Source organism: Papio anubis, chromosome 15 (genome assembly GCF_008728515.1).
Source record: "Papio anubis isolate 15944 chromosome 15, Panubis1.0, whole genome shotgun sequence".
Taxonomy (NCBI): Eukaryota; Metazoa; Chordata; class Mammalia; order Primates; family Cercopithecidae; genus Papio; species Papio anubis.
In genome coordinates this window covers 6,361,600-6,615,377 of record NC_044990.1, presented here as the reverse complement: position 1 = coordinate 6,615,377, position 253,778 = coordinate 6,361,600, and the positions used below count along the sequence as shown (strand labels likewise).

The window sequence follows — 253,778 nt, the reverse complement described above, 5'->3', positions numbered from 1 at the left end:
TGGGCTGGGGATTGGCCTGACTCAGAACAGTCAGAGTTAATAAGGGATCGCTGTGGCCTGACTCAGAATAGTCAGAATTGATAACTGATTGTCCACTAGGCTGTTGTTAAACTAGCTAGTTGCCCTCTTATGCCTTAGCCCTCAACACTGAGTCATAGTTAATTCCCAGACTTGAGCGAAATAACAAATCCTGATGAAACCCTTGGTTCCGTGAACAGTGGGTGGGAAGATAAGAGGCCTTAGTCATAATGCACCACCAACTCTTCACCAGGCAGTCTCAGGCCGTTGACACCGGTGGGCCATCACCTTCATGCTGTCACTCCAACCCCTGTGCTGAGTGTCACCCGGCAAAGGAGGGATGGGAGTTCCACAGACCACATGGGATAAAACAAGGCGATGTCTCAGAGGCAGATCATTGCTGGCTTACCTACACAGGTGCTTTGCTTCTCCATTCCTCTCCCTCTTATCCACCTTTAGACCTCACCACCACTGTCTAGTGCACTTTCTAAAAGGGAGGAGGGAAAACATTTATTTTCTATGTCCTATGAAGTGTTCAGAAAAAGATGAAACTTAAAATTTGCCTAAAATGAGGGTTCAGAATGTTGTCTTCCTGCTGATTACTGAAAGCATTTCCAGCGGAATGGACCTGCAGCCTTTGGCTACAGCCATTTGTGAGCATGCAGCCCTGAGTGAACAGACCACTGCCTGGCAGAAGCCTCAGGAACCCCCAGCTCCAGCAACATCATCTGGTGAGTGCTGGGCGCATGTCTAGACATATCCCCCAAATCTGTCATATTCGATGTGAGGTAATTATTTATGAGATAAGAAACAATACTTGGGAAGTCAAACTGCCTAAACAGGCATATTCTCATCTATTTCCTAAAAAAAAAAAAATTCTCAAACAATTTTGAAATGAATCCACTACTAAACCCCAAACAGCTAAGGTTTTGTGGGAACAAGTATATCTAGTGTCATAACACTGACAAATGATCGAATTAAACTCTGACCAGCAAGTCTCGGGGCGATCATCCAGGCTCCAGCATCAGAGAGCTTGCCTCATGACCTGTTGAATCATAACATCTGCTGTGGGTGTCTGCTGTTAACTCTGGGGTAAGTCAGCATCACATCAGGTTCTACACCAATCCCATCCACACCAGTAGAGAAGCAGCTGCTACGGCGCGTAACAGGGCACCGGATGATTATTATTTCAGATGAAATAGACATCTAATATACTGCTTAAACAATTGCATTCCGGCCTGGAAAATCTACCTGCTGATTTCACTGCCAGGCAAGCCGTCCTCAGAGGCAGCTGCCACTTTCCACAATAGCACTGGTGATTTCATGAAATTGCATCTCCTGATTTTATTCCCACTTAAACTTCACTTGCTCATGCCAGTGACGGTGGAGAGACAATTGTCGCCGCCTACCCCACCTTCAGCTTAGTCATCTCAAGTGATTTACTTGTATATGCGTAATCACCCTCATCTCAAAATGAAATAAAATAGGAAATCTGGATTTTATTGTTGCAGAGTCTCCTTACTACCTCGCCCTTTCTGGTTTCTTTTCTTTTCAGTTGAATGTATTGCTCCTTATTCTTTTCCTCTTACTCAAAAATGTCCACGCTTATGTTCCTTTCAGAGTTTCTACTAGAAACCATACTTATTTTCCAGAGCAACATTTCTCCCTTTTTTTTCTTTGCCCTAAAGCCTGAGCATTTGATTAAGCCAGAAGTGGTTCCAGGATTAAAAATGAAAGGTTTCTGGGTTTCAATCACAGGCTGTTATTCACTTTTTTTTTTTTGAGACAAGATCTCCCTGTCACCCAGGCTCAAGTGCAGTGGCACGGTCATGGCTCACTGCAACCTCCACCTCCTGGGTTTGGGTGATCCTCTTGCCTCAGCCTCCCCAGTAGCTGGGACCAAAGGTGCATGCACTATGCCTGGTTAATATTTTTTTCATTTTTTGTAGAGACAGTGTCTTGCCATGTTGGCCACGCTCCTGGCCTCGAGGAATCCTCCCACCTCGGCCTCCTAAAGTGCTGAGATTACAGGTGTGAGTGATCTCACTCAGCCCCTAAATCTTAAGGAAATTCTGAGCTCTTGTTTTAGAGTTACTTGTTTAACTATTTGTGTTGTTTTGTTGCTGCTATAAAGAGTTTTTATAGCAATTGAAACACAAGTAACTAGAAAGAGCTAAGTTTACTAAGTCATTGGAGAGTGGCTTAGTAAAGCAGAGTGTTAACTATACCAAATAGCCAATGACACTAAATAGCCATTAAAAAGTGTAGGTGTGAAAGTTGTTAAACTTTTTTTTTTTTTTTGAGACAGAGTCTTGCTCTGTCGCCCAGGCTGGAGTGCAGTGGTGCAATCTCGGCTCACTGCAAGCTCTGCCTCCCGGGTTCATGCCATTCTCCCGCCTCAGCCTCCCAAGTAGCTGGGACTACAGGCGCCCGCCACCATGCCCAGCTAATTTTGTTTTTGTGTTTTTAGTAGAGACGGGCTTTCACTGTGTTAGCCAGGATGATCTCAATCTCCTGACCTCGTGATCCGCCCGCCTCAGCCTCCCAAAGTGCTGGGATTACAGGCATGAGCCACTGCGCCCAGCCAACATTTTAAAAATCAGAGTAGATAACCTGATCTCAGTTTTGTTGGTATGTGACTAGATACATATATATATAAATGCGCTTAAAATGCATAGAAAGGGGACTGGGGAATTGCACATTGAGCAATCTGTGGGAACAGGAACATTTCTATATCATTGGATCTATTACAAGAAGAACGTATTACTTACATATATGTGTGTATATATGTATACATACATACATGCATATGCACGCAAGAGAAAACAGCAACTTCAAATTGTATTACAGTTCCACAATGTTTATGTGTTATACTTCCACTATTTATATAGTGGTATTATCACTCCTAGAGACTGAAAATTGTTATTACTCTTTTTTTTTTTTTTTTTTTAAAACAGAATCTCACTCTGATGCCCAGGCTGGAGTGCAGTGGCGTGACCTCCACCTCCTGGGTTTGAGCAATTCTCATGCCTCAGCCTCCCGTGTAGCTGGGATTATAGGCACATGCCACCATACCCCAGTAATTTTTGTATTTTTAGTAGAGATGGGGTTTTACCATGTTGGCCAGGCTGGTCTCGAACTCCTGACTTCAGGTGATCCTCCTGCCTCGGCCTCCAAAAGTGCTGGGAATACAGGCATGAGCCACCGTGCCCAGCCATTACTACTCTTTAGCTTACAGACTTCTGAGGACTTTGTCTTTCCTTTACTGCAATTGTTCTCAACTTTGGATGCACATTAGAATCACCCAAGAAGTTTCAAATCTCAATGCCTGAGGCCATATCCTGGACCAATTTCACTCAGGATCTCTGTGGGTGAGACTGGCATCAGCATTGTTTGAAGTTCCCTGGGTGATTTCAATGGGTAACCAATGTTGAGAAACACTGCTTTACTCTGTAAATTCAGGAGCAGGATCTCTGTCTGGTTGATCTTTTTGCCTTCAAAGCTGCTAAGTTAGTGATGTATATTAATATATAATATAATTAGATCTAGACTTTCCTATATTCCCAAAGAGACAACCAGGAATTGAGTAACATGTTAGAACTATCAAAAAACGCGTAGATTCACAGCACCCAACAGACAGCAGTCACACTCCTGCTGGTGTCTCCTGTGGGCCAGTGGACCTCTTGGACACACATATTTTTTGTGAACACACACATACACACACACACATACACGCACATGCTGAGTTCTTCCTCTGTCCCTAAGAATTCGCTGTTGGGTTTCTTGGGTCAGGTGATAACTCAGTAAAGAAAAACAGAAGCCCTCAGCCAGCTGTTCCATTAATTGATGTCAACGAGAAGATCATAAAATTAATCTCTGAATCACTGAGCAGAAGGCCACCTGGCGGGAATTCCTCTTCCTCCTCATTCCTGTGTCCCAGAGTTCATGACATGATTTTGGAGACAGTTTCAAACTGTGACTGGCCTTTCCTTGGGACTCTTTAAAAAGACCTCATGAAAAAGAGAGCGTTGAAAAATTGAAGTTCTTCAGATATATAGTCATCCCTCAGTATCTCAGCTTCTCACCCTGTCTGGGCCTTCATCACTGATATGGTTTGGCTGTGTCCCCACCCAAATCTCATCTTGAATGGTAGGTCTCATAATCCCCATGTGTCATGGGAGGACCCGGTAGGAGGTAATTGAATTATGGGGGCAGGTTTTCCCCATGCTGTTCTCATGATAGTGAGTAAGTCTCACAAGACCTGATGGTTTTATAAAGGGCAGTCCCCTGCACACGCTCTCTTGCCTGCTGCTACGTAAGACAAGCCTTTGCTCCTCCTTCGCCTTCTGCCAGGATTGTGAGGCCTCCCTGTGGAACCCTCTTGGGTTCCACAGGACCCATGTGGAAATGTGAGTCCATTAAACCTCTTTTTCTTTATAAATTACCCCATCTTGGGTATTTTTTCATAGCAGTACAAAAATGGACTAATACAATCACCTACTAGATTATTTAAATTGCTTCCGTTTTTCCTATTTTTCCTCCAAAGCCAGAACAGAGTTTGGTTGGGATGCCCCACCCAGTCCTGACTCCTGGCACCCCTGCCTGCTTCTGCCTGCGTCCTCCACACAGTAAGTGATCAAGGGCAGAGGCCATGGCTAAGCACCTCTGTATCCCCAGTCCCCTGCACAGGACCTGGCCTATAAAGTTTTGACAAGTGAATAATTGTTTTCTTCCTAACCCTGCTGTGATTCAGAGCATAAATCAAGACCCAGAGGAGGTTCTCCATTAAAATTTCCTTGTTGAAATGGATCAAGTGAGGTGGCATCAGGAGATTGGAGCGATAAAGTCTCCTGAATTGTCCGTCATGTGAGATAAGGCCCTTTATCTCCTGTGACCTGGTCTGCATGTGCACAATGCAACCCGTTTTCCACTTGCTTATCGGGTGAAGTCACTGAAAAAAAAATTAACTAGCAGATTCTTGTTTTTTTTTTTCATTTCAAAACCATGTTTGATAGATTAGAAATATTTTCCAATAGGCTGGCGCTCAGAGAGGAGAGAGACCCCATCAAGACATTTCCTGGTAGCGTTTCTGCTTACCCTGAAAACCCACATGTGGGTTAGAAATAGCAGGTGCTGCATTTTATCAGGCATAGAGTGTATCCTAGAAGGGAAGCTGTCTGTTAGACTCTAGGCTGGCACAGTTCAGCTTCCACACACTCACACCACGAGTGTGTGGAGGTGTGCACGTTGGTTGTTGTGGTGACCTGAGGGACCACATCCCCATCCCACAGCCCAGCCATGGGGCACTAGCACCTGGTCCCCACTCTGCACATCAAGGCAGGGTTCACAGATCTTGGCTCCCTTCTTTAAACTGTATTCCTCAGAACAAACCTTGAATACAAAGGCTGCAGCTGCATGTGTGGGTCAATTACTCACTCAGCAAAAAATGATCAACACAGAAGCATTGAAAATTACTTCTCAAGGACTGTGAAAAGAAAAACATGCTGGGTAGCATTATTTGATAGGCTTGGGAACTTTTTTTTTTAATGGAAAATTTATGGAACATGCAGAGCACCTTTTCCTCAGTACCATAAAATACTAATTTTATTCATTCTTGCAAATTAGGAAAATTACCTTAAGTCTCCATAAAGTGTATTTAAAAGAGATTAAACTAGCTCCTCAATAAGATCTGCACTCACATTTTCTATTCTTCCTCACTCCTTCTCCTTCCCGGTCACCTGCCCATGCACAGTTCACCCATTTACCATGCCAGGTTTGGTTCTCCCCACGCACTGCCTTACATGTTCTTCAGTCTTACCACTGAATTCCTCCATCACGAGACTTCTCTTTCTCTTGTCAAGTCTAGCACACGTATGCACCCCATCCACAGTCACCCTCTCCCAGCCTCCCGCTCTCAGCCCCGCACTCTGCACTGAGCACCCTGGGTGCATTTCCACACCAGCCTCCTTCCACATGGCTCACCATTCCCTCCTCCTTGAAACAAGGTCTTCTCTTAGCTTTCTTTCTCCTGATTTTTGTCCTATTTCACTAACCTCTCCTGAGGCAGCTTGTATTGTCCAACAATGACCACAGCCATGTGTATGGTCTCATATGCTCTTACGGAAGTTTACTGCTTCCTATCAAGGATGTAATGATTTCCTCTCCCCTTAAACTTGGTTGGGCTTGTGGCTGCTCTGACTAATAGAGCATGGCAGAAATAATGCTATGGGTTTTGGAGGCTAGTCGTAAGAAAGATATAGTTTCCACCTGGTTCACTCATTCTCTCCCTTTTCCTTCTCTTCCTCCCTCTCTTTCTCCTTTCTCTTCCCATTTTCCCTCTGCTTACCAGCCCTTCGAATCCAGCCACCATGTTGGGCGGAAGCCCAGGCCATGTAGAGAGGCCACATGGAGGGACTTCAGCAGATGACCCTGGCTAAACAGACAGTGAACAGTCAGCATCAACCGCCAGACATGTCAGTGAACAGCCAGCATCCACCGCCAGACATGTCAGTGAACAGTCAGCATCAACCGCCAGACATGTCAGTGAACAGCCAGCATCCACCGCCAGACATGTCAGTGGGTCAATGAGTTCCATGAGTCAATGAATCTTTAGAGGATTCCAGTCCCCAGCCCTTGAGTCGAGTCTTCCAGCTGAGGCCCCGGAGCAGGGGCAAGCCGTGCCCATGAATCCCTGTCCAAATTCCTGACCTACAGAATCTGTGGGCATAATTAATGGCTGTTTTACGGCACCACATTCTGGGGAAATTTGGTACACAGCCGCACTCAGCATTTCCTTCGCTTCTCATCCTTCCCTACTCGTCATCTAAACATAGGAGTGCCTCAGGTAGGGTTGCCAAATAAATTACAGGATGCCCAACTAAACCTGAATTTCAGATAAACAACACAATTTTTTTTAAGTATGAGCATGTCCCAAATATTGCATGGAACATACTCATTCTAAAAAACATTTATTGTTTATCTGAAGTTCAAATTCAACTGAGTGTCTTCTATTTTTATTTGCTAACTCAAGCAACTCTAACTTCCACCCTAAACTTTTTTTTATCTATACTCAATCTTTGGGTGAGCTTATCCAGTCTATGTCTTGGGTGAACTTATCCAATCTATATCATGATAACTCTCAAATTTATATCTCCAGCCCGGAAATCTGCACTAACCTCCACACCGAACATCTAATTACCTACTTGATAATTCTTTTTTAGTCAATAGTCATCTCAAATCTAAACAGAGGTGTTGATTTGCAAACCACCTCCCGCTGCCCACCTAATCTGCAGCTCCTCAGTCACCCCCATCTCAGTGAAGGACACTAATACCTACCTAGATGCTTAAGCCCCTAAGGTGAGACTCAGTCTTGATTCCTCCGTTTTGTGGACTCTGTATCCAGTAAATCAACAAATCCTATTGACTCAACTACCAAGTCGTATTTCCAACCAGGTCATGTCTCTGTGTGTCTACTACAACTTCCCTAGGAGGAGCCATACTCTTCTCTCACTAGAGTAACTGTACTGACCACCAAGTAGCTTTTCTGCTTCCCTCTTGCTTCCCAATAACTCTCTGTGATGCATTCTGCACACAGAAGCCAGAATGGTCTTTTTAAAGACAGATCTGGTGGCTCATGCCTGTAATCCTAGCCCTTTGAGAGGCTGACACAGGAGGGTCGTTTGAGCTCAGGAGTTCAAGACCAACCTGGGCAACATAGCAAGACCGCTCTACATCTCTACAAAAAAAATTTTTTTTAAACCTAGCTGGGTGTGATGGCACACACCTATAGTCCAGCTACTTGGGAGACTGAGGTGGGAAGGTTGCTTGAGCCTGGGAGAACAAAGCTGCAATATGAGCTGCGATAGCACCACTGCACTCCAGCCTGGGTGGCAGAGCCAAACCTTATCTCAAAAATAAAAATAAATAAAGACAGATCATGTGACTGGCTTGCTAAGAACTCTCATCGCACTGAAAATAAAATGCAGTATCCTTCTGTGGCTTTCAAGACCCTTCATGATCAATTTCTCGTACCGCTGCTTCAACAGTTCACTAACTGCCTGTAATCCCAGCACTTTGGAAGGCCAAGGCAGGCAGATCACTTGAGCCCAGGAGTTTGAGACCAGCCTGGGCAACATGGTGAAACCCCATCTCTACAAAAAAAATACAGAAATTAGTTGAGTGTGGTGGCACGCACCTGTAGTCCCAGCTATTCGGGAGGCTAAGGTGGGAGGATGGCTTGAGCTTGAGAAGCAGAGATTGCAGTAAGCTGTGATTGTGCCACTGCACTCCAGCCTGGGTGATAGAGTAAGGCTGTCTCAAAAAACAAACAAACAAACAAAAAAAGAGAACTGCACATGACTGGCTCACCCTTGTCTTTCCATCTCAAATCTCTTGTCATATGCTCAGTTAGGCCTTCCTTGCCTGTCCCCTCCACCCAGGCCAGCAGCCTGAGACATTTCCTCCTCTGCATGATCCCTGCTGTATCTACTTTCTTTTACATTTCTGCCTTTTCCGATCTTTCCTATTTGATCTTTCTGGTTTTTTTGAAAATAGCAGAGAGCTGGATTTTATTGTAAACCTCTTATTCCAATTGGAGTGTTTTTACTAATATATAACTCAATATATGGTTTAACTCTATCCACATTTCTTGGGATGGCTCATATAGGTGGCCTTAGGTCTATCAGGTAATTTTTACTTTTCTATTTACCATGCATCTTCATGCTTCTTTTCTCTCATTTCCTGTCTACTATTGGACTAATATGTTTTCTTTATTCTTTTATTTTCTTCTCTTACTTTTAAATTGTACATTGTTTCCATTATTTTAGAGGTTACCATTAAAAGTTTTTGCCACGTGTACCTTACAAAAGTCCAGGGTTAATATATTGCTTCTCCTAGAGTTCAAGATGAGAATCTCAGAGTCCTTTAATCCTGAGACTCATGTCATGCTATTGCCGTTTGTTATTTAATTGCACCTTATCATTAAACCCCCCCAATAGTCTTTTGTGTGTATTTTACAGCTAATATTAATGTCGCGTTTCCAATAAGTTAACCAGTTTCTTTGCTGTCTCTAGTTTTTGGATTCCCACTCATTCCTCTTGGGTTCAATTTTCTTCTTACTAAAAAAACCTCCTTCAGTAGTTCTTCCGGTGAGGTTTTGTGAGGGGTGACCTCTCTTGGTGTCTATGTTTAAAGACATTTTTATTACACCTTATACCTTAGGGAGAATTCACAGGTAAGGAATTCTGGTTTGTGGTTATTTTCTCTCAGCAGTTTGAAGATATCATTTAGGTCACTGAAGGCATCTATTATTGCAGGGAAGTCTGCTGTAAGTTGAAGTATTATTGGTTTTTGTTTGTTTGTTTTGAGCTGAAGTTTCGCTCTTGTTGCCCAAGCTGGAGTGCAATGGTACGATCTCGGCTCACCGCAACCGCCACCTCCTGGGTTCAAGCGATTCTCCTGCCTCAGCCTCTGGAGTAGCTGGGATAACAGGTATGCGCCACCATGCCCAGCTAATTTTGTATTTTTAGCAGAGACGGGGGTTTCACCATGTTGGTCAGGCTGGTCTCGAACTCCTGACCTCAGGTGATCCACTCGTCTCGGGCTCCCAAAAGTGCTGGGATTACAGGCATGAGCTACCGCGCCCAGCCCAGTATTATTGGTTTTTAGATTCCTATCTTTCTGGCGGTGTTGAAGATTTTCTCTATGCTTTTGATGTTCTGTTATTGTACTCTGCTGCGTACTTATATCTCTTTGGCTTAAGACTTGGTGTGCTCTTTCAATTTAAATGCTCATCTGTTCTCTGTTTTTCTTTTTATTACCATGACCATGTCCTACATTCAAAAGACTGCATGAAGTGTATATATGTAGATTTCAGGGTAATAAAATAAGCACGTGTGTATTTACCAACCAGCTTAAGAAACGGACTTTACCAGCATCTTAGAAGCCCATGTGTGTTCTCCTCTGAGCACAGGCCTGTCCTCCTCCAAGGTACCTGCATACTGAATCTTACGCCAATCATTTGTTGTATTTTTTGAAGAGTATTTCATAATTGTATGCATTTCTACACAACATGTTGTTCAATTTTGCTTATTTTTTTCTACTTTATACTACTAGAATCAAACGCTGCTCTATATTTCTCTATTACTTTTTTCATTCAACATTATCCCTTTGAGATACATTCATGTCGATACAAGCAACTGTAGTTTATTGATTTTTATGTATTTACATTTTTTGAGACAGTGTCTCACTCGGTTGCACAGGCTGGCATGCAGTGATGCAGTCATAGCTTACTGCAGCCTCAAACTCCTGGACTCAAGCAATCCTCCCACCCCAGGCTCCCAAGTAGCTGGGGCTATTGGCATACACCACCATGTCGGTCTATTTTTTTATTTTTTTAAATTTTTTGTAGAGATGTGGTCTCACTATGTTGCCTACGTTGCTTTCAAACGATCCTCCTGCCTTGGCCTCCCAGAGTGTTGGGATTACAGGCATAACCCACTGTGCCTTAATTTATTTTTGACTATTGTATAGTACTCCATTATATAAATATACCAGAAAAGTAATATTTATGGAGTGAATGGATAAGCGAACACATCCATCATCATACAAAGCCCCATTTTTGACAACAGAATTTTGCTCTGGGCATAAACATTTGTTCTGTCTTCCAGTCGTTGCCCCTAACACATCTCCTCCGTCACATCCCAACATTGTTCTTCGACTGAAGGCTGGCTCCGCCCCTCTCCACTGTACTAAATCCTGGGGTTTATTTCATTCTAAGTCTAAGTTACCCTTCTTTGGGACATCTTCTGTGGTTAATCAATCAATCAGTCAATAACTTTTGGAGGCAGAAAAGACTTTAAAGGGCATATAACTAGATGCCCATCTACTATGATGCCCTCTGGCAGGTGGACGGCCAGATGTGTGAGCACAGCTAGTGTGGAGGAACCCACTGCTTCGTGAGAACACCCATTCCACGGGCCATTGTTACTTTCAAAGTTCTTTCTCTTGAGCTGAAACTCATTCCCTGTAACTCTCACCCACGAATTGCTGTTCTGCATTCTGGAGAGACAAACAAGAAACCTAGCTCCCCTTCCCCATCATCCCCACCAGTGCCTGCAGAGCATTTGCAGGTCCCCTTTGCCCCACTTATCACCCGCCCCCAACACCCTCACCACAGGTTCTTCTTTTTTCAAAGTTGACCATTCTCAATTCCTTGTATCATTTCTTGTTTAATATGATGTCTAGGTTCTTTTTGTAGACTGGCCACTATCCTCTGATGTCCCTTCTCTTTGTCAACATGATGCATGAAATGATCTCAGACAATGATTCCCTGCCCCAACGGTGTCTCACTACTTTCAGCATGAATATTCTGTATTGGTGTCTTGGTGCTTCTTGGTGTGGTAGAATGTGTTAGATGTGAATGTATGCAAGAAACATTAAACATCAAGTAACCACTCTACAACCACACTTTGAACATCCTATCCTGGGCATATACATATGCGGAAGGAACAAACATTTTAAAAAATCACAAGGGTTCTATGCTGAGTAGCTATGATGAAGTTCAGGTTTCTTGTTCTAGATAAATTTGCATTAAAAATTGATTGATTTATTGATTTCTGTTTATCAATGTGTCCATCTTATTTCCTCACCAGAATTGCAGGTTCATAATAGATTGGGACTGTAGTTAACCAAACATTCAATGTTTTTCTCTCTAGTACAGCCCCTTATACCCTGTGAGTGAGAAAAGTGTCTATTAACATTGATAAAAAATATTTTAGTGTCTCAATGTGAGGGCAATCTGACCATGAAATCTGTCACCCCATTTATCACTAGTTGCTAATAACAGCAGCTAACAATTATTTAAACTCCTACTGGATTAATTTATCATAATAAAATATAGTAGCTCTAAAAGCACACTTCAACTCCAGAGCTAGCCATGTGTGTCATTCAGACGTAGATATCATTAAAGGGAAAGAAATATTTTAGACTAGGGGCGTGTTCTCAGATCTAACTAGGTACTCTGAAAATTAATTAAACATTGGGGACCCTTGACAAAGTCAAATGATCAACTGAAGAACCACCTGACATTAAGGAGCAGCTCAGTTAATTTATATTCTTGTCAAAAACATATTCAGACAATCTTGAAAAAAGGAACATTTTCAAATATAAAGATCTATTAAAAAGCTATGATAAGGAAGCCCTTTTCAGTCAAATGATGCTAAATCAACTAGGCGCAGTGGTTCACGCCTGTAATCCCAGCACTTTGGGAGGCCGAGGTGGGTGGATCATCTGAGGTCGGGAGTTCAAGACCAGCCTGTCCAACATAGTGAAAGCCCGTCTCTAGTAAAAATATAAAAAATTAGCCAGGTGTGCATGCTGGTGTGCGCCTATAATCCCAGCTACTTGGGAGGTTGAGGCAGGAGAATCACTTGAACCCGGGAGGTGAAGGTTGCAGTGAGCTGAGATCATGCCACTGCACCCCAGCCTGGGTGACAGAGTAAGACTCTGTCATTAAAAAAAAAAAAAAATTTTAAAAAGATGCTAAGTCATATGGAAAAGGCATGCTGTCTCCTATTTCACACCAGATTTAAAAAATCCAACTGGATAACAGATCTAACTGTGAAAGGCAATGCAATAAAGCTCTTAGAGGGAAGCCTCTTCATGATCTTGAAGGAGGCAAAGATTTCTTAAACAGGGAACCAAAAAAAAAACCACTAATAATAAAGAAAAATAATGAATTAGACTACATTGAAATAAATAATTATGTTTGCCAAAAGGCACTATTAACAGAGTAAAAAGAGAACCTACATATTGGAAGAAGATTTTGCAACATATGATCAACAAATATTTATGTTCTGAATCTAAAAGGAACTCCAAATTGATAAGAAAAAGAATATTCTAGAAAAAAATAACAAAAGACTTGAACAGAAACTTCACAAAAGAGGACATCCAAATGGCCAATAAACATAAAAAAATTAACGTGGGCAACATATCAAGACACTATCTGTACAAAAAAATATGAACAAAAGTAGCCCAGCATGGTGGCATGTGCCTGTATTCCCAGCTACTTGGAAGGCTGAGGTGGGAGGATCGCTTCAGCCCAGGAGGTCAAGACTGCAGTGAGCCATGATCACACCACTGCACTGTAGCCTGGATGACAGAGTGAGACCACGTCTCCAGAAAAAAAAAAAAAGTAACAATTGTTCAACTTTGGCCAGATGTGGTGGCTCACACCTGTAATCCCAACATTTTGGGAGGCTAAGGTGGGAGGACTGCTTGAGGCCAGGAGTCCGAGATCACCCTGGGCAACATAGGGAGAACTATTCAGTTTCTACAAAAAAATTTTTTTTTAATTAGCCAGGCATGGTGGCATGCACCTGTGGTCCCAGCTACCTGGGAGGCTGAGGTGGGAGGATCCCTTGAGCCCAGGAGGTCAAGGCTGCAGTATGCCATGATACCACCACTACACTTTAGCTTGGGTGACAGAGTGAGACCCAACCTTAAAGTATATGTATATATATGTATATACATATATGCATACAGATATATATACACACATATACATATATATGAATAATTGCTCACTTTATTAGTCACCAAGGAAATGCAAACTACAACGATCATATTATGCCAAAACAGTCAAAAGGAAAAACACCAAATATTGTGAGGATGCAGAACTACAAGAATACTCACAATACTTCTGGCAGGGTGTACATTTGCAAAACCATTCTGAAAAACTGAATATAAACTGAATCGAAGCTGAACATATGCATACTCTGCAATCCAGAAATTCCATCACTAGGTAAAGACTCAACAAAAATGCATACTTATTACATTCAGTGCAATAACAGTCAAAATTCCAGAGAGTTATTTTATAAATATTAACAAACTGATTCTAAGTTTATATGGAGACGCAAAAGCCCCAGAATAGCCAACATGATATTGAAGGAGAAGAACAAATTCAGAGGTCTGCCACTACTTGACTTCAAGATTTAATAAAGCTACAGTAATCAGGAGAGTGTGGTATTGGGCGAAGAACAGGCATAGATCAATGGAACAGAATAGAGAGCCTAGAAATACATTCACATAAATACGGTGAAATGATCTTTGACAAAGAAATAAAGGAAAGACAACAGAGCAAAGATAGTCTTTTCAACAAACAGTGCTGGAACAACTGGACATCCACATGCAGAAAAATGAATCTAGACACAGACCTTAAGCCATTCACAAAAACTAACTCAAAATAGATCATAGACCCAAAATGTAAAGTGCAAAGCTATGAAATCCTAGGAGATAATATAGAAGAAAATCTAGATGACTTGGGTTTGGCAATAACTTTTTAGATATAACACCAAAGGCAAAACCTATGAAGGAAATACTTGATAAGCCCAACTTCGTTAAAATTAAAAAGTTCTGCTCTGTGAAAGACAACATCAAAAGAATAAGAAGACAAGCCACAGACTGAGAGAAAATAACTAAAAAACACATTTCTGATTAAGGATTGGCATCCAAAATATATAAAGAAAGTTTAAAACTCAACAATAAGAAGACAAACGGGGGCAGGCGCAGTGGCTCATGCCTGTAATCCCAGCACTTTGGGAAACCGAGGCAGGCGGATCACTTGAGTCCAGGAGTTTGAGACCAGCCTGGCCAACATGGCGAAACTCTGTCTCTACTAAAAATACAAAAATTAAGATCAGGCACAGTGGTTCATTCCTGTAATCCTAGCACTTTGGGAGGCTGAGGTGGGCAGATGGCCTGAGCTCAGGAGTTCAAGACTAGCCTGGACAACACTGTGAAACCCCGTCTCTACTAAAATACAAAAGAAATTAGCCAGGCTTGGTGGTGTGCACCTGTAGTCCCAGCTACTCAGGAGGCTGAGGCAGGAGAATTGCTTGAATCAGGAAGGCAGAGGTTGCAGTGAGCTGAGATTGCGCCACTGCACTCCAGCTTGGGTGACAGAGCAAGACTGTCTCTACCAAAAAAAAAAAAAAAAAAAATTAACTGGGCGTGGTAGTGTGTGCCTGTGATCCCAGCTACTTGGAAGGAAGGCTGAGGCACGAAAATCACATGAACCTGGGAGGCAGAGGTTGCAGTGAGCCGAGATGGCACCACTGCACTCCAGACTGTCTCAAAACAAACAAACAAAACCAAAAAACTATGTGCAGATATTTACAGCAGCAGCTTTATTTATAATTTCCAAAACCTAGAAGCAACCAAAATTTCCTTCAGTCAGTGGATGAATAAGCAAACTGTGGTATATTCAGATAATAAAATATTCAGCAATCAAAATAAATGAACTATCAAGCCACAAAAAGACATCAAGGAACCTTAAATGCGTATCAGTAGAAGCCAATCTGAAAAGGCTACATACTGTATGATTCCAACTATATGATGTTCTGGAAAAGGGAAAACTATGGAAACAGTAAAAAGATTAGTAGTTGCCAGGAGTTACAGGAAGAGGAAGGGATGAATAGGCAGAATACAAAAGATTTTTAAGGCAATGAAACAATTCCGTAGGATTCTATAATAGAAGATACAAGTCATCACACGTTTGTCAAAACCCATAGAATGTACAATGCCAAGACTGAATTATAATGTCAACTGTGGACTTCGAGTGATAATCACATGCAAATGTAGGCTCGTCAATTGCAACACATGTGCCCCCCCCGCCGCCCCCCCCATGCAGGATGCTGCTAGTGGGGGAGGCTGTGCATGTGTGAGGGCAGGCAGCACGTGGGAACTCTGTATTTTCTGCTCAATTTTGCTGTGAACCTAAAACTGCTCTGAAAAAATGTATATTAAAAAAAAATTCTTTTTGGCCAGATGTGGTGGCTCATGCCTGTAATCCTAACACTTTGGGAGGCTGAGGCAGAAGGATAATTTGAGGCCAGGAGTTTGAGGTTATAGTGAGCTATGATTGTGCCACTGCATTTCAGCCTGGGTGACAGAGTAGACCGTGTCTCAAATAATAATAATAATAATAACAAATAAAAAATTTTAAAAAGGCATGAATAGATGAGACTGTAAAGATTTATTTGTTTTAATCACTAAGGATACATGGTATCTTTATGGCAAGATTAATTTGAAGAGTCGTCCTAACTTGGTGTTATTCTCATGTAAACCTCCAAAATGACACTATAAAATGCAGCTTTCTGTGGGTGATAAATGGGAAAAGATAGAACCTGTCATCCAGCTTGTCTTAACAATTAACAATAAATGATAAAAGCAACAACTGGGAGTGAAAAAGAGGAAGATAATTTTGTCAAGGAAAATCTTGGGTGCAATGGCTGATTTGACAACTGGAACTCTTGCTAAGTGATCTTGCGATTCAGTTCTCATTCATTTCATCATTTCCTTCCATTTTGTGTGTGTGTGTTTCTCTGCAGGATGTTTAAAAGTGTTCCAATGGTGACAAAGAGTTCTTTACCTATTTGAAACAGAATGCCCCTTGAGCCACTTTGAGACTTCATCCCATTGTCATTTCCATCTGTCTTCACTGCCTCAGGAAAGACAAGCATGATTCCGGGACAAAGGCCAGGCTCAGCCAGCTCCAAAGAGGAACCCACAGAAAGCAGAGGCAGCCAGAGTGTCTCAGCTTGGTGCTGCTGAAGCCTGGGCCCTTAAAAGCTTCTAGCAGATTCTGTTTATAGATAAATTGTGGTAGTCAGAATCGCTTGTTGCATATTTACAATGGAGAGGAGATTTGGGGAATACAAAAGGCCTTTCAGAGAAGTTGGGATGTGGTGAGAATGGGTTATCCTTCCTCCCTAGGCTAGGGCAGGAGATCCCAGGCTGGAGAAGTGGGGAGGACTGCCACAGGCCATGCCTGAGGGGAGGTGGCTGGACCGTACTGGACTGGAGGAGAGGTGGGAGATGGCTGAGGCAGCCCTTCAGGAAGATGGCATTCCCCAGCCTGGCTGGAAGCTCAGAGGCCTGTTGGACCAGGCTGCCCACAATGACGGTCTCAACAGTGATCACCGTGGGCCCGTCATTGGTGACCAGAGGACCCCACCCCTCAACTTTTACCTCCCCTCACTTGTTGGCAAAACAACACAGCGCCTGGCGCGTGGTAGATATTCACTGAAAAAGTTTTTGAGTGAATGAAGAGAAAGAAACATTGTGTAACATTGTGTGACTTTTTATACTGGACACTTTTCTACTAGAGAACCTTAAGCTTCTTTCTCTCATTTGGTACATAAACACAAAACATCTCCTAATAGGGCAGGGTTCAGTGGCTCACACCTATAATCCCAGCTGACTCACGTCTATAATCTCTGCACTTTGGGACGCCAAGGCAAGTGGGTCGCTTGAGCTCACGAGTTTGAGACCAGCCTGGGCAACAGGGCGAAACCTCGTCTCCACAAAAAAAATACAAAAATTAGCCAGGCACGGTGGCACGCACCTGTAGTCCCAGCTACTTGGGAGGCTGGGTTAGGAGGATGGCTTGAGCCCCGGAGATGGAGGTTGTGGTGAGCCAAGATCATGACACTGCATTCCCAGCGTGCATGACAGAGTGAAACCTTGTCTCAATAAATAAATAAATAAATCCTAATAAATGCAAAGTGGTCCACTTACTCGTTTTCAAATCTTGGACTTTGGCAGAAGTGGTCTTCTAAGTGACTCTGATCCTTCCCTGATAACTGATGTTATATATAAGCAGGCAGATATGGTTTTAAAACAAAGTAAAAAAAGTATTTTCTTCCCACTCAGAGAGAAAAATGTATTCGACCTTACTTCTCTAAGCTCTGGTTCATAAAGTCAAATGAGCTTCTAGCTGTCTGGCCAAGAAAGGAGAGTGGGGCCGAGAAGCAGGCCCCCCATTTATAGGGAAGTTCAGCTTGAACTACCTACAAGCAGCCCAAGCCTGTTCTCAGGACCCTGTGGCTGATGCCTCAGAGGTCCTGCCAGCTCCAGGGCTGAGGAACTGTTAGTAGGTGGTTAAGGAAGGTTACAGCACCATTAACAAGTTGAAGGGGGAAAGAAGCACATCATGAATTGGCTCTGACCCAGTGTCCCAGTGACTTCCAACCACTCTTCTTTCCTTGTCACAGCCGTGCCTGCTTCTCTGTCCTCCAGGACTGTGTAGTCATCTAAAGCCATTAGTAGGGCACCTGCCACACCTGGATTGCTGCTGGTGTCATCAGAAAGAAACCCCATCAGCTCTGCCCATGTGTTTGTTCCCTCTCTGTGCTTGGAGGGCTTGGGATTCATTCCCTGACACAAAGGTCCCAGCCTGGCTGGAGGAACTGGGGCTTGGCACTGATATAGGAGTGCTAGGAAGAGAAAAGTGTGGTATGGAAGTGGGGAAAGGAAGTGCTGGGTAGAAGAGGGCATGGTGCCTGGCTAAGGCTCCACCCCTACGGACCTAGGTGAGGACAAGCATTTCCTGCCCAAACGTTGCATTTCCCAACACCACCTTGGCCTGCCATGCCCCCATCCTGTGTCTATAAAAACCCCAAGACCTTAACAGGCAGACATTGCAGATGCAGGAAGTGGAGAGGTGCACCTCAGGGGAGGAACACAGGCGGCTGGAACACACAGGCGGCTGGATGTTGAGAGGAATGCACTGACAGGCACTGGCAGACAGGACCGGCCTGACAGGACTGGCAGAAGCAGAAGGATGAGGAGTTTGGCTGGGGCAGTTAGAGGAGAGCCCAGGCCTTTAAGCCACCTGACTCCATGGGAAAATCTCTCCACTCCGCCTCCTTCTGACTTTCCCCGACCTACCTCCACTCAAAACCTTGCACTCATTCTCCAAGCCCAGGGGTAATCCCATTGTTCCAGTACACCAAGGCTAGAACCTGGGATACAGAAAGTGCTCAGTCCTTGTGACAACATAGAGGATCTAATTGAGTTGGTTAACACAAGCTGACTATGGACAGCAAAACTGGAAGAGCACCCTGTAACACACGTCCACTGGGGCTTCAGGAGCTGTAAACATTCCCCCAGACACTGCTGTGGGGTGGGAGTCCCCACAGCCTGGCCCTCTGTATCCTTCCCCTAGAGGTTTGAGCAGCAGGGCAGTGGAGAAGGGAGCCACTCCCCTATCACACGCCCTGCGAGGGGGACAAGGGAAGTTTTCCCATTTCAGTTCTAGATGTTTGTCCTGGAGGCATCATTAATGCACTTGCTCTTTAAGAGACCTCTGCTTCCCACTGAGCAGAAAACACGTGGGTTATATCCTGCTGCACCGGCTCCCAAACACCACCTGGCACCCAGGCAAGTGCCTCTCAGTGCGCTTTATTTCAGACCATTCACAGGGTGGCACTAGTCACAGCTTGTCTATCGCACGGTAGGAGAGTGATGGCAGCAGGCAGCCTAGCAAGCCTTCACTTGAGGGCGAAAAGTGTGGGCAGTGGTCCTAGTGGTCCTCTTCAGCTCCCTGCCCAGCCACGCAGTCAACACACACCTCCCCAGCAGTCAGAAATTCCTTCTGGAAGGTCTCTGGGCTGTGGAAGACTGAGCATGTTCACTGAGAAATTGCAGGGCTTCTTCTGAGGCAAATCCTAAGCTTTCAAGAATGGTAGCGCCTTTCTGGTTAGAGACAGCTAGTTGTTGCCCAATGCCCATTCTTGTATGTTTTGTTAGTGACAGAACCCCAATATTTCAAGGACGGCAATATGTCCAGAGAGAAAACTGCATTCCCCAGCTTCTCTTGCAGCTATATATGGCCATGTGCCTAATGAGATACAAATGCAAGCATTGGGTAGGACTTCTACAAAGCTTAATGAAACATAGGTCATTAGGGCTACTCCTGCCTGCTTCCTGGAACTTCCTGGTACTCCAGCAGCCATCCTGGACCACGATGGGGGAGTGGCCACACAGCATAGCTAGCAGGGCAGAAAAAGAACAGGTTCCTGGGTCTCAGGCAACAGCTGCTATGCCAGCCCAGTAGCCTACCTGGATTTTTTTTTAGATCAATAGACTTACTGTTTTTGAGCAGTTTTATGTTTACAAAGTAAGTGAGCAGAAAGTGCAGAGTGCTTCAATGCTGAGGACGCCGCCTTGCTAAGTCATGTTTGCCCGAAGCCTGCATTCCCAGTCTCAATGTGAGCGAGTCCCCAGCAGACTGGAACCTGCAGAGAGGCCCCCAGAGAGGTGGAAACGCGGCTGGTCCTGTCTCACTCTGATCGATTGTGTGCGCCTGCAGCAATGTTCCTCGAAGCCTGCTCTGGAGACCATCTGCATCAAAACCTCCTGCAGTGGCTGCTTTAAAGTTCAGCTAGTGCATCAGAATGTTGGGGTTGGAGCCCATGGATACAGACTGAGAATTTCTAGAAACTGCCAGTGCTGAAAACTCCAAATAATTTTTTTCTTCCAGACATTAATGAAAATGCAGAGGCAACCAGCTTCATGACTTAAGAGTCAAACCACTCAAATAATGCTTTGAGCATCATGGCTCCAGATCCCCCCAATTTCAGTGGTCCTCTATCAGCTGAACACGTCTGGCCACACCGGGCTCACATGGCTGAAAAAGAACAACTATTTCCTGTCCCTTACAATTTCCATTCCTCATCTTTTCAACCAGGGCAACTTCCTTCTCACTGACGTTTCCGAATATAAGTTGTATCTGCTCTGCCTTCTGAGAGTGGCTTATCTAATAAGTTTGTTCTCCCTTTGTGAAGGACACCCCAATCCCTGCTAATGCTGATGCCTGGAGCAAACCAAGAGGAGGGCATTTCAAAGGGCCTGTTTGTACATAATTACAGACTGGGGGCCGATGAAAGACTCAGCCAAATCCTTTTTAATCCCTGTGATGACAGAGAGAGAGAGAAACAGAGAGAGAGAGAGAGAGAGAGAAACAGAGAGAGAGAGAGAGAGAGAAACAGAGAGAGGGAGAAGCTTTCATATAAACCAAAATGACACAGACAAAATATTCTTTCCCGGATCTGCTCACAGGCCACCCTATGTGGGGTTCAGCTCAAGAACCGACAGGACGAGGAAGGGTGGAACGGGAATCTGTCAATATCAATGCAGTATATTGCATATATTGATATATTCACAGCCTTCTCCCAATATGGGTGGGAGGTGCCAGGAGATGAGGAAGGTAGGAGAGCCCACATGTGTACACACACACACACACACTCACTCAATAGCGCCTTTAGGGCTCCCACTTCTGTGGCACGCTGATGGCCTTAGTATTGGTGAGCTGTCTGTACTGCCCTTCAACATGATTTTCAACTCTACGGGCAAAAATCTTTTCTCTTCTAAAATTCACAGACTTCACTGCAACCAGATGTGACTTAGCAAGGAGGAGTCCTCAGCACTAATTACAATCCATTTTTATTTTCCACTATGTTTATGGTACATTTTGTGCGCTGCTTTTTCTTACCTGTTTTTTGCTTTTTTTCCCCAGTTATTACTAACACCATTGAAATTCTTCTTTTGTGAGACTAAATAGCCAAAAGAGGAAATTATACTTCACAAATAGAACTAAGGCATGTGATGTTCCTCTCAGGAAGAAAGACAGCTATGTAAGAAATTTCCACCTAGTTTTCTTCTAAAAAAAAAAAAACAAAAAAACTGCTGCTATTTTTTCCCTCAGAGATTAATATTTGTAAAAGCTTTATATTGGAGGTTCTTTTAAAGAATGCATTATTCAGCTGGGCACAGTGGCTCACACCTGTAATCTCAGCAATTTGGGAGACCTAGGCGGGTGGATCACTTGAGGTCAGGAGTTCGAGACATACCTGGCCAACCTGGTGAAACCCTGTCTCTTCTAAAAATACAAAACAAAGCAAAAATTAGCCAGACATGGTGGCAGGCACCTGTAATCCCAGCTACTCAGAAGACTGAGGCAGGAGAATCCCTTGAACCAGGGAAGTGGAGGTTGCAATGAGTCGAGATTACACCACTGCACACTCCAGCCTGAGTGACACAGCGAGACTCCATCTCGGGAAAAAAAAAAAAAAGAGATAAGCATAGTCTTAGGTCCATAATAAGTGTCCAGACTTTTGGAGAAAGCTTATGCAAACCAACTTCCTAAAGCTAAACCTTACCGACCACCCCCGCAGAGTTTAGTGAATCAAAACCACCATGATGACTATTCCCATATTCACTATGATTTGCCACCCTACGTTCTTTTAACATACATAGCAATAAATCCAGTGGGAACTCCCAAACACTTCTCTATTACAAAAGAAAGCCGCACACAGCAAAACTTTGTTCTCAGTTTAAAACTTTTTAAAATTCAATTAAATGGAGACAATTCACGAAAGAAAAAAAAAAAACAGTTTATAATTTAAAAAATCAGTGTCAAGTGGTGTGAACAATTAATATCGAATACAAAGTGACATCTGGACTAACACATGGAAGTTTCTCATTCAAAACCTTTTCCCCAAGCAAGACACAGCCCAAGAGCAAGATAAAGCAGTAAGTGTCTCCACATGCCAGACACATCGATCATGCTGCTGCTGGAGAACTGCTCAGCTTCTATTCTCAGTCTAATAATTCTTATTTTAAATACATCTTTTAAAAAGCCTTTAGGGGAAAAAGGGGGCTGTTTCTCAAGTCCATGTTTCATTTCAAACTGCTGTTTAGAAGGATAAAGACAGGCTGAGTTAGCCATGCACTGACAGCAAGGCTGCTGGAATGCACGCCCCGTGGGCGCGGGCCTGTGGTCCACTGTCTGTGTCTGTCTGTGGTCGGATTGTCAGCCTCCTGTTTTACCGTTTCCGTGTTGTGATGATTAAGGTTATATGTCAACTCGGCTAGGCTATGGTACCAGTTGTTTGGTCAAATGCTAATCTAGAGGTGGCTGTGGAGGTATTTTTTTAGGTGTGATTAACATTTTAAGTCAGCAGACAACTGGGCACAGTGGCTCATGCCTGTAATCCCAGCACTTTGGGAGGCCGAGACAGGAGGATCACTTGAGGTCAGGAGTTCGAGACCAGCTTAAACAACACGGCGAAACCCCATCTCTACAAAAAATACAAAAATTAGCTGGGTGTGGTGGAGTATCCCTGTAGTAATCGCTTGAGCCGGGAGGCGGAGGTTGCAGTGAGCTTAAATCGAGCCACTGCCCTCCAGCCTGAGTGACAGAGCGAGACTCTGTCTCAAAAACAACAGCAACAACATTTGAGTGAGAGGACTCTGAGTAAAGCAGGTGACTTCAGTAACAGGGGTGGGCCTCATCCAATCAGCTGATGGCCTTAAGAGCAAAACCGAGGTTCCTGAAAGAAGAAGGAATTCTCCTCAAGAATGCAGCATGGAAGGCTGGGCGCGGTGGCTCACACCTGTAATCCCAGCACTTTGGGAGGCCGAGGAGTGAGGATCACTTGAGGTCAGTAGTTCAAGACCAGCCTGGCCAATGTGGTGAAACCTCAACTCTAATAAAAATACAAAAATTAGTTGGGTGTGGTGGTACATGCCTGTAATCCTAGCTACTCAGGAGGCTGAGGCAGGAGAATCTCTTGAACCTGGGAGGCGAAGGTGGCAGTGAGGAGAGATCATGCCACTGCACTCCAGCCTGGGTGACAGAGTGAGACTCCATCTCAGGAAAAAAAAAAAAAAAAAAAAGACGGCAACGTGGAAACCTGTCTAAATTTTCAGCTTTCTATCTCAAGATTGCGACATCATCAACTCTTATCTGAATCTCCATCTTTTATCTCACTCTCAATATATCTATTGATTGAAAATAGATTGATAGATCTCTTATTGGTTCTGTTTCTTTGGAGAACCCTGACTGATACATATGTTTGTGTCATATTTAAAAAGATCTTCACCATTCTGAGATTAATAAAACAATTTTCTCTCACAATTTCCTTTCACATTTTCATGTTTTCATTTTTTTATTGTTTAATGTTTTATCCATTTGTTTTTTATTTTGGCGTAACATGTGATTAAGAATATAACTTTATTTTCTCCCAGATAGGGAAATGCCATTTTGATTTGTATGTCCGGCATAACTATAAAGTAAAAAGACTGTTTTTATTACAGTTTGTAGGCTGGTTCAGAGAACAATTATGAAAGAAGAGTTTCAAAAACACTTTGAAGAATACTATCAGCTTTAAGAAAAGTGGATTACTTCACAGGAAGTACTTTGAAGAACAAAATTCACTCGGATATAGAAGTCTTGAAGTGTTTGCATATGAAAAGAAAACCAATAACTTAAGAAGATGCTTCATGTGAAACTATGTTGCTGAAATTAAACTAAGGAGCTCCGGCGCAGGCATTAATCTGGGGCCGAGGAAGCTCTTTTGCCCGCCAGCCCTTAATAGACTGTGTCTTGTGATTTTGGTTTTGCACCAAAGCAGTGACACAGTGACTCAAATCAGTGGGAAACTGCATACATGAAATTTCGTTCTGCCCTTTATTAAATCCAAACCACACAGGGAAAGCCCTTTGGCAAAAGGCAAAATGGCATCACGCCAGTGGGAAGATGATCTATTGAGTCAATGTCTTCAAGACGCTGATTCAAGAGGTATGACCCTTCCTTCTGTAAATTTAGTTTGTTCACGATGCTATTCGAACATTATGAACGTTTTAACCGTTTGGAACTAGTTTCCTAACAGAGTAAAAAGAGGAACCAAATCCTATATCCCCCTCTCCCTCAAAAAAATACTATTCACAGAGTTTATAATTCAAAGCAATTCAAAGTCAAATTTTAGCCTCAACAGGGACATTTTTCTCACGAAAATATTTGACATTGTCAAATGAAGACACATTCCAGAAAAAAAAAAAAGGGACTCAAATCAAGCACTGAACGTAATACATCGGACATAACCGCAAGGTACACACACAGGAGTGAGCACATCCAGTTTCCAGTTGTTTTCGCCATAGCATGGTCATTGCAGCCTGTCTAATCCTTGACAGTAGCTCCTTTTTTCATTAACATTTTACAACAGTCATCGGTTTTTGGAAGAAAAGCCATAGAAATGCACATAAGCACAAGGAAGAAAGTAACACCGTAATCTTCCCACCCCGGGATGCACGCTGTGGGCGTGTTCAGGTGCGTCCTCTTTCTCCTGCTCACACTGTTTCTAACCTGCTGCTTCTAGTTAGCCACAGATGGGAGACATTTTCCTACATTACAAAATAGTCTTGTATACCCACATTTTAAAAGCTTCAGTACTACATTTTTTTTTTTTTTTTTTTTTGGTATATGTGTAACCACATGCCTAGCTCTATGAGGAAATAAAATTTTGTTACATAAAGGAAAAACACCAACCTGATTCAATGTTAAGTCAGTCAAAACTACTGGATTGGCCAGGTGTGGTGGCTTATGCTTGTAATTCCAGCATTTTGGGAGATAGAAGTGGGAAGACTGCTTTAGGCCAGGTGTTTGAGACCAACCTGGGCAACATAGTGAGATCCCATCTCTAAAAAAAGTAAATAAATAAAAGGAGCCCAGGCTGGAATGCAGTGGTGCAATCTCAGCTCACTACAACCTCTGGGTACAAGCACTTCTCCTGCCTCAGCCTCCCGAGGAGCTGGGAATACAGGTGCGTGCCGCCACACCCAACTGATTTTTATACTTTTAGTAGAGACAAGGTTTTGCCATGTTGGCCAGGCTGGTCTCAAACTCCTGACCTCAGGTGATCCACTCGCCTCAGCCTCTCAAAGTGTTAGGATTACAAGAGTGAGCCACTGCACCTGGCCGTCTACAAAAAAATTTTAAAAATTAGCTGGGTACCATGACTCATGTCTGTAGTCCCTGCTACTTAGGAGGCTGAGGTAAGAGGATCACTTGAGCCCAGAAGTTCCAGGCTACAGTGAGCTGTGATCTTGCCACTGCACTTCAGCCTGGGTGACAGAGTGAGACCCTGTCTCTTAAAAAAATAAAAAACAATTTTTTAATTAAAATAAAGCTATTGGGTTCCTCTTGCCCCTGTTGAAATGTGGGGTGCAAGAAACTTGTTCTAGGATCAATGCCTAGTCCTGAGCTTCCGGAAGATGCTGGTGACGGTTGGCGCTTGCTTTTTCTGCTTGCACTCAGATAACTCCTTCTTTCCAGAGACCAGCTTTCTCCAGGCCGTGAGTCTGGAGCTCCAAGAAATTGCTCTCAGATCTGGGTCTCTGCTCCTGCTCCCACTGAAAGCAGTCTGGGTGCTGTTTGGTCTGTGGGCTGTTGGGGCCAACAGACTTTTTTTGTTGTTGTTGTTTGTTTGTTTGTTTGTTTGAGATGGAGTCTCACTCTATTGCCCAGGTTGGAGTGCAGTGGTGCGATCTCTGCTCACTGCAACCTCTGCCTCCTGGGTTCAAGTGATTCTCCTGCCTCAGCGTCCTGTGTAACTGGGATTACAGGCACATGCCACCATGCCCAGCTAATTTTAGTATTTTTAGTAGAGATGGGGGTTTCAGCATGTTGGCCAGGCCGGTCTTGAACTCCTGACCTCAAGTGATCCACCCGCCTCAGCTTCCCAAACTACTGGGATTACAGGCGTGAGTCACTGCGTGTGGCTGTGCCGGCAGACTTAACAGCTTCATAACTCTACTGCATAACAGCTTCATGGCAGAGTAGGACAGACTCGCTCCTTGTTCCTCCATTGCTTCATCAGTAATAGAGGATAATGATAGTGCCTCATCAGGCTGCTGTGAGCCTTAAGTAAGATAGCAAATGTGAAGTTCTCCATTTAGTGTCTGTGAGAAAGCTGTCATTACTTGCTGGACAAGACCCTTGTGGTGAATGAATATGTGTTGAGATTTTGCAAGCTGTCACAGGGAACACTAAGATAAACCCTGCTTTCAAGGAGAAGATAACATCCTAGAGGGCAGGAATCAGTACGGTTTGCAGGCCAAATCTGGCTGCTCCTTGTTTTTGTATACACCACAAGCTGAGAAACATTTTTACATTTTAAAATAATTTTTTTAAAGATCAAAAGAAGAATATTTTGTGGTATAAAATTGTATGGAATTCTAATTTCAATGTCCATAAATTGTATTTATTTTTATTTGTTTTTGGAAACAAGGTCATACTCTGTCACCCAGGCTGCAGTCCAGTGGAGCCATTATAGCTCACTACAGCCTCGACCTCCTGGGTTCAAGGGATCTTCCTGCCTCAGCCTTCCAAGTAGCTGGGACCATAGGCACATGCTATCATGCCCAGCTAATTTTTAAAAAACATTTTGCTTTTTTATTTGTTCATTTATTTTGTAGAAATGGGGTCTCACTTTATTGTTCAGGCTGGTCTCAAACTCCTGGCCTCAAGCAATCCTCCTGCCTTGGCCTCCCAAAGTGCTGGATTACAGATGTGAGTCATCATGCCCAGATACAATGTCCATAAATCAAAAACATTCCTCTCATTAGTAGACCTGAATTACAAAACATTATACTTAGTTTTTCTTATATTTTGAATTTATCAATAATGATATTGTGGAAATCTATTCTCTTTCGTCATAAAGACATATATAATCGTCTCAATTTTGCCTCTTGTCCCCTAAGCCTAAATATTTACCATCTGACCCTTTACAGGAAAAGTTTGCTGACTCCTGATATACAGCCAAACAGCTCATTATAACATAGGATACTCTCTCACGCAGGTGCCAGCAAACTCAGGAAGTCAGAGAAAGGAGCAATGGGACCCAGCGGGAGGAGTAGATGCTGGTCCTTGGAGAGCACACTGTTTGAGCTGGAAACTAACACAAGTGGTTACCTTTGGGTACATGGGGAGGAGCGCACACTGGGTGAATGAATACAGGAAGAGAAGTGAAGATTTTCACTTTATACCTCTTTACATTTTTAAAAATTTCTAACTATATGAAAACATACACATTTCAAAAAATACAGCTTGAAGACTGTGCTACGCCAGACATATTGGCTGTCACCTTCCATGCAGAAAGTTCTGTGAAGGGCCCAGGCGAGGGAGGAAGAACGAGAGCCCAAAGCTCGTGGTGAGGACCTGGCAAGATGTCCTTGAGGTGGAAATGGCAGAGCCCAGTGCCTACCGTGATGGCAAAACCATGCCCTGCTCGCTTGGGTGGCAATCCTGCCTGGTAAAGCTTTGCTCAAATATTGAAAGCTGCCATGGTGAAAAGGACACTTAACTGGGGAATGAATCCAAGTGAGTGATCTTTCTGAACACCAGGAAGCTGGCAGAGCTATTAACTAGATTGCTCACTGGTTTTCACATGTGTCAACCTTCTCATTCTGCAAATGGGCTATCCCTCAGGCCAGGAATAGGAAATTTGTGGCAGTTCTCAGGAGGGAAGGGAACATTCTGTTTCAAACCACCAACCCTACTCTAAGTGGAGAATAATGTAAAATGTATTGTATTTGCAACATTACATTAAGAATGTTGCAAAACTTACAAAAACCAGAATTTGGGGTATTTTTGTATAAGTGGAACTTCAACACAATTCCATCTAGCAGTTGAACAGGTAAATAAGTTGACAATTTTACTTTCGCAAAAAATTAACTGGAGAGAATACCACAGGAAGGATATACAAGGACCTGGCAAAAGTGAGGTGGCATTGAGGGAGTGAGTCCAGGTGACTAGAGTCAGAGCTTTTCCTTCCACTTTATTAAAGAGGAAAAGGAATTCAAAAGAAATAGGAGCAGGAATTCTGTGTATTAGAAAAAAACAAATGTTGCTGAAGAAGGCTAAACTATCAGGTTGCCACGTAATCCTGTTGAACACACCCCATAACTTGGCACTTACGCCTTCCTTGACTTCCAGGACAATACTCTCTTCTGGTTCTTCCCCCACCTCTCTGATGTTCCTTCATAGCCCTATCATGGGCTTTCTCTTCTTCACCCATCCATTAATTCCCACAGCCTTGCCACCATCCTGGTTCCACCCTTGGCTCATCATCCCTCTTGTCCTCCCACTACACACTTCATTTTGGACAGACTCATTCACTCCTGAAAGTTGATTCCCTAACCTCTCCCCAAGCTTCAAACAGGTGCACCCAAGTGCCCAGATACTTCCCGCTTCTCAGTCTCAATACGCCCACTTCTGAATGCATCTAAAAGCCAAGGGAAGACCGTTGGGGTGTGGGAACAAAGGGAAAACTTTTCCTTTGTTTTCTGAAGGTTTGCTGAAAAATCAACTGACGAAAGGTGATTAACAGGAAAAAGGCGTATAAAACGTATTTACACGCATGTGTGTCCACAGCAGTCATATACAATATGAACTCAAAGAGGGCCAGATGGTTGAGGCTTAAATACTCTCTTCATAGGGAAGAGACTTAAGGACCTGGGAGGTGGGAGGCAGGCATTAGGGAAGGTGAGGGGTGGAGCTGCACAGGAACAAAAGGTGTCTTATTATGCAGATAAAATCTTGCAAGTCATCTCTTGGAGCTGGCCTCAAAGGAATAGATGAAAAATCTGTCTGGGTGTGTTGATGACACCCAGCCTCTTCTCTTTCAGTTTATCTTTCCTGGTTACTTGATGGGATCCCTAGGGAGGAGGTCTTAAAACAATTTCATTTCCTTTGGAAAAAAGCTTTATTGGCCAGAGAAGGAAATTTCAGAGAGCCCTTCTCTGCACTTGATGTAGGTAGGGGGAAGAGGACAAGGTAAGGTTACAGGGACCTTGATTTTGATGCAGCTTCTAAGTCCTCTCTGCATATCAAAGTGCCAGACTTTGGGATATTGCTTTCTGAACCCCAGTGGGGGCCTCACAGAGGTCGTTTTCTCCATGCGTGGCTTGGCAGGAAAAGGCTTAAATGGCAAGGGAGACAACAGAGCGTAGTTAGCATCAGGTGGGGACCAAAATGTCGTGTTCGCTACTGTATCTCCCCGTTGACATAGCATCAGACAGATGCTACAAATAATTGTTGAGTGGAAAAAAGAGAAAGAGGAAAGAAAGGAGAGAGAGAGCGCGGATGGGAGGGAGGAAAGGAGAGAGAGAACAAGGAACAATCTTGATCAAATCCTAGCTGTTTACTAAATGTATGACCTTGGGCAAATAACTCAGCTTCCTTGTCCCTGGACCTCAATATCCTTATCCATAAAATGAGGCGCTCTCCCTGGGTTGCTGTGAGGAGTGAACAAGAGCATATGGGCAAAATGCTTAGCAAAGGGCCTGATTCATAATGAGTGGCCCGTAAGTGCTACTATGATGACTATACTCTTCAGGGTCATACAGCCGGTGAGGAGCCAAGGCTACAAATATCCAAGTTCTTTCTCCCTGCTGTTGGAAGCTCTCCTGGCATACCCTGGGTTCTCACTGCCCTAAGAGCCCTGTCCCCTCTGGTGAGCACAAGTTCTGTGCTGAAAACTGCCAGCCTCATTGTTTCTGTGAGCTTGAAAACCTCTTCAGAGCAGCAGGCTCTGACACACGCAAAGAAGGAGCAGGCAGAACCATTAAGACACACTCAGCCTGAATCACCATCCTCCTCAGCAGGGCTTTGCAGCAGCCTGGGGAGATACTGTTCTCAGCCACTGGACCAGATTGCTCAGGGAGCAGGAGGACGCAGGAAGCGCAGGCCACCCATTCCTGCTGTCACTGACCTAGTTTGGCCCGCTTCACTGGGAACATGAAGCCACACCAGATGGAGGGACACCAGGAGCAGCTGATGCTAGCTGGAGGGATAGGAGCTCGGGCTCCAGGGAGCTGAGACTTCGGGGCATTCCAGGGCTTGATTTGGGGCATAGAGTGCTCACTTGGTGGAGGGGGATGGCAGTCATCTTAGTCAGCCCCGGCTGCTATAACAAAACACCACAGACCAAGCGGCTTACATAACAGCAATTTCTTGTCGTTCTGGATACTGGGACATCCAAGATCAAGGCTCCGGCAGATTCTTCCTGATTCTTGGATTGCACCTCCTCGCCGTGTCCTCACAGGGCAGAGAGAGGAAGCCAGCTCTCTGGTGTCCCTTCCTATAAGGACACCAATCCCGATATGAGGGCCCTGCCCTCAGGATCCCCCCTAATTCTAATCATCTCTAAAGTCCCCACCTCCCAATACCATCACATTAGTGGGGAAGGTTTTGAATTATGAATTTCGGGAGGACACAAAGGTTCTGTCCATATGTCAGGTAACAACCTTCCTGGCCTCCATGTGGTCTTGACCATCCTGAGCACAGACAGAGGCCACAGACAGCGGTGACAGGCAGTTACGGCACCATAGCTAAGAGAGCAGAGCCTGCAGCCAGACTGCCTGGGTGTGAAGGCTGAGTCTGCCTGTTGACAGCTGTGTAACCTTGGGCCAGCGATATCACTTCTCCACACCTCAGTCTCAAATGCGGGCAATGATAACAGGACTTAACTTCTTAAGGGTGTTAGATGTGAATCCGTGTACAGCATTCACATAGAAAGGTGCCTGGATCATCATCAGCACTGCATAAGTGGTTGCTGTCAAAATCTTACTATGTCACCAGATAAGCCAGTTTAATGCTGGTGACGGGACAACCAAGGGCACAGAGTTCTTTATGTTTGCACAAGGCGTGGGAGAGCGTAGGAGTGGTGACTAAAAGAAGGCTCTCGTCTCTGTGCTCCTTCATCCTTACTATGAGACCCTGCACATGGCACGTCATCTTTCTAAGCCCCAGTTTCCTCCTGAAAATGAAAATAATAGTTTCACTCTGCTTAATTTGCAGGGTTCCTTTGATGACTAAATGAGTTAGCATTCATGAAAAATGTTTGAACGCTCCAGAATGCCAAGTGTGATGACCGACCTGAGACTCCTTTTGCCTCTACGGATGACCATGCCAGCAGCAGGTGGATAAGCCCAGACCCCAACACTGTCAATTCATTCCTCACCTCATCCTATGCCCTTGGAAGTGGCAAAGCATGTGCACGTGAGCACCTGTGTTGGAGTGATGAGACAAGCCAGCGGAGACAGTGGATCAGAGAACACTGAATCAGCTGGGAACGTGGGAGCTGAGTGTGTGGGGCTGGAGAGTCATGCATTTGTCATTTTCTATTGAACAAAGGTACAAGCAAATATAAAAATGCATAAGGAAGACACGTGACTATTATTAAAAGTTTAATGGCAAATTCTTCCAGCTCCTCTTTGTTTCAAAGTGGAAAGAGTCACTTGGGGATGGACATTTGCATCCCTTCCATAAGGAAAGAGAACAGCCCCAGGTCCTCCTTGGAGAGCACATGATGATCTGGAGGCATGGGTTCGTGCACGATGCCTTCCAGCAGAAGAGAGGTTTGAGCCATGTATGTAACTCTCCACAACAAACCTCATCAAAGGAGTATCAGTTGGCTGGGACTGCCATAACAAAGTACCATAGCCTGGGAGGCTTAAACAACAGACATTTATTTTCTCACAGCTCTGGGGGCTGCAAGTCCAAGATGAAGATGCCAGCAGGGTTTTTTCTCCCAAGGCCTCTCTCCTTGGCTTGTAGACATCCCGCTTTTCCCTGTGTCTTCACATCATCTTTCCTCTGCATATCTGTGTCCAAATCTCCTCTTCTTGTAAGGACACTAGTGGTATTGGATAAGGGTCTGCCTTCATGACCTCATTTTAATTCATGTAACTCTTTAAGGACCCAGTCTCCAAATACAGCCACATTCTGAGGTACTGGGGGTTAGGACTTCAACATGTGAATTTGGAGGGGGACACAATTCAGTCTATAATAGAGGGCAAGGGCTTTATTTCTGGCATCTATCCCACATCATGCTATAAGCCCAATATAATTATCCACAGCTACAGAAACTTAGCACAATCATGGGCATGACCTGGCATAGCTTCTTGAGCACTGCAGAGCAGTGTGATGACTGGAGACAGGGACTGAGGGTGAGAGGCAGGAGTAGGGTACAGCTTCCAGGACCCCTGACCATGCAAGGTAGAGTCTAGCTGAGCCTGAGCAGCTTGATCTTGTCATCTGCCATGGGCATGTTATACTTGAACTCTCAACACTTCTCAGGAAGAACTTACACAAACAACCTCTATACTTAATGCTTCCATTTAAAGAAATATTTGCAAACATCGGACTTCTGTTTCCTGAACGAACTCAGCATCAGCAAGACCACATCCTTGTCTGCATAAAACAGAAGAGTCGGGGCCAAGGGGCCCTGTGAAGCATACATATCTACATACCACCAACCTGTGACAGCCTTTAGCTGTCATACCCTGACTTACAAAGTAACTCATCTCCTGTGGACTGGATGTCCCAGGACCACTTGTACTGTAATACTCTGTGACTTTAACAAAAGTTACATAAAGCAACAGAGTCAATGAATATTTCATTCTTCCTTCATTCATTCACTCATTCAACAAGTATTGCTCAAGCATCTTCTATGTGCTAGGTGTCCTGGGGGAGGAGCAAAGCAGAGGAGGCTGCCTGTAGGAAATGGCTTTTGAGTTTGCTCTTGCACACAGGCCAAGATTTCGGTGAGCAGATGAATTCCAAGTGGAAGGATGAATAAAGGCCAAGAAGCATGAATAAAGGCCAGGAAATAGGAAAGACAAAACCTAGTTACAATCGATGAGTAGATAAGTTCTGATACGTAGAGAAAGACCATTGGGTCAGGAAAGAGTGGGTTATCCATCCAGATGTGTAGGCAAGAAGCTGATGTGCCTAAGAGAGAAGACTCCACTTCGCCTTCTGTTCTTCACTTCCGGCAGGCTTCAAGTCAACCTGCAGAGATGAAGGAGAGGCGGGGAAGAATGAGGAGGGAAGCAGATGGTTCTTCCTTCCGATGAAAGGATGGAGGGAGGAAGGAAGCAGACGATTACAAGCTGTTTGACTATAAACAGCACAAGTGTTCTTCTAGTTGGAATCACGGTAGCTCTTGTTCTGGCCATTCTTGGGGGCGTTTGCATTTGTGTGGGGAAAGTGACATGACTGCCTATTTTTGAACATTTAAATCTGTCACTGGTTGAATGATTTTGTTTCATGCCACTCACAGGATGAAGACGATTGCCATGCTGATACTGCCTTGCCAGCTTCAATGGGTGGGAACCAAGGGAAATGTATGCTGTACCCCATTGTGGCCCCATTCCCTCTAACATGGGAATTAGTGCCTATGGAAAAACTCCCTAAAATAGAATCACAAGGGAATAACATTGGCTGCCTAAAGTATGCTAGGGTGAGGGGCAAAGAAGAGGGTGTGGCTGCCCAATTATCCCCTGAGAGGACTGAACAGGTTTCCAGGGCAGCTGGATTTTTTTTTTTTTTTTTTTTTTTTTTTTTTGAGACAGGGTCTTGCTCTGTCACCCAGGCTGGAGTGCAGTGGCACCATCACTGCTCACTGCAGCCTCAACCTCCTCCGCTCAACCAATCCTCCCACCTCAGCCTCCTAAGTAACTGGGACCACAAGTGTACACCACCACACCGGGCTAATTTTTTTCTTTTTCTTTCTTTTTTTTTGTAGAGATGGAGTCTCACTACATTGCCTAGGCTGTCTTGAACCCCTGAGCTCAGGCAATCTTCCTGCCTTGGCCTTCCAAAGTGCCGCGACTGCAGGTGTGAGCCGCTGTGCCTGGCCAGGGGCAGCTGAAATTTTGAAGGAAGAGGGGGCTTCTTGTTTAATCCTGTCGGTCAGGCACCTCCTTCTTGCTTGTTTGTGGGATTTGGCGTTTTCAAGGCACTCAAGAGACAGTAAAGGGAAATTTGTAAAATGCTGTGTCCCTTCTGTAGTATGAAGAAAAACAAAAGGAGTGGTTTGTGCCAAGAAAATGAGTGAGGTGCTACCTCACAACGACCAAGGATACTGTTCGTGTAGGTTGTTTTGAGAATTCAAAATGATACTTGAAGTATATTATTTTCTAAAAATGCCTTTGCCAATAAATGTTGAGCTTTGAGGAAAGGAATCTAAAAATATTAGAGCTAGATTAAAAGTGACTCAAAAGACATGACAATTGAATATAGTATGTGACTGGATCTTTCACTAGAGGGGAAAAAAAGTACTATAAAAAGCATTTCAGATACTAGACCCTTATCAAAACCACAATGAGACACCACTTCACACCCACCAGGATTGCTACAACCAAAGACAGATAATATCAAGTGTTGACAAGGATGTAGAGAAACTGGAGACCTCATACACTGCTGGTGGGAACATAAAATAGTGCAGCAGCAGACAGTTGCAGTGGCTCACGCCTGTAATCCCAGCACTTTGGGAGGCCGAGGTGGGCGGATCACAAGGTCAGGAGATTGAGACCATCCTGGCTAACACGGTGAAACCCCATCTCTATTTAAAATACAAAAAATTAGCTGGGCGTGGTGGCGGGTGCCTGTGGTCCCAGCTACTCAGGAGGCTGAGGCAGGAGAATGGCGCAAACCCGGGAAGCAGAGCTTGCAGTGAGCCGAGATTGCACCACTGCACTCCAGCCTGGTCAACAAAGCTAGACTCCATCTCAAAAAAAAAATAATAATAATAAAATAAAATAATGAAATACAATAAAATAGTGCAGCAGCTTTTGAAAACAGTCCAGCATTCAAGTCTATTATAAAATAGAGTTATGATATAACCCAGCAATTACACTCCTAGGTATGAACACATATGTCCAGACAAAAACTTGTACATATTTGTTTGCATTATTCATAATAGTCAACAACTAGAAACAACCCAAATGTACATGAACTGACAAATGGATAAATAAACTGTGGTACATCCAGACAATGGAATATTACTCAGCAATAAAAAGAAATGAGCTACTAAGCCATGAAAAGACACAGAGGAACCTTAAATGCATATTGCCAAATGAAAGATGCCAATCTGAAAAGGCTACATACTGTATGACTCCAACTATATGACATTCCAGAAAAGGCAAAACTGTAACTGCGTCAGATCCACCTGGGTCAATTTTTCTTTTTTTTTTTTATGGAATTTTGCTCTTTGTTGCCCAGGCTGGAGTGCAGTGGCACAATCTTGGCTCACTGCAACCTCCACCTCCCGGGTTCAAGCTATTCTCCTGCCTCAGCCTCCCAAGTAGCTGGGATTACAGGTGCCTACTACCATTCTCAGTTAATTTTTTGTATTTTTAGTAGAGACGGGGTTTCACTATGTTGGCCAGGCTGGTCTTGAACTCCTAACCTCAGGTGATCCACCCGCCTTGTCCTCCCAAAGTGCTGGGATTACAGGCATGAGCCACTGTGCCCGGCCCCACCTGGGTCAACTTTTTAAAACTTTATTTGTTTATTTATTTAATTAATTTTTTTTGAGATGGAGTTTCACTCTTGTTGCCCAGGCTGGAGTGCAATGGCACAATCTCAGCTCACCGCAACCTCCGCCTCCCGGGTTTAAGCGATTCTCCTGCCTCGGCCTCCCGGGTAGCTGGGACTACAGGCGTGTGCTATCACGCCCGGCTATTTTGTATTTTTAGTAGAGATGGGGTTTCACTATGCTGGCCAGGCTGGTCTCAAACTCCTGACCTCAGGTGATCCGCCTGCCTCGGCCTCCCAAAGTGCTGGGATTACAGGCATGAGCCACCATGCCCAGCCTCAACTTTAAGTAATAAAGTTGTGAGTTGTTTTTCAGTTGCCATTGACCCTTGTGTTACCTGAGCATGCCCAGATGAACCAAGTGTGCAACCACAGGGGGAACCTAAGTGCTTGGACCAAGGAGAGGGGACCAAATTAAGAAGCGGACACCACCTGGCAGAATCCAGGATCCAATCAGATCAAGCTCTGGCATTACCCCATGGCAGGACCCAATTATATCACGCCTCCTGGCATCACCTCATTGCAAGATCCAATCAGATCACGCCTCATTATCCTATGATTATAAAATCTGACCCAGCCCTGTAGGGAGACAATGATTTGGGAACTATTCCTGGTATTCTCCTTACTTGTTACAAGAAATAAAATTCTCTTGCTAAATTCTCCTTGGTTATGGTCATTGGGTTGATATCTGCCAAGTACTAAGCTGCCAAACTCACCCACTGTGGGTAACAAAACTAGAGACAGTAAGAAGATCAGTGGGTTCCAAGGGTATGAGAGGAGGAAGGGGTGACTACGTAGAGCACACGGGATTTTTAGGGCAGTGAAATCACTCTGTATGATACTGTAATTGTGGATTCGGGTCCTTACACATTTGTCAAAACAAAAGACTGAACCCTAAGGTCGACTGTGGACTTTGGTTAACAATGATGTCTCAGCGTAGGTTCACCAATTGTAACAAATGTACCATCCTGCACAAGTCTTGCTGGATGTTGATAGTGGGGGAGTGTATGTATGTGTGGGGGCAGAGGATGTATGGGAACTGTCTGTACTTGCTACTCAATTTTACTGTGAACCTGAAACTGTTCTTAAAAATAGAGTTTAGTAAGCCAGGTGAGGTGGCATGTGCCTAAGTCCCACCTACTCAGGAAGTTGAGGCAAGAGGATCATTTGAGCCCAGGAATGTGAGGGCAGCCTGTGCAACATAGCAAGCTTCTCCTCTCTACGTAAATAAAATAAATACAGCTAAAAAAAAAAAAGTGGAAGGAGGCCTCAGGCCAAGGACACAAGCAGCCTCTAGAAGCTGGAGATGACAAGGAAACGTTCTCCCCTAGACCACTAGAAGGAACACAGCCCTAGGGATATCTTTTCTTTTCTTTTTTTTTTTCTCGAGACAGGGTCTCTCTCTGCCACCCAGGCTGGAGTGCAGTAGCGCCATCACGGCTCACTGTAGCCTCAACCTCCTGGGCTCAAGCAATCCTCTCGCCTCAGCCCTCCCAAGTAGCTGGGACCACAGGCACACACCACGACACCCAGCTAATTTTTGTATTTTTTGTAGAGACAGGGTTTTGCCATGTTGCCCAGGCTGGTCTTGAACTCCTGAGCTCAAGTGATCCACCTGCCTCAGCCTCCCAAATTGCTGGGATTACAGGTGTAAGCCACTGCACCTGGCCGACATCTTGCTTTGAGCCCAGTGAGACCCATTTTGGACTTGTGACCTCCAGATGTGTGAGACAATACATCTGTGTTATTCAAAGCCACCATGTCTGTGGTAATTTGTTACAGCAGCCATAGAAAACAAACACAATAGCATTGTTTCACTAAATGCACCATGGTTATGTAAGATAATAACAACAGAAGCTCAGTGAAGACCACACAAGAAGTGTCTGTGCTATCTTGGGAACGCTTTTGTAAATCCAAACTTATTTTAAAATTAAAGTGTTTTTTAAAGAGGCTAAGATTTGCCAGAAATAAAGCAGGTAAGGCTGTTACTGAACTGAACTGGCCCCATTTGCCCACACTTTGGAAAGCCAAACACTGAACCAAGTTTCTGTAGAGAGAGTAGTTTATTGCAAGGCTGCCAAACAAGAAGACAGGAGTCAGCCTCAAATCCGTCTCCCCAGTCTGGGAGTTGGGGCAGGTTTGATAGTCAGAGGGTAATGAGGAATGATCTGACTGGGTCCTGGGTCCTGCTGTCTGGTTTCTGCTTTTTTTTTTTTTTTTTTTTTTAAGAGTAAGACAGAATCTTACTCTGTCACCCACGCTGGAATGCAGTGGCACAATCTCAGCTCATTGCAGTCTCTGCCTTCTGAGTTCAAGTGATTCTCCTGCCTCAGCCTCCCAAGTAGCTGGGATTACAGGCACACGCCACCACACCTAGATAATTTTTGTATTTTTAGTAGAGACATGGTTTCACTATGTTGGCTGAACTGGTCTCAAACTCCTGACCTCAGGTGATCCGCCTGCCTCGGCCTCTGAAAGTGTTGGGATTACAGGCATAAGCCACCATACTCAGCCAGGTTTCTGCTTCTTAATTCATTCCCTGTTCCTTGGTCTGAGCAATTAGGTCCCGCCTGTGGTTGCCCACTTGGTTTATCTGGGCATGCTCAGGTTACATGACCTTCAACCTGGAAAAACAACTCACAACTTTGTTACACAAATGTGGAGTCAGATGAGTCGGATGCAGTTACAAGACTCATGGTCTGGGTCCCAAGCAGCAGGCAATGGAGACTTCCCCTCACCAATTCTATCCCACCTCCTTACGACAAGGAGCGCCGACACAGAAACCAGAAAGAAAACCAAGAATTTCCTGAAGGGACTGCCCAAGCGGAACCTAACCAACGGATGAGGCACCGGTTTTAAAGAAGAGGCCACTCCTCTGCAGCAGGGACTGCTTGCCCCTTGCAAGAGAGAAACGGAGTCATTATTCAAAGATTAGAGTTTGAGCAGTAACGAAGTGGAAAATGTGCTAAACATCTGGCACAAGCTCAACAGGTACTGGTTATGGACAATGACGATGCCCTGTCAGCCCTATGTAGTGTCATTTAGTAACCATAGCAATGGTTTCTAGACACATATATATATAATATAACAGATACACATATATTATATATACACATATGTTATATATACATATATACATATGTACACATATATTATGGATATTATATATACATATATACACATATATTATATATATATAATTTGTGTGTGTGTGTTGTGTACGTATTCCTTGGATAGAGAAAAGTAGAGTCTTTAACAAACTAGATTTTCCATTTTAAAGGTTACCTTATTGCCGGGGACAGTGACTCACGCCTGTAACCCCAGCACTTTGGGAGGCCAAGGTGGGCAGTTGGCTTGAGTCCAGGGGTTTGATACCAGCGTGGGCAACATGGCAAAACCTGTCTCTACAAAAAATACTAAAATTAACCAGGCATGGTGGTGGGTGCCTGTAGTCCCAGCTACTCGGGAGGCTGAGGTGGGAGGATCACTTGAGTCCAGGAGGTTGAGGCTGCAGTGAGCCATGATTGTGCCACTGCACTCCAGCCTGGACAATGGAGTGAGACCTGTCTCAAAACAACAACAAAAAGTCGTATTATAATTATTAAGAAATTAAGCAATTTTACCAAGATTTATTAATCTTGGTAAATCTTACTAATCTGGCTTGGTACCAACGTTACCAAGCAACATTACCAAGATAAAAAAGCATTAACATTAAATTCTAAGCTATTTGCATCACCCAGCCTGCCCTTCAGCATAAGGAATATCACACACTCCATGATTACTTCCACCCCAGGGCCTTCAAAAGGACTCACTCGGCATCGTGCCCCTCCCACCTCCCAAATCTATTCCTTTCACCCTGACTTATCTTCTGAGCTGAGGGCATCTTCGAATCTCAATTCAACTTCCTCCTCCACCCAGTCCCTCTGCTGGGGTACCTTCCACTGAAACAGAATGTTTCTTTTCACCCAGTTCTGCACTCAAAAGTTTGGGTCACCTTCAAGACCTCTGTCTCCTTCGCTGCAACCTCTAGGTTGCAGACATCTCTCTCCTGCGGACTCTCCTTTTAAACCATCACTCCTGCATCTGCCGCATCCCGTCTGTTCTCTCCGCCACCGCCGTGGTCCGGGGACTTATTTTATTTTATTATTTATTTTATTTATTTACTTATTTATTTTTTAGATGGAGTCTCCCTCTATTGCCCAGGCTGGAGTGCGGTGGCGCGACCTCAGCTCACTGCAACCTCTCTACCTCCCGGGTTCCAGTGATTCTCCTGCCTCAGCTTCCCTAGTAGCTGGGACTACAGGCGCCCACCACCACGCCTGGCTAATTTTTTGTATATTTAGTAGAGATGGAGTTTCACTGTGTTAGCCAGGATGGTCTCGATCTCCTGACTTCATGATCCGCCCGCCTCGGCCTCCCAAGGTGCTGGGATTACAGGTGTGAGTCACTGCACCTGGCCTGGCCTTTCTTTTCAAACTCTGAACTTACTACCTCTCTCTTGCCTCTCCCAGCACATGGACAGGTGCACGTGCACACACAGCATGCAATTCCTGGAGACAGTGCCGGACAAAATCAATGGCGGGGGCGGGAGTGGGAGGGGGGAATGCTTTGAGCTCTCAAAGGTGCATTGCCAATTTCTGCTCTGGCATAGTAACCATTCACTCTCACAGCCCTGGGACACTGGGATGACATTCAGTCACCTCCTCCTCTTCACAAGATGCTAACCTGCTACCTCCTAGACAAGAGAAAGCTCATGAATCACCAAGGGCTGCCTTAGAGGCTGCCTCTCAGGGGCACTGGTCAGAGAAGAGAGACTGTGGCCAGCGAGAGGGTGTCCCTGGGGCCCGTTGATGTAGATAATGCCCACTACCCCCATCTCCAGCCCACTATGCCCACTCCAGAATGGCTTTCAAAGGGGTGACTCAAGGTCACCTGGCCATGGAGAAGGACTCAGCTCTGCCAAGTGGTACTGAGGCAGCCTGGACGCAGCTTTGCTGAATCAACTCACCCAGCACCCAGCCTCATGGCAAGACACCCAGCAATTCCTGCCTTCTTCCCAACAAGGCTTTTGCTGTCCAAGTCTGACTGCCCCTTGGATGAACGAGAAGCTTGGAACAAGTCCAGACCGGGGTCTCTCTCACAAGCTTCAAAGCCAGACATCAGGTAACAATGCCAACCAGGAAGTTTGCTGAAATGCAGGATCCCCACCGACCACAGCTCAAAACCATAGCAACAGAACCCCTGGGGCTGGACTCTGAAGCTGTATTTTTTACAAGTTCCCCCCAAATATGTCAGCAGGCACAAAGAAGTGGGCAGAGGAAACAGCCTGAGCTGCACGGAATTATCTTCCCTTCCTGAAGCCAGATATCCTGGTTTCTTGGCTCATATGACTTTCGGCCATTCATTGCTTGACTTCTCTGGGCCTCAGTTTCCTAATCTGAAATATGGGAGATACTTTTTTGGGGCACATGTAAAAAAATGAAATATACTAAAATGGGAAAGTTCGCTTGTCCTCCTCACAGGGCACGCGATGGGGGAGTGGCTCCCTTCTTCAGTGCCCCGCTGCTCACACCTTTAGGGGAACATACAGACAGGCAGGCTGTGGGGCTCCCACCCCACGGCAGTGTCTAGGTGTGAATGAGTACAGCTAAAGCCCCAGTGGGCGTGTGTTACAGGGTGCTCTTTCAGTTTGCCATCTATAGGCCGCTTGTGTTAGCTCAATTAGACCCCTGCCTTATGGCAAGGACAGAGGGCTTTCTGTATCCCGGGGTTACCTGCCTTGCTGTACTGGAAGAATCGGATCACACGTGGGCTTGGAGGATGAGTGCAAGGTTTTACTGAGTGGAAGCAGCTCCCAGCAAATGGAGGAGCCAGAAGGGAGGTGGGTTTCCACTGGAGTCAAGCTGGCCCCGGCTCTCCTCCAACTACCCCAGCCAAACTCACTGTTGTTCTGCTGGCCTGCTGGCGAGCGGGTGCCTGTGGATGTGTTGCTCTGGACTTCCAGCCACCTGTGTGTTTCTTGACTGATGTGCTCCTCTCTCTGTTCAGCTACATGTGTGTCTGCTTGCTGCGGTGTCAGAGTTTTTATAGGCACAGGATGGGGGCACGGCAGGCCAGGGTGGTCTTGGGAAATGTAACTTTTGACAGAAAAGCAAAAAAGCCTGTTCTCACCCAGGTCCGTGGGGGTGGAGCCCCAGCCAGGGACCACGTCCTCCTCTACCCAGCATTTCCCTTCCCCTCTTCCGTATCATTTAAAGGGACCACGCTCTTCCCTTCCCAGCACTCCCGTATCATTGGGAATGATAATAGTTCTATCTCAATGGATTATTTAGAAAATTAACCCAGCATACATAAAAGATCAGTAATTGTTAGGTGTTATTATTGAAGAAACAACTATTCCCTTGCAAACCTTCTTTTTCCCAGAAGCGAAATGGGAAAAGTCATGTACTTCAAAGCAACTACTGTATCTTTTAGAGTATCCAAGCAAGCCCAAGAAACACTCATTTGCAAAAGCAGCTTCATAATGTACCAAGATATTTTACTTTTATTTATTTATTTTTAAAGCTGGGGTCTCACTCTGTTGCCCAGGCTGACCTTGAACTCCTGTGTACAAGTGATCCTCCCACCTTATTCTCCCAAGTAGCCAGGACTACAGCCTAAAATATTTAAAAATAAATAAATAAACAATTACAACTTACTGAGCACCATATATGTGTCAGATTCCACAAACAATTCTGTCTGATGGGTACTATTATTTCCATTTTAAGATAAGGAAGCTTATATCACCAATGGCAAAGTTGGGATTTGAACCCAGACCTCATTAGGGAACACGTGCTATTCTGTCTCCACAAGGCTGGTTCTATTCATTGGCAGGAGCTTCGGAAGCATCCATGTTTTCCCAGTTATAAATCCACATTAGTATTGCTAGGCAAAATTGGGTTATAGAAGTAAGCCCTGCAGTTAACAGTGTTTTTCCAATATGAGCAAAGAATGCCAATAAGAAATGGCAGTAAATATTTTACAATTTTAACTCACTAATCTCGAACTGAACACATGCCTCCAAGGAAATGATGCTTTACAATTTGTAAAGTAAGAAACATCCTTTCTTAGTAACGATACTTTCACACTCTTTGCGGTATTTGCTTCCATCCCCCCTCGGCTCTGTGATCTGCATCCCCCACTGATTTTGTCAACACCCTCAGGTAGGGTCAGAGTTTAAATTCACATCTCCCGGAAAACAAGTGACCCCTTCGGAGGTGTGACCCAGAACTCCCACTGAACTCAGTTCCTGGGAAAGGAAGGCTGTCTTGATCACAACAACATGTAGCACAGGGCTTTTTGCACGAAGCGAATTCTCAATAGATGTGATTTAAAATAATGCAAATCACTGTTGTCATGGTTTTTCTAAAGATATAAGCAAAATTGAAAGCATCTATTTTGTTCAAGCAGCCTTTCTCTGGAGAATGTTCTCTGAGTTAAAGAAGGGGAAAGGAGGCCAGGTGCGGTGGCTCACGCCTGTAATCCCAGCACTTTAGGAGACTGAGGCGGGTGGATCCTTTGAGCTCAGGAGTTCGGGACCAGCCTGGGCAACATGGTTGGTAAAACCCTGTCTCAACCAGAAATACAAAAATTAGCTGGATGCGGTGGTGCGTGCCTGTAATCTCAGCTACTTGGGAGACTGATATGGAAGGATTGCCTGAGCGTGGGTGGCAGAGGTTGTAGTGAGCCAAGATCATGCTACTGCACTCCAGCCTGGGTGACAGAGCGAGACCCTGCCTCAAAAAAAAAAAAAAAGGCCGGGCGCGGTGGCTCAAGCCTGTAATCCCAGCACTTTGGGATGCCGAGATGGGCGGATCACGAGGTCAGGAGATCGAGACCATCCTGGCTAACACGGTGAAACCCCGTCTCTACTAAGAAATACAAAAAATAGCCGGGCGAGGTGGCAGCGCCTGTAGTCCCAGCTACTCGGGAGGCTGAGGCCGGAGAATGGCGTGAACCCGGGAGGCGGAGCTTGCAGTGAGCTGAGATCCGGCCACTGCACTCCAGCCTGGGCGACAGCGCGAGACTCCGTCTCAAAAAAAAAAAAAGATAAAAAAGAGGCCGGGGAGATGGGTGGGAAAGGGGCTGTCTCTGACAGTTTGATGAAGAAAACTCAGGATATAGATATATACCCCTTGTTATGGTTAATAGTGAGTGTCAACTTGATTGGATTGAAGGATACAAAGTATTGATCCTGGGTGTGTCTGTGAGGTGTTACCAAAGGAGATTAACATTTGAGTCAGTGGGCTGGGAAAGGCAGATTCACCCGCAATCTAGGTGGGCACCATCTAATCAGCTTCTATCGCAGTTAGAATATAAGCAGACAGAAAAATGTGAAAAGAGAGACTGGCTTAGCCTCCCAGCCTGTACCTTTCTCCTGTGCTGGATGCTTCCATTTCAGAGGTAAGGCCCTTGAACACCAGACTCCCGTTTCTTCAGTTTCAGAATTTGGACTGGCTCTCCTTGCTCCTCAGCCTGCAGATGGCCTATTGTGGGACCCTGTGATTGTTAGAATTAATACTTAATAAACTCCTCTTTACACACATATATCTGTTCATTAGTTCTGTCCCTCTAGAGAACCCTAATACACCTCTGTACTCATGAACAATAAAAAAATAACCTTAGAGACTCCAATATTTCTAACAGTTCAGCTTAGCCAATATTTTTGAGGATCCTGCTGTGTACTGGACACTTGAACAGGTGCTGTGGAGCTGAAGATAAATGAGGACTCACTCAAATCCTAACAGAGCTGATTTTCTACTAGAGGAGAAGTACATAAAGAGAGGGTACACAAGGGAGGTTTCTAGACATTTCATCTAAGGCAGGCACATTTCTACTCTGTTATGCTGAAAATTGCTTTGCAATTGCAACCAAATCATCACTTACATAGATTAGTTTTTTTCTAGGGCCCTAGCTCAATTAATGATGTTTGGAAAATAATCTTTTTTTTTCCATATCACATCTTTCTTCCTAAGTGCCACCACAGTAGCTTGAAACTAATTTTAACAAAGTCTTTCAAAATATTCCACCTTTTGGAGAGAGAGTAAATGGTAATAATAGTTTATTAATCACACAAAATGTATTTGCATTGTAAATTTGAATTGGTAACTTTGCATAATGAGAAGTTGAAATCGCAACATATACAAGGAGCAAAAAAGCAATTCAAGCCCCAATTTGTAACTGAACAGTCATCTTGTCTTTTTTATTTGCTCAATTGTTTACCACTGCCTTCCAGTATTTATTTTAATCCATTTCTCTAAACAGATATTAATAAACTTTAGAACTTCCGTTGTGCCCTTCGCCTAAACACAAGCAAAACAAATTTATCTTCTTCTATTATAATTGACTTATTTTTCCATTATTTGAGTTTGCTTCTCATGAGTTGCATGTGAAGTACGGAATGTTTGCAGGATGTACAATTTAGCCATTTTGGATTGCATCCATTTCTCCAGAACAACACTGATTGCAACATTAATTAAATCCTTCTGCAGAGTTTTAAAGCAGAATCAGTGACTGAGCCTTGACCAGAAGGAGAACGAATGCCAGCAGTGGAGGCCTGGGGGTTTCAGAGACAGATTTTCCCACAGAGGCAGGGATGGAGGAGGGAGGCGAAGTGGGTGGGGGAAGCTACAGTCCCACTTCTCTCATGAGGATAGAGGTAAATTCTTGCACCAGCCATAACACCTCAGAGGTAAGGCAAAACTATTAGATAAAATGCACAGATACTGTTCTCTCCACACCCACCCAAGTTTCTTTTAATGTTCTACCCAATGTTCTGTCCAGTGTTTCAGGACTTCTGCCCCTGCCTGCAAAATAATGACACCCATGGCTCTCTCAACTATGCCCTCCCCATTGGTGAGGGAAGGGGAGGTTGGCTTAGAGCTCAGCTTCCCCTGTTAGGGCTTCCTTAGCACTCAGCCAAGCCCATATCCTCAGCTCTCTTCCCTACACAACTTCCCAGTTTAACCGCCTTCCGATAACTCCATGCTCACCTCTTCCATCTCTGGAGCTACCATCCCAAGAGCCTTCCAGATACTCTCTAAGCACCATGATCCCCAGGACACCCCACTGCTGATCAGTGGGAGGCCTGGGAAAGAGCGGCCACAGACAACGAAGTTTCTCCACGACCAGCAAAAGCCAGCTCCTATGCTGGGCCAGTTTCAGGGACCAGAGAATAAAGCTGGCCGTGAAGCCCTGGAGGTCAATCATTTATGATACTGGGAGAGAAAGAAGACAGGAGAGGGTGCTTTCTGCTTGGCCCATCAGCCTGCCTGAGCCCACAAGGCTGTGAGTCCCTTTGAAATGGCCTTGGGACTCGTCTTTTGACCCTTCTGATCCACAGCCTGCTCCCCTGAAGAGTTCAAGATGACTTTCTGTTCTTAGCATTCACTCATTTGAAACTTGATCATAGGTGGCCTGTGGACAGCTCTTGTCTTATTCTTTAGCTTTTAGATTGTGATTTAACTTTTTCCCATGGGATGTTTGATCTCAGTTCCTTGAAGGCAGAGAAGTCCCTGGTGACAGGCTGCAATCTGGACATGTTGTAGGCATGGCAGGGACTAGGAGAATCAGTTGTTCTTGGGTCTACACCTGCAATGTTAAGATGCACGGCAGGAAGCAGAACAGATGATGGAGCTTTTGTTCTGAGAGCATGCAAACAAGGAGGATGTGAGGCATTTTTTAAAAGATGGAATCCAAATTGATTTTTTTTTTTTTTTTTTTTTTTTTTTTTTTGGAGCGTGGTTTGTTTTCCCGGCTGGAGTGCAGTGGTGCGATCTCTGCTCATTGCAAGCTCCTCCTCCAGGGTTCACGCCATTCTCCTGCCTCAGCCTCCTGACCAAATTAATATTTTACTTAATTATTTGGACACTCTTTTAGACATGCATTATCTAATTTTCTTAACCCTTCACACCATTTTGTATAGGTAGACGCCCTTCAACTACAGGGAAAAGCGGTGCTGACATCACAGGTCTGGACAGAGCTGTCCTTGTGGAAGGGTAATGGTCTGTGATTGCCAGAAGCTGCATATGTCAGCTAATAATCTCTAATTATTAGCTCTCCATCACAGCTAATAATCTTTAATTACTCAGAACACCTGTCCTTGCCTTGCAGAAGTAACAGTTTGTTTCATGGTAATCTCCCAATCTCCCATCATTGACCCTTGGCACCATAAATGGTGTATTCATTCATTTATTCATTATATGTTTACTTAAAACTTACCACTCTATGGGCAAGCACTGAACTAGAAGGTTGGAATACAGGATCATAAAATGCAGCTACTGCCCTCGAGGGGGACTCCTTACAATGGAGTAACAAATAGCTACGTGACAGGCTTGGGTTATAACACAAATGTTCCAGGAATAGAGGAAGACCAGAGAAGGCCTCCCAGAGCTGAACGTAGCATGTGACTTGAGTTTTTAAAGATGAGTTAGCAAGCCATTAGATGGAGAATTGGAAAAAATATTTGAGGCAGAGGGATAGTTTGTGCCAAGACAGGAAGACATGAAAGAGTCTGGAGCAGGCTGAGAAAGACAGTCTGTTGGAATGGACTGACTGTTGGGGTGTGTGTGTTGGAAGGAGGGGTTGATAAGCCTGGATAGGTGGTAAATAATCTTGATGCCATGTCTCCTGTCTATCTTAACCAGTAGATAAGGGGAAACCAGTTGAGTTTTTTATAGAAATAAAATGATTAGGGTTAGTTTTAGTAGGGTTGTTCTGATGTGAAGAGACAAATAGAAGATGCCATTCTAGAAGCCAAGAAACATGAGTCTTTCCTGCCAGTCAAAGGGAGGTCTAGATTAAGGGAGAGTGAGGCTTTAGAGAAAAACAGGAATGAGGATGGACAGATCTGGTGCCCTATTGGAAGGGAAGGAGAATTTTGAGGTAACTTTTGGGTGGTAGGGCCCACTTACTGACATAAGGAATACTATAAAAGGGGTTTTTGTTTTGTAATATGCGTAGAGTATAAACTTGTATTTGCACCAATAAATGTTACTCATGACTTGTAACGTTTTAGCATCAGCTCACACTGTACCCCTTCCCGTGAAAATCACACAGTGTCAATTTCATGACTGGTGGCAGTGTCCCATTTAAAGACATCCTGCAGTTATTCAAATCCCTCTCCTCCTCCACATACTTTCCTTTCTCCCACAACAGACTCCCTCTACACTAACTCCTCCCCACTGCGAGACACCAATCAGAGTTCAGACCGAGGGCAAACATAGACAGTTCTGGGCGCTGCTGCAAGTACAATTTCTATAAAAAGACATTGAGAAAACAATGAGCAATGTTGCCATTTTGCCTTTAATGGAAAAGTGGCCAGTGGTTACAGTAAAAAAAAAAAAAAAAAAAAAAAGTTCTTTTACCAAAACAAAATTTTATCCAGCTTCTAGGCAATCACTGAATTTTCAGAAATACACATGTACTTGAAAATCAATCTTTTTATAAAAATAAACTCTGAATGTGTGATTAAAAAGGAAGAAGCCCAGTCTTTTAGCTGCACAAATGCATATTAAAAAGGAGAGGCATCTATCTGGGATAGTTCACCCCAGTGCAGTGGGGGCTTTGACTTTGGGAGACAGAGCCTGCTTGAAGCGTCTCTTCAGGTCCTGCATGTTGGGAGAGCGGGGCCGAGGGATGATGGAGGCTCTTCTTCTTTCCCCACTGAGGCCGTGCATCTTGCTTACTTCTTTGCAGAGATGCTGAAACACATCACAGACATCTTCATAGTTTTCGCTAGTGGAAATTTCAAGGAACAGGCTGCCCAGCTCATTGGCTAGCTGAATACCGTCCTGTGTCTGCACCTGCCGGGCATGCAAAAGGTCCCCCTTGTTGCCCACAATGATGACAGGGGCTTTAGAGTCAGGGTGGACCTTCCGGATGTGCTGATAAAGGGGTCGGATGGACAGGTAGCTGTCGTAGTCTGTGATGGAATAGACCAGTAAAAAGCCCTCGGCCCACTGCACGCATTTGGACAGGGAATCGACGACCTGGGGGAGACTGTCTTGGATCTGAGAAAACATCAAAATGACATCCAGTCAAGGAAACCCTCAGTGGGAGATAAACTCAAACATCAAGGCAACCCTTGAGGAAACACTTGAAAAAGAAATCGCTAAACAGTTTTCAGTTTCCACCCAGCTTCTGCAGAAGCAGGCTTTTGATATGCAAAGAGCAGATTCCCAGGCAAACTCCCTGCCTGGGTTACTTTATTAGCTGTTATCCCTGCATTATTTTTAAACCCCTTGCTTGTCAGGCAGTCTCTGGTGAACCATGGCTGACTGAAGAATGACCTTAAACTAGAATGGCTCAAGTTTTAGGAAACACTAACTCATAATAAACAAAACTTTGAAAATAAGCCAAGATAAATATCTATTCCCAAACCCATAAAAATATTTTTAACATGCACTTCTTAAGAATGTTACAGAAAGAAATTCCTTTCTTAGGGTTCTTCCACAAGACCTTTCCTCTGGAGAAGGGAGTAGCAATTAGTAACTGGTTAATAAACAAGTTACATTCTAGACCCTCTGCCAAGGGGTTATCTGATTGCAATTACTGACTTGAGGGAACAGCCATTAACAGCAGCACTTCAGCAGTGCTTGGCCCGGCGCTGTGGCTCATGCCTATAATCCCACCACTTTGGGAAGCCGAGGTGGGCGGATCACTTGACGTCAGGAGTTCGAGACCAGCCTGGCCAGCATAGTGAAACCACATCTCTACTAAAAAAATATAAATAAATACATAAGTAAATAAATAGTTGGAGTTGTGGCGGATGCCTGTATTCCCAGTGACTCGGGAGGCTGAAGCAGGAGAATCACTGGAACCTACCAGGTGGAAGTTGCAGTGAGCTGAGATCCAGCCACTGCACTCCAGCCTGGGCAACAGAGTGAAACTCCGTCTCAAAAAAAGCAGAACTTACCAGGGGAGAAGACTCTCTCCCACTAGAATCCTACCTGTTTTTTTGTTTTGTTTTGTTTTAAATGTCTTTCTCTTTGTTAAAGGTTCCACGGCTACCTCTGGAAGAAATGGTGAGACCTGCCTAAGTAGTGATGGCCCACCAGGGTTGCAAAGTGAAGTTAAGTCAGGTGCTTAAGAAGAGGAGGCTGCTTCTAACCATGCCTCCCCCTTAGAGAGTTTCTAACACCCCAATTACTGGCCCCCTCTGTGGACAGCCCATTCCTACCTGTAAATGCACAGGTTGGTTTAGATGCCTTGTTCAGACCCCTGCGCCCAGCGTGGGCGCCCTACGTGCTGTGCCCACCGGGGTGGTCTGACGGGTGGGAGTGAGCTGTTTGCCCCTGGCGGTTCTTACCTGGACGCCCCCGGGAGTATCCTGGATCTGCAGGGAGAGCTGGTCCCCCTCAACGTAGACCAGACGTGAATACAGCTTGCCTGGAGAATGAAGGAGAGTTTGCTTTTCAATTCTCAAACGCCCATCCGGAAAAAGAAACACGCAAGCATAAAAGCAGGGAGCGTGAAAGTATTCTCACCTGTATTCGGTTCATAGTCGCCAATGAATCTCTTGGTCAGGAAGCGCACGATCATTGCTGAAAAGGAAATGGGAAAATCAACCGAAGGAGTCGGACAAGCGGGTCAAACCCAGGAACCCCCGACGCCCTGGGGGGAGTGAGGGGCGCAGAACCGTGGGCACTGCTCGCTTCCAGAGGCTCCGCAAAACTGAGGTGCCGCGGGCTCGGCCGCGAGTACGACTGGCGGGACACCTCCCCCGCACCTCATCCCCGAACAGGCGCCAACCCCGCCGAGAGCCCAGGAGTAGATGCCCCAGGGAACGCCGGGGAAGCAGGCCGGGACTGACCCGGACCCCCGAGCGCGAAAGCAGCCGGGTTCTACCTGCCCCCCGGCCCTCTGCTTCGGCCGCAGCTCCCTTTCTCCGTCCGCAGCGCCCCCAGTGGTCGCGGCCGGAGCCGGGGAGCGAAGCCGCCCCGGGGTCCCCGCCGCACTCACCACTCTTGCCCACGCGGCCGGCGCCCAGCACCGCCAGTTTGATGTCCTTGGGCAGGAGGTAGTCCGAGGAGGACTCGGGGATGGGTGAGAGCAGAAAGTGCCCCGACATGCTGAGCGGCCGCATGGAGCGCGTCCCGCGGTCCGGCGCGCAAGCCGAGCGGACTGGGCCTCGCAGCACCCGGAGCCGGCTCGCCAGCGGGGAGTGCGGGACTAGGAATCCGGGACCGCGGCGGCTGCCAGCACAGCTGTCAAGACCCGCGGCTTTTAAAGGGCTTGGTGCGCCCGGGAGCGCGGCGGCCGCCCCAGCTCCTCCTCGTCTCCGCCCCCTCCCGGAGCTGAGGGGAGGGGCGGGAGCAGAGGCCGCGGAGCTGACTATCGCCTAGGCTGTGCGGTTCGCCGGGCTGCTCGCTGCTCGCGGCTCCAGGCGCTCTGCTGCAGGACTGCGGCTCCGGAGCCCAGACCCTGAAGATACGGCCACCATCCAGAGTGCGCGGGCGGCCTCTAGTCAGGCACTCTGCGAGTCTCCTCACCCCGCAGCAGCCAGCCGGAGTCACTAGACCTGTGGGTGAACTTGAGATGAGTTACGAGTTGGCGAGAGAAGAAAGAAGAAAAAGTGCGATCAGCTGGATGTTTCTGCAACAATGGGAGAGGCAGATTCCTGTAAAACGTTGCCCTTTTTATTTTTAAAACGTGCTAAGGGGCTGGGCGCGGTGGCTCACGCCTGTAATCCCAGCACTTTGGGAGGCCGAGGTGGGCAAGATCACCTGAGGTCAGGAGTTCAAGACCAGCCTGGCCAACATGGCGAAACGCTGTCTCTACTAAAAATACAAAAATTAGCGGGGCGTGGTGGTTGGCGCCTGTAGTCCCAACTACTCGGGAGGCTGAGGCAGGAGAATCGCTTGAACCCGGGAGGCGGAGGTTGCAGTGAGCCGAGATGGCACCACTGCACTCCAGCCTGGACCACAAGAGCGAAACTCCGTCTCAAAAAAAAAGAAAAAAAGAAAAGAAAAGGTGCTAACGGATGACGTTAATATGGGAAAAGGGAGGGCGGGGGCAAGAGCTCTGAATTAGTATCAGTGGAGGCAACTGCAGTTACTGTGACCTTGCTAGGGATAGATGAAGTCCCCTCAGGGGCAGTGATGGTTAGCAGCTCAGTATCCATTACCAGCCCCTCTTCTGCAGGCAGGGATTGCACTGGCTCATTCCTGAACACTCATGAGCACTCCACCGGCTGGTGGCCCTGGTTCTCCACTAACTGTCCATCATTAATACTATCCTATGTGCTTGAGTCATGCATTTGCTTCATTATCCAAGTATTTACTTCTAGGTGCATGGTGGGGTCTAGGGTGGGGTGGGGGGCAGTGTGAGGAACAGGACACACAAGAGAGCTATGGACTGGTTCTTGGATTTCCGGAGCCCACCAGAAACAGCACGGCAGAAGCCTGAGGACTTTAACCTTGAACAGTTAGAAGACTTTCTGGCTTCTGGCCTCCTGTGTTCCAGCCTCACGTAATTGCCTATTAGACAGCCCCACCCTTATTCACACCTTTCTCTACCCTGGTTGTACCAGTTTTTGCTGCATGACAAACCACACCAAACTAGATGGTTTAGAACAACAATCACTTACAGTTGTTGAGCCCTTTGGTGCATCTGCAGGGAGCTTCCAGGTTCTGGAGGTGGGGGCTGGCTGCCCTTGGATAGCCTTACTCATGTCTGGCAGCTGTTGTGACTGAGTTACGTGTCTCTTTTCAGCAGGTTGGCCAGGGCCTACCCTCATGGTAGCTGAGCAGAGTTCCGAGAGAGTGGGTGGAAATGGACAAGGCCTCTTGAGACCTAGGCCTTGAGGTCGAACCCATCCCTTCCTGCTGCATTCTGTTGGTCAAAGAAAGTCATGGGGCCAGCCCAAATTCAAGGAATAGGGAAATGCACTCCACCCCTTTGTGGAAACAGCAGAAGAGTCACATGTGAAAAGGGCAAGGAAGCAGAGAGTGGTGGAGAATGGGGCCCATTTTTGTAACTGACCATGCTAATGAATGTGTCTCCATCCACCCAGTGGCCCAAGCCTGGGAGACATCCTTGAGTCTACCCACTCTCTCACTTCCACATTGATTAATCACCAAGTTCCATCATTTCTCCTCCTATATTTCTTCGTGTCTCCCTCTCTGTATCCCTACTGTTCTCATTTCTCATCTGCAGAATTCTGAATAATCCTGAAGTAAACTAGACTAGATGGTTTCTTCAGTTTACATGTTCCTCCCTTGGAGAAGCTGTCTCTGATCACTGCCACTGTCCCCACCCCTATCTTGCAGTTACTTGCTCTCAGGGCACTGATCTCAACTATCATTACTTTCTGGTAGAATGTTTGTTTCATGTCTGTCTCCACGAGGACAGGGACTCTAGCTTGTGACTCGAGTACCCAGCACATAGTGGCACCTGGGACTGGCAAGGTCCTTAATAAATGTTTGTTCACTGGCTGACTTTCCAAATGAATGAATGAATGAATGGTGTCTTCAGTGTATGAACTGGAAAATACAGAAGTCATGTTTCTGACCATTTTCCCATTGCCTTGGTTTTGAGAGCAACTTGCTCTCAGGAGGACGTGTGCTGGGAGATGTCCTGAGATAAACTGCCATATTTAAGTTGTACTGACTTTTGGCTGTTCATAAGGCAATTTTCTCTGTTAAACTGCAGTTTAACTGGAAAGACTTGAAGCAGGGCACCTTCCTCCCTGATGGGGGAAAAGGCACCATAAAGACAATGGTAGCTGTATATCTGTATCCATGCCTACGCATTTCTATTATCTTTTTAAAACCACTTCAGCATGCCTGTTATATTGGTTGCAACTGGATATATATATATATATATATATATATATATATATATATATAGGGAACAACTGGAAACTTAAGTTCCAGGGTCACGTGCAGCTCCGTGATGGGGGTCTGGGCTGTTGTCTCGCAGATTCCCTTGACTTCTCCTTCATAGATGCAGGGTGGCTCCCGCAGTATCCTCACCCAAACAGGAAGGGAAGGAAGTATTCTGTTAGTTGTTCTCTTTAATTATGAAATAAAGCAGTTCTCACAAGAACTCAGCAGACTTTCTCTTACATCTCACTGGCCAGAACAAACTGGGAAAGATATTACTCAAGTATCTAGCAAAGACTGGGATGGCCATGACTAGTTTAGACAATCATGATTCCTCCCTCTAGCTGAACATACCACCACCCCCATTCAAAATGAAGAACTCACAGAGAGAATGATTGCCAAGGAGATCGGCCATAAACCCTATTCCCCTTCCTGGAGTGAAAATCCAGCACTTTCAAGGGAAGAGTCCTTTCTTGGTGGAATGTTGCATATCTCTGTCTCTCTTCACCTCCGTCTCTGTTTTACATTCCCAGTCTGGAATAAGACCATCGTAGCTTAAGGTCTGCCAATAAGGAAGATTCCTAAGACTGTTCTCTGCCCAGTGATAATTATGTTCCACTTTGCAATTACATTGCACCTTTGCTCAGAAGAGTTCAACATGTGATTTCATTCTCCTTGGAAGAGCTCTTTGCATTTATAACTGTATAAAATAATCCATGACCTTCTAGTGAAGACAATAAATGACTGAACTGTAGAATTATAAATAGCCTTGTCTAAACCGTTGCTGCTTGTGTTCTGCCATTTCATTTTAAATTTGTGTCCAGAGTTATGTAAAACTGTGGTGCAACCAATATAACAGGCATGCTGAAGTGGTTTTAAAAAGATAATAGAAATGCGTAGGCATGGATACAGATATACAAATCTGTGGGTGTTCAGAATGAGTATAAAGGCCAGAGTTTGGTAATATGCAAATAATAGCAGTCTTGGGAAGTTATTAACTCTTTCCCAGTCAAATAAAAGCTTGAATTCTAGTCACCAGGCAAAACTTTGCCAAGGGTCCCCATCTTGTTCACAAACAACTCCCCCACCCCAGCCATAACCCAACATCAACTCCCTTTCCTGTATATCCTAAGTCCTCGACTACTGAGTTTACTGGAGCCTCAGAGCCCCTGCCTTTGAGGTGCTCTCCCTAAACAGGAATCACGGCTCTGTCCTCTACCAGTTCCCTACTTTACTTCAACTCAGCTGGCAAAATTACTGAAAATGGACTCTGTGAGGCTCTGTGATAAGTGCTGGCACAGAATACAAAGAGCAGTGAACATTTACTAAGACAGCGAAGTATAACACACTCCTGCCTGCCTTCACAGACATCCCTGTAGTGAAGAATTTACCAAATTCACTATCATTTATAACTGCTGAGTTTACCAAGAAAATTCTAAAATATTATCTTAATTTTTAATTAATCCTGTGAAACACGTGAATATCCTCTAAATTGTGGTTTAGACAAATTGAGTAACTTATCCAAAGTCATACAGCCATATAGTGGTGCAGGCCTCAAGCCCTCTGAGTTTTAATTCTGGCACATTCCACAGGTATAGAGGGCAGGATACAGAGCCGGGCACAGTGGCTCCCACCTGTAATCCAGCACTTTGGAAGGCCAAGGCAGCAGGATTGCTTGAAGCGTTTTCAACCCTGTCTTTACAAAAAGAGAAAAAAGAAAGAAAAAAAGGAGGAAAAAAGGGAGGGAGGGGAAGGAAGGGGAGGGGAGGGAAGAGGATGGATGAAGGGAGGGAGGGAGGGAGAAAGAAGGGGAGGGGAGCAGAGGGAAGGGAAAAGAAAAATTAGCCAGGCATGGTGGTGCACACCTGTTGTCTCAAGTACTCGAGATGTGGTGGGAAAATTGCTTGAGCCCAGGAGATCGAGGATGCAGTGAGCTATGATCATACCACTGCACTCCAGCCTGGGCAACAGAACAAGACCCTGTCTCAAAAAGTTCAAAATTCAAAAAAATAAATACAAAATAAAGCAAGCAGGTTGTAGAACACTGTGTTGATAATGGAAGGCCAGAGCAGGTCAGGATGCAAACTCCAACAGAGCTGCCACAGGGAGAGTTAGGTCTGACCCAAGTATCAGGGAAAGCTTCAGGGAGGCACGAACTGGGCTGCAAGTGTGAGTCATGTGTGATCGGTGGAAACCAGGGAAGGGCCATGTCAAACTGAGGGAACAGCATGCGCAAAACCATGAAGGTACATGGCAAGTGTGAGGAACTCTGAGTAGTCTCAACGGTGAGAAGGATGTGGTAAGTGACCCAAAAGGCTGGGAACCAGACTGAATGGCATGCTAAAAAGTTTACTGAGGGGCTATGGAAAGCCATTAATCATTTGAGAAGGAGGAGAGCTCCTTCTACAGTTGTTTCTCAGGTTATCTGTAGGGCGTTAGTTCCAGGACACACTGAGGATACCAAAATCCAGGGATGCTGAAATCCCTGATATAAAGAGTGTCGTATTTTCATATAACTTATGCACATCCTTCCTACTTTATTTTTTGAGACGGAGTCTCACTCTGTCGCTCGGACTGGACTGCGGTGGTGGTGTGATCTCGGCTCGCTGCAACCTCCGCCTCCCGGATTCAAGCAATTCTCCTGCCTCAGCCTCTGAGTAGCTGGGATTATAGGTGTGCGCCACCATGCCCGGATAATTTTTGTATTTTTAGTAGAGACGGGGTTTCACCATGTTGGCCAGGCTGGTCTCAAACTCCTGACCTCAAATGATCCACCCACCGTGGCCTCCCAAAGTGCTGGGACTACAGGCATGAGCCACTGCGCCCGGCCCTTCCTTCCTACTTTAAATCATATCTAGATTACTTATAATACCTAATAAAATGTAAATGCTATGTAAATAGTTATACTGTATTGTTTAGGGAATAATGACAAGCAAAAAGTTTGTACATGTTCAGAACAGATGCAATTTTTTGTCCCAATATTTTCCATCCCAGCTTGGTTGAATCCATGGATGCAGAACTCACAGATATAAAAAGAGCAGATCGCACATACAACAGTATGAGTACTAGGAGCTTACAAATAATAGGATATGGGCCTGGTGTGGTGACTCTTGCCTGTAATCCCAGCATTTTGGGAGGCCGAAGTGGGAGAATCCCCTGAGCCCAGGAGTTCAAGGCTGCAGTGAACCGTGATTGTGCCACTGCACTCCAGCCTGGGTGACTCTGTCTCAAAAAACAAAAACAAAACAAAACGATATGGTCTCTGACCTCAAAGATCTTAGAACTGTTTACTTACTCATCTCCCATGAGCAACTAATTTAATCTGAACCTCTCTTCCTTCTTAGGTGGAACCAAAAAAATCCAGTCATCTTCACTTGAGCTAAGCTATCATCTCATTTTATAGAGACAGTAAAGAGTATTCCACTTATTTTTCAATCCAAATGATTTCCATAAATCCGAGTCTTGCTGGAGAAGTGTGTACGACAGCATTTGTGTCCCTCTTCCATTAGTGGCTTTGTGTGGTGGCCTGTCAACAGCTCCTCGCCATACACGGCTGTTTGAAAAGAATCACAGTGCACAGCCTCAGCTGCTTATTCACTCTTCTGTGCACATTTTCTACCTCAGCAACAGCAGCTGCAGCTGCTGCCTCACTGTTATTATTCATAACCTAGCAACTGGTTGAACAGATTCTGTGGAGAAGGATTTTTACTATCAATTTTTTTCTAATGGGAGCTAGGGTGAAGAAATATGCTATAAACACTCATTCCAAATAAATCCAACCCAGTTTTAAATCTTTTGTCTTGTACACAAAAAAGAATTAAGATAAACCTACCCTGTTCATATTTTAGGAATTCTTTATATTTTAGCAAATTTTCCATCCTAGTACAGAGAAATGCTAATACTACACAAGTGGGAATATGGAAGAGGTAAGAACCTGAGTGTGTGTTTCTGCCACAACATTCAGAAGAAAACTTCAAAAAAGAGGGTGATATATTTTATCTAACCCTTTGAGACTGGTTTCAACTGAAAAATAGAAGGCCTTAAAAGATACCTGGTTAGAACGGAACAGACTTGAGGTCAAAGTTCAAGGAACCACACAGCCTCACTTACAATCATGGCTATTACTTAAAAATAGGGTGAAAAAATTTATAGTTAGGATATTTTTCTTCATTTTCACTGACATGTGTAAGAAGGGAAATCGGACAGTAAGAGGTTAATTTATAAATTCACAATCTGTGGTGGTTGCTCAGGACCTGCATTTCAAAGCAGACATGTAATCTTATCAGCACACACACACACACTACTCAAAGCTTGGAGGTTTCAATTTAATTATCTCCCCACTTATAAAACCTAATCTGCAGGACATCCAGATGGAGCTGCCCAAGAGGGAGATGGAACTACAGATCTGGGGCTTCAGAGAATGTGAGCTCTGCAACTGAGTCTCAAGTATCAGAGAAGACTAAAGATGTAGACCAGTGGTTCTCAAACTTGAGCGTGTATCTTACTCACTCAGAGAGCTTGGTAAATACGAAGTGCTGGGCCCCATCCCCAGAAGTTCAGATTTGGCGGGTCTCGGGCAGGTCTGCATTTTTAACAAGGTCTCAGATGATGCTGATGCTGCCAGCTGGGAGACCATACTTTAAGAACCTCTGGCTTAGATAACCCAGGAATAATTTATAAAGAAGGGAGAGACAAACGTGGAACATCTAGGAGGGGCCCAGAATGAGGATAGAAGGGGGTCAGACAGGGAGAAGAAACAGAACCCTCTGCAAGAGAAAAAATTTGTTACTCTGTCAATTATTATGTGGCTAAGATTAAATTGGGAAAAAGTATCTACATTTGTTAATTAGCAAGCTTTTGGTAACCTTTAAGAGTACAGTTTCATCACAGTGGTGGAGGCGGAAGCCAGATTTGCAGTGGGCGACCAGGAAATTTAGCTATGAAAGGGAGGAGGAAGGCACAGGAAGGGCTGCTTGGTTTATTTGCTGGTTTTTGCAAGTCTGCAGGCTGAAGTTAAAAAAACCAGCAAGTTGGGCTGGGTGCAGTGGCTCACGCCTGTCATCCCAGTACTTTGGGAGGCCGAGGCGAGCAGATCATGTGAGGTCAGGAGTTGGAGACCAGCCTGGCCAACATGGCAAAACCTCGTCTCTACTAAAAATACAAAAAAATGAGCTGGGTGTGATGGCAGGCGCCTATAATCTCAGCTACTCAGGAGGCTGAGGCAGAACTGCTTGAACCCAGGAGGCAGAGATTGCAGTGAGCCGAGATCACACTACTGCATAGACCAGGATAATCAGTGAAACAAAAGGGCAGAAGCAAGAGCCCTGTCAATACCAACTCTTTCCTCTGGTCTCCTTTTACCCTCCTTGATACCTGTTTTGCCTTATTTTATGAAGAGATTTAGGTCTTACTGTTCCTCCTATACTGTCACCTCCTTAATAAGGCTTTATGGTGTCTCTCTTTTCCCTTCATTCCATAGTAGAGTAGGTACCAGTAAACATCCCCCACAGGCCAGGTGTGGTGGCTCACGCCTATAATCCCAACACTTTGGGAGGCTGAGGTGGGCAAATCACTTGAGCCCAGGTGTTCAAGATAAGCCTGGGCAATATGGTGAAACCCCATCTCCACTAAAACACAAAAACTAGCTGGGCGTGGTGGCATGCTCCTATAGTCCCAGCTACTCAGGAGGCTGAGTCAGGAGGATCACTCAAGCCCAGGTGTTTGAGGCTGCAGTGAGCCATGATTGTGTCACTGTACTCCAGTCTGGGTAATGAGGGAGACACTATCAAAAAAAAAAAAAAAAAAAATTCCCCTAAAGTATCTATAGATATGTTGATAAAAACTCAGACCACTAAACATATATTGGATAAGGTATAGAAAATGAAGAAAGTCTGTATTTATAGGATATTAAGAGACAATCTTGATAAAATTCGAGCAGAGGCTGACTAAAGGGGACAAATCATGGGGAAGGATGAAGGAAAAGCATTCCTTGATAGCATGACACGCTCCTTCAAAAGCATTCCTTCATATTTTGTACTTCAACTTACAAAAGCCCTCAGGCACGAATGCATTTGGCATTTTAAAAGACACAGCAAGGAGGCTCATGAAATTGGATCTGACTTTGGGGCAGGAAGTGGTACAAGACTAGGTCGCAAAGGTAGCTACAGGACAGATAATGAAGGATTTTGTAGGCCACGATAATTGTCAGATTATAAATGGTATTCAAAGCTATGAGGCTTTAGGCTTTAGCCTCCTAGCTTTGAATCTCACCTGGAGAATAAAGGTACTCCAGTATTTGGAGATCAGAGAGATGGAACCAGCAAAGACCGCAGACCAGGTAAAAAGAAACCAGGAGGGTTCCAGAAGCTAATTGAAGCCAAACTCAATAATAAACATTTTCTCTCACCAAAGTAGCAAAGATTAAATTAAAATAATCAATGCTGATGAGAATGCTGAGACAAGCATGTTCTCTGGAAGGTGGAGTGCAAACTGGTATAACCCTTTGGTAAATCAATTCATCAAAGTGAACCAAGAATTTGAAAAACATGTATTCTTTAACCCAGTATTGTGCTTGTGAGGAAATCTATTTTTGAAGACTAATCCAAAATACTAAAATTTTATGCATATTCATAGTATTGCCACTGATTGTTTTAAAAATTGCTATGCTGTACATCACATAGGAAGAGTCCATTTTCTGAGTATCTGCGCTAAGGATAGTAGTTCCCCTAAGCCAATCTGGCATGTCATCCTTCTTTCTCTCATGTCCAACTTTATTTGCCCCTTTGAATTGACACCTCATATCCCCATTTCCTTGTTGACAAGTCACAATTTACTTATTTCACCTGGTTGTGTTAAAACATGAAATAGGCCCTAAGTGCACAACGGGTCTCCAGGAATCATTTTATCCAATCCCTTATACTCAGGGAGGTGACACCACTTTACTGATGAGGCAACAAAAAGTGAAGGGAACATGACTTGTTGGAGAACGAACAAAACAATGTTTAAGGTCTCCTGATCTTTGCACGTTACATGGGAGATTTAACAAGCCTACACACTCATATGCAAAGTGGTTACGAGTCCTCAAAATTCAGAGAAACACTATAGTTTTGTAAAGACCGAACACAGACAGATGCATTTTTTTTAAAGAGCAGTCTTTTTCTCATTATCCTCTCATTAATTCGAAGAGTATTTGCTGAATGCTTACTATTTTCCAGGCACGAAGAGTCCCTAAACTCAGATGTAGTGGGGAAGACTACGAGTTAAAACACATAACAGAAGTTATGGGAACAAAGATGTGGGGGATTTTATTACAACCAGAAGTATCTTTCTTCTGTCTGATTCAAAGAGCTTTCTTCATTCCTCTCCTTAAAATACTTGCAACAGGGAAGGCATCATCTATGAGATAATACAGGGTGAGTGCTGAAGGACACACAGGAACTCATCAAGTGACCAAAGGAAAGCCTAAGTGTTGCAGGCAAAGGCAAGAGCATGTGCAAAGAACTTGAAAAAATCCATTTTCCTAATACCTAAAGCATAAAGAAGGCAGTAACAGGAAGTGAAAGGGAAAACAAGCAGAAACCAGATTACAGAGGTTCGCATACATCATGATGGAATCACGTTTGCACAAACTCATCCAATTGTCTAAACTCATCAAACTGTACACATTGAAGGTGCAGTTCTTTGTTATCAATCATACCTCGACAAAGCTGTTACAAAAAATAATGTGGTCTTCCAGACACTATCTGGCACCCACCCACACACTAACTTATTGGAGTCTTCAGGGATCCACTTGGTAGTCAAACAGCACGGCGAATAGAGGAACTCTTTGGCATAAGAGGATCATGGGTTCAAGTACCAGCTCTGCTACTTTCTGGCAGTATGACCACTGGTGAGTTATTCCCCCTTCTTTAGTTTTTTATCTTACTCATAAAACATGGTAGCCCTCACATCTCAAAGAAGCCAGGAAGATGAAATAGATCAAGTGGTCAACAAATGTTGTCAGGTATATAATATCAATTCATTAACAAAGAGCTCAACTTTATGTACGTATCTCTCAAGCAGATAAATGGTAAATAGGGATATACCACACCCGCTCCCCCACAAAAGGGGGGTCACATATACTCTTAAAACCTAAATATTAGTAAATTCTAGATTCACTGCAAAGCAATGACTTAATTTTGGACATCCAAAATACTCCTGGCAGGCTTCTGTGTACAAACAATGCAAAATTCTCAATTAGCAGCAGATCTATGAAACAAAAGTTGGTAGTTACTGCATATTCACCATAACATCATGATATGTGCTTTGTAAGTATTCCCATCTAACCCTCAAAATCACCTTTTTAGGGGCACTTTCATTATCCCCTTACAGGTAAGAAAACTGAGTCATGTCGGTCAATTTGTAATGTAGTAACAGAATGAGTAAATGTGGAGTCTGGAAGCTGCTTTAATGAAGGGAACAAGGCAAGTGTGACTAAAGGGACAGGGTGTGATGACTTCTACTAGATGCACGGTTGAGCCATGAACTATTATCGGAAAATACACAGGACTAATGAGATTATGTTTACATGCAAGTCTCCACTACTAGAATGTGAATCCTTAGGGGCAGTTATTCAGATTCATATCCAGCTGTGAGGGATCGATCCCCAAGCAGTACATATCACCCATCTCACTTCATTGGGAAAAACTCAAGACCACCACCTAGACTTTTCTCCATTCAGAACATTAAAATATATTTTTCTGAGACAGGGTCTTGCTGTTACCCAGGCTGGAGTGCGGTGACAGCAATCATAGCTGACTGTAGCCTTGACCTCCTGGACTCAAGTGATCCTCCCAACTCAGCTTCCCAAAGTGTTGGGATTACAGGTGTGAGCCACTGCGCCCGATAGTTCTTAACACTTAGTAAATATGACTAGGTCTTTGCCTTACACAGCCTCACCCCGAGAAGGTAGCAGTAAGAATGACTGTGTACAATCTCAAAGGTTGGATAGAATCGATTTGGGGATGAAATGGACTTAATGCCTGTCAGCAAGATTGGCGAGGATACGTTTCAAGGACCCATGTTTGTTAAGTAAACGTTTCCAATTGAATGGTATTGTTTTAATATATCCTCTCCAAAATTCATGATGAAACTTAATCCCCATTGTTGCAGAGAAATTGCCGTAAGTCATGAACCGCTGGTAGAAATGTAAAATGGTAGAAAACGCTCTGGAAAACAGATTAGCAGTTTCTCAGAAAGGTAAACATGCAACTACCGTAAGACCCAGCAACTGCACTCTTGGACGTTTATCCCAGAAAAATGAAAACTTACATTCACACAAAAACCTGTACATGAATTCTCGTAACAGCCTTAAAAACAGCTAACTATTGGTAATAACCCAGATGTCTTTTAGCAGGTCAAATGACTAAACAAACTGTGGTACGTTCATACCATGAATTGTACTCAGCAATAGAACTACACACAATACGTGAAACAACTTGGATGCATCTTCAGGGAATCATGCTAAGTCAAAAAAGGCAAAGGGACACATCTAGCTTACATGATCCCTGTCATTTCCATTCTTGAAATGACAAAAAGAAATGAAGGCTAGCTTAGTGCTTGCCAGGGATCGGTGGGGGAAGAGGTGGTCTGACTACGTAAGGCAACATGAGGTATCTTGTGGTGTTAACTGTTCTACGTATTGACTTTATGCGTTTTTTTGAGTCTCTCTTGATTCTCCTGCCTCAGCCTCCAGAGCAGATGGGAGTACAGGCACTCACCACCACGGCTGGCTCATTTTTGTATTTTTGATACAGACAGGTTTCACCATGTTGGCCAGGCTGGTCTTGAACTCCTGACCTCAAGTGATCCACCCACCTCAGCCACCCAAAGTACTGGGATTACAGGTACGAGTCACCATGCCCGCCTATTATCAGTATCTTGACTGTGAAACTGCACTACAGTTTTGCAAGATGTTATCACTGACAAACAGAATACAGTGTACAAGGAATCTTTATTATTTATAACTCCATGTATATCTGCAATTATCTCAAAATAAAATATTCAATTAAAAAAAAAAAAGGAACTCCCATTGTGGAATTATCAAGAGGTAAGTGAAGGCCAAACCTTCATAATGATACCAAACCTGCCAGCACCTTTTATCTTGGGATCGCCAGAGCCTCCAGAACCACCACATAAGCTTTTTCTACTGCTTACCTAGGTCTGTGGTATATTGTTACAGCAAGACAATGGCCTAACACAAATGCTATTACCACTATTATTTTCTGAGTTCTGTTTCATGCATGGTCAAAGCAATTCCAAACTAGTATATAACACACAAATGGATACTTTAAACAATGTGTTTTTTTAGGGTTCAAAAGAAACTCTGGATCCTGAGCTTAACTGTAATGCAATAGATTATATCCTAATTTATTTTTGTAATTTATTTTATATGGCCTGACACAGTAGCTCAAGCCTGTAATCCCAGCACTGGGAGGCCGGTGCAGGCGATCAATGAGGGCAGGAGTTCGAGACCACTGACCAATATGGTAAAACCCCGCCTCTACTAAAGATATATAAAATTAGCTGGCACGTGTGGCACGCTACTTCATAATCCCAGCTACTCAGAAGGTTGAGGCAGAATCGCTGAACCCAGAGGATAGATGTTGCAGTGCGGAGCCGAGATCACACCATTGCACTCCAACCAGGTTGACAGAGCAAGACTGGTTCGAAAAAAAAATACTTTATTTCTTCCCTTGGATGATTTAAGACTATCTTCAAACCAGTACAAATATTTCATACATAATACCTGGCCATTTTCAACCAACTGAGTAATTCCGTTGCACAAATAAGCTACCTTACATCCTTCAGCAAGGAATACATTAAATTTGAATTAGAAAGACATTACATAATGAATTAGGACACAACTAAAATTTGCTTTAAGTATTTCTTTGGGGGAGAGGACATCACACTTCTACTCAATGAAGAGAAACATTTTTCAGCCCAGAGGTCTTTTATTTTTTTTTTTTAACACCTATTATGCCATGAATTCATAGGGAATAGGTTCCAGCAGCTCAGGCTCCTTCCCATTGGTTCTCACAAAGTGTGCTTCTCTGGGTGGAGCAGGCTATTAAAGGAAAAAAAGGGGAATAAAATAATTACGTGAAGTGTTAAATCTCAACCTTACAGTGCTCTCAGGACCAATGAAATATACACCAAATTCTCACCTGGCGCTTCAGTTGAACCCAGGTACCTTTCTCTTTGGCTTCTTTCTTTTTCTGATCATTTTCCTTCACGCGTTTCAGGAAGCTATCTCTGCTCTTAGAATGCTTAATGTGCTCAATACGTACATTAATTCTCTTGGCAAGAATCTTGCCCCTGAACAGAGCAGAAATTCTTGTAAATGCTTTATCAGAAATGTAACAGAAATATAGAAAACTTTTTGCAGTTTCATTTATTAAACAAACCATGAACCTTTTATCCAGATACGACAAATCAAAAAAGTATGGCTTGATTACTTTACAATCAATTATTAATCATATCAGAAGAAGCCTTGCAGAGAACATCCCTACTTTTAACTCTCTTTGATGAGATGACAGCCTCTTAAACTCTAGTAATCTAACCCAAACCAGATTGCTAATAAAATTTAAAATTTTCTCTTTTTATTCTACAAAAACTGCTGGGCCGGGCGCGGAGGGTCACGCCTGTAATCCCAGCACTTTGGGAGGCCGAGGCAGGCGATCACGAGGTCAGGAGATAAAGACCATTTTGGTTGACACAGTGAAACCCCATCTCCACTAAAAATACAAAAAAATTAGCCGGGCGTGGTGGTGGGTGCCTGTAGTCCCGGCTACTCGCGAGGCTGAGGCAGGAGAATGGCATGAACCCAGGAGGTGGAGCTTGCAGTGAGCAGAGATCCCGTCATTGCACTCCAGCCAGGGTGACAGAGCAAGACTCTGTCTCAAAACAAACAACAAAAAAAACTGCTTGGTAACAAACTGTGTTAAGACTTTCCAATACATCTGTTTCAATTTGTTTCCTCTGACAGGATACAAGACAAACACCCAGTTTGCCTGAGTTTTAAAAGGATATTTCCTTTGCCCCACTTGAATGACCAATAAAGACATAAGTCCAATTGGCAAAGTGAAAAGGGGGTATGAGGGAATACCGGTTGGCTGCAAAGAACTACAACACTACTTACTTAACTTGTTTGTTTACAACAATGCCAACAGCATGCTGGGTAACGTTGTAGACTCTCCCAGTTTTGCCATGGTAACACTTGTGGGGCATTCCTTTTTGAACGGTACCCATTCCCTGTTAAAGAGACAAATACACCATCATTTCCCTTTCCTTTAAAAATCTGACTTTAAGTAACTAAGATATTCTAAGATTTCCTTTAAATGGCAACTCAAGAGCTTTCAGAGCCGGTGAAATGTGTTTTTCACATTGCTTCAAGCAATCAAAAAAAAACCAATCATCATTAAGCTCTAGAGTGCCAGGATACATTTAAATACAGACCACAGAACACAGCTTTCACTACGAGGGTTTTTAATCATAGTAACGGTAATCTTCATCAATAGTTAAACTTTGCACTAAGGCATTCCCTTCCAACGTGACAAACTCATAATTTCCCACCCTACCACCAAATTTCCACTTGTTAACTCCAAGCAGGTGATGAGGAAAATTTAAATTCTGCTAAGAACAGCACTTTAAAAAATCCATTCTAGGCTGTGCGCGGTGGCTCACGCCTGCAATAATCCCAGCACATTGGGAGGCTGAATTGGGCGGATCATCCGAGGTGTTCGAGGCCAGCCTGACCAACATGGAGAAACCCCATCTCTACTAAAAATACAAAATTAGCCAGGCATCATGGCACATGCCTGTAATCCCAGACATTTGGGAGGCTGAGGCAGGAGAATCGCTTGAACCTGGAAGGGAGGCAGAGGCTGAGGTGGGATCGGGCCATTGCAGTCCAGCCTGAGCAACAAGAGTGAAACTGTGTCTCAAAAAAAAAAAAAAAAAAAATACATTCTGTACTCTTACAGATGCAATATACACTAGTATTTGAATTCCTACACTAGATTAAATCCAACTTTTCTAACTTCGTAGTGTTATTTTCCCAATTTTATGTTTACCTTGATGTCTACGATATCACCTTTCTTATAGATTCGCATATACGTGGCCAAAGGAACAACTCCTGCAAAAATAAATTTGGTATAGTGAATACTAAGGCTACAAGTCTAGAGTAAAAGAAATGAAATCTCACTAGCTTTTAACACATCATTTTTGATGGTTACATGCTTAATATCTTGCCAATGGATAATTTCTCCCGAAAGCAAAATCAGCCTACTAAATTACAACCTTTCTCCAAAGTTTAATCTTGCATCAATATTTAGTCACAAAATTACCATATAAACTTCATGCTTATTTATCACAAAATAAGTTGGGTAGACGCTAGTTATTTAATGCTATTGATACACATTCTCTGAACTACAACACATGTTGAACACAACAGAACACAAATGTGTGCCATGCTTCTCTCAAGGAAGGTAAACCTACTTACCATGTTTTCTAAAAGGCCTAGAGAACATATATCGGGTGCCTCTCCTCTTTCCCTTTGTGTTCGTCATTTTGGCAAATTACTGAAACCAGAAAGCATAACAGTCAAATGCAAATGAAAATTGGCATTTGCCCCAAACCCCTGTAATTTCAAATGTTCGCATGTCAGTAGCAAAGTGAGAACTGCAAACTGAAAGCTGGGTCACCAAGCAATTAGTTTTGTTGAAACGTTAAAAACCCGTTATTTTAGCAAGTTATTTTGGCAAAACTGTCCAAGTTCTACAATATCAAAACTCTTAAGCAGCAGAACTTTTTTTTTTTGAGACGAGTCTCGGCTTGTCGCTTCAGGCTGGAGTGCAGTGGCCCATCTCAGCTCACTGCAGCCCACTTCCCGGTTTGCGTGCCATTCTCCTGCCTCAGCCTCCGAGTAGTTAGACTACATACCACTCGGGCCCGCTAGTTTTTGTAATTTTTTTTTTTAAGTAGAGACGGGTTTCACCGCCAAGTAGCCAGGATGGTCTCGATCTCTGACCTCGTGATCCGGCCTGCCTCTCGGGCCTCCCAAAGTGCTGGGATTACAGGCTTGAGCCACCTGGCCAAGCAGCACAACTTGATATGAGAATCCAAACCAGTACCCTTTCTCTATGAGAATATAAAACTACAACAGGACTTCTACCACACTCTATCTGTAGACCCCAATCTAGAATGCCAATGGCATGTAATTACTAACTATAAGATAATTTATTGGAGAACACAATAAAACAGCCTTACATTTTTACGTGAATTAAATCTTTCTTGTCAACCAAATTTTCCGTGATGGTGTATCTCAAACAGCATCTATTTATCAGAAATCTCAAGTCACTTCACATTTCGGATTACTTACTACGAAATGTATACAGGGTAGAAGAGAGGGGAACCCAGGCTTTATAATCATCGACCTAAATTTGACATAGGCTCTGCCACTTACTAGCTGCGAAACCCACATTTCATCTCTCATCTTCATTTGTGAAATAGGGGTGAACACTTCCATAACTGAGATAACATCTACAAAGAACTCAGCAATGCATGGCCCACGTAAAGTGCTCAGTAGTAACTGGCAGCTAATTTATCATTATCTAAGAATTCACCTACATGTAGGCATTTAGAAATTAACCTTTCCTTTTGTTTCCCAAAAAGGCCAAAACAATAGTTTTGATGGCTCTTTAGTCATTACAGGGCAGAAGTGCCATTCCTGGCTATTACTGCTACCATAAGGTAAAATACAGCAGTCAGGCTTAACGTGTTGACAACATTCTAACACAATTTGGTTTCTAAATTTACTAACAATCCTTTAAGAATGGCTCCCAAAGTACCATTTGTATAAAAACTGTATAGCAAGGAGACATGTTTCACCTAACTCACCAAAGCCAAACCACTGTTACAATGGATGAACCCTTTAAATGCCAGGTACCCTATTCTAATCCCCAAAGCCTTTAGATGTGTATAAAGTTCCACAAACTTGTGGTAAGTTAGTATACAAGGAGTGGTACTGTGTAGATTCAAGTCACTCTGTGGAATCACCAAGTGGCAGAACCAGTTAATTCATTCCTGATTCCAGAGCCCTTAGTCCTCCACTAGATTCACCTTTCTGAGTTTGGAATCCATTTTCCGCATGGACCCCATAAACTTAGAACTGAAAGCACTTTTCAAAACGATGCTTTACAGTCTGTAACAGTATTAAAATCATGGCAACTAGGATTCACTATGAAGAGCAATCTGCAGACTGTTAACATCCACAAACTGACAAAATGATGAACTACGGCTAAATGTTTCCCTTCACTCAAAGCATGCTGCCCTACAATTCGCAAAACATATCTCCCCTGGGTGCAAATATTGGTGTTGCAACGTCAAAACACTTTCCCTTCGTCCAACCACCATGTGGTGTCAAAATTTTAAAATCAGTCGGAAATCGTCTTATGCATTAACTAAGAGCAGTGAGATTTCACTACCCAGGACGACTCCGGGACCCACTCTCCGACCAAGGGCCCGGGTTTTCACACTTGCAGGCCTCACAGGAGATTAAAACCGACGCCTGACTCTAAACCCATTCCCACTACCACTTAAGTCCTCACCCAACACCATCACAAGATTAGGAATAAAAACGCCACACTGAAGAGAGAAAGGCATCAGGCCACGCGGCCCCCACACGGCCTATGTGAGAGGGCCACCCGCGGTACCGGAGATGCAGCCACGGGGACATAAAACGAAGTCTTTTAAAGATTAACTCGAGTCACCTCACCCAAAGCGACTCAGTGTCGTCTTTCTCGCAAACGTGCCCCCGCAGGGCCGCGATATCGCAGTCCGGTTCTCAGCCCACGGCCCAGGCCCGACCCGGCGCACGCTGCTCCCCGTCTGGCAGGACGTGGTTTAACCCGCCCATGCCAATGGACCTCAAACAGGTTAGACAGTCTCCCCACGGTCCCAATGGACGAGCTCTGAGGCCACAAGGTTGCGCTTCAAGTCTGTCGAACACTTAGCGCCCGGGAGCCACGCGCAGGCCCTACCTGGAAGATGGCGGTTCCGGCCGAAAGGAAAGAGGCGGGGCCGCGGCGCGCGCCTTACAAGGGCCTGTGGGCTGCCCACGGCGCTGCCTGAGGGAAACGCCAACCGAAAGCGACTCCTTTCTAGGGAAGAAGATCGTCTCTGAGAACACAGAAAGTCTGTGAGGATATTTTCCTTTCTTGCGAAAGAAAGACCACCGGCCAACACAAGCCGACACTTGTATCGTGTCAGACAGCCCGGAAAGGGGCCTTCAAGGACGACCAACAGGACGCCGACGACCCGAGCGTGCTTACGCCGTCCTTTGCGTCACCGCCTACGCCGGAAGCTCCCGTGTTTCCGTGCCTCCCCGGGGAATACTGCGGGTGGAGCTGCGGAAAGTGCTAGTAGTAGTTGCTTATTTGTTTGCAGAAATAATTGCGTGGGTACGAAAGTCAAACGAGAATGAAGCAAGTATATTATCTAGTTTCTATGTCTTTAAATAGTTTATCCTCCACACGTCTAAACATACGCACCTGCTAGTAGGTGCGCAAACGTTAAAACTTCTTTGGAAAGCAATTTGGCACAATCCAGTAAAAAAAGATTTTCAATTACTATACCCTAGCACTCTGCTGCTACCTATACGTCTTGTAGAAACTTTGGTAAGTGAACGAGGATGTATGTAACAGCGCTGTCGGTAGAAGCAAAAAATTAGAAACGTCCATCAATAAGAGAATAAATACCTTATGGGATGTTAATTAGGATGTAGTATTATACGCCCATAAAAGAAGACTGAACTCAGATATGTGATGAGGCAAAAAGAGAAAGATGTGGAAAAATAAATAGTATGACAATTCATGTGCATTCAACTCTAAAACTTGTAAAATAATGCTATATATTGCTTAGTTATGTATATATATGTAGTTAAAGTAGTCAAGAATGCAAGAGAATGAAAATCAAGTTGAGAAAAGCGGTCATATCTGGTAAGGAGGGGACAAGAAAGGGAGGCTTTAACTGTATTGGCCATTATTAAACCAGATGTTAAATATAGGGGTGGCCATTGTTTTATTCACTACACCTTTAAAAATAGGTATTATTTTATTAATGTAGTTTATTTTTAAGGCTGTTTTAGTTTTTTTTTAAGTTGCGATAATCCCATATACAAAGCATCCAGTTTCCCGTATTATTAACATTTCATGCTAATATGGTACATTTGTTGCAATTAATGAACCAATATTTTACACTATTAACTAAGGTTTACATTTTATTCAGATTTCCTTCTGTTTTACCCAATACCCTTTTTCTGTTCCAGGATTCCATCCGGAATACCACATTACTTTTAGTTATCATGTCTCCTTATATGCCTCTTGTGGCTGTGGCAGTTTCTCAAACTTTCCTTACTTTTGGTGACCTTGAGAGTTTTGAGGAGTACTGGTCATGTATTTTGTAGGATGTCCTAATCGTGGAATTTGTCCGATGTTTTTTATCATGATTATATGTATTTTCAGGATGCATTTTTAAAAAGTCATCTAAGTAACAAAATCCCTTATCAGACTGAATATAAATAATATCGTCCAATCGCTTTTGAGGTTGGCATTTCTTCGACTCACTCTCCTGATGCACCTGAAAGTTGTAATTTCTAAGAACTGCATTATCGCTATTTTTAAAAAGTGTACATTCCGTGACCACCATCATCAGCACTTAACATCATTTGCTGAAGAACTTGAGGAGGAATAGGATTTGGTATCGATTCGTTCAATACATTGACTCCCCCTGACCTTCACTGTAACCATTAGCCCTTGGCTTCTAGATTGTCTTTATTCAACTGAATTTTCTGTAGCTCGTCATTACAATCACTCTCTTAGAACTCACTACCTCAGGTCACTTTTCCTTTCCCATTACTTTCTTTCTTTCTTTGAGAGGGAATTTCATTCTCGTTGCCCAGGCAGGAGTGCAGTGGCGCAATCTCGGCTCACCACAACCTGTGCCTGGCGAATTCAAGCGATTCTCCTGCCTCAGCCTCAGGAGGAATAGCTGGGATTGCAGGCATGCGCCACCACACCCGGCTGATTTTTTTATTTTTAGTAGCGACGGGATTTCACCATGTTGGCCAGGCTGGTCGTCAACTCCTGACCTCAGGTGATCCACCCGCCTCCACCTCCCAGAGTGCTGGGATTACAGGCGTGAGCCATCGCGCCTGGCCCCCATCACTTTCTTAGCACGTGTAGAACCTTGGATAAATGCAACCATGACAGTACCTTCACAGCTGAGCACCGTTGAAGAAAATCTTGTAAACAGGTCGTCTGGTGTGATGACAAATCAGAAACTAGTCATCCAAGCACTATATTTTCTTGCACTTAGAAATGTTTTTTTGAGCCCATGGAGTGTTTCAAAAATTAACATATCAAAAAAAAAATAAAGATTTCTGGCTTCCCTTGGAAAATCAGGAGATCTGGCGGCACAGAGCTGCTAGGCTTGGTGGCAGCACTCCAGTGGTTGCCCCTTTAGATGGGACATGCATTCTTGAGTTCCTTCGTCACTCAGCCTGCTTCAGTTGTTTACCTGCCTGGCCCCTGTTGGCATTTGTGTTTGTAGCCCCTCCCATAAATTCATGATCAACCCTTAACAAATGGGTACTCTGCTGTTTAGCATCCCCACTGCAGTTCCCCAGTTAATTTGCTTACCTGCTGTCAAAAAAAAAAAAAAAAAAAAGTTAAGCTTTTACGTGATTACAGTTAGTTTTATTCAGAAGTCTCACTGAGGACTGTAGACCAAGGTTTATACCCTGAGAGCAGTTCTTTCACAGGGCTCCAAAGTGGTGTTTCAGCCCATTGCTTCTATGTAGGTTGTGGGGGTTCTGTATGTGTGAAATCTCATTAAAGTTTGGGTGTAAGAGTACATCAGTTTATGGATTACTAAAGTAAATTGGTTATAGATTGTAGAAGCATAATCACAAACCCTGTCAGACATCTTCATGTAGGAAAAGGCAAGGTCGAGTTGATTTACTGTTTCAGGAACGTTGTAACTCAGGCAAGTGACATGGGGGCCCGTGTGCTCTATCCTGTTTTAAGATTCTTCCTGCCGGGCGTGGTGGCTCAAGCCTGTAATCCCAGCACTTTGGGAGGCCGAGACGGGTGGATCACAAGGTCAGAAGATCGAGACCACCCTGGCTAACACGATGAAACCCCGTCTCTACTAAAAATTTAAAACTAGCCGGGCGAGGTGGCGGACGCCTGTAGTCCCAGCTACTCGGGAGGCTGAGGCAGGAGAATGGCGTAAACCCAGGAGGCGGAGCTTGCGGTGAGCTGAGATCGCGCCACTGCACTCCAGCCTGGGCGACAGAGCGAGACTCTGTCTCAAAAAAAAAAAAAAAAAAAAAAAAAAGATTCTTCCTGAGGAACTGCGTTTCATCCCAGTCAGGGGTTCGAAGCAGAAATAAGCAAACCTGGCTTCTTAACATTTTCTATTTTGTTTCACATTACTCTATTTAAAGATTATTTCACATCATTTCTTTGATTATCAAACCTTCCTTTCTCCCACCTTTCTTTCACTGTTTTTTCCATCTGTGTAAACATGCTGTATATGTTTTTTTCTGAACTGTTTGAGAGTAGGTCACATATATCTTTTCCTCTTTAGGCCATGTAATGTACTCATTTGTGTCTCCTAAGGACATTATCTTATATAACCACAGTACATTTATCAAATTCAGGAAACTAAACACTGATACAATGCTTGTATCAATTTTTTTGTGTTTTTTTGGACAGGGTCTTGCTTTATGGCCCAGGCTGGGTTGCAGTGGCATGATCCTAGCTCACTACAGTCTCCACCTCCTACGCTCAAGCCATCTTCCCACCTCAGCCTCCCAAGTAACTAGGACCACAGGTGCCACCACATCCAGCTAATTTTTAAATATTTTGTAGCGACGGGGTTTCACCATGTGGCCCAGGCTGGTCTTGAACTCCTGAGCTCAAGTGATCTGCCTGCCTCAGCCTCCTAAAGTGTTGGGATTACAGGCTCCTGGCCAGTATCACATTTGCAGTCCACATTTCAAATGTCAGTTGTCCCAATAATGTTCTTTATGGCATTTTTTTCTTTACATGATCCGGTCAGAAATCATATGTTGTGTTTATTAATAGTCACTGTGTCTCTCTTAGCTTTTAATCTGAAGCACTTTGGCCTTTTCTTGCCTTACGTGACATTCACGTTTTTCGAGTCTGCAGGTCAGTAATATTTGCCCTGGTATAAGCAGTGTTTTCTCCCTTATGTGCCATCTGTTTGCATGAAGATCATGCAAATATCCTGCTTCTAAACAAACTTTCCCTCCTGGATTGAGTATTCATCAATGCTTCTCGCAATCTTTACTGTGATGGTTACAAAGCGGTCATTTTCCAGCTCCGTTTCTACCTCTACTTTAAGGAAAGGCTTTCCGTTTTTCCCTATTCATTTATTTTATTCGTTCGTTTATTTGTCTAAATGTTAACCTCTTTTCCCTTTCCCTCTAAACCAGTTGTGTTCCTCAGGGATGTCAGAGTCTCCTTTAAAGGACAAGGCAGAGAGTGAGAGGGTAGAGCCCAGGCCCCTCCCCCTTGCTGCTCCCTGAGGAGTGCACATTTATCTGCTTCCTGTAGTGAGGTTCATGTAAGATTTCATTTACAAAACAAGTAGCCTGCTACTTTTTTAAAAGTTTGAAAACCACCATCTTAAGTAAATATCCTCCGTGCCCATTACAAGAAAAGAAAGAAAAAAGAATGCTTACTCTTTTCCTATAGACAGTAGAGAATCTGACTCATTTTAACCAGAGGCATGATGGTGATATTAGTGATAGCTAATATTTCCTGAGGGCTCATTCTATGTGCCAGTAAGCACTTAACAATATTATCTTACTTAATTCTTACGAAACTCCTAGGAGGTAACTGGTGGTACCTACTCCTATGCATTTAGAAGATTCTACAGTGTACAAAAGGTTGCTTTTCAGGTTTTTCCATTGCTGTTTTGGGATTGAGCTTTCTCAAGTCACCTACGTCAACTGGCATTTGTCCATCTGTTTTTCAGCTTTCAAAACGTTGCTGTATTTTTTTATCCTCCGCATGCATATGGTTTAGGTCTTTAGACACACACACACACGCGCGAGCGCGCACACACACAATGGGATTCTAGGAGGGAACAAAATTAGATGAGAGTAATCCATCATTTTAATCTGGAGCCCCTAGGGATGAATTATTTAGATGCAGGATACCTAATAATTAGTTTAACTCATATATTGTTTTAGCTGAATTGGGTGTTGAAGGCATTCCAATACTGAATGAGGGGTTGGGTTATGGAGTGGACATTGGGACATTGTTTTTTAGCTACTCAAACTCATTCCTTCTTCCTACTAGACCTATGTTTACTTGGGGGCTTTAACTCCTGTCCCATGTGTGTATTCTTAGGAAGGCACTCCCTACCCCCATCAAAACCAAAGGAACCAGAATTGCACTCTCCCTCCTCCGATAAACATAGGGTAGACATCCCTTCTAGTAAGCCCCCTCCCTGACTAAAAACAGTGTTTGATTTCTGATTGATTCATTGATTGATTGAGATGGAATCTTTGCTATGTTATATAGGCAGGTCTTGAAGTCCTGGCCTCTAATGATCCTCCCACCTTGACCTCCCAAAGTGCTGGGATTACAGGCATGAGCCAGAATGCCTGGCCAATATTCTGATTTCTATAACCATAAGTTAGTTTTGCCTAATCTTGGATTTCATATGAATGGTACCATACAGTATGTACTCTTTTTTCCTGTGGCTCTTTTTCCTTAGCTGAATGTTGTTGAGAATCAATCATACTGCGCATACTAGTGGTTCAATTCTTTTTATTGCGAAAATATTCCACTGTATGAATATATCACAATTTATTTTTCTGTTCTCCTCTTGATAGCGGTTTGAGTTGTATATAATTTTTGTGGGTCTCGCTATGTTGCCCATGCTAGAGTTCAGTGGTGTGATCGTAGTTTGAGATCACAGCCTCAAACTCCTGAGCGCAGACAATCCCCTATCTCAGCCTCCAGAGTAGCTGGAACAATGGATGTGCTCTACTGAGCCCAGCTTAGGAGTTCCATTCCTTGATCATAAGGTAGGTGTATTAGTCCGTTTTCATGCTGCTGATAAAGACATACCTGAGACCCAGTAATTTACAAAAGAAAGAGGTTGAATTTGACTCACAGTTCCACGTGGCTGGGGAGGCCCCACATTCGTGGTGGGAGGTAAAGGCACGTCTTACATCTCAGCAGGCAAGAGAGAGAATGAGAAAGATGTAAAAGCGGAAACCCCTGATAAAACCATCAGCTCTCATGTGGCTTATTCACGATGATGGGAACAGTATGAAGTAAACTGCCCCCATGATTCCAATTATCTCCCACCAGGTCCCTCCCTCAACATGTGGGAATTACGGGAGTACAATTCAAGATGAGATTTGGGTGGGGGACACAGAGCCAAACCATACCAGTAGGTGTATGTCTAACTTCATAAAATATTGCAAAATGGTTTTCCGAAGTAAACCCCAATTTTATGAGCACTTTTCTCTCAAGAGGATAAGGCGTTTGTTTTTACTATAGGCTTTTAAAATAGGTTTGTGTCATTAGCTCCAGCGTACAGATCTGAAAAACAAAGTGAGTTCCAGAGTCACTAATGGTCAATGTGTGTCTAGTTTGAGACCTTTAGTGTAAAGAGAATAAGAAAAGAATTGAAACTTTAAAAGAAATATGAAGCAAATTACATGTAGAAAATAGGAAATAGCAAAATTCATTCAACATTTATGAGCTTCTAGATTAAATCAGATACTGTACTAAGTGATGAGACTATAAAAATGAATAAAACATGAGCCTTGCCCTCAAGGAACCCACAAAGAGTCTGGTAGAAGAAAAAAGCGAGTTCATTACAATATTGTAAGTGGTTCAGTAGAGGACACTGAAAATGAGTGGCATGGGAGTTCCGTGGAGGAAGTTACTGCATCTAGATTGGAGGAAGGGGATGGGAAGAGAGAAGAACCCCTGAACAAAAAAGGGAGCGTCACAGAGGTTTGGCTTGATAAGAGTAGCACTTCAATCAGAGAACGAATAGTAAGGACATTTAAAGCAGAGGGAACAGCTTACGTAAAGGCATAGAGATGGATAACGACTTTAGGATCTTGGAGTAGCGAAAGTTGTCCAATGGTCTTAGGAAAGAGCAACAAATGAACAGGGATGTGGCTTATTAAGATAAAGGAAATTTATAATTTTGTAGTAAGCTTGAGTAAAATACTAGACAAAACACAACTTCCAGTCATTAAGCTGAATTTACATCTATGTATTTCTATTTTTGTGTCTTCCCTTGTGAAGGGATTTTAACAAAGTAGATGTTTTGTTTTATTTTGGTTTTCAGAAGACATTGGCTGATTAATTCCAGGAGGACAAATTTTCCAAGCTAGGAGAAAAAAACGTTCTGTCCTTTATGTGAGAGGCCCAGTTGGTCACCTCTTTTGAGTATCTCACCAATTACTTATGATTTGTCCTTTGTTCTGGTAGATTGACAGGAGAACAATTTCAAGTAAGAACTGATTAGGAGTTTCTAATGTAGAAAGTATATAATGAGAATTCTTGTCTCCAGAAAAATGTCACTGCAATGACAGCTAAAGTAATGAGGGTTAGAAATACTATGAATAATTGAAAAATATATCATGAAGGATAATTGTGTAAAATAATCTTTTTTCCATCAAACTTTTTTTTTTTTTGAAACAGAGTCTCGCTCTGTCACCCAGGCTAGAGTGCAGTGGCGCCATCTCGGCTCACTGCAACCTGTGCCTCCTGGGTTCAAGTGATTCTTCTGCCTTGACCTCCTGAGTAGCTGGTAGCATCCACCACCATGCCCAGTTAGTTTTTGTATTTTTAGTAGAGACAGAGTTTTGCCACGTTGGCCAGGCTGGTCTCGAACCCCTGACCTCAGGTGATCCACCTGCCTCAGCCTCCCAAAGTGCTGGGATTACAGGCATGTGCCACTGCTCCCGGCCCCATCAAATAGCAGAGTGAACAAGACAAAAATCTATTTTTTATTTTATTTTTATTTTTTACCACTTATCCTAAAGTCAAAAAATCTATTTTTTTAATTGAGCAAGGCAAAGATTGTGTCCTTCCTTTCAAAATCTGATTCTTTATTTGAAAAGCGCAAGGCATAAACAGGTTTGTAACCATGTAATTGGACATTAAAATTGAATCCTAACCCCCTAGCACAGGTCCTCATTGTCTGTAGCCAGATTTTTCTGTCTCAATCCTGATTTTTGTTCCAGACTTCAAAAATACCTTCAGCTGCTCTAGACTCTAAGGCCAGTACAACATGAGGCAGAACCGAGTCAAATACTAGAAGTATTCAGATGGGGAATGTGTTGAAGTGATGAAGCAGTTGGGGAAGTCATTGCAGACTGGTTTATAGCGGCTCAGTTATATTTCAAGAATAAAGCACAATTTGGAATGTGGAAACAGCTTCACTGTCAATATTAGACTTTTGAAGTAGATGGGAAGTACTTGATAGACTTTTAGGACTTGTAATGAATTCAGAGAGACCAACTGGTCAATTGAAGTCAACAGTGTTCACTCCTAATAATTATGTTAGTTTTTCTAGGTAACACCACCTGGAGCTATGCACATATTTTCTTGGCAAAGTTACTTTTTGTATTTGTAAAGAAGGAAGGAAGAGGTTCACCCTCTGATCCCACACATTTGCTTCTTATTGATTTGGGGTGAAAGCAAACAAACAAATTTCAGTTCTGTTGTTAGCCCTGATTGACTGATTGATTATGGCTACCTGGACCTCAGTTGAGAAGGTTCTAAGGTTAATTTCAGGCTCATTGAAAATTAAAGATTATGAATACTTGATGTGCTCCCTGGGAAGAAAAGCACCTGTATATTCTGTGTTTTTTGTTACCTCTGATTTAGATAACTAGTAGTAGAAATAATTTTACGCGAGGAGGCAAGGGCCTGCACAGGAATGGGAACGGTCCAGGAAATTGGAGGGGGGACATGGCTTGTAAGGGGTACTCTGGAAGAGAGGGTTCCCTATACCAAAGCTAGTAAGAAAGAAGATACCTTTTCCATGGTGGGGAAAAAAGCAAGAGTTTTGGAGCCAACAGACTAGCTTCCAGCTCTGTTCTGCAGCTTTCTGTAAGCGTATTTCTTTGCCTTTAAAATGGAGGCACAAATACTTGTTTAAAAGGGGTTTGGATTTATACTACCATATGAGACAATGAATGTAGAACATCTTTTCTATTTTGTCCAGTACCTGACAGCTGGTAGGTACAAAGTGTATCCTGCTGTCTCTGGCCATTTCTCTCCTCCTAGCCCAGTCATACTCAGAAGTCTGGTCTGTGCAGTCCTGAGTGTCTCAGACTTGCAAGGGATCTGTGAGTCAAAACTGTTTTCCTAATAATGCTAAGGCATGATTTACTTTTAATTTTTTACCCTTGAGTCATTTTTTTTTTTTCCTTTTTAGAGCCAGGGTCTCGCTATGCTGACCAGGCTGACCTCAAACTCTTAGGCTCTTGTGACCCTCCCGTCTCAGCCTCTCTAGTAGCTGGAAGTACAGGCAAGAGTCACAGAGCCCAGCATCCATATCTTGTTAATGTATTTTATGTGACAAAGCAAGAAGTATGCATACAGCACTGTAACATTGTGCTTTCTAATCAGTATGATGGTTGGCTGGAGGAAAAGTATTTGGCTGTTGTTTGACTTGACAGCTGAACTTAACCACCACTTTATTCCATTGAACACTTTTTACATGATAGATTGACAAACTGTGGTGCTTCAGACTTGGATATTTGGCAGATATTTTTTGAAAAATGAACTTAACCAGATTGCCACTTCAATGCAAATAACTCATAATGTATGTTGCCAATGATAATTTGAGCTTTTAAGTGAAAATTGGTATTTTGGAAAACTTGTATCCACAACTGTGAGCTTTAGGGCTCCCCAAAACTTAGATACTTTTCTGATGAGATCAGTGATGATACTAACAAATATGTTTTCTTTTACATTGTATAAAAAATGTGTATTTGGAAGATCTGCATAACTGAGTGAACCATATTTTCCAAATGACCAATACATAATGTTACAAAATAATAAATGAGAAAACATCCATTTGACGTGTAAGATAGATCAATAGGTTTTAATGTAACAGAGTAGGAAAACTTCATTGCTAGGGTTTCAGATTTCACATTACAACTAATCTAAGGCCGGGCATGGTGGTTCATGCCTGTAATCCCAGCACTTTGGGAGGCTGAGGCGGGCGGATCACCTGAGGTCAGGAGTTTGAGACCAGCCTGGACCAACATGAGAAACCCTTATCTCACTAAAAATACAAAATTAGCCAGGCGTGGTGGCACATGCCTGTAATCCCAGCTACTCGGGAGGCTGAGGCAGGAGAATTGCTTGAACCTGGGAGGTGGTGGTTGCAGTGAGCTGAGATGATGTCGCTGCACTTCAGCCTGGGCAACAAGAGCAAAACACCATCTTAAAAAAAAAAAAAAAAAAAATCTGACACTTGAGCACTGGAATAGGATCAAATAAGGACAGATGCAGTTATCTGGAAAGGTTATTCAAATTCTTCTCCTTTTTATAACATCTGTGTGAGGCTGCATTTTCTTCATATTCCTGTACTTCAGCCAAACAGCATATGGTGACAGATTCGGTGCAAAAGCAGATATGAATATCTTGTTATCTTTGATTAAGCTAGACGTTAAGTAAAGACATTGAAAACACTAAACATTAAAAACAAGGCCACACTTCTTACATATTTTTTCTGGAAAATATTATTATAAAATGTTATCTATGTTAACATGTAGAGTTTTAAAAATTATTTTATATAAATTAATGAGTATAAAAATTTTTCATTTTAACTTCTGATATATGGTAAATACTCATAGATAAAATCACACAAGCAAAAGCTGTTACTGATCCTCAGTAATTTTTTGACAGGTAAAGATTTCCCAAGACCAAAAGGCTTATGCGCACTGCTCCGTTCCACTGTTTCTGCTGCTGGTTCTGCTTTGACTCTCCCAGAAGAAAGCCAGGGTTGTCACCGGAAGTTCCTGAAGTAATCTCCTTTTTAAGCAAACTTTGATGATTATACTATTTGGGTGAGTCCCAGACCAAAATATGCACATTCTCATGGTGATCTTGCTTCTGCTGAGTTTTCCAGAAACACGGATCATGGGATTATTTTCATTTTGCTTTGTTTCTGGGCAGGTCATGGTACAACTTTGCTGAATTGCCTCGAACTGAGTCTTGGATTTTTTCTTTAATTTGTCCTGTGATTATGCTGATTTTGCTTCACTGATATTCTGTCATGTCCTTAGATTTCTAGTGAAACTGCTTACAGATCAACCCGTAAAATTTTACGGGAAAGTCAGGTAGGGAACTAGCACTTGGTTATGCTTGTTTAAAAAGAAACCCACAAAGTTTTTTCTCAAAACAGTCTTTCTGGTTGCCAAATGAAATAGGGGAGCAATTAGACTTATGTCTGATGAGTAGATTAAAATATTTCTGCTGACTGCTATAGTGTCCTTTCTGGACCTCTGAGGTATCATTCAGATACTTGGCTGTACTCTGATGGAATAAGAAGAATCTGTGGTTGAAATATTTTGACTACAGTACTTGCTGACAAAAGACAAAAACCCTTTTAGGAATTAGAAAAATTACTCTGGCTAAAGTTTCATATATGCCAGGAATATTTGAAATAGATCTTATTTTTTGAAAACTGACAATAACTTTAACCACTATAATGAACCACAATGCCATAAAAATATTTCTGCACAATAGTTGATATGAAATGCCTTTAAAAGTTTTAGTACTGGGATTTGTAACGGAAGCGTAAAATGTAATGTGAAGAACATTTATCAGACACTAGTTTAATGCTATTAATTTGTACTTAGACTTCAAAATCTATAGATGCAATTTTGCTACCAATTATTTTCTTCAAACTATTTTTAAAATACCTGTGATGCTTAAATTTTCACTTCTGTAGTACAGTCCTCTCTCTATATCTGGGGGAATTGCTTCCAGAACTACTCAGATACCAAAATTCATGAATGCTCATGTCCCTGATACAAAATGGCATAGTATTTGCATATAACCTACACACATCCTCCTAACAGTTTAAATCATCTCTACATTATTTATTGATGTGATACCTAATACAATGTAATGTTATATAAATAATTATACCATACTATTTTTATTTTTTTTTTATTATATTGCGCCCAGGCTAGAGTGCAATGGTGCAACGCAGTCTCAGCTCACTGCAACATCTGCCTCCCAGGCTCAAGTGATTCTCCTGCCTCAGCCTCCCAAGTAGCTGGGATTACAGGCATGTACCACCGTGCCTGGCTAATTTTTGTATTTTTAATAGAGACGGAGTTTCACCATGTTGCCCAGGCTGGTCTCAAACTCCTGACCTCAGGTGCACCCCCTTGGCCTCCCAAAGTGCTGGGATTACAGGTGTGAGTCACCGCACCAGGCCTGAGCCACCATGCCAGGCCTAAGTTTTTTTTCCAAATGTTTTCCATAAGCGTTTGTTTGAACCCACAGGTGTGGAACCCATGGATATGGAGGGCTGACTGTGCTTGAAAGCTGACTTATGTGCATGAATTTGGCAAGGTTCAGTGTAAATTGTTTGCTAGAGTTCTATTTAATTTTGGTCTATCTAGGAGAAGATTATTGAAACTGGAAAGTAAACTGCACAAGGAACAACTAGGGGCAGTGGTCTGATTAACTTTGGCATGGTGAATTTCAGATAGTTATACTGCATAGTTCATAGGTGCATGGGCTTTGTCACTAGAGGTTTACCACTTTGTATCCAGTGCTTACCACATAGCAAATGCTCAATAAGTATTTGGAAAGAGAGAGGGAAAAGATGAAAATGGAAGGGAGCAATGAGCTAGCTCAACCAAATCAGCATTACTACAGTTAATTTTAATAGCAATGACAGAATTTTAAGAAAATGATTGGTCACAGTTGCAGAGTCTTACAGAAGGAATTAGTGTTTAGGGTTCATTTGAGATTAACCAATGAATCTGACTTAGTCTACTTGTCAGCTGACTGGTTTCCTCAAACAGTGCTCAGGGCATTCATTTGTTCATGAAGCATACATTTATTGGTCACCTATGTGACAGGCAGTGTGCTGAAGATACATGAGAATAAAACAGGCATCCCTATGCACTTGAAGTTTACATTCTAGTGAGAAAAGACAGTTAATAATAAATTATTTACATGATTACAATATATACATTATGACAGATGGAGAAAAGTGTTATGGAGAAAAAAATGAAGAAAGCGGAACTGAGCAGACATTACAATTGAACATAGAGTGAGCAGAGAAGACCTCACTGAGAAGGACATTTGAACAAAGATCTGAAGAAAGTGAGGAAGGGAGCCATGCAGGCATCCGAGAGAAGAGCATTACAAACAGAGAAGAAACACGAAGATCCTGTGGACAAAGCGTTCGATACATTTAAGCAAGGGGGCAGGGAGGTTAATGGTTGGGGAACAGGAGAGGGAGGGTAGTGTGGAACGCAGGGAGAGGTAAGCACATTTTGTGAGACGTTTCGGTATTGCAGGTACTTTGGTTTTTATTCTGAATGAGATGCGAAGGCAGTAGAGGGTTTTGAAGAGGAGTGATGCAATCCTTATTTTTGTAAAAGATCACTCTGGAGTAGCTGTTAAGAATGAAGAGAAGGTAGTTGAAGGGAGAAACAGAAAATTCAACAATAATAAATGAAAACTTCAATACTCCGCTCTCTTTTTTTTTTTTTGGAGTCAGATCTGACTCTGTCACCCAGGCTGGAGCTCAGTGGCACGATCTCAGCTTGCTGCAACTTCTGCCTCCCAGGTTCAAGCGAGTCTACTGCCTCAGCCTCCAGAGTAGCTGGGATTACAGATGGGTGCCACCATGCTCGGATAATTTTTGTATTTTGAATAGAGAAGGGGTTTCACCATGTTGGCTAGGCTGATCTCGAACTCCTGACCTCAGGTGATCCGTTTGCCTCGGCCTCCCAAAGTGCTAGGATTATAGGCGTGAGCCACTGTGCGGGCCACTCCACTCTCTATAATAGATAAAACCCAGACAAAAAATTAGCGTGAATGTAGAAGACTTGAACAATATTATCAAATAACTGGCCCAAGTAATGCCTGTAGAACATTTTAACAACAATAGCAGACTAGACATCTTAAGTACATATGGTATATTCTCCAGGATAGACCATATACTTGGCCATAAAACGAGTCTCAAAAAATTCAAAAGAATGAAAACCATACAAAGTATTTTCTCAGGCCACAATACAAACATAAGAAATATTTTGGAAAATACAATTATGTGAGAATTAAATGACACACTGTGTTACCAATGGATTAAAAAAGAAGAAATAATAGAAATTAGAAAATTATTTTAGATGAATGAAAATTAAATACAAGAGCCTGGTGTGGTGGCTCACACCTGTAATCCCACCACTTTGGGAAGCTGAGGCAGGAGGACCACTGAGCCCAAGAGTTCAAGGCCAACCTAGCAACGTAGTGAGACCCCGTCTAAAAAAAAAAAAAATTAGTCAAGTGTGGTAGCACATGCCCATTATCCTAGCTACTTGGGAAGCTGAGGTGGGTGGTTCACTTGAGCCTGAAAGGGCAAGATTGCAGGGAGCCATGGTCATGCCACTGCACTCCAGCCTGGGCAACAGAGTGAGACTCTGTCTCAAAAAAGAAAGAAAAGAAAAAAAGTATCGAAATTTCTGGGATACAGTGGAAGCAATGTATGGGGAATAGCTGTAAGCTCCTATATTGGAAAAGAAAATCTCAAATCAGTAACTTGGCTTTGTACTTTTGGAAAGTAGAAAAAGAACAACAAACCCAAGGCAATCATAAAGAAGGAAATAATGAATAGAAAGGAAATAAAATAGAAGAAATCAATATACCCAAAAGTTAGTTTTTTGAAAAGATCAAGAAATTGACAAACCTTAATGACACCAAGAAAAAACAGTGAAGACTCAAATTATTAAAATCAGGAATGAAAGCATGAACATCGCTGTCAATCTTACAGAAGTTACAAATATTATAAAGGAATACTATGAATAACTGCATGCCAACAAATTAGTTAACTTATGTGAAATGAGCAAATTCCAAGAAAGACATGGAATGAAATGGACACAAGAAGAAATAGAGGCTGGACACAGTGGTTTACATTTGTAATCTCAGCATTTGGGGAGGCTGAGGCAAGTGGATCACTTGAGCTCAGGAGTTCAAGACCAGCCTGGGCAACACGGTGAAAACCTGTCTCTACAGAAAAAAGTACAAAAATTAGCCAGGTGTGATGGCTAGCTAGTTGTCCCAGCTACTTGGAAGGCTGAGGTGGGAGGATTGCTTGAGCCCAGGAGGTCGAGGCTACAGTGATCACACCACTGCGCTCCAGTCTGAGCAACAGAGTGACCCTGTCTCAAAAAGAAGAAATAGAAATCTAAGTAAATCTAAAACAAGGGATTGAATCAACAATGTAAAATCTTCCCTAAAAGAAAAGCCTATGCCCAGAAAATTTCACTGGAGTATTCTACCTGACATTTAACAAAAATTGCTTACAAATCTTTCACAAACTCTTCCAGAATATAGAGGAGGAAAGAAAGCTTCCCACTTGATTCTCTGAGGCAGTATTACCTGATGCCGAAACTAGACAAAGACATTATAAAAAAACTACAGACCAATATTCCCCATACATTAAGATGCCAAGAAACCCTTAAGAAAATACTAGCAAACCAAATCCAGCAACGTATAAAAAGGATTATACAGTTTGACTAGATAAGACTTATCCTGAGAATGCAAGCCTGGTTTAATATCTGAAAATCAATTACTGTAATACACTTTGTTAAAGAAAGACAGAAAACATGCTCATTAGAATAGATGCAAAAAAGCTTTTGAAAAAAATTCAGTACCTATTGATTTTTTTAAAACCTCAACAAACTAGGAATAGAAAAGAATTTCTTCAACATGATAAAGAGCATCTACAAAAATTTTATACCTAACATCATACTTAATAGTGAAAGACTAAATGATTGTCTCTTAAAATCGGAAATAAGAGATTTACGTTTACCACATCTGTTCGACATTATCCTGGAGGTTCTATCGAGGTGGTTTAGGCAAGAAAAAGGCATCTAGAAAAGTAGGAAGTAAAACCGAAACCACCTTTGCAACAATTACAACTGAGAAAATTATTACAGTGAAAGAGATCTGACCTAACCGACTCCATCTTGCTTCTAACCTGCAAGAGTTGTCCTTGCTTATTCCTGGATGTAGGCCAAACTAACTTTAGGAGGAACTTAGTTTATAGTTTAACTTTGAAACAAACAATAACAGCCCTTTCCCAGAGCAAACCCCCTTCTTATCTGGAGATTAGACTGCCTTTGCAGGACTAACAAATTAGCCACAAGTTAGAAGTTATGATTTAGCAGTCACTGTTGTAAAACCTGAGATCAGTACTTGAGATTTTGCAGACCCTGCATTCCAGTGCATCACCCAGATCGGTAAACTAGCTTGCCTGGTCTTGTGGTCCCCACAGCACAAGAAGACAGCTCTGACTCCCTGGATTTCGTCTTCGACCCAATCAACACTTCCTACTTTCTAACCCCCACCCACCAAATTATCCTTAAAAACTCCAATCTCCAAATTTTGGGGGAGATTGAATTGAGTAATAACTCTTTCTCCCACAAGGTATGACTTGGCCTCGTGTCAAACTCTTTCTTTACTGCACTGCTGTGGTCTTTATAGTGCAGCGGCCAGGAATAACCCATTGGGTGGAGGCAGTTACAAAACTCGTTATTTCCAGATGACATGACTTTGTATGTAGAAAATTATGCACAGTTTGGCTGGGTGTAGTGGCTCATGCCTATAATCCCAGCACTTTGGGAAGCCGAGGCGAGCGGATCACGAGGTCAGGAGATCGAGACCATCCTGGCTAACATGGTGAAACCCAGTCTCTACTAAAAATACAAAAAAAAAAAAAAAAAAATTAGCAGGGCGTGGTGGTGGATGCCTGTAGTACCAGCTACTCGGGAGGCTGAGGCAGGAGAATGGCGTGAACCCAGGAGGAAGAGCTTGCAGTGAACTGAGATCACGCCACTGCACTCCAGCCTGAGCAACAGAGCGAGATTCCATTTCAGCAAAAAAAGAAAGAAAGAAAATTATGCACAGTTCACTATAAAACTACAAGAACTAATAAGTTCATCCAAGTCACAGGATACAGAATCAATATACTAAAATCAAATGTATTTCTGTATATCAGCATTTAATACTTAGATACTTGGTCAGGCACAGTTGCTCACGCCTGTAATCTCAGCACTTTGGGAGGTCAAAGCAGTCAGATCATGAGGTCAGGAATTCAAGTCCAGCCTCGCCAACTTGGTGAAACCCCATCTCGACTAAAAATACAAAAAAAAAAAAAAACTTAGCCGGGCATGGTGGCATGCACCTGTAATCCCAGCTGCTCGGAAGGCTGAGGCAGGAGAATTGCTTAACCCGGGAGGCAGAGGTTGCAGTGAACCGAGCTCACACTACTGCCAAACAAAAAAAAAAAAAACGAAAAAACCCTAACATTAAGAAAAACATTCCATTCACAGTAGCATCAAAAAAGTATGCAATACTTAGGAACAAATTCAGCAAAAGTGCAATGCTTCTACACTTAAAATTATGAAACATTGCTGAAAGAAATTAAAGAAGACCTAAATAAATGAAAGAACATCGTATATTTGTAGAGTGAAAGACTTAATATTGTTAAGATGGCAAAAAATCCCCCAAATTGGTTTGCATATTTAATGCAAATCCTATCAAAATCTCTGCTGACTTTGGAGGACATAATATTTTTTTTGATGAGACAGTGCCTTGCTTTGTTACCCAGGCTGGAGTGCAGTGCCCCAGTCTTGGCTCACTGCAATCTCTGCCTCCAAGGCTTAAGTGATCCTCCCACCTCAGTCCCCACAAGTATCTGGGGCTATAGGCATGTGCCACCACACCTGGCTCATTTTTGTATTTTTTGTAGAGATGGGGTTTTGCCATGTTGGACAGGGTGGTGTCGAACTCCCAAGCTCAAGCGATCCATCTGCCTCAGCCTCCCAAAGTGCTGGGACTACAGATGAAGCCACCACACCTGGCCGGGCATAAATTGATAAACTAAAATTCTTAGGAAATGAAAAGAACACAGAATAGCCAAAATAATCTTGAAAATTTGAGTATAGTTTGAGGACCGAGAGACACCCTCACTTTCAAATGTAACGCAAACCTATAGTAATCAATACAGTGTAGTATTGGCATAAGGATAAACTATAGACCAGTGAAATACAATTGAGAACCCATAAATTAACCCTTACATTACAGTCGATTGATTTTTGACAAAGATGTCAAAATTCAATGGGAGAGAGTCTTTTCAAAAATGGTGCTGGGACAGTTAGACATCCATATGCAAAAAAAAAAATGTGAAATTGGCCTTCAGCCTCATACCATACACAAAAATCAACTCAAAATGGATCACACACCTAAATTTAAGAGAGAACAACTGTAAATGTTAGAATAAAACGTGGCGTGTAAGTCTGTGATATTAAGTTAGGCAATGATTTCTTATAAATGATACCAAAAGCACATTGGTAAAAAAAATGATAAATTGGACTTTTGAATTTCAATAACCACAAGAAAGTGAAAGACAGCCCACAGAATGAGAGAAATACTTATAAGTCATATATCCAATAAGAGACTTATATCCAGAATATGTAAAGAACTCTTAACAACTTAATTGTTTTAATGGGCAGAGGACTTGAGTAGATATTTCTAAAAAGAAGATATGCAAGTGGCCAATTATGCACATGAAAAGATGCCTAATGTTCTTAGTTGCCAAGGATATACAAATCACCACAGTGGGATACCACTTTACACTCACTGTAGTGGCTGTAACAAAAAAGACATAATAACAAGTGTCAGCAAGGATGTGGAGAAACTAGAACCCTCATGTTGCTGGTGAGACTGTAAAATGGTGCAGCCAGTTTGGAAAATAGTTTGGGAGTGTCTCAGAAGGTTAAACATAGAGTTACCATGTGACCCAGCTGTCCTACTTATAGCTATCTATCAAATATAAATGAAAACATGTTCACACAAAGATTTTTATGTGAATGTGCAGAGCAGCAATATTCATAGAAGTAAAAAAGTGGAAACAACTCACATGTCCATCGGTTGGTGAATGGACAAACAAAATGTGACACATCTGTACAACAGAATACTATTTAACCGTAAAAAGAAATAAAATACTGAGACGTGCTATAACATGAATGAACCTCAAAACCGTGCTCAGTGAAAGAAGCCAGACACAAAACAAAGCGTACTGTGTAATTATATGGGATATCTAGAATAGGTAACCATGTAAAGACAGGAAGTAGACTATGGCTGCCTAAATGTGAGGTGAGGTGGGAGTAAGGACTGACAGCTACTGGACACAAAGTTTATGGTGGGGATGATGGAAATGGTCTAAAATTAGATTGTTGTGATGGATACACAACTTTGTGAACATAACAAAAACCATTGAAATGGGTTAATTTTATGGCATGTAAATTATGTCTCAATAAATCTATTTAAAACAGATAAACACTGGCTCTTGTCCTGGGAGGGCTGTTCTCTGAGTGACAGCAGAACATAACAGCGAGGTAACAATATGCCCACTGGGACCTTGGAAGTGGAGTGTTATGATAGTAGGATAGTGGATTTTGGCATTGACGTTTTTTATTTTCCCTCAAATGTTTTAATTCATTTTTATGAGAAGCATGGAGGAGGCACTACAAATTTTTCAGCAGTACCTCTCATCCACATTTAATAAAAAAACATCCTATTCTAGAATTTTGAATGGGTGGCATTTTATGTTAATGACCAGAGAATTTGTCTTTAGCCTCTGTTGGCAGAATTTCAGGATTTTGTTACCGGGTTCACAAGGTGTGGGGGAAAGGACTTTGGCTTATAGATCTGGAGACTGTCATCAGCTAAGTGAATGGCTGTGGGCAAATCTGCATTTCTCCACTATGCTCCAGCCTTTTTAGGGGAACTTTGTGGATTTGGCTCACCAAGGTTCCTTTAGCATCTACAATTATATGAAATAGGTGGCATTTTTCTGTACTCAACAGCTGAAGTAGCTATCAATTCTAGAAGGAAGGTAGAGCCAGTGTAAATTTCTGGTGGGAGCTGAGTCCTGCATGCAACCTTCTTCTAGGTGCTCTTCCTTCATGGGTGCATCCACCCTCCTAGGGTACATCTGGAAAAATGCTCCAGCCTTTCAAGGTTTGGGGCTTTCCTCTGTGAAACTTAGCAATCTTCCTTTTAAAATTTTTAAAAATTTCTGTTGACTTTTTATTTTGAGATAATTATAGATTTACAGGAAGCTGCAAAAACAGAACAAAGAGGTTTTGTGTGCCCTTCAACCAGTTTCCCCCCTGTGGTTACTTTTTACCTAGCCATAGCACAATATCAAAACCAGAAAACTGACTTTGGGACAACATATGTGGATAGTTCCATGCCATTGTGTCACACGCGGAGGTTCCTGCCCGAGTACACACCACTACTTCATGACAGAACTATTCCATCACCCAACAGCTCCCTTATGTTACCCTTTTCAGTTATACCACCCCTTTCATTCACCGTACCTGGCAACCACTAATCTGTCTTTCATGTCTAATTTGTATAGTGAGAATGTTAAATAAGTGGAACCATAGAGTAGATCAGCTTTTTTTTTTTTAAAAAAAAAAACTCATATGATGCCCTTGAGATCCACCTAAGTTGTGTTTATCAGCAGTTTGGTTTCCTTTCATTGCTTGGTAGTATTCCATGGTTTGGATGTGCCAGTTTAACCATTTACACATTGAAAGACATTTTGATTGTTTGCACTTTGGGGCTATTTTATCAGCGTTACTCTTATTAAAGTAGGAAAGCTTTAACCAATGCTCTTGAAACCCAGGACACAAAAATGAGAAACTACCATGATTATACAAAAGGAGAAGTAAACTCTGTTCTAACTGAATGAGAAAGGAGTTATTCAGTTGACAAGGTTCTGGGAGAAAATTAAGCTCTCAAGTTCAAGAACCTCAGGTTCCTTCATGCCTTCCTCAATAGTATGCACCCTCTTCTCCATCATCATCATTCACCATTCAAACAAGAAATAAGATAATTTTTAAAAAATTGTAAGGTCCTGGCGAGGTGTGGTGGCTCATGCCTGTAATCCCAGCACTTTCAGGTGGGCGGATCACCTAAGGTCAGAAGTTTGAGACCAGCCTGACCAACATGGTGAAACCCCGTCTCTACTAAAAATAGAAAAAGTAGCCAGACATGGTGGCAGGCACCTGTAATTCCAGCTACTTGGGAAGCTGAGGCAGAAGAATTGCTTGAACCTGGGAGGCCGAGGTTGCAGTGAGCTATCACACCACTGCATTCCAGCTTGGGCGACAGAGCGAGTCTCCATCTCAAAAAAAAGAGAAAAGGGCCGAGCGCAGTGGCTTACGCCTATAATCCCAGCAGTTTGGGAGGCCAAGGCGGGTGGATTGCCTGAAGTCAGGAGTTCGAGACCAGCCTGGCCAACATGGTGAAACCCCGTCTCTCCTAAAAATACAAAAATTAGCTGGGCGTGGTGGCGCACGCCTGTAATCCCAGCTACTCAGAAGGCTGAGGCAGGAGAATCGCTTGAACCTGGGAGGTAGAAGTTGCAGTGAACTGAGATCATGCCACTATACTCCAGCCTGGGCCATAAGAATGAAACTCCGTCTCAAAAAAAAAATTGTAAGGTCGTTTTCTCATAAAAGTTCTGTGTGTAACATATTCATTAATCCATTTCTTATTAAGTGATTCATTATGTGTCTCTATGACATATAATGGGACCTGTTCTTGAGATGGGAATGAGTCCATGCCTTTGGGGAAATTATATAATCTCCAGGGAGACAGACACTAAACTAATAATTAGAAGATTATTTTAAAAGAATTTCATATGTGGTATGAAGGACCAGCTGAGGCTACCAGAGCATCAACAACATGATCTTTAATCTGAAAGATCAGGACGGATTATCCAGAGTAGGAGGCATAAAACCAAAGGAGTGAATGGGAGAACAGCACAGGGGCATGAGATTCAACACATTTTGAGTCATTATGACTATCTACCCTTGGAAAGTACTCATTTTATCAGAGGATACAAAATTGTGAACAAGTTATTTATACAGACTAATGATACATGGTATAGGAAAAAGATGTACAAATTTCTATAAAGCGCTGGCAGATTTTTAAAAAGAATATTTTTTCTTTTTTTTTTTGAGAAGGAGCCTCACTCTGTCGCCCAGGCTGAAGGGCAGTGATGCAATCTCAGCTCACTGCAACCTCCGCCTCCTGGGATCAAGTGATTCTCCTGCCTCAGCCTCCGGAGTAGGTGGCATTACAGGCGACCGCCACCATGCCTGGCTAATTTTTGTATTTTTAGTAGAGACGGGTTTTCACCCTGTTGCCCAGGCTGATCAGAATTTTCTGTATGAACAATAAAAGTTGACTTTTTCAGTTTTAGTAATAAAAATATTTTCTAACTTGTTATTCATTTTTTTATCCTTATTTTTGGTATATTTAACAAAACGTTAAGTGTAGGCTTATTCTTATTTTGTGTGTGTGTGTGTGTGTATGTTTATGTTTAGAATGAAATACAGAACTGCAAATTAAAGGAAATGTATTTTCCTGTTCAACATAGAGCACACTATACTTCCTTAGGCACTTTCTACACAAAGTAGGTACCAACTAGAATTTTGTTTGATGGTTGAATAAATGTGTATTTTACAAAAGTACTAATCTTGGAGTCCTGCGTAAGTTGGTGAATTCCCTGCCTTGTTTTGTCCTTTTTAATTGAAGTAAAATTAACATAACATAAAATTTAGTATAGAAATCTAGCCAGGTGTGGCAGCCCATGCCTGTAGTCTCAGCTACTTCAGAGCCCAGAGTTAAGTTATGGTGCACTGTGGGAGATTCGTCAGGGTGGTGGGAGAAATTATAGGAAAAGATGCAAACCTTCTTGGAAGGCCAGGAGGTTTTGCAAAAGCTTTGAAAGAGGGTTTGGCTGAAGGCAGGCAAATTCTCTTATCCAGAGCCTGAGAGCAAAGGTAAGATAACAAGGGGATGTAAAGAAATTGATCTAGATAAGTTAGTTTGCTTCAGGACCTGGCCTTTAATCTGCAGGACTGCTCTCTGGGGTGCGGTGGGAGTGGGGTGCGGTGGGAGTGGGGGGGGTGCGGTGGGAGTGGGGTGGGGTGGGAGTGGGGTGGGGTGGTGACCATGTTAATTACCCACAAAGTGTGTTGACTCAAGGCCTTTGTTATTAAATCTGTACTGAATAAATGCCCGCAGCTTCCACTTGTCTGGGCTGTGGGTGCTACAACTCTGTATGACACCCTCCTCGGGGTCTGTGAGCAGCCCGGTCCCCTAGCCCGCTCTTTCACTGGATACCTATGCCTGAGTACCTTCTTCCATCGCTCGGCCAGGGTCTGCTGGTCACCCCTAGCAGTGCACTCCAGTCTGGGCAACAGAGCAAGACTCTGTCTCTATAGCAGAAATAACAAAACCCATTTTAAGTGTACAATTCAATGGTTTTTAGTCCATTTGCAATGCTGTGCAACCATCACTATCTGGTTCCAGAACATTTGCATCACCCCAAAAGGAAATCTTTTACCCAATAAGCAGTCATTCTGTGTTGTTGCCATGCCCCAGACCCTGGAAACCGCTAAGAGGGGATTTGCCTATTCCGGATGTTTCATATAAATGAAATTTATATAGCCTCTTGTGTCTTTCCTGCAACATAAATTTTAAAAGTTCATCCATGTTATAGCATGTATCAGTACTTCAGGGTGTTGGGGTTGTTTTTAGTTAAAGACCATGTTTACCTTTGTACATTTACCTTATTTCCCGACACATTCATTTTTCATAAGCTTCCAAAAAGTCAAATATCTAAATAAGTATTTTATTCTTACAAGTTGTTGTTTTCTAAAGTTACATACTTATTCTAATAACACTGCCATTTCTTGAAATGTTTTTGAGGTTTTTTCCAAAAGAATTCTAATCTTTTTGGAAAAAGTTTAAAAGATTTTTTAAAATTATGGCAAAATTTATATAACATAAAGTTTACCATATTAACCATTTTTAAATGTACAGCTCAATGGCATTAGGTACATTCATATTGTTATGCAACCATCACCACTATACATCTCCAGAACTTTTTCATTTTCCCAAACTGAAATTGTAACTTTTAAGCAATAACTCCCCCATTTCTCCCCACCTGCCAGCCCCTGGCAACCACCATTCTATTTCTCATCTCTGTGCATTTAACTACTCTAGGTACTTTATGTAAGTGGAAGAATACAATTTTTGTCCTTTTGTTTCTGGCTTATTTGACTTAGCATAATGTTTCCAGGGTTACATGTGTCTCTCAGAATTTCAATTCTTTGTTTTAACTTTTAGGTTCGGGGTGTATGTGCAGGTTTGCTATATAGGTACACTGTGTTTCACAGGGGTTTGGTATACAGATAATTTCATCACCCAGGTAATAAACATAGTTACCCAATAGGTATATCTTCTGATCCTTTCCCTCCTCTTATTCTCCACCCTCAAAAAGGCCCCAATGTCTATTTTTCCCCTTCTAGTATCTATGTGTGCTCATTGTTAAGCTCCCACTTAGAAATGAGAACTTGCAGTATTTGGTTTTCTGTTGTGTGTTACTTAGCTTAGGATAATGACCTCCAGCTCTATCCATGTTGCTGCAAAGGACATGATCTCATTCTTTTTTATGGCTGCATAGTATTCTATGGTGTATATGTACTACATTTTAAAAATCCAGTCTATCATTGATGGGCATGTAGGTTGATTCCATGTCTTTGCTATTGTGAATAGTGCTGCAGTGAAATGCACGTGCAGGTATCTTTATGGGAGAACAATGTATATTCCTTTGAGTATATATCCAATAATGAGATTGCTGTGTCAAATGGTAATTCTGTTTTACATTTTTCAAGCAATCTTCACACTGCTTTCCACAATGGCTGAACTAATTTACACTCCCACCAGCAATGTGTAAGTATTCCCTTTTCTCTGTAACCTTGCCATCATCTGTTATTTTTAGCCCCCCCCCCCCCCCGCCTTTTTTTTTTTGAGACAGAATCTGCCTCTGCTGGCCAGGCTGGAGTGCAGTAGTATGATCCCAGCTCACTGCAACCTCCGCCTCCCGGGTTCCAGCGACTCTCATGCCTCAGCCTCATAAGTAGCTGATATTACAGGCGTGTGTCACTTTGCCTGGCTAATTTTTGTATTTTTAGCAGAGACAGCGTTTCACCATGTTGGTCAGGCTGTTCTCGAACTTCTGACCTCAAGCAGTCCACCCACCTTGACCTCCCAAAGTGCTGGGATTACAGGCATGAGCACCGCGTTTGACTTTTTTTGCTTTTTAATAATAGCCATTCTGACTGGTGTGAGATGGTATCTCATTGTGGTTTTAATTTGCATTTCTCTAATGATTAGTGACATGGAATATTTCTTTATATACTTGTTGGCCACATGCATGTTTTCCTTTAAAAAGTTTCTGTTCATGTCCTTTGCCCACTTTTTAGTGGGGTTGGTTGTTTTTTTTGCTTGTATATTTGTTTAAGTCCCTTATAGATTTTGTGTATTAGACCTTTGTTGGATCCATAGTTTGCAAATATTTTTTTCCATTCCGTAGGTTGTCTGTCTACTCTGTTGATAATTTCTTTTGTTGTGCAGAAGCTCTTTAGTTTGTTTGTTTGTTTATTTTTGAGACAGAGTTTCCCTCTTATTGCCCAGGCTGGAGTGCGATGGCGTGATCTAGCTCATTGAAACCTCCGCCTCCCGAGTTCAAGCGATTCTCCTGCCTCAGCCTCCCACGTAGCTGATTTTTTTATTTTTATTTTTAGTAGAGATGGGGTTTCACCGTGTTGGCCAGGCTGTTCTGGAATTCCTGACCTCAGATGGTCCACCCACCTCGGCCTCCCAAAGTGCTGGGATTACAGGCATGAGCCACTACCCCTGGCCTAGTTTAATTATTAATAGATCCCGTTTGTCAATTTTTGTTTTTGTTGCAATTGCTTTTGGCATTTTTGTTGTGAAATCTTTGCCAAGTCCTCTGTCCAGAATGGTACTTCCTAAATTATCTTCCAGGTTTTTATAGTTTTAGGTTTTACATTTAAGACTTTAATTCCTCTTGAGTTGATTTTTTTATGTGGTGTAAGGTGGGGGTCCAGTTTCAATCCTCTGTGTATGGCTAGGCAGTTATCCCAGCACCATTTATTGAATGAAAGTCTGTTCACCCTTGCTTGTTTTGTAAGCTTTGTCAAAGATCAATGGTTGTAGGTGTATGGCATTATTTCTGGGCTCTCTTCTGATCCATTGGTCTATGTGTCTGTTTTTGTACTAGTACCATGCTGTTTTAGTTACTGTAGCCCTGTAGTATAGTCTGAAGTATACTTCAGGTATTGTGATATACTTCAGGTACCTGTGATCACAGGTAGTGTGATGCCTCTGACTTTGTTCTTTTTGTTTAAGATTGTCATGGCTACTTGGGCTCTTTTTTGGTTCCATATGAATTTTAAAATAGTTTTTTTTCCTAATTCTGTGAAGAATGTCATTAGTAGTTTGATAGGAATAGCATTGAATCTGTAAGTTGCTTTGGGCAGTATAGCCATTTTAATGCTATCCTACCCATAAGCATGGAATATTTTTGTCATATCTGATTTCGTTGAGCAGTGTTTTGTAATTCTCATTGTAGAGATCTTTCACCTCCCTGATTAGCTGCATTCCTAGGTATCTAGGTATTTTCAAGTTTTAATTCTTTTCTTTTCTTTCTTTCTTTTTTTTTTTTTTTGAGACAGGATCTGGCTGTGTCACCCATGCTGGAGTGCAGTGGTGCAATCTCAGCTCACTGCAGTTTCTGACTCACTGCAGCCTCTGCCTCCCAGGTTCAAGCAATCCTTCCACATCAGCTTCCCGAATAGCTGGGGCTACAGGCATGCACCACCACGCCTGGCTAATTTTTGTATATTTTTGTAGAGACAGGGTTTCGCCATAGGCTGGTCTCAAACTTCTGGGCTCAAGTGATCTACCTGCCTCAGCCTCCCAAAGTGTTGGGATTACAGGCGTGAGCCACTGCACCCAGATGAATTTTAATTCTTTTTATGGCTGAATAATCTTCCATTATATGGACATACTACTTTTGTTTATCCACTTATCAGTTAATGGGCATTTGGGTTATTTCTACCTTTTGGCTATTGTGAATAATACTGCTAAGAATATTGTCATATTCAATATTGAATATGACAATATTCTTAGCAGTGTTTTTTTGAGTTTGAGTTCCTATTTTCAGTTCTGTTGGGTAAACACCTAGGAGTGGAATTGCTAACTCTTGTGTGTAATTCTTTAACTTTTTGAGGAACCAGCAAACTGTTTTCCACGGCAGCTGCACCATTTTACGTTCTCATCAGCAATGTACAAGAGTTGCAGTTTTCTACATCCTTGCCAACACTTATTTTCCGGTTTAAAAAATGTTTTAGGCTGGGCATGATGGCTCATGCCTGTTATCCCAGCGCTTTGGGAGGCTGAGGCAGGTGGATCACTTGAGCCTAGGAGTTCAAGGCCATCCTGGGCAACATGGAGAAACCCTATCTCTACAAAAAATCCAAAATATCCAGGCATAGTAGTGCATACTTGTAGTTCCAGATACGTGTGTGTCTGAGGTGGCAGGATCACCCTCTTGAGCCCAGGAGGTTAAGGCTGCAGTGAGTTGTGATCATGGCACTGCACTCCAGCCTGGGCAACAGAGCAAGACCTGTCTCAAAAAAAAAACGTTTTTGACCGGGCACAGTGGCTTATACCCATAATCCCAGCACTTTGGGAGGCTGAGGCAGGCGGATTATGAGGTCAGAAGATCGAAACCATCCTGGCTAACACCCTGTCTCTACTAAAAATTCAAAAAATTAGCTGGGCGTGGTGGCACACACCTGTAGTCCAACTACTCGGGAGACTGAGGCAGGAGAATCCCTAGAACCTGGGAGGTGGAGGTTTCAGTGAGCCGAGATCACACCACTGCACTCCAGCCTGGGCGATAGAGTGAGACTCTGTCTCAAAAAAAAAAAAAAAAAAGTTAAAAAAAATTTAAACCATCCTCAGAAACAAAAACACAAAAAACAGCAGCAGAAAATTATAACCATCCTAATAGGTATAAAGTGGTATCTTGTGATTTTGATTTGCATCTCCCTTATGATTAATGATGAGCATATTTTTATGTGTTTATTGGCCATTAGAATATCTTACTTGAAGAAACATCTATTCATTTCCCTTGCCCGTTTTGTATTTGGTTTGCATGTCTTTTTTCTTGTTGAATTGTAAGGGTTCTTCATGTATTATAGATACTAGACTCATCAGATATATGATTTGCCAATAATTTGTCCTATTCCATAAGTTGTCTTTTCACTTTTTTGATAGGGTCTTTAGATGCACAAAAGTTTTTATTTTGATGAAGCTCAATTTATCTACGTTTTCTTTTCTTTTCTTTTCTTTTTTGAGACGAAGTTTCTCTCTATTACCCAGGCTGGAATGCATGGTGCAAACTTGGCTCACTGCAACCTCCGCCTCCCAAGTTCAAGCAATTCTTCTCCCTCAGCCTCCTGAGTAGCTGGGATTACATGTGTGCACCACCACACCTGGCTAATTTTTGTATTTTTAGTAGAGACGGGGTTTCATCATATTGGCCAGGCTGGTCTAGAACACCTGACCTCAAGTGATCGCCCTAAGTTGGCCTCCTAAATTGCTGGGATTACAGGCTTGAGCCACCACTCCCAGCCAAATTTATTTATTTTTTCTTTTGTTGCTTGTGGTTTTTATGTCAAACTAAGAAACCATTGCCAAATCCAAGGTCATGTAGCTTTACCTCTATGTTTTAGAGGTGGAGGTTCACTTTCTTGCCCAACCCAGAGTGAAATGGCTATTCACGGATATGATCAAAGCTAACTACTCAAATCCTGGCCTCAAGTGATCCTTCCGCCTCAGCCTCTCAAGTAACTGGGACTACAGGTACTGCCACCTTCCTGTACTTTATATTTTTTAGTTATTTTCTTAGTGATTACCTGAGGATTATAGTTAACATTATAATTTATAACAATCAAGTTTGAATTTATACCAGGTTAGTTTAAAGAGCATACAGAATTTTGCTCCTACATAACTCCATCCCTCCTTTATGTTGCTGTTGCTACAAACTATATCTTCATGCATCATGTGCTGATTAACATATATTTATAACTGTTGTTTATGCACTTGTCTTTTAAATCATATAAAAAAAGAGTTATAAAGCAAAAATATAGTAATACTGTTTTTTGTAGTTATAATACATTTACCTAGGTAGTTATAATATCTTTACTGATGTTCTGTCTTCATTTGGCTTCAAGTTACTGTATATTGTCCTTTCATGTCAGCCTGAAGGACTCCTTTTAGCATTTCCTGTAGGGCTGGTCTACTAGTGACGGATTTCTGCAGTTTTTGTTAATCTGGGAGTGTCTTAATTTCTATTTCATTACCGAATATAGTTTTGCCAGATAAAAGTTTTTTGGCCACTTGCTGGCTCAGGCTTGTAATCCCAGCACTTTGGGAGGCTGAGGCGGGAGGATTGTTTTGAGCTCAGGAGTTCGAGACCAACCTGGGCAACATGACAAAACCCCAACTCTACAAAAAAATACAAGAATTAGCCCAGTATTGGTGGCTTGTGCCTGCTCCCTGCTACTCAGGAGGCTGAGGCTGGAGAGTCACTTGAGCCCTGGAAGCAGAGGTTGCAGTGAGTTGAAATCATGCCACTGCACTCCAGTCTATACTCCCCTGTCTCAAAAGAAAGAAATTTTTTTTGGTTGACATTTTTTCTCTTTCAGTACTTTAAATGTGTCATCCACTACCTGTGGCTTTCATAGTTTCTAATGAGGAATCGATTGTTAATTTTATTTAGGATTTCTTGTAAATAATGAGTTGCCTCTCTCTTGCTGCTTCCAAGATTCTCTCTTTGGCTTTTGACAGCTTGGTTATAATGTGTCTCTGTCTGGTTCTCTATACTTGAAGTTTGTTGAGCTTCTTGGGTGTGAGGAGTCATGTCTTTCATTACATTTGAGAAGTTTTGGCCATTAATTCTTCAAATACTGTCTCTGCCACTTTCTCTTTCTCCTCCTTTTTTAAAAACTCTTTTTTTCTTTCTTTTTTTTTTTTTTTTTGGAGACAGAGCATCACTCTGTCACTTAGGCTGGAGTACAGTGGTGTGATCTCAGCTCACTGCAACATCTGCCTCCCAGGTTCAAGTGATTCTCATGCCTCAGCCTTCTGAGTAGCTGGGATTACAGGCCTGTGCCACCACACCCACCTAATTTTTGTATTTTGTATTTTTTAAAATTTTATTTGTATATTTTGAGATGAAGTCTCATTCTGTTGCCCAGGCTGGAGTAGAGTGGCACAATCTTGGCTCACTGCAACTTCCGCCTCCCAGGTTCAAGCAATTCTCTCAGCCTCCCAAGTAGCTGGGATTACAGGCATGTGCTACCATGCCAGGCTAATTTTTGTATTTTTTGTAGAGATGGGGTTTTGCCGTGTTGGCCAGGCTAGTCTCAAACTCCTGACCAGTCCTCCTTGGCCTCCCAAAGTGCTGGGATTATAGGTATGAGCCACTGCACCTGGCCCAGTTCCCTGGGATACATGTTTTTTTGTTTGTTTGTTTATTTGTTTTTTTATCTTTTAAGTTCTAGGGTACATGTGCACAACGTGCAGGTTTGTTACATATGTATACATGTGCCATGTTGGTGTGCTGGACCCATTAACTGGTCATTTACATTAGGTGTATCTCCTAATGCTATCCCTCCCCTCTTCCCCCGCCCCACGACAGGCCCTGTTGTGTGATGTTCCCCACCCTGTGTCCAAGTGTTCTCATTGTTCAGTTCCCACCTATGAATGAGAACATGCGGTGTTTGGTTTACTGTCGTTGCGATAGTTTGCTCAGAATGATGGTTTCCAGCTTCATCCATGTCCCTACAAAGGACATGAACTCATCCTTTTATATGGCTGCATAGTATTCCAAGATGTATATGTGCCACATTTTCTTAATCCAGTCTATCATTGATGGACATTTGGGTTGGTTCCAAGTCTTTGCTATTGTGAATAGTGCCACAATAAACATACATGTGCATGTGTCTTTATAGCAGCATGATTTATAATCCTTTGGGTATATACCCAGTAGTGGGATGGCTGGGTCAAATGGTATTTCTAGTTCTAGATCCTTAAGGAATCGCCACACTGTCTTCCACAATGGTTGAACTAGTTTACAGTTCCACCAACAGTGTAAAAGTGTTCCTATTTCTCCACATCCTCTCCAGTACCTGTTGTTTCCTGACTTTTTAATGATCGCCATTCTAACTGGTATGAGATGGTATCTCATTGTGGTTTTAATTTGCATTTCTCTGATGGCCAGTGATGATGAGCATTTTTTCATGTGTCTGTTGGCTGCATAAATGTCTTCTTTTGAGAAGTGTCTATTCATATCCTTTGCCCACTTTTTGATGGGGTTGTTTGATTTTTTCTTGTAAATTTGTTGAAATTCTTTGTAGATTCTGGATATTAGCCCTTTTTGTCAGATGGATAGATTGCAAAAGTTTTCTCCCATTCTGTAGGTTGCCTGTTCACTCTGACGGTAGTTTCTTTTGCTGTGCAGAAGCTCTTTAGTTTAATTAGATCCCATTTGTCAATAAAGACCCTAGAAGAAAACCTAGGCAGTACCATTCAGGACATAGGCATGGGCAAAGAATTCATGTCTGAAACACCAAACGCAATGGCAACAAAAGCCAAAATTGATACATGTGTTTTAATTCATTTTCTGTTGCTAGTAACAGAATACCTGAAACTGTGTAATTTATAAAGAAAAGAAATTTATTTCTTACAGTGACGGAGGCTGAGAAGTCCAACTTCAAGGGGCCACATCTGGTGAGAGTCTTCATTCCGATGAGAGCCCTCGTGCTGGTGGAACTTTGTCTTCCGAGTTCCAAGGTGGTTGAGGGCATCACGTGGCGAAGGAGCTGAGCGTGCTAGCTCAGGTGTCTCTTCCTCTCCTTATAAAGCCACCAGTCCCACTCCTGTGGTAGTAACTCTTTAACCCATCAACCCATTAATTCATTAATCCATGAATAGATTAACCCAGAGACCTCTGCCCTCAGGACCCAATCACCTCTTAAAGGCCTGACCTGTCAATATTGCCATAGTGGGGACTCAGTTTCAACATGAGTTTTGAAAGGGACTAACATTCAATCCATAGTAACATGAGAGCTTTTCAAAGCCCTTCTTTCTTGAAGTATGCCCTTCTCCAGCCTCTTTTTTCCCAGGCTTTTTGTTTTTTCTATTGCTCGTGCAACTGTTATCCTTTGCCACAGGTGGCAATAGCTCATACATTTGCTTTTAAATTTGTTTGACAAACGTCACCCTGGAAGTAGCCTCAACTCTGGGGAAGCTCCAAGGCAGGTAAAATACAGGTAAGCCCTTGAGCAGATCCTTCAGGAAGCTACCATATGGGTCAAGACACAGAACCACAATTTTTTAATTCTTTGAGTATAAGGTCTGTATTGTTCCCTCTGTTACCAGCAACCTATAGCAGAAAAATGGGCTTCAGTCTTCAACTCTGCAGCTGAGTTGGGGAGTTGGGGACAGTAACCAGATAAGTTAAAATTCACAAAGCTCTCCTACTGAAACTCAGCTTTTTTTTTTTTTTTTTTTTAAATCATTAAGCTTTCCCCTGGTTGTTGTAACTTTTATATTACATTCTGAAGTTCTGAAAAAGTTCATTGTGATAATTTTTGCAAGCTTTTCATTGCTTTTGTAGAGACATAACATTTTGGAGCTCTGTACTCTGCGATTTTCACTGATATCTGTCCAAAGGAGAGAGTGGGAGAGATGGATTTTATATCACTCAATAAAAGGGCAGCCTCTAGTCCAGATCCCATTAGATCTGGCTGGGAGTCTAGGATAGTTAAACATTCACATACCCTGTAACCCAGAAATTTCACTAATATATATCCTACAACAACTTTTGCACATGTGCATAAAAGAAATTCATAAAGGCATTCATAGCAAGATTGAAACTTTGTATTCTACCTTCTTTTCTGAAAGCATTAGATACAGAGGTCTACATCTCTGGCCCACTGCTGAAGTCACCTAGAATTTTAAGTATATGGACAATTCTTTGGTAGAGTGCTTAAGGAGTAGTAAAAAAGGGTTTCAAAAAAAACTAGTGATTATTTTGTTTGTTTGTTTGTTTTTGAGAGAAATCTTGCTCTGTCACCCAGGTTAGAGTACAGTGGCACGATCTTGGCTCACTGCAGCCTCCACCTCCTGGGTTCAAGTGATTCTCCCGCCTCAGCCTCCTGAGTAGCTGGAATTACAGGTGTCTGCCACCACACCTGGCTAGTTTTTGTATTTTTAGTAGAAACGGAGTTTCACCATGCTGGCCAGGCTGGTCTTGAACTCCTGACCTCAAGTGATCCTCCCACCTTGGCCTCCGAAAGTGCTGGGATTTCAGGTTAGAGCCACTGCACCTGGCCTCATTCTTTTTTTATTCTGGATAATTTTAACATATCATCTGACTGGCAAGCTACTACTAATAAAATATAAACTGAAAATAGATTTTTTTATTCCTTGTGTAGACTATTTAATTTTGTTCTTCTTTGCTATTGTCTAGTTTTGCCACCTGGGAGAATCAAAGAACCAACTAATTTCTGAGGATGTGAAGAGGAGGCATTCCTAACTTTCCACTTACCCATTAAGACCCAGTTGAAATCTTTCATCTTGGAGCGGGGGACAGTGGTCCTGTTCCCCCGTGCCCACCCGCATAGTGATAAGCACAGCTGATCACTCTCTCCTTGGTAGAACAGCGTGCCTCACATATACCCCTGTTATACATTTTGTTACATGTCATTTGAATTTTGTATCTCTCTACATAATTGTTTCAACTATAAGATGCACAAATTCCTTGAGGTTGGGAACCAGGTCTTCTTTATTTTTTTAACTCCAGGGCCATGCATAGGCCCTGGTTGTATCCGGTGAGTTCCTGGCAGGAAGCAGATGATGCCTTCAAACTGGGTAGTCAAGGGCAGTTTAACGATATTATAGGCCATGTGCAGTGGCTTATGCCTGTAATCCTAGCTCTTTGGGAGGCTGAGGCAGGAGGATCACTTGAGCCCAGGAGTTCCAGGCTGCAGTGAGCTGTAATCATGCCACTGCACTCCAGCCTGGGTGATAGAGTGAGACCCTGTCTCAAAAAAAGTACAACAGAAAACCCCAAAGGTACTATTACAAAGGTGTAGGCAGGGTTCTGTGAAAGTAGCAAGGAATGGTGTGGTATACCCAAGTTAATAACGGAATGATGGAGGGGCAAAGGGAGAGAATGGTTACCAAAACCCAGGGAAAAGGTTTTAGTAGAGGGCACAGTCAATCCATAGTGACCCAGCAAGGAGGAATTGGAAATAGTGACCTCAACTTTATTTTTCTCCACCCTTTGATCTCCTGCCCGTGTTTTCTGTTGGCTGAATCTAACCAGAACCCAGAGGGCAAGAGAGCCCATTGCTGCAGTCCATATGGTCTGCCTCCCTGGTCTGAAAGATGGGGCAAATGGAAGTTACCCCGTATGGGATTCCCTCAAACATCCACCCTTATCCTTTTGCCAGGTGAACTATTTATGTTCCCAGCAGAGGGCACCCACAAAATTCCTATTAACTGCTGTACCATTGCATGGTGACTTCAATTCAGTCATAGTCTAACCTCGAGTCTAAAATGGTAGCCATTGCCAGTGCCCATCATTGAAGGTATGAAGGAGGGAGAGATTCAAGGAGACTGGAGTGAGGGGGCAATTAAAATAATTACAATGAAACATAACTCTGACTGAGCACATTTCTGGAACAAGTCATAAAGGCCATGCTGATAATCATAGCTTCCTTCTTCCACCATCCATTACCTCCTTCGGGCTGAGTGGGCTTGTTACTTGGCAGGGTGACCCATACCTTCATCTGTGATCTGAGTCCTCGGTGAACCTGCCTCTCTGGGTTGCACCACTTTCCACCGACTGCTAGAATAGGAGATGCCTCAGTGAATCTCTTGGATGAGTCTCTCCTGTCAGGTAGCAGCAAGGGAATTTCCTTCTAGTCAGTGGAGCCAGCCAATACAGCGACTGCTTTCTCTGCCTTTTACTAGGGCTGTTACTAATATTTAATAAGTTTATTATATCTTTACCACATGAACAATCTATGGGAAATGGGACAAAGGAACATGTTAAATAACACCATAAAGTTACAATCAGCAACTTTCTCTGCCTTTTGGTTTAGCAGCATGATGAGCCCCAGATGGCTGAGGATCATACTCAGTTTCAGCTTCCAATGGAATGGAACTTTGTGTTCCATGATGGAAGTATTTCTTCTAGGTCAGTCACTGAGCCCAAGGTCAAACAAAAAGCAAGAATTCTTTCCATGGTGAATTAGTGTAATAGTGTGAAGGACCCCTGGGTTCCCAGGCTGATGCAATCTGATTATGGGGGAGGTGGCACCATGGGCTACTTCTGGTTTCAGGCAGTTACTACATCTTGTAGGAAAGCACCCCACCCTGCCAGGCATTGCCCCTCAGCTGTCACTGTATCTGTGTCTTCAGCAGGCCATTCTGCCATCCAATTAATCCATATATATATATATATATATATATATATATATATATATATGGTTTTGTTTTTGTTTTTGTTTGAGACGGAGTCTCACTCTGTCGCCCAGGCTGGAGTGCAATGGCTTGATCTTGGCTCACTGCAACCTCTGTCTCCTGGGTTCAAGCGATTCTTCTGCCTCAGCCTCTCAGGTAGCTGGGACTACAGGTGTGCACCACCACGCGTGGCTAATTTTTGTATTTTTAGTGGAAACGGGGTTTCACCATATTGTTCAGGCTGGTCTCAAACTCCTGACCTTGTGATCGGCCCACCTCGGCCTCCCAAAGTGCTGGAATTACAGGCGTGAGCCACCACACCCGGCCCAGTTAATCCATATTTTTCTAGGGAATGAATCATGTGATAAAACTAGTGAATTCCATGGTTATGAGCCTGCTGTCACATTGCCACCTCTGAAAAGTGTGTCCCTGCAGGGAGGTGTTTGACTTTTGACACCATTTGGGATAGACAAGACATTCTTTAAGTCCATGAACTTTGGTGCTGGCAGACATGCTGGGGACAGGAAAGGCAAATCCATACTTGGAGCAAATATTTTTCTCTGTGAGGCTAATTCTGCCTCCTACCTGATTAAAGGGATCCAAAGTTATCTGCCTGCAATCAGATGTCTTTGCTGGGTCTCTTTAAGGAATGGTGCCATTTTAGGGTCTCTGTTGATCTGCTGTGGCCGATTGGACTTTGAGTTCTGGCAGAGGCCAGATCAGTCTTGGTGAGAGTGTGCTGCTGAGCCTATGGGTAGCATCCGTCTCTGCCACGTTTGCTTTGTTCCTGGACCAGTTAAGCAAGTACATGGGAAGTGCGGGGAAGAGACCGATAGATATCCACAGATTGGATCATCTTGACCACATGATTATTGTTAGAAACAGAATTGTGGACCCCAAATGCATATAGTGAAGCCCTAATTCCCCCATGTGACTGTGTTTGGAGACAGGAGATAATTGAGATCATAAAGGTTGAGGCCTAATCTGATAGGATTGATGTCCTTATAAGAAGTGGAAGAGACATCAGAGAGCTCTCCCTCTCCACACATACAGAGGAAAGGCCACGTGGGGACAAGAGAGGGCAACTCTCTACAAATCCGGAAGAGAGGCTTCAGAAGAAACCAACACTGATGGCACCTTACCTTGGACTTCCAGCCTCTAAATCTGTAAGAAAATACATGTCTTTTATTTACGCCATCCAGGCTGTGGCTCATTGTTAGGGCAACCCAGTGACCAAAAGGATTAATGAGAGGCTCCTTCACAGCGGATGCTGTGGGGGGCATTTACATGGTATAAAAACATCCTCACATTCTGTGCGTAGTCCACACACCCCTCCCCCAGCCCTCCGGGTCACCAAATATGCAGTTTATTCTTTCCCAAGTTGCTGACTAACGTGGTGAGCCTGTCAATGACTGGCTATGGATTAGAGGGTCGTTGCTCAGACTGTCTTCACTTCCATGCAAATAAACCAGACCTAACACCCAAAGCCCACTGGAAAGATTGTCTTTCACCCCTCTCTTTCAGGCCATTCCTGGGTGGGGTATAGTTCAACACCTCATCATTTCTGGCTGGTTCCATCTTAACATGAAGATCCATTAATAAACCTGACCCACACCTTTCCCCCCTCTATTTAGTGGGGGCAGGGAACTCCCCATAAAGCCATGGGTATGTGTTGAGAGAGGAACAATAAGACAGTGGGAAAGGTACCATGAGAGCCTGCACCACAGTGTGCTCCTGAAGTTTCTGTGTGGTTTCCAGATCTGCCAGAGCCTGATCTCATACACACTGATGTTGTACAGGAAATGCCACCTGAAAATATGGCGCCTTGGCATTTGAGGAAACAGTAGAAGGAGGTCATAGAAACTAGAAAGAATTCCTCCTTGCTCTTTGTCCCCCAAAAGAGCCATAAAACCTGGACCGAGTGTCTTCTGAAAATAAGTCACAAGGTCCTTATTCCAGAGGGGTCCTGCCCTGTGCCTGGAGGAAAAGAATGAAGACACAGAGGTGCCTTGAATAATCTGAATAAACAGGCCTTGCTAAGTTCCCCCCAGTTTATTGACATTAGATTAGACCTTTTGTCCTCCAACTATACCTCTGTGTTCCTGAAGATACACATTTTCCCGTTTTTTTGTTTGTTTTTTGATCTTCATTTCTGAAGATTCCCATGTCATGTAAAATTTATATTAAACAAATGTGTATGCTTTTCTTTTGTTAATCTGTCTTTTGTTATAGGGATCTCAGTCATGAGCTTTGTCCTGGGTGAGGAAAAGATACTAGAGTACATTTACATTTTACAATGAACACTGCTGAGTGGGCCCAGGTCATCAGGTGCAGTTCACATCACACAGTCATTTGTGACCCAGAGTCAGATGCCCAGTCTGTATCTGGGCCCTCTAAGTCCAGGAACTGCTTTTCAGGTGAAAAACAGTTGTCAGTAGAAGAGGTCACAGCTTTACTCAGGTTGCATTGGGTCTTACCAGGGTCCCCATCTAGCAGCTCTGTCTGCCACAGATTCTTCCACTCCACTGGGTCTGCTGTCAGACTGCTTGCGCTGCAGCCTGGACTTGTCAGAACCCCTTTCCACTCTGTGCCCACTCAAAACTGTCAGCCTTATCAGGTGAATAATCCAGTAATGAGGTTAGAGGAACACACCAAAGTATGATTCATGTTGTCTTTAAAATCCAAAGAAACCCACTAAGCATTGTGCCTCCTACATAACCGGGGGGGCAGGGGGTAAGCATGATCTCTCCCTTTTCCTTTTAATGTTTGTTTTTTTTCTTTCTGAGTCAGGGATCTCTCTCTGTCACCCAGGCTGGAGTACAGTGGCACAATCACAGCTCACTGCAGCCTTGACCCCCAGGCTCAAGCAATCCTCTCACCTCAGACTCCTGAGGAGTAGCTGGGACTATAGGTGCCTGCCACTGTGCCTGGATTTTTTTTTTTTTTTTTTTTCCATAGAGATGGAGTCTTGCTATGTTGCCTAGGCTGGTCTCAAACTCCTGGGCTCAAGCGATCCTCCTACCTCGGCCTCCCAAAATGCTGGTATTACAGGCATGAACCACTGTGCCTGGCCGATACTCCTTTAGAAGGAGATATTCCAACAAACCACTGGACCCTCAGGAACTTCATCAGTATATCAGGACCCTGGACTTCCCAGGGAATTATTTCCCAGCTTGTTGGCAAGCATGTGTTTTACCAGAGAATCTAAGCTCCTTTCTGCTCACTAGATCCAATTAGCATAATATCATCCAGGTAATGAACCCATGTGACTTTCTGTAGAACAGCAAGACAAACAAGGTTCCTTCAGATTATATTACGACAGCAGGAGTTGACTTAGCCCTGAGGCAGGACAGTTAAGATATATTGCTTGCCTTGACACACGAAGGCAAACTACTTTTAGTTATTTTTGCTGATATAGAAGGGGAGTAGTGAAAGAATTTTCTAGGTCATTAGCTGTAAATGAGGTGCTGGAAAGTGTTGCCTTTGGAGCAGCCAACCCGCAGCAACCCTGCTGAGAGAAGGCAGGGTGGTAAATATGTCAACCTCACTTGGCTCCTGTATTAGGGTTCTCCAGAGAGACAGAACCAATATATAAATAATATATCTATATCTACATATATATGTATTAAATAGATACATGAGAGGAGATTTGCTAGAGGAATCGGCCCACTTGATTTATGGAGGCTGAGAGGTCCCACGACAGGCCATGTGCAAGCTGGACACCCTGGAATTCCAGTAGCGTGGCTCAGTCCAAGTCCAAAAGGCTCGGAATCAGGGAAGTAGATAGTGTAACTCCCAGTCCGAGGTTGTAAACCTGAGAACCCGGATGGCCATTGGTGTACATCCTGGAGTCCAAAGACCAGAGTGCCTGGGTTTCTGATGCCCAAAGCAGAAAAAGAAGAGTATATCCCAGCTTCCAGAGAAAGACTGATGCAGCTTTTCTGCTTGTGGTCTATCTGAGACCTCAGCTGACTGGATGGTGCCCACCTGCATTACTGAGGCTGGTCTTGTCCACTGAATCTACTCAGACTCACATGCTAATCTCTTCTGGAAACACCTTTACAATTCCTTTATTACTATTTTTTTTCTTTTTGAGACTGAGTCTCCCTCTGTCACCCAGGCTGGAGTACAGTGGCACGATCTTGGCTCAGTACAACTTCTGCCTCCTGTGTTCAAGTGATTCTCCTGCCTCAGCCTCCCGAGTAGGTGGGATTACAGGTGTGCACCACCACGCCAGCTATTTTTTTTTTTTTTTTTTTTTAGAAGAGATGGTGTTTTGCGATGTTGGCCAGGCTGGTCTCAAACTCCTGACCTCAGTGATCCACCCGCCTCGGCTTCCCAAAGTGCTGGGATTACAGGTGTGAGCCACTGCATCTGTCCTCTGGGTACTCCTTAATCCAGTCAAGTCGATACTTTTAAAAAGTTTTTTTTGTTTTTTGAGACAGGGTCTCTCTCTGTCACCCAGGCTGGAATGCAGCAGGCCCGAGAGATTCTCCCTAGCCTCCCAAGCTGCTGGGACTACAGGCACGTAACACCACACCTAGCTAATTTTTTTGTATTTTTTGTTGAGACAGGGTTTTACCATGTTGCCCAGTCTGGTCTTGAACTCCTGGGCTCAAGTGATCTACCCGTCCTGGCCTCCCATAGTGCTGAGATTACCAGGTGTGAGCCATCATGCCCAGCCTTTAAGACATTTTTTAAAAACCTAATGTTGTGAAAGACCAATTTGAGCCAATAGAATACATTACTTCAGAGAATGGGAGACGTATAATGCAAGAAATAGAACTAAAAAAAAAAGACCTTCCTAAGCTAAGCCCCAGAAGACATGCGATTTATCTTCTGAAAAAAAAAAAAAAAAAAAACAGAAACAGATGGCTATGAAAAAAGAACACTCAAAAAGTATGAAAAAATTCTCAAAAATTAAAATCATGATTGCCAAAATGAAAACTTAAAATAGAAGGACTGAATGAAGTAGAATATTGTATAGTGATGTAAAAGATATGGACAAAGACATATTCCAAAATATGGAGCCATAATGAGGGAAAGTGAAAAAACAGAACTCACTATCAATCTAATAGAAGTTCCAGGAGGAGAGAATGGTGAATGAAGAGAAAGCATTTAGAGAAATGAAAGATAATTTCCTTGAACTGAAGAAAAATTCAAGTGTTCATATTGAAAAAGACAAAGACAATGAATGAAAAAAAGAGGATCACACTTAAACATATTATGGTGAGATTTCAGAATGTCGAGTTTGAAAAAGAAAACCCTAAAGTTTTGCAGAGAAGAAATAAAAGTGTCTTAGGTGGAAATGAAGAACAAATTGGCATCAGATATATCTAAAGTAACGTGGCTAAAACACAATGAAACAGTGACCCCAAATTTATAAGGAAAACTGATTTCAACCTAGAAACTGACATCCAGTCAAACAGGCAGCTGTGAGAATAAAACAAAAGGCACTCAGAAAGTTTATCTCTACATATACCTTTTCTGAAAAAATTAATTGAGGATATACTCCTTCCAATCAGAACAGGAATCCAAGAAGGAGACGTGGAGCCCAAGAACAAGGGCACTCACCTAGTAAATCGTTGAGAAGGAAGCTCAGGTGTCATTTGTGTAACAGGCTTAGAAAGTCATCAGTTCAAGACCAGACGCAGTGGCTCACGCTTGTCATCCCAGCAATTCAGGAGGCTGAGGCGGGTGGATCACCTGAGTTCAGGAGTTCGAGACCAGCCTGTGCAACATGGCAAATCCTGTCTCTACTAAAACTACAAAAAAAATTAGCTGCATGTGGTGGTGGCAGGCGTCTATTCCTAGCTACTTGCAAGGCTGAGGCAGGAGGATCACTTGAACCCGGGAGGCAGAGGTTGAGATCGCACCACTGCACTCTAGCCTGGGCAACAGCACAAGACTCCATTTTAAACAAAGAAAAAAAAAAAGGAAAAAAGTCATCAGTTCATATTAAAACAGGAAGTCAAGGGGCTGCAAGAATAATATATATTTTTTTGAGACAGGGTATCACTCTGTCACCCAGGCTGGAGTGCTGTGGTGCCATCATAGCTCAAGGTAGCCTTGATGTCCTGGGCTCAAGTGATCTTCTTGAGCCCAGCAGCTAGGACTCACCCTTCTGAGTAGCTAGGACTACAGGCAAGTGCCACCATGCCCAGCTAATTTTTTAATTTTAATTTTTGTAGAGATGGGGTCTCACTGTGTTGCCCAGGCTGGTCTCGAACTCCTGGTCTCGAGGCATCTGCCCACCTCGGCCTCCAAAAGTTCTGGGATTACAGAGGTGGGCAGATGGCTTGAGCTCAGGAATTTGACATGAGCCTGAGCAACATGGCGAAACCCCATCTCTACTAAAAATACGAAAACTAGCTGGGCATAGCGGCACATGCCTGTAGTCCCAGCTACTCAGGAGGCTGAGGTGAGAGGATCACCTGAGCATGGGAGGATGAGGCTGCAGTAAGCCATGATCACACCAGTGTACTCCAGTTGGGTGATAGAGTGAGACTCTGCCTTTAAAAAAAAAAAAAATGAAGCTAACTAAAATAGGACATGATTTTGAGCTATGTATTGAATTTGGAAAAAATATTCTGTTAAATCATGGCAGATTTAATAACATAGAATATGTTCCCTTTTCTATGGGTTTAGTCATATTACACATTTCTGCAGTGCACCTATGTACAAAACACAAAAGAATCATAGTTAACAGAATGAAGAGGTAAGGGCAGTGGCAGAACTGAATAGAAATCAGGGAAGGGGAAGCGAGGTGGGAAGCCCTGTAGATGCCACATGTCCTCATCTTACAGAGTGGCTCTCAGGAGGGCTGAAAAGGGAGCGTGGTTACCCCTGGGGCGTGGGAGTGGAGCAGGAGCTGGGGGAGAGGAGGAAGGCGAGCTCTACTGCAGCCCCTGGCTTCTACAGGCGCCTGGCTTTGGTCTCTAGCGTCAGGCAGAGCAGGCTTTACTAGAGAAGCCAGATTCTCGACTACCACTGCCTGTTTGAGACCCATGGCCCTTGGTTCTAGTTTCTGCCTCACTCAGCTCTGTCTGTTTCTGGTCCATGTAAGTAATTGTCTTGTTTCTGAACCATGCTATAGCTTTTTTGGTTTTCTCTTTGTGTATTAGTTTGACATTGTTACATGTGTGCAGCAGATGGCATGCATCTTACAGGGCCATCTTGACTGGAAAGCCATTATACTGCTCTTATAATTTAAAAAATGAGATCTTAAAATACAAAAAGGGCATTCCTTTCTACTGGTAGGATCTCTCCTGCCACATACTGATACTGTTTAGTTATTATTTTCTGTACATCTGCAAAACCAGAGTGTATCTTTCAAATCAATATAGGATCTCTTTTCTGAACTCCAACACAGGGGTATTCCATGAGGGAAACTGAGGCACAGAGAAGGAAATCATAGGAGTTCTGGTTGTTCACCCTCCCTCCACCTGTGAGTGCCCCTGCAAACCCTCAAGCCTTGCTTCAGGGAAGAGCACATTCAAATACCACGGTGGTCAGAGATGTCAATGTATAATCCCCACGTGCTGTATGTTTACACCATCTCCTGTATTTTGACAAGCATCCCCTTCAGCACATTTGTCCTTTCAGGTCTCTTTAAGTCACTCTTGCTCCCATTTCCTTCCATTCAATCCCTAGTGGAGGTGACCATACTCTTGGTCATCGTCCACCTTCTTCTCCTCCTCCCACTCCCTCCTCCTCTGTGCAGAGACCTTTGTATAGCAAGTAATCATTATTTAGTCACCCTCTAGCCATCTCTTTCCCTAGCTGACTCATTCCTTAACAGTGCGTTCTAGGTCTTATTGTTTTGAGCTATTAGTCATCCTGATGGCTTTTCTTTGAAATCCTCCCCAAGTGCCTTCCCTTTCCTTTATGCTGTGGAGGTTGAATGGGACGTACACTCTGCCAAGCATTTCCAGGAGGGCTGAGGACATAATCTAGTTTATGATTCTATAAGACACAATAAGTAAACCATTGACAATTATGCCCTAACAAATAAATAAACAGTCAGTCTTGGGGCTGCCTTCCTGTGTTTGAATATTTGTATTATGTTTCTTGCTCAGAGCCAGTTTGTTATCCACCAGGCTGGATGCTCCTTTCCTCTCTAATATCCATTCTTTCCTTTGTTTGTGCTAGAACCCCCATTTATTAGCTGGGCACACGCCCACCCAGAATAAAGACTATTTCCTAGCCTCCCAATTGCTAGATGAGACTATGAGACCAAATTTTGGCCAATGGGATGTTAATGGAAGTGTTGGATGTAATAGCTGATAAATATTTTTATTTATTTATTTATTTATTTATTTATTTATTTATTTATTCTGGAGACAGAATCTTGCTTTTACTGCTCAAGCTGGAGTGCAGTGGTGCCATCAAAGCTCACTGCAGCCTCGACCTCTCAGGGTCAAGTGATCCTCGCGCCTCAGCCTCCTGAGTAGCTGGGACCACAAGTGTCAGCCACCATGCCCAGATAATTTTTAAAATTTGTGTAGACACAGAGTCTCCCTATGTTGCCCATCCTGGTCTCACAAACTCCCAGGCTCAAGCAATTCTCTTGCCTCGGCCGCCCAAAGTGCTGGGATTATAGGGGTGAGCCACAAAGGCCAGTCTGAGAAGTGGTTTTAAATGGTAAGGTGTAGGTTCATTTTTGCACCTGCCTCTTCCTCACTGCTTGGAAAAGGAGGTGAGATGGTAGGAGCCAAGCAGCCTTCCAGGACCAGGAAGCAGACAGAGCAGGAGGGAGGAGCTATGCAATGAAGGGAGCCTGAATCCAGGTGATTGTGCAACCCTGGGCTGCCTACTTTCCAGCTTATTTTATGTGTGAGAGAAACTGATTTCTGTATTTCTGAACTGCTGGGGTTTGTGTGTGTGTGTGTGTGTGTGTGTGTCTGAGTGTGTGGGCATGGGGTGGGATGATTATTTGTTTATTTCATATAACTAAACCTAATTCTAACCGATTCAGTGGCCCTTAGAGAGTGTTTCTATTTTTTGTTTTGTTTTACTTGCATAAGCTGTTACAGATGGAAAATGTCTAACTGGTGGTGCTTTACTTTCCTCTGTGTGTGACTAGCTCAGGTATACCAGATGCTTATTTGATACCAGGTACTTTTTATGTCTTGTCTCATTCAATCTTGACATAAACCTCTGATACTACTATTATTTCCATTTTAAACGAGTGTACACCAACACTCAGAGGTTAAGTAAAATGTTTGAGGTCACAGAGTTGGTAAATAGCAGACCCAGGATTTGCATCTGGATGGCCTGGCTCCAGAGACCCTGTCTGGAGTGCCACACCATGGAACTCTTTGAAAACTGACTGTATTCCCCAAGAACCTACTGAAAAGGTGTTAGTAATTGCACCGTCTCTTGAGTCCGTGCTATGTGCAGGTACTGCCTTGTACAGAAAGCAAATTCTAGAAAGGCTGCCCGGCCCTGAGTGTCGGGAGAGTGATGTTGATGTCAGTGAAGTGGCGAAGGGCTTGTATCATGCTGCAGCCTTGCCTTGTCCCGGGCACCTTTCAGTGCTGCTGGCTTCTGCAGTTCCCTTTTCTCTTCATTGATTTATTTTGAAATGGTGGTTGATAGGGGACTTCTTTTTTTTTTTTTTTTTTTGACAGTCTCACTCTCTTGCCTAGGCTGGAGTGCAGTGGTGTGATCTCGGCTCATCGCCTCCTGGGTTCCCTCCCACCTCCAGCTCCTGGGTTCAACCTCTGCCTCCCAGGTTCAAACAACTCTCCTGCCTCAGCCTCCCAAGTACCTGGGATTACAGGCATATGCCACCACGACTGGCTAATTTTTGTATTTTTAGTAGAGATGGGGTTTCACCATGTTGATCAGGTAGGTCTCGAACTCCTACCTCAAGTCATCCACCCGCCTTGGCCTCCCAAAGTGCTGGTATTTTTTTTTTTTTTTTTTTTTTTTTCGAGACGGAGTCTCGCTCTGTCGGCCAGGCTGGAGTGCAGTGGCCGGATCTCAGCTCACTGCAAGCTCCACCTCCCGGGTTCACGCCATTCTCCTGCCTCAGCCTCCCGAGTAGCTGGGACTACAGGCGCCTGCCACCTCGCCCGGCTAGTTTTTTGTATTTTTTAGTAGAGACGGGGTTTCACCGTGTTAGCCAGGATGGTCTCGATCTCCTGACCTCGTGATCCACCCGTCTCGGCCTCCCAAAGTGCTGGGATTACAGGCTTGAGCCACCGCGCCCGGCCCAAAGTGCTGGTATTATAGGCGTGAGCCACCATGCCAGGCCAGATGACTTCCTTTTGAAATTCAGTAATCCTGGACTCTTTTTTGTACTTTAGTCTAAATATTCTTCCTAAATTGTTTCATATGGACTTTCCTGTTGTTTTATGTTGAGAATTTTTTGGTATCATGAAAATCTTACTCATCATATATAAATGATACTATTTCTGGAAAGTAGTGACACTGAGGTACATCTTGTCTTATTGACTCACATTCAAACTCATTATAAGACAAAAGAATATGAGGTATAAAAATAAGGTCATTTATCAGCTCCAGGCTAGTACCTGAAAATAATTAGAGATGAGCTAAGCTACAAGTAAAGTCAAATAATTAAAAGATTTTTTAAACTGTTACTTTTATAAACTAACAGACTAAAATTTTTAAAAACAGTATCACAGGCCAGGTGAGGTGGCCCACACCTATAATCCCAGCACTTTGGGAGGCTGAGGTGGGCACATCTCTTGAGCCCAGGAGTTTGAGACCAATTTGGGCAGCATAGTGAGACCCTATATTAGTCTGTTTTCATGCTGTTGATAAAGACATACCGGAGACTGGAAATTTACCAAGGAAAGAGATTTAATGGAGAACCCACAGTTCCGTGTGACTGGGGAAGCCTCACAGTCATGGCCGAAGGCAAGGAGGAGGAAGTCACATCTTACGTGGCAGGCAAAGAGACAGCTTGTGCAGGGAAACTCCCCTTTATAAAACCATCAGATCTCATGGGACTTACTCACTGTCACAAGAATAGCATGGGAAAGACCTGCCCCCATGATTCAATTACCTCCCACAGGGTCCCTCCCACAACACGAGGGAATTCAAGATGAGAGTTGGGTGGGGACACAGCCAAACCATATCAGACTCCCTCTCTACAAAAATAAACAAAAATTAGCTGAGCATGGTGGCACATACTGGTGGTCCCAGCTACTCGGGAGGCTGAGACAGGAGGACTGTTCCAGCCCCAGAGGTTGAGGCTGCAGTGAACCAAGGCTGCACCACTGCATTCTAGCCTGGAGAATATATATATATATATATATTTTTTTTTTTCCCAGTTCTTATTTGTCCTCCCTACTCTTTAGCTATTCTTGAACGGGAGGAGACAGGTTTCCATTTCCATATCAAACAATTATGAAAGCATGGTGAACATCTGATGCAAATTAGGCTACCCTTTCCTGTAAAATTCTGTCATAAATCGGACAAAGGCCATTCTGTAGGTTGCCTCTGTATAATTCTTGAATATCAACCTCACCTTTCCTCTGAGTCTTGCACATAAAAACATGGCTCGGAACCTAGAATGAATGCTACATATTATGATTTTGAACCAGTATTCCAAATTAGATTCTCTGACACTTTTTTTTTCTTGTTGATGTGTTATAATAATACAGACAACACCAGTTGCAGGATATAAGAACTGCTTTTCGTAGGAAAATTGGTTATCCAAATAATAGGCTGTGAACTACTCAACTAGTTCTTGAATATGGAAGCGGTATAGTTTCCTCAGTACCATGAAGTACTATAAGAAGACATGATTAAGCATAAAAGCAGCTTAAAAAGAAACAAACTGATTTTGATCACACACACACACACAACTCTATGGCAACAATATGGCATACAAAAGAGAAAAAACATACTACAAATTCATGGAAATATTTAAGATGAAAATTTAGGGAGCTCAACAGAAATAATGTAAAAAGCCCTAGGACAAAAACAGGAGCCTGGGCGGGGTGCGGTGGCTCACGCCTGTAATTCCAGCACTTTGGAAGGCTGTGGCAGGCGGATCATGAGGTCAAGAGATCAAGACCATCCTGGCCAACACGGTGAAACCCCATCTCTATGAAAAATACAAAAATTTAACTAGATGTGGTGGCGGGTGCCTGTAGTCCCAGCTACTCAGGAAGCTGAAGCAGGAGAATCGCTTGAACCCAGGAGGCAGAGTTTGCAGTGAGACAAGATAGCACCACTGCACTCCAGCCCGGTGACAGAGCGAGACTCCATTTAAAAAAAAAAAAAAGCAAGCCTGGGCAAAGATGACAGATATATAATTCACAAAAAAGGAAGGGCAATTGCTAATATACATAAGAAAGGCTCCTCTTGCAACCAAGCAAAGAAATACAATTTGAAATGCAGCGTGGTTTTAAATAGCTTATATGAGCAAATATTTAAAAATAATACACCGTCTGATAGAAGTGATATTAGTGGACACCCTTCTTTGTTCTTGATCTTGGGGAAGAGCATTGGTCTGTCACCATGAAGTATGTTGCTAGTTGTACATTTTTCATAGATGCTGTTGATCACATTGAGAAAGCTCCTTTCTATTCCTAAATTCCCTTTTGTTCCCTGTTTCTACAGCAATACATAATATGGCAACAATGTAACAAAACGGACACACTGCACTCTCCAGTGGAAATGTAAGTTTGTATGCTCTCTCTAGAAGTCATTTTAACAATACATATGAAATATTTTAATGCCATATTTTATGTCAGTGCTTTTATTTGTACATATCTGACTTAAGAAAATCCGATATACAGTTAAAGATTTAATTGCAAAGATATTCATCACAATGCTATTTATGATAATGACAAATTAAAAGTAACATAAGGTCAATATTAGAATGGTTAAGATAATTATGGTCAAACAAAAAAGAATAATATGCAGCCATTCAATTTCTATTTACAGGCTGGGCGCAGTGACTCATATCTGTCATCCCAGCACTTTGGGAGGCTGAGGCGGGTAGATCACCTGAGGTCAGGAGTTTGAGGTCAGGAGTTTGAGATCAGCCTGGCCAACATAGTGAAATTCCGTCTCTACTAAAAATACAAAAATTAGCTGGGCTTGGTGGCGCATGCCTTTAATCCCAACTACTCGGGAGGCTCAGGCAGGAGAATCGCTTGAACCTGGGAGGCGGAGGTTGCAGTGAACCAAGATCATACCACTGCACACCAGCCTGGGTGACAGAGGGAGACTCTGTTTAAAAAAAAAAAAAAAAAAGGGTGGGCGCGGTGGCTCACGCCTGTAATCCCAGCACTTTGGGAGGCTGAGGTGGGCGGATCACAAGGTCAGGAGATAGAGACTATCCTGGCTAACACGGTGAAACCCTGTCTCTACTAAAAATACAAAAAAATTAGCTGGGTATGGTGGCGGGCGCCTGTAGTCCCAGCTATTCTGGAGGCTGAGGCAGGAGAATGGCATCAACCCAGGAGGCGAAGCTTGCAGTGAGCCGAGATCATGCCACTGCACTCCAGCCTGGGTGACAGAGCGAGACTCCATCTCAGTAATAATAATAATAATAATTCTATTTGCAAAGACTTTTTAATGCTATGGGGAAAAAAGAAAAAAATATAATAAAGATTAAAGATCAGGTCTGGTCTGGTCCATGAACTTGGTTTCAGAGCCAGGTAAGTGAGGTGAAGGGATTCAAGGTGACAGGGTCAGTATCCCGGTCAGGGACATGACATTGGAACCAGAGATCTGAGTGAAGACTCACGTTACGGTGGCAAGACCAGAACTCTGGTTTTAGTGAGGGAAGGGCTAGAAGAAAATAGGAAAAAAAGAAAGAGAGAGAGGTCATTAGTGGGGAAAGGTAGGCCAGAGAGCAGACAAAGACCACATGACCTTAATATGGAAAACAAAACGTTCTTGTGCGGGTCCACCTGTGCTCAGCGCCACTGAGAAATCCAGCTCTCCAGTTTTCTATATGCAGAGAAAAAAGACAGGAAGGAAATATGCCAAAATAGTCACAGTGATTTTGTCTGAGTGGTGAATTATGGCTGATTCTTTGTTCTTTTTATATTTTCAAATTTTTATAATAGCACTGAAATATTTTTAAGAATTTCTGACTACAGAAAATTGTTTTTTTAATTCCCTGTGCCAAGTTCAGAAATATACCCTCATGGGACAAGATAACTAAAAGAAGGAAACTACTTCAAGGTATGTCCTTTTAATCTCTAGCCCAATTCCCAATTGCTTTGAATGATCGCCTCGTGATCTTTATTGGGATTTAACTGACTTTAGGCGCAGCGAACTGAAAGACTTAAGCGAAGCATAGGGATGCAAAGCGGATAACTGTTTGTCTTTATCTTTACCTGTCGATATTGTTAATTTGTTATGAAGTCTCGGAGGATCTGAGTTCCACCTTTCGAGGAAATGCCTCGAGTTTCCTTTTCCTTCCTTCCTTCCTTCCTTTTCCTTCCTCTTCCTCCTCCTTCCCTCTCTTTCTCTCTCTTTCTTTCTTTCTTCCTGTTTGTTTGTAGAGAGGGGTCTTGCTATGCTGCCAGGACTGGTTTCGAACTCCTGGGCTCAAGCAATCCACGCACCTTGGCCTCCGAAAGGATTGAGAGGGAATGAGCCACCATGCCTGGCTAGGTGGTATGTTTTCTAGGAATAGTGCAAATGAAGTGAGGTAGGAATCTTAAAAGAATGAGAGAATACTACAGAAGCCTGATTTCTGCCTGAAGAGATCAGGCTGACTTGGCAAAGGAGGTGACATTTGAACTTTACCTTAAAGTAAATGGATTCCACCAGGTAGAGAGGGGAGGGTGTCATAACCTTCCTGGGTCAAGAACTACGTGTATCTTGTTCACTACTGATTGCCAAGAAACTAGCGTTGGCCCTGACACCCAGTAGGTGTTGCACAAATATTTATTTAATGAAAGTTTGAGGGCAGGGTAGAGATAAGAGACAGCATAATCAAATTCTCAGGGGCAGAGAAACAAGGTTTATTCACACAAAAGCTAGTTAACTCTTGTGGAAGGATAAGCCATATGAATAGCAATACTGGAAATTTAAACTGGACAGCTATATTGAGTCATAGTTGTGTTAGATTAAAAAGTACTCAGTTAATAGATAATCATGATAGTGGTGGCCGGGTGCAGTGGCTCACTCCTGTAATCCCAGCACTTTGGGAGGCTGAGGCAGGTGGATCACCTGAGGTCAGGAGTTTGAGACCATCCTGGCCAACATGCTGAAACCCCATCTCTACTAAAAATACAAAAAAAAAAAAAATTAGCCAGGCATTGTGGCACACACCTATAATCCCACCTACTGAGGAAGCTGAGGCATGAGAATTGCTTGAACCCGGGAGGCAGAGATTGTAGTGAGCTGAAATCACGCCACTGCACTCCAGCCTGGGTGACAGAGTGAGACTCTGTCTCAAGAAACAAAACAAAACAAAACAAAACCATCTAAAAAAAAAACAAAAGAAAGAAAGAAAAAAGATAATCATGATGGTGGATGGAAATGTTTATCTGGAATGATTTCAAAATCAGTAGGATAGCTCAAAGGTGAATAAACCAATTACAAATCTATTAAAAGAGAATTAGGGAAATGTGCACAGGGACTAGATATTTAATAATGTGGAAAAAATATTGTTCACTTCAGTGTGATAAAAATATTTTGATTTTCTTTTAGAGAAACATAAGAAAATATTTACAGAGAAAATGATCTGATGTGTAAATTTGCTTCTAAATTATTCTGGGGGTTGTGGGGTATTGGTCTAGATGAAACAAGCGTGACCAGGTATTGAAAACTGATAAACCTGGGGGATGACAAAGGAACTTTCTGGGGTGATGGAAATGTTCTGTGTGTTGGGTGGCAGTTAAACAGGTATATAGATTTATCAAAAAATCCATGCGTTTTACTTTTTTTTTTTTTTTTTTGAGACAGTCTCGCTTTGTAACTTAGGCTGGAATAAAGTGGCGCAATCTCGGTTTACTGCAGCCTCCACCTCCTGGATTCAAGCAATTCTTCTGCCTCAGCTTCCTGAGTAGCTAGGACTACAGGCTTCTGCCACCACGCCTGGCTAATTGTACTTTTAGTAGAGATGGGGTGTTGCTATGTTGGCCAGGCTGGTCTCGAACTCCTGGCCTCAAGTGATCTGCCCACTTCGGCCTCCCAAAGTGCTGGGATTACAAGCATGAGCCACCATGCCCAACCTTTTTTATTTATTTTATTTTATTATTTTATTATTTTGAGACATAATCTTGCTCTGTCACCCGGGCTGGAGTGCAGTGGTGCGATCTTGGCTCACTGCAACCTCCGCCTCCTGGGTTCAAGTGATCCTCCTGTCTCAGCCTCCCAAGTAGCAGGGACTACAGGTGCACACCACCACACTGGCTAATTTTTGTGTTTTTAGTAAAGACAGGGTTTCACCATATTGGCCAGGCTGGTCTCAAACTCCTGACCTCAAGTGATCCACCCGCTTCGGCCTCCCAAAGTGCTGGGATTACAGGTGTGAGTCATTGCACCCAGCCTATTTATTTTTTTATTTGCATGCATTTTACTGTATATAAATTTGATGTAGAAAAGCTGGATGATGCATAGATTAGGTTCATTTTACAATTCCAATTTTTTTGTTTGATACTTTCCATAATAAAAGGTTAAAAAAAGGAAGAGAAAAGAGAGAAAAAAGGAAAGAAGCAGAAGGAAGAAGTCTGCTGCAGTACTGGAAGCAGGCAGATTATTGAAATTACAGTGGTGCCATGGAACAAGAGAAGGCAGATGAAGAGTGACACCTTTCAAGTTAACACAGGTAATGAATCATTTCCAGGGAGAGGGTTCTACCTCCTGGAGCACTAACGCAGAACCCAGTATTGAAGAAAACCGGATGGGTTACTTTGACTCAAGCATTAAAAGGAAAGAGCACAAAAGAAGTATTCCATCTTTTTCTGGCCCAGTTTCCATTAAAATGCCCACTTGATATTCTCATCCATAAACTTGCTATTCTATCATCTCTCAAGGTAAAAACGGTGAGAAGAAATTTTCTTTAATGTGCTTTTGGTTATAGGATTGAGACTTTCTCAGATGACTTAATAATACACACAGGAGGAAGGGTATTTAGGGCTTTCTAGGGCAGGGTTTAATCCTAAAGCAATCTAGCAATGAGATTAGTGTTCCTGGATGTCTTGTTTCTGTCAAAACCACGTCCAAAGAACAGACCGTATTGCCATTCTCCTTTCTCTAGATTTCTGTTTTTATTTATTTATTTATTTTATTATTTTGAGATGTAGTCTCATTCTGTTGCCCAGGCTGGAGTGCAGTGGCGCAATCTCAGCTCACTGCAACCTCCGCCTCCCAGGTTCAAGTGATTCTCTGCCTCGGCCTCCCAAGGAGCTGGGATTACAGGCATGCACCACCACGCCCAGCTAATTTTTGTATTTTTAGTAGAGATGGGGTTTCACTATATTGACCAGACTGGTCTCGAACTCCTGACCTTGTGATCCACGCTCCTTGGCCTCCCAAAGTGCTGGGATTGCAGGCCAGGCGTGAACCACTGTGCCCAGCCCTGGCTTTTTTTTTTTTTTTTTTTTTTTTTTGTATTTTTAGTAGAAATGGGGTTTTGCCATGTTGACCAGTCTAGTCTCAAACTCCTGACCTCAGGTGATCGTCCCGTCTTGGCCTCCCACATTGCTGGGATTACAGGTGTGAGCCACCACGCCTGGCCTGATTTTTGTTTTAATTGTTAATATTTAAAGGATAGCAATCTCTCTGGGTATACTTCTCTGCCAATTTGATATCATGATAGCTAAAAATCTATGTTGCTTAAAGCAAAAGTTAGGTAGCAGCAATGGTGGAGGGGTTTTCATGACAAGGTTCACTGGTGTTGAGCATGTACAACTGTAAACATGTGATCCTCCTGCTTCAGCCTCTGGAGTAGCTGGGACTCCAGGCACGCCACCACACCTGGCTAATTTTTAAAATTCCTTCTAGAGATGGTGTCTTGCTACATTGCCCAGGCCAGTCTCGAACTCCTGGACTCCAGTGATCCTCCAGCTTTGCCTCCCAAAGCAGTGGGATTACAGGCACGAGCCACCTTGCCTGGCCCCATGCTTCTTTCCTACTCTCAGAATGCTTGTTTGACCAGGATGGGGCCCACTTTCCTCACTTAGCCGTATGGCTTATGGGGAGCTGAGTCCTAGCCCCAGCTCCAGGAGCAAGGCTGCTTAATCAAAGGAAATCCTGAACCTGTACCCTCAACAGTGAATGGTTCAGAAATTAACTTCTGTCTCTTTCCTCTACTTAAATGGAAACTCCAAGAGGGAGAGGATGTTTATCTGTTTTGCCAAGAACCTAGAACAATGCCTGGCACATAGTCCTTTTTTTCTTTTTCTTTTTTTTTTTTTGAGACGGAGTCTCATTGTGTCGCCCAGGCTGGAGTGCAGTGGCACGATCTCGGCTCACTGGAACCTCCATCTCCCGGGTTCAAGCGATTCTCTTGTCTCAGCCTCCCAAGTAGCTGGGATTACAGGCACCTGCCACCATGCCTGGCTAATTTTTGTATTTCTAGTAGAGGTGAAGTTTTGCCATGTTGGCCAGGCTGGTCTTGAATTCCTGAGCTCAAGTGACCTGCCTGCCACAGCCTCCCAAAATTCTGGGATTATAGACGCAAGCCACTGCACCTGGCCCTTACTTAGTAACTATTTAATGGATTCATTTTTCATTCCTCCTCAGCAAACATTAATTGAGCATATGTAAGACTGAAAAAGTCTAGTAGGGATGACTAGACATGTAAACAATTGCCTAATAATGCACGCTGGTAAACACCATCATCAAGTCATACATGAGGCTGAGGGAGTCCTGAAGGAGAGGTCAGGACTTCGGCCAAGCTTCCCAGAGCTTCTGACATTGAAGTGCATCTTGGAGGATGAGCAGAGATTTGCCAGGTGAAGAATTAGGGCAAATGTAATCTGACCATGTAACTTGTTCAAACCAGGACACTTGGGCGGGTGGAGGGGGAGGGGGTTAATTAATAATTACACCAGACAATAGGCATAAACAGAGATTGTTCTGGGCAAACCAGGCCACATGGTCACTCTTGGCAGAAGGAGCAATGTGGGCAGATTTGGAGGATGGTGGAAGCCCTTGGGAAAGGCAAAAGTTCAGCGTGTGAATGAGTGTGGCCTGCGGGAGGAGGGCTGAGCTGGAGTGGTGGGCTGGCCGGAGTGAGAGGGTGCAGTTCTCGCAAAGAGCTTCAACTTGGTCCCCTGGCAATGAGAACCTGTGGAGGTTTGTCCACAGGGTAGCACTGGGACCAGACTTACAGTCACTCTGGCAGGGCATAAAGAACTGGAGGGCACAGACTAGAGGCTAGAGGTGAGGCAGGAGGCTGGACAGTGGTTTTTTTGGGGAATGATGGGCCCTGATCTCAAGCAGCAGGCGGATGGGGCTTCAGAAGGAAATATGTACACCTGAGGGGGAACATTCCTGGGGTGGAACTGACTGGCCTGCAAGCGGGGATGGGAGGGCTGGGAAGGAAAAGAAGAAATGATGATGCTTAAATTTCCAGCCTGGGTGACTGACTGGTGGTGTTGGCTCTCCGTCCGCATCAGTGGTGACAAGTAGAGAATGACCTCAGCTGTCTGGCTGACTCAGAGTTGACAGGGAGTAGATACAGGAAACTCAGTCTTGCAGGGACCAAGGGCCCAGCCAAGTGGCCAATCCAAAAGCTGAGTCACGAAGCCAAAGGGTCAGCACAGATGGAAAAGGAGACAAGGTGCGGGGGGGAGCAGGGAAGTCCGTGAGTGAGAAGTGTGGAAGTAGACGGGCAGGGAAGCCGTATTGGAAGCCAGGTGTCATGTTGATTCGCAAGCAGGCTTCGTGCATTTGCGCCCTTTATTCAGAAGGCAGCAGGGGATCCCTAGGCTGATACATGGAAGTATCAATAAGCCGTGGCCCCCAGGGTGCACACGTGGACTGTGGGAGCAGAAGAGTGGATGTGTAAGCAGGTCACAGTCTTGGAAGTGATGGTGCTCTGGGGACTTGGAGGAGGAGGGAAATCGGTGTAAATTAACAAATTGGCGTTCTGTTTTGTCCTCAAGTCCCTTGTGAGGGTTTTTTTTTTTTTTTTTAAGATTCTTTAGTTTTTGATTGTGATAAAATCACACAATATTTATCATTTTAGCCATTTGTCAACATACAATTCAGCAGCTTTAAATACATCCACAAGGTTGTACGTCTATCACCATTATTTATACCCCAACTTTTTCATCATCCCCAACAGAAACGCTGTACCCATTAAACAATAACTTCCCCTTATTCCCTCTCTGATAATCTCTACTTTCTATTTTTATGAATTCGACTATTCCAGCTATCTCATATTAATATAAGTGAAATCATACATTAGTCCTTTTGTGTCTGGTTTATTTCACTTAACAAAATGTTCTCCATGTTCATCCATGTCATAGCATATATCACTATTTTTTTTTTCTTCTTTTTTTAAAAAAATAGGTCTTGTTATGTTGCCCAGGATGGCCTCAACCTCCTGACCTCAAGCAGCCTCCTGAGTAGCTAGTACTACAGGCATATGCCATTGCACCCAGTCTTCATTCCTTTTTATGGCTGAGTAATATTCCGTATACATGTGTGTACCACATTTTAAGTTTATCCATTCATGCATCATTGAACACTTGGGTGCTTCCACCTTTGGACTATTATTGTGAATAATGCTACTATGAACGTGAGTGTGCAAATATCTGTTGGATTGCCTACATTCAGTTCTTTTGGATACATACCCAGACATGGAATTGCAGAATCATATGGCGATTTTATGCTTAATTTTCTTAAGAACTGCCATACTGTTTTCTTCACCATTGGCTGCACCATTGTGTATTCCTACCAGCAATTTCTCCACTTGTTGTAGAGAAAAGGGTTACAATTTCTCTGCATTTATCTACATCTTTGCTAATGCTTGTTAGTTTCATATATATATAGCTATCCTAATAGGTCCTTGTGAGTTTATTTGTTTGTTTGTTTTTTTGAGTAAGTCTGTCTCCCTTGCACCAAATGTGTTCCTTGATAGAAAAATTGAGCTTCAGGTCTGATGACTGAAGACTTGTCTCTGGACTCATGACCCACTCTGCTGTCCTATCTCAGCTGCCCTTTCTCTAAGGCTTTGGGTACATACACCAGCAAAGAAATTTATGTGGGAGTTTTCACTAATTTATGTAAGAGTCTTACAACACTCTTTACACACTATATCTTGGAAAATCTTTAAGTAGGGCACTAGTGATGTTAAGTGGGAGAACCAAGACTAGATTCCTCCAAAGAGACACTTCATTTAGACCATATTTCATCATTTTGTGAGGGGGCTCGTGGCAATGTTATGAATGGACCTCAGGGAGGTGCCAACATGATTTCCAAAGGCCTGATTATGCCTGTAACACAGTGGATGGCTTAAAGAGCAAAGACAGAGAGCCTCACAATGCCTCCATGTCATCCAGTTCCCATGATATCGATGGCAACTCTATCGAACAGAGAGCAAGAAGCTACTGGGCTGATAACCTTGAAACACTGTTTTTATTATAAAAGTAATACATTTTCAATATGAAATGTTAAACAAAAATGAAGTACACAAAAAAGAAAGGGAAAGCCTCTATAATTCTACTCCCCAGAATTAATCACAATAGTTAAATTTATAATCTTCCAAATATTGGGTATAAAATTATACCTGTTCTCGTAATTACATCTTATCTTGAAATTTGCTGTTTCTTTTAAACTTAATAATAGATTGTGGATGTGTTTTTGAGCCGGACACTTATACCCTTAATTTTTTTTTTTTTTTTTTTTTGAGACAGGGACTTGCTCTGTCACCCCACCTAAAGTGCAGTGGTGTGATCACTGTTCACTGCAGCCTTGACCTTCTGGGCTCAAGTGAACCTCCTTCCTCAGCTTCCCAAGCAGCTGGGACTACAGGCGTGTGCCTCCACGACTGGGTAATTTTAATTTTTCTTAGAGATGGGTGTCTCACTATGTCGCCCAGCTGGTCTGGAACTCCTGGGCTCAAGTGATCCTCCCGCCTATGCCTCCCAAAGTGTTGGGATTACAGGTGTGAGCCACTGAGCCTGGCCCTGTCTTAATCTTTTGAAGGCTTAAATAATATTCACTTGTGTGGATGCATTGACATTTATTTAACCATTCACTATGACAATCAGTGCTTCCAGAGAGCATGCTCGAACATATTATCTTCATGCTCGAACATATCTTCATGCTCTTGTGTGATGGGCTTAGATTTTAAAAGAATAACAAGACTTAGCAATGTGATTTAGGTAACACTCTGCAAAAAATCCATTAAAGATGCCTACTGCAGGTTGAGTGTCCCTAATCAGAAAATCTGGAAATTAAAATGCTCCAAAATCCAAAACTTTTTGAGTGCTGACATGACATTGAAAGGAAATGATCATAGGGCATTTCAGGTTTGGGATTTTCAGGTTTAGGATGCTCAGCCGGTGAGGACAATGCAAATATTCCCAAATCTGAAAAAAAATCATAAATTCAGAAGACTCCTGGTCCCAAGCATTTCAGGTAAGGGATAGTCAGCCTGAATTTTGACTGTGCCTTGGTGTTTATGCAACACTGTTACAAGATACTGACCTGTGATTTAAGAAGTAACTGACCAACTGAAAGGGTCAGGGTCTTTCCCAAGTTTAACTTTCTAACCCCTGTGCCAAACTGCCTCTCAGCTTCCTCTGAAGACTCATATAATAGGCTTTATCATTATGTAACCATTTTAAGTGCACAGTTAAGTGGCATGAAGGATTTTCTTTTCTTTTTTTTTTTTTTTGAGAGGGAGTTTCACTCTTGTTGCCCAGGCTGGAGTGCAATGGCATGATCTCAGATCACCGCAACCTCCACCTCCCAGGTTCAAGCGAGTCTCCTGCCTCAGCCTCCCGAGTAGCTGGGATTACAGGCGTGCACCACCACACCCAGCTAATTTTGTGTTTTTAGTAGAGATGGGGTTTCTTTATGTTGGTCAGGCTGGTCTCGAACTCCCAACCTCAGGTGATCCACCTACCTCGTCCTCTCAAAGTGCTGGGATTACCGGCGTGAGCCACCATGCCTGGCCGTATTAAGGACATTTACGCTGTTGTGCAACCATCCATCTATCTCCAGAATTCTTTTCATCTTGGAAAACTGAAACTCTGTGCCCATTAAACTATAACTCCCCCTGCCCTTCTCCTCAAGTCCCTGGCAACTGCCATTGTCCTTTCTGGCTCTATGAATTTGACTATTCTAGGTATCTCATACAAATGGAATACTGTATGGAATCATATAGTATTTATCATTTTGTGACTGGTTTATTTCACTTAGCATAACATCCTCAAGGTTCGTTCATGTTGTAGCATGTGTCGAAATACCATTTCTTGTTAAGGCTGAATAATAATCCATTGTATGTTTATATTACATTTTGTTTATCTATTCTTCTGTCAGTGGACATGCAGGTTATTTCCACCTCTTGGCTGTTGGAAATTCATTACCTTTTGAGTCAAGGAATCACAAGCTATTTTGACTGAAGTGTCCTGTTAAGAACAGGTGAAGAAAGATTCCAGGTGAACAACCACGCATTCCTTTTATCTCCTTTGTCCTGTGGGCTTGGTCTGGTGCTGAGAACTTATGTACAGTATCATATTTAATCCTTTCAACAACATGATGAGGTAGGGATCTTCACCATTGTATAATGAGGAAACTGGAGCTGAGAAGGTTAAGAGCTTGTTCAGAATCACAAACTGACTGGGCATGGTGGCTCATGCCTGTAATCCTAGCACTTTGGGAGGTTGAGGCGGGCTGATCACCTGAGGTCTGGAATTCAAGACCAGCCTGAACCCCATCTCTACTAAAAACACAAAAATTAGCCAACCGTTGTGGTGCACGCCTGTAATCCCAGCTACTCGGGAGGCCAAGGCAGGAGAATCGCTTAAACCTGGGAGGCAAAGGTTGCAGTGAGCAAAGATCGCATCAGTGCACTCCAGCATGGGTGACAGAGTGAGAAAAAATCAAAAAAAAAAAAAAAAAAAAGAATCACAAACTGAACATCCTGCATGTGTGTTTGTGTGTGTGTACGGGGGGAGTCAATCAAGCCTTCGGACACCCTAAGTCTTAACTTGAAACCCTGTAGTATTTCAGGGTCAACTATTTCTACAATTGAGCTTTATAAACTTTGACTTTCCCATATTCATTATTTTGTTGTATATTTCCTGTTTCCCAGGAACACTTAACAATAGAATCCTTAAGATTCAAAACTCCTTGCTGTTTACCAGCAACAGACGAGAGGAAGAAGTGGCTCTGGGGACATTGTATGCCAGTCTGCGGCAGGCTGGCTGGAGAAGCAACCCTGGTTGCAGCTTTGGAGAGACAGATGTGCATTTACTTTTACCTGGAAAACCTATGAAAAAAAATTCTCGTAAATCTGTCGTTTGTGTATCCTCAAGGTTTGTGCCAGAAAGCAGATATATCTGCTCCTGTGTGTAATTGTTGTTAAAAAACACAAAAAGGAAATAAAAGTCCACAACATACCTGGCAGAATTGACCAGAGGGAATTGGGAAAGGCCAAAGTAAATTCTTCTAAAAAATAAGCAAGCAAGGGAGAGGAGCTTGGAGGAGCAAGTGCTCTCCCTGTGCTGGGGAAAAGGCAGCGACAGGACCACCTCGTGGGCAGGTGCGGGCACTGATCACGTGATGGACTGGAGTCTACTGCATCTGTTTTCTCTTTGGGTCTTGAGGATGGAGTGGCAGGAACACGAGAACAGTGAGAAATTTTGAGGTTCACTTCCCTTCTTCCACCTCTCACTTCCCCCATAACCTCTTCCTTTTGATAGTGCTGGAAAAACAACCCAAGGCCAGCCCTCTTGAAGCAGGCAAATAGATGCTTGTCCTTTACTTCATGTATAAAGAGATTGTTTTCTTTCTTCACCCAGAGAGTCAGAGCTAATGAAAGTGGAAGATAAGTACCCTGAGAGAGGCCGAAGGAGGGAGTGTGGGGGTTCAAGTGTATGATCTACTTAGGCAGAGAGGAATCAGAGTTAAACTAGGCTCAAAATACATCACTTTTTTTTTTTTTTTTTTTTTGAGACAGAGTCTTGCTCTGTTGCCCAGGCTGAAGTGCAGTGGTGTGATCTCGGCTCACTGCAACCTCCGCCTCTTGGGTTCAAGCGATTCTCCTGCCTCAGCCTCCTGAGTAGCTGGGATCACAGGTGCGCGCAACCACACCCAGCTAATTTTTGTATTTTTTAGTAGAGATGGGGTTTCATCATGTTAGTCATGCTGGTCTCGAGCTCCTAACCTCATGATCTGTCAGCCTCGGCCTCCCAAAGTGCTGGGATTACAGGTGTGAGCCACTGGGCCTGGCCAATACATTACTTTTAAAACTAAAAAAAAAAAAAAAAAGTAAACTGTGCCCTAGTAATTTAAAAATAATGTCACATAAATATGTTTTTTTAAGTTTTAAAAATACTCAATTTACTGAAGTTTTGAAATAGTTGTACATTCGTATGTGTAACTAAAAAAGTATACAGTAAAAATTCCCTCCTGTACCTTCTCCCCTAGTTCCCACTTCCTCATTCCAGGAAATCACCGTTAACAGTTTCTTGTGTATATGACAGGAGTTTCTTCATGCTAAATATATTTTGGAATTTTTTATTTGGTTTAACATTGCTGTGCTTAGCTATATATATATATGTATAAATTTAAAGAAGAAGTAGAAACCATGTGTATTTTCATCAGCTGAGGACTCAGCTTGAACATTTCAGGAAACCCCAACGTGGCACATTACCTCTCCCTAGGTACCCTAGGTAGGCTGATGAAGGTCAAGTGGCAAGGAGGCCCCGTGGGTGCTAAAATGCAAATCTGAATGTGAAAGTGACAGCAAAATGACAAGGTAGAGCCAAAGGTTTACCATACAAACTCCAACAAATGGTTAAACCCTGGTAAAACATATAGAAAAGCTACTCTGAAAAATTTGAGAGGTAGGTAGTAGAGAGAAGGCAAGATGAAGGAAGACGTATCCATAGGAGAACTCTTAAGGGCACAAATAAAGAAAATCAGAGCTGGGAATGGGGAAGTTAGACCTAGATGCTGGAGGCTTCTTGGAGGCCAGAGGACGTTTCAGTTTCTTGTGCTATTTCTTTTTTCCTGATAAACTTTCTAATTAGAGCTGAGCAAATGCTGAAAGAAAATGGGAAACTCCAACTCGAAGAAGGGATTCAGAGAAGCAGGCAGAATATCTGTTAGTGCTTGAGGAGCCTTGACGTGTACTGTGTTATTTGGAGAAGATAAAACATCCCTGTGTATCAGAATTATTTTACTTTTATTTGCTCCGGAGTGGGACATACTTAAAGTATAGGTGTTCATCAGTTTCAATTCATTCAGTAACAAGTATTTATTGAGCACTAACTGCCAGGATGGGTCCAGGCATTAGGCCAGGTCTCCTTGAGAAGGTGACATGTGAGTTGAAGTCCCATGCCAAAAGCTTACTGTGTGAAGAAGGAGGGAGAGTGTTCCGGGGAGAAGGAAAGGCCAGTGCAAAGGCTCAGAGGTGCTGCGGAGCTTGTTAGTGTTTGAGGAACAAGTGGGAGCAACATAGTGCATGAGGGGAGAGAGGTAGGAGATGAAGCTGGAAAGACAGGGAGAGGAGGAGGGAGGGAGAAGAGGAGGAGGAGATGGAGAAAAAGAAAGAGAAGAACAAGAAGAATGAGGAGAAAGAGGTGAAGAAGAAGAGGAAGAAGAGGAGGACGAGGGAGAAGAGGAGGAGGAAGGGAAGAAGAAGAAGGGAAGAAAGGAGTAGAGAAGACTCTAGTATGTAGTAACTTTTTTTTTTTTTTCTTCAATAGAGACAGGGTTTTACCATGTTGCCCAGGCTGGTCTGTAACTCCTGGGTTCAAGCGATCCACTTGCCTGGCTTCCCAAAGTGCTGGGATTACAGGCGTGAGCCACCACGCCCTGCGGGGATACCTTTCCAAATGCTTTCATTAGACACTCTTCTTCTGTGAAAAGTGGGAGACAGAAAGAGAGATAGCTGGCTGGGCGCGGTGGCTCATGCCTGTAATCCCAGTACTTTGGGAGGCCGAGGAAGGTGGATCAGCTGTGGTTAGGAGTTTCATATTTAGTTTTCACATTTAGGAGTTTCATGGCCAACACGGCGAAACCCCATCTCTACTAAAAATACGAAAAAATTAGCCGGGAGTGGTGGTGGGTGCCTGTAATCCCAACTACTCAGGAGGCTGAGGCAGGAGAATTGCTTGAACTTGGGAGGTGGGGGTTGCCGTGAGCCAAGATTGCGCCATTGCACTCCAGTCTGGATGGCAAGAGCCTCAAAAAAACAAAAACAAAAACGAAAACAAAAAAGAAAAACTCCACCTCAAAAAAAAAAAAAATGTAGAACATGTTGACAAACTGAAACACAAACATGATCCCTTCTGATTGCTCAATTATTCAGCAATGTATTGTATATATCTAAATCCTGTTTACTTAGTCAATAAATACTAAGTACCTCTGAGGCAAGATGAAGGAAGACACTGTATCCATAGGAAAAACTCTTAAGGGCACAAATAAAGAAAATCAGAGCTGGGAATGGGGAAGTTAGACCTAGATGCTGGAGGATTCTCGGAGGCCAGAGGATGTTTCAGTTTCTTGTGCTATTTTTTTTTTTTCTGATGAACTTTCTCATTAGAGCTGAGCAAATGCTGAAAAGAAAATGGGGAACTCCAACCCGAAGAAGAGATTCAGAGAAGCAGGCAGAATATCTGTTAGTGCTTGAGGAGCCTTGAAATGTATCGTGTTGGTTGGAGGTCAGTAGTTCGAGACCAGCCTGGCCAGCATGGTGAAACCCTGTCTCTACTAAAAATACAAAATCAGCCGGGTGTGGTGGCTCATGCTTATAATCCCAAAATTAATCCGTCTCAAAAAAAAAAAAAAAAAGGGCTTGAAAAGTAAGTCGCTGATCTGTTGATGCAAGCCAATAAAACAATTACTGTTTTGATTGACATCTGTTGCTGGATGGCTGGATGATATTAATGAATGCCACCAAGCAGGTTGATTCCTTCAACTATTAAGAGGTTGGGTAAAGAAGTGGAGAGACCACAGGTTTCAGAGTCAGAGCCTTTGTGTGGATCCTGGCCCTGTATGTGCTGGTTAGTGCAATGATGAATGTTATACTCCCTTGTGTGTAAAGTAAGTATGAAATGATGGATCTGTAAGGTCATTGTAAGGGTTACATTGGAATATGTATCTGAAGTACTAAGCAGGTGGCTGGCACATAGCAGAGGCTCATTAAATCTGGAGGAGCAAGCTGGCAGCCTGAGGGCTGTATTTGCCCACCCCAACTTTTTTTTTGAGATGGAGTGTCTCTCTGTTGCTCAGGCTGGAGTGCAGTGGCGTGATCTTGGCTCACTGCAAGCTCTGCCTCCCGGGTTCACGCCATTCTCCTGCCTTAGCCTCCCAAGTAGCTGGGACTACAGGTGCCTGCCACCACGCCCAGCTAATTTTTTAGTAGAGACGGGGTTTCACCATGTTAGTCAGGATGGTCTTGATCTCCTGACCTCGTGATCTGCCTGCCTTGGCCTCCCAAAGTGATGGGATTACAGGCGTGAGTGACTGTGCCTGGCCCCCAGCTTTTAAAATGTTGACTTTGAATGTCCATTCTAAGCTCTCCATTTTGTGTTGAGTGCCAGACACTATTTGAAACATGTTTTATCCTTGTAACATAATTGTTACCCTTATTTTCCAGATGAGGAAAGTGAAACAAAGAAATACCTATTTGAGTATTTTTTTTGTAGCTTAAACCTTCATGCAAGTCCCAAAAGAGTCGGTGCCTCTCAACCTCATCCTGCCAGAATCAAAATAAAATACTTTTACAAAGCTGGTGTAGTAGAGTGGACACAGGTATGGCTCCTGGAGCTATAGGAACTAAGTGGAACCTTAGTTCAAACCTTAGTTCCACTGCTTACTAGTTAGTTGTGCAACCCTGGAAAAGTTATCTCTGTACCTTGGTTTCCTTATCTAAACGTGGGGATAATCATAACACCTGCTTCATCGGGTTGTTGTGAAGCTTGGATAAAATGGTTACACCCCTTCTTGGACCTCTCCCCACCACTTTCTTTCCCAACCCATCACAAGCAAAGCTTCACTCATTTATGTGAGCTGGTGTGAACCCACATGCCTTCAGGCAGAAGAGAGGTGGCAGAACTATATAATAAGGTGACTTATGTTAAACTGTTGAACAGAATGAGTAACGGAAAATTTGAGGCAGACTGTAAGGAACTGGAGAGTGTAGGCTTGTGTAAAGGTATGAAAATGAAAAAATTATAAAATGCTGTGCTGACTAAATGGATTAAGGTTGGACATAGTTCATTTACTTGCCTAGTCCCTGAGGCATCTGGGCATATTTTGTAGTTTGCATATTCAAGAAGGCCCAAAAGGAGTCAGTTTGACACAAACTCATCTTTTGCTAGGCACAGGGAAGCCCTTTGTAAAGCTGATTACACAGCTGTGTAAAGCTGTGTTCTAAAGCCAGATTACCCTTTCCAAGCTCAGGGTCCAAAAGTGTGGCATTTCAGCCAAACTTATTCTCCAACTGCATGACATATGGTAAAGAACACTCAGTGCAACACCTAGCACATAGATTCAAGAATCTCTCTCTTATGTTTGTTGCCTCTCCAGTCAACCATAGGAGACAAGGCATTGTGAGGCTCTGTGATCAGGTTTCATGATTTTACCTGTGAATTTAGACGGCTCCAACATCAGCTAGACACGACTCCAGATAATTCTAACAAATCCATTTTATTTCTTTTTTAATTTACGTTTTATTTTTGAGATGGAATCTTGCGCTGTCGCCCAAGCTAGAGTGCAGTAGTGCAATCTCGACTCACTGGTTTTTCCCAGGTTCATGCGATTCTCCTGCCTCAGCCTCCCCAGTAGCTGGGATCACAGGTGCTCACCACCATGCCCAACTAATTTTTGTAGTTTTAGTAGACACGGGGTTTCTCCATGTTGGCCAGGCTGGTCTCGAACTCCTGACCTCAAGTGATCCACGCGCCTTGGCCCCCCAAAGTGCTGGGATTACAACAGCAAGAGCCATCACGCTGTATTTTTGAGACAGGGTTTTGGTCTGTCGCTCAGGCTATGGTGCAGTGGCTCAATCATGGCTCACTGCCACCTGGATCTCTTGGGCTTAAGTGATCCTCCCACCTCGCCTCCCAAATAGCTGGGTCTATAGGTATGTGCCACCATGCACCACTGATTTATTTTATTTTTACTTTTAGTAGAGACAAGGTCTCACTATGTTGCCCAGGCTGGTCTTGAACTCCCTGGTCGCAAGGAAGTTGGTCTTGAGCTCAAGCAATCCTCCCGTCTCAGCCTCCCAAAGTGCTGGGATTACAGGCCTGAGCCACTGTGCCCAGCCTAGAAATTTATTTATTTATTTATTTTCAAGAGACAGTCTCACTCCGTCACCCAGGCTGGGGTGCAGTGGCGCAATCCCAGTTCACTGCAACCTCCACCTCCAGAATCCAATCTATTCTTGTGCCTCAGCCTCCTGAGTAGCTGGGATTACAGGCGTGCACCGCTGCACCCGACTAATTTTTGTATTTAGTAGAGACGGGACTTCACCATGTTGGCGGGGCTGGTCTTCCAACTCCTGACCTCAAGTAATCCAACTGCCTCGGCCTCCCAAAGTGCTGGAGTTACAGGTGTAAGCCACCATACCAGGCCTAGAAATTCACTTTAGAAAGGCCTTGTTCTTATATAAACTTACATGTAAAGCCGGTGGCTTTTGTTCCTGTGACACGTTAGGATTAATGGACAAGGAGGTGTATGGGTGGTTAGCGGGATGGAGGCAGGGCTAAAATTCTGGCACATCAGATCTGTTTGCTGGAATAGAACAGCAAGGGGAAAGGACAGGATGACCACAGCTGTTTATCAGGATGGGCAGACAGACGGGCATGGGGACACTCGGACAAAGCCCAGGTGGGCCCTAGAGGGCTAAGATGTAGAAACCCTTGTCCAAACAGGGGTTAGAAAAGAGCAAGAAAGACTTCAGGTGGGTGATGCTTGCAAGTCTAGAGAGGGAAGCCCCTGGCTGGGGTATCAGGGCTCTCGGCTTCCATGGAGGCAGGCGCTTGGAGAACCAGGCCGGCTACCATGGGACTTAGCTATATTCAATCTGCATTCTCCCCCCAAGCAAGCTTATAATGGAATCACTATGGAAACAGTATTCATGTACCAGAAGTCTATTTTTCACTTAAATTTTGTTTGAATGCTTTGTTTTTGAGTGCTTTGAACCCGTGAGGTGAGGCACTTCTGATTTTACAGCTCTGCCTGAATTCAGATCCTCAATCCCACTGAATTAGGGGAACCCAGAAAAGTACCCCATCACGAGTTCACCAATCGAAGATACCACAAGCTTTCTAACATAGTAATTTATGAAGTTATTCTACTCACTTGAGCTACTTTCTCAAATAGGAAAAAATAAAGCTGAGCTGCCAGGCATGAAGAACAGGGTGCAAATATGAATTTTAGAAAAGGAGAAAAGAGGAACTACCCATGCCAGTAGCCAGCACTGCCTAAGGATTTCTCACAGGGCATTCTTCTTGCTTGCGGGCTTCTTGTCTCTGGTAATATCATCATCACTGCTGGCTTGAGATCTTCCCTATTTTGCAGCTCAATGTGCAGATATTTAGAAGCCTGTTATAAATTTACGGCCAACAGGCCAGCAGGATTCGCTCCTCTCCTTCCCCCATTACTTATCTTTCTTCTTAATTCAAAGAGTTAAACATGTGTAATTCGTTCTTTGCCTCTTCATTTTTATTTAATTATTTTGTCTTTTTCTAAGTTGTGTTTGACTCCGGTGATTCATCCAATATACGTAAAAAGAAACAAACCAAGTGCTTGGGTAACCCGGGTTATCTTAACTGTACAGAGCAGGTTTCCTCCCACTCCGCGCGTAGTTACCCAGATCATCGCCTCTGTTTTCTGTTTAGGCAGCGGGGGCTCGCCGTCCCCTCGCCCGCGGTGGGTGTCGCAGCTGGTCCCCTCGAGGTTCTCCCAGGTCGCCGCCGCCTCCTTCGCCCCCGCGCCTCCCCGCCGCGCCCCTTCCTACGCGGGGCCTCTAAGCGCCCGGCTCTAGGACCGCAGGGACGCGGGCAGGAGGCGGTGCCCGCCTTCGGTCCTGCCCTCTGCCGCGCGCGGGGTGGGGCCGGGCCGGAGTTCCCCGCCTCGCGCTCGCCGGCCGCGGAGGGGGCGCCGAGGGGTGGGCGGGGCTGCGCCGCCGGGCCGCGCTGCTGCCTGGCAGGCCGGGCATTAGGGCCTCGGCGGAGCCCGCTCCCCTGCGCGCTGGGCGGGGTGGGCGGCGGGCGGCTTCGCGGGCAGGCGCGGGCCCGGAGGCAGCGGCTGCGTCCTGCGCTGGGGCGGAGCCGGGGGCGGGCCGGCGGCCGGCAGGCGGGGGCTGGGGCCCGAGGCCGGGAGTGCCTGAGCGCCGGCGGCGACGACGGCAGCGGCGGCCCAGCGGGCTCGGTGCGTGGGTCCGCGGCGGCTCGGGGTCCGCCCGCGGGCTGCGGTGCGAGCGGGCGGCCCGGCTCTCCTCCTCCCCCGCCCGCCGCCGCCGCTGTGATTGGGTGGAAGATGGCGCTGGCCGGATGGAAATCCTAATGACAGTCTCCAAATTCGCCTCCATCTGTACCATGGTAGGTGCCGCGAGCGGGCGGCAGGGGCAGCCGGGACCTCTCGGACGGGCGGGCGGCGCTGGAGCAGCCTCTCCCGGTGGCTGCCCGCAGGGCCTAGCGCGGGGGCGGGCGGGCGGCCCGGGCGGGGGCGGTTGGACGGCGAGCAGGCGGGGAGCGCGGGGGTGAGCGGCCCAGGCGGCTGGGGAGGGGGCGCCGCCTGGTGGGCCAGGGCGGCGCGAGGGTGGCGGTGAGGGGGCGACTGTGCCGGACGTGGCGTGGGGCGGGCACCGGCCTCCGGGAGCCCCCGGCTGAACTGCTGGGGTGCGCTTGGGGCGCGGGGCCGAGAGCCGAGGCGGGCTGGGCCTGTGGCGGGGCGAGGGGTGGGCGCGCGCGAGTCGGAGCGCGGCCCCGGGCCGGGGTCGCCGGCGAGGGGGCGCGGAGCCGTGCGGGCTGCGTTTCCTCCTGGTCGCGCGCCGAGCGGGAGGGGTCCCCGGGCGGGGTGGGGGTCGGCGGGCAGGAAGGAAGGGTCTCGGCCGTGGCGGGCAGCGCTCTTTCCCGCCTGGGAGAGGACGGAAGTCAAGTGCAGATTTCCTCGCGCCGCTGGCTGGGCCGAGTCCCCGACCCCGCGCTGGGGGAAAGGGGCGTGTGTGAAGGTGGAAAGTTTAAATAAGTACTGTTGAAATTCTCTCCATTTTCTCCTCTGAGAGGCACATGCTCTCCCGTTTCCAGCCGTGTGTCCAGGTGGCAGTCTTGTCTCTGGGAATGCACGTTAATCTTGAAAAGCAGCATTAGCTTTCCTGTCATTTATTTACTTCAGCCCACCAGACACATCTGTATGTGGCTGGAGCTAGGTGTGTCTGTGCGGGGACCGCCTGCCAAGGCGACGGTATTTGTTTTCCTAGGGCGTTTAAATAGACTGTAAGGGAAAAGTGCTAATGCCCGCTGGAAGTCCCGAATTAAGCAAAACGTGGGCGCGTTTGAAACTTGGTGTTTTGTGCGTGGCCAGAAGGACCACAGTTTTCCACATGATGAGACAAATTCGTTTCATTAGCTCCTCATGAGCTTATATGTAGGGATCATAATTTATGAGTCATCACCGAAAAAAGTTAGTTCTTTGCAACGTGGGCCTAGTGGTTGTTATTAAAGACTTCTGAAATCTTGTGTTTCATGTCTCACTGGCCCTATTTATGCAACTGATTTCATATAGGAGCTCCCCAAGCAATTTTCCGTCCAAGGGTTGTACATTGTATATATTTTTCTTTAAGGAGTGGTGAATCAGATCTGAAAGATGCTTTAAAAGCAGATTCTCTGCTGCACGCTGAGGAACAGTACAAAAAATGGCTGAAATCAGGTGGACATAAAATCGACAGTATTAAAGAAATCATACTGAAGGATGAATCATTGAAGACTCCATTTCCCAACTGGATGATTGTTCTTTCTCACAGTTTACATTTTAGGAAAGCATTGGTATTAAATGGACTATGTTAAAATGATTTTCGAGGATTGTTTGGGCTAATTATTTTTAGATATGCCAATTATTAGTCAGTTGTAAAAGGAACGCGATAATTAGGTCTTTTACAGTGACAGTTTTGCCAGATTGCTGAGCTACACACATTGTGTGGGTCATAGTTCGTTGTCAAAGACTAGGATTTCAGGAGTGGTGTGATACTCTTTACTGACCATTCACTCAAGTACTGTATATCAAGTATACATTTAGCAGCTACTAAGTGCTGGAGGCAGGGCTGAGTGCTGGGGATGCAGTATTGGTCAGGGCAGCCCCTGCTTTCATGGTGTTTACATTCTTGCTCATGGACACAAACAGTATTCAAGTAAACAATAAATGTATGCTGTAATCAGATTAGGACAGTGAGACACAGGGATTTGCCAGGGTCACACACTTAGTAAGTGGGATTCTGATCTCAAGGATGTCAAACTCAGAAGCTCTTTCTAGGGCTTCCACCCAGATACGTTAATTACATGTGGGGTGTGTGTGTATTGTTGGCAAATAGTGCCTGGCCAAATGAGATTGTTCCAAAGGTACTATTAAAATTGGGTGTGTCCGTATTCATATTTGAATACATTCGAATGCACCCCCAAACAGTGCTAAATATCTCAGTAGTTTGCAGTCTTACTCTTTAAAGAAAATTGCCATCTGTCCTCTAGAATCACAAAATTGAAAAGCAAAGATACCTCTTTGGCTTTGTAGGTGGTTTTGCTAGGCTTGGAACGCTCCTCCCCGCCACAACCCTTTTCCTTCTTGTCTGGAGAGTGTGTGTAGCTGTCTGTTAAGCAGGGAGCCTCCTTACTTCAATAATCCTACCCCTGTCCAACCCGACCCTCCATCCCCTTCCTACAGTTTCATGGCATTTTTGTAATCTCAGTAGCACCTTATGCTTACTGTGTAGTAAAATTTTCTTTGAACTCTTAATTATGAGGGCCTTGAAGGGGACGGATTATCATTTACTTCTGCAGTTTGATCTGGAGTACCAAGTTCTGCATTCAGTATAAAAGTTTTCCAGAGTCCTTCCTGTCTCCTCCTGGTATGCCGGGTGAAGCAGAGATGATACGGCTGTGTGTGTATGGAATGTGGAGAGAAGATGGGCTGGACTTAAACAGAATACTTCTCAGAGTCAGCAGCTGCGAAAACATTTAGGATGAGTTGAAGTTTTATTCTATAGATACTGAAGTATACGTAATTTTTTCATTTGTTAAAACAAGGTACCTGGGCAAATCTGCAATACCGTAATTGGGTTAAGTAACTGTTAAAAACAAATCTCTTCAGCTGTATCTTATTTTAGATCACTAGTATTCTGCTTACATGTGAAAATTAGTAAAACTTGTTTTTCGTAAGTTAGTATTATAGCCTGAACCAAATAGTGATTATGTTTAGATTGCAATGAGTACATTTTCAAGGGTACCCCTTGAAATACCTCTTTTTAATTTGTCCATGAAATAATACATTTTCAGTATCACATGGTGTTTATTTTGCCTTTGAAGTAGTTTCAGGGCCTGACACAGAGAATTAACTACCTGATATTTAATATTGTACTTAATAAGTGTGAAATAACGGGAAAAGTGACAGAATACATGTAGAGGGGGGTCTGTTTTGCAGTTGAGGTGGCTAATCCGGGTGGTCCGTCATGAGGATGCAGCAGTGGTCAGGACAGCCCCTGCTTTGGGGCTGGAACTTCTTACTGTTAGCTCCATAAATGTTAGCTCTGCCTCTGATCATTATTTTCTCTTCCTATTTGGGTTGTAGGAGTCATGGTTAGGAAGGCGTTATTGGGAGGGGGACAGGACAACGGAGAAGTTGTTGGTGCAGGAGGTGGGTAGAGTTAGATCGTGGGGTGGCACTGGCCTGGCTGCTTGCCCACCCCCGGTTACAAGGGCATGAGATTAGATCCATTAGAACATGGTGGTAATGAGGCCAAAGCTGGTAAAGGTAGGTGCTAGGAGAGTCCGACGGGCTTTACTTCTGAGAATGCCTGTGCCTGGCACAGCACCCTGAGCATGGTAAACTTTACTTGCTGAAGAAAGGCACAGGTAAAGCTGACTGTCTTTTTCTTTTTTGTTCTGTTTTAATAACACAATTTTTTAAAACATAAATTAGAAAGGACATACATGGAAAATGTTTGCCTTTTCTTACTGCTCGAGTCTCACTGGGGTCCCAGGTAAGGATATGTGTGGTCAGTGGAATTTATCCTTACTACTGAAAAAAAAGAAAGCTGGGGCAAGCCTCAAAGCCCATGCTTTGTTGGCAATGTGTGTGTGTGTGAAAGTCTCCTCTTCATATAGCAAGAATATTATATTAAATAATGACATTTCTTTTTCTTCCTCAAGAAATAGGGTGGATGTAGTCCTTTTATTAATGAAATACTTATTTGTAAATTAATATTTTGTTAGTAAAATAGTGCTTCCATGATAGGAGCATTCAGACGTGAGTTGCCATTGTTTTACTTATCTAATTTTTGTGTGTTCATTTAAAGAATGAACAAAACTTAAGCTTCTTTTTTTTTTTTTTTTTTTTTTGAGACGGAGTCTGGCTCTGTCGCCCGAGCTGGAGTGCAGTGGCCAGATCTCAGCTCACTGCAAGCTCCACCTCCCGGGTTTACGCCATTCTCCTGCCTCAGCCTCCCGAGTAGCTGGGACTACAGGCGCCGCCACCTCGCCCGGCTAGTTTTTTGTATTTTTAGTAGAGACAGGGTTTCACCCTGTTAGCCAGGATGGTCTCGATCTCCTGACCTCGTGATCCGCCCATCTCCGCCTCCCAAAGTGCTGGGATTACAGGCTTGAGCCACCGCGCCCGGCGCAACTTAAGCTTCTTAAGCCTTTAAAAAAATAAGAAAACCTCAAAAATAAGGAATCTTCTATTACATAAATGTTTGGTCAAAGGAATGTTTGAGCTTGGTGGGGAGAGAACATTTAGAAGAAGTATTAATGGAAGTTTTATTTAAGCCCACTCATCTTTTGAATTTGTCTAAAACACATTTTGGACATTAAAAATGATACATTTTCATAGAAATCTGGAAAATATAAAAACTCTAAGAAGCAAAAGGAAGGTCAATTTTTACCTTCCAGAGCATATTGTCTTTGACTTCTTAAAAAACTTGAGTTGTATTCCCTGGATATAATTTTACACTGTTTTCCCATGAATGATTATTATGTTATCATTATCATCATTCCTGCCCATCCTAAAATTTGCCCAATTTTAGGATGAACATGAGTTTAATGTTACAAAGTGATGAGTTGGCGAGATTGGCCCAATAAAGCATGATGGTAGGGTACTAGGGCGTTGACAGGTTATAACCCGTTTAATGATTATTAGAGGGTAAAGTGATATAGTTAGTAGAAATGGAATTTTATAAGAAGTGGTTTATTCTAATCTTAGGCACTTAGTTATCACAAAGATAAGACTTGTTATGATCTGAAATTTTTTATATGCTGGAAAACTAGTTTTAAATACCATATTCAATTATGTGGCATGTGTGTAAATATTACGGTCTTTTTTTATATCATATGGCTTTGCTTACCTTCTGGTGGCTTTTTCCTTCCATCTTTTGCTATTAAGTGGCTAATAGGTCTCAAAGTATTATCTGCCCTACCACGATCCACGTTGGCCAATTTCAGCGAGATGTTGTCACATTTCTCGTTGTCTTACTTGATTCTAGACTTTTGACCCAGTCCCCCCAAATTGAGTCTGCCTCCTTTTTGTCATTTACCAAATTCCTTTCTTCCTGCCTTTAAACTCCTATTTATTCTAGCTCTTCTGAAACTTTTATTGCCTCAGGAAGTATCATTTAAGCATTTGTATACTTTGTGTAATTCCTTTCCAGAAACCTTTTTAGATTTAAATAATCTAATTTTGTTTTGGTTTCTCTTTTAGTAGTCCTATTCCAGAAACTTAATATGGTATTTTATTATGTATTTGACAGCATGGTATAATAAAAAGAGCAGTTGGACCAGAAGGTAAATTCTAGTCCAGATTTTGACATTTAGATGGGTACATATGGGAAAGTTTCTTAAAACTTCGAGTTAGTTTTTCTCATCTGTGAAATTAAGGGATTGGACTAGACACCCTTTAATAGATATTCCTTATATGCTTGTCTCCTTCTGGATCTAAAATTCTGATCCTTTGATAGTTTATAAATGATCATTGGTATCATTTTCATCATTTTAGGAGCTCTTTTTAAAAAATGATTATTTTTTGCTCTATGGCCCATTTCTAGAACATTTTGGGAGTTCTAATTATGTTTTAGATAATATAAAAAGCATAGAATCAGATGTAGTTAAGCATGAATTTCACTTAGTTTCCTAGATTTTACAGTCTAAATATATTTTTCTTTATTTAAAACCATTTACTTAAGGTTACTGATATCACCATTTTAGTCACCAACAGGCTAATAATTCACAAAGCTCTTTGCTAATTTTTGACACTTTTTTCTTTGCCAGTACCATTAAGGGATTTGAATTTTTTTGAGATTTCACATTTATTTCTTCAGTTAGGAGTATGACCTTGGACAAGTTACTTCTCTGTACATGTAAAATGAGAGTAAAATAACATCTAGTTCATAGGGTTGTTGACTAGTACCTGGCCCATGGGAATCACTGTGTCATGTTGGCTGTTATTATTACCCTTTAACATGATTTGCTCCCCTCCCTGTGTTAAAAAGTATTCATTCATTGGCACTACTAATTAATCTATTAGCTCAATATATACTAACCAAAATGGAAATTTATTTTGTGTAATATAATTGTCAGTTCCTTTTCATTGTAAGAAATGTTAGTTTATTAGTAGTACATAGCCCTGAGAAAGCACTAATTTATTTTGAAATTAAGTGGATTAATTGGTAGTATGAAAGCTAAGAATGTAGATTGTCTTCTTTCTCTATTTTGAATAGTTTATGGAATAATTTATTTCTTTGGTAACAAAAATATCTGGTCTAATTTGTGACATTCTCAAACATATTTTACAAGTTTAGGTAAGTTGAGAATGGCAAAAACCGCAATTACTTTTTCACCAATTTAATGCTTTTAGAAGAAAAATCTATCTTACCTTATTTTATACTAAAAAAAAGCACAGCAGCTTTTTGTCATTACTAGAACAAGCTGTGTGTATTCACGTTAGCTTCAGGACTTATTTCCTTTCAGATTTTTCTGTTTACTGAGGCCATATTACACTTAATTTCCTTATGCCCTGTCCTTTAGGAAGCATAACAAGAGAATAACATCTCTTGTTGGCTTACATTGAACTTACCCACCTTTCTCTTAGATATCTTGTCTGAAACCTACAGTCCCAATCTCCTAGTCTAGAAGAGGGATATTTACATATCTACACCATGCTTTAAAGTGTTGGGAGAAAGTTGTAAGTGAAGAGTTGATTATGAAGAGTTATGCTTGCTGAACTGAAAACTCTCAATTGGAGGCCCAGTATTGTTGAAAATACTTATATATAGCATTCGATCTTTTGCTATCTTATGTGCAGAATTTGCTGTAGGAGGTTAGAGTAGCCGTTTATATACATTTATTTAGGAAAAAAAACTAGTAAGTCTTTGCTTTTTCACAGCAAAACTCAAGAAGACTTTTGTGATAATGTAAAGTATAAGAAATTTAACAGAGCTCCACTGTGTGAGGTGCTGTAGCCCTCTGTGTGCGTTGGCTTGTGATTTTCTTCTGCTTCTCTGTAAGAAGGACCGTTAGCTTCTTCTAAACAGTGTGTTGTATCTAAAGAAGAGATGTGTAAACTTGCTTTATTTATCTGTAGTGAGCCACATGTCCAAAGCTACCTACCAATAAAAATTTATTTCCAGCTGAAAACAAGAAGTAGATGTTTATTTCAGTGATAATGGACAGATGTTCTTACTGAAATGCTTCGTGGGTAGAGGAACCATCCATGCATTCTCTGCTTGTAAATGGTGGTTTAAATCATAATACCATTCAGTGGAGTTAGAGTACTGTTGCCTTTGATTTTATTTTAGTGACCTACTAAGCCTCTACCTAATGCTAGTGATTTTTTTTTCCTTTTTGTGGGAGTAAAGAGTGCTTTTTCTTAAGTACTTTGAGGAAGGATTCATGGAGACCTACATTATATCAGGCTGCATGTGGGTTTTGAGAACATGAAGATGACTGTGATAAACTCTGGTCTTCCGGAACTTCCCATTCAGTGTGTCCTTAGTGGGTTATAGTTGTGCTGAGGAAGTAATCCTCTTGACCCCTGGGCAGCCTGGAGATATCTGGGTTGATCCAAGACACTTAGCCAGTCCCTTTCTGGTGAGAGCAGACTTACCTGTCTTACCTGTGGCAGCGGCTGCTGCTTTTTTTTTTTTTTTGACAGGTCTTGCTCTGTTGCTCACGTGAGCCACTGCACCTGGCTATCTCTATATTCTTGTGGGCTCTTCATATACTATTTTCTTTGTGTGTCATGATGAGAAAAAGATTAAAAACCAGCTCTACTTACAGTATTGTAGAAGAGGATGGACATATAAAACAAATGCACACAATGAGGTGTTTTTCTCATTGGTATAAGTGATGGTAATTATATGTGAAAGAGAAGGTGGTTCTGGGAGAGAGAAGAGGGCTTCAGGAAAAAGCTTCTTAGAAGAGAGTTGAACTTTGTAAAATGAATGGCGTTTATTACGTGGATATGGAGGGATGGGATACCAGATGTAAACAGATAACGTGTTACTCTTAGGCTCTGTAGGTGGTTTGGCATGAAAGCGGATCTTGTGAACAATAAGGCTGGAGAGTAGGAAGGGGGAATATTTAAAGAAGTACCAAGAGTTTACCAACTATTGATGTGCATTAAAATGATTATTAAAGTATGTGTTCAGCCTGAGGAAATGTAAGTCCAGAGGACAGTCATGAGGGTATAAGAAACAATGGAGTTGGTAAAAATATGCTGGTAAATTGAATTACATTGATTGTTCAAAATTTGCTTGTATTTTTTTTAAGAATATAAAATGAAAACAAAACAAGATGGGTGGGATACAAGGACAGTTCAGTGGGTTTTTAAAACTTGTTAAGGGCCTCCTTGTTTAAGAGCCAACTAAACAACCACTATTGGAAAATTTAGGATTGTATATACATGTTAAAAAATTAAGGATGAGCCGGGCGCGGTGGCTCAAGCCTGTAATCCCAGCACTTTGGGAGGCCGAGACGGGCGGATCACGAGGTCAGGAGATCGAGACCATCCTGGCTAACACGGTGAAACCCCGTCTCTATTAAGAAATACAAAAAACTAGCCGGGTGAGGTGGCGGGCGCCTGTAGTCCCAGCTACTCGGGAGGCTGAGGCCGGAGAATGGCGTGAACCCGGGAGGCGGAGCTTGCAGTGAGCTGAGGTCCGGCCACTGCACTCCAGCCTGGGTGACAGAGCGAGACTCCGTCTCAAAAAAAAAAAAAAAAAAAATTAAGGATGAATACATAAATACACACCCACACAAGAAGTGAATTTTCTTGGTTCCATACCAGCAGACATTTAAACGTTACCATTCAAACTCTGAGGGAAGGAAAATAGGAAAAACAAAATGAAAAAGAATGATAGAAAACACAGGTGGAAGAAATAAGCTGTTTTAGTTCATTAATCATCATCATCAAATGGATCAGACTTACCTGCATTGTATTAAAGGAACTATCAGATTGGATAAAAAACAAAATATTGCTTAATAAGAAACCGACCTAAAATGAAAGGGCAGTCTCTTTAACAGTAACACAATACTATTGTCACACCTAAGAAAATTAACAATAGATTTTTTTTGAGATATTTCAAAAGCATTAATTTTATTTTGTTTTTATTGTTAGTCTTTCTCTATCTGTCATCTTGAAGATCCATGAAAGGTTAGGTGATATTAGCCCCATTTTCACAAAATGGAAAAGGCAGCTTAAAGTCAACCCCACAGCAGCTAGGGATGGGGTCCCCATTTCTAGACATGCATACTCGTGACGACATCTACAGGGCAATGTGCTGCAGATTTGATGGTTGAGACAAATTACTCCTTTTCAAACAAGAAATTGGGGAATTTTTATTCCTGACTTTTCAGCTGCGTATCTCTGTGTGTGTGACTTTGAGTCCCACTTCCCTCACTAATTGTTTTCACTTGGGTAGGCCATTAGTTAAATGGTTTCATAACTGAAACCATTTAAGTTTCAGTTATGAAATGGAATAATAATTTCCCCATTAGATCAGATGAGATGGCACATGTGAACGTCTTTTGTACTATAAATACATATCAACATCACCCTTACATGGTCATTGTTGGTAAGGCTCCATGCCCTCTTAAGGAAAGGATGGAAAGCTAGGAGTTGTAACGGGGCTCACAAGTTACCTTTGACAAAGTGTAGTCATTTCAAAGTTTGAAAATGAGTATTTTAGTGATCCATGAAGCAAAGTTTTAGATTGCCTTTAAAATCTTTAGTATGTTAAGAATTTACAGTTCACGGAGTGGCTATCTTTTTTTTTTTTTTTTTTTTTTTTTTTTGAGACAGAGCCTTGCTCTGTTGCCCAGGCTGTAGTGCAGTGGTGCAATCTCGCCTCATTGAAACCTCTGCCCTCCAGGCTCAAGCTATCCTCCTGCCTGAGCCATCAAGTATCTGGGACTGCAGGCACACACCACCACGCCCAGCTGTTTTTTCTTTTTAATTGATTTTTTTGTAGAGACAGGGTTTAACCATGTTGCCCAGGCTGGTCTCAAACTCCTGAGCTCAAGCGATCTACCCAGCCTCCCAAAATGCTGCAGTTACAGGTGTCAACCTCCGCACCTGGCCTGTAGTTAACTTCTGATGTCAGTAAACTCTGTAATTCCCCACTAGTGACATTTTTTTAAGGTATAAAATTATAGTGAGTAAATTGCCTTTATTTGTACAGTATTGGTCTACCTGGGTTTTTCAGGGATCCCTGAAAAGAGACTTTAAAATTAGAAAGAGCCCATCTGGGCACAAATAAAATAAGCCATAAAGTACTTAAGTTGTAGTGGTAAGGAGACAATAAAATACAAGGCTTTAGTTCTTTGGAATGGAAAATACATTTATACTTTGAGATTCTGTAGATGAACATTTATTCTGTTTTGTATGTGATTATCTTAGTCCAAAAATCTAACCGTTACAACTTTGAAGAAATTATTTCTACTGTTTCTCTGGCATGTCATTTCACAGTTTTTCTTTGCTGATGTCGTAAAGGTTCCCTGGTTGTTTAATTTGTTTAATGAAGAGACTCATATGCAGGATGATTAAGGTGGTACCTTGGGGGTGGTAGCTGGGACTTTGAAGTTTGCGTTAGGAGGTATATCTTAATAGAGCAGGGTGATTCTCTTTTGCACAAAACAGGATATAATGTTTAGAAGGTTTCAGACTTAGTGGCCTTGAAAGATGATGCTTTGTGGAGGGGAACAGCACACAGTGTGGCCTGTGGGGAGGATGGCGGGAAAGAGAGCATCAGGAAGAATAGCTGATGGATGCTGGGCTTAAACCAGGGAGATGGGTTGAGCTGTGCAGGAAACCACCATGACCCACGTTTCCCTGTGTCACAAACCTGCACATCCTGCACATGTACTCTGGAACTTAAGGTTGAAGGAAAACAAAACAAAAAACAGAAACATGATGTTTTGGTTCTTTTAAGAGCAGGTGAGGAATAGGAATCAAGTGGTTTCACTGTTTGTTATTTGATGGACCTAGAGGTTTAAAGCTGATAATTTCTTCAGACTGATGTGGTCAGGGTTTTTATGTAAAGGTGGACAAAATTTGGAACAAATTTGAAACATCAAAGGCTCAAAAACTAGATATGACAGACCAAAAACAAAACCAAAAATATTGTGCTTTTGGTTCTGCTAAGCAAATTAGAATCTTTTCGTTGTCTTTTGTTTCATATTTTTTTATAAAACACAGTTCACTTTTTTTAAGTTTACTGGTTTCTTTTGTTTTTATTGCATTTTTTTTTTTTTTTAATTTCAATTTGAGGAGGTTTATATCTCCTCCACAGGGGACTCTGCTGAACAAGGACCAGCCATTGTCTTGTGACTGGTTAAAGCAGAGGCCTTCACTTAACTTTGCAAATGGAAAACTAAAAGGAGGTAACTTTTGCTTCTGGTCATTTTTGTCACTATACAAATCAAGCCTTAGCCCGATAAAAATGCTGGGATATTTGTATCATTGTCTTAGTTGGAGACATTATGTTGCCCTTTTTAACTGAAAAGATACAAGTGAAATCTGTCACCTTTTTTTGTTCTCTGTTTAGTTTCTTTATTGAGTTTTTCCAGCTTTATTGAGGCATAATTGACACATGGTATGTATTTAAGGTGGTATTTTCGTTCTTTAAAGACTGCACAGTTGCCTTTGCTCAGGTTACTGCTCGTGACAAGTGTTCCGCACTTCTGCTGTTTCAGGTTTTTACTTCCTTGTGTCCTTAAAGCCTCTCTTCTGTTACACATTTTCATCCCAGACGTTAGCTGCTTTAATAGTCTACTATCTTTCCTTTTCATCTCTGAAACTGGGTTGTAGTTGTTATACCATTTCAGTGCTAATAGCCTACTGTGATGTTCTTGCCATTTTATGTTAATGATGACTTAGGTCATCTTCGCTGACTTGTAAAGTTGAATGTGACTTCTGTAATTTTAGCTTTCCCAAGGAACTTATATAAGAGTCTGACATTTATTGAGTGGCTACTTGGTGATACTATTGCTAGGCATTTCACAGATTCAGATCTCACAATGATAAAAAATAAAGGTGAGGGAGAGTTTGAGTTTAGATAAATGTATAGATGATAAATCTAGAACAGATTGTTAAAGAGAGTACATTTTTGGTTGACGTCAAAGTTAACAAGGCCCTCTGCAGACGTTACTGGATATTGATAGGGAAGGCTGGATTGAATAGGTGTGGCCTAGTTGAGGAATGAAATTTAATGGTAGAACACTTGTAAAACACCAGAATTATATGCGTGATGCAAATGAAATGGTGTTTGAAAAATCTTGTTTTCTTCCTGACATTTTTGGGAACAGCCTGTGTTTAATATGGGCTCTGAAATATAATGTCGTGGTAACTTTTAGAAATGGGATGGTAGATATGCCCTTGTAATTTAGTAATTGATACATTGTTTTTTGAACTACCAGAGTGAGGATTTTAAAAGTATTCAATTATTTAGGTTTAACTGTATGTACTCTTAAAGAAAAATGTGATGTCTGATTTCCTTAGAAATGGTAGTTTCTTTAAATTTTGCAATTTTAGAAGTTTAAGAAAAACCAAACCACTTACTATTTTTAAAAGTGCAAAGTTGTGTGAGTTTAAAAAATTCATTTCTTACAAGGAGGAGGGGCCACCCTTTCCCAAGAAGCGACTGCTAGAAAGAGTTGGGATATGTGTGTGTGTTTATTGCCAGACATTACCTGTGCATATACAAACGAGGTATTGTGTGTGTGTCACACGCACACACAGTATTTAAAACTGCAGGTTTATTTGTTTTACTTGATCTTTCACTTAACATATAGTGTACATTTTTGGTTGTCATCATGTTTCATTCCATGTCAAAACTCTTGTGTGCATTTTAATTTCCCATGATCTTCAGTGTCTATCATATTGAAAAATTTGGTTGTATAATAGTGTTTGCACATTTTCATTTTATTAAACAATAATTTTATTGGTTTCCTAGGGCTGCCATAACAAAGTACCAGAAACTGTGTGTGTGGATTATAATACTATATGGTTACTGTACCTTTTCTATGTTTAGATGTGTTTAGAGACACGAATACTTATCGTTGTGTTACAGTTACCTCCAGGATCCAGTACAGTCGTATGCTATACAGGTTTGTGGCCGAGGAGTAAGAGGCTAGACCACATAGCTTAAGTGTGTAGTGGGCTATACTATCTAGGTTTGCGTGAGTACACTCTGTGATACACGCACCGTGATGAAATTGCCTGACAATCAATTTCTCAGAATGTATCCCTGTCATTAAGTGATGCATGCCTGTAACATAAATTTATCATCTTACAATTCTATAGGCTAGAAGTCCAGAATCAGGATGTTGACAGGGTTGGCTTCTTCTGAGGGCTGTGAGGAGACTCTCTTCCATTGTCTGTCCCCGCTGCTGGTGGTTTGCTGGCGTGCGGATGCATCATTCCAATCTGTTCACATGGCTTTCTCCCTGTGTCTCTGTCTCCACCTTGTCTTCCTTCTATGCCTGTCGGTGTCCGAATTTTCCCTTTTTACACAGGCACCAGTCACACTGGATTAAGATGCACCCTAGTGACTTCATTGTAACTTGATTACTTCTGTAAAGACCCTATTTCAAAATAAGGTCACATTCTGAGATACTGGGGCTTAAGACTTAAATGTATCTTTATTAGGGAACACAATTCACCCAGTAAAACTAATGGCACAATCGGGTCCATTGCAATCAATGTCAAGGAGTATTCATTAAGTTGGGTTATGTGCTAGACACTAGAGATGCAAAACTGTTTAAATTCCAAAGGGCTGGCCGTCTAGTTGGGGTGACCAACTTTGTGTATAATAATGTAGGCTGATACAAACTTGATAAGCTGTATTTTGATGTGTACAGGGAAGACAGACTGGTATTTGGAGTGAGGCCTGGATCATCTGGAGAAGGAAGGCTTTTCGGAGTGGTGGGGAGGGAAGCTTCGTGGAATTTGAAAGGTAACTTGGAGAAAAATGAAGAGGACAGAGGACCTGGCAAGGAAGCGAGAAGTGAATTAAAACAACAAGAAAGAAAGAAATAAGGTTAAGTGATTAAAATTACTTACATGGTTTAATGTTTCAGGAATTTTGTCCTCAAACTTGTTAAGTTGATTAGGTTTATATAGATTTAGGCAAAAATCTCCTATGAACTTGTGGTAGTTTTTTTTTAAAAAAAAAAGGCATGTATATGTTGTTAAAAATCACATTTGTAGCTTACAGAACTCATTTTTGCTAAAAATGAGCTAATGAAAAGCACTTCTGATGCAGCAGGTAAAGGAAAGTGGGAGAGATCGTACCTAGAACATCCACTTTTCTTTTTCCCAAAGTAATGATGGGGAATTATGTACACCTCTATATAATGACGGGATTAGGTGTGCCTCTGTATGATCTTAGGTCCATTTCAACTACAGCGTTCTGTTTTGTAGCTTAATGTCTATAAAACTTGTCAAGCTTTATAAGGGATCAGAAGTGGTTTTCTAGAAAATTTATTGAAAAAGCCTGGGCGACAGAATGAGACTGTCTCAAAAAAAAAAAAAAGAAAAAAGAAAAAGAAAATTTATTGAAAAAAAAAAAAAACCCAAGAAAACATGATTACTTTAGCGAAAATAACTGTTACGCAGAATATTTTTTTGTAACATACCTGCTGTGAAGAAACCTCACCAATGTCAGTATTTACATTTCAGATTACTTTGTTATTATTAGTTCATTTTTTCCAAACAAAAACTGTAAAATCTATGAGATGGGCCTGTAGGGAGGAGTAGTCTGTTTTACAGCTAAGGAAATGAACAGACTCCAGTGACTTGATTTTAGGATTCTGCCTGAGACCTCTCCATATTTAGTTTAGTGCTTTTGCCGCCGGATCATGCTGTTACTAATGTAGCTGTAGATGCTTCTTCCCCCTAAAGACAACCACAAAATCATTTTCTGTCTCTCTCTCTCTCTTTTTTTTCTTTTTTTTTTTTTGAGACGGAATTTTGTTCTGTCACCCAGGCTGGAGTGCAGTGGCGTGATCTTGGCTCACTGCAGCCTCCACCTCCCAGGTTCAAGCAGTTCTCCCTGCCATAGCCTCCCGAGTAGCTGGGATTACAGGCGCCTGCCACCATGCCTGGCCAATTTTTGTATTTTTTTAGTAGAGACGGGGTTTTGCCATGTTGGCCAGGCTAGTCTCAAACTTCTGACCTCAGGTGATCCGCCTGTCTTGGTTTCCCAGAGTGCTGGGATTACAGGCATGAGCCACTGCCCCCAGCCTCTCTCTTTCTTTTTTTTTTTTTTTTTTGAGACGGAGTCTTGCTCTGTGCCCCAGGCTGGAGTGCAGTGGCGCGATCTCGGCTCACTGCAAGCTCCGCCCCCCCCCGGGTTCACGCCATTCTCCTGCCTCAGCCTCCTGAGTAGCTGGGACTACAGGCGCCCGCCACCTCGCCCGGCTAATTTTCTTGTATTTTTAGTAGAGACAGGGTTTCACCGTGTTAGCCAGGATGGTCTCGATCTCCTGACCTCGTGATCCGCCCGTCTCGGCCTCCCAAAGTGCTGGGATTACAGGCTTGAGCCACCGCGCCCGGCCCTCTCTCTTTCTTAATACTCATAAATGTCCAATCATTGTTGAAATTAGCTGATTGTCTCAAATGATCGTGGTTGGATCCATAATGTTCGTTATGTTTTGTCACTGTATCTCTTAAATGTGGATCCCTCTTTCTTTTTTATTACAGTTTATCTTTTGAGGAAATCAGATTGTCCCATAGCTTTTTTTCATTTTCTGCACTTTGCTGATTGCATCCCCTTTGTGATGTTTAACGTGTTCTTCCATCCTGTATGTTTTCTGTAATTTGGTAGATCGAGAGGCCTGATCCAGATTCCTTGATTTTTTATTTTTTTTATTTTTTATTTTCCTTGCAGAAGTTGGGGTACAAGTGGTGGTGGAAAAACATAGGTGATGTGTACTTCCGGGTTGCAGGGGAATGTGGTGTCTCTTTATAATGATGAGGCTGGCATTGTCAGAACGACTCTTCTGTTATGGAGCTGCTGGCAGCTTTTTACCTAATGATTTTTAGCAACTGTTGATAATCATTGCGTAGATCCAGTGTTTCATTAGGGCTTCAGCATATAGTTTTAACTGGTTCTATAGGTTTTTTTAAGAAATATTTTTAAAAACATTGAAAGAGAATGTACATCTATTCTTTGTTGTATTTGAAGCTACACAGAAATAAACTTTTTACATTTTCAAATATTTTCATAGTTGTATTCCCAAAATCATACATTTAGGCAGGCTAAAGTTTACAGATTAAGTTGAACCTTTTACACACCTAGACTTAATTTTGTGATATTACAAGTGAATGAGTACATGAAGTTCTAACACATTTTTGCATCTGAACTATAATTAATAAGATTTAGCTGATTATACACTAAAACTTAACTAAGTAGTTTTTCTTTTGTTTTCCATTTTTTAATATGTTCCACCTCAGGGTTATATATTTACTGCTGCTATGCTTTAAAAAAAGCAACTTCAAATTCTTAAGCACAGGATTCTGAAAATTAGATGAACTAACCAGATACAGTTACTTTAATTTTCAGATTTTAGGGATATTAGAGTGCATTTATTTCTATTTGTTTTTCTATTTATAATGTTTAAAATGGACCAATTTGTGTGTGCATTAGTTTCCAATGAGGCTGTAACATATCACCATAAGTTTAGTGGCTTAAAATCACACAAATTTATTATTCTAAAGTTGTGGAGGTTGCCGGATGCAGTGGCTCACGCCTGTAGTCCCAGCACTTTGAGAGGCCGAGGCGGGTGGATCACAAGGTCAGAAGATCGAGGGCATCCTGGCCAACATGGTGAAACCCCATCTCTACTAAAAATACAAAAAATTAGCTGGGCATGGTGGCCTGTGCCTATTGTCCCAGGTACTTGGGAGCCTGAGGCAGGAGAATTGCTTGAACCTGGGAGGCGGAGGTTGCAATGAGCCATGATTGCGCCATTGCACTCCAGCCTGGGCGACAGAGCGAGACTCCGTTTAAAAGAAAAAAAAAGGTTGTGTGGGTCTGGCTGGGCTGAGACCAAGGTCTTGGCTGGACTGTGTTCTTTCCTGGAGCTGCAGAAGGGACTGCTTCTTTGCCTTTGCCACCTGGACGTGGCCCTTGCCTTTTGGATCCTGGCCCCTGCAGCATCTTCAAAGCCAGCCATGACTGGCCAGTCTTTCTTTCATTACCTCCCTCGGACAGGGACTGTCCTGCTTCCCTCTTTCACTTACAAGACCCGTGTGATTACATAGGGCTGACCTGGGTAATCTGGGATAATCTCTCAAGGTCGTTTGATTTTAGCAACCTTAATTCCTTCTGCAACTTGAATTCACAGGTTCTGGGGATTAGGATGTGGACGTTTTGAGGGAGGCAGTTATTTTTCTACTACCACAATATGCACATTTTTTTAGCTTTAAAAAATATATTAGAGGTGAACATCAATTCGAGATATGCCTTTAATGCATTTTGGGTTGTGGTGAAAGATTGGGAAGAAGTTGAGTGGATTTGTAAACATATACCTTTTGTACTAAGTGAACATTAAGAGGTGGTTATCTGTTCTAGTTTTGGAAGTAAAAGGAGAATTTTTACTTCAGGTACTGTTAGCACACTACCAATCTCAGCAGGAGAAAAGTAAAGATGCAGTGGAACATTCAGGAAAATTAGCTACCAATACTTTTACAACTTTTGATGAGTAAATATAGGCTTGGTAGCATGAGAGGTTATGAAAATGGATGAAATGAATAAAAGCTGTACTACATGGCCTTGCTCAACAGAGCATATGTAAAATGTATTTTAGGATTTTAAGATTAGATCAGAACCTTTTATATTTACAGTATAGTAATTTAAATGATGGTTGGGCTTCATTAAAAGATAATCTTGGAGGTTTGGAGAGAAGGCCTTAGGCTGTGTGCTTCCTAAGAAAGAAAGGGCAGAAAAGGGCAACTGTGACATTTTCTTAGGCAAAGTGGAAAGATGTGGAAATTTCTGTGGGTGATATTAGTAGAATTTTAGTAGAGTGAAATAGATTTTTAATGGTTAAAGATAGTATCAGAAGAAGCTCTAATTTGAGGATTGCCAGATCTCAAAATATTTTTGTTTTGAAGTTTATTAAACGACTGCCATAATTAGATTTGATACCTCAGTAAACTTACGAGAAATAGGATGAAACATAGAACCTGGACTTCTAGGGACTTCGTTTTTCTCATTTTGCTTGTAAGTCTGAAGAAAACCAACAGAGCAAGAGAGGCTAAGAAAAGAGACATGGTAAGGAGACAGAAAAGAATAATGAGTGAATATTGGTGTATGGGCTGTGCTGGGTTAACTATTAGGTATGAGTGATTCTTACTCTTAAGGAAGATACGTCTTTTTGGGGAAATGAGCCTTACATGCACATCCAACAGAACAGTATCAGAAAAGTGGGTGTATGAGCTCCATGAGAGTGATTTGTGGAAGGGGAAAGGTTGAACATTTCATTCTCAAGTACTAGCAGGATCTATAACTCTAATGTACCGATTAATGGATTATAGCACAGCTTTTTATTGTTACAGAAGTGACATATCCACTCTTGCCATTCCCATTTTTGGAGTTTATTGTTACTAGATTTCATAGTACTTGAAACTGGAAAATATTTCTATTTCATTACTATGTTTTTGTATGCATATGTATATATGTTTTATCTTAAAAACAAAATTTATATTGAAGATGTTAAAAGTGAATTTGAGTTTTGGACCTTAAGCTTTATTTATTTACTTATTTTTTTCTGAGACAGAGTCTCATTCTGTTGCCCAGGCTGGGGTGCAGTGGCATGATCTTGGCTCACTGCAACCTCTGCCTCCTGGGTTCGGGTGACTCTCCTGCCTCAGCCTCCCAAGTAGCTGAGATTACAGGTGCCTGCCACCACACCTAGCTAATTTTTGTATTTTTTAGTAGAAAGAGGGTTTCACCATGTTGGCCAGGCTAGTCTCGAACTCCTGACCTCAGGTGATCAGCCTGCCTCAGCCTCTCAGAGTGCTGGCATTACAGGTGTGAGCCACCACGCCTGGCCAGGACACTGAGCTTTAAACGTCAGATATAAACAATTCATCAAAAAAGACTCCAAGTTGAGACGGAGTCTTGCTCTGTCACCCAGGCTGGAGTGCAGTGGTGTGATCTTGGCTCATTGTAAGCTCTGCCTCCCGGGTTCACGCTATTCTCCTGCCTCAGCCTCCTGAGTAGCTGGGACTACAGGTGACCGCCACCATGCCCTGGCCAATTTTTTGTATTTTTAGTAGAGACGGGGTTTCACTGTGTTAGCCAGGATGGTCTCAATCTCCTAACCTGGCGATCCGCCTGCCTCAGCCTCCCAAAGTGCTGGGAATACAGGCGTGAGCCGCCGCACCTGGCACAAACTCTTTTTTCGTAAAACAGCTTTATTGAGATATAATTCACATACCATACTAGTCATCCATTTAAAGTGTACAATTTAGTGGCTTTTAGTATATTGATAAGAGTTTTGCATTTATCACCACAGTCAGTTTTAATCACCTGAAAGATACTTTATACCCTTTAGCTATCATCTCTCTCCTCCTCCTTTTCTTTCCCTCCCCCTTCCAGCCCTAGGCAAACCAACCACTGATTGACTTTATGTGTTTATATAATTTTCTGCTTTGGACTTTAGTATATGGAATCATAGAGTATATGGTTTTTGGCACTGTTTTCAAGGTTCGTTTATGTTGTAATATGTAATAGTAAAAACTCTGAAAACTACAAAATATTGCTAAAAGAAATTAAAGGAAATCTAAACACAGAAAAAAAATACTATGTTCACAGACTGGAAGACTTTAACACTTAAAATGGTAATACTCCACAAACTGATCTACAGGCTCGATGAGATCCCCATCATGGCTTTTCATGGACAAATATTGTTCCATTGTGTGGATATGCTACATTTTGTTTATTTGTTCGTTGATGGACATTTTGGCCATTTCTACCTTATGGCTATTTTGAATAATACTAATGTAAACATTGGGGGTGCAAGCTTTTTATGCACATATGTCTTGTTTTCCCATGTGTCTGTACTTTGGAGTGGAATTGCCGTTTAATCTTTTGAGGATCTGCCAGATTGTTTTCCAAAGATGCACCATTTTATGTTCCTGCCAACAGTGTATGGCTGTTCCCATTTCTCTGCATCCCCATTGGTACTTGTTATCTGACTTTCTGATTGTAGCCATTCCATTTTGGGTGTGAGGTGGTATCTCATCTCATTGTGGTTTTGATTTGCATTTCCCTGATGAATAATGATGTTGAGCACCTCTTTATGTACTTATTGGGATTTGTGTATCTTCTGTGGAAAAATATCTATTTGCATTCTTTGGCTGTTCTTTGAGTTGTCTTTTAATTGTTGTAAGAGTTTTTTTTGTTGTTGTTTTGTTTTTGTTTTTTCAAGACAGGATCTTGCTGTGTTACTCAGGCTGGAGTGTAGTGACATGATCATCCCTTGCAACTCCGGTTCTCAAGTCATCCTCCCACCTCAGCCTCCGGAGTAGTTAGGAGTACAGGTGCATACCCCTATGCCTGGCTAATTTTTTACTTTTCGTAGAGATGGGTTCTTGCTATGTTTTGCCCAGGCTGGTCTTGAACTCCTGGCCCTTGGGATCCTCTTGCCTAGTCCTCCCAAAGCACTGGAATTACAGGCATTAGCCACTCTGCCTGGCCTTGGTGTAAGAGTTCGTTATATATTCTGGATACAAGTTTCTTGTTAGTTATGTTATTTGCTAATATTTCCTCCCATTCTATGGGTTGTCTTTTCATTTTCTTGAGGGTGCCATTTGAAGCACAAAATTTAATTTTGATTTTGATGAAGTCTAATTTATCTAATTTTTTTTTCTCTTTTCCTTTTTTTTTTTGGAGGCAGAGTCTTACTTATTGGCTCACGGCCACCTCCACTTCCTGTGTTCAAACAGTTGTGCCTCAGACTCCCGAGTAGCTGGGATTACAGTTGCGTGCCACCATGTCCAGCTGATTTTTTTGTATTTTTAGTAGAGATGGGGTTTCGCCATGTTGTCCAAGGTGGTCTTGAACTCTTGGCCTCAAGTGATCTGCCCACCTCGACCTCCCAAAGTGCTGGGATTACAGGTGTGAACCACAACGTCTGGCCTGAGTTTTTTCTTTTGTTGTTCATGCTTTCGGTGTCATATTCATATTTTATAATCCTTTGCCAAATCCCATGTCAATCCTTTGCCAAATCCAATGTTTTTCTTTTAAGAGTTTTCTGGGTGTTGCTGTTTCATATACTTCTTTGATCTATTTGGAGTTAGTTTTTTGTACGTGGTTTGAGGTAAAGGTAACTTCATTCTTTTGTACGTGACTGTCCATTTGTCCCAGCGCCAGTTGTTAAAAAGACTATTCTTTCTCTGTCGTTTGGAGTTGGCACCCTTGTTGAAAATCATTTGACCATAGATGTATGAGTTTCTGGATCCTCAATTTTATTTCATTGATTTGTATGTTTGCCTCTCTGCCAGTACCACACTGTCATGATTGCAATCATAGCTCATTGCGTCTCGTACTCCTGGACTTAAGTGATCATTACACAGGTGAGCCACTGGGTCCGACCTCCATATGAATTTAGAATCAGCTTGTCAGTTTCCATAAAAGTAGCTGGGATTCTGATGGGGATCTCATTGAGCCTGTAGATCAGTTTGTGGAGTATTGCCATTTTAAGTGTTAAAGTCTTCCAGTCTGTGAACATGGTATTTTTTTTCTGTTGTTTAAATTTCCTATAATTTCTTTTAGTAATATTTTGTAGTTTTCAGAGTTTTGAAACTCTGAACTGTTTTTCTCTTTTATATGTCTTTCTCTTTTTTTGTTAAATTGATTCCTACTTATTTAAATCATTTTGAATGCTATTGTGAATGGAGTTGTCTTATTTTCGTTTTCAGATTTTCAGGACAACCTTACATAAATGCAGTTAATTTTTTGCTTTTATTATTTTTAATTGACATAATTGTACATATTTGTGGGATATAGTGTGATATTTTGATACATGTATACAATGTGTAATGATCAAATTGGGAAATTAGCATATCCATCACTTCAAACATTTATCATTTCTTTGTGCTGGGAATATTCAAAATCTGCTCCTCTATCTATCTGAAAATATACAATAAATTGTTGTTAATTATGGTCACCCTGCAGTGCTATAGAACAGGGATCTCCAGCCCCTGATCTGTGGCCTGTTAGGAATGGGGCTGTGCAGCAGAAGGTGAGTGTCCAGTGAGGAGCATTACTGCCTGAGCTTCGCCTCCTGTCAGATCAGCAGCAGCATTAGATTGTCAGGAGTGTGAACCCTGTTATGAACCGCGCATGCGAGAGATCTAGGTTGCACACTCCTTATGATAACCTAATGCCTGATGATCTGAGAACAGGTTCCTCCTGAAACCATCCCCCCCCTAGTCCATGGAAAAATGGTCTTCCACAAAACTGGTTCCTCATGCCAGAAAGATTGGGGACTGTTGCTGTAGAACACTAGAACTTATTCCTCCTATCCAGCTGTAATTTTGTATTCATTAACCAACCCTTGACTACTCCTCCCACCCCCCACATCTCCAGCCTCTACTCTAGCAACCACTATTCTACTCCATAGTTTTATGAGATCAATACAATTGATTGCTGTGTATTAATTTTAGAACCTGCAACCTTGCTGAACTCATTTATTCTAGTAGTAATTTTTTAGTGGATTCTTTAGGGTTTTCTGTATATGAGATCATGTTACATACAAATAAAGATAAGTTTACTTCTTCCTTTCAAATTTGGTTGCCTGTTTTTCCAACTGCTCTAGCTAGAACCTATGGTACAGTCTTGAATAGAAATTAACAAGAGGGAATTTTCTTGTCTTTTTCCTAATCTTAGGGGAAAAGCATCCAGTGTTTTCACTGTTAAGTAAGATATTAGCTGTGAATTTTTTATAGATACCTTTTGTCAGATGGAGGAATCAGATTAGGGAATCATACTTTTTCAAGAGGAATAGCAATTGGTTCATTTTAGGGATCTTTTTAACTAACTCTAAACCTGCTTATAAGCCAACATTGGAGCTCTGCAGTGGTGGAATTTCTAAGTTAATTTTGCATTAATCTTATAATGGCTGACATTTCCTAGAAGTAGGCGTTCCTAGAATTCCTAGAATTCCTAGAATTGCTTGATTCTGTCCTCTCCATAACTGCTCATTCCCCTCCCTACCTTACACCCCTAGCCTTTAACCCTGTGCATTATTACAGAGGTGCTTTTTTTTTGAGACAGAGTCTGGCTGTATTGCCGAGACTGTTGCACAGTGGCGTGAACTTGGCTCACTACAACCTCTGCCTCATGGGTTCAAGTAATTCTCCTGCCTCAGCCTCCCAAGTAGCTGGGGCTACATGTACCAGCCACCACACCTGGCTGATATTTGTATTTTTAGTAGAGACAGGGTTTCACCATGTTGGCCAGGCTGGTCTCGAACTCCTGACCTTAAGTGATCCGCCCACCTTGTCCTCCCAAAGTGCTGGGATTACAGGGGTGAGCCGTTGTGCCTAGCCTATTACATAGGTACTTTTAAATTTTATTGTTTTGTTGATTATAAAAGAAGTGTAGTCAGTGTGTAATGTGATGTGTAAAAAGGTGTAAAGAAGAAACTGAAAGTTATCTGTAACCCGTTAATAATTACTTGTAACTGATATTGTGAGTGTGCCCTCAGTTTATGGCAAACATGATTTTTAAAACAAAATCTGGATCGTTAAATATTTTCTTAACAATATTCTGTAGAGAATTTCATTAATTGTAAGGGCTAGTACTCTCAGATTGTTTTTGCTTTTCTTCTATTTTGTAACCTCTTGCGGACCAAGACACATTTCTTCTCATTGTTTCTCATTTTCTCTATTGATAACAAAATTTTGTGGTACAGAATTACAGACTTTTGTTGATAAAGAAGGGACTTTAGGACAACTAGACCTTTAAAAAAGTGACAAATGAGTATTGCAGGGGAACCAAATCTGAGATCATGGTATTTCACAGTGATGAGCAGATTCTAAATGAACTCCTTGAGGATAATAATTTAGATTGAAGTTAATGTGGGAGCTAGTTTGAGTTTAGGTTATTATTAAACGTCTTTCTAACTGAAAAGCTGCTAAACTGGGATAACAGGCATTGGAAGAAAATGGTTATGCAGGAAGCCTGACTGACTGATTTATAAAGATGATTTTTTAAAGTCCGTTGCTGGGAGCTAATCATTCACATTCCATGGAAACAATGTTTAATTTCTTAGCCAAATGGGTAAGGTGTGTTTTAGCACTGTTATTACTATGGTTCAACATTATGGAGATAAATTGATTCTTAGGGGCTATCATTCCCATATGGTGAAAAACGTGGTCCAAAATTTTGTGTTTTTTGCCAGCTGTCATTCTTCAAGAAGGAAACTCACTGGGAAATACCTTACGCTTCTATCGTTGAAGAGACCTGCGATTTGGGAGGAAAGGAAGGGAGGTTCAGTGAAGAGTGGGAGGGCTACCTTTGATACAGAGCCCAAGACTTGTGTTCAGGTCCCCTCTGCTGCAAGGTCTCACTCTGTCGCCCAGGCTGGAACGCACTGGTGTGATCCTGGCTCACTGCAGCCTTGACATCCTGGGCTTAGGTGATTCTCACACCTCCACCTCCTGAGTAGCTGGGATTACAGGCACATGCCACCACGCCTGGCTGATTTTTGTTTTCTTTGTAGAGACAGGATTTTGCCCTATTACCCAGGCTGGTCTCGAACTCCTGGGCTTAAGGGATCTGCCTGTCTACCTCCCAAAGTGCTGGGATTACAGGCAGGAACCACCGTGCCCAGCTCTTCCGATTTCTTTAAAAAAAATAAAAAAAAAAACTTCCAAAAACAAGTTTTCTGTGGTCTTTCTGTTTTGTTTTTTCGAACCACAGTCATTCCATCTAGGTTCACGCTTTTGATTATGTCTCTTTAGTCTCTTTTATTACTTTTTAAATTTTAATTTATCTACTTTGCTAAATGTATTTACATTTCTCATACTTAGTCTTTAGTGTCTTTAAATATATTGCAGTCTCAAGTTGACCCACCAACTCTTTTTCTTTTTCTTTTTTTAAAGAGAGTCTTACTCTGTTGCCTAGGTTGGAGTGCAGTGGTGTGATAATACTAATAGCTCACTGCAGTCTTGACCTCCTGGACTCAAGCAATCATCCTGCCTCAGCCTCTTGAGTAGCTAATATTACAGGTATGCACCACCATGCCTGGCTAATACTTTACTTATTTATTTATTTTGTAGAGGTAGGGGTCTCACTGTGTTGCCCAGGTGGTCTCAAACTGGGCTGAAGTGATGCTTCCACCTTTGTCTCCCAAAGCACTGGGGTTACAGGTGTGAGCTACCACATTTGACGGACACGGTTTTTTTTTTTTTTTGGAGACTGAGTCTCACGCTCTCACCCAGGCTGGAGTGCAGTGGTGCAATCTCGGCTCCAACTTCAGCCTCCTGGGCTCAAGTGATCCTCCCACCTCAGCCTTCCGAATAGCTGGGACTATAGGCACGTGCCACAATGCCTGGCAAATTTTCGTATTCTTAGTAGAGACAGGGTATCACCTTGTTGCCCAGGCTGGTATCGAACTCTTGACCCTCAGGTGATCTGCCCAACTTGGCCTCCCAAAGTGCTGGGATTATAGGCATGAGCCACCACGCCTGGACTGCCTCTGACTTTTTGAACAGATAAGACTGATTGTCTCATTGAATGAAACTATCTGGATTTGTCTGAACTTTTCCTTATGGTGTCTTTTAATTTACTCTTGTATCCATTATATTTTCTCTAAAGTGGGAATTAGGTCTAAAGGCTTGATTAGACTGAGAGTAAACATTTTTGGGGAAGAATACTTTGTTAAGTGATACTGTGTTCTTCATATTGCAGATTATCATGTGGAACCTGATGACAGTTGTTATCACTCTGTGATGCTGAATTTGATAATTTGATTCAAGTGAAGACCGCCAGTGTCTTCATCATAAGGGAAATATTTCACTTTGCAATTACCATGTAATCTGAGGGATTTGGCAGTTGACCAATAGCTTGTTCTCCAGCACACCCATTGATGATTAGGGCACTTACAGTTCTTTTATTGGGTCCTGCAAAATGGTGTTTTTCCAATTCTGTTATGTTTTTCATGTTTATTACTAGGTATTCCTCTGTAAAGAATAACTTTTTCTCATTAACTGGTGTTGAACTATTGCGTCTTCAGAAAAGGCAACGTAGATAGTGAAGTCCTCAGTTGCCAGTTTTTAGAATAAGGAATCAATGTGATATTCCCTACCCATGCTGTGAATGAGTTTTTCCCCTTTATTGTTCTTCTACGTCTTTTTTGTGTTATGATAGATTTTTATTTATTCAGTGTTACAGTTGTTTGATAATCAGTTACAGTCATTCTTTTTGATGATGTTCAAATTATTCTCGATTTTGCCAGTGGAAACCCTCCAAGCTGACTACTACTACATTGTTCTTCCACTCTTTTTTTTTTTTTTTTCTTTTTGAGACGGAGTCTCACTCTGTTGCCAGGCTAGAGTGCAGTGGCGTGATCTTGGCTCACTGCAACCTCCACCTTCCCAGTTCAAGTGATTCTCCTGCCTCAGCCTCCCGAGTAGCTGGGACTACAGGCGTGCGGCACCATGCCCAGTTAATTTTTGTATTTTTAGTAGAGATGGCATTTCACCATGTTGACCAGGATGGTCTCGATTTCCTGACCTCGTGGTCAACCTGCCTCAGCCTCCCAAAGTGCTTGGATTACAGACAAGAGCTACTGTGCCCTGCCTCTTCCACTTCTTTTTTGTGTCACAATAGAGTTTTGTTTATTCAGTGTTACAGTTTTTTGATAATAAATAATAATCATTCTTTTTGATGTTCAAATTAGTTTCGATTTTGCCAGTGGAAGCCCCTCCAAACTGACTACTGTAATTTCTTTGATATATCTTGAATTTACAGAAAAATTGCAAGAATAATGCAAGAAGTTCCCAAATATCTTTTACCCAAATCCACTGATTATTTGTATTTTGCTAAATTTGCTTGACAAATATTTATTTGTGTGTACATTCGTAAAAACTTAAGTGCACATTTCCCAATGACAGGGATATTCTCTTTCATAAACATGGTGTAATTTAAAAAATCAATACTGTCATCTAATGCACAGCCTATTTTGAAAATTTAATCAGTTATCTCAATAATGCCCAGTATCAAAGATTATCATGCATTATCTTTGTCATATATTTTTAGTGTCTTTTAATCATTATTCTTCAGCCTTTCTTCATCTTTATCAACTTGGACATTTTTGAGGAGTACAAGTCGATTGTTTGGTATACTACTGCTCAGTTTGGGTTTGGCTACTGTTTCCTCATGATTAGATTCACGTTATACATTTTTTACATTTTTACTGGCCTGCCAGGCTTTTCACTGTCTTCACTGTCATTGCGTATGTGTGTGGTTTTTTTTTTTTTTTTTTGAGACAGAGTCTCGCTCTGTCACCCAGGCTGGAGCATAGTGGCACGATCTCAGCTCAGTGCAACCTCTGCCTCCTGGGTTCAAGCAATTCTCCTGCTTCAACCTCCCAAGTGGCTGGGACTACAGGCACATGCCATCGTGCACCACGCCGAACTAATTTTTGTTTTTGGTTTTTTTTTTAGAATAGACGGTGTTTCACCATATTGCCCAGGCTGGTCTCAGACTCCTGACCTCAGGTGATTCTCCTGCCTTGGCCTCCCAAAGTGCAGGATTACAGGCGTGAGCCACCATGCCCAGCCTGTCATTGTGTTTTGACTTCAACTCATCAGTTGAGATCAGGTGTGGAATTTTCCAGTTGTGGTGTTGTGTTAGCACTCAAAAAATCAGATTTTGGAGCAGTTTGGATTTCAGATTTTCAAATTAGGGATGCCCAACCTGTAGTAGCAGTAGGACTGTCATTCCTTCTCTGTGTTTCAGTTGGCATTCTACTGCATGAAAGATACTTCCTTTCTGTCTATTCATGTATTTTTTAGAGCAGCATGGACTTTTGTTTTGTTCATATGACTCATCATCATCATTGATTTTGATACCCAAATTGTTCCTGATGGGACCAGTAGCTTCAAGCTGGCTCCTGTGTTTGTCACGTTTTTATCATTTTTTGAGCACTTTCTAACTTCTTGGTATAAGACAGAATCATCTTGTATCTTCCTTTCTCCAGCCTTACATTCTAAAGTGTCTTGATTTCTTTCAGTGGAGAATGATATTTAGAAACCAAGATGCGGGCCGTATGTGTGCTCATTACTATGGAAGTGTCATGGTTTTTAATCATACATTCCTTTTAGTGGACATAGCAAGGAAATGTTTTAAAGTGACTTCATGGCCGGTTATGGTGGCTCACGCCTGTAATCTCAACATTTTGGGAGGCTGAGGTGGGCGGATCACCTGAGGTCAGGAGTTCAAGACCAGCCTGGCCAATATGGTAAAAGCCATTTCCACTAAAAATAGAAAAATTAGCCAGACGTGGTGGTGCACGCCTGTAGTCCAAGCTACTTGGAAGGCTGAGGCAGAAGAATTGCTTGAACTGGGGAGGTGGTGTTTGCAGTGAGCTGAGATTGTGCCACTGCACTCCAACCTGGTGACAGTAAGACTCCATCTCAAAAAAAAAAAAAAGTGACTTCACATTGAAAATTTCAAATCACATTAACCTCAGTGTTTTTTTTTCCTTCTATGCGTCTTCTATCTTTTTAATTGGAAAACTACAAAAGGCTTTAGAGAGATTCTTGTGTGATGTTTCTGAAGTTCAGTAATACTCTAGTTTTAGTGTGTTATTTTGACTGGAGAGTCATTGTCAGCTGACTTGGACATAATTGTCAACTCTAATCTCTTGTTAGAGCAAGTGAATATTTAGCAATTTGAAAAATTGGAATTTTAAGTTAAAATCTTTGAATTTATTATATCTAAAATTGCTTTATATATGAAGAAAGAATAACAATCAAATTTCTGGTCTGTTTAGGATTCTAAGTGCTGACTTGCAGAGAAGACTTCAGTTTTATTACTTATAAAATTAGGATAGTATCTTAAAAAGTTATTTTGAGGGTACATGATGTATATAAAGTTCCTAGTAGAGTCCTTGGCCTAACCTAGGCGCTTAATAAATGGTACCTAGACTATTACACTATTGTTATTGTGCCCTATAGTGTCTGTAAGCATAGAAGCATGAAAAAATACTTCTTTGCTTAATATTCCGTATTGATGTAGATTTAAGATTTCACATTCTAAAAGTTTTGACTGTGTGTTTTCATAACTGTGCTGAATTGAAAATGAAAATTTCACATAAATGTAAACTTCAATGAGTTTTCAGACAAACTACACCTATGCAGCTGGCTCCAATATTAAGAAATAGAACATCATCAGTACTTCTGAAACCACTATTCCGCTCCCTCCCAGTCACTACACAACATTTTTGCTTTCAGGGGACATTGCATGAGTTTTATGACTTTTTATTATGCCCTACTCAAAACATGTAGTAAAAAAAAAAAAAAAAAAACTATTTTGGGGATTAGAATTGCATTAGATGAGAAACTTGAAATGGGCTTTGTAAATAGCTTTTTGTATTGCATAGTGTGATTTTTAATGTAAGTACAATAGTAATGTATTTTGCAGGTAGGGAGTACAGTTTTAATTTGTATTTTAGTCTGTCAGAGGGTAATTAGTAGAACCTTTTTGAGAGACAAGTATGTTAGAACATCTTTTTTCTATCACTTGTTTATTGTCTGTGAACAACAAAGGCAGAACCTCTGTTTCCTTTTCTGTAAGGATAAGTCATAACTTTGTATCACCTGTCCTTAGCATAGTTCCTGGCACACATAAGCCATATAAGAAAATGTTTTAAAAATAAATATGTGAATCAGTCTAGGCAAGTACATGTTAGCACTTGTATGTGACTTCACCTGCATTTATTTGTACATGAAAGAATTTAGGGTGGGACTTGCATGTATAAAATTGTTGTAGGAGAGCTCTATTTTCATTATCAGTTTATACAAGAGTGATTATATTTTTATTTTGGGGGGATGGAATCTTGCTCTTTCTCCCAGGCTGGAGTGCAGTGGCGCGATCTCGGCTCACTGCAGCGGCGCGGTCTTGGCCCACTGCAACCTCCACTTCCCAGGTTCAGGTGATTCTCCTGCCTTAGCCTCCTGAGTAGCTGGGACCACAGGCACACACCCCCATGCCCAGCTGATTTTTGTATTTTTAGTAGAGATAGGGTTTCACCATGTTGCCCAGGCTGGTCTCAAACTTCTGACCTCAGGTGATTCTCCTGCCTCGGCCTTCCAAAGTGCTGGGATTACAGGCATGAGCCACCACGCCCAGCCAAGAGTGACTATTTTGAAAAACAATTTGGTGCTAGTATGTAGCGTAAGCTGTAGGAAAATTACAATTGTAGGAATATAGGGTATATCAGCATATAGAAATTAATTACTCAGATGAAGGTAGGGCGTGAATCGATACATAGAAAACTCTGTTAAGTGTGTCTGCATGTTAGGTATTGTATTTTGATCTGTATGTCGAACTGGTTTCCCGAAGAAATCATAAATCTGGGAAAAGTCCAGCAAAATGTTACTGATATTAGGAATGGATGCAGTAGTAACAGACTGAAAAGAATGAGAATCTTCTTTGGAAAGATACTGGTTAATACATCATGCGATTATAAGGCTGAATGATCATACACCTTACCGTCTAAACTGGGACACTTTGGGAGTGGAAAGGCGTGCTATTAATTGTGCCATGACAACTGGTGCAAACTGTTTCTGGCGAAGTGGGACGTGTGATCAGTCTGTTACAGGGTGCATATGGGTTTCTCTTTTGTATCCTGGAGTTCTAGAATTAATATTTCTTTAAACTCAAAGGGAGTAATCGTAGAATAACTAAAAAGGCAAACAATACCCGAAACATAGCAAATGTGGCGCTTTCAAACTGAAAATACGAGAAAAATTGTAGGAAAATAGCCTGTCACATGCAAGAGTGACACCATGTTGAAGTGAAACCAGTCATAATGGACCAGGGTTTGACTCCTGCATACAAAGGCTTTCCCGCAGCAAGGTCAAAAACAATGCCTGTAGCATTGATAATGCCTCGTGGAGGTGCTTATCTAACCTCTCCGGTGGTCACAAGTTTCCTAAGAAAGTCTGAGGCCTGCCGAGCTGCACATGTGTTTGCCCTAAAAGCTTGCTCTGTAAAGGGTGTTTTCTGGAGGGTGATACAGGGGATACACCATCTCTCAGCTGCCCGAGACATTGCTTTTTTTCGTAAATTTACCATCTAAGCCTGTCCTGGAATTTTCAGGCCTTTAATAGACTTGTTCATAAGTCCCTGTTACATTTTTCTTTCTGAGAAACTGGATTTGTTAGCCTCTTTCTTTGGCCTCTCAGCTCCCTGAGCCTTTCGGAGTATGTTTGCCATATAGCAGCAAAAGTTTATAGTTAAATGGATGGTAGTAATATTCTTCTATGCTGTGTAACAAGTAATCAGAAATTTAGCAGCTTAAGTGAACTCATGTGATCTAACAGTTTCTGTTGTAGGTAAGCCGTGCCCTCTGCAAGGCTGTAATCAGTGAGCTGGCCAGGGCTCAGGCCACATCTGCAGTTGCAGTTGGCAGTGGATCTGCTTTCAGGCTCACTGAGTGTTTCTTGCAGCTGTTAAGACTAAGGGCTCTGGGCTTTTTCTGGTTGCCAGTTGGCAGCTGCCCTTAGTGCTGAGAGGCTGCCTGCGTCCTTGCCATGTGGCCCTCTCCATAAGCCCTCTCAGCACGGCAGCTTGCTCCTTCCAAGCCAATGAGGGAGTCAGGGAGCAAGTCTACTAGCAGTATGGAGTCTTATATAATGTCACATAGTCACAGCAGTGACATCCCATCTCCTTCGTCATTTTCTACTGGTTAGAAGGAATTCACAGGTCGTGCCCATATTCCAAGGGAGGCCGTTATACAAAGGCATGGATACTAGCAGGCTGAGATCGGGGGAACACTGTAATTTCTGCCCACCACAGCACTGCGTTGACGATAGCTTCTCAGTGAGAAGTCTCTGACTGAGGTTTAATCGTGTGGTATCTTACTTGTGATTATTTTTGTGTGAAATCTAGTATAGTTTGTTAGAACATGTCTACTTTCATTTAAGTATACATCTATCTATTTACAGCACTTTAAAATTCATTTTTGATGGTGAGCACAGTACTGTGGCTTGGGATAGCATATCCATTTCTATATTATTGACAATTGATTTTTTTTTGTTTGCTAATATCCTCACTTAATAGATCATTGATAACTGACAGTCTTTTATACAGCGGATTGAAGATGGTTGATTTATTATGACATCTATCATGTATAATCATGACATATCTCTAAATATAATTAAAGTGTTCAAGTTCTTCTTTAACGACACCTAGAATTATTGTTTACTAGAGGTTGTTTTAGGCTCCTGAGGCTTCCTGGACAACCCTTTGTTTAAAACGAAGGAATTGAGGGAATATATTTTGTAATATGGAAGACTACTGGCACACATCACCTGATGTGAAGGGGTATCTCTTTCTGAACAAATGCAGTATTTGTCTTTGTCACTTATTTGGCAGTTAATAATGTATTTTGCTTTAACCATATCTAGTGTTTTTTTATTATAGGAAAACTTAAATGTATATTGACGTAGACAATATTATGTACCCCCAGGTACCTATCACGCTTTAGTTAACGCAAAAAACATCTCTTGACCAATGTTGTGTCTTTTTTACTCCCTCTAACTTAGACCTTGCCAGGTTCTTTAGGAGCAAATCCCAAATATCATTTTATTACTTAAATATTGTATATTTACCTTTTTAATATGTTTGATCTAGGTTCTCCTTTTTTTATACTGAATGCTCCCTGAGCATATGAACCATATGCATATTTCAAGTTTTAGCCTAGTGGTGCCTTGTGGGTAGTCAGTACATATTTGGAAAGCTATACATAAGTACACACTTAGAAGTCAGAAAAGTCTGTCTTCTCTAATTTAATGTGAGTCGACTCTACAAACTAATCTAGAATAAGTTACCTATCTATCCTCTCCATTGAAGAAGAATTTCACTTTTTTGAATTACCTAAAGGGTATTTATTTATTTATTTAGTTGAGGCGGAGTTTCATTCTTGTCACCCAGACTGGAGGGCAGTGGCGTGATCTTGGCTCACTGCAACCTCCACCTCCCGGGTTCAGGCAATTCTCCTGCCTCAGCCTCCCGAATAGCTGGGATTACAGGCAATGCACCACCATGCCTGGCTGATTTTTGTATTTTTAGTAGAGATGGGGTTTCACCATGTTGGCCAGGCTGGTCTCGAATTCCTGACCTCAGGTGATCCAGTCGCCTCGGCCTCCCAAAGTGCTGGGTAATTACAGGTGTGAGCACCGCGCCTGGCCAAGGGTCTTTATTAAGATCTGTTTTCTTCTTGTCATAGACTTGGACTTAGGAGCCTTGAAGTTTTGTTGCTTCTCTAACAGTCACAGTTTGTTTTTAAAGGAAGGCAGTGGGTTAAACAGAACATGGAAAGCGGTTTATTTTATTGTAATCACCTTACTCTCCCACTCTCAGCAGTGTGACAGAAAATTAGGGTCTGTTTAAAATAATATTTTGATCTCAGGACAGGAGTCATTTGAGAATCCTACAGCAGAACTCATGGTGCTGCCTGAATTCTATGTAAAATGAGCCCTGTTAAAACAAAGTTCCTATGTTTTGGGATGGGATATTTTAAAATTCAACTTGGGAAGTAAAGGAAAGCATGTTTTCCTTCTTTGCTGCCGTCTCCCCTCCCTAGCTAGCTTCTGGCAGTAAGAGTTTATATGTAGTTATATATCCATATGTAAAATAGCAGATTTGTAATCTATATATTCTTTAATATTTATTTTATTTATTTTTGAGACAGAGTCTCACTCTGTCACCCAGGCTGGAGTGCAGTGGCGTGATCTCGGCATACTGCAACCTCTGCCACACTGGTTCAAAAAATTATCATGCCTCAGCCTCCCTAGTAGCTGGGATTACAGGCCTGTGCTACCATGCCTGGCAAATTTTTGTGGATTTTTAGTAGAGATGGAGTTTCACCATGTTGGCCAGGCTAGTCTCGAACTCCTGGCCTCAAGTAATCCACCTACCTCGGCCTCCGAAAGTGCTGGGATTATAGGGGTGAGCCAGCATGCCCAGCCTCCATACACCCAATATTTAAACGTTTGAGTATATGAATGTTTAGGGATTTAGATATAATTAAAGTTTACTTAAAAAAATATATAAATGTTGTTACGATAGAGATTTGAGATCAGACAAAATAAATTCTAAATGTTTTCATTCATTTTAAGATTATTTATTTATCTGAGACAGGGTCTTGCTTTATTGCCCAGGTTTTGTGGTCTCAGCTCACTGCAACCTCTGCCTTCGATGTTTAAGGTATTGATTTTTCCACCTCAGCTTCCTGAGTAGCTGGGACTACAGATGGCTAATTTTTTTTGTTTGTTTGTTTTGTTTTGTTTTTTCTTTTTTTCTTTTTTTTTTTTTTTTTTTTTGAGACGGAGTCTCGCTGTGTCGCCCAGGCTGGAGTGCAGTGGCGCGATCTCGGCTCACTGCAAGCTCCACCTCCCGGGTTCACGCCATTCCCCCGCCTCAGCCTCCGAGTAGCTGGGACTACAGGCGCCCGCCACCACGCCCGGCTAGTTTGTTTTTTTTTTTTGTATTTTTAGTAGAGACGGGGTTTCACCATGTTAGCCAGGATGGTCTCGATCTCCTGACCTCGTGATCCACCCGCCTCGGCCTCCCAAAGTGCTGGGATTACAGGCTTGAGCCACCGCGCCCGGCCTTGTTTTGTTTTTTCTAGTAGAAATGGGGTTTCACCATGTTGCCCAGGCTGGTCTCAAACTTCTGGGCTCAAGGGATTTGCCTACCTCATCCTCCCAAAGTGCTGGGATTACAGACATGAGCCGTAGCACCTGGCCTTGTTTCAGGATATATATTTATTTGAACTGTTCATAGGTATTTTCAGCATCTGTGAAACATTTAGTTATAACATGTCTACTTTCGTTTGAGTGTACATCTGTTTACAGAACTTTAACATTCATTTTTGATGGTGTCAGTCAGTGAGTACTGTGGCTTAGGATAGCATTTCCATTTCTATAATATTGACTTTTTTTTGTTTGCTAATATCTCCACTTAATAGATCATTAATTACTGACCTAGTCTTTTTATAAAACTGGTTGAAGATGGCTTATTTATTATGACATCTATCTTGTACAATCGTGACATCAAATCTTTAGGCATAATTAATAAAATGTTCAATTTCCTCTTTAATGGCACCCAGAATTAATTGTTTGAGTGTTTTTAGGCTCAGGAGGCTTCCTTGGACAACCCTTTGTTGTTCAAAATGAAGTAATTAAGAGAGTATATTTTGTAATATGGAAGACTTTAGGGGACCTGATTAGAAAGTAACTCTTCTCTTTTCTGACAGATTTGGGAGAAAGCTTACCTTTTATGTGGGCATGTTGAAGTATGTTTTCCTACCTTGAAACTCATTGAAAGTTTATTTTTCCACCCTCTCAGTTGCTGACTTATTCTCCCCTTTTTCAGTGTCTCTTTTCAGAATATACCAGAGAATGAGCTTATATGGCAAGCCAAATGTGATAGAGAAATTTTAGAAATTGAACTGCTTTTGATCAAAACACTTTTTTATGCTACCTTTCTCCAAATTCTGTCGTACAAGTTATTAGTAACCCTATAGAAAGAGCTTCTTTAGTCTTTTTCATTTATAGGGCAGTCATACATCTCAGTCTTAATGTGTGACTAATAACATTTATTTTTCTCACAGGGTCTGGCTCTGTGACCCAGGCTGGAGTGCAGTGGTACAATCATAGCTCACTACAGCCTTGAACTCCTGGGCTCAAGCCATCCTTCTGCCTCAGGCTCTCAAGTAGCTAGGACTACAGGCACACACCACCTAATGGGCACACCCAGCTGATGTTTTTATTTATTTAGAGATGGGATTTTACTATGTTGCCCAGGCTGGTCTCAGACTCCTGGGCTCATGTGATCCTATTGCCTTGACCTCCCAAAACATTGGGATTACAGGCATGAGCCACCACTCCCAGCCCCAAATATTGCTTTTTAAATTAGAATAAAATTAGAACATTTTTCTGAATATAAATATATATATATTTTTTACATTTCTATATGTAGTATTTAAGAAAACATTGTTAGTGATTATTATTGGAATAGTGGTCTGAATGAAACCTGCTTTGGTGTGGGCTGAGAGTTTCTGATCAGATTGATTTAGCTCCAGATATTCCTCCCATTATTGTAGATGTAGTAGCAAAGCTTTTTATGTAATTTAGATGATAATTTATATTCTGGGAAGAGTAGACTACTTTGAAGTAATATTATTCGTGTTAAACTATATTATAAAGTATGCCAAGCTTTCACCTTTAGGATAAGGCTAGAGTCATGGTCTTGCCAGAAAGTGGGTGATCTTTTATCTGAGAAGAGCATGACAGTGGTGAGAGCAGAGAAGAGCTCATGGCACTTTGGTTTTTACAGCAGACACAGGACAAGGACACTCCTATCCTCAGAGTACTGCTCTTGTTAACGTGCCCACCAGCTCCTCACACACACGTAGAACTTGAAACCAGTGATCTTTTAGGACAACCAGACCTACGCAAATGCAGAGGAAACCCTCATGAGATACTTACACTAACCATCTTTCGTTCACAAAGCTGAACAGCCAACCAGGGATTTCCAGACACTTGAGGAAAACCAAGAGATTGAAACATGGAAGAGTCTCCTTTGAGGAGCAGTAGTTTAATGAGTGAGGGCTGTATTTCTGTTCCTTTGATTTTTTTTTTTCCTTCCTGTACTGCTTTTTATTGGAATGATATTTTGTTTACATTTTGCTAGTAATCTATATGTTTTTTAACATGTGTAACTAAAATTTTTTTGTTTGAAGTTGCTAACATTTCTTCCGGCCCCTCTCTACTTCACAAGCCAATCTCCTTAGCACACATTAGCTACCCTTCAAGTATCTACTCTTTCTAGTTAATTGCTTTTTGAATACACCAAAGATAAAGCATGGAAGATATAATTATAGAAGCAAATGTAAATGTTATAATCCCTGAATATATGAGGAAGTGGCTGGGAGGTGGAGGAAATGAGGGATAACAGGAAAGGTAAATGTGCTTATTTCCTTTTGTTTCATAGGCCGAATTTCTTACGTGCTATATGAAAATTGGTAAATCTAGCTAAAGATTTAGATGCAGAACCAGTAGAAGCACTAGAACAATACTCTACCCAATGACACGTAATAAAAATTAGGAGGTGGCCTGTGAAAGGAGAGTTGGGAGGTAGTGTGTCAGTTTCTCTTCCTACAAAGTGCGGAATTAAGAGCTGTTGACTGAGGCATACAATATATTATTTAAAGTTATGATAATAATCATTAAGAACTAAAACTGTTAATGGGGGTTGTCTCCAGGGAAATGAACCTTAAGGGAGGGAGTGGTGAATAATACTTTGAGTTTTACACCCACTTTACAGTTTGGATTATTTTTAGATTATTAACTTACAGTATTTATAAAATAAAAAGTTTTACACAAAGCATATGAAAGGGATTTGGTACTTGTTCTGATATTTTAACTGTCCATAGGAAGCTAACCTCAGACTTTTACATAGGTTAAAGATTGGTCTCTTTTCCTTCTATTTACGTAGTAGCTTTCAAAGCCAAGTGTACTTGAACAAGGTACTTCACTCTACTGCTGCAAGTTTCCATCATGTTGCTCACTTTGATAAAATGATTACTTAGAAAAATCTAAATGACTCATGTTTCTAGTCATACCTTTACATAATGCTTTACGTTTTACAGCACTTTCACATTCACTATTGGATTTCCATAACCCCGAGGTAGGCAGAGTAGGTATTTTCCTGTATGAGATGGTGAGGAAACTAAGACTGAGAAAGTGACTCACCCAGAGTCACGTGGTGTGAGAAGTGGTGGTGGCGCTCACTGCTCACCCACTCACCAGGAGGGTTTCACACCTGCGCAGGCTTCTGGCCTACCATGGCTAAAGTGTCTCTTACCAGTTCTTACCTTTCTTCTTTGTAACGTACCCACACTCAAGTTCCCATATTGATTGCTTCCTGTGTTCTCAATTAGTATTCAAATTGTGTTTAACGTATATAAATCTGTTTATTTTTAAAACTGAATTTTACTGCATTTTGAAAATGCCACACATAAACTTTGAGCGTCATTCAGCCCTTGTTACTTCTGTAGCTGCACAACACTCTTCCTTCCTTCCTTTCATGAACGGATCTTTCTGTCCAGAATTTTTCCGACACCCTTGTTTTTAAGCGTCATGGCTTGCTGATCAAAGTGGTGGAATTTACATGTTGTTGCCTTCAAGAATTAGCTAATCTTTTGGACTTGTGATACTTGTGTAATCTTTTCGGACTTGTGATTTGGCCTTATTTGAACCCTGCAGAAATGGTTTTCATCCAGGAAATTTGGGATTTCGACAAGTGACTCACTGAAAAAACCACATTAATTGTGGGGAGGTAAGCGTGCTCAGCTCTTGTGTTGGGCCCCAGTGTGATACCCTTGACACAATTAATTTAATAATACCTTTGACTAGTCATTCCAGTGTTTGGAATTCCTCAGGGATGGTTTCTGTCAAATTCTTTTTTTCCTGCAAATACACCATATTTTCCTCTGTTTTTTGGCATGTTTTGTGATTTTTTTTTTTTTTTTTTTTGTGAGAACTGAACAGTTTGAATGTTGTAATGTGGTGACTCTGAAAATCAGATTCTCCACCTCCTCAGTAATTGCTTTTTTGAGGCTTGCAGTCATCCATTTGTATAATGACTTTTCTAAACCAGTTTTGCAAAGTCTGTATTCCTTGTTGTTTGTGGTCACTGAAGTTCTGTCTTACTATCTCTGGACAACTATGACTTCATAGAAATTTAGTATAATGTCTGGATCCCTATCCCCCTCAATAAAGGGAAAAAAACAAGAAAGATTGCAGCCTAAGGGGACAGAAACAAGAGCAAGCATCTGTGCTGTTTCCCGAGGCTACTGCCAGGCTGAGCAAAATGCACAATCCGAAACTGTTGAAGGGCAAGGCTCCCGCTGCCAGCCCTGTTACTAGGCAGCTGCTCTAGGAGGTGGTCCTGTGCCCGCCTCTGGGGATGCTGAGGAGTAGGGGATAGTAGCTGGTTTGCATGCTGTGGTCTCTTCTCCCTTCATCAACCACTGCCCTGGGTGTTTAATGTCTGATGAGGGTCTAAGGTTCAGAATAGTTGATTCTGATGTATTTTTCAGCTTAATGGTTTTGTTGGAAGGACTAACCCTTGGAGCTTTCTACTCTGCCATTTTCCATGTCGGTCACTCCACTGATATGTTTTGGATGTGACCGTACTTCACGCCAGTTGCAGCCAGTTTTTTTCTACTTCCCCACCATTTATCAAACAGTTGTGCTTTTTTGTTGTTGTTTTTGAAGATACTGAAACTGCATTAATGGAATAAAGTCCTTTGCAGCATTTCTCTAACATCCTTCACAAAAATTGTGCATACATTTTATTTTCTATTATTATTAAGAGATAGGGTCTCACTCTGTCGCCCAGGTCATAGCTCACTGCAGCCTCGAACTCCTGGACCTAACGATCCTCCTGCCTCAGCCTCCAGAGCAGCTGGGACTATAGACATGCTCCACAACATCCTCTGTAGAGACAGCATCTTGCTATGTTGCCCAGGCTTCTCTAGAACTGCTGGCCTTAAGCAGTCCTCCTGTTCTGACTTCCCAAAGTGCTGGTATTATGGGTGTGAACCACTGCACCTGGCCTACGCACATCTTTAGAGTGACACTGTCATTTTCTGAGCTGTTGATGGTGTGGTTGCTAAGAATGGTTTTTATTTTTGCAGAACTTAAAGGTTGTTTTCAGTTCTTTCACAGTTTTATAGCTGGAAAATGGTAAGAGAGAACCACATTTTATAGGTCAGGGGGATCGAGGTCTAGAAAAGAGGGCTGGCAGAGATGCTGCTTTATTCTTTTCACTTAACTCTGGTTTAATATTCCTGTTGTCTCAGTGACACAGAGCTACAGGTCACTTTCTTATTGTGGTAAGAAAATGAAGAACTCTGAGACAGTTCACAATATGAGTACCTTTTTTTGTTTGAAGTGTATGGAATATTCTGAGTATTTGATATAACTATGTAAGTTTGATGATAATTTGCTTTTTATTAAAGGATGAGTCAGAGTTCGCATATGGAATCTGGAGTATGAACTCTGTTACTATAAACTAAGTCAGTCCATAATGTAATTTGTTGATTTTGGTTTCACTTCAACTTAATAATACCTTTTATTTATATAGTGATTTTCTTCTCAGGAGTGGTAGGTACTTTACAGATACTTTATTATACTATAACGTAGGTGTTGGGAAAAATAGAAGTGTTCATGTATTTATAAGTGGAAAAACATCAACACAGGTTTTCTCATTGAGCATAATCACAGAAATCTGTTATCCAAGTCAGGTGTCTGAAGGGTATGCAGGGTGGCAATCCAGGGATCCTTGCTTTTCATAGAGCTGAAACCTTATTTGGTGAAATAGATACAGAAATTGTCAATAATATGGTAGAAAGAGCTTGATGAAACTTTCTTGTAATTTGTTCACCAAAGTGGGTGAATCCCTGCATTGAAGACAATGTGAAGATGCTGAAAAAACACATCTTGCCCCCTTTTTGCCTTAGGTAAGGTGCCAGTTATGGAGTTCAGATATAGTTATGTTTTAAATGTTTGGCATCCATGAGAGTATTTGATTAATTTTTTGAAAGTTTTTTGTATTGTTAGGAAAGTAGGATCTGTGAAGTTTCATTGTGCACACTCAAGTATGTTGTTATGCTGAGTTTGGTCATATTTGAGAATTTCCCTTTTGATGTTATTGTTAAGCCAAATGTGAAGGCTTGACAGAGTGGTTCTTGGAAAAGCCAGTATTATCACTACTGTCACTTCTGACAGAGATGAAGTAATGTGATTTCTTTCAGTAGCTCATTGTCTCATTGTGAACATTTACAGATCAAAAGCTTGGTTTTTGTTTGTTTGTTTTTTGGCATCCAGTGGTCTTATATTTCCATATCTTAACTGAGTTAAAAGACTTAAGGTAAATCCGAATCTTCTTTTGTTCTTTCTAAATATTCTCTGTAACACATTTAGCCATGAATTATGTGGTGAAACTTCATTGAAAATACTGAATAAAATAATTGGAATACTGTGCCTTTTGATATGTCAGATAGGAATATTGAGTTTCTAGTGGACATTTGAATTTTTGAAAGTTAAAATTACATGCCTGTTGGTTTGGTTTAGTTATTTTAGCAATGAATTATAATATTGATTCAGATATGTAACTTGTTTTTTATTACATAAGTGGAGTCCTCTGAGTAAATTTAGATTTGCAGTTATTTGCCCAGTGATTAATCATAGAATTGGATTTTTTCTGAACTGCTTAGATGAGAAATTTGTGTGTTTTAATATGTTACATATGTGCTTCTGTGGTGGCAGCTGAAGGAGAAATAAACTACTTTTAATTTCTTCTGGGAAGAAATTCTGTTTTTGAAAACTTGCCAGAAATCTTCCCTATCAGGTTGAAGATGTTTAGGAGTGATATGGAGGGTAGGTTGGGAGGATGGGATATATACACAAACATAAACACTACTGGACAGCAAATTCATATTGTTTCTCTTTCTTCCTGCAATGAAACAAGTGGTTTTCAGAAGACTTGTGATAGAGAGGAATAGAGACAAAGGCCCTTTGATCATATGATTATTAGAGCTTGATAATTGGTTGTACAATATTTCATTTCTCTCAGAGTTAGCAACATGTTCTGACTTCTCCATTAGTGTTGGCAACTGAACCTCTCTGTTCCCTTTTGTGTCGTTGGTACCATATCGTATCTTACCGAGGGTCACTTTGCTTTGTGCCAATTTCTGATTTTAAGCTTTTGCAAGCTTCCGCCACGTGTACTGCAATGGTGCAATGCCAGTTTTAGGTCTAGACCTTTCTACTTTTTATGGTGCACATTTTAACTTCGATGGGATAGTTAAAAACAGAGGAGGCCACTAGAGGAAGTATAGCCCAAGATTCTTAGGATGACCGCAGATCAGTGCAGAACCCCCAGATACTTTCCCTCCCAGCCACAGAAATTGTGTCAGGACTGTGTTTTTTGAAAGACTCATCCGAAGGAAAGAGTAGTAGATGGCACTGTAGTTGGGATGGAGGAAGATGGGCAAAGGAAGTTGGCTTTGGGCCTGTTGTGCCAGGCCTTGTTCTGAACATCTTCTATACATTTTTCACAGAAACAGGCCGTGTTGCAAGTCTTACTTGCCCTTTTTTTGCAGATTAGTAATTTGGAGCTCAAATGTTTAAAAAAATTTATTTGTTCTAAATTTAAACTTTGGTAACTCTACAGTAGTGATGCTGTTTTAGAATTGTAGCATTTGGGGTTTGCAATAGATGCTACAAATCTGGTCTCCCATCTTACTGATGAGAAAACTGAGGCAGTGTTTTATTGCAGTGGTTCAGTAGTTTAGTTTATATTAGAATGGGGACAGGAATGTAGCCTTCTGGTTTGAAGGCTGTCACTCAGTGCCCTGCCCAGCCTGTAGTTGGAACGTTTAAATGCCTACTCTTCGTAGTTCAGGGCTTTCATTGTACCAACATGAAAAGCTATGATGAAAATACCCCTGAAGAAAGAGTCAAAGCCTGGCTCATTTGGTTCTGTTTGTGCTATTCCTTTCTGTTAGTTTTCCTTCTCACAGGCCCCTCAGCTGCAGGTCTGTTGGAGTTTACTAGAGGTCCACTCCAGACCCTGTTTGCCTGGGTATCACTGGTGGAGGCCGCAGAACAGCAAATATTGCTGCCTGATCCTTCCTCTGGAAGCTTTGTCCCAAAGGGGCACCCGCCTGAATGAGGTGTCTGTCGGCCCCTGCTGGGAGGTGTCTCCCAGTCAGGCTACACTCCCAGTCAGGGACCCACTTGAGGAGGCAGTCTGCCTGTTATCGGAGCTCTAATGCCATGCTAGGAGAACCACTGCTCTCTTAGAGCTGTCAGGCAGGGATGTTTAAGTCTGCAGAAGCTGTCTGCTGCCTTTTGTTCAGATATTCCCTGCCCCCAGAGGTGGAATCTAGAGTGGCAGTAGGCCTTGGTGAGTTGCAGTGGGCTCCGCCCAGTTCAGGCTTCCCTGCCGCTTTGTTTATACTGTGAGCACAGAACTGCCTACTCAAGCCTCAGCAATGGTGGACGCCACTCCCCCTGCCAAGCTCCAGGGTCCCAGGTCAATCTCAGACTGCTGTGCTAGCAGTGTGCAAGGCTCCCTGGGTGTGGGACCCACCAAGCCAGGCATGGGAGGGAGTCTCCTGGTCTGCCAGTTGCGAAGACCATGGGAAAAGCACAGTATTTGGGCAGAGTGTACCCTTCCTCCAGGTACAGTCACTCATGGCTTCCCTTAGCTAGGAAAGGGAAATCCCCTGACCCCTTGCATTTCCTGGGTGAGATGACAGCCCACCCTGCTTCCGCTCGCCCTCTGTGGGCTGCACCCACTCTCCAGACAGTCCCAATGAGATGAACCAGGTACCTCAGTTGGAAATGCAGAAATCACCCGTCTTCTGCATCGATCTCACAGGAAGCTATAGACCAGAGCTGTTCCTATTTGGCCATCTTGGAAGTGACTCTCAGTTCCATCTGTTTGTGAAGCTTTTCCAAGTTCTCCAGCACTCAATGTTGTTCCTGTCCAGACTTGCTATAGTACATCGTGTGTTGTGACATAGTTTGGACACTTATTCTGTTGTCTCTGTATCTTTAAATTTATTTTTAAATTGATTTTTATTTATATGTGATCATGAAAAGCTAATTTTTATTCACTGTCTACTCCCCAGTTGAATTATGATTTTGACATTTTTCTTATGCTTTTGTATATAAAATATAAAAAATTTCAACCTACATTGAGAAATGAGACCCAGTACATACATTTATATTTCCATATTGAAACAAAAGTTTGAGAAGCCTTTGTTTACTCCTAATAAAGATGTGTATCTGATCTGTTTTACTGAAAAAGAAGATGGTAGTGGTCCACTGCAAAGACCTCACCACTCACTAATGGGTACCACACTTTAAAAATCATGTTCTCCAGTTACTAGCACAGGGCTAGAGAGAACACAGGTAGTCAGATACTGAATTTCACATATCCCGAGGCCTACTGCTTTGATACTCTTTTTATGATTCCTCAGACTCATTGTGTAGATATAATGTGTTTTGTCATAAATATTTTCATTGCCTTTGATTTGGTTTCAGGGCACATGGTGTTTTCTAGAACAGGTATGAGGGTTAAGCCTTCTCTTTGACTCTTCACCCTTTTTCATCTATGAGATAAACTTGTTTCACCTTTATACTTTGGATTCATCTTTACAGCTCACATTCACTTCTTTGTTGTGTTTATACCCTTACACCCTCACATGGGCTGCTTCCTGTGCCTCCAGAACTTTTCTTATTTTACCAAGTCACGTGCTTTTCCCACCTCCGGGAAGCTTTTCCTGCCTGATTTGGCAGTTCTCCTTTGTGTACTGACCTGATCTAACTTAAAATGATACACACTGCATTCTAAAATATGATTTGAAACATGAAACTGGAACAGTGTATTGAATTTTCTCTTTATTTGTGTTAAAGTTGTGTGGAAACTAATAGTTTGGCTAACTATTTAAATACATTTTCCAAATGATAGATGCACATTCTTTTTTTAAATTTTTTAAAATTACTTTTATTTATTTATTTATTTTGATAGATGCACATTCTTTTGTGTTTTCATCATTTTTAATTTCTTGGTAAGGTGTACTGTTCTGTACTTTCTGAAACAGTATATACTGAATGTAACTTTTCAAGATGACATATCCTCATAGACACCATGTTTTAGCCATAATCTAGTTTTAGATGTAGATGTTGTGGGCCAGGAGATTTTTAAGTTAAGGAATTACATAAATTCCAGATTGAATTAATTGTTTTCAGTTTACTTTTGTGTAATTTTTATCTTTTTCATAATGGCAGAGTGAAAGGAGTGAAAGGTAGATAGTTATATGTTTTCCATGGTTGACTATGTAAAAATTATTTAATTGCAGGATAGCCATCTCCCAGATTATTTTTTTCCTATTTGCAGATATTTTTGGGTTGCTCACAACATTTAATATATAGTTACTTTTATATTATCAAAATAATAGGCCAAGGGTATCTTTGTAATTTCAGCCTATTATTATTTCACTTGGATGGCGATTTCTGGGTGTGAAAAGAACAAACCCTCATCTTTTCAAGAATTCATACTAGGTAAGTTGAAGGAGATACTTGCCCCATTGCCTGTGTATTAGTCCATTTTCATGCTGGTGTGAAGAAATACCTGAGACTGGGTAATTTATAAAGAAAAAGAGATTTAATGGACTCTCAGTTCCACATGGCTGGGTAGGCCTTAAAATCATGGTGGAATGCAGAGGATCAGCAAAGGCATGTCTTCCATGGTGGCAGGCAAGAGAGCGTGTGCAGGGGAACTGCCCTTTATAAAACCATCAGATCTCATGAGACTTATTCACTATCACGAGAACAGCATGGGAAAACCCATGCCTATGATTTAGTTACCTCCTACTGGGTCCCTCCCACGACACGTGGGAATTACGAGAGCTACAATTCAAGATGAGATTTGGGTGGGGACAAGAGCCAAACCATATCAGCCTACAAATTCTTAGTATTGGACAGCTGTTGTTGAGGATATGATGCTATTTCCTAACTCATTCAGGACTTTGTTAATGTTTGACTTTTAATAGACTATCCAACATTGTGTATTTAATGTTTTAATGAGATTGGAAGAGCCGTAAAATTCATATGTTGCTGGAAATGTGGGGATGGAAGGTACTATAGACAGAAGTTTTACATCTGAGGAAACTGAGGTCTGGAGAGAATGATCTATCTCAAGTCATTTCCAACTTAACGTCATGGCCAAGACCAGACTCAAGTCTGTAGCTTTGCTAGTTTAGTGCTACTTGTAGTATACCGTGGTCTCTCTACAGCAGTTCTGTAATGGATCCATTCTCCCGTGAAATCTTTGTAAAATATTTCCTGTTTTTTGTTTTGTTTTGTTTTGTTTTGTTTTTTTGAGATGGAGTCTCACTCTGTCACCCAGACCGGAGTGCAGTGGCGCAATCTCAGCTCACTGCAAGCTCCACCTCCCAGGTTCATGCCATTCTCCTGCCTCAGCCTCCCAAGTAGCTGGGACTGTAGGCGCCGCCACCACGCCTGGCTAATTTTTTTGTATTTTTAGTAGAGACGGGATTTCACCGTGTTAGCCAGGATGGTCTCAATCTCCTGACCTCTTGATTTGCCTGCCTCAGCCTCCCAAAAGTGCTGGGATTACAGGTGTGAGCCACCGTGCCTGGCCACGTTTCCTGTTTTTAATGAAACTTGAGTTTTCATTAATAACCTTACATTGACAGGAATATTGGCTAAAAAATACTGTCTGATATTAACCTTGTTTAGTTCTTAAGCACATCCACTAAAAAAAATTTTTTTAACGTTTATTTATTTATTTATTTTGAGATGGGGTCTCACTCTGTCATCCAAGCTGTAGTGGCGCGCTGCCGGCTCACTGCAACTTCCACCTCCCAGGCTCGTGTGATCCTCATATCTCCGCCTTCCGAGTAGTTGGGACTATAGTTGCGTACCACCATGCCTGGCTAATTTTTTGTATTTTTGGTAAAGATGGGGTGTTTTAGTCCGTTTTCACACTGTTGATACAGACATATCCAAGACTGGGAAGAAAAAGAGTTTTAATTGGACTTACAGTTGCACATGGCTGGGGAGGGGTCAGAATCATGGGAGGAGGAGAAAGGCACTTCTTATGGGGCGGTGGCAAGAGAAAATGAGAAAGATGCAAAATCAGAAACCCCTGATAAAACTAGATCTCGTAAGACTTACTCACTACCACGAGAACAGTATGGGGGAACCACCCCGATGATTGAAATTATTTCTTACCAGGTTCCTCCCACAACATGTGGAAATTATGGAAGTACAATTCAAGATGACATTTGGGTGGGGACACAGAGCCAAACCATATCACGGGGTTTTGCCATGTTGCCCAAGCTGGTCTTGGTCTCCTGAGTCCACCCGCCTTGGCCTCCCCAAAGTGCTGGGATTACAGGCTTGAGCCACCATGCCTGGCCACACCATTGAGTTTTTACTTCAGCTTTTGCAACTTTTATATTTTGAAGTTGTATTTAGTTCTTTTTAAACATCTGCTTAGAGTCTCATCTTTGTTCTTACAATCAATTCATTGTCATTTGTTGACACATATTAGACATTTGTTTTACATCCTGTGCCTGTCAGTAACTTTTTGAGTTTCATTCTGCTGTCTGCATTTCTTCATGGGGCTCTTATTCATGGGGCTTTCTTTTCCTGTGTGTTTTTGTAATTTTTGATTTATGAATTCAAATCTCTTGGCATTGTACTTGTAGGAATTCTTTGTGGGTGGATTGAATTCATCTCATTCCAGAGTGAATTTGTGATTCTGCCTTTTGTGGAGTAGAAGAGGTGGAAGGAGGGCACTCTCAATTTAGGATTTCTTTGAATTCTCTACTGAGGTTTTTTTTTTTTTTTTTTTTTGATCACAGTTTGTGGAAATTTGGGTCACAGACTTTTAGAAGGGCCTAGTTATAGTTATGAGTTTTGGAAGATACTTCTTCTTTCTTCCTGTCTCTACTCCTAAGTGCCAAGGACAAGTCAAGCAAGTTTTCTTGCTGTTTCTTGTAGTGTGGGATTATTACTGGTTCCCTTTTACATTGAAGAGAAACTCTTTGGAGATCTCGACTTCATGCTCATATTGCCTGTTGTCCTCCCTGTCTTGAGTGGGCCCTAAGTTTTAGCACCTGTTTCCTGCATACCATTCCATTCAGCTGCTGGAAGAGAATTTAAAGGTCGCTAGGGTCAGAAAATACCAGCAGTGGGAAGTCTTTGATGTTTGCTTATCTCTCGTAATTACCCCATCACTTTGTTTTTTGATTCCTGCAGATTATTTTTATCACTAGCTCAGTTAATAGTTATTTTTCAATTTCACCTATCTTTTGATTGTTTTCATCAGAAGGGCCTGAGTAGCTAATTACTTCTTCATGATGAATTCTGTAGTAAGGGTACTAAGTCTCATCTTTTGCCTAAGTTACAAAAATGGGCACAGAAGTCAGAAAAAAATGTCTTCTTCCATTTGTGTGTGTCATGTGCTCAGACAAAAATAAATTAATTCTGATACCTATGAAGACTCCAGAGCAGAAGTACTACTTTTTGTTGTTGTTGTTGTTGGAGTTTTGCTTTTGTTGCCTAGGCTGGAGTGCAGTGGCGCGATCTTGACTCACTGCAGCCTCAGCCTCCCGAGTAGCTGGAATTACAGGCGCCCACCACCACACCTGACTAATTTTTTGTATTTTTAGTAGAGACGGAGTTTCGCCATGTTGGCCAGGCTGGTCTCAAACTCCTGATCTCAGGAGATCCACCACGCCTGGCCTGGAGCAGAACTTCTTAACTCACCATCATGCCTTCCCTTTATACCAGTAAAGAACCACTGATTTCATAAAAGCTATTGTTAGTTTTGATAGGGTCATACTTCTTAAATGTGGTAATGGAGCTATTATTATTGAATGTTTACTTTTTCTAGGCTCACTTTAAATTTTTGGGTGATTGTAGGACTATTATGTGATATGATAGAATTTGTCAGCCTTCAACAAAATCCTTCAGGAATGTCTTAAAGATGGTTGCAATCGAACAGCAAAATTTTGACTTTGCAGTTGGTTTTCACCAGTTATGTCTAACTCTGGTGTTGAAAACGCTGTTAAATTTAAAAACAACTCAGCAGAAACCAATTGCTTAGTATAATCTTTTGCCTTTTTAGTTAGCATTAGGCTAGAGAGAGGAGTGTACCCTGATCATTTCTGTTGAGGAAAACCTTGAATGCATGCAATAAGCATGCTTCTCCTGCATCTGCAGAATCTCCTGCACAGTCATTACCACAGGAAGGCATAGTTTATGGTGCTGTGCCTTAGTTTAGAACTGTAATAAGGTGAGTACTGTTCCTTCTTTGTACTTTTCATTTCAATCTGCTACCGTCAGTCTGTCCTAACCATCATTCTTCAAGCTGTTGAATTGTGGACTTGGCTTGGCATATATTGATTGTCTTAGACTTCCCTAGAGTTTTGTGTTAAAACAGTAATGTCTTCAGAAGCATTGATGAAAGTCATCAGAAACGATAGAATGTTGAGTGAGAAGGAATTTTAGAAATCATATGATCTTTTAATTTTCTGAATAGTTTTAGCCATGAAAATCTTAGTTCATGTAAAGGCTTACTTGAAAACCCAACAGAAAATTTGTAACTGGGAGTTTTGAAAATCACTGAGGATTCTGACCCTTTTATTTTGCAAATGAAGATTCTTAAATCCAGAAAGGTTAAATTATGATGATCTACAGCTCTTTCTCCCCTACCACTCTTGGCCTACTGTTCTCAGATTTCTGAATTGGATTATGGTTCTGCTTTGTTGTTAGGCTGTGTGGGGGAGTACAGTGATGATACCTCTGGGGGCCACTTGAGGGAATTGGCTCTTGTCTGCTAAACTAAGGAGGGTATCTATTTTTTTGTATTATAGCTGTCTTGTTTTGTCTTCTGATTTTCCTCTTGTCATTTCTTAGCTTTTGCACGGAGCAGAAAAGATGTATTACTGTGACTGTTTTCTTTTTGTTTAAAGGGAAGGGTAAGAAGAGGACCAACATTTATTGGACACCTGCTTGTGTGCCAGGCGCCACCAGCTGCCTTAGAAAAGTTAAAATTCGGCCGGGCGCGGTGGCTCAAGCCTGTAATCCCAGCACTTTGGGAGGCTGAGACGGGCGGATCACAAGGTCAGGAGATCGAGACCATCCTGGCTAACACGGTGAAACCCCGTCTCTACTAAAAAATACAAAAAACTAGCCGGGCGAGGTGGCGGGCGCCTGTGGTCCCAGCTACTCCGGAGGCTGAGGCAGGAGAATGGCGTAAACCCGGGAGGCGGAGCTTGCAGTGAGCTGAGATCCGGCCACTGCACTCCAGCCTGGGCGACAGAGCCAGACTCAGTCTCAAAAAAGAAAAAAAGAAAAGTTAAAATTCTGTTAATTTATAGTCACCCTATAAAGTAGTTGCTAACATTTTTCTTTAACAGTTGGGAAACTGAGGCACAGAGAGACCTGACCCATAGTTGAAACTGCTGTGAGGACAAGGGGGTGGGAGAAGAGCTTACTAAGCAGGCATGAAAGTACGTGGTACATATGGTGACAGGTGGACATGTGGGGTGGTTAGAATACAAGGCGAGTGGCGTGTGATTCGGCTAACAGTGGAGGGATCATCTTCACCCGTTAACTTGTTCTTAGTGCATCTTAAAGGCCAGAAATGCCTTCCTAAGATGTATGCACTGGTATTTTATTGTTCTAGATAGGTAAGTATTTGAGGTTGTATTTTGGTTGATGGCACGTTTCTTCTGTTTTGGTGGGGGGAAAGGATTATACTCATTTGAATAAGCCAGTATCAGTTTGAATTTTTACGACAGGTGTTAAAAACCCGGGTTTGTTGGTTATTTTCAACATATATGAGGGACTTTTGAGCTGGCAGGGTGAGGGGTAGTAGGGCTTGCCATATTCCCATCAGTTTTTAGTGGATCGTGAAGTTGCTGTAATAATTGAATTTGGTATTGTTACGACATATTGCTATCCAAATTTAGAAATAAATGATATCTATTAACTAGTGATGGTATCAAGGTTTTATATAAAACCAAAAATTGATTTCCCAAGTCAAAAAAATAAAGACAGTATCCTGTATATATGAGGTGTGAAGTGCTGGTTGGCTGGAAGATATTAGAAGAAACGTCCTGTTTTGGTGGAACTTGACTGCCAACTCACCATGTGCCTTTATCAGTCCTCCTTTTCAGCCTAGAGCTGTCAGGAAATTGAAGACTCAGTGTCTAACAAGGGTTCTGGACTTCCCAGGTTTAGGAGTCTCGTGCAGGAAGGAAGCAGCAGATGTGGGATTCTGAGCACTGGTGCGTTGTTGACTATATGCCCGGTGTAGCTGAAGAGGCGTGTTGTCTCTGCAGTTCTTCAGTGTGACATTTGGGTATTTTTTGAGCAATGTCCTATCAGTTATACTTATCTATTATGTTTTCCTGGGAATTTTCAAGGTAAACATATTCAGAGTCATATTAGCAGAATTGCTTTTATTTCCCTTTCAAACTACATTTTAGAGTCTATTTAGTTGTATCTGCTTATATGTCATCACCCACCATGGTGCTCAGGGCCACGTTTCTCCCCCTCCCTTTCACATGGTCTTCAGGGACCACAGGTGCACAGAATTGAGTTGATCACACTCTTGAAACCGTGACACACTATGATTGTCTGTGCGAGGTCATTGTTTCTTGGATTTTGTTTTTTTCTCCTTTACCCCATTCCCAATTCCATGGCCCATCCCTCTTCCAGCACCACTCAGGTATATAGTATATTTAATATACATTCTTCAGTCTACTTTCCATGTGCTATTAAACACACACACATGTTGGTGTTTTACGTTAATCTAATTTTTCTTTTTTTCATTTAACATTGTGTTTTTGAGATGCTCATGTTTCTTTGTGTAAACCTAGTTCATTTATTTTGGCTCTACTATGTAGTATGCTGTCACATTTTACGTATCTGTTTCCCCAGTGATGGACCATCTAGACTGCTGTCAGCTGCAATCATAAATGATACTGCAGTAAACATTCTTGTCAGCTTCAGTTCTGTGTAAGAATTTCAGGTTTATACTTCAGAATTGCAAGGCCACTGAGCATGTGCATATTTATATTTAGTTTCACAGAAGTTTGGCTCTCAGAGATGTGTGCTATCAGATTACACTCCTGTTAGAGTACATGATACAGCAGGAAATTTCATTCATTACTTAGAAAAAAAGAACATGTTGTGAATGTAATTCCTTGATCCAGGCTTTGGTTCTGTGAGAAAGTTCCTATAAACCAATTTTTAGCCATTATCAAAAGCCTTTACTCTTCAATATCATTCTTTCTCTTCTCCTTTTTTCTTTTCTTTGTGTTAGGTTGCAATAGGGATCACAGATAGTTTTTTTTACAGGGTGTTTCTAACACCTCTGTAGTTATGACAACACTACGAACATGCAGTCGTGTAATGATGAGGATATGCTGTGAGAAATGCTTCATTAGGCCATTTCATCATTGTGCATGTGAACATCATAGAGTGTTTTACACAAACCGAGGTGGTAGAGCCTACTGCACGCCTAGCTAGATGGTAGAGCCTATTGCTCGAAGGCTGCAAATCTATTTAGCATGCTCCTGTGTTTTCTAGGCAGTTGTAACACGGGAGTAAGTGTGCATCTGAACATATCTAAACATAAGAAAGGTACAGTTAAAAATACAGTGTGAAGGATACAGACACACCTGTGTAGGGCAGCTCCGTTGTAATCTGATAGGACCATCATGCTGCGGCCCGTCACTGACTGAAGCGTCATTGTGCGGTGCATGACTACTATAAATACTAAGATTTTTGTTTTTCATTTTCTAGGGCGCCAATGCTTCGGCATTAGAGAAAGAGATTGGTCCAGAACAGTTTCCAGTCAATGAGCACTATTTTGGATTAGTCAATGTAAGTATCCATTGGTACACTTAGAATCATGTTTGGAAGGAGTTTTAAAGACGATGAATGCATTTCATAAGTTATTAAAGAAAAATTGTTCTTTTGTATTAATAGAATTAAATGCCAAGAGACCTGATTGGGAATTTTGAAATGATCTTCAAGGGAAGGGAAACAAAGTTGCCTGTTCTTTTTGAGACAGAGTCTCGCTCTATCACCCAGGCTGGAGTGCAGTAGCGCCATCTCGGCTCACTGCAAGCTCCACCTCCCGGGTTCAGGCCATTCTCCTGTCTCAGCCTCCTGAGTAGCTGGGACTACAGGCACCTGCCACCACGCATGGCTAATTTTTTATATTTTTAGTAGAGACGGGGTTTCACCGTGTTAGCCAGGATGGTCTCCATCTCTTGAACTCGTGATCCACCCGCCTTGGCCTCCCAAAGTGCTGGGATTGCAGGTATCAGCCACTGCGCCTGGCCAGTTGTCTCACATCTTAAAATCTTAGAGATAGAATAGTTTCTAACTTGTCAATCTGATTGTCCCTATTTTGTCAGAAATTTATCATAGCCAAAATTTAGTGTTAATATATAACCTAGTCCAAGTGAACTCTTGATTCTTTGAGAATGATTTACTTGACTAAGTGGTAGAAATGTACAAGTATAAATTTAGCTGTGCAAATGCCTCCATGTATCTATGGGGTATTTGACAATTTACTTCTGTCATTGCACCAGTGCTAGAGATATAAAAGTGTGAAATGTGGGGAAAGAGTACATCCCAGTTCTTATGGAGGTAATTCTAGTAATTACACATTTTTAAGACTTTAGGAAAATTTGAGAAGTTTACCTGAATGTTGTCTGTTCTGAGTCACTGGGGGGTATCACAAACCTGTGCTATATAATTGTTGTGGTAGTTTATTTTATACTGTTGTACTGTACTATTAGGTGAATCCATGGCAGGTGTTTTAAAATGCATATATTGATAAAATAGGTAACACAGTAAGTTATATTGAACAGATTGGTGGACTCTAAATATTAGTCCATACATAGGGCGTTTGAGATGGGTTTCTCATGGATTTGAGGAAGGCAGTTGAAGTGATGTGTGTGATTCCCTGTGCTTTGGGAATTGTCTCTGTGCACTATGCATATAACCTATAACAAAGAATCATCACTCCCCTACCTTTCTCTCTGTTCAGAACAGGCTGCTCATTACTCCTCTCGCTTATTTTTTTCTGGAATTTAGCCTTATATTCTAATTTAAAAAACAGCATTTCATTTAGAATTCTTAACAATAAAATTAAGACAAGCAGGAGAGAATAAACTTACTAAGAGACCATCAGAGGACTCTTTGTCTTTATCCCCTAGAGAGATTCATTTGATGAATAGAAATAGAACTTCTGGTGTCTGTGCCTCGTTATTATATATAAAATTAACATATCTACAGGGGTCACAGCTCCAACTATTAAAGGTTGGGAAACATTGTGAATTATACTCAGAAATAAAACTGGTCAGAGTAGATGCAGCAGAGCTAGTGGAGTGGTTAATTCCATGCAGCAGGCTGGAGTCTGGAGTGTGGTGGTGTGATCACAGCTCACTGCAGCCTTCACCTCCTGGGCTCAGGCAATCCTGCCTTAGCCTCCTGAGTAGCTGGGACCACAGGCACACACCACCATGTCTGTCAAATTTTTTAAAAAATTATTTGTAGAGATGGGATCTTGCTATATTGCCCAAGCCTTTTTTTTTTTTTTTAATAGAGAGAAGGAAAATAACCACAAATTAAATTAGCAGAAAATTAAACAGAGTGGTTGCTCTTAGTGCTTTGATGACAACCTGTTTTCTGTTACTTTCAATTGTAGATATTTTTGTCTTGTAAGAATATTTTCACAGATGATGGCTCTTATGGCAGCTTACTCTTAGTGAGGGATAATTACCTGTCACTATAATTTGTATAATACATAGAATGAGGATTTCCTCTTAGCTTATCTCATAGATACAATGCTATTCCTGATATTATTGGAAGTAGAGAGGAGAAATACTGGTGTGACTTGAGGAGCTTTGGATGGGGAAATTTGCTGTAAAGTATCCCACTTACAAGCCAGCTGTTTACGTCGTCAGCTAAATTCTTTGAAAACAAGTTTTAACTGGCTAAATCAAATTGCCTTTTTTCCTTTTATATTGTAGCTGGTTAGTACTTATTTTAGTAGAGCTGATAGAGAGTGATTTAAACCACAGTTTAGTGTATCTTTCCTACTTGTAATATAGTCTGTGCATTGTTTTTGAATAGCTTTTTTTCATTGTTTTATTGTATGGTTGTTTATTAATTTTCTAATACAGGTGGGCCTCAACACACAAGTGGGCTGGCCGCAGGAACTCCGTTTGCGAGGGTGCTGTGAAACGTGCTTTTCCTGTCTTCTGAGGTTTTAAGCTGTTTGTTTAAAAAAAAAAAAAAAAAAGGAAATGTGCTTCCCTTCAGAATCTTTATTATACAATTATGATTCCTTTTCTAGTCTATCATATAAAAGGCTATTTAACCTGAATTGCTTCTAGTCGTTAGTTGGAGCAGGGTCCATTATAAAAATAAATAAAAATGAAACTTCCCATTTTTAGGTTATAAACTTCATTAGGGCAAGTGTCTCTTGGTTCTCTTTTCTTTTGCATTGATTTCATTCTCATTCAATTTCTCCCCGTCTGATGGCTATAGGTTACTTGAGGTTTACATTGTTGGAGAGTCCAGAGAATATCCATATCAAACCTGGCAAAAGAGCTCCGGCCCAGGTCCTCTGGCTAGACTGTACCAAGTGTCCAGCCTTGTTTTAGGGGCCGTAAAAGTGCTTTGATTGATAACACAACAGTAATTTGCATAGAGGAGAGAAAGCAGTTCCTACAAGGAAGCTTGGGGCAGTGGAGTAAGAACGTAGGGTGAGGGAGTGACATCCATTGGAGTATGAAAAGAAGACTTCTGGCTTAGGTACTCATTGTCTGGTCTACTCTGCTGGAGTAAGAAGAGTGGTGGGTAGGGGAGTGTGGAAATACAAGGTTCTAAAATAGGGTCACCTAAGCAAGAACTGGTTGGTGGAAGAGGGCATTCCCTTAGAACATCTCAGCATGTTCACAGAACAGGCACTGTCACCCAGGCCCAGCGTGGGGGACAGGGAGGAAGTTGTGCTTCTACAAAAACAGTTCCTTTTCACAGTTTTATTTTTTGCTTTTTATTTATCTGGATTTGTTTGTTTGTTTGTTTTTGTTTTTGTTTTGAGAAAGGGTCTTGCTCTGTCACCCAGGCTGGAGTGCAGTGAGTGATCATGGCTCACTGCAGCTTCACCTCCCTGTCTCAAGCCATCCTCCTGCCTTTACCTCTTGAGTAGCTGGGACTGCAGGTGCACACCACCATGCTCAGCTAATGTTTTAAGGTTTTTGTAGAGACAGGGTCTCACTATATTGCCTGTGCTGGTGTTGAATCCCTGGTCTCAAGCGATCCTCCTGCCTCAGCCTCCCAAAGTGCTGGGATTACAGGCATGAACCACTGTGCCCAGCCTCAGTATTTAAACAAAGTAATGCTATTGACATTATGGTGGTTAAAACCAGTAGTCTCCAAATAAAGTGTGTAAGATGATCCATTGGGAATGGGAAGAAAATATTAGAATTTATGATGTTTATTTTTTATCTAAAAATGATAGACTAAGCATTATTCTTAACATAAGGATGAGACTGGTGCCTATACTCTATCTGTATATGATACGGTTGTATGTTACTACAAGTTCCATGATGTCAAATGGTTGATGGCATCACCCTCACTCATTTATTTCTGCTGTGGCAAATCTATTATAATTTAAATGTAGTTTTAGAGAATTACATAATTTTAGTTAAAAGGTTGTTTTAAAAGCAACTATTGGCTGGCCACAGTGGCTCATGCCTTTAATCCCAGCACTTTGGGAGGCCAAGACGAGAGGATTGCTTTGAACCCAGAAATCTGAGACCAACTTGGGCAACATAGTGAGACCCTGTCTCTAAAAAAAAAAAACAAACAAAAAAAAACATGCTGGGGGCATAGCGGTGCATGCCTGAGGTCCCATTTACTCCAGAGGCTGAGGTGGGAGGATATTGAGCCTAGGAGGTTGAGGCTGCAGTGAGCCATGATCATACCACTGCCCTCCAGCCTGAGTGACAGTAAGACCCTGTCTCAAAAAAAACAACAAAAATGTAGCTATGAAATGATGAAGGGCCAGGAACTGTTCTGAGTGTTTTACGTGATGATTCATTTAATTATTTGAGAAATTCTAAGAGATAGGTGCTTTATTGTCCCCTTTTTGCAGATGAAGAAACTGATAAACAGAACCGTTTAGTAATTTCCCGAGGTCAGATAGTGGAACCAGACTTGAACCTAGACAGTTTGGTTTCAGATACTATGTGCTTCATTACTGGGCTGAGGGACTCTCAAGGCAAGCATTTCCTAAATGGATTCAAACTAATTTGGTAGATAGGACTACAAATTGGATACCATGATTTAAAAAGTAAGGGTAGGTAGTGAGACTCTCCTTCCCTTGTACCTGTGTATCTTTACAATCTTTTTCAGTTTTGATAGCCGTTAAAACCACATATCCAAATAACTGAACATAAACCCAGACTATCAAATTACTGTTTTAAAATCTAAAACCTTTACAAAAATATATACCCAATCTCCTTGCTCTCACTTAAAACTAATATTTTTTCATGAAAATAACAGCTTATATAATAAATAAGACAAAAATCTAAAATGTGCATTTTCTTAATTGCATTCCTTTACATTTTTAATATACATAATATAGTACATATAATTTATAAATATGTGTAAGGGATGTGCGCTCAAAATGGTCTTTGTAGTAGGTATATAAAAAGTATTTGCGGTGGGATGTTTGTTAAGGTTTGGAGAAAAAGGCATTAGAGAAAGCACGTTGAAAGCAAGAATGAGATTGTACTCACTAAGCAATCGAAAAATCAATGACCAGACCTCGAGTAGGGTGGCAACTTTTAAAATTTCCTCTCGCTGATTTAAACCTACCTTTGATCTTCAAAAACCAGCTGAGATAACACAGCATTGATTTCAGCACTAAAGCATTGTTTTTTTGTTTTTTAGGAAATTGAGCATTCACAAACAATAGTATAGAGAAAATCATCCCAGAAAACCTTTTGCACGAAGGCTGTACTCTTGAAAGATAATTTTTAGGTCTTAGGGCCTTGAATGAAAGTTAATATTAAAAATCAAGAAAATTGAAGGAAAAGTTTCAAAATTATTAATAAGATTGAAAGTTAGCTTATTCTGGAGAAAGAGTAGTACTTTCAACCTTTAATTTTTCTTTAATGGGATTGAGGAAAGTAAATAAAAGAAGACTAATAGCAGGCCTCAGAGAATTGATCATAATGTTACTCTTGCTTTATATTCCAAAGATGAGCAAGTCATGTTGAACAGAAGTGTGAGCCTGACTTCCAGTAGTCTACAAAATAGAGACTCCCTCTAGTTTTTTAGCCTATCCTATTTGCTTCTTGTATTTTTTATAGATAGGTCAGTCCTCATTATCGTAATATTTCTGATATACTCCGAGATGATCTCTTTTGCTTTCATCTCCCTACTCGGTGGAAGTTGTTCAGTTCCCCTGTTGCCTATTCCAAAATATGGACATTGTCTCTTCTCTTTAGTTGATATAACTACATTTGTTGGTCATTAGCTTGATTAGATTGTGATACAAATACAAGTATTTTTAAGACAAATTATTCAGGATACTGGGTAAATTAATCTTAGTAACATTGTGGATGCTGTTTCAGGTGTACTTAACCCCTGGGTAGGGTGCACTGAAGTGTATCTATAGTTACATTTATGATCATGATACCAGTACGCTTTAATCACATACCTCTTAAGCACCTCTTTTTCTGAAACTGGTGCTTGTCTCCTACTAGCGGTGTGGATGTGAGAAGTCATTGTCCTCCCTAGGTCTCAGGTCCTCAGCTGGAGAGGGCTTGGATCTCCCAAGCCTCTTCAAAAAGTTGGTAACTCTTGTTTCAGTGGGCAGAGGGATCTTATTTGTTTAATCTCTGTGGAAAAAAAGAAACATATTCAGACAATTAGGAGATTGAACATAGCAGAGCTTTTAAAGTTTTTCCCTGAAATTATTGGCTCTGCCTAGTCTCTGTCTTCCCTATGAATTTATCTGGTTAGGTCCTTTATTTGCTATGATTTTGACACATAATGACATGATGACACAATTTACCTCAAAGATTAAATGCCTCCTTTGAAAAGCTAGAGTAGGATAGGTAAATATAATGAATCACCATGAACCATTAACCTAGCTTGAACAATTACCAATATTTTCATTCTCTTCCACTGACCTTTTTTTTTTTTTTTTCCTGGAAAAGGAAATCCTAGGCATCATGTCATTTTGGCCATAAATGGGACAAGTTTAATTACATGTCTCTAAGTGGCATGAACGTTTTAAAAAATATGATCATCTAATGATCACGCCTAACAAAGTCAACAATTTCTTAGTATCATCCAATGCTGTATATATTCAAGTATCTTCTTTTGTCTCAAAGATGACTTTTTTTTTTTTTTGGAAACGGATTCTCACTCTGTCGCCCAGGCTGGAGTGCAGTGGTGGTGCCATCTCGGCTCACTATAACCTCCGCCTCCTGTGTTCCAGCGATTCTCCTGTCTCAGCCTCCCGAGTAGCTGGGATTATAAGAGTAAAATGCCCAGCTAGTTTTTGTATTTTTAGTAGATATGGGGTTTCACCACGTTGACCAGGCTGGTCTCGAACTCCTGACCTCAAGTAATCCACCCACCTCGGCTTCCCAAAGTTCTGGGATTACAGGCGTTGAGCCACTGTGCCTGGCCAAGATGACTTTTTATAGTTGGTTTGTAAATCAGGATCTAAGTAAACTCCAGCATTTACATTTGCAGTTTGATTGTGGTGTCTCTTGAGCCCTTTTCAAACTTTTTTCAAGTTATCCATTTGTGGAGAAACGAGGTCATCTGTCCTAGAGACTATTTACATTTTGAACTTGGCCTTTTCCTTCTTTGTGGTATTGTCTCTTTCACTGCCTGACTCTTGACTGTCTTGTAAATTAGTAGTTACACGTAGAGACATGATTAAAGTTTAGTGGTTTTGCTTAAGGCAAGAGTACTTCATAGGAGGTAAGATATATTAAAAGACACACATTATTCAGTTGTTCACTTTCAGCGATGCTGAAATGCATGGGGGGTTAGGTCTGATCCCTCTGTTTTAAAGATCCTCATCAGCTTTTAACCTAATGCTTTGAGCATCCATTGATAATTGTTGCTTAATCTGTTATTTACAACCATTTCTTCTGATTTTATTCACTGGACTTATTTTATAAACAAAAACTTCCTTCATCAACTGTTTAGTGCCCCTGAAACATGGTTCTTATGAGAAAGGCAAGATGAATCTTTGATGTTTTCCTTTTATATGTTAGTTTGCAACTGTCAATGGAGACTCATGAGGGTTTCTTTTTTTAAAATGTCATTATGTGTATACATACACACACACACACACACACACATATGTATCTTTTTTTGTGGAGAAAGTCACATTCTGTCGCTGAAGCCCGAGGGCAGTGGCACCATCTTGGCTCACTGCAACCTCCGCCTCCAGGTTCAAGTGAATCTACTGCCTCAGCTTCCTGAGTAGCTGGGATTACAGGTGTGCGCCACCACAACCGGCCAATTTTTGTAATTTTAGTTAGAGATGGGGTTTCACCATGTTGGCCAGGCTAGTCTCAAACTCCTGACCTCAACTGAGCCACCTACCTTGGCCTCCCAAAGTGCTGGGATTACAGGCATGAGCCATTGTGCCCGGCCTAAAATGTCATTTTAAATTTATGAATTTTTATATAGTTAGTGTGTTTTGATCCATTACAGTAATCCTTTTGTATTAAAGCTGACACTTATATTTAAGATACCCCAGGCTAATCTTGCACATTGTACATTTCTTATCCCAGATCTTGTATCAGCCATATCTTCAAGGTGTCCGAGTTCCTTTGGATGGGAAAAGGGTGTTTAGAGAACACAGTCTGGGTAAAGGAGAAACTTGTTGCTGCCACACCTTTTCAGTGGACAGAGTTTGAAAACACACACACACACACACACATACATGCATACACACAGACATACACTTTCAGAGTTATAAAAAAACGTAAGTTTATATTGATGTTTCCAACTTAAGTTTACAAGGCTTTTACTTTTCTGATTTTTATTATAGCATCTTTTTTTCCTTTACATGAAAAATTTTGGTTCCTAAGGGTATTAAGATAATTCCTTGTTTGCTTTGTCCTGTGATATAGCTACAATAGTTTCAAAATAACAATATCAATAAATTTGTTTTTTTGTTTGTTTGTTTTTGAGACAGAGTCTTGCTTTGTCTCCCAAGCTGAAGTGCAGTGGTGCAGTCTCGGCTTACTGCAACCTCTGCCTCCTGGGTTCAAGCGATTCTCATACCTCAGCCTCCCGAGTAGCTGGAATCACAGGTGTGTGTCATCATGCCTGGCTAATTTTTGTATTTTTAGTAGAGGTGGCGTTTCACCATGTTGACCAAGTTGGTCTTGAGCTTCTAACCTCAAGTGATCCTCCCGCCTCGGCCTCCCTAAGTGCTGGGATTACAGGTGTGAGCCACTGCATCTGGCTAATAGATTTTTTTTGCTGTTTTTTTTTTTTTTTAAATGGTTAGACCCTATCTCATTAGGCATGTATGGTAAACATTCTTTAAGTCACCTGAAGTAATTCTTTTCTCTGTATTTCTACCATTGAATCCATATACATTTAGGTTTTATTTTTGTTTTTAATTTTAGAAATTGCTTTTTTTTTTTGAGACGGAGTCTTACTCTGTCACCCAGGCTGGAGTGCAGTGGCACATGGTCTCTGCTCACTGCGAGCTCCGCCTCCTGGGTTCACACTATTCTCCTGCCTCAGCCTACTGAGTAGCTGGGACTACAGGCACCCACCACCACATCCAGCTGATTTTTTGTATTTTTTTTAGTAGAGATGGGGTTTCACCGTGTTAGCCAGGATGGTCTCGATCTCCTGACCTTGTAATCCGCCTGCCTCGGCCTCCCAAAGTGCTGGGATTACAGGTGTGAGAAATTTCTTTATTTTAGAAAGATGGAGGTAAAAAGTAAGTGTTTTATAACCACTTACTTTCAGAGAATTCTCATTTTCATCCATCTCTCCATTATTTTTCCTCTTCTATAAATAACCATTTTTATTAGCTTTTTGTTTATCCTTCCTCATTTTTTTAAAAAAAAATATAAACAAATGGTCTGTGGACATACTTTTGATATCACCCAATCTTAAACATTTTTTCTCTACCTAGTCTTTTTAACTTAATACTGTATATACTTGATCTCAGCCCATAGTAGAAATATGAGAATTGTTTTCGTTCCTTTTTTATAGTTTCATAGTGCTCCCCAAATCTTCATGACTGACTTTTAGGTATTTTATTAGCTAGATTTTAGAGCCAGTGTTGAATGAATGGAAGGGAAAAAGGAGGCAATACATATTTATCAAACTGTGTGTCATTTACTTTATAAAGTAGGGTTATTTCCCTGCCCCCCAGTTACTAGAGTGGAGAGAAGTAGAGTTCAGTAAGATGTAGTGACATACTCCCAATGACATGATTGGTAAGAGAGAAATTCATAATTAAGAATTTGATGTCTTTCCAATGCATCATGAATACTGGGACTTGGCATTTCAGTGATTGTTAGACTGTCATACTGGTGACTTTTTCATGTAACATTTCAGGGGATCTGGTTTTTTTATTTTTTGTTTTTAAGTATTTTAATTTGGTTGTACCTAAGAACCTGATAGAAAACTTTACTTTTGTGATTTCTAAAGAATTTTTGAGAGTTGTATTTTAAAATGTATAATATAATGCAGTCAGTATTATAGTAACAGTAGTAACCACTTGTCATCTCTTTCTGTTCTCTCAACCATACACCGGGAATTTCTCTCTTGAAAATGTGTTTCCCTAAATTTAACAAAACTTTTTTTTTCTGTTGCAGTTTGGGAATACCTGCTACTGCAATTCAGTTCTTCAAGCACTTTATTTTTGTCGTCCATTTCGGGAAAAAGTTCTTGCATATAAGAGTCAACCTAGGAAAAAGGAGAGCCTTCTTACATGCTTAGCAGATCTCTTCCATAGCATAGCCACTCAGAAGAAAAAGGTTGGAGTAATACCCCCTAAGAAGTTCATCACAAGATTACGGAAAGAAAATGGTAACTCTACTTCCCACTGTATTAATGACATACTAGGAAGGTTAAATATAGTGTGCCATAATTCCAGCACTTACTGAGCATCATCTGTATGCCTGATAACATGTTAGCTGTTGAAGAAACAAAGATGACACTCCTTTCTTCAAGGAGGCACTCGTTTAGTGAAGAAGATAGTCTCACAATAAATTAATACAAGATACAATTAATGTTTGCATTGCGTTATACAGAGATAAAATTATGTGTGGCAGCAAATGAGAAATCACAGTTTCTCTTTTTGCTTGCTTGGCTTTTCTGTCAAGAATGAAGGGTATTTTTTTTTTTTTGCATGCTTATGCATTTGTTGTTTTCATAATGCTTTCGTGTGTGTTAACTCATTGGATCCTTGCAGTAGCCTTAGATAGAGAGCATGTCATTTCCCCCATTTTAGCTGTGAAAAAATCAAAAGCTAAAAAAGGCTTGCCAGGAGCCACACTCCGGGGAAAGAGCTAGAAAAGACCTTTTGGCTTCCGGTAGATAAGTTTTAATCCCCCATCCCTTTTTAAAAATAGTTACTGAGTAAGCCCCACACCGCTTTGCTCTTTTGAAATATTGTTCATTTAATTTTCACATGCCAATAAGTTAGACTTTATCACCCTATGAGATAACTGAGGCTCAGAGAGGTTAATTTGTCCAAGGTCCCACAGAGTTAGTAAGTGGTGGAGCTGGCATACAAACTTACTTCTCCCTGATACGTAAGCCCAGGGTTCTATCTAATGTGGGACACTGCCTCAAAAATGCAAATGGAATTTAGATAACATGTAGAATTCTGGCTTTTATTTAATGTAGGCATTTTAATCATTGTAGAAACAAAATTGAATGGCATTTTTAGTTGATTTGTTACCTATTAAATAGATGCTCACAAGCAGGATTTGAGAAGTCTTTAAGATTGATTATTAAATACCCTAATGTGTAATCCTGCCCTTAAATTAGTCAGTTGACACTGTACACAGTGAATTGAGGTAAGCCTGGATCATATATAGTTCCCTGAAATATGAGATGACCCAGAAATAGGCTATAGGCTATTATTCTTGAATTTGATACATTTGTTGAAGATTTGTTCATTTTCCCCACATACACGTGTAGAATAATTGATTAATTGCTCACAAAAATACATTTTGTTTCCCCTAATGAAAGCTAAACATATATACTTTATTAGAGTACAGATTTGTTTATCTTGTTTTTTTAGAAAATCAAATATAACCTTAATGCTCAAATGTGGATTGAGCAATTAAGTCTTCTCAGTCTTTTTGTGTGTGTCTATATGAAACTTTAAAAGTTTTGTCCTTGTGGAAAATTTATGTACTTGGTAATTGAACATGGCAGCCTTTCTCAGTGACTTTATTAGTATTTTAAAAATGTTCAGTGCCTGGACATGGTGGCTCACACCTGTAATCCCAGCACTTTGGGAGGCCAAGGTAGGAGGATTGCTTGAGCCCAAGAGTTGGAGACTAGCCTTGGCAGCAAAGCAAGACCTTGTCTCACAAAAAATTTTAAAAATTAATCTAATGTGGTGGTGCACATCTGTAGTCCCAGCTACTTGGAAGGCTGAGGTGGGAGGATCGCTTGAGCCCAGGAGGGTGAAGCTGCAGTGAGCCCTGATTGCTCCACTCTCCAGCTTGGGTAACAGAGCAAGATCCTGTCTCTAAAAAAAAAAAAAAAAAATCAGAAGTATGCAGCTCATACAGAATATACATTATTTCCCTTTTCATTTAATAGTACATTTCTCTTGGCCTTGTTAACCTATCACATGTGCTCTTTATACAGTGATTTTATTTTAGTTAGGTTGACCCTCATGCTGAATAGAGGTAAAATACAGTTACATACTTATGGCTTTATATGTTTGTTTGTCAAACCTGGGGTATTTTTATGGTGTTTGTTATTTTTTCCAAATGGGCTTTTTTTCTTTTCCTTCTCTCTCTCTCTCTCTTTTTTTTTTTTTTTTTGGTAGCACGGGGTCTCGTTATGTTGCCCAGACTGGTCTTGAACTCCTGGCCTCAAATGACTCTCCCACCTCAGCCTCCCAAAGTGTTGGATTACAGGCATGAGCCACTGTGTCTGGCCTTATTATTATTATTATTATTTATTATTGTTTTTAATAGTTCAATAGTTACTAATTTTTTTTCATATTTAGGCAGATTAAATTGGTAACACAATAGAGTTCTTAAATACTTCTTTGAAAGAGACTGATTCTAGAATATTTATTCTAAGCCCATCTTAAGTTTTGCTTCATTTTTCTAACCTTCAGAAATAATGCTTAATAGAAAAGCCATTTTTTTTGATAGAAAAGCATTTTTATTATTTGGTGTTACTGACATTTGCAAATATGTTTTGAAATATATTTTTGGCTTTTGAATTTTCCCTTGAGAATTGTGTAGAGAAGAATATACAAATCAAAGAGGATTTAATATATTATTCATTGCATATCTTTCCTTCTGAGATTTTGTTTTAAATCTTTGGAAAGTATGTTACTCATTTCAGTATTTCCACTAATTTTCACTGGTGGATGGTTCTTACTAAATTAATTTCCTGCCATACTATGTTAAAAACTTTTATTCTCGATAGATATTAGCCCCATATTGTTTTAACCACCATTGCTTTATGTTACTAATCTTTTTGGTGTCTCTGGAAAGAACTGATTTTAATTTCTATTTATTAATGAATTTTTGTAACTCATGTTACCTAATCATAGCGTAAGAGGACAGTTGCACAGTGCTCCTGCATAGAGTACAGGAACACTGGCTCCATGCATGTTACCTGCTGATGGGATGGATGCTAGCTGAGTGTTTGAGTAGACTCATTATGATAGATATATTTCCTATTGTGTGCCAGACACTGTCTAGGAACTGATGATACAGAAATATGCCTTCAGGTACCTGACACCCTCGTGGGGAACCAGACAGCCATCAGTTGTGTGATGTAATGTGTCACTGTCACGAAAGAAAGAAGGAGAGGGGACAGAGGATGAGGGAGTTCCCAGTTCATATGTCAGTCGTTGGGGAATGTCTCTAATTAGGTAATGTTAGATCAGAAATTTGAAGACATCATTTGAAGATCTGAGGCAAAAATGTTACTGTCAGTAAGAAGAAAGTGCAGGTTGCCTGAGTGCTTGAAGGATGGCAAGAAAATTAGCATGGCAAGAGTGGAATAAGATGAAGATAAAGTCAGAAGAACAGGGGCCTAAAGCTTGGGTTTTCTTTGGAAAGCCGTGGGAAGCCATGAGAGGGTTCTGAGCAGGTGGATGGTACGTTCTGATTTGCTTGAGAAGACCCTCTGGCTGCCGGGTGGGCATGGGCAGCATGAGAGTAGAGACGGGAGACCAGCCTGGAGGCTGTTGCAGTACCCAGGTAAGAAATGGAGTCATCTCTTTACAGGTACTGCTTGTGGGTGATCTATTATTTTGGAAGAAATACATCATAGGTTGGTGATCTGATTGTGTTAGCTAGAGTTAACCCTCACCTGGCCTGTTTGGGATCGTTTCAGGTGGGCCTGAGGGCCACATCAGCTGGCATCTATAGCTTTGTGCTCTGCTTCCTGAATCTGAGCAATGTCAGTCATTTAAGTTATTGTTTGGGGGCAGATCTACTTTTCTGTCATCATCTTAGCTGTTTCAAACCCTATTGTCCATCCATCCATCCATTCATTCATTCATTAAAAAATGGGAAAGACATCCCATTATGTGGCAGGCACTGTTGTCAGTCCTAGGGATACAGCAGGGAATGAGCTAGAAAGGGTCCTTGTTCTTAAGGAACCTGCATGGACATAGCAGCTTTTCATGTGCCGTGGAGAGATACAAAAACAGATAAATTTAAGTCTTGGTCTACCTCAAGTGACGAAATTTTAGTTGTTCACAAATAATACCTATTAAATATATTGGAGTAAATAATTTCTTATGTTTATTTCAAGCAATTCTTTTCCTCCAAAAGAGCATAAATGGTATTTTGTGTAATGAGAGCTCATAGCTATTTCTGAATTGTGAGGAGAACATAACCGATTTTTAAGCAGTGTTTTTCTTTTTTTTTTTCTTTTTTTTTTTGCATTATTGTTGCAGCTATATCAGGACTATAGTAGTTTATAATCATACATTTATTTAATAATGAAATTGTCTGTCTCTCCTACTAGACTGTCAGTTCCATGACGGAGGGAACCCATTTGTTTTTGCTCACCATTGTATTCCCAGCACATATTCCAGTTCCTGGCACATAGTAGGTGCTTACTAAATATTTATTGAATGAGTGAATGAATGAATGAAATTGTTTAACTTCCAAAGCAAGTTTGAAGTCCACCTTTCCCATTATACTACTTAGCAAAGAAGAAAGCAAACCATAAGAAAACCAGGGTTTTACAAATTAAATACAATAGAGTTCACAGGGATTGTCCTGAGGTCCTTTATCAGTGTTAATTTGATGTTTATGCAGTCCTGGTTGATGTTTTTAAAACTATAGTGGCTGCTTTCAGGTACAGCAGAATTCTGGCATATTCAGTATACTCTAAGGAAAATGGACTATAAATAATTTTAGAAATATTTCAACAAAAGTTTAAAGATTATTTTTTGGTTTCCTTTGCATCTCATTTCCAGAGCATTCATGTCGTTTGAGGTATTTTTGTGAATATGAAATCGTTGCTCTGTGTTAAAAGAGCATCCAAAAAAAGATGTAGATTTTTAAAAAGCAAAAACATTTGCACATTTTTGCTTAAAAGGTAATTATTTTGAAAAACATGTATATGCTAAATAATTTTTTTCAACAGGGAAATTAACGGGAAAATTAGGCTACTTCAGATTGTGGCATCAAGCCAATAAAATCTTTTTACTAGTTCTCCCTGATTATTCTTCTTTTTAGATTCCTCTAGGACTTTTCCAGTTGGTTTCCAACTTTTCTTAAGCCCCTCAACTCAACTTTAGCATAATTACCTTCCACTCCTTGTCTCAGTAGACCTGTTTGAGGTGGGTGGTTCCAGATTAGTGACCTGGAAATGGGTGGGTGAGTGAGAGATAAAGGTTCTTGAATTGTAAGGGATTGAGGTACATGCACGTCAGGAAGCTGCCTAGACACTGACATGTCAAGGTTGGTGCAGGAGGCGGAGCGGAAAGAGAAACCGTGAATCAGGCTGTCAGTGGATGAAGAGGAGGTTGGGAGATGGCCTCAGAGAGAGGAGGGTTGAGGGTCATAGTATGGCTGGATCTTGGGCACTTTTGTGATTGAGAGCAAGTAGCAGTCGGAAACTAGAAAATGCCAAAGGTTGCTAAGGCAAGGGAGTTTGTTTAGAACAGAATGCAGGACCTAGAAGGAGCAACTCAGAAAGGGTTGGGAACAAATGAAATCCCTTATTTCCATTTGGAAATAAGGTACAACAAGCAAATGAGAGTAGCAGAGGATAGGAGATTGAGGTTGAGAGGGGAAGTGTTTATTACTTTCAGGGATGGAAGATTACTGCATTGAGGGGCAAGGTGAGATAATTTACTTCAGTTAGCTCAGCGGTGGTCTAGACTTTTCCAATTGGTGAAACCGTGTGAGGTTCTGTGCACGACTTGGCCCAGCCTTGGAGGGATGGAGTGGACTGCTGAGAAGATTTTTTGAGTTTCAGGCTCAGCGTTGGGAGAGGTCGCATAGGCTTCTGCTCTGAGCAGGGTGAAGGGAATGGTGTCCCAGTGCTTTAGATCTACTGTCTCTTACGGACAAAAACCCACACAATGTACCAAATTCAAGATCAGTTGTTAAGTCCACGTAGGCCACTACGGAGCACTTAGAACTCATGACTTTTATTGCTCTTAAGCATAACATGGGAATTTTGCTAAAGGCTGATGGGTCCCTCAGGCTAAACTTACAGCAGAGAAGTGAACTGTGGCTTAGTTGGGCTTCAGTTGCATTCTTAATATTATTGTACTTTATTTGAGACCCAAATTTGTGGAGTGGATTTGGATTTATGAAAATAACTAAATAATGAACATGAAAAAATTATTGTGAATTTTACCATGTAATGCAAGAGATGTCAGGGAAAATTCCTAGGGAGAAAGATTCAGGGTCTATAAATTAAACTTGTCTATTTGCAGTGTGAAACTGAAGGAAAGGAGACTCAGTGGATTAAGTGAAGGGAGCTGACTTGAACTAGGTAGATTTAAATGGAAATGGAACAGACTAGACATGCAGGAAATGAACTTTTAAAATTGAAAGTGTTTGGAAAGTAATTGTATATGAAGAGTATGCAACAGACAGGGAGATTGCTTGAGCCTAGGAGTTCGAGATCAGCCTGGACAACATAGCGAGACCCCCACCTCTTAAAAAGATGTGTAACAGGCAGGGACAGGGAGCGAGGAAGTGGACTTTTTGCATGAAAAGCTCTATTTTATTTTTAAGCATACAAATAATACATGCATACATTCTTATAATAAAATTTCAGTACCAAACAAACCTAGAAGTTTCCCTGAGTACTCTGCTTCCTCCTCAGCTTCTCAGTCTCATGTTCCTTTGAAATACCCTGATCCTACCAAATCCTTTTCTATGTATTTAAATACATATGTCCAAATAGGAAGCCACAGTTACATTTTTATGGGGACTTACAGTGGTTGTTTCCTTTTCTTTTTTTTTTTTTTTTGCGAGACAGAGTCTCGCTCTGTCGCCTAGGCTGGAGTGCAGTGGCGCGATCTCAGCTCACTGCAACCTCCACCTCCCAGGTTCAAGTGATTTTTGTGCCTAAGCTTCCTGAGTAGCTGGGATTATAGGTGCTTACCACCATGCCTGGCTACTTTTTGTATTTTTAGTAGAGATGAGGTTTCACCATGTTGGCCAGGCTGGTCTCGAACTCCTGACCTCAAGTGATCTACCCGCCTCAGACTTTCAAAGTGCTGGGATTGCAGACGTGAGCCACTGCGCCCAGCCGGTTGTTTGTTTTTGGTGAGTGGGATCCACATGTGTTTAGCATCCTTGTTTCGCTTTCTGTCTTGGAAGTTTTGCCATGTTAATTCATATGGAACTGCTTCCATTTTAACCGTTGCCCAGCATTCCCTAACAAAATTATAGCATAATTTAAATAAATCATTCTCCTGTTGATAAACATTTAGGATATTTTCAGACTTCTGTTATAAATAAGCAGCCGTATTTATGCTTGTTTCGGTACATGCACAGATACTTACCTGGCATCGACACCTGGGAGAACGAGGTTGCATTATTTTAAATGTGTTACCAAAATTGCCTTTACAACACGCCATGCCAGTTTATGCTCCCAGCAGCAACAGTTGAGAATGTCCATTTCTCCATACTCAAGCTAACACTGGATGGACACTAAGTCAGTTTTTATTGTGCCAAAGTGATGGGCAAAATGATATTTTGTCATTGTTTTAATTGTTATTTCCCAGTCCCTTGTCATGTATTATATAGGCATTTATATTTCTACTCTGAATTGGCTATTATTTTCCTTTGCCTATTTTTTAAATTGGTTTTTTCTTTTCTTGTTTTGTAAAGGGTTTTTTTTTTTTTTTTAAATATTCTCTATATTAAGCCTTTACATAGTCTGGATATTAATATGCAAATAATTCTCCTTGTTTGTCACTTGTCTTTATTTATGTTGACTTTGCCATACAGAAGTTCATAATTTTTACGTAGTCAGTCTTTGATGTGTTTTGTATTTTATTCAGTAGCAACAACAATATAGGTTGAGCATCCGTAATCCAGAAATCTGAAACTTTTTGAGCTGCAGGATGCCACATGGGTGGCTGAGGTAGTAACAACTTTACTTTCTGATGGTTCAGTGTACACAAATTTAGTTCCCTGCACAAAGTTTTTAAAAATACTATATAAAGTTGCACTCCATCGTGGGCAACAAGAGTGAAACTCCATTTCAAAAAAAAAAAAAAAAGTACTATATAAAGTTACCTCCAGACTATAAGGTGTATATGAAACAAATGAATTTCATGTTTAGACTTGAGTCCCATCCCCAAAATATCTCATTATGTGTGTGCAAATGTTTTCAAATTTGAAGCAGTTTAAAGTCCCAACCACTGCTGGTCCCAAGCATTTTGGATAAAGGATACTCAACCTGTAGTGATACTGCCAATATTGTTACTGTGGTTGTTGTTGAACAGAATACAAAACCTATTGTTGTATTCTAAGCCCTTCTAATCTTTCTACCAGCCTTGTGAGGTGTAGGTACTGCTCTGAGCCCCATTTTTCAGATGAGGAATTATGGCACAGGGAGGTTGAATAAGTTGCCTATGCCACGCGTGCAGTTAGAGGTAGAACCATAGCACCAACCCAGACAGCCTTGCTCTAGCAGCTGTGTCCCCCACCCCCATAAATAGCTTCACTCGTTCCCTTTCTGTTTTTACAATAACTTTGCAAAGAAAGATGGTATTCTGGATTTTTTGTTGTTGTTGTGTTGTGTTGTTTTGTTTTGAGACGGAATTTTGCTCTTGTTGCCCAGGCTGGAGTGCAGTGGCACAGTCTCGGCTCACTGCAACCTCCACCTCCCAGGTTCAAGCGATTCTTCTGCCTCAGCCTCCCAAGTAGATGGGATTACAGGCATGTGCCACCACGCCCAGTGAATTTTTTGTGTTTAGTAGAAACCATGTTGGTCAGGCTGGTCTCAAACTCTTTACATCAGGTGATCACCTGCCTTGGCCTCCCAAAGTGCTGGGATTACAGGCATGAGCCACTGAGCTCAGCCTGCTTTTTTTTTTTTTTTTTTTTTTAAACTTACCATGGGATTGAACATTTTCTCATGTTTCTTAGTCTTTTGATTGTTTTTTTTCTTATCAATCAATTGCAAGTCTGTTGCCCACTTTGATTTTCTTTTATATGAGATTTGCTTTTATATGTTGAAAATGTTAATAATTTTCAGATTTCACTTTTTTTTAACTTTTTAAAAGATTTCTAATACATAGAACTTAATTTTATATAGTCATATCTGTATCTCTTCTAAAATGTAGTTGTTAATTCCTTTTATCTTAGACTTTCCCTAAATTTTTTTCTAAATTTGTATGCATTCATTTTTAAAATGTAAAATTACCTATTTTAAAATGTAAAATTACTCCTCTGAAATTTATTAAATGTACATTGAGAATCTAAAAATAAAATGTCCTAAATAGGTAGGTTTTCTCAATGCATTTTATTGACCAATTCATGTATGTGGGCTCACACTGGGCAGTTCGTGTGTGGGCTCACACTGGGCATTACTTTGTGTGTGGCATGGTGGAGTCAGGCTGCCCAGTTTGAATCCTGGCTCTGCCATTTCTTGGCAGTGTGACTGTACCCTCTCTGGTCCCATTTTCATGTTTAAAAATAAAATTAGTAACAGTATTACATGGTTGTTGGGGATCCAATGAGATACTGCCTCTGAAGTCCTTACTTCTGGGCCACCACGCTCCAGCCTGGGTGTAGCCATTTTCAAGCTTCATCTTTACAAAGTGCCCAGCAAGTGGGCGTTGGACTTACTGTTCTTGGTAGGGTGGTGTATTGCCAAGCACAGGGTAAAGTGCACTTGATGTTAGCACCACCAGTATTTCAATTATATTTACTCACTTGTGTAACTGCAGGAAATGTTTCTTGGAATTACAAAATCTCACATTTGGAAGGGACTTGAGATTACCTAGATTACATAGATAATTCTTGATAACATGATTCTTAAACCTGACTCTGCATTAGAGTTAGTTGGAGGAGCTTTGAAAAGCCCCACATTCTGGCCTCACCCCTTACCAACTGAATCAGAATCCTTGGGATGTACGGTTCAGTAATTTATTTTTAATAAACTTTGTGGTGGGTCTTAAGCAGTTGGCTTGGCATTGGCAAATGGTTGTCCAACTTCTGCTTTAAAGCTTGCCACGTTGAAATATTTGTGGAATAATAGGTTAGGTAAGCTAATAAGCAATTTCTTCTTAAATTCTCAGTATCTGTTATGCTAATGTATGAGGATAAGTTTTGCCCTTTTCTCATGGATCAATTAGTAGTATGTTTAAACAAGATTTTCATTAATTTTACATTTATTTTCCCCAAATACAGATAAAAGTTTTAGATGTGAAAGTTATTTATTTGTTATACATTACAAAAACCTTGTGCATTTATATTTTAGTTTTGACCCAATACTAGATATTCTTTTATAAATGGTTTTTTTATGAAGTTTTAATTCTGAAATAATTATCTAATGTTATGTTTTTATTTTCAGAGCTTTTTGACAACTACATGCAACAAGATGCCCATGAATTCTTAAATTACCTGCTAAATACAATTGCTGATATTTTACAAGAAGAGAGAAAGCAGGAAAAACAAAATGGTCGCTTACCTAATGGTAATATTGATAATGAAAATAATAACAGCACACCAGACCCAACGTGGGTTCATGAGATTTTTCAGGGAACATTAACTAATGAAACCAGATGTCTTACTTGTGAAACTGTAAGTATATCATACAATTTTGTATAGAGAAAAATTGAATCATTACGTTAAAGGTTGTTCTTTGAGAAAGAGAAGAATGGAAGATGAACTTGAAAGTTGTAATTCTTAAATATTGGAGTTAAAGATGTGTTTTTCAGTTAAAAGGACTCTGTCTGTATTCTTAATGTAATGTTGCTTATTGACAATGAATACCTGAGGTGATAGAAAGATGTCGTAGCTTGAACTGTTTGATTTTCTTTCAGTTTGGGAGGCCATAGACCATGTTGTGAAAATTATGTCTTAGGACATAATCTCATAGGATCATACCGATCAGGGAGGCATACTAATTTGTTTTTCCTTTTTCTACAATTACCTTTAGTATCCATTGTTGGAATTAAAAACTAAAGCATACAGTGTACCCTCAAGGAGGGGAAGATATCCCACTTGCTGTACACTTTGTAAAGATGAAGCTTGAAAATCGTTACACCCAGGCTGGAGTGCAGTAGCCTTGACTTCCTGGGCTCAAGCAATCCTTCCATCTAAGCCTCATAAGTAGCAAGGGCCACCAGCACGTGCCACCATGCCCAGCTAATTTTTGAATTTTTATTTTTTGTAGAGACAGGGGTCTTTCTGTGTTGCTCAGGCTGGTCTTGAACTCCTGGGTTCAAGCAGTCTTTCTGCTTTGGCCTCTCAAAATGCTGGGATGACAGGTGTGAGCCATCATGCCCGGCCAGTCGTGTTCTTTAAAGCATTTTCCCCGCTCAGTGCAGAATCCGGTTTGGAGGGGGGCATTGCATTTAGTTGTTTCTTTAGCCTTTTTTAACCTGAAACATTTACATGGTCTTTTTTTTTTTGTTATAACATGGAGATTTTTTAGGAATATGCCTCCCCAGACTTTTTAAAATGAGATGTACTCATATTTAGTTTCTCTGATGTTTCGTCCTAATTAGATACAGGTTATGCATTCATGGCTGTAATAATACATCGTTCATGTTGTGTTCTTCTTGGGGCATCACATCTGTAGGCACACACTATCCATTGTCCTCTCGTTGGTGAAATTAATTTTTGATCACCCAGTCAAGGTGGTGGTGTTTCTCCATTTGATTTATTTATTTGGAGACAGGTTTTTGCTCTGTTTCCCAGGCTTTAGCGCATGACACTGTTATAGATCATTATAGCCTCAGACTCCTGGGCTCAAGTGATCCTCCTGCCTCAGCCTTCTGAGTAAGTAGGACTACAGTGCCTGCCGTCACCCCCAGCTAGTTTGTAAATTTTTTGTAGAGACAGGGTCTTGCTGTGTTACTCAGGCTGGTCTCGAACTCCTGCCCTCAAGCAACCCACCTGCCTCAGCCTCCCAGAGTGTTGGGGTTACAGGCATGATCCACCATGCTGGGCCAGTTGTTCCATTTTATGATGACTTTTTTTTTTTTTTTTTTAATCCCCTTGCAATTAATAGGCTGTCTGGGGGGAGACACAAATACTTCCCTCCTCATCGAAATCTCGCCCAAGATTCAGCATGCCTTTATGATTTTGCCTGATCTCGTCTTTACTATGACAGTTGCGCTGCTAGGTTTTGATAACATTGGAAAAGAGGATCCACAGGCAAGAAAGCTAAGAGTCCTGTAAAGTCTCCATAGTTTTGCCTTTTCCAGAATATCGTGTAGTTGAAATCATACAGGATGCAGCCTGTTTGGATTGGCTTCTTCCACTTAGCAATATGCATTTAAGGTTCTTCCATGTCTTTTTATGGCTTGATAACTCATTTCCTTAATTTTCGGCCGAGCAACATTCCACCGTATGCATGTGCTGCAGGTTTTAAAGTTCATTCACTCACTGAAGGACGTCTTGGTTGCTTCCAAGTTTTGCCAATTATAAATAAAGCTCTATAAACATTCGTGTGCAGGCTTTTGTGTGGATGTGAGTTTTTACTTCCTTTTTGTAAATATCAAGGAGCATGATCACTGGATTGTATGGTGAGAGTATGTTTAGTTTGATAAGAAACCAACATTCTGTCTTCCACGGTGGCTGTACCATTTTTCCTGCTTACCAGCAGTGAATGAGAGTTCTTGTTTCTCCACATCCTTGCTGACATTTGGTGTTGTCAGTTGGATTTTGGCCATTCTAATAAGTGTGTAGTGTTATCTCATGTTAATTTGCAAGGCCCTAATGACATATGTTGTTGATCGTCTTTTCATCTGCTTATTTATCATCTGTATATCTTTAGTGATGTGTCCAGATCTTTTGTCTATTTTTTTAAATCAGACTGTTTGTTTTCTTTGAGTATTGTTGAATTTTAAGTGGGTTTTTTTGGGGGGTATAATTTTGGATACTAGTTCATAAATCAGGTGGGTTTTTTGCAAATATTTTCTCCCAGTCCGTGTTTTTCATTCTTTTAGCACTGTTTTTGGCAGAGCAGAAGTTTTGTTTGTTTGTTTGTTTGTTTGAGATGGAGTTTCGCTCTTGTTGCCCAGGCTGGTGTGCAGTGGCGTGATCTCAGCTCACTGCCACCTCCGCCTCTGGGTTCAAGTGATTCACCTGCCTCAGCCTCCCAAGTAGTTGGGATTACATGCATGCACCACCACACCTGGCTAATTTTGTATTTTTAGTAGGGACGGGGTTTCTCCATGTTGGTCAGGCTGGTGTTGAACTCCCGAACTCAAGTGATCCGCCCACCTTACCCTTCCAAAGTGCTGGAATTACAGGCGTGAGCCACCGGGCCTGGCCGGCAGAGCAGAAGTTTTTAATGTTTTAATAAAGTCCAACTTTTTCTTTCATGCATTATACTTTTGGTGTTGTATCTAAAAAGTCATCAATAAACTAAACGTCCCTTAGAATTTCTCCTATGTTATCTTCTAGGAATTGTATAGTTTTTCATTTTTAAATTTAAGTCTATGATCCTTTTTGAGTTAATTTCTGTATAAGGTATTATAAGGTTTATTCTGGGTTAATTTTTTTGCATGTGGATGTCCATCTGCTCCAGCATCATTTATTGAAAAGATGATTCTCCATTGAATTGCCTTTGCTCCTTTGTCAAAGATGAGTTGACTCTATTTGTGTGAGCGTGTTTCTGGGCACTCTCTTCTGTCCTGTTGGTCTGTATGTCTGTTCTTTCCCCATTACCATGCTGTCTTGATTACCGTAGCTTTAGAGTAAGTCTTAAAGTCAGGTAGTCTCGGTCCTCTGACTTTGTTCTTCTTCAATATTTTGTTGGCTCTTCTGGGTCTTTTGCCTCTCCATGTAAACTTTAGAATCAAGTTTGTCGATATCCACAGAATAACTTGCTGGGATTTTGATAAGGATTTTGCTGAACCTATAGATCAAGTTGAGAAAAAAATATCTTGACAAAATTGAGTCTTCTTATCCAAGTATATGCACTATCTCCCCTTATTTACCACTTTTTTTGCTATCTTTCATTGGAGTTTGGTAGTTCTTCCTCGTATCAATGCCACGCGTGTTGTGTTAGATTTCTATTTAAGTATTCATTTTTGGGGGTGCTAAGCACCAACTATGCCAGGTAGAAGATGGTAGATGAGTAAGACATAAGCCTCTGATCTCAGGATACTCCTGTGGTAATGAAGACTGGCAAACCAGTGTTCAGGCAATTCCAGTACAGTGTGTTATTGTATGTGTATGCACAGGATGCCATGCCAGCCAGAGAATGGTAGACCTAATCCAGGTGGGAGTGGGAAGAATTTGGACAGGTGAGGGACGGGCTTCCTGGAGGACCTTATGCTTGTATTTTAGAAATGCAACTGGTAACGTCTCAGGTGGTAGGAAGCTGGTGTCTGTAACACCCTTTTCTGGTGTTCTCTATGAGGGTTCCTTCTCAGTCCCATTCATTAGCTTCTCTTTTTCCATTCTTTAAATGTGGGTGTTCCCCAGGTTTCATTGTCGGTTGCTTCTCACTCTGCATTGGGAGGATCATGATCCTGTTCCATTTTATTATCACATGTGCTGATGAGTCTCAACTCCAGATCTCCACCCTAGACTTCTTCCCTGAGTTTTAGACTAGGATCTCCCCATATTGTGTATGACACGACATTAGGACATATTAGTCCAATAGCAGCCAGATATCTTCACAACCACTTTGGAGAGTGAAATACTGCCCTACTTGGTGACCACTTGGCACCAACCCAATTGCAAATATAAACGTAGTAATTCATGCGCCCAGGTGATCTAGAGCATCCTTGTGTCTAGGTTTTTACATGATCATAAAAGTGAACATTTCAAATGACCCCTGAGGCAGTGTCTGAGGACTTCTTTTTGAGGAATACAAAATTGATTTTGAGAAACACCAGACTGTATAACTTTTACTTCTCTATAGCTTACATGTAAATTCCTGCCTGATCTGGCTTTAGCCTACCTCTGCCATACTATCTCTTGTCACCCTACCCACTTTTCTACAAAATTGATGTATTTTCCTTAAACATATCATGTTCTCTTTTTTTCTCTCTGAGTTGTCTGTGTTCCCCCTTCTTTTTCACCAGACTTTTTGAGACTCAGGTCAGTTATCTTGTAGTGTTAATGTATCTTCCATCGCACAGTGGAATGGCATCTTAGAGAAGGGGTTTACGTCCTACGGTTAGCTTAATGTTGAAGTCAAGGAAAGTCAAAATCACCATTGGAACTCCCTTCAACTGTCTATAAAATACGTTCTTCACAGTACCCTGGTTTACTTACATTTGCATAAATACATACTATGTACAGCCACATGTTCTATGACAACTTACTGAGCTTATAATCTCGATTCAGTATTAAAATGGGATGGTGTTTGCTTAACTGAGTGGATGAGAGGCACAGGGAGCTGAGTCAGACATATCTTCTGTTGCACATGTACCTTCAGGATGGACTTGCTGATCGATATAGCTAGGAAGATTTATGTCTAAAGTTCTGTCCTATTCCAATTCACATGAGCAAGTGATAACTTTCTAAGATTATTTACCCATAAATCAAACAAAACTTTATATTACATTTTTAGGAGAAATAAAGTCAGTCACAAATGAAGAATGTAATTTAACATTTTGGGCTAAATTTTTTTTTTTAATGACAAAACAATACAGATGTCCTGTGTGAAGCATTTTTATTCAGTCTTGGCCTATGTTTTTTTAAGAATCAGTGTGTATGGTACAGTTTATTTCATGCTTTAAAATAACACAAAGACTTTGGAAAATCATGAACTCTCACATCATACTAGCCTTTGCCAGAGAGAGTCAGTCAAAAGTGTACTTTGGTGTTTTATTTATACATCTGGTATGGGTTGTTTATTCAGTGTCCTTTTGGATAATCCAAATTAAGTAGTTTTCTTTTGAACTTGAGGGAAAAGAATTGTTTACTTACTAATAGTAATAGAATGCACTTAATTCTGTTAATTGGGAACTGTGGTTTACTAGTATTTGAAAAAATCAAAGATAATTCACTATTTTTACAGATAAGCAGCAAAGATGAAGATTTTTTAGACCTTTCTGTTGACGTGGAACAAAATACATCAATTACTCACTGCTTAAGGTATATGTAGAATTATTTAGTTTGAAATGTAATAATTATTTTTAGTCTGGAATATTTTTTAATGGATAATGATTTCCTGGTATCTACAAAATAAATTTGTTTTGAATTTCACACAGGGGTTTCAGCAACACAGAAACTCTGTGCAGTGAATACAAGTATTACTGTGAAGAGTGTCGCAGCAAACAGGAAGCACACAAACGGTAATTTAGTGCTTTATGGATTTTTAAGTGATTTTTTTTTTTTTTTGCAATTGGTGTTGGAGGTGGGCTTGGAAAAACAATCTAGGAAAATTTAAATTGAGTAAAAATTCTTAATTCTATCACTAACAGTTAATGTTCATTAAGTATTACTAGGTAAATGATATTCTACTTGATGTTTCTTTTACAAAAACTCTGTACCCTCAAGTGATTTCCTATGTCTAGCGATTATTTAATCATCATAAACCAGTACAGTTAAAATATTTGGCTTTGAGGCTTTCCTGATGATGTAAACTTTTTTCTTGGTGAAGAGAGTTGAGGGAGATAGGACTCCCCATTCTCCATCCCCCACACCCCTAGTTTCTGCTTTTCCTACATAGGATGTTGTACTTTCTCTTAGTGTGTTATTGTAAGACTGGTTTGGTATCAATAAATGGAATAATAAACATCATCATCATCATCATTACTTCTTATTTTGAAACAATCTCAAACTCAGAAAAGTTGCATGAATAGACCAAGAAAGCTTTTTTACCCTAAATCATTTGAAAGTGAGTTACTAATACGTACCTCATGGCCCCTGGCACTGACATGCTACTGTTACCGCAAACCTTATTTTGGTATCACAGGATGTCCTGGTAATGACCTTTATAGAAGAAGGATTCTGTCCAGAATCCCACATTACATTTAGCATTCGGTCTCTTTAGTCTTTTTCAATTTGGAACAGTTTCTCAGTCCTTTCTTGACATTAATGATACTGACTTTTGAAAATCATAAGTTAGTTATTTTGTAGAATGTCCCTCATTGGAGTTTGTCTCATGTTTTGCTGTGGTTAGATTCAGGTTCTGTATCTTGGACAGGAATCTTACAGTGTTTTTCTCATCGTGTCCTGTTAAGTAGCAAATGTGACTTGATTTGTGCCGTGTGTTGGGGGTATCCCCAAGATCACCCCTAGGACAGGTGATTTCCTAGAAGGACTCACAGTGCTCAACACCCAGGCATGCTCACAGCTAAGATTTATTACAGGAACTGGATACAAAACACAGTCAGCAAAGAGAAAACCAGGCAAGCGCCCAGAAGTAACTGTCCCAGTAGAGTCACAAAAGACAGTTAATTCTTCCCACATTGAATTGTGACAACACAGGAAGCTCATTACAGACTGAGTGTCCTGAGTTTTTATTTGGGGCTAGTCATGCAGGTACCCTCTGCCTACCATGCCCCCGAATTCCAGACTCCCAGAAAGAAAGCAGGAGTTCAGCATAAACTGTCTTGTTTGTTCAAACAATTTAGGCACAGCGAGACACTCTTATTATTTGGCGAACGATGGGAACATGTCCGAAATCCAAGTTTCCAGATGCTAAAAGGACCATCCACGCAAGCAGGCCTTTCTAAGGATAGTTTGAGGCGATGTGAATCCTTTTCTGAACCTCCCATTACTGTTCTTGGCTGTTGTTGAATGTTTGAGTGAGTGTTGCCCAGATGTTTTACAGAGTTCTTCATGTTAATCTTTACTTTTTCTTGTTGTAATTTAGAAGTATTTTGTGTAGAAGTATTTTGAGATTGTAAATATTTCATTCTTCATTGAACTTTCATTTTATTCACTTTTAAAATCTTACAGTGGACCCAAAGGTTCCTGTTTTATTCAATGGATTGTTAGCCATTAGCATTCTTACTTCCATGCTCACATTATCTACAATCTGGCCAGGGGGAGCTCCTCCAAGCTGGCTCTTCTCTTGATGTGCCCAGTCATTCTCCAGGATTTCTTTCCTTTCTGACTCAAGCTCTTCAGGCTTGTTTTGCTCTTTCTTTGCCCCTACTCTGGAATAAGCCATTTCTCCAAGGAGCCCTGGTTTCTCTTAGGGGAAAACGATAAACTAGGACCTTGTGTAGTTGGGCTCATTGCTATTGGAATGTCATTGTTCCTGAGCCCGCTTAGTGAGCAGAGCTAGAGGATAGATGAGTATTTATAAATACACACACACAATTTCATATCTGCATTTATTTCTCTTCTACATCTATTGATCTCTTTATCTGGATTGAAAACCATGAATACCCAGTGATAATCTTCTTGTAGCCATCACCGTAATATTTGTAATTCCTTTCTCCGACAGTACATTTGGCTGCTCTTATCCTTACTGTATTTACTTATTTGGTCAGCGCACCTTTAGGTAACCCAGCTTGTTCTCTCTACCTTCCTGCCCCCACTCCGTGCATGCACATGCGCGTGCACACACAAACACACACACATCCTTCCCCATTATATTGACTTATTTGGTCGGTGCACTTTTTGGTAACCCAGCTTATTCTGTCTGCCTTCCTGCACCCGCTCCCTGCATGAACACACACGCGCGCGCGCACCCACACACACACACACACACCCACACACACACCCTTTTCTGCTTGGGCTTCGCCTTCTCCTGCCTGTACAGATGTCTGTTATTTGGCCCCATCAAATAGTTGAACTGAGTTGTTCTTTAAGGGAGGGGAAGAGCTCAGATTTTTAAGTGATTATGTTTTTGTTTTGGTCACAGACATTTCCTAGGAAGGAAAGTGTTTTTGGTAATGGACCACAGAATCAAAATAGATTACTCACTGTTTCTGTCCATTAGTGTATATGATGGGGAGCACCTCAAAGAAGTTTAATCAGAGGGATAGGGGCTAAGGCATTACATTCATCCTGAAAACGCCTTCGAAAGTACCTAAGACCATTGGATAAGTAAGAGTCAGGGACTAAATGTAGCTAAGAGAAATACAACTTTCAGACTACTGACTGTAGGGAGGAAGGCCCATCTGTGAGCAAAAGCCACCCTTTCCCTCAAATGATGGTTATACAAGTAATCACATGTGAGGAATTGAGAATTGTCTGTAAAATCGAGCTCTTTGTTTTAAAGATATGAAATTTTAATGTATTAGAAAATACATGAAGAATGTGTATTCTTTGTAAATAAATTAGAAAATACAGATAAATGTAAATCAAGAATCACTATAAAAGCTATAAAATGTTAACATTTTTGTATATATCTTAGATTTTTAAAGTGTGTATGTATATACACACATAGTCCCCAAAATGCTATCAAACTTTATGTGCAAGTTTGAAACTTTTTTCACTTAAAAAATTGCGACCATGTTAATGAAAAAATATTTTTATATCCTTAGGAGGTGGTGCATTGTGTGTGTGTGTGTGTGTAATTTTATATATATGTATATATATGTGCATATATATAAAATATATATATATGTGCATGTATATATGTATATATTTTTTAAAGAGACTAAAGATCTCTCTCTGTCACCTAGACTGGAGTCCAGTGGTGCGATCTTAGCTCACTGTAGCTTCAGACTCCTGGGCTTAAATGATCCTCCTACCTCAGCCTTCTGTATAGCTGGGACTAGAGATGTGTGCCACCGCGCCTGAATAATTTATTGAATTTTATTTTTTACGCAGGATCTTGCTATGTTGCCTAGACTGGTCTTGATCTCCTGGCCTCAAACAGTCCTCCTTCCTCAGCCTCTGGTGTGGCTGGAATTACAGGAGCCAGATACCACGCCTGCTGTGTAGTAGTTATTTTTTTTTTGTATGAACATACCATAGTACCATGTATCTACCAGTTGTCTAAATCTAACAATTTAGATTTTTTACACTGTTATGAACAGTAAACAGTTTTGTGTGTATATACACATATTCCCCACATATTTTTGGACACTTTGTAGGATGAATTATGCATAAGTTCCTGGAAAGACAACTTTACAGAAGTTACGTATTTCTCATTAGGATCTAGCATCAGCCTTTCTGATAATTTGTGGTGTGATATTGAGCAGTTTATTTAGTATTTTTGACCTTTACTTGGATGAATTCACTTCTGAAAGTTTATAGTTTTCAGTTTTGGAATAATAGGATAAGCTTGTGTTGAGTATACAGATCATAGTTCTTACTAAAAAACCAAAAATCAATTTGACAGCCAGACGTGGTGGCTCATACCTGTAATCCCAGCACTTTGGGAGGCCAGGGTGGGCAGATCGCCTGAGGTCAGGAGTTGAAGACCAGCCTGGCCAATAAGGTAAAACGCCGTCTCTACTGAAAATAAAAAAATTAGCCAGGCATGGTGGCACACATCTGTAATCCCAGCTACTCTGGAGGCTGAGGCAAGAGAATTGCTTGAACCTGGGAGACAGAGGTGGCAGTGAGCGGAGATGGCATCACTGCACTGCAACCTGGGCAGCAGAGCGAGACTCTGTCTCAAAAAAAAAAAAAAAAAAAAAAGAAAACATTCCATTATAATAGTATTAGAAACAATAAAATATTTAAGAATAAATTTACATGGCAGGCTTGTATATTGAAAATTGTAAGATGTTACTGAAAGAAATTAAGATACAAATAAATGGAAACACATCCTATGTTAGTGGATGGAAGACTTAATATTGTTAAAATGTCCATACTACCCAAAGCAATCTAGGGATTCAGTGCAGTCCCTATAAAAATTCCTATGGCATTTTCTGCAGAAATAGAAAAAAACATCCAAAAATCCACGTGGAATCATAAAAGACCCTAAATAGTTGAACAATCTTGAGAGAGAAGAACAAAACTGGAGGCATTAAACTTCTGATTTCAAAATATATTTCAAAAATACAGTAATTAAAACAGTATGCTACTGGCCTAAAGACATATGGACCAGGTGGAACAAAATGGCCCAGAAATAAAACCATACATATGCAAGCAACTGATCTTCAACAAGGGTGCCAAGAATACACAGTGGGAAAAGGATAATGTCTTCAGCAAATGGTGTTGGGAAAACTGAATATCCACACGAAAAAGAATAAAGTTGAACCCTTACCTTACATCATCTACAAAAATTAGCTCAAGATGGATTTAAGACCTAAAACTATAGAACTTTTTTATTTTTATTTTTTCCATCTCACTCTGTCGCCAGGCTGGAGTGCCTCCCCCTCCCGAATAGCTGGGACTGCAGGCACACACCACTACACCTGGCCAATTTTTGTATTTTTAGTAGAGATGGGATTCCACCATGTCTTGAACTCCTGACCTTAGGTGATCCACACACCTTAGCCTCCCAAAGTGCTGGGATTACAGGCATGAACCACTGCCAAATGTTAATTTCTTTCTTTTCTTTTCTTTTTTTCCTTTTTTTCTTTTTTTTTTTTTTTTAGAAATGGAGTCTAGCTCTGTCGCCCAGGCTGTAGTGCAGTGGCATGATCTCAGCTCACTGCAACCTCCGCCTCCCAGGTTCAAGCGATTCTCCTGCCTCAGCCTCCTGAGTAGCTAGGACTACAGGCATGCGCCACCACGCCCAGCTAATTTTTGTATATTTAGTAGAGACGGGGTTACATCATCTTGGCCAGGATGGTCTCAATCTCTTGACCTCGTGATCTGCCCACCTCGGCCTCCCAAAGTGTTGGGATTACAGGCGTGAGCCACCACGCCCGGACAATAATTTGTGTGTGTGTGTGTGTGTGTGTGTGTGTGTGTGTGTGTATAAATGCAAACATGGATTTATGAGTGACAAATTTCAAGTGCATATTTTTATTGTAGTTAAAAAGATAACAAAATATATAACCTAGTTTGAGACCAGCCTGGCCAACATGGTGAAACCCCGTCTCTACTAAAAATACAAAATTTAGCCAGGCATGGTGGCAGGAGCCTGTAATTCCAGCTACTTGGGAGCCTGAGGCAGGAGAATCACTTGAACCTGGGAGGCAAAGGTTGCAGTGAGCCGAGATGGCACCATTGCACTCCAGCCTGGGTGACAAGAGTGAGACTTCATCTCAAAAAACAGAAAAAAAAAAAAATTATCCCAAAAAGGTTCATCCTGAGAACACTGAAGAATGATTTTTGGGAATGTTAATGATGTGCCACGAAATTCGTATTTTATGATCAAATGATTTGCTGTATAATATTTTATTTTAGATATTCATGCTCCTGAAGACTCACAAAATAAAGGAAACTTTATCCAGCCTTTTCCAGAATTTACTTGCACATAGACTCCGTTTATATAGCATGCCTATTGAACTTTGTAAATAGCACAGTTCCGGAAAGATAGTGGTTTGGGAAATGTCACTCTAATGGTCATCTATACGTTTATCCCATGGGAGGTTAAAGCATAGAGGTGAGAGGAGAGTGATCACCCTGGGGAACTGTAATGAGAAAGAATTGATGGCTGTTTCAGGTGTTGATTTCCTGTCCCTGGCTGCTGGCATGGGGGTGAGGGGGAGGCTGAGGCTGAGGTCTTGGAGAACAGCACATTGCATTTCACTTTACAGCACCTCGCAGATCCTGCGGTTTTTACAGATTGAAGGTTTGTGGCAACCGTGTGTTGAGCAAGTCTATCGGTGCCATTTTCCCAACAGCATGTGCGCACGTTTCCTGTTTCTGTCACATTTTTGGTAATTCTTGCACTATTTCAAACTTTTTCATTATTATATTGTTACGGTGATATGTGATCAGTTATCGTTGATGTTACTATGGTGATTGTCTTGGGAGCACCATAAACTGCACCCGTTTAAGATGAAGAACTTGGCTAGGCACGGTGGCTCACACCTGTAATCCCGGCACTTTGGGAGGCTGAGGTGGGCAGATCATCTGAGGTCAGGAGTTGGAGACCAGCCTGACCAATGTGGTGAAACCCCATCTCTCCTAAAAATAACAAAATTAGCCAGGTGTGGTGGCACATGCCTGTAATCCCAGCAACTTGGGAGGCTGAGGCAGGAGAATCACTTGAACCCAGGAGGTGGAGGTTGTCGTGAGCCGAGATCGCGCCATCGCACTCCAGCCTGGGCAACAGGAGCGAAACTCCATTTCGAAAAAAAAAAGATGAACTTAAATGTTGTGTGTTATGACTGCTCCACCAACCTGACGTCTCCCCCACCACCACCTCTCTCTCGGGCCTCTTTATTCCCTGAGACACAACAATATTGAAATTAGGCCAGTTAATAACCTTACGTGGCTTCTGAGGGTTCAAGTGAAAAGAAATATTTGCATGTCTCTCACTTTAAATGAAAAGCTAGAAATAATTAAGCTTAATGAATAGGGCATGTTGAAAGACAAGATAGGCTGAAAGCTAGGCCTCTTGCACCAAACAGCCAAGATGTGAGTGCAAATAAAAAGTTGTGAAAGATAATTAAAAGAGCTACTCTAGTGAACCCACAAATGATAAGAAAGCAAAACAGCCTTATTGCCGACATGGAGAAGTTTGGGTGGCCTGATTAGAAGATCAGACTAGCCATAACATTCCCTTAAGCCAAAGCCTAATCCAAAACAAGGGCCTGTCTTCAATTCTGTGAAGGCTGAGAGAGGTGAGGAAGCTGCAGAAGAAAATTTTGAAGCCAGCAGGGGTGGGTTCATGAGGTTTTAAGGAAAGAAGCCATCTCCATAAGATAAAAGTACAAGATGAAGCGGCAAATGCTGATCTAGAAGCTGCAGTAAGTTATCTAGATTGCCTAGCTAAAATAATTGTTGATGGTGGCTACACTAAACAACAGATTTTCAATATAGAGGTAACAGTTTTCTATTGGAAAAAGAGGGCGTGTAGGACTGTCATAGCTAGAGAGAAGTCAGTGCCTAGCTTCAAAGGACAGGCTGATTCTCTGGTTAGCAGTTAATGCAGCTGGTGACTTTTAAGGTGAAGCCAGTATTCATTTACCGTCCCTAAAATCCTTGAGTTCTTAAGAATTATGCTGAATCTACCCTGCCTGTGCTGTAGAAAAGAAACAAAGCCTGGATGACAGCACATCTGTTTACAGTATGATTTACTGAATATTTTAAGCTCACTATTGAGACCTGTCACTCAGAAAAAAAGATTTCTTTCAAAATATTATTACTCATTGGTAATACATGTGATCACCTAAGCACTCTGATGGAGACACACAAAGAGATTGATGTTGTTTTCATGCCCGCTAACATAAGCTCCATTCTGCAGCCCATGAATCAAGGAGTTATTTTGACTTTCAAGTCTTATTATTTAATATTTTTTAAGGCTATAGCTGCCATAGATTGAGATTCCTCTGATGGATCTGAGCAAAGTAAATTGAAACCCTTTTGGAAAGGATTCACAATTCTGGATGCCATTAGATTTGTGATTCATGGGAGGAGGTAAAAATATTAACATTAGCAGAAGTTTGGAAGAAGTTCATTCCAGCCCTCATTGATGGCTTCGAGGGGTTCAGACTTCAGTGGAGGAAGTTACTGAAGATGTGGTAGAAACACCAAGAGAACAAGAATTAAGAGCCTGAAGATGTGACTGAATTGCTGCAATCTCATGATCAAACTTGAATGAATGAAAAGTTGCTTCTTATGGATGATCAAAGAATGTGGTTTGTTGAGATGGAATCTACTCCTGGTGAACATGCTGTGAACATTGTTGAAATGACAACAAAGGATTTAGAATATTACATAACCTTAGTTGATAGCAGCATCAGGGGTTGAGAGGATTGACTCAATTTTGAAAAGTTCTGTAGATAAAATGCTATCAAACAGCATCACATGCTACAGAGAAATCTGTGAAAGGAAAAGCCAGTTGATGTGGCAGACGTTCTTACCTTATTTTAAGAAATTGCCTCAGCCTGGAGCTCGCAGTAAGCCGAGATCGCGCCACTGCATTCCCCTCCAGCCTGGGCGACAGAGCAATACTCTGTCTCAAAAAAAAAAAAATTGCCTCAGCCACCCCGACCTTCAGCAGCCACCATCCTGATAAGTCAGCAACCATCAACCTTCAGACAAGACCCTCCACCGGCAGAAAGATGATGATTCTCTGAAGGCTCAGATGATCATTAAGTTTTCAGCAATAAACTATTTTTAAACCAAGATAACAGACTTTTCTTCAGACATAATGCTATTACATACTTAATAGACTACAGTATAATATAAGCATAACTTTTATATGCACTGGGAAACCAAAAATGTGTATGACGTGCTTTATTGCGGTCTTCACTTTATTGGAGTGGCCTGGAACTGAACTTTCTGTATCTGCAAGGTATGCCTGTATTTCTGTCACTACTCTGTGGGATCCAATGATTAGTGACAATGGACTGGGAGCTGAGCTCTTTGCCTTCTCATCTTTCCTCTCTCAAGTCTCTTTACTCTCCCTTTATTCTGTATGTGCCTGACCCCACTTTTGGGACCAGTCCTGTTCTTACCAGGTATTGAAGAAGACCCATGCATGGCCAGGTGACTCAGCATCACATTGTCATGGCCACAGTCCATCTCTGAGTATCTGCCCTAGATTTAATGATTGAATTGCTTCCTGTTTGTGAGATGAAGGCCCTTCCTTTTGCTTCATTTTCTTAACTAGGATTCATATATTTTTCCCCTGTAGTCAGTCCCAGTCATGGTAACTTGTGTAGTATCATGTGAAATCATATCGGCGATAGGGATTTGCCTTGCTGTAGTCAACATCTCCGACCACCTCTTGCACACACAGCCCCATGCAAGTCTTCTGGAATCTGAGTTGGGTGGGTCCTTCCATCTGTTGAGAAGTTGGTGCCTCCTGGCTCCCTGCCTACATGCCTACCTGGATCTCCACATGTCCATCCCTCAGTACTACGTTTTATACACATGTTGGGGTACGCCATGAGCCTCATTTGTGCCTGTGACCCATCCCCCATTTTGACACATGCTGCAGTTTAGGTTCTGCTACCTAAATGTCCTCTCATTGCTTATATCTCACGGAGTCACCTTAGTGACTTTCTCACATAAAGCATTCTATTCGCCCTGACCGCCTCATTGTAATGTGTCACAATTAATCCTTGTTGATGGCACCTTTTAAAAGGGCATGGAATTCAGTCCTTGGAACTGAACGTCTGTACAATTATTAAGCTTTTCTGTGTGGTCAGGACTTCTGTGCTGACAGGATGTTGGTAAGCTCTTAAGTGCCTGTGGCTGGGGTATTATATTCATCTGTGGCAGAGCTTGCACATAGTGTCCTCTGGATCACATTCCATCTGTAGAACTCTGTTTGGCTCACACAGTTTATAAAAATAGGAAATTTACTTTAAAAAGGGTTTCTGACTTGAGATGACTTGAGAAAAACAGCTGATTCCACTGGATTCCGGGGTCTGCATTCCATCCTGTACTGGTGTTGCTTGCCTGCGGCAGGATAGTTGGTATTCCGGTTGAGGGTGGTTGCGGGCAATGTCAGTCCTTCCTCCAGCTCCTCCCCTAGCCTTTTGGACTACTTAGCACCTGATGGCTCTGGGAAGGACTCCCCCTTGGGCTACTGGAGAAGGGAGTTTCTGGGAATTCGGTTCAAATTCCCAGTTTTTGACCAGTCACTGACAGGTGCTAAAGAGCATATGAAACCCCAGCTACCTTGTGGTCAAGAGAAATCGGAGGTGAAATTTAGACTTCAGGGTTTCTCTTGACACTGAGCTGAAGCCACTCTTCCTGGGATTTTGCTTGAGATTGAATCCTTACCTGCTTTCCTTCCCCCCGCCCCCCCACCATACACAGGGAGCATGACATTAATAAATCACAGGCCTGGGAATTCCTGTCTCAGGGTCTGCCCTAGGGAACAGGACCTAAAATGAGAGGATGTTGTTGTCTCATAATAATCATCCATTTAAAAATGTATTCTGATTTCCTTTGTGATGTTCTGTTTGTCCTATGGCTTATTTAGAAATGTGTTGCTTAGTTTCCGTAGCTAGGGGGTTTTCTAGATTTTTTTATCAGAGGACATACTCTGATTTCATCTTTGAAATTTATTGAGACTTCTTTTATTGTCCAGTACATTAGTGAGTGTTTTGGTTGAACTTGAAAAGAATGTATATAGTGCAGTTTGGGGTTGAGTATTCCATAAATGTCAATTAAGTCCATAGTTAGGATGTTCATATTTTCCTGTCCTTACTGATTTTTTTTGTTAGTGAGAGAAGTCTGTTAAAGATTCCAATTCTGATTATGCACTTGTCTGTTTATTTCTGAAATTTGAAAAAATTTTGGAGCACATGCTTTTAAGATTGTTATGTTCTCTTAGTTAATTGACCATTATTATGAAGTATTCTTTATTTCTGGTAAGATTCCTTATCTTATATGCTTTGTCTGACATTAGTATAGCCAGCTTACTTAGGATTGGTGTTTACATGGTATGTCTTTTCCCATCCTTGTGCTTTTTTGGAATAGTTTTAAATTATAACTAGACATTATCAAGATAAGCAACCCCCGTTATGTTATAATACAACAAGAATGCAATTTGTCATTTTAAAGATGTAAAAGCAAGAAAACGCATAGAGTTGTACCTCAGTATCAGTTGGTTCCAGGGCCCTCACCTACAGCAAAATGCATGGTTGCTCAAGTCCCTGATATAAAATGACAAGTATTTGCATATAACCTATGCATATACTCCTATGTATTTCGATACCTAATACAATGTAAATGGTATATAAATAATTGTTGTACTGTGTTTTTTAAAATGGCATTTGTCTTTTTTATTTTTAGTTATTTATTTTTTGGGTATTTTCAATTCATGGCTGGTTGAATCTGTGGATGTGGAACTCCCAATATGGAGGGCCAACTGAATAATAGAAATTCATCCAAATTTTAAGTAGTTGTTTGTGTGGTCGGTAAATGTCATTAAAAAAATAAATTTAAATAGAAAATTGATATCTGCTTACAGAAGATTTTTTAAAATCAGTGTTTATTCAAACTTAAAAAGGAAAATAATGATCTCTGTCTTCCTCTTTTTTCTTCAAAATGTTTGTCTTTTGTAGAAAACACTATGTTCTAAGACAACTTTTTTTAATAAAACAATGACAGTGATCAAGACCTCCCTAATGTAACCTCCCTCGCCACAAGTTGGAATGGAAGGAAAGCCAGAATCTTATGCATTCTTTGGTGTTTTGCTGGTCTTAGTGTTTTGAACAGGAAGTCAACTTCTTTTTTCTTCCTTCTGCTGCAAAATCTACATGAGTTTCACACACCTTACACGTATGTTCAAGCAGTTTTCTGCTTTTTCTTCTGGAACCATTTCAATATGAGGGAAATTTTGTAAGCTAGTCTCTCATCATCTTTAAAATATGGCTCCACACATACTTTTGCTTGACAATTCCATGGATAGCTGGTTTCTTTGTGGTAGCCAGCACTTCTCCCCTGGGAGGATCTTTGGCAAATAGGATTCATATTCTTCATGTGTTGTCTTACCAAACATTGTATCTGCTATTACTGACACATTTTCTCTTTTCTGCATTTGGACTCCCCCCGTCTTGTGTAATTGCTAAAAACACATTTTCCCTAACCATCAGGCCAAGTTCATTCCCTTTCCTCTTCCTAGTCTTACCTGACTGCCATTTATTAATAGTACACTGACACTCATTTTATGCTGAGAAAATTCGTCTTTTGCATCTACCATCCATTGGAAATTCTCAAAGGATACCTTGATGTTTTGTAAAGATTTCGTTTCAGGAACTCTACATGGGTAATTCATAGTTGAATTAAATTTTATGTATAATTTTACATCCTGACTTCTTAAGTATTTTCCCATGTCACCTGGAAACTTTCCTCAGCATTGTTTTATTTAAGTTGTACAACACTCTGTTATGTTTGAATTCTAATTTATTTCTGCATTTCCTGTTGTTGAATAGTTGGGATTTTTTACAATGTAAAAGAACTCTACAAGTAGATTATTCTCATAAGGGATGTTTTTGAGATTATATATTTAATTTATGTTTCTAGAAATAGGATTAGTGAGTTTGAGACAAAGGCCGTAAAGGCTCCCAATTCATATTGCTGGATTGCTTTCTAGGAGTGACTAGTTGTTTACCTTTACTTTGGCTAATGTTTCCAAAAGGCCAAGTTACTCAAATAGTAAGTAATTTAGGAATAATAAGCTATCCACCATATTTAAGACATGTAGAATGCAGATTTAGTATAATGTTATAAAATGATTTTTCACTTATTAGAGACAGTGGCTTACCATATATCTCACTTGTTTAAATTGTGAGGAGTATTTTGCTTCACCAGACCCATTTAAAATTCAGTTCTGCAACATTTGGCATCTATCCTATGTCAGGCATGTTGCTAGATAGTGGGGAAATAAAAATGAAGGGAATGCTTTCTAGCTGCCACGAGTTCAGGGCCTAGAAGAAAAGAACCGTAATCACCTAAAATTGTTACCATGTAATAAGCTTGACATATATAAAGTGAACCTGTAAAGCGCTGATGGAGGATTGAAGAGAGCAGGTATTTGTGCCAGAGGGTGTGACATTTGAGCTGAGCCATTAAAAGAATAGATTTTTAGGTGAAGTAGGAGTACAAAGGCACTCTCAGGGAGAAATGGCATTTAAAGGCATAATAAAGATTATTTAGAACATGAAGAACAGCCTGTGTTTCACAATTAAAAACTTAACTCCTAAGTTTCCAGGTTATTTTATTCCCTTTCTAGGATATACATAGTCATTTTTCTTAATATGGAGTTATTTCTTGTCTCTGACAAGCACCTTGAATGGTCTTTAGCGCTTTTGTTGTTTTAGTCTCCTATTGTCAGTCTGTACCTGCGTCATATAGATTGATAGAAAAAATAGATTTCAGTCTACCCAAGTCCAAAGGCATTGTCAGTTTCAAGAAACTTGTTTTCCCTCTACCACTCTTGAGCACCCTGTGCATTTAGCCTTATTATAAGAGAGTATGTTTGAAAAATACCGATTCCTTAACCAAGGACTAATGTCATTCCATCTGTTTTGGAGCCATGTTGAGTGCTGTGTCAAATTATGTGGTGTGGCGATGATCGGTAGGGTGGGGTCGTCTTAAGATGTTCAGAACATTGTTTTGTCATTATAAAAATAATTGGTAGAAATGTGCGAAACTGGGCAGTGCTGGGCTATTAAAACTGACCATTGACTATCTGTTCGTTGGATATCATAGTTTGATAATTCAAGGACGTGGTGGATATCTTTTGTGAAATTTTGTTTTCATTTTTATTTTTAATAGGATGAAAGTTAAAAAACTGCCCATGATTCTAGCTCTACACCTGAAGAGATTTAAATATATGGATCAACTTCATCGATATACAAAACTCTCTTACCGGGTAGTTTTCCCTTTAGAACTTCGTCTATTTAACACTTCAGGTGATGCCACCAATCCAGACAGAATGTACGACCTGGTTGCTGTTGTGGTTCACTGTGGAAGGTAATTGCAACTCCGGGGACATAGTAGTGGAATTTCTAGGTTAGAAGAGCAGTGTATATTCAAGATGTTCATGAATTATTCAAATACAGAACTTTTAGAAATTCTGTATTCTTCTCAAGATAATTTTATTTCAAAATGGAGTTTTAGCTTTACATTTTATCATTCCTTAAAAATTTTACATGTTAAAATATATTGTTTTTATTTTTATTATTTATTACTCTGCAAGTACTGTATCTGATTTCCTAGAACTTTGAGATCTGTTAGTTTTTCTTTTCCTTTTTTGGGGTGTGTGTATAGAGGGTTGTTGGTTAAAATAAATCACTTCTGAGTTTAATTGCATATGTTCAGCATATCAGTGGTTGTAAAAAGCATTTAAAATGGCATTGGAAGTAATCTTCAAAGATTCATTTTTTGATTTTACCTGGGTGTGTATTTATCATTTCCTATTAACTAATTTTGCTTTCTGTCTCCTTCTCATCTTCTTTTCCAACGTGGTATACACATCTTCTCTGTATGAACATACATACCTGTAACTGACCTTACTAAATACATCAAAAAATTCTCAAACTGCAAGAGCATCACATAATCAGAACTTGTATTTGGAACATAACCGTCTTCATTGACTGCTTAGAATTTCTTTTAATAATTTTAAAGCAGGCACTCATCATTTTCCCCTTGGTTTTGGGAAACTTGTACTAACAGCATATTTTATCCAAATAAAAAAAGTTCCAGCTTTCTCCACTTCAGCCCTCCTCCCAGCTCTCTGATTAGAATTTTTTTTTTTTTTTTTTTTTTTTGGAGACAGAATCTCGCTCTGTCGCCCAGGCTGGAGTGCAGTGGTGCCATCTCGGCTCACTGCAAGCTCCGCCTTCCGCATTCAAGCCATTCTCCAGCTTCAGCCTCCCAAGTAGCTGGGACTACAGGCGCCCACCACCATGCCCGGGTAATTTTTTGTATTTTTAGTAGAGAGTTTCACCGTGTTAGCCAGGATGGTCTGAATCTCCTGACCTGGTGATCCGCCTGCCTCAGCCTCCCAAAGTGCTGGGATTACAGACGTGAGCCACCTTGCCCAGCCTTTGATCAGAATTTTTAAGGACAACCCGGAGGGAGCAAATACTCTGTAATAATCATCTTGTACACAACTCCATTGCCTGGGTCAGCCTTGGGTCCCGTCTTTTATCCTCAGCAAGAATCTTTCTTCTACCTCTAAATTAAGAGTGATCACATCTTAAAGGAGTGAAGCAGTGTCAAGATTACTTAAAGAACCTTGGTGTAGTGATTCAGACCAGGTATTCAAAGTGAGAGAAGCCTGGATCTCAGTACCATTTCTGCCAGTTGTGGGCAGTGTGATGTTATGCAGAGTTTCCTGAAAAGGCTTCAGTTTTCTCTTCTAGAAAATGTAAATACTAATTACCTCATTGCTTTGTTGGGATTCAAAAGGAGATGTAAATCAGCTACTGCTACTGTCTTAGTAACAAAAATATAATACTACCTTCTCACATCCCAGGTCTATAATATTTACTTTCTCACACCCTAATTAGACTGTTCTTTAGCCTCTTCAAATTTAGTAACAGTCCTACTCTACTTAAATTATGTTAGATTTTTAGAATTATGCTCTACTCACAAGACATTGAGTTGAGATGCCTGACTTAGATGGCAACCAGGGTCCCGTCCCCACTTTCTCCTTTTAAAATTAACCCAACCCTTTCCCCACCCTGAAATCCTTGAGTCTCTTGACCCTTTGCCTTTTTAACCTTTTCTGTGGCCTCACTTGCTTCTCCCAACCTGAACTCCACAGTCAGTTAAAGCATGTTCTCACAAGCACTGTAAAATCCTCTTGCCAGCTGTCTGAATCCCTACTGTCAGAATTGTTGCAGAAAATTGCAGAGAGATGGTTATTGACTTTCCTCACAGCCCTGGTGGTCTGCCTTCACTGGGAACTCACTTCTGGTGGAGTTCTGCACAGTGGGTCTTTGGGATCCCGCCCCAACCCCGGGGTCTTACTCTCTCCTGTCTCACTCTCATTGCCTCATGCCTTCTTGCCTCTCCTCTCTGGAAGTCTTCCTTGACGCTCTTCTGCCCAGCCTCAGTCTCCACGTGTTGTCTTCACATAAATACTAGATGTGCAGTGCTAGCCCTGTCTTAGTGCTTTGTGTACTGTCTTAGGATGTATGTCTGCTTCCCTTATGAGAACAGGTGCTTTTTAAAACAGGAGATAATTTGCTCGCTAATAAAAGATAATCATATTTTAGAATATTTTTCCATTGTGTATTTTATTTATCAGACTTATTTGTAGATTTGCTTCATATGAAAGTGTGGAGGGTGTGCACAGCCTCATTATCAGCATGTCAGTTCCAGTTCAGCTTGCTCCTTCTCTATCCCTGGTTCCCAGCCTAGAAGAGACTTCTAGCAAATGTTTGTTGACTAAGTATTACCCTTCAAGCCCATGTCAGAACTGGGCTCCGTTTCTTGATTTCCCATCCTTCTCTCCCTTCCACCTCCTCTCTTGCTGGATACGGTCTCTCCTGTGGCTCTACTTTTATATCATATTCTGCCTTGGATTATGTTTTTGGAGTAGCTATCTCTGTACTGAAGGGGTATTTGGGCAAGCAGTTGTTGAAATCTCTTTAATCTCCACAGCAGTCAGTAGTTATTTGCATACATTAGGCATTTATATCTACTCAACTGAGTGTGTTTAATGTCCAGAAATCAGATGCCTAAGAAACAGCTTCCTTAGGTGGAAGTTCAGCCCTTCATCTCTCATTTCATTTTTAGTTTATGAAATTAACTTTTGTCTACTGTTCTTCAAACTAGTTCTTTGCCAAAGGAAAAAGCCGCCTAACTTTTCTCAGTTTACTAGTCCTCACCCCACCCACCTCCTTTCCTTCCATCCTGTGTTCCGCAGCCTTTCTTTGATTTTTCTTGATTTCACCTTTTATAATTTTGTTTTCATTTCTGACCCTCTCCCCATAACACACAAGACCCTTTAGATGAGTCCTAAATAAATAAAGAAATAGACTTAATAAAGCATTAAATGCTTTTTAAAAAGAAAGTTTTGAGGTGTCATCCTCCATAGTTTAAAAAAAAATGTTTTTGTTGGTGTCATTCTGTCACCTAAGGTATTTATCTTACCTACAAGATCAAATGATCTGAGAAACATAAGACATTTTAGGAGGTGGCTTATTCTAATAATCTGGTCACTACTTTTAAAATAGTGTTTAGCATAAGGAGTAATTTGTATTGAAAAGGATTTCAAATTCTGTATTAATTATAGAATTACAATAGAATAAATATAACCATATAAGCCTTTATAATGAACCGTACTTAAATTGGAAGAGGTTAAAACCTTTGTCATATCCTTTTATAAAACAAAGAATTGCTTTTAAAAGAAATTATGCCTCCTTTATTTTTATGCATGTCTACATTTATATATTCCAGATTTGTTTAAAATGAGATGCAGGGGCAATCATAGTAATAGTTATAATGGTATTAAGAATTAGGTACTTCGTATTGACTCACCATTGAGCAAAGGTCATTTGCTTTTAAAGACATTTTGTGAAGTTCAGGCTTGATTTTGGAACCAAGGATTTGATATCCTTGCCTGTTTCAAGCATCATGTTGGATCTTTCCTCAAGAAAAAAAACTATTACCAAGGGAGTGAGGCTTAGAAATAATTCTTGTATGCATTGTTTTATAGTTGAATTCAGCATGTTCTGCTGTGATCCCCTCCCTTACAAAATGATAGAAAACCTTGTCTTTTATTATAGAAGCAAAATTGAAAACTATTACAAAGACAGTAAAGAATTTCAATAATGCAGCTTTATGTGAATAGAATCTCTTAGAGTACTAATTATTTGATTTTAAAATTGATTACCAGTTTAACTCAGTGTAGCTTTATCTTTTTTGGAAAGAATAGTTAAGGGGTATAAAAAAGAAGCAGTTCTTTTTTACTGCTATTTGTTTCAGTTTCTCTATAAAACATAAAATTTAGAGCATGAAAGAGTAATATTAATAAATATCATATTAAATTAACTTCTTTTTTGTTTGTTTTAGTGGTCCCAATCGAGGCCATTATATTGCAATAGTTAAGAGTCATGATTTTTGGTTGTTGTTTGATGACGACATTGTAGAAGTAAGTAGTTTCTTAATCTCTTATTTTTGAAAGTTGTATGCATATGTTGCTTTTCACTATTTTCTGATAGTTTCTCATTTAGATATGACTGGTGATGATTATGAGACAAATGTCTGGGTCTATAGATTGTAGTCTGATTCCTGCTTCTTACTCTACAACGTCCAAGCCCAACAGTTAAGTGGTCACGTAACCTTTACACACGTGGAATAAAACAAAGGAAAGCTTTCAACAACAGACCTGACTTTAAAAAAAAAAAAAATTAAGCCATGTAACATACATACAGTAAAGTGTACAAGTCTGAATTTGATGAATTTGTATATGTGTGTCCCCCCATCACACACAGCCACACAGACACACTCACATTTGTAACTACCATCCAGGTCAAGATATAATTCATTTTCAACACCACAGCAGGCCCCCTTGTTCCTCCTTCTGGTCAGAGCTTAAGCTTCCTCCTGGAGCCTGCTATTTGGACTTTTATCATTGATTTTGCCTAGGCTTGAATATAAATGGACTCATACAGTATGATTTTGTTTGTGTCAGACTTGATTCACTGAATATGTTTGTGAGGTGCATTCTTGTTGCCTGCAGTGATGGCAGTTCTTTTTTACTGCTTTGTCATTCTGTACTGTACGAATATACCAAGTTAACTAGAAATTTGACTTTTTGTCAGTTAATGACTATTGTGAATTAAAATGCATTGGTCATCTTTTACAAGCCTTTTGCTAGACGTATACACTCATTTTTCTTGGGTATATGTTAGGTTGGACCACTAGAAGTTGCCTTTTTGTTTTTTTGGGAGACAGAGTCTTGTTATCTAGGCTTCTGGAGTGCGAGGGTGCGATCTCGGCTCACCGCCACCTCCACCTCCCGGGTTCAAGTGAATCTCCTGCCTCAGCCTCCTGAGTAGCTGGGATTACAGGCATGCACCACCATGCCTGGCTAATTTTGTATTTTTGGTAGAGACGGGCCTTCTCCACGTTGGTCAGGCTGGTCTTGAACTTCTAACCCCAGGTGATCCGCCAGCCTTGGCCTCCCACAGTGCTGGCATTACAGGCGTGAATCACTGTGCCCGGCCTGGAAGTTGCCATTTTGTAGGTCCAAAATAGTTATTAGTGGTTTCATATAATTCATCCTATATCTAGAAGTAGAATTGCTGGATCAAAGGGTAGTTGTATGTTCAGCTTTAGAAGATAGGTATTTCTAAACATTTTTTCAGAGTGCCCTGCCAGCTATGTATGAGAGTTCCATTTTCCCCAAATACTTGGTATTACCAGTCTATTAAATTTAAGCCATCTGACTGTACAGAGCTCATTTATGTACTAATGTTTACATTTTGCCTCACAGAAAATAGATGCACAGGCTATTGAAGAATTCTACGGGTTGACATCAGATATCTCAAAGAACTCTGAGTCTGGTTACATCCTTTTCTATCAGTCTCGGGACTGAGGGGGAACCGTGATGAAGAGATACTTTCTGCCTCATTTCTTCTCTGGTTATTTTGGAAAGGATCAAGCACTGATTTTTCAAGAAAAGAGAAATGCAGGAAGCTCAGGGGGCAGTAGCACACTTTGCACACGATAAAGCAAAGACGATGGATTGACAAGCCCTTCCGATCATGGTAGTTGGTTTATTTGCTCAGGTATCATGCTGTCTGTACAGTTCCATTCAACAAGGAGGTGAAATCAGAGATACCAGCTCCTCTTGTAAAACAGCCTTCCAGTCATTGACACGCATTTTCTCTTTATTAATTGCACCAATAATGCTTTGAATTCCTTGGGAGTGCAGTAGAAAGAATCGGGATCTGTGCTGTATTGATAAGGAGGTGATGTCGAACACACTGCATAAATTTGCCTGGTTCAATGTGTATAGAAGCATATTCGGTGTCTTTTCAAGAGTCAACCAGAAATACTTTTGGGCCCAACACTTGCAGTTGCCTTCCTGATGTAAAACCTAACATGCTAGATAATCCAGTGTCGGGAAGACAAAGATGTTTTGCTTCTCTGAAGAAGCTTATAATAATATACAGTGTATGTATATGTAGGGAGCAATTGGTCAAAAGTGGCTTTTTGTTTCCCCAAGGGGAAAGACTGGCTTTGTAATTATAATTTTTTCCTTATTTATTTTACTTAAAACTGGTAGAGTCTAAGTATTGTATGAAGTGCCCATGATTCTGTCAGTAAATTTGAACATATTTTTATCAGTTAATGTCAGTTTAAGTAGTCCTTTTGTTTGTTTCTATTTTTAAGGTGAATTTTAAATTCTATCTGAAATCAGTAAGATACCTTGAGAAAAACTGCAGTGAGAGGAGGTAAATATCCTTTTTCAGGAGGAACTGATATCTCTGGCTAAGTATTTGTCCTTTTGTTATGGTTTCTAAATCAGTTATTTTCTTCAGCTTTAATTTCATAAAATTAAAAAACTATAAAAAAATTCCTGTAGTTGTTGGAATAATTAAAAATTCTGGTGCAGTGGTGGTATACCAATCTTTAGAATTCTTAAGTATTCTGATGTTTCAAGTTGAGGTCATGCTTGGGAAATCTTGTCATAGCATATATGTTATTTTCAGATGTCATTTTTTTACCCTGGAAAGAAGTAATAATGTTCATCATAACCCTGGTAGCCTGGATAGCGAGCTAAACAAACCCTTTGAAGGTTAAATTTTCATCAAGTAGACTAGGAATACAAAAACAAATCCTTCCTCCCCTTCCCCGCACCTTTAACAAAAACAAATCCTTCCTCCCCTTCCCCGCACCTTTAACAAAAACAAATCCTTCCTCCCCTTCCCCGCACCTTTACAATCTTACTGGAAGGGTGTTCAGAAATTAAAATTTGTGTTTGCTAAGACTTCATTCTGTTGGGGGTTTTAAGAAATAATATATGTAACATAAAATGTATGCAAACTGTCGCAGTTTTTTTGGACGTTTTTCCATACATCAGAAAGTTGTCTGACAGTAGCCGAATGTAACTTGCAGAAAATTATTGAAAATTATATTCAGAATAATAGCAATCAGGCCTTGGATGTTCTTTATTCTTTTCAGGCAGTAAATTAAAAAAAAAAAATTGTCATTTGCTAAAGTTCTTTTGCTAAAACTGTTGACTATGGAAAACAAACAACAAAAAGGAATTTTTTAGTCTGCTGCTATTATTAACATTTATTATCTGTATCTTTTGGCTCAGGAAATGACTTCACCTATTTGTTCCATAAGCAGACCTTTAACAGGGTCACTTAGGTAATTGGGCTGCTTAAACACATGTGCTGGGAGAAAATTATAATAATAGTATTTGTACTAAATATCAAAAGTATTTTGACAAGTTTCTTTTTAAGATAGTTTCTAAAGCCTTACCCTGGCTAGAGATGTTTTGTACAAATTATATATAGCCAGCCTTATCTACCAACATGCCACAGAGAATCACAATCAACAATGTGGGGAAAGTCAGGGCAGTGAAAGTGGATGCGCTCTTTTTATTTTGAGGGCTTAAACCAAATTGTCTTGGAATTAAAGCTGTATTTCTGCAGCTTTCAGTACAGAGAAAAAGAGGTAAGTGAAGCTGTGTCAGTTTTAACATTAGCTATATCACAACATGTTTAAGAAAAGATAGATGAAGTCATTTGCATAAAGGTACAGCATTGAAATACTACGTTGTGTTTGTTTTTACATTTTTGCATTAAAGAAAAAACATGCAGTAAAAGCCAAGTTACATTTCATATTAAAGCAAGTTCTAGTATATGTGTTGAGTTCCTGGTAATCACATACTTATTCACATCTACAGCATACTTCATAGTATGATTTGTCAGGGGAGGGACTGTGGGGTGACAGTTTTACATTTACTTTTTCTTCTTAATGCAGCTGGATCTAAGTAAAATGTTTTGAAGAAACTCAATATACTTTTAAAACATTTAGGATCAGGGTTGGGGGAAAAATACAGGTATAGTAAGTAAGAAAAGTGACCCATGAAGAAAGCATTGTGAGGTTGTATGTTGGTTGACTGTGATTAAAATGCAGGGCTGGTTTAAGTTGTAAATGGTGGCCGATTGCTATGTAACTATGTACATGATTATTGGGATGGCTGTCCCATATTTTGTATATTGGAATAAAAATTTCTATAAATTATTGTAACTAAAAGTAAATATTCTAAATTAAATCCCACTTCTTAAGTCACATGGCTTCTGTCTTGGAAATTTTACCTTTAAAAGATGACTTAAGACAGGAACCAGGAGGCTTGGGAACAGGGACAGAAGGAAATGTTGTATTATGTGGGTCTTGGGGCCTCTAACCATCAGTATAGGGTTTTTTCTTTCCTTGATGGCAGTAGAAAGACCTCATTTTCATAACTACTCTTGATACTTTCTTTAAAAACACTTTTTATTAAAGATTCTATCATGAGGTATTTGACTGGGAGCTGGGAGGCTAAAGCGCTCATGTCCTGGCTCTTCAGTGAATTTAACTGTGTGACCTTGGGCAAGTCACTTAACCTCTCTGTGCTTCAGTCTCCCTGTCTTGTAAAATGGGAGTAATACCTACCTCACAGGGTTGTTGTGGGGATTAATTAGAGATAATGTCTGTAAAGCATTTAAGGTTCTTGAAGAAGGCGCTATATAAATATAAAATAATATCTATTAAAGTTGGTTTATTTGTGCCTGTGGGTTTTAAGTGTGTTTTTTCCTTTTTGCCTAAAATGTATTTACAGATTAGAAGTGGACACTTCGGAAATTGTGCTACTACTTTTGCCCAAGCTCCTACTTCTGTATCCAAAGAGATTTTCCCTAGGACAGAATTGCATGTGTGTAAAACAACATTCTACATGTGCCTGCATTTATTTAGCACATAGTAGCTTGTGTCATGTTTCTGTGATAGCATGTCTTTGAAAAGTTCAAAGTTTAAATTTGAAAATTGAGAGTCATAGAATCTTAGAGGGTAAAACAGGTAAAATACCTTAAAGGTCACTGTTTCTCCTGCTCCTCCTCTTTTCCTGTGTAGTAATTGCTCCTGTAAAATCTGTTTCACAAGTGGTCAGTCAGCCTGCACTTGAGTGCTGGAAGCCGGTTCCGTTACTGAGTAACTTGAATTGTTACTTACGTTGCCATTATTTTCAGTCCATCCTTCATTCTCCCAGTGTGCCTCTGATCTCAAGGCTGATCTTTGTATCAGGTAGCTTTCCGAGACTTCATCCTTCCTGGGAGCCCTGTTCTGGAAGCACTGTTTTTCATTCATGTCTCTGAAAGAGTGTGCCTAGAACAAGCACAGTGACAAGTGAACTATACTGTCAGTTGGACCTGCGATCACATTCTCTTTTTCTAAGCATCTGTATCACACACTTCTTATGGAACTTTTAGTAAATGAAATCCTCTATACCTGAAAGTTTTTCATGAACTGTTGAAAAGCTGAGAGTCCCTTGCCACAAACTTTTTTTCATGATTCCCCGTTACCAGTACCTGTGCCTGTTAACATGTCAAGGTTTTCCCCATCTCTCTTCATTCATGTGTTTTCTGTAATAACCGTGTCTCTGTTCTGTCTGCAGAGCTACTGAAATAACAACCCATTGCTTTTGGGTGATAGCCTGCTATGTGATGGCCCCTGTGCTCGGTATTTTACTTCTTTTAATGTTAATCTTAACCACATCTATGAGACAGTGACATCCTCATTTTATAAAAGAAGAATCTACGGTTCTTTAGAGGTTAAGTACCTTTTTAGAGCCACTCAGCTGGAAAGTAGCAGGTCCACGTTTCAAGTAGATGTAACTCCAGTGTCCAAGCCCTTAACCATGGCTATCCTTACCAAGAGATTTGTTGTTGTTGTTGTGGTAAAATAACCTAAAAATTACTATTTTAGTCATTTTTAAGCGTCCAATTAAGTGACAGTACATTCGCGATGTGCAAATACCACTGCCATCCATTTCCAGAATTCTTTTCATTGTCCGAAACAGGAACTCTGTACCCATTAAATAGTCATTCCCCATACTTCTTCCCTTCCCGTGGCCTCTGTGAACCTGCATTCTGCTTTTTATCTTGATGAACTTGCTCTAGGTGCCTCATAGAGGTGGAAGAATCACTGTTTGCCCTCTTTATGTATATGCCACATTTTGTTTATACCTTCATCCATTAATGAACATTTGGGTTATTTACACCTTTTGGCAGTTCTGACTAACACTGCTGTGAACATTGGTGTGCGAGTATCTGTTTCAGCCCCAGAATTTGGGTTTTCTGGGTATAGATCTAGGAATTGCTGAAGCATGTGGAATTCTATGTTGAACTTTTTGAGGAATAGCCATACTGTTTTCCACAGCAGCTGTACCATTTTGCATTTCCACCAGCAATGTACCAGTGTTCCAGTTTTTTTACATTCTTGCTATTATAAAAAAATTCAGAAAATAATAAGCATTGGATATAGATAGTATCCTTTGATACACAGAAGTTTTAAGTTTTAAATTTTGATGCAGTCGGTCTCTCTCTCTTCTTTTTCTTTCTCCTTCCCTTCCTTCCCTCCGTCCCTCCCTCCCTCTCCCTCCCTTCCTCTTTCTCCCTCCTTTTCTCCTGTACTCCCTTCTTCCCTCCCCTCCCCTCCCCTCCCTGCCTGCCTCCCTCCCGCCCTCCCTTCCTTCCTCTGCCTCCTTTCCTCCCTTCCTCTCTTCCCTCCCCCTTCCTTCCTTCCTCCCCTCCCCACTTCCTTCCTCCCCTCCTTCCTTCCTCCCTTCCTGCCTTCCTTCCTCCCTCCCTTCCTCCCCAGGGTCCCATTCCCACCCAGGCTGGAGTGCAGTAGCACAATCACAGTGGCTCACTACAATCTCAAATTTCTAGGCTCAGGTGCACCTCCTGCCTCAGCCTCTCAAGTACCTGGGATTATAGGCATGTGCCACACACCTAGCTAATTTTTAAATATTTTGTAGTGGTGGGGGTCTCACTATGTTACGCAGGCTGCTCTCACCTCCTGGGCTCAAGCAGTCGTCCCATTTCAGCCTCCCAAAGTGCTGGGATTACAGGTGTGAGCCTCCTCACCTGGCCTAATTTTTTTTGTTGTTGTCTTTGCTTTTGGTATGTCTAAGAAAGCATCACCAAATCCAATGTCATGAAACTTTTTCCCTGTGTTTTCTTCTAAGAGTATTATTTTAGCTCTTACATTTAGGTCTTTGATCCATTTTAAGTTAATTTTAGTATTTTAGTATGTGATGTAAGGGTCAATTTCATTCTTTTGCATGTTGGTACCCGCTGTTCCCAGCACCACTTACTGAAAAGACTCCTTTTCCCAATGAATGAGGTGCCAAAATCAGTTGGCCATGTATGCTAGGGTTTATTTCAGGACTCTCTTTTGTCCCATTTGTCTGTTTATCTGACCTTAGCCAGTACCACACTATTTTGATTAATGTAGCTTTGTAGTAAGTTCTGAAGTAAGGAAGTACGAGTCTTCCAACTTTGTTCTTTTTCAAGATCATTTTCGCTACTTAAGGCCCCTCGAAGTTTCATGCGAATCTTAGGTTTTTCTGTTTATGCAAAAATTGTCAATGGGATTTTCAAAGATTACATTTAATCTTTAGATTGCTTTGGATAGTGTTTGACAATAGATTAAATTCTGTGCCTATAATCCCAGGTACTTGATAGGAAGATTAAATTGACTTAACAATTTTAAGTCTAATCTGTGAACACTGGTGTCTTTCCATTTATTTAGGTCTTTAAGTTCTTTGAACAATGTTTTGTTGTTTTTATTGTACAGGTCTGTTGACTATTTTATTATTGATCTATTATAAATGGGATTATTTTCTTAATTTCCTCTTAGGATAGTTCATTGTATATAGAAATGCAACTGATACTTGCTTGTTGGTTTTGTGTCCTGCAACTTTGCTGAATAATTAGCTTTATTAGCTTTTTTTTGGTGTGGAATCTTTAAGGTTTTCTACGTATAAGATCACGCCATTTGCTAACAGATAATTCTTCTTTGTTTTCAAAAAATTTTTTTTAATTTTTTTTTTTTTTTTTGAGGTGGAGTCTCACTCTGTTGCCCAGGCTGGAGTGCAGTGGCATGATCTCAGCTCGCTGCAACCTTCACCTCCCAGGTTCAAGCAATTCTCCTGCCTCAGCCTCCCGAGTAACTGGAACTACAGACGCTTGCCACCACACCCGTCTAATTGGTGTATTTTTAGTAGAGATGAGGTTTCACCATGTTGGCCAGGCTGGTCTCAAACTCCTGACCTCAGGTGATCACCTGCCTTAGCCTCCCAAAGTGCTGGGATTGCAGACGTGAGCCATCGCGCCTGGCCTGTTTTCAAATTTGGATGACTTTTATTGTTTTGCCTAATTGCTCTAGCTAGAACTTTCAGTATTACATTGAATAGAAGTGGTGGAAGTAGGCATTCTTGTCTTGTACTTTTAGAGGAGAAGCTTTTAGTCTTTTACTATAGTACAGTACTATCTGTGGGTGTTTAATACATGGCCTTTATCATGTTTCTATTTCAATTTGGGTGTGGCTTTTTTTAAATCAAGGGTATTGAATTTTGTCAAATTTTCTGTATCAATTGAAATGATCACGTGTTTTCTTACATTATGCTGTTTCTCATATGTGAAACCATCCTTGTATTCCAGGGATAAATCCATTTGGTTATTGTGCATAATACTTTTGGTATGCTCCTGAATTCAGTTTGCTAGTATTTTCTTGACCATTTTTCCATCAATATTGATCAGAGACTTTGGTCTGTAATTTTTATTTTTATTTCTTGTAGTGTCTTCGCCCGGCTTTGGTGTCTGGGTAATGCTGTCATAGAATGAGTTAGGAAATGTTCCACCCTCTTCAACGTTTTGAAAGAGTTTGAGACTATCAAAAGATTTTTACCAATAACCAGTACTTACATCCTTACTGTAAGTCATTCGTAAGAAACTTGAAGGCCTAGTTTTTGCCCCTGAGGAATTTGTCTTCTGAGAATAAATCAAAGGAAACCGAGGAAAATCAGCTGTATAAATGGACATTTATACAACTCTGCAGGGTAGGTAGAGGAATGCAGGGCAGGAAAGTATTGGTGAAATCGCAGGGGTGCAGTCAGATGGCCAGGCCCAAAATGGGAATCTGGAAGTCAAAAACAGTCAAAGGGGACTGGAAATACTAGGTATAATAGGAATTTAAGAAGATTAACTTATGATACTGTTGGGTAATAGAATTTCTAAGACGGCATCAAATTAATTTTTCCCCTTTCCTTTCCCTAAGGAAAGGCCCTAAATTACTCTTGAGGAATTCTCACTCAGGCAGCCACTGTAGAGCACCGACTCCTGAGAAAAAGATTCTACTCTATTTTTATATCATGTACATCTGTTATAACGCATCTAAATAACTGGATCCTTTAAAAATCACCTATTCTGGCCAGGCGTGGTGGCCCATGCCTGTATTCCCAGCATTTTGGGAGGCCAAGGCAAGAGGATTGCTTAAGCCCAGGAGTTCGAAACCAGCCTGGGCGACATAAAATTGTATTTTGTATTCTTTACAAAAATACAAAAAAGTAGCCAGGCATGGTGGTGTGCGCCTGTAGTCTCAGCTACTTGGAGACTTGAGCCCAGGAGGTTGAGACTGTAGTGAGCTGTGATCACACCAATGCAACCCAGCTTGGGCTACAGAGTGAGACCCTATTTCCAAAAACAAAAACCTGTTCTCGACAATTTGCCATATAATTAAACTGTGATGTAAAACATAACTGAGAAAAGCTCATACCTCCTGCTTGTTTTCCATTAGCCAAACTGTCTTAAGTAGTTCCGCTATACTGATTTGATCAAATCTGGATGATTAGTAGAATGTTTTGATTCCTGAGATCGATCCCTGAAGATTTTAATCCACTGCAGATGAGAAAACTAGTTTTCAGAAGTTCCCCGGTGATTCTGACCAGCTGGGTTTGGGTGATTAGAACTCCCTGGGATGCAGTTCGTCTGGAGTTCTCTAGCGTGTTTCTGTAAGGTCTCTGCCAAGCCAGAGTTGATCTGACATGGGGAGAGTTGTCAAAAAACCAAATCATTTCAGGATTGCTCAGGGAAAACTTACACGGTTGGTCGCACTTGCTTTCTCATACAGTGTTTGAAGGGCTGCTGTCTGGGGGATCTTTTGCTTCTAGGGTTGAATTGCCACTGCATTGAAAAGGACAGAGAGCCACATCCTGAGTACAAGGAAGAGCTTTCTGGTTGTTCAGCAGGGAGAGGAACTGACATACTAAGAAATAAAGTATCAAACATACCTCATTAGGCTGTTCGTAGGTGGGGTTCTTAACACTGGCTGGAACAAACTTGTCTAACCCACAGCCCATGGACTGCAGGCAGCATGTGGCCCAACACAAATTCGTCAACTTTCTGAAAACATGAGATTTATACATGAACCTTTTAAAAAATTTTTAGCTCATCAGCTATTGTTAGTGTATTTTATGTGTGACCTAAGACAATCCTTCCAGTGTGGCCCAGGGACACCAAAATATTGGACACCCCTGGGCTAGAGCGTTGTGCAGGATAACCTTAAGCTTCTTCCCAGTTGAGGCAACTAAGACTGGGGGTCTTACCCAAGGTCACTGGTAAATGGCCAAGCTGGTGTCTGGGCATATATATATATATATTTATATTTTTTTTTCCCCCCGAGACGGAGTCTTGCTCTATGTCACCCAGGTTGGAATACAGTGGCACGATCTCGGCTCACTGCAACCTCTGCCTGCCGGGTTCAAGCAATTCTCCTGCCTCAGCCTCCCCAGTAGCTGGGATTACAGGCCCCTGGCTCATTTTTGTGTTTTTAGTAGAGATGGGGTTTCGCCATGTTGGCCAGGTTGGTCTTGAGCTCCTGACCACATGATCCACCCGCCTGGGCCTCCCAAAATGCTGGGATTACAGGCGTGAGCCACCGTGCCTGGCCTGGGCCCATATTTTCTATTCCAGGGCTCACATTTAGTTCTGCATCACGCTGTCCTTTGTCCTTTAAAATAGCTGAACCTAGAGTGCTGTAACACACCTTAGGGAGAATTTACATTGCTATTGGTCATTAGGACAGGAAGCATCCCATCACCAGTTCCTGACTAGAACAGAGGTGGGTTGAACAGAACACCAGCCTGAAGATTTTAGAGTGGCAGTCAAGTTTATAGCAACTTCAGTTTGAGCAGGTGGGGTGGTATCAAAGTGACATTATTGGTGTTGGGTAAGTCTATGCTGCATTAATAAAACACTTCCCACCATCTCTCAAAACACCTTCCTTCGAAGATTCAGGTTCTTTAGATTGAGGAACCTCTGAATCGTGACCAGCTTGATAGAAGACTTACATTAAAAAGTGACTGAGATGGTCTATTCACCTTGCATGACTGTGCTGTCTTTAATCCTCTCCCCATCAATCCTTGAAGTGCACATTGGGTGATTCGTAAGCAAGATTACAGAGAATAAAATCTAATTTTCATACCACTGTATTCGCCATGTCATTACAAAGTCCATTGTCAGGCCCAGAAACGAGACAGTAATATACTGTCTGCACAGTTTGAGATGACAAATGCAATGATTGTGTTGTTTTTAAACTAGTTGCTGGAACTTTTTTTTTTTTTTCCTGGTAGCTTTTTTCTTCAGTTAGAAACCATTTTCCAAACAATATTCTTACGCTACAAAAATGAATATATTTGTGAGTGGACTTTTACTGGATGCTAGTTATTTATAACCTATTGAAGTTTTACATTTAAGAAGAAAAAATGATAGAATGGTGAGGAAAGTAGACATAAAATTTCATGTCAATGGAATAGATTTTTATTCCATTAGATATAATAGATTATTATTCCATTAGATGTAATGGAAACCTCAGAAAACAGCTACAGGTAAGCATCTGACTTATTTTCCCAATATTACATATGTTTATCATTCCCTAAATCCTCAGTTGTTGCATTTTGATTAAATTGGTTTGTTGAACAGATGTGTTTTTTAATTTTCTGCAAAAACATTCCTAATCATGAACACAAAGTAGGGACATCGTAGTGTCTGGATTTCTGCACATTATTTATACTCTGTATCTTACTACATGTTAAACTATTGATTAGAACGGATTTGAAATTACATTAATTTACCTTACTGCATGTGACGTTACAAATCGAGATGAGGTTTAGGATCCTGTACCACAGTGTGCAGGGGTGGGGAGATGTGTATTTGTGTAAGATACGCCTGGGTGTGGAGCAGGGTTTGGAAGGTGACAAGCCTTAGCCATGGGAGGGAATCCTAGGGGAGGATCCCTAGGCTTCCCTAGCTTGCACAGCTAGGTAGATGGAAAAGGCTTTTGCTGAGAATCCAGGAAGAGAACCAGCTTTGGGGGCATGAGCGTTTCATGGTATGGATGTACCACAGCTTACCAGCATTCGCTTTTAATAAACTGACCTTGCCTAGCAGTTTTGGGAGCTGTAATGGAATGAGAATCATTGGAATTCCCATGCCCAGGGTATACCTATTAACCTGTCCCACATCTCACATGTGCAAAACTTAGTTTTGAGGATTTGAGATTAGGTCAAGTTGAAATGGCTATTAGGATTCTTAATTAGACTGTTTTTGGTGTGCTCACAAACTGTGTTATAAAGTCTACAGTGATTCTGAGGCATTTGATACCTGGGGACACTGGTAAAAACACGTTGAAGAGTGCTAGTGGGTGGCTACTGAAAGTTTCTGCTAAAAACTCGTTGCGTCTGTATCATTTGATCTAGCATAAACCATTTCCTTTTCACCTATGGAAAGACGCATCTTAAAGACCTTTGAAAGGGTAAGGACAAGAAGAAAAAAATGCATTTGCTGGGCAATTTGCACGTCTGGAGAGTTTTGTGAAGTGAACTGACTGCTAGATAGGTAAAAGCCAGCCTAATCGCAAATGGAATTGACCCAGGACCTGGATGTCGCTATCTGTGATAGATGCAGATGTTTCAGGCAAACAGGAGGTAGGATGACTCGAGTGCAGCCTTTCAGCCTCGTCTGGTGTGATAGCCCCTTGGGGTTAGGTTTGCTACCAGGCTCTCTAAGGGAATTCTGTCATCAGAGTTATCTGTGGCAGTGTCACTTTCTCTGACACAGGTCTGTTGGCATTCTTCCCAGCACCAATCTAGATCTGGACTGGTAATCACTTGTTGACCATAAGGTGTTTGTATTATTATTGTTATTATTATTGCTGTTGTGTTTTTGAGGCAGAGTGTCACTCTGTCGCCCAGGCTGGACTGCAGTGGTACAATCATGGCTCATTGCAGCCTTGACCTTCAGGGCTCAAGCAATTCTCCCACCTTAGCGTCCTGAGTAGCTAGGGCTACAGGCACCTGCCACCATACCCGGTTAATTATTTTATTTTTTTGTAGAGACAGGGTCTCACTTTGTTGCCCAGGCTGGTCTTGAACTCCCAGGCTCAGCAATCCGCCCGACTCGGCCTCCCAAAGTGCTGGGATTACAGGCGTGAGCTGGCGTGCCTGGCTCATCATGTTTATTGCCATCCCCTTTGTTATATTGGATTTCATTTTTTTTTTTTTTTCCTTAGAGACAGGGACTTGCTCTGTCTCCCAGGCTGCAGTGCAGTGGTGTGATCATGGTTCACTGCAAGCTCAATTTCCTAAGCTCAAGTGATCGTCCTGCCTCTTAGCCTCCTGAGTAGCTGGAACTACAGACATGCCATGATGCCCGGCTAATTTTTAAATTTTTTTGTAGAGATGAGGTCTTGCTATGTTGCCCCGACGGGTCTCAAACTCCTGGCCTCAAGTGATCCTTCGGCCTCAGCTTCCCAAAGCACTGGGATTACAGGTGTGAGCCACTGTGCCGGGCCATGCCTTCTCCTTTGTATGTTAAGCTAAGCATACACATTTTAAGTCGGCAGTGAGCCAGCTCTTCACAGCCTCATGACCTTGAACAAGCTGCATAGCCCTCCCAAGCCCACGTTTCCCATTTGTAAAATGGCTAAAGTAATAACACCATCTTGTAAGATGTGAAACTCAACTGAGAAACTTAACATCACATAGTTCATGGCAATAGTTCCCCAAATAGAGAAACTTAACATCACATAGTTCATGGCAATAGTTCCCCAAATAGTGTCATCTAGAAACATGCTAAAACCCAACTGTAATTTGCCACATATTTATTGAACATGTGTTATGTGAAGAGCATCGTATCTGTTGTTGCAAGGAATGTAAAGATGCCTAAGGCAATTTCCATTCTCGTGGAGCTTTCCAATGCAGAAGAGGAGTTTTTGTTGTTAAAGGCTGACAAAATCTGTAAAATGTCCTTTGGGTTCAGAGAAAGGAGTTACCAGAGGCAGCCTGCTGTGGTTAAGAGTGCAGGTTCTAGAGGCAGGCCACCCTCACGCCCCAGCCCCACTCCGGGTGTTGTCCTGGGCACCCGCGCCTCAGTGTCCTTATCTATGAAACGGCGTTATGGATGCTTGCTTAGCTCAGTGTTAGGATTCCGTGAGTGAGCATTTAATTGAAAGTGCTCTGTAAATGTTAGTAATTATCTGTTTATTCAGCACGTATTTATTGAGTGCCTACTGCATTCAGTTACCAAGAAAGTTGAGTGAGATTTTGTTATGTGCAATTTGGTGAAGGAAACAAATCAGTAATGAGTTGCAGGGATACAGATTGTTGAGAGCCATAATGGGAGCATAAATAAGATGATGCATCCAGCCTGGGCAACAGAGCAAGACTCCGTCTCAAAAAAAAAAAAAAAAAAAAGATGCAGGAACACCAGGAAAATGCATCTAAATCAGATTGCTGGACGGAAAAGGCCTCAAGGGGAATAGCACGTGAACCGAGCTTCCAAGAAGTCAAGGTTATTTAGTTCAAAGAGAGGGTGGAGGCGGGCAGCATTCAGAGCTTCTAGAAAACTCCACGAGAAGGCATGGTGGCACACAGAAGCATCACACATCCGGGGAGTACAGGTTTCGTGTGGCTACAGTACACTAGGCAACACGAGGCGAGAAAAGGAGGATTCTAATCCCCAAGGGCCCTTTTTATCCAGGTAAGGAGTCTGGATTTTCCTAAAATGGACATAGGGAACTTTTGAGGAATGTTAATGACTGATTTCTCAGAATGACATTTTGGTAAGGTCATTTCAGTGGCAGCAGAGGAGGTAGATTGGAGAGAAGAGCCCGACTGGAAGAGAAAGACCCCTGAGAAGGTAGTAGGAATCCCATTGAGAAGGGACAGGAGCCTGGACAAGGTGAAGGCACTGGGGATGGAGGTTTGGGACTCCAGGTACTGAGGGCAATCTAGGGCATGGTAGAGAGTTTGCCATGGAAGTAAGCAGGAGGGAGTCTGCTCTTAGCACAAAAGTTGATGTTCTGCAGGGCTCTGTTCTAGGCAGTTTGCTGTCTTTAGACTCTTCTGAAACAAGCTTGTCCACTCCCATGGCTTCAGTTATCATCGAATGACAGTGCCTACCAAACCTGTATTTCTAGCCCAGATCTCCCAGGTCCCAGGCCTGTATCTCCAGCTGTGTCCCCTGCGCAGTTTTACCCAGTTATGACACAGACACCCAGACCCAACTTGCTCTACCCACTTCCTGCCCCAACACTGACCTTCCTGCAGCTTCCCTCACCCTGCATGGTACCATCGTCCACCCATGTGCACTTGCCATTGGCTGGAAAGCTTCCTCCAGTCCTTCATCTTCCTCCTGCACAGACATTCAGACATTCAGCAAGTTCTGTTAGTAGGACTGGCTCTGCAAACTCTCCTGAACCTGTTTTACCTCTCATCCATTGCTTGGGCGAGGCTAGTCACCTGGGCCTCCTGCTCAGCCTTTCTGCCTGCAGGCTTGGCCTATGCAAACACATTCTCACAGTGAAATTTGAGGGCTCTTTTTAAAGTGTTCACATTTAGTGAGTAGATGCTGAAAGAACTCTCTGGCTTAAGACGCTACAGTGACTCTATGTTCCTCTAGGCAAAATCCATTTTCTTTAACCAGGTCCCTGAGAGCTCAGTTCCTAAACACCTCTGTCACTCTGTTTCTCCGTCTCTCTCTCATCTCTCTCACACACACCCTCACCTTCTCCACAATCTGGGCGTCCCAGACTCAGTCCCTGGAATGCACTGTGCCTGAGCCCTTTCCGCGCTAAACCGTGTGCACGTGCCATTTCTCCCGCCTGGAACACTCCCACCCCACCCCAGCTTCTTACTTTGAAAACCCAGGGCCGGGCGCGGTGGCTCACGCCTGTAATCCCAGCACTTTGGGAGGCCGAGACGGGCGGATCACGAGGTCAGGACATCGAGACCATCCTGGCTAACACGGTGAAACCCCGTCTCTACTAAAAAATACAAAAAACTAGCCGGGCGAGGTGGCGGGCGCCTGTGGTCCCAGCTACTCGGAGGCTGAGGCGGGAGAATGGCGTGAACCCGGGAGGTGGAGCTTGCAGTAAGCCGGGATCGTGCCACTGCACTCCAGCCTGGGCGACACAGTGAGACTCCATCTCAAAAAAAAGAAAAGAAAAGAAAAGAAAACCGAGCCATCCTTCAGGTTTCAGCTTATGTCGCCACCTCAGGAAGTCTTTCCTGATTCCCTCCTGAGTGCTTCCTTGGCCCCATCTCTTCCTCCGTCACAGCACCTCCTCTCTGAGATGTGACTGCCTGCTGACCCGGCTGCCAGCTCACGGCCCCACACCACCACCAGCAGACAGCCTCCCTACCTCAGTGGATTCCACATTGTGAGGGCAGGGCTGTAAGCGATGTGTGCATCCTGTCTGCATGTGTCTAAGGAACAGCAAATGAAGACACGCACGAGTGGGTAACTGGACTTCCTCATTTCTGGCTTGGGTGACTGGTTAATAGCACCTGTGCTTAGAGAACAGGGGAGGAAGAATTCCTGTTGGGGAATGGTAATGTTCGACCTTGAACTTGCTGAGCTCCTGCTGGGTTGAGTCCCTGGAAGGCAATGTGCGTGAGCCCTCTCCCCACTAAACATGTGCGCGTGTCATTTCTCCTGCCTGGAGCACTCCCACCCCACCCCAACGTCTTCGTTTCAAAACGCAGCCATCCTTCAGGGTTCAGCTTATGTCTCAAGCTTCAGCTTATCTCCTGCTGGAGATGCCCAGCAGGTAGTTAGACATGTGGAGCAAGAACTCAGGGAGGGCAGCGCTACCCATAGGCTTGGGAGTCATCAGTGTAGCATTGCTATTTGAAACCATTAATTTAGAGGAGGAAGTGTGTGTAGATTAAGGGGACCCTGATGGTGTTCTGGGGAACACGGAGGAGGTGCAAGTAGGAAACCCACAAGGCAGACAGGAAAGGCAGCAGGGAGAGACCTGGAAGAGAGAGCAGCCCACAGGGTTAGAGGCTGGACAGCCACGCACGGTAATGATAAAAACATGTCCCTTGGATTTGACGATGAGGTCACAGTTGATGTGGGGGTGGGGGTGCGAAGTGCAAGCTAGATGGCAGAGATGTGACTGCGTGGGCAAGAGGAAATGGAGGGCTGGACTGACCACTCCTTCCAGGAGCTGCCTGGGGAGGTGAGGAGGGAGCAAGTGAAGGGAGGGAAGGCAGGGAGATGCAGCCCTTTGCACATGCCATGTTTGTAGGGTCTGGTATTTAAATTTTATTTTACAGTCCCTGTTATTGCTTTTTCTCCCTGGTGTGGCAGAAACATCTCATTAGAGATAATTTAGAACACACAAGATACAAAGAAAAAAAAATGCAACTGTAATTAACACAACTCAGACAGCCAGTGCTGACATGTTGGTAAATTTCCCTCGAGTGTGTGTGTGTCTGGGTGTCCCCAGCCCTCCGTCCTGATGAAAGCACCAGGCCCTGTGACATGTGCATAGAAAGGGCTCAAACCCATCCCACTCTGGGGAAGTCTGGCCCCAGTGTCAGCACCTCCTT

General features: G+C 41.7%; 3 protein-coding genes, 1 long non-coding RNA gene and 2 other non-coding genes across 15 annotated transcripts; 1 reads left to right on the top strand and 5 right to left on the bottom strand.

The window, feature by feature from the left end:
- Positions 1-48,346: 48,346 nt before the first annotated feature.
- On the bottom strand, positions 48,347-51,767 carry RASL11A (RAS like family 11 member A). The gene is made up of 4 exons (XM_003913698.3): positions 51,026-51,767; positions 50,551-50,607; positions 50,373-50,452; positions 48,347-49,074 (listed from the first exon to the last, which is right to left on the bottom strand). The coding sequence occupies exons 1-4, from the start codon at positions 51,147-51,149 to the stop codon at positions 48,607-48,609; spliced, it is 729 nt and encodes a 242-aa protein (XP_003913747.2). The 5' UTR covers positions 51,150-51,767; the 3' UTR covers positions 48,347-48,606.
- Positions 51,768-64,799: 13,032 nt separating this feature from the next.
- Positions 64,800-70,248, bottom strand: RPL21 (ribosomal protein L21). Of its 4 annotated transcripts, XM_003913700.5 has the most exons (7): positions 69,969-70,012; positions 68,197-68,262; positions 67,430-67,508; positions 67,002-67,063; positions 66,068-66,180; positions 65,094-65,244; positions 64,867-64,993 (listed from the first exon to the last, which is right to left on the bottom strand). In XM_003913700.5, exons 3-7 carry the CDS (start codon positions 67,494-67,496, stop codon positions 64,904-64,906), a joined length of 483 nt encoding a protein of 160 aa, XP_003913749.1. In that variant the 5' UTR covers positions 67,497-67,508; positions 68,197-68,262; positions 69,969-70,012; the 3' UTR covers positions 64,867-64,903. The 4 variants fall into 4 exon arrangements, with proteins under 4 accessions (XP_003913748.1, XP_003913749.1, XP_003913750.1 ...); XM_003913699.5 differs by lacking the exon at positions 68,197-68,262 and having other exon boundaries at positions 64,800-64,993; positions 69,969-70,248; XM_003913701.5 differs by lacking the exon at positions 68,197-68,262 and having other exon boundaries at positions 69,704-69,976.
- LOC116270619 lies at positions 65,897-66,023 on the bottom strand. The gene has a single exon (XR_004178776.1). It is a non-coding gene; the product is annotated as a small nucleolar RNA SNORA27 (small nucleolar RNA).
- On the bottom strand, positions 66,280-66,353 carry LOC116270608. Its single transcript, XR_004178766.1, has one exon. It is a non-coding gene; the product is annotated as a small nucleolar RNA SNORD102 (small nucleolar RNA).
- Positions 70,249-70,328: 80 nt separating the features above from the next.
- On the top strand, positions 70,329-240,611 carry USP12 (ubiquitin specific peptidase 12). Of its 7 annotated transcripts, none has more exons than XM_021929508.2 (14): positions 70,329-70,604; positions 80,922-81,082; positions 118,365-118,423; positions 119,893-119,942; positions 122,389-122,541; positions 191,298-191,378; positions 201,404-201,617; positions 205,773-205,855; positions 211,806-212,035; positions 217,443-217,519; positions 217,636-217,719; positions 231,641-231,838; positions 235,892-235,970; positions 237,318-240,611. In XM_021929508.2, exons 9-14 carry the CDS (start codon positions 211,823-211,825, stop codon positions 237,417-237,419), a joined length of 753 nt encoding a protein of 250 aa, XP_021785200.1. In that variant the 5' UTR covers positions 70,329-70,604; positions 80,922-81,082; positions 118,365-118,423; positions 119,893-119,942; positions 122,389-122,541; positions 191,298-191,378; positions 201,404-201,617; positions 205,773-205,855; positions 211,806-211,822; the 3' UTR covers positions 237,420-240,611. The 7 variants fall into 7 exon arrangements, with proteins under 7 accessions (XP_021785200.1, XP_021785199.1, XP_017806637.1 ...); XM_021929507.2 differs by having other exon boundaries at positions 119,888-119,942; XM_017951148.3 differs by lacking the exons at positions 201,404-201,617; positions 205,773-205,855 and having other exon boundaries at positions 119,888-119,942.
- On the bottom strand, positions 193,641-197,337 carry LOC103879115. Its single transcript, XR_639564.3, has 2 exons — positions 197,245-197,337; positions 193,641-193,784 (listed from the first exon to the last, which is right to left on the bottom strand). It is a non-coding gene; the product is annotated as an uncharacterized LOC103879115 (long non-coding RNA).
- Positions 240,612-253,778: the final 13,167 nt, after the last annotated feature.

Excerpts from the sequence above, each read along its gene's own strand:
- USP12 (XM_003913697.3), top strand. The coding sequence starts at position 138,410 with ATGGAAATCCTAATGACAGTCTCCAAATTCGCCTCCATCTGTACCATG. Across the intron at positions 201,618-211,805 it reads AAGATTACGGAAAGAAAATG|AGCTTTTTGACAACTACATG; the intron begins GTAACTCTACTT and ends TTTTATTTTCAG. Across the intron at positions 217,720-231,640 it reads AAACAGGAAGCACACAAACG|GATGAAAGTTAAAAAACTGC; the intron begins GTAATTTAGTGC and ends TATTTTTAATAG.
- RASL11A (XM_003913698.3), bottom strand. The coding sequence starts at position 51,149 with ATGCGGCCGCTCAGCATGTCGGGGCACTTTCTGCTCTCACCCATCCCC. Across the intron at positions 50,608-51,025 it reads CGGCCGCGTGGGCAAGAGTG|CAATGATCGTGCGCTTCCTG; the intron begins GTGAGTGCGGCG and ends TTTCCTTTTCAG. Across the intron at positions 49,075-50,372 it reads ATACTCCCGGGGGCGTCCAG|ATCCAAGACAGTCTCCCCCA; the intron begins GTAAGAACCGCC and ends ATGTTTTCTCAG.
- RPL21 (XM_003913699.5), bottom strand. The coding sequence starts at position 67,496 with ATGACGAACACAAAGGGAAAGAGGAGAGGCACCCGATATATGTTCTCT. Across the intron at positions 66,181-67,001 it reads GTGATATCGTAGACATCAAG|GGAATGGGTACCGTTCAAAA; the intron begins GTAAACATAAAA and ends TCTCTTTAACAG. Across the intron at positions 64,994-65,093 it reads GGGTTCAACTGAAGCGCCAG|CCTGCTCCACCCAGAGAAGC; the intron begins GTGAGAATTTGG and ends TTCCTTTAATAG.